Raw genomic sequence first — 213,161 nt, 5'->3', positions numbered from 1 at the left:
GTTTCAGTCAATTATGAATTTTTTTTTCAGTAGAATCTAAATTTCTCTTTCTGAAGTTTTAGTGAAAAACAGTGCTAGACAGGGAACATTTCAGCTACATAAACCGAAAAAAACTGTATATGTGAGGATGTTTCATTTAAGAATGAGTGTTTCAGTAGTGTGCAAGCAAAAAACAGCAGGAGGACTTGACTAAGAATAATCCAGTCTAACGAGCCCAAAAAAATCAGTAGTATGTAGAAGTGGCTGTGGGCTGGTTTCCATAGTATGCAAATGTTTCTGTAGTAATGGTAATAAAGTAATAACAAATTAGCTGGAAATCACTTAAAAAGTTGTAATGTTTCAGTCAATTATGAAATGTGTCCCATGGAGTGTCTCTTTCAGTGGTATGCAAATGTTTCGCTACTTTCCGAGAACTCCCCAGCACCCCAAAATAACCCAATACTCAATGGAAAGCCATCCTGCCAAACAAAAAAGGGACAATTCAGTAGCATGTCAAATTGTGAGTATTTTAGTTGTATGCACATGTTTCTGTAGTGCAGTGGTTTTCAAATACTCGGGGGGCCCCACTTGAGGGATGCAAAGGTAAGTCAATGGGGGAGCGGGCGTATTTGACCTAGGAACTATTTTTTTTTTGCACCTCCACTACACTGGGAGCTGTGACGCTCTTATTGGCAGTGTTACTTGGGGCCCCCTCTGGAGCCAGGCCTGGAAGTGGGGCCCACTGGCAATAGTCTGGTGGCCGAGCCTTAGCTCACGGGATCCAGCCTGGCGCAGCGCTAACGGACACTGTGGGTTCCCCGTCCCATGGGCTCACCACCTGTGGGAAGGACCATAGGGTTATAGGGGTCGGGTGCATACCAGCCAAAGGAAGTGTCCCTGGCGCACCCATCTCCGGCTACAGAAACTGGCTTTTGGGACATGGAAAGTCACCTCCCTGGCGGGGAGCCATAGTTGTGCGAAGTTTGAGAAGTTCCGACAAGAAAGTCGGACTCACCTCCACACACAGCTTGGACTCTTGGGCTCAAGGTTGGACTCTCTTCCACTTCGAAGACCTCCTTAATTCCACCAACACGTCTTCCTTGGAAAAAGCAGAGGTGGGCACTCATATTTCTGGGTTTGAAGTCACTGAGGTGGTTAAATAGCTTCTCGGTGGCAAGGCCCCATGAGTTACTGAGATCCGCCGAGAGTTCATTAAGGGTCTGGATGTTGTGGGTGTGTAATGGTTGGCACGTCTCTGCAACATCGCGTGGATATCGGGGACAGTACCCCTGGATTGGCAGACTGGGGTGGCGGTCCACCTTATCAAAAAGAGGGACCAGAAAGTGTGTTCCAACTACATGGGAATCACATGACTCAGCCTTATTGGTAAGGTCTATTTGGTGGTACTGGAAAGGAGGCTCCGTCAGGAACTCAAAACTCAGATTTAGGAGGAGAAATGTAGTTTTCGCCCGGGCCGTGGGACAGTGGACCAGCTTGACACACTAAGCAGGGCCCTCGAGGGTACATGGGAGTTTGCCTATCCTGTGTTTTGTTGACTTGGAAATGGCTTTCGACCAGTTTACTCTGGAAGCCTTTTTGGGGTGCTTCGGGAATCCGGGCTTTGCAGTCCCTGTATGCGTTACCGGGAGTAAGTCGGATTATTTTGCAGTTGGAGGTGGACTTTGCCAAAGCTGCCCTTTGTCACCAATTCTGTTCATAACTTTTATAGGCAGAATTTCTAAGTGCGGCCTTGGTGGGGAGAAGCGGTCGGTTTTGGAGGCCTCAGCATTGCATCTCTGCTTTGTGCAGATGATGTGGTGCTATTGGCTTCCTCAAGCTGTGATCTTCAGCTATCATCGGTACAGTTTGCAGCCGAAGGTGAAGCAGCTGGGCTGAAGATCAGCACCTCCAAGTCCAAAACAATGATTCTTAGATGGAAAAGGGTGGCATGTTCCCTTCCGGTTTGTAGATGAGATCCACCCAAACTGGAGAGTTCAAGTATTTCGGGGTCTTTATCACGAGTGGAACGGTGGATCGACAAACGGATTGGTGCAGCATCATGGGGACCTTGAACCGGTCCGTCATTCTGAACAAGGAGCTCAGCCGGAAGGCAAAGCTCTATATTTACTGGTCGATCTACGTTCCTACCCTCTCCGTAAGTTATGAACTGTGGGTCATGACCGACAGAATAAGATCCTGGACAAGCGGCCGAAGGGATTTTCTTCCGCAAGGTGGCTGGACCCTCCCTTACAGATAAGTTGAGAAGCTCTGTAATCGGGAGGGACTCAGTGTTGAGACACTGCTCCTCCGCATTGAGGGTAACCAGTCTAGGTGGCTTGGGTATCTGATAAGGATGCCTCCTGGACGCCTTCACTAGGAGGCGTTCTGGGCATGTCCCACTGCCCGGAGGCCCTCCGGAAAACCCGGACATGCTGGAGATACAACATCCCTAGACTAGCCTGGGAACGCCTCACCATCCCCTCGGATGAGCTAGATGAAGTGGCTGCGGCAAGGAAGGTCTGGGCTTCCCTACTGAGACTGCTGCCCCCACGACCCGACCCCGGAGAAGCCGAAAAAAATGTCTGGATGGATGGATATAAGCGTTGAGTAAAAAGGGTAGACACAAAGTGGAGCAGACCCTCAAGTAACCCAATGAAAAAAGACAATAATTCAGATGAGAGGATAGACTTCCTTGGGGGGCGCAAGAGGATTTCTCATTCGAGTGGGGCGTGACATTAAATAATTGAGAATCACTGCTGTATGCGAGTACCCCAAAATTTTTTTTAGCTTAACTTGTCATCAATAAAAAAAATTTAATCATGAGTTTTTGGGAAACGATATGGTGGAGACATGGGTGCTACATCGAAGCTGAAAGGAGGGGGCAAGGAACGAGTGTCTCTATAAAACAACCGATAAATAATGTACTTATTTCAGCGGCAATGTTCATCTGGTGGGGTCTGTGAGCAAAGGAGCGCTTCATAATCTTGTCTGTGCCTCCGGGATGTAAATTTCGATGCTGTCGGCGCTCTCCGTGGCGGAACTCTGCCGCGCCGAGGCGGCACGCTTGGCAGCTAACAAACGCTTTCGGGCCTCCAAACGTTGGCGCTCCGAACTCTCCAGAGAGCGGTCTCTTGCCAGGGGAGCATGGCCCTTCAGGGGCCTCTTTGGCACAGGGGGGGCCGGGAGCTTTTCCTGGACGGGCGGGAAAAGACGATTGAAAAGATAACTCAAACTCAAGGCAATTTTTCTAAAAAAAAAAAAGACAAAGTGGCAAATGACCTTTTTTGTTCGTAGAGCATGCAGTGAGTGTTTGCGGTGTTATGGTAGACGCAGGCGGCCATTTTTTAAGATAGAAAAATAATTAAAAAGAAGCACGATTGGAGATGGGCAGGCACTCCAAAACGGCAGCTCACTGTCAACAAAACAAAAAATGGAAAAGTCAGTAAAAAAACAGAACAAAAGACAACAAAGGAGTGGGATGGAAATAATAATATGACGATCACCATAATTATTCCAATATAGATTTTAGACTGTTTGGTTGCAGCCTTGCCCTGCGACTGGCTGGCAACCAGTTCAGTGTGTCCCCTGCCCACTGCCCGAAGATGGCTGGGATGGGCTCCGCGACCCTACTGACGATAAGCGGTGCAGATAATGGATGGATGGTTGCAGCCTGTTGCTTTCTGCAGGGTAAGCTTTTTTCATGTGTTCATGTAAATTTGTTGTTTTACCACAGTAGCAAAACACTTTAACACACATTTCTTTGTATTTTTCAGTTTTTTCTTTTGAATCATGTGGCAACAAACGTCATGAAACAAATCACATGAAAAGAAAAAAAGGATGACAGTTTGACTCTTCTATCTATCTATCTTTTTAAGCATGGTAATCCTCATCACTTCCTTTTGTTTTAACCAAAACTTTACAATTTGCTGTCCAGTTTCTATTAGAGTTTTTTTTTTCATTTGACATGTCTTTTGGGGGATTCCAGCATTCGTTTTGGTTTCAACCCTTTACTTTTGGTTGCCTTAGCAAAACATGTTTTATATTTCAAAGATGATACTCAGAAAAAAACAACAGTTACATAAGGATAGACGTTTAAACAAATAAGGAATGAATAAATATTGGAATAAATACTTGAATGTACATGTCAATATTTGTATTATAATTGGATATTATATTTGAAAGGAAAATAAGTAGGTAACAGCTTTTTGGACCCTTTTCTGGGGGCAATGTTTGATTTTTTGATCCGTCTTATTTAATTTTATTATTATTTTTTTTAATCTATTTTTTTTCCCGAGGAGCTCAGTATTATTGATCCGAGTCAATTTCTTATTGAACTTTTATTAATTAGTCTATTAATTTATCTATTTATTTGGTATTATTAATTAATTAATATATAATTAATTATTGAACATTAAAATGTATTGATTGAAATTCAAAGAATTTTAGTTATTCAAAACCAGGTTATAATGGCAAAATAAAATAGCATACTTTTAAGTTGTCAGGTAAAAAACATGGTTGTGTTAACAAAAGAAAATCTTGCAAATTACTGCTTTTTCCATGGAAAAATTACTTAATTAGATAACTATAAAATGTAAAAAATAAAATTAGTTACATTTTCTGTCAATTGGGCTTCATTTTCTTCAATCTAAAATGACGATGCAAAATCATAAAATATTATAGTTAGGACAAAAATTTGAAAATCAAAAATGATAAAATATGCAACTAACATGATTATTAATTAGTTTGTAGTTTGCCAAACCTGACTCTTACATTCCTTTTACATTTCATTAAACATTCAAAAAATGATTTTTTTCTCCCATGTCGATTAGTTTTTTGGGGGACAAATATAATCAAAGCCTTTAATGCTCAGTGCTAACCAAAATGGTGGCTTGCTGTGTAGTAGTGATTGATCAATATTTACTAGTTTACCAAGTTAGTGGTTTAAGGCTCATATCCCAACCTAAAAAATGATTTTGGTGCTGCAGCGAAACAATATCACAATAACGAAGCTCAACAAACACTCAACAATAGAAGCTACCATGCAGGTTAGCGTTCATTAGCCATTCCCAAAATACTCTTTTTAAAAAAGAAAATGTGCACCTGGATCTCGGGGGTCGCCAGAGGTTTCCAGTCGTTAGCCTTTAGCTGGTGCAGCTCGTCAAACTTGAGGCTGATGTTCTCGATGGACAGCTGCAGCATGTCCCAGAAGCCCGCCAGGTCCTGGGAGACAGGCCTGGGGTGGGCGTCCGGGTTCTGAGGGGGAAGGGGGATACAGGTTTGACATCTATTGCTGTCAATGGCACTCAATGTTTTTTCTCTTGTTTTATTATACACTGAACTTGTTGATATTGTGCTTCGCATTTCCAATCGAACTGTGGGCGCCAGGGTTCTAAGGGTGAAATTGCAGGTGTGACATCTCTTGCTGTCAAAGACTAGTCAAGTCACATTTATTTATAGAGCCCTTAATCACAAAAATGTCTCAAAGGACTGCACAGGATTACAATTACACAATTACCTGATCTTAAACCAACATGACTAAGTTCACACTGCAAGGGAATCGGAATTTTCTGCACAAAGGCGACTTGTATCTGATCTGGTAAAGTCTGTCTGAACGGCGTGATTCTGATTTTGTCACACCAGACCACGGCCACATTCATACTTGGTCCTAAATCTGATACATATGTGGTCTTTTGGAATACGACTGTGAACGGTCAAGGTGCATCCATGCGACCTGCACATCCTTAAGAGGTGGAAGGAAGCGTAGAACTCAACAATCATGGCGGACGAAAACAAGGAGAGCATTCAATGGAAGGAATATGAGGTTTTGGATTTAATTTATTTTTGGGGGGACAACTTTTTTCAGCTTCTGGTAGCACAATAATTTTCAAATTGCGAGATACACAACGGCGTTAGCATCCATGAGTGCTTCTGCAAACATAGGTGTGACATTACGCGTCCTCTTCTGCGCATGCGGGACACTTTTCAGGTTCACACAGACGAATAGAAGCCTCATTTAGTTGGAAGTGTGACCGATGTCATATCAGGTTTCACCCAAAAATCAGAATTGAGCATTAAAATCAGTAGTGTGGGCCTAGTTAATAATAATAATAATAATAATTTCCTTTGTATTGTCATTCTTTGTAACAATGTACACAGAACGAAATGTCGATACACCTGACCCGTTGTAGCGAGCCGATGCAGCCGCAGCCAACAGAGGGCGCCGCCATAATGACACTAAATGCAAGTTTGACGTCTATTATCAAAGGCACTCAATCTTTATTTCTTTTTTTTAAATTTGCACTATTTTTTTTTAGATTTTGCTCTGCGTTCCTAAACTGGGGCAGAGTGAGCGTTCAGGTTATAAGTGGAAAAATACAGATTTGACATCTAATGCTATCAATGGCACTAATTGCAAATTTGATGTCTATTACAGTCTATGGCATTGAACTTTTTTTCTTTTTTTATCTGCACTGAACTTGTTATGGTGATCTACATTCCTAAGTGGGGCTGAGTGAGCATCTAGGTTATAAGGGGCAAAACACAAATTTGACATCTAATGCTGTCAATGGCACTTATTGCAAGTTTGATGGCTATTGCCTTCAAAGGCATTCATTTTTTTCTTTAACTCATTCAGTGCAATAACATAGACATATATTCTCAAAGCGTTGTCCCCGAGTGCCAAAATGTACAAATATTTTAGTTTTTAATTTAAAAACACTAATATATAGGGTCTTGGAATAATTTTAGCATGAAAAATTAACATTAAATGAGAGGAGTGGCTGTGATCAGATCTTTGTCCACAAATAGAGGAAGCCCCCACTTCCTAGTTTTACTTCATTTATCCAGCTACCGAGAGTGAGTAGGCGTAGCGAAGCAGTGTGGTGACAAAAGCGACTAAATGGATAAGGACAAACAGACGGTCCAGCAAAGCTTTTTTTCCTTCCTTAAAAAAGATGGTAAAGTATTTTCGTCATTGTCAGGGCAGAGAAGGATCATTTTGTGCACGTCCGCAGGAGTTTGCGACCGCCATGGCGACCGGAATTATGTTATTACGTCACAGAAACATCGGGTGTTGAAAGCTCCTGCATCAGTCAATTGTTCGAGCAATAAAATGTCGTGTTGATATGGTGATTTGCATTTCTAATTGGTAATGGGGTAAATGGTAAGTGCAGGGGTAAATGCAAGTAGGACATCTATTACCATAAATGGCACATAACGTATTATTATTTTTTTAAATTTGGCACTAAAACTCTTAATTAAATTGGGGGTTCGGCGTCTGGGTTCAATGCAAGTATGACTTTATTGTTACCTATGGCGCTAGATGCAAGATTGGCATCTATTGTCCTCAATGGCACTGAAGGTTTTCTTTATTTTTATTTTTTTTAAATTGCATTGCATTAGTAAATGGAGTCATAACAGAGGAAGGAGGACGAGGTGACATACCAGATTCTCTTCACAGAGCTCCCGGAACTGCTGGAACTTCTGGGACATGAGCAGCTGGGCGCTCCCCACTGCACTGCGGATCTTGCCCAGGACTGCAGACACACACATACGCACAAGCACACACGGACACACACAGAGCGTCAATTACTCACACAGCCTGGTGCATACTGCAGGCATGTTGCACCATTGGCAAGGAGAGTGCATTAGCAAAGCCACAGCAAAGCGATGACATCATCATGAGGATGGTAGTGATGATGTCATGCGCTTGTACAAGGTCAAATTGAATGTCAAAGCTTTTACAGTGTGTTAATAAACACCTAACATATGTATAGGAAATATTGCCCATTTAATGTATTTTTTATGGTTTCATGGCCAAATATTCTATTCAATCAAGATCTAATATAAACGTTTTTGTTTTGCCTTCAACAATTAACTTGATGGAAATTATGAAATTTCACTGGTGGAGGTAACAACTGAAAAAAAATCCCTCCAGAATAAAATAGAAAAAGGAAAAACATCTTTATATTCATATACCTATTCATATTTTTTTTTTAATTCAAATTTATTTTTTAATATACGCCCAAAAATGTGCAGTATTGGGAGGCAATATAGATAATTATTTTATGTTTATTATTTTTATATATTTCTTTTTTTTTACAAATATAGAAATCCATACTCCAATTTAAAACTGATTCAAAAAATATCTATTGTTTTTCTTTCTCAATAGTTTTCAAATATTTAGTTTGTTTTATAAGAAAAAAGACAATGCAAATAAATAATCAATAATACAAAATGTCCACAAATTTTATAAAGTGAGCACAATTTTCTGCTAATTTGGACAAGATATTTTTTGCTGTGTAGTATATTTCAGGTAATCATGTAAAAAATATCTTTGTGACATTTTTGTCAGTTTTATTTAATCGTTGTTTTTTTGTGTGTGTGTTTTTTAAACTCATTCAGTACCATAAGGTATAAACATGTTTTAAAAGCATTGTCCCTGAGTGACAAAACATAAACATATCTTTTATTCTTAACTATTTGGTGCAACACGTTTATAGCCTCTGGGATCTATTTCAGTATGATAAATTACCACTAGATGGCAGGAGTTGTTTTGATCAGATATTTGTCCGCACATTGAGGGAGCCCGCACTTCCTAGTCTTGCTGCCTGTATCCAGCGATTGAAGTGTGTAGGCGGACGGTATGGCGACTATAGCCATGGTGAAGCGGTGTGGTCAGAGTAGCAAATACATTGGTGGTCATGGTGACCGAAATTGTGTGATCAGGTCAACGGAAACATCGGCATCTAAAAGGTCCTCACAAACTTCATGAATCGTTCATACATAAGTTAACTTTTCTTTTATTTTGCAAGAAAAGTGCAGTTGAGTTTATAGAAAGCAATGTTCACAAAAGGCCTTTTTTGTTTTTGGATGTATTTTCAAGAAAATTGGCAAGGTTTACTAAACAATGGTAAAAGCTTAAAACATATGTTTTAATAAAGGTGAGGGTTGAAGCTTTCATTTGATGCTTATATAACTACGGAACTAAATTTTTTGTATGCTCCAAAAATGAGTCAAAATGCCAAAAATTTTACTGGCATCGGCACTTCCCATTTAAGAGATACTTCTGACATTCAATGAGGTAATTATTATCATTTTATTTTACTATTTTAATTATCTTTTTACAAAAAAAAATCTGTAAGACTATTTCTCTTTTTCATAACCTGGATGGATTCCACCAAGTTTTTACTGTAGACATTATATGTAGTGAATGTTTAGCTAATGAAGGAATCCTTTTTGATTGGTTGGAATCCTGTTTACTCTCATAACAGCACAAAGGCATTTTTTTTTTGTAAAAAAATTGCACCAGTCCACAACAACCAAAAATAGGGCATAAATGTAATCCAAGAGTTTCTCACTGTCATCCGGGAGCTGGTTGTCCGCCCGGTCCTGCTCCATCTGATGACACCAGCCCTGCATCCTCTCCGTTTCCGCCTGCAGCAATTTAAGGAACCAGCGTCCATCTCGCGGGCACACAGGACGGGCGATGGCCCCCGGCGCAGCTTCCGGCTCGGCGGCGCCATCCATCCACGGGTCAGGAGGGGGTAAGATGGACAGGTCGAACCCGGCCTCGCCGTAATCGTCCCCAGCACAGGCGTGGTAATGGTTTCCCGAGCCTTGGATGCGGACGGTGGAGGATGTGGTGGAGTCCCGGGAATGCTGGCGTGGCATGGTAGCACATTGGCGGGGGGTGGGCAGCTGTGGGCCGGCTGAAGGCTCGTCCAGGTCTGCCTGGACGGCGGTGGTCACGCTGTTGGATCGGGTCATGCGCCGGTGACTGTCAAATCAAGCAGTGATATAACATATCAGTGAAAAACTCAAAAGAAATTGTACAAATACGGTGATCGCTTGGTTATCACGATTAATGAGGACCAGAACATCCTGCGAAATGTGAAAATTTGTGAATTGGCATCGTACTTCCATTAAAGCCCCCAAGAGTAGAACTTATCTTGAGATAACGTCTGTACCGGCTGAGAGTATACGACCCAAATAAGAGGAAAACTAATCAGAAAAGCAACCAAGACCCCATGATCACATTGGATGGCCTGCAGGCATACACAGCTGAGGTGGGAAAATCTGTGCATAAGACAACTATTAGTTGTACTATGCATAAATCGGCCCGTCATGGAAGAGTGAAGAAGAAAGCCCTTCTGAAAGAATACCATAAAGAGAACCGCTTTGAATCCGCAAGTCACATGGGAGACACAGATTACATGTGGAACAATGTTCTCTTGTCAGATGAGACCGAAATCTAACTTTTTGGGATGAATGCAAAGTGTTACGTCTGGCCTAAGAGTAACACGGCACATCCCCCTAAAAGCACCCATTTTCAAACATGGTGGTGGCAGCATCATAGTCTGGGGTTGCTTTTCTTTAGCAGGGAGTGGGAAGATCGTTTAAGTTGATGGGAAGATGGATGGAGACAAATACAGGGTGATTCTTGCAAAAATCTCTTGGAATCTGTAAGAGACCTGAGAATGGGGTGATAGTTCACCTTCTAACAGGACAACAACCTTAAACATAAAACAAAATCTAGAGTGAAATGGTATTTCAATATATCAATATTTTTGCAAAGCACTGCAAGTCTAACAACCACACCGGTGATTTTAGCCTCTTAAAAATAAAATATCACCCATCCATATTTGTAAATGAGCCCTCAAGAATTTAGAGTTAGGAAGGAGGAGGTGTGGATCTTGGCAAAAATCATCATGGGCGACCCTCAGTTTGACCCGGTTGATAAACAAGCTCTCACAAGCACGGACACACACATAGCGCAGACATGCAGACTTCCCTAAAACTTCTCATTCATCACTTCTTCCTTCTTATTCATTTCTCCTGGAGCGAGGAGCGCGCGGGAGTGCAGTTCGCCCGACTTCAAAGCAAACCGATTGCGTGCACAGTTAAAGAGTAACTCCTCCAAGCAGGTGTTCAGTCATAATGACCTCAGCTAGCTCGATATCGGACGGCTAACAACTTCCTGCCTTGGGAGATGTCGTGGCAAGGCCAAACACTTGAAAGCGGACTGCAAAGAGGACTTATCAAACAGACAGGAGGCGGGAAAACACCCGGGAAGCCAGGGTGCATTCCCAACAGAACATTTTGTGCACTGTAAAGGGACAGTGTGTATTTTTAGCACTTCCTAGTAAGGATCGACCAATATGGGTTTTTCAGGGCAGATTCTTAGTATTGGTAATAAAAGGAGGCCGATAACAGATAATTGGAGCTGATATTCATTCGCTGTAAAAGCTTAAAAATCGGCGTGAGATATTCTAATAATGCAAAAAGAAACAAAAAATAGTAGTTTTAAATTAAAATAATACTTAAATAGCTCCCTGATAGTATATAAGAATTTTGCCACAACTAACATGACTAATCTTTCACTAAAACCAATAACTAAAAGTTCAGAAAATAAAATTAGGCTTAGCGGCAACTCGTGCAATGGTACATACAAACAGCTTGGCGACTTTTTTTTTACAATAGAAAAATAAAAATGTTAAAACAACAAATCTGACTTAAATTTACCTAAACAAAAAGTGTATCAAAATTTTAACAAAGCTTACAAATTGAGTGGCCCACATTGACGAACTAGCTAAGGTAAAGCTAATCACTCAGCTTTCCACTTTAGCGTGCTTTTCATTCTCTCTCTAAAGCACAAATACAAACTATTGATTGACAAACTAATGCTATGATAAGAGCTAATATATCCTGAAAGTGCTTCCCTCAAAAGAGTTACCAACACTTTTTAGGCCATTTCCTAATCACCGATACACTTTTCCACCATTCTCTTTTTAAAATCTCAGGGGTTGACAGAGCTGCTGCTGTTTACCCCACTCTAACATTATTCATTCTGCTTTAGTGGCTCCACCCCCGGTCGCTTATCCTATCAGTAGGCGCAGGGTGGGTAGCGTCCGTGACAGAGGGATGGAAGAGGGGGAGAGAGAGGCTCGGCTGCATCTTAGCCTAAATAATCGGTCCGTTGATAAATAAAAATGTCAAATTCCACATTATTGGGTCTGTGGACCTCTACCTCCTAGAGGTAAAAAACTTTAAAAAATTAAAATAATAATAATGAGCAGAAATACATGAACTTTAAAAAAATACTCATAGGACAATCCATCCATCCATTTTCTGCACCGCTTATCTTCAGTGGGGTCATGGCGGGTGCTGGAGCCCACCCCAGTCGTCTTTGGGCAGTGGACAGGGGTCACCGTGAACTGGTTGCCAGCCAGTTGCAGGGCACACGGAGACCGACAACACAATTGATCATTCTCACCTAGGGACAATTTGGACCAGCCAATTAACATGGCATGCATTTTTTTGGAATGTGGGAGGAAATCAGAGTGCCCAGAGGAAACCCAGACAAGCCCCCGCAAGGAGAACGTGCAAACTCCAGACAGGAAGGCTGGTAGCTGGATTTGAAACCATGACCTTAGAACTGTGCCACGGACGCGCTAACCACCTGTATATGGCGGCTAACACTTGCCACCATATATAGGACAATAAATTTGCAGTTTATTTTGCACAACATGTGGATCACCAAAAGGGAGCGGACAGGATTGTCAGCAATCGTGCTGCTAAGGTACCCCCACTAAAAAAAAACAAAAAAACAATAATGCTGTTTGGTCTCTTTGGGTTGTATTCTTCCTTTAGATTCATAGCACTTGTTTTCAGTTGCATTACACAATACAGCAACATGTTCTTCTTCAAATACTGTTTTACAGAGCGTCCCTTTAAAGCTTCAAGCACATTTATCGGCATCAGCGTGTCCACACCATTGCCTGAAGAACGCCCCAGGCGCTGTTCCCCGCACACCTGAAGCAGTTTCAGCAACAGTTTTCATCTCTTCTACTTATATTTATTTGTGCCATGTAGCTTTTGTAGTGTGCCACAAATCATAGCCCGCCTTCCTAGAATAAAAGTGATTGTCAGCCTCTTTACTGTTATATTGGAATGTGTCACTGCATAGTCATGATAGTGTGATTTCTCAATGTAATACATCTCAATTAAACCACACGGAAAGTTACACACTATGGTTGCCTTCCAGTGTTATCAGATTTATTGTCCAATCACTGGAGTTTCCTATAATCTAGTGGTTTTAAACCAGTGTAAAATTGTCTCGTGAAACACAAGAAATTGCTCAGTTTTATCTTTTCAAAAAAGCAGGCAATTGTTTCTGTGACTTTACATTCTTCCAATTAAAAGCCAAATAACCGCAACATTCATACATAATGGTAGGTAGCAGGAGGAATAAAGGGAACTCCAGTGCCTGAACAATGACTCCGATGATACCAAAACCTGTTTGTATTGTTTTTTTCTTCAGTCATGTTGCAACAAACATCACAGAATGAACAAATAACATGGGAAGGAAAAAGGGACTGTAGCATTTAACTTTCTATGCTGTTCAATTCAGATGTATGAATTAGGGAATCATACAATTATGACTATATATATATATATATATATATATATATATATATATATATATCTCATCTCCCATCTCATCTCATTAGCTGCACCGCTTATCCTCAGTAGGGTCGCGGAGGTATATATATATATATATATATATATATATATATATATATATATATATGCAGAGAGACATTTCAATATTACAACAGAATGCTAACAATCACTTTTATACTAGGGGCGTTATACTAGGAAGGCAAGCTATGATTTCTGAATAAACCTCCTGTTTTGCTCAACATGTTTATTTGCCCGGGACGGCGTCTTTAATGTTCAGACGTCAACGCTGGGTTTTGTATTTAAAGCACGAGGCAAAAGTATAATTCTGCTCGCATGCTAGAGGTGCCAGATGCGTGTGGGGCTTGACATTTCCAAAAGCTTGGAAGGAAAATTCCATGGCTACTACTGCTAGTTCAAACAACAAGGTGAGGTAGTTGCATAAAAAAAAACAACACAACCACACATTCCTCCAAAAGCTAAAACAAAAACGAACGCATTAGCATGCAGGACAGCGAAGTGTCCCGCCAGTGGATGAAGCACACTCGGCTGCTCCTTTTCACAATGAGCCCCCTCCGCCCCCCTCTAGTACGAAGCCAGACCACCCCAACTCCCTACCCACCATAAAAAATAGCCTGAACCACAATGACTGCCGCAACAGATGGCTGTCAACCCCCCCTTACTCTACCTCCACCTTCCCGCTAGTTGCGCCACATCCTCTGGGCCCAGCTGTCACTTCGGGGCCCCCCCCTGCTTGGCGTAGACCAAAAAGGGGGGTCCACTCTGACGCCAAGCATCAGGGAGATGAGACAGCTGTCGCAAACCCTTCTCTTGTTTTGCTAGCTTCCCTTCCTGTTTATATTTTGACCATGGTCAGACATCATCAGGTTTGTTGTGAGAAAGAAACTACCGCATTTTCTGCACTATAAGGCACATTGGATTGTAAGGCACATCCTCCAAAATAGTATTTTGCCATATATTTTTCATATATAGAGGGCACTGGACTATAGTGCGCTTGTAGGTAAAATTGCAGTAAGAACTACGATTGTACAAAAAATAAATGCAAACATTAATAAATTGAAATTAAAGTAATTTATTCCATAGAACAGAAATTGACATTATGATATCAGGCTTCACTTTTAAATAAATGTATTTAATCAATGTGCTGTCCTCCATCTGAAGTATTCGTCAGCTAGACAGTGAGCGACGTCCCAAAGAACAGGGCCGAATTCAAGCAATTTTTAAAGACTTTCAAGGCCAATTTTCCAATATTTAGATAACCATTAAGAGAAGAAATCCCATGGGAATCATGTATTTTGCAGAGCCCCCCAAAAATCAGCGATTTACATATGATATTTCTACATAGCGTGGGTATTTATCAAGATTCTTAGATCTCGAGTAAATTCGCGAATATATTTGTTTTTGAGACAAATCTCTCCCCATATCTTTTGGGAAACATGGCAACAAATTCAAGCATTTACAAGCACCTAACCCAAAATGTAAGCACTTTTAAATAATTCAAAACACGACATTAAAATTAAACCATTTTACTGGATTTCTAGCACTTGTAAAAACCCTTTCAGAAGCAGACTTATTTCCTTTAGTTGCTGTTTATTTGGAAAATGGCCTCAACCATTTTCCTTATGAGGTTGCTGTGAAACTAAAAAGAAAGTACAAAGAGCTCCTGTAAGCTTGCTAACTATACACATACATTCCAAGCTAAGCTAAGACATGCTAACGCCAAATCAAGTAAGAGTACGCAATTTTGTACGAAATAAATACAAATCTCAAGTACTCACAATATACTTACGGATAATTATTGTCTATAGCGTCAACAAATGGGGATTTTCAATGAGCTTTCGAAATTCTGCGCTTCTCTTTTGTTTCTTTTAAGCAACAAACAAATAACATATTAACCACAAGAGGGCACTTGAAGACCACTCTATGTTTCCCAAAGGCAGAACAGTTACCGTATGCAGTGTCATTAAATTGTAACTATGCATTTCCAATTCTATCCATCATATTTGATGGTACAGTAGTTATTAAATAAAAACGTTAACACAGTACCTGTATTTCCTAAACAAATGCTTGAGCCTGTAAAATAAGGGATTGTTCTTTGGTATAATCGAATACAAAAATTGTAAAAATATTAAAGGTTTCTCAGTCACAGATTTCACCTATCGTGAGTTCTTTTTCTAATCTAAACTTTCACGACTACTGTATATAAAATGAGAAATTAAAAACATGCACAAAACAGAATCTGTGGTTCCCAAACATGCAAGCTACTCAGGTTTCCCTTGTTTGCCGTGTGCATTGTTGTCTTTTCACTCACCAGCGCTCATCTTCCACCTGGATTCCGATGGAGTGGAACTTGGAGCGCTCCTCTTCCGGTCCTTCCTCCTCCGGTTCCACCTATTGGCAGCAAAACAACCTGTCAATCGACGTGCCGGTGGAAATCTGCCGGGCGTGTTTGTGCATGCGTGGGTCAGCTAGGTAAACAAGAGCTCGCTTTGTCCTCATTCTGGCAAGATGCGACGAGTTTAAACGTTAGCCTTAAGCTGGCGGCCTTTTGTTAGCTAAGAATACAGTAATCCCTCGCTGTATCGCCGTTTACTTTCCGCGGTTTAGCAACTTTGCTGATTTTTAAAGTGCATTGTGTTCTGCATTCTGATTGGCAAAACAACTGCACCAGCCATTTTTCTGCCTGTGTCTTCCTGGGCATCAATAACATTGCTGTTTAAGTTGTACACAAGTGAAAAGCAGCGTTCCAACGCCAACACAAAATGAATTATTCACCATGCTCAAGAAAAGCATCTTTACGCCAAATTTTTGTTTTCCAACAACGTCCACATGATAGTGAAAAAATATTACCGGAAGTGCATAATTTTGAAACATTCAGAATTAATTGTTAATTTTCAATACAAACAAAAATGGCAAAAAGTGAAAAATGTATTGTCACACTGAACATAAGTGCATAACTGTTTTTGTATTAGATTTATTTTAATGGTTCCCTTAAGGAAATTTACTTCCACCGACTGTATCGGCAGATGTAACAAACATTACATTACACAAGAATGACGAACATATATGACAGTGCGAGATAATAAGGGTAGACTGATTGAACAGGTCAGCAGGGCCTGTTGTTAAGGAGGGTAATGGCAGCGGGATCAAGCTTTTCCCGATGCGGGCCCTCCTTAATCTTTTTGTCTGGCAGAATTGAGATTTTTTTTCTAAATCAGGTTCTCATAGAAAGCAGATTTATCTGCACAAGTGCCCAATTCTGGCAACTAATAATACTCTAGATAACCAATCAATAGTGCTATATAGTAGCAAGATTATTTTTTAGATTTTTATTTGACAGTATAGAAGTTACGTGTAAAAAAAAAGGTTTTTTGAAAAACGGTACTTTTATTTGTTTGTTTATTTGCTTGGAATGTTCTTTACACACATTTTTTCCAATCACCTCTGTTTTTTTTCTTTATTGCTTATCTTTGTCTCTTATACTTTTTTCCTGATTTATTTTTCAATTTGTTTCTACTTTTTCCTCCTCTTATTTCCTCCGCCCCTTTTTGTCCATTTCATTTTTCTTGTTTTTTTACTTTTTTCAAAATCAGACAAAAAGGGTGGGTTTTGGTTACTTTGACTCTCCGTGGTTTGTATTCTTTCTTGTGGTTTTTAGCACTTGTTTTCGGTTGCATGATATGGTACAGCGACATCCTTCCACCATTATCCGCACCACTTATCTTCAGTAGGGTCGTGGGGGTGCTGGAGCCCATCCAGTCATAATACACACTGACCCTGCTGTATTTTCTGTTCAATAGAACTTTTTGGGATAAGATTTAAGACCTGGATTCCGATGGAGAGGCACTTCCGAAGAGCTTCCCTTTTGGCCTTGATGTCATCTTGGTTATCAGGTGTGTTGGTGCTATCGGTGACGTGCTGGCTAGCCGGGCCGTGCACTTGAGCGTTAGCCGCCTCGATAGCGGCAGTCAGGGCCTTCATGCTATCGATGCTCTCAGTGGAGTTTGAGAGTCCTGGCTGGGAGCTGATACCCTTGCGAAGACCTGAACCGCTTTCCATGTAAGCGTCCTGGGCCGACTCGGTGCTGCTCTGCGCCGTGATGGAGATGAAAGGCTTGGAAGGGGTGGTCCGAGGGGGGACGGGTGGCGGGGTTTTCTTGTAGGTGGTGATACATGATGACACTGAGGGAAAGAAGAATTAGTCAGTGTTAAACATAGGATTTTGTGAGACCCTCGTGGGTGGGCAGTGTAGGAGTCAGGGGGCATCCACATTACTCGCCAATAGTGAGAATGACAAGGTTTGTAAGCATAATAGTCAAAATAACAAACAACGGTGAGGTATATGTAGGGGACTGTCCCACTACCAAGGCATTTCACCCAACATTTTCCAACCACTGAATGTGGAAAACGAAAAGACCCACAATTCATTCACAGGATGTGACCAGACTTTCCTGTGGTTTGATAAAGATGTTCATTTCAAAGTGTGCATTTGAAATCAAACAAATTATTTGCATATATGTCATTGTTTATGTCAGAGGATTTATTCCATTGTGTGTCCAAATAAAATTTTGCCTATAATCACTTAATCCACCAATTGGAGAACTTTCTTTTGAAAAGCATAAAGAGGAACTCCAACCAGTAAAAGGACATACCTCCAATGACTGACATCAACAGCCTTTAAAAGAGAGGTGCAAACGCCATTCTCTCTCATTTTCTTCACACACGCTCGAAGGGGAGGCCTTGCCCCCTTGGGACAATGGGCACAAAGGAGGCCGGGATCCACGGCCTTGTCTCCTTGGCCATGAGGCCTGGTGCAACCCAGGCATGTGGCCAGGTTTATCCATCTACCTCTATTTCTTTCTCCATCGGCCAAAAAAAAGTATGATGGAGGAACGTTATTTTGTTATATTCTTATACTATTTTAATTCAATTTAAAATTGTTTTTTTTTAAAAGTAGATTTCTGTGTTTGAATGAATTTGAGTAGTTTTTAATGAAAATATGATATTTGTTTTTTTAGTTTTCAATGTCATTCTAAGAAATTATTCAAAAAACATTTTGAAAATGTAAAAACAAAATTTTGAATACATGAATATTTAAAAATCGATCATATATCTAATGCATTTTTAAAATAAGGGTTTTTTTTGTTTTACACAATTTAGTTGCATATAGGATTCCCATTATGTTTAAAACTAAAATATTCCTTAAAGCAGTTTACAAAAACAATGTAAATGTGTTTGATACATTTTGGAATACAATTTAAAAAAAAAGATGTAAACACTTAAAAATGCAAAATTAAACAAATTTTCACATACATTCACACAATTCCCAAATATGTTAACAATACCACATAAATACAAATGAAGAAGTCCAATAACTCCTTGTGGAGACAATTGACTCCGTGACTTTGTGTTTGTGCAGTGTTGCATTGTGGGAAGTGTAGTGTCTTTTTGAAGGACAGTCAGAGTCCACAAGAGCTTTAGATTAAGGTCATTTCGGGGAAGTGTCAAAGTTGTAACCGGATTACAGATTCCGATTGTTGACCCACTGATCTACATGGCTCAGCGCTCAAGTGTGACACAACGTGAGTTAGTCAGCGTTGAAGTCGTAAAATTAGTTTTAAATAAAACATTTTTGAGTATATTATGAGTATATACATTTGCAGATCATTTTGCCCATTGGTAACTGGGAAAATTCAGCAAAGAATTGTTTTAAACAAATCAGGTTTTCTTGCTCCACCAGCAGATCATTTCAACCAAATTCCAATTAATGAATTAAAAAATCTACCCCACTTTAGTATTGATTGACTTACTGACTCAAAATTATTTAAAAAATGAAATAAAGACAATAACAACAATGTTTGTTTCATCATCAGATACACCAATGAGTTGTTTCCCTCATCGTGTTTTTTTACATTTCTTAATATCTCTCAGGACGACTTTCAAAATACATTTCAGAATAAATAAATGACCAAAACAACAACTTTCTGTTTTCTCTATTATCTTATATTTGTTTCTGGCATAATGAGTAAAAACAGTGTAATAATGAGATGAAATTAAACGGCTTTTCTCATGAGAATTTTCTTGGCAAAAGCAATACTAGACAAATTATCTGCCACATTTATGCAGTTTGAGCCCAATGAAACCAGTAAGAACAAATTCCAACTTTCAGAAGGATGCAAACGAGCGGGTGCCGCTGCTGTTCAACCACGCCCTTGCCCAAAAACCATTAGAGCCTCAACTGAGGCCGGCGTTCTCTCTAGAGATGCTGACATCATAGACTTGCCACATGTGCCCACTTTGGCCGACACCCGAACCGACACTTCAAACAGGGATGACGTCAGCCTTCCCCAAAAAGAAGCCGCAAAGCAGATGCAAGAAAGTCCATTACTTCTTTTTGTGCAGCTCTGTGTACTTTATTCCACTCTGCTATTATTTTCCATTTGCTATTATTGACAAAGTTTGCTTATTTTAGGGATTTTTAACATTAATTTCAGAAGAGAAATAAAAGAAGAGAAAAAGAGAAATGAAAGCCATAGCAGTAAAAGCTTTGTGTTCTGCTATCACAAGAGCAGGTCACCAAGGACTGTGTGTGTGTGTATGCGTGCATGCGTATTGGTTGGGCATGACTGTCTGTGTGCGTGACCGTGATAGGCTGGTGTATGCTGTCAAACAGCAAGGCGGGCGGACAAATCAATGTGTCCACCGACCCCAAAAAAACTGCAGAGCATGGCGACAGTATTTAAGCGTCTCGTTACATTGAAAAAAAAATCTATTAAATCGGACTCTGAGGAAAGTCAGAGGAGCGCAAAGAAATGCTGATCACAAGCAATTGCTCTGTGGATTGTTATCGGGTCCGGCAAGAGACAGTGGCGGCGTCAGGAGATGAAGTAAAAGCATGGCACCAGGTCCAGCATCCTGCTGCTGCGATGTAAAAAGCCACCTCTGCCTAAAAGTTTCTCACTAACGCTAGATCCATTACCCATGAAATGGTTGACTTGGAGATAAAACTTGTGGGAAACCGCTACAATTGTTAAAGTTGTACTTTAATCATCAGAGAGTCAAAGCCCGACCCAAGGATCCCTGCAGCTAGCCGGCCGCTCTTTACATAACTTTCTTGCACTGAAAAGACCTCCAATTTCATTCTACTATTAGACAGTAAAGACCGTTTAGTCATTCATTTAAATTCATTTTTTATATGTAGATCTACAGTTGTTATTTTGTTACAGTCGTATATATTATATGTAACTCATATCTAATAGACTTTGACTGTTTTAACTATCGAGGGACTTTATTGGAATATAACCCCCACAAAAAACAAGGGATTACTGTACATAAATAAACATAAACATAACGTTTGTAGCTGCCGATGGGAAAATAATGGCAGGCTTTTCCGAACAAAAGGTCATCCAGTACACCGGGCGAGGCCCCCCCAGGCTGTCGCTAAGGTTCAAAGGATAGAATGTCAGACGCTTTCTGGGCTCCTATGTGGCCCCCTCCGTAAGTCATCTGAAAGTCACTCAGATAAGAAAATGGGAGAAGCTGTCAGCGGACCTGGCCAGACGCTCCAGAGGATGACAGCTGTTTGGAAAGCCCAGACAGGTTAAGTAAACACGAGGCCAGAAAGAAACGAGAGCTGGGCGTGACATCGATGGATGGAGGGGGCTGTGGGGGCCACATCAATGCAGGCCACAGACTTCCTGCCGACCTTCACAGCAACGAGATACCACAAACACATCAGCCAAAAACCACATAAATTGACAACCAGCTGAGAATTTACAACCACGATAAAGTGGTTATGTTAGCTTGAATGGAAATATAGCATTGCCACACATGCTCCACTTACGTATTTTTTAGTGTGTGAGTGTTAAAAAAGAAAGAAAGTGTCCTGTCATTAACGACAACTTGTGTAGCAACACACAAATATACTGTACTTGAAGGGTTGTCAGCATTAGCCTTTAACAGTTAGCTACAAAATGCTACATAGGAAGGTTAGGTAACTGTATTCTATAAACCCTCACTACTACGGGCTCTGTGCTTGGTGGCCTCAGTGGATTGTGGGTAATAAAATATTCCACCATCCATTACACCTGAACATATCTTGCCACGAGCAGGGGCCAGCATAGATAATTTTATTTAGGCTTGACAGCTCTTTTTACCCGTTTGTATTTGTATTTCTTTTACTCTGTGGAATCCATATTTCGGTCGCCGCCATGTTTTTCCAGCAGAATGCCGCCACACTGTGCACTGTGGCACTCGCCCTCCCTTGACCAAATAACACAGTGCCATCTAGTGGTCAAAGATTATTCATTGGAGCTTTAACAGTATTGTAACTCAGATGTAATCTAAGTAATATCCATGTATGATTTAAGCTCTAAAAGGGAAATGAAAGAAGTACAATTATACATTTAAATTATAGAAAAAAATGAAAAAAAATTGTTGAAAATTGCAAAATGTTTGCCAATGGAGTAATATTTTTGCGCTTCTGGGATGTGTTAAAAAACAGAAAAAAAGAAGGCCACTATGGATTGTCACCTGGAATAGTTCTAGCTGACTATTAAGTTTAACTCAGAAAAGGCAAGAAAACATCAATGGATTTTGTACATGCAACGAGGACCGGGAGAAGAGCTTACAGACAGGGTACTTTCTGTTCCTATAATCCATTATTATTTCGTCATCCTGATTTGCTAAAACAAAGCTAACATGTGATGGTTATGAATATGTTGCTACTGATAACCTCAATGTTCCAAAAACACGTACAACCCCCTCGTGTTATCATTCAGTGGCAGGGAACATGCAGAATCTCATTTGAGCCTGGCAGATTTTTCTGAATGACGGCGCCCCCCCGCTTCAAAAGCCAACACATCGGCGTGAACTCCCCCTTCGCCTCCACTGCCGACCAATCATAAAACACCTCCGCCCTCCCCCACGAGATTTCAGAGCCTTCATAACCCAAATAGACTTCCTTTTCTTAGAGTGTGTCGGTTCGGAGATGTTCCTCCCCAAAAAACGAGCAGATGGAACATGGGCGAGCTCCCTCACGTGGGGACGGAAGGGAAAACGAGCACATCCAAACAAATACAAAAAAGGGACGAGGGGGGTGCTTGGTGGGCTGTCTTTGAAAGCCCAGCTGCACCGTGTTTGGGATAAAGGTCCACCATTTGCCAGTGTCACACAAACACATCCATTTGTCTTTTCCTTTTCCCGATGCACGTAAACATGGGCGGGCCAGCTGGACAGCTTTTGTGATAGGGTTGCCATAGTGACACCCGTCAACTTTGCCGGAGGGGCTTGGCATCCACACCAGGAGGGCAGGCTGAGGTCGGTTTGGCTTCTGTCGGCCGTTTGTTTACCTTGACGGGCCGTAGCTGCAGCTGCAACTTGCCTGCCATCACTGAGGGAATTATAAAGCTGGTTGCTTTCTATTGTGGGATATAAAATAACCACCAAACTCCACTAACGGGTTTGGTCAAAAGTTTTTGGGCGGGTGACATTACACCGACACAACGCACGCCAGGGGCTCATTTTCATGGCAAGGAAAATCACAATAAGAGGTCACGACATTATCAAGTTTTATCTGACTTATGATTTCTATTTCCCCAGAATCAAACAATCATTCCTCAATTTTTTCAAGACTCTAAAGCATACATAAACTGATGGCCATTACTGTAATCCCTAGTTTATCATGGATAATGGTGACCAGAATGGCCCGTGATATATGAAAATGAGTTAAGGAAACCACCCCCCTAACCTCCATTTTTAACATGTCCTCTGCAAGCCCCCAATTGCAGCAGAAGTCGACCGGGGATAATGGTTCAAGACCGCATACGTGCTTTTTATTTTGGGCAGAAGAAACAGAAAAAAGAGCCACCATGCATGAAACAATTTGCTCTCAGCAACAGTCCACAGGGTATAATGGATCAAGGCCAAAACAGTGCAGTTCATTTCAGGTGGGCCACAAAAACATTCTTCAGTGGCCCAAACAAAAATTAAATTGCTGCTAGACCCTGCTCTCACCTTAGTCATCCAGGAATAAAGGATTATAGCCACAACTGTGCGTTTAATTTTTACAAGGCCAGGACAGCACGTCTCCCGACAGAAACACCTTCTTGCTTGCAGCAATTTTCTGATTGGGGATAATGGATCGCTGCCGCACTAGTGCAGTTCATTTTAAGGATACAGTAACGGAAAAAGAACTGCCAGAACCAACATTTTAATTTGATTTTCTGCCCGACAATATATATAATAAATATGCAATCTGCATTTTTTTGGGGGTCGAAAACAACAACAACAAAAATACTAGCAGCAGTTTAAATGCTAAAAGTTTTCAGGATCCAATTGTACCGATTAGTTTGTCTAATTTTTTTCTTCTTTGTTGGTGTCACAAAAAAACTTTAGTATTGTAGGAGAGAAACAAATAATACCACCTAACTCTGGCTACTTGAGAAGCAAGTAATGAACAGCTCAATTTCTCAAATTTTACATTTCATTTTCTGCCTAAAAATGTTTAAACATATATATATTTTTTTCATCACTAAGTCAATTGAGCGTCCCAATGCTAACAAAAAATACGCACCCACTTGTATATGCACAACTTCAAGGAACATTTATTTTTAGTGTGTTAAAAGCTGGTTATTTCATTACGATTTAAATCATATCTCACTTTTGCTTTTGAGTTTGCACGCATGGCTTATCACTGCCACCAAGTGGCCAAATCACCTAAGTTTTCGCAACAATTGATAGTTCAGAATTGAGGGAGGGAGGCTCTGTTATCTCCAAAAATGTTCTTGCTTGTGTGCTAAATAACTTCCTGTATGCTCTCCTCGAGATTCTTATGTTATGGCTGGCCTTGGGCTCTAAGCCACGTGGTACTCGAGGTCGGCTGAGGGGCTTGGTAAGCTACGCCAGACACAATAGTTGGCTCTATGTGTGTGTAGAAAATTTTTACAGCGCTATATTTAGCACAGCCTGTTGAGCGAAACAGTCCCACTTGTAAAAACAGGCCCCTCTTAAAAGTGCTGATACTGTAACAGTATACATGAGAAACGGCCCTAGTTCTAAGACTAGCGTCAACAGTTATATTCGATTTGATATTGGAACTACGGGTAACATTTCTTGAAACTTGACATGCCCTGAAGCAGGAACAATTTAAGCTTTTGGGAGGCTTTCGGTGTCCCGGCGCATTCCAGCTGCTTTGTGGCGCGGAAACCCGAGCGCTAGCTAAAGCCCTTTCGCGCCCACGCATCTCACGCATGCTTTCCCTCTAAGTAAGCCGTGCTTCTGCCTCCTGACGAATCGCGTGTCACCGGCGCCGGCAGCCGTGACGCGAGAGGGAATAATGTAAGAGTGAAATGTGTGACTGAGTCAGCGCTGACGGGTTTTTACAACGTGTGAGTGGACATTGAAGTCGGTCTTTGCAGAGGATAAACAACATGCTCCATTTATATTACTGCAGCGTTTCCCATATCATGTAAAACTCTGGCCGATTTCAAACTTATATTCCACAAATGTTTTTTTGGTCCTCTCACTCATTTTTGGTTCATTTGTTGATTGGTTAATGCAAGTTTTCTTGTTTGCTGAGCAAAGGAGGAAGGGGTTGGGGGGCAGGGATTGACGCAGAGGCACATTGAGCATGGTTGATGAGACATTCCAATACGGAGGACAAAAAGGAAATTTCAATAAATGAGTCACAGCAGGAAAATTATCCTCATTTGGACTCATTTGAATGATATCAATCGTTTTAAAGCATTAAGCATTGTTTATCACTGACAAAAGTATCAGAATCAGTCCCTCAAATGTATTTTTTACATAAAAAAAGGAACTTTGGGTGCGAGTCATACACAGGTTTTACAGTAGTATACTGTATTACTGTATTTGTGCAATGACTGACCGGTCGAAAATATCCCTGACCACAATCGCAAAACATTGAATGTGACTGGAACCGACCCGGGTCATGGTGGTGTAAATGCCAATTTCTAACCACTAGAACATCCGTGATAGAGATGACGCACTAGCTTTTCTCTTATCCTAAATTTATTTTACTAATGGTACCAGAGACAAATGTTAAAGAATTGAGAAAATAGAAAGTTGTCCTAAAAGGTATAAACAAACGCAAAAAAAAACATTACATGTGTTGGTGTATTCGATGATGAATCGAAATTTTAAGAACATGAAATCAATACATTGTAAGTGTTATGCTACTATTGTATTCATAATTTACGTTGTCAAATGATTTTAACCATGGCTGCACTAATTCAACAACATTTGATACTTACAATGCTTAGATTGAGATGAGAAAAATTAAAAAATAAAAAGTATAATAATTGTTGATAAAAATGCACCGTGTTATATACGAGTACACATTATAAATGAATAAATACAGTATATCATAAAAAGCCTACTAGAACAACAAAAGGTCTCATGATGGAAGAGTCGGCAAACTAAAGTTGTAAACTTTAGGAGCAAAAACAATACTTTTTGTGGCCTGAAGCGTCACATGCCATTTCCATTTAAAATCAGCAACATGTGGTCAAAGGTCCCCCCCTTCCTCCCTCCGCTCCCAAACTAAATACCACTCGTGATTAAACACCTATTTTTTTTCAACCCCATCCTATAAAAAAAATCTCGAAAAGGTAATCGGAAGATTTCTATTTTATGACCAAGACGGAATGCTGTTCAACATCACCCTCTACTTGTTGCCCCCATCAGTCTTCCTCTTGCCCTGCCTTGTCCTTTTCGGACATTCTTTGTCTTGACCACATGGTGTTGAATAAGGGAGGGGGCGGGTCTTGTGGAAAGAAGACACTGCAATGGCAGGGGTCCTAATCCATAGCCATAGGCTCTAAGAAAAAAAAAAAAACCCATCTGGGACCCGGACGTCAAGGCCCTCTGTGTGTTGACTCGCCTTGGGGGAGGTAACCCATAGGTGGGGATGGGGGCAGACAGAAACTTCGCTCTAGTGCTCACCAGTGTTGGGAGTAAATCGTTTTTTGTTCTTCAACTGTTCTTTCTTAGTTCTGCAAGTAGTATACGACCATTAATGATGATCACATTTTAAACTGGTTGGCGTGTTCAAATGTAGGAATAAAATACAGGTTTTCGTACCATTTCGTACCAAATTCAAACATTTTCAAGCTCCTGTCCAAACGCTGAAAATACAACTATGGTGACAATATTTCAAGCATTTCCGAAACAAGGAAACAATTTTAAGCATATATAAGCAAGCACCTCACCTAAAATTCAAGCACTTTTCAAGCCTTGAAAACAACAACATTGAAATTCAAACATTTTCGAGCTCCTTTACAAATGCTGAAAATACTACTAAATACAACTATGGTGACGCCATTTTAAGCATTTCAGAAACAAGAAAACAATTTTAAGCATATGTAAGCACTTCACGCAAAATTCAAGCACATTTCAACTAAATACAGCTATGATGGCGCCATTTCAAACAAGTAGGAGGGTGTGTAATTTCTCTCAACTGATTTTATCTGTAACGTATAGACTCGCATCCAAGCCATATTCATGACTATAAAATAAAATACTGAAATCAGGGGGTCAGTTTCATTGCGCATATTTGGTTACGTCATCAGTAGCGAATGGTAGGTAGCGTCTGGGGAGGGAGGCATCTTATACGGGAACAACAAAGTCAATGGGATAAATGTGAGCACATAATTTATGGTAAGGGTGCTGAATTTTTATTTGCAAAATAATTTTTGCAATACACCGTGCCTGGAAAAACAAGAAAACATCTTAGACATCACCCAGAAATGGAGAAGGAAATATTTTAGCAGTTTGAAGATAAAAGACAAAATGGACATGGAGTGTCTCAGCTTTGTAAATTTGCACAAGATTGAGAAAAATGAAGGCTTCACTCCTTCTGCAGGTTGGTGTACATGTTTCCTTCCATTTATTTTACTATGTGGCTATTTCTAACCAGTTTTAAGGGGTCAGCTTCACTGTGAGTGTATGTGGTAATATGGAACTAGAATGTTATTTTCAGAGTAACACGCTACTTTTGGGTGTCATTAATCTAGGGTAGAACGCAATTTCTTAGATGAAGTAACTAGTAACTAAACAGTTACTTTTTTTCAGTACCGCCTCCAATACTGATGCTCAAACAGGCCAGCTTGCAGGAAAAAGTATTTGGCCCCTCTCAGGTGTGAATTTTCACACCTCTGTTTCGGCAGAGGTTGTAGAAAGGAGGAGGGGGTGAGGAGAAATAGGGGAGGGGAAATTACAATACCCTCAACGACATTCCCACTCTCCTGCCGAGAGTACTCGTTTGTCTCTTGCATTCCTTTGCCCATTCATCTCTTTCTCCTTACACGAGAGAGGGGGTGCAGGTCTTAAAAAAATCCCCCACCCCCACCTTATCCTTGCTTGGTTAGTGAAGCAGCAAAAGGGGAGAGAAAAAAAAACGGAGATGCATTCTTACTTCAATGTGTATCGGAGTGAACTGTGGCTTATTTTTAATGATGGGTTCAAAAAGAGAGAGAGAAAAAAAAAAGAAGGAAGGGCTCTCTCACACACACTACAGTAACTGAAGTCTGGGACTTTCACAGAGAGGTCTTTAATTTGCAAGCCCTCCCACACCGCCAGAAATCCAAACCGCCCACTCAAAAGTTGAACCAGAGACTCACGAGAACAAAGTCAGAGGGAAAGAAATTGGACGTCCATCATGAGAGTGTTTAAAAATAAGACACATGAACACTGCTGACTAGGCTTGGATTGATTATATGGGGGAGTGACAAGAACGAGCGACGTTACACTTCCTGTGTTAAAAGACGGCCAAACAGAAGGCCCTTCATCTCTTAATGGCTGTCATCAAATCACCCCCAGGGCCCACTTCCACAATCGGGCAACGTAAAACTTTAAAACTTGTGTAGATGTCGTTGTGGGTGTTGGTTAGAATAGCTGTAGTTTTGTACATCCACGTTTATAAGTTTATTTTAGGATGCCAGTTTCTCATTGAGCACTCTGCTTGTTGTTTTGACGATTAAATCATTGCAGCTATCGGGCAATTATGTTGCTGGTCTTTAAGTCCCACACCACTTAGGGCTGATCTATTTTTGTAACCTTGAGTAGTAAAAATAGGAAGCTCAGGGGAGAACGTAAGAAACGGGGAATGGAATTCTCTTATCTGAAGGTTCTCTACCCGTTTCTCCTTGCAAGTTCAAAATCCATTGATATCCTCTCTCCTTATTCTCTATTAAAGTTTCAACCCAACAGTTTGAAAATAGTTGTTTTTATATATTTGTGTATAAAACCTGCCTTGCTTGAAAACAAAACAAAACACTAGCCTAGTGCTACGCTGGTCAATCGAGCTACCCGCTGAAATGCTGACAGAAAATTATGTATTATGCATGTGTGGTTCGTTATTTTTTTTTCTTTTTTGTTGTCACAAAGAATGTTGATATTGTAGTTTACAAATTAATAATAGAAGCTAACTTTGACGACTTAGAAAAACAAGTCTAAAATGGGACTTTTTAAGGGGCTTTTTTTGCTATTTCTTTAATGTCTTGATTTTAATGTGATGCTGTTTTTAGTGTTTTTGGTGATTTTTTGCGGTCAAGTCACATTTATTTATCGAGCCCTTGATCACAAAATGTCTCAAAAGACTATAGGTTACAGGCCACAATTACACAATCTGATCGGAAACCTGCATGCGGGCGAGGGGAAATTCAGAAACCTCAGCATGAGGATGATAAGAAGCCTTGAGAAGGGCCCACACAAGTGGTAATCTCCCTTCCAGAATGACCAGGCAGCAATATACTTGGGGGAATATTTTTCTTTGTCATTTGTAAAGGAAAATCTGTTTTTTCAGTTATTCATTTTTTGTTTTGTTTTGTGTAATATTTTTTTTCTGTTATTTTAGTTTTTTTCCGCCTCTTTTTTCTGGATTTCATCTTTTCAGATTTTTTCTTCTTCTGCTTTTCAAAATTTTATTTTCAGTTTTCGGAATTACTGTTTTTTGGATTGTTCCTTTTTTAATTCTGTCTTTCTGAAATTTATTTTCCGTTTTTTCGTAATCATTACATTTCTGATTTTGGGAAATATTTTTACTGTTATCAATTTCTTTGGTCAACCATTTTTTCTTTCTATTTGAGAGACAATAATATACTGCACTCTTGATAGCTGATAAAAAAACATGGCTGAAAGTTTAATCGGTTTATTTTAAAACTGTATTAAGAAAAGGGACAATAGACACTGATATTATTATCCCAAATTTTTGTTATTGTTCGTCAGGACTATAGAAGAAAAACCCTTTCAGATTTGCTCAATCAAGCTATGTTTGTTTGGGATCAGTTCGACAAATACGACAGTCTTCAATAGATACAAAAAGAGGCATATTAAATGTGTTTTAATTGCCTTTGTGGTGATTTCCAAATTTAAAGAACAAAATCTGAAAAAAGCTAAAGAATAATTCAGAAACAGAGGAAAAAAATCCAAAAACTGATTAAAAACCAGAACAAAAATAACCAATATAAAAAGTAAAAAAAATCCAGAATAGAAAAATAATGTAAATATATATACTTTTAAATGTAATACACTTCCCATTCTTCATCACGTTCCTAAGATTTGCACACAAGATTTTTCTGCGGCAGGTTGCACCAGTGAGCTTAACTGAGGCGATGTTGACATCCAGTGGAAGAATCGATCATTGCAAGCTATCCTAACTCGTGCAAGCAGTTAGTTGACTTTTAACCCTCAAATCATTCATTACCAAGCAAAAAATGTCAAGATTTTAGACCCATAATCAGCTAAACAAGATGCTGAGTGCGATTTTGTGATTCAAGCCACTGCAAGTTCGCACTGGCTTGCATTCTCAGACTGCCGTGACAGGATGAAGTCATTACGAACACCAGCATAGATAGATTTATCTCGACCGGCCTCCAGTTTGGACTTGATTCCCGCAATTGAAAATGAAAACATAAATGGAGCTGTTGTGTGTGCTTGCGTTTTTGTGGCCACTAAAATGAGAAACCATCGACTATCAGACATTATCAGTAAAAGTATATCAATGTTATTGTTATTTTTGAAACGAACAATAAATGGTATATTTAAAAAATCCAATAATAATTTAAAAAATATAGGAATAAAAATAATATTGTAATTAAATGCAAACAAATACATGTGTTGTGTGTTTCAAAATCCCCTCAAAGTTTGAAATACAATAAATATAAATAATAATCGTATTTTTTCGTCAGTGTGACACAGGGAGGATAAAGAATATATGTTAATGTAGTTTTAATAGGAAAAAAATATGAAGAGTACAAAAAACAACAATAATAAATAAGAAACAAAAAACAAGCAAAAATTATATTATATAATAAATAAATATGTGCTAAAGATGTATACTAAAGAACACAAGTGCTGAAAAAAATTAAAAATAAAATTATATGTATTTTATATATATATTTAATAAAAAATAGCGGGGGAATGATATCATAAATAAGAACCATTGAGCTACTTCGGGAACAAAATACACAGAATAAATGAATAAGATAAATAATAGGATCTTCAAACTCAGTCGCTCAGTTAGTATTTCTGAATTTAACATCTACTTTTTTAAGATATTTTTTCATATATTTTTAATGGAACACATTTCATTGAACTATTTATGTATTTTTAATTTAATCAATTTTTTGAATATTTTATGTATGTATTTATGTAACTTATTTAAAGTCATTTACCTTTTATTTTTGAAGGAACCATTTTGTTATTTAACCATCCGTTATTTATTCATTTAAATGCATACAAATTGCATACTAGGTAAGAAAATATACAAAACAATAAGTATTTTACCGGACAAAGAGCCTTTGAGCCTTTAATACGTCACAAAATAACATAGTGCCATCACCACCAAGTTAGTTTTTCAATAAAAATATAAAAGCCACATGTGATGCAATGCGTATTATACGATGTGAATATGAACAAAACAGAGCTCCTCTAAATTTACAAAGAATAAGGGTTTACCGCCAGCGATTTAAGTTCTAGTATGTCCCCGGTTCGAAACCGGAATGTAAACGTATGTTGGCCTGGAGAGGGATGGGCGCCACCAGGCTGTACTTCCCCAAGACACACAACAGGTAATTGTGCCCCGAGCAGTTAAAGGATCCAACCAAACAACCAACATGAGAAATGTCACACACAAGTCGCTGCCTGTTGATGCCAAGCCATCTCATCTTTTAAGAGCTGGATGACGCTTCACACTTAATACAACAGTGACCAGATGATAAAGGTGCTGTATTGGAGTCACATGAGAAGTCTTCTCTTGAAACTGCTAACAATGGAAACCAGTACTAATGGTTTCATGTGAGAGAGCAAACTCCTATCCAAAAAACAGCGTGGAGAGGGATAGGCGCGGCCAGGCAATATTTATCCAAGACATCTGCCTCCACAACAATGGCGGATTAGGGACCCATGAACTGTGACCTGAACTCAGTAATGTACTCATGAAAAAAAAACCCACATACTTGGAAAGAGAAGCAGAAAATATATAATATTTGAATTTATGAAAGAACATTGCAATCGAAAAAACGCAAAGGAGCTAGCAGCAAACTGTAAATTCCTTTTTCCAGCTAGCATTGCAACGTTGCCACCTGGTCCTTTTCTGTTCCTTACCCACAACACGCCCTCACCCTTCAAGCATCAAAGCCAGTGGAATGACAACATTAGACAGGTGCGAGAGGAAGCCAACCATTTAAATTCTGCCTTTGAATCGGAATTACAGCCGGGAGGCGGATGGTGCCGACAGACATCCGGGTCTGTAATTAAAGTCAAAGTCGAAAAAGACGTATTCCTGCATTGTCAGACGCCGTGCGATGTAAGCGACGGATTCTATTTGCCTGAAATGCCTCCATCACGTGTGTTGCCAGGATGACGAGGTCTTGACTTGACACAAAGTCTTGCGAAATCAGACATGCTCTAGGTTTTTGTGACTGTGATGAAACTGAACCAGGACTAAACTAACATAATCTCGCCTCCTGTCAATTAATTTGGGAATAATATATAGAAGCTGCCCTCTAGTGGCAGTTTCCTGATCAAACTAAGAAGGTGTGATCATGAAGACACGGTGATAAGTTGTTCTTTTCAGAGGATAAAGGAAATATGCCTTTGTTCATATAGCAAGATAGAGATCAAGATAGATAGATAGAGCAACAGATAACGATAGATGGAGAGCTAGATTAATAGATAGATTAATCTTTTTTTAGAAATAAAAAATGAGTTAGGTAGGGCGGCACGGCGGATGAGTGGTTAGCGCACAGCCCCACAGTGCGGAGGTTCAGGGCTCAAGTCCAGCTACCCCAGCCTCCCTGTGTGGAGTTTGCATGTTCTCCCTGTGCGTGCGCAGGTTTCCTCCGGGCACTCCGGTTTCCCCCCATTTCCCCAGGTTTCAGGTTAATTGGCCGGTCCAAATTGTCCCTAGGTGTGAACAGGTGAGTTGTCTGTCTATGTGTGCCCTGCGACTGGCTGGCAACCAGTTCAGGGTGTCCCCTGCCCACTGCCCGAAGATGACTGGGATGGGCTCCAGCACCCCTGTGATCCTACTGAGGATAAGCGGCGCAGATAATGGATGGATGGATAAGTTAGGTAGATCATAGATCTGTTTTACGATCAAAGGGTAGGTAGTAGGGCTACAAGGGTTTGGGAGAAAAAAAAATTGCAATTTTTCAGACCAGTAATTTTAGGAAAAAAGCCTGCACTTTCTGTGCTAGTTTTTCATTTGTGATTGTTTAACCCTCCTGTTGTCCTCAGGTCAAAATGGCTGGCTACTGTGTTGTCCAAAAAAAAATCCCCTTGAATTATATTTTGTTTAACTTTTAATGTTATGACTTTTCATAGATTGGTCCCAAATAAAATGTTTTTTTTGTTCACAATTTCGTGTAAGCTGTAAAAAAAAAAGGTACAAAAAAATGGTCCTTAAAATAAGGACAACACGATGGTTAAACATAATGACGTGCTTTAACCTTAAGAAACAGCGCCCTCTTTTGGGGAGCTTTGTTATGGGTGCTGTGTGCTCACATGAGGCTCAAACAGCATTGTCATGTGATTACACAATCGCACAATGTCACTTCACAATATTGATTAGATTTTCGTTGATCGTGCAGCCCTAGTAGGACGGTAGATAGATGAATCATTTTTCAATCTAACGGTAGGTAGGTTGATAGATCCTCTACGATCTTAAGGTCGATAGGTAGATAGGACAGATATATTTTTCAATCATAGATGGATAAATCAATTTTTTGATCGTAGTTAAACACACAGATCTGGTTTTCAATCGAAAAATAAATGGGTACTTCTGTTCTGCAATCGAAAATTAGATGGGTAGGTCTGTTCTTCTTCCACAAGGTAGGTAGGAGGTGGGTGGATAGGTAAATCTATTTTTAATCAAAAGGTAGATCTGTTCTTCAATTGAAAGGTAGGTAGATGGGTGGATAGGTAGATCTGTTTGCCAATCAAGACGTAGATGGGTACATATAATGTATATACCAGGTTCAGCTGCCCTCTAGTAGCCTTTTCTCAATCAGCTTCAAATTAATAAATGAACTCTGTTTATCCATAAGCAGTGTTAAAAAATACAAGTACTTTTTGGTGGTGCAGGGAAAGGACATTTTATCTCATAGAGGTATTATATGCTGTCAGTAATGACAACTACAAAAACACAGTACTGTATCAATCTTTTATTATTATTGTTATGATTAATAAAAACAATAATAATAATAAATATACTAATAAAAGAACATTATCCATCACATTTACAAAATGTAATATTAAAAATAATAATTTCTATATATATTACTTCATACCAGAAACCCAGAAAAAATGTTCTGCAGACATTTGTGATAAATTTGATAATTTATGAAATATTTTTTTTAAAATAAAAAATTTACCTGTCAGAAAAATACTAAACAGTTATTTTTAAAGAGTTAGGCTTTCCCTGTTCATTTTAACATTTTGATAAAAAAGATGATTATTTTCTTTCATGCGAGTTTTTTTTAAACGTGTTCTACATTAATTTAAATATTAATAAATACAACGAGGAAAAGTAACAACAAAGTACTAAATACAGAAACGTTCCAAAAACGTTTGCACAGTAAAATAAAATCAAAATATCAGAAAACCTCTAATAAAAAGAGTGTATTGTCAAAGTTGTGAACTTGGGAAGCAAACATTTTTGATGGAGCCAGAAATTAAAACACTTTCTTGTTATAAAAACAAAACCAGATTTTATTTAACATGATAAGGTTTCATTTTTTTGACGTCATAATAATAATAAAAATTAATCATGATTTTCTATACAGTTTTTTTCCCCTAGCGAAATGATTACAATTATTATTTTATTATATATGTTTTATCAATAATAATATTAATAGTAATATTAATAATAATACCAATAATAATAACAACAATAATAATAATAAGCATGCCTTTATTTTAATCAGTCTCAGTCATTTTTCCGTTTAGTTCAGGTCAGCGGCCATTTTGTAGTTCTTAGCCAGGAAGCGTATGACGCACCACAGCATTTCTTGGCACCTGTCTCGCACGCGCACACACACCAAAATAGAAGGCGGCTCAACAATTCCTGGCTATCACGCACCAAACACAAGTAGGTTAATCTATCTTTTTATTTTTGACCAATAAATAAGCTATTATTAGATAATAATAAATAAAAAATATTAGTTGACCGTTATTATCTTTGCGTGTTCTCTAGATACAATGATTGGAAGATTTAAACGATGTTTGTTATTTGTTATTTAAGTTATTGCCAGGTGTTAACTTAATTTAAAGAATATATAAGAATAAACGAAATAAAATCTCCAACGTTAGAGGATGAATAGGCACAATAAAAATGGGATGGGCACGGCGTGAACAACAGCTGTTAAGTCAGCAAGCAAGGCAACAACACATTGGTGTTTTTCTTTTCAACTTAAAAGCATTTAACGTTAAATCACCACGTCAGCACGAGTTCAAAAGTGAGATTCAGTGGATTGTAAGCTTTTAAGTTTGTGATTAAATGTACTGATAATGTTTGAATACATTTCTAAACACACGCACTTGCATCCACTCCCAATGTTTGTGTTTACTCTGAAAAAAAGAGTCACCCCGCTTCCTGTTTTGGTTCGCTCGAGCGCCACCCGGCCGGTAGCTAGCGTCACAACTGGTTTAGCTTAGCTCGTCGCTCGTTTTCTTTCACGAGTTTCGTTTTCTTTTCGTTTTACTTACGATAGCGAAGCCAGTCGTCACACATGCCGTAGAAACAGTGGAATAACGCCATAGCGGAGCCACTGTCGGCGACGGCTGAACCGGACGGAATAAAGTCTTGTGAGTGTGGCTGGGGGCGGAGACGTGGGCGGAGGACCATGTGTGGGGACCCCAAATTCTAATAACGGAACTGTGTGTATTTTTGCGCCATCTAGCGGTAACACAATATTTTTCTCACGCTATTAAAAATAAAGTAGAAACAGGGTTGGGTAGGGTTACTTTAACTTGATTACATCCAATTACTTTTGGACTACTCCAATACCAAATATGCTAATAAAAGACAAAAGAAACTAAATATGAATAAAACGATGACTCACAACACGTGGTAAGCTTTCTCTCCTGGCTTTCATCTCTTTGATCTCCGGCAAAACTAACATAAAATGCGACAGAAACAAAATGAAAATAAATCCGAACAGCTTGCCAACATCATTTTTGCCGTTCCATGTATTCCTTTACTCTCCAAGCCTGCACAAAATATAGTAATTTTATTCATATTTAGTTTCTTTTGTCTTTTATTAGCATATTTGGTATTGGAGTAATCCAAAAGTAATTGAAAGTAATCCAGTTAAAGTAAACCTACCCAACCCTGAGTAGAAACGTAAGCCGGGTATTAAAGGGACATTGTGTAATAACAGACCACTAGATATCACTGTATTGCGCAGTGAAACAAAACAAAAACAAAAACGAATGATAAAAATCACGAGGAAAAAATACAAACTACGGACACTCGGAGTGACCAAAGTGCACCGTGTTTCCTTTTTATTTTTATTCCCACCCTATTGTAGATAAAAGAGAAATAAGAAAGGGAAAATACAGGTGGAAAAGGGAAATAAAATTGAAAATGAAAGAAGAGCAAAAACAGAAAAGTAAAAAGGGAATAGAAGAAAAAAGACAGAAAAAGAAGGAAATAGGAGAACGATGAAAAACAGACAAAAAGAAAAAAGATCAAAATAGACAATGGTGGAAAGAAAATAATAAAAGACCTGAAAAAGAGGGAAAAATCGAAAATCAAAGAACAAAAAAGAGAAAAAAAACAAATGCAAAAGAATGAATAATATGAGAAAAGTCAGAAAACAAAACAAAAAAGGTTTATTTTATGGGCGGGTGTTTCTGTAGTGCTTAACACGTGAAAGGTCCTTGGTTCGAGACTGGGTGGAGACATTTGTTAGCCTCGGAGGGATGGACACCAACAGGCTGTACTTGTCCAAGACACACCACAGGAAAATATGCCCCTACGACCCTTAGCAGAAAGATGGCCGACAAATATGTCAGTTCCTTGTAGTTAAGGCTCATGTTTTGTCAAATTTCTTTACCTGCGAGTATTTAATACTGCACATTTATACGATAGTTCATGTATTTCTGCTTGTTTTGTTTTTAACAAGAAGTTTTTATTTACCACTAAGTGGCACTAAATAATACACAGTCCCTTTAAATATCTTAAATGGGTCATACTTTATAAATTCAAGTTCTAACATAATGGTACTAAAGTCAAATGTTCACAACAGGAGGTAAGTTTTCTATTCTATTTTAGTAGAAGTTATTCTCTTTTACGCTTTAAACTAGGGGTGCGCAAACTACAACCCGTAGGCCACAAGCAGGCTTTTTTGTATGGCCCTCTGAACAAAAATGGTAAAAATACCACGACTATATATATATATATATATATATATATATATATATATATATATATATATATATATATATATATAAAACAAATAAAGTACTACTAGTAAAAAATGTTATTTTTGGTGCCATCTTTGTCCACAGTGCCCTTTTGTGTGTCAACTATTGTTAAGTCATGTTTTTTTTGACTGAAATACAAAAAACAACTACTACAGTAATAATATAACACAAACATACTACAACAGAAATACTACATATATACAACTATTGTGATACTAGAAAAATTATATGGAAATGCTACAAAAATCCCACTTAAAAAAAAAAAACAACACTCCGGAAATACTAAAAAACACACATCTCGAGTATTGGTACAAAAATCTTACTACAAAAACCCTACCAAAAATCTACTACATTAATACTACATAAAACTACTACAGTAACACTATAATACATAAATACTACAAAAACACACACAAAAAACCCCAAAAAAATCACACCACGGAATTACTAAAAAAAAAAAAAATCATACAACCGAGTTACTACAAAAATACTCCCGAAATACTACAAAAATCCTACCACAGTACACAACAAAAATCTTACTTAAGAGAAACTACAAAAATACTACTTCAGAAATACTACAAAAACGACTACAGTAATAACAATACATAAACACTACTACTGAAATACTATAAAAATCCATCTTCAAAAAATTATATATTCATCTACAGAGATACAGAGAAAGTCCTACTATGTAAATACTACAAAAATACTAACACAGAAATAACAAAATCCTAATACAGAATTACTGCAAAAACACTACAGTAATACTACAAGCATTCTACTACGGAAATCCTGCAAAAATCCTAGTGCAGATATCCTGCCAAACTCCCACTACAGAAATACCATCAAAATATCCTGCTATGGAAATACTACAAAAATCCTACTACAGAAATAAGACAAAAATACTACAGTAATACTTATAAGGCTTTGTCTTCAGCCAGTCATGTATATTTATTTTCAAGTGATATGCTTATTTGGGGATGTGATGTTTGATGCAACACGACTGAAAATAAAAGATAAATATTTCTATTTATACCAAATATAGTACAAATACTCCAAAACACACCTAGAGTCATATCACAAACATCCTACCACAGAACTATTAAAACAATGCTACAGTAATACTACAAAACTAAATATGAAATCCAAAGCGTTGAACGGGTACCTAATAAAATATTTTGCTTTTATTGTGAGCGTTTCAAAGCGAAACAAATAACAAAAAAATAGAAAATGAAGTATAACATGTACATGTCTGCATGCATACTTATTCATAAACGCAGCCCGACAATAGAGTTTGCCCACCATTGCTTTTAACTTTTAAGTGTCAAAAAAACATTTTGCTCACTCTATGTTTGAACTTTAATTTCTTGTTCTGTTATTATATTATCACGCCTCACTTTTAACTTGTTTTGGGGGTAGGGAGCTGTAAGAATAGATAAAAGGAAAATAAAAAAAATAAAAATTTTCCGGTGTATCCATTATGTTTGTAAATACTTTATTTGGATAAAAAAACGGGAACATTTCTGTTCTTAATAATAAAACATGTGCAAGTCAGTAATAAATGCCGCCTGTGAGGGACGCTGTTGTCCAAGTTATGATGTTCGATTCAACACAAGCAAGAGCAACCGCTCCAAAAAAATACTAGTTAAGTAAATCATCTCATTTCATCTCTTTTTTTCATCTTTTTTTTAACCTTAAAATTTTTTATTTGCCTTTAAGTAAACTGGTAAAATAACAAATATCTGCTTGGAACGGTAATTTAAGTTTTTACATCTGCAAATACTCAACATTTATTGTTTAACCTAAATTAAATTGTTATCGTTTCAGCAATTTATCCTGAACGGTTGTCATATTACATAGGCCATTTTTTTGTAAATTGGATCATTTTGTGCTAAATGCAATAATTCAAAAATAAATAAACAAAGATTGAAAGATAAATACATGAATGATAACTCTGAAAATCAAAATAGATAAATAAGTCAATTAAAAAGTCAAAAATGTAACACAAACTTAAAACGAGTAAATCATTATCTGCACCGCTTTTTCTCAGGAGGGTCGCGGGGGTGCTGGAGCCCATCACAGCTATCTTTGGGCAGTGGGCAGGGGACACCCTGAACTGGTTCCTAGCCAGTCCCAGGGCACACAGAGACAGACAACTCACTAGCTCATTCACACCTAGGGACAATCTAAACCGGTCAATTAACCTGACATGCATGTTTTTGCAATGTGGCAGGAAACCGGAGTGCCCGGAAGAAACACACGCAAGCACGGGGAGAACATGCAAACTCCACACAGGAGGTTCAATCTCATGACCTCAGAACTGTGCCGCACACGCGCTAACCACCGCCGTGCTTCCCAATTTAATATCCATTAAACATAATTAAAACATTTTAGTCTTTTTTGTTTCGTTTTTGGCACAAAACGTGTTTATGCATATTGTACAATTTACCGTATAAGGCCTGCTGAAAAAACCCTAAAAGTTGGTAATGCATTAAATGATACTGCAAACCGTACCTGTTCTTCCTTTTAGCTACACAGTGGTCTCTGAGTGCCCTCTTGTGATTATAACGTGGTAACTGTTTGTTTCAAGAATTTTAGGGATGAAACCAAATGGCCTATATGTTAATTATGTGTTCTATGAAATGAATTATTTTAATTAAATTGTATTTACATGCAACCCTAGTTCTTACGTTAGGGTTGATTCCTTGCACCTTATAGTACAGTGTGCCTTATTTATGAAAATCATATCACAAAAAAAATGAGGTGAGCCTTATAGTGCAAAAATACAGTAATATACTGCCCAATTGTAATGCATCATTTAATTGTGGATATCTTTAAACGTGGGGTGCGGCATTTGAGGTGTCTTTAAAAGTTTGAAATAGAATATTTTCTCTCTTATGTATGTGTTAACAATGCCCAACTGAGTTCAAAGAGCCTTTGTAGTTTTTTTTCCCACAGAGCCCATCTGCTTTTATCTTACTTTTGGTACTTGCAACACATTAAGAGGTAGGAAAGGGAGAGGGGATAAGAGGGATGGAGAGTGATTTCATACTCCTTCCAATTTTTTTAGTGTAGTCTGAAAATAGTTTAAAGTAAGAAAAGGCCCATATAAAATACAGTTCAAACACCAACCCAAACCCCCAAAAAGAATACAGTGGCACCTCGGTTTTCGAACGCCTCTCAGTTCGAACAAATCGGTGTCCGACCAAAAATTTCGAGAAATTCTTGCTTTGCTGTTCGGTCAAAAAATCGGAGTTCGAACGCCGGTAATGCGTGAGCGCGTACGCTAGGGTGAGATTCTGAGCGGTGTACGGGTGTTTTAGCCCCTTATTATGCCTCCGAAGAAAGTCAGTGCAAGCAGCAAAGTTGCTAAAGGTGAAAAAAAGTAGTGCGTACAACTATTGCATTTAAAAGAGAAATAATAGCCAAATATGAAGGAGGTGTGCGAGCGCCTTCTGCTGACCACCACAAAGGTAAGAAATCCTATTCATAAGATTACGATAACGCGAACGTACGATTAGCCTGGGTTAGCTTTAAGTTTACGTTAAACATTCAGGGTGTTGGAACGGAGCCCAACATTGAGGGTATTGGAACGGAGCCCCCTTTCCAATTAACCGCTCACCACTTGTTGTGGAGACCCGGGTGCTAAATGACTTGTAAACGACCTGATTTTTTAATTTTTACACGTTCATGTTAGGGGAATCTTTCGTACGGAAGATTACAATAACGCGAACGTACGATTAGCCTGGGTTAGCTTTATGTTTACGTTAAACATTCAAGGTGAACATTCAGGGTGTTGGAACGGATTAAAACGATTTACATTATTTTTAATGGGAAAAATGATTTCGGTGATCGAACAAATCGGTTTTCGAACAGGGTTCTGGAACGGATCATGGTCCAGAACCGAGGTTCCACTGTAGTTTATTCGTACTTGGGGAATAAGCCGACTGATGCTGCAAATATGACTTTAAGCCAGGAGATGGCGGCAGAGGGTAGCAAAATTTCAAGTTGCGGACACCACCTTTAAGTACATACTTTACTTATTTCACATTCTTCACATAATTCCAGCAGTACCTTTGTAATAACTAATTTCAATGGACATTATGTCATATTTGACTATAACGCTGTATTGTGTAGTGGCACCGAAACGAGTGCTACAAAGCACAAAGAAGAATACACACTATGGAAACTCAAAGTGACCAAACTACATCAGTTTTCCTCTTTTCTATTTGACAATCCAATTTGAGTTAATTGAGTACCCGGAGGAACAAGATTCCAGAAAATCATGTTAGCTCCCTCTAGGTGAGCCTAATGCTATGTAAAATAAATACAGATTTCTTGACCCATGAGGATTTGAAAAAAAATAACTTTTAGATGATTTGTGGTTGGCACTTCTCAAGTTAGAACCAAGTCCTGCGTGTTTGCATCTTCACGAGTCGGCATATCAATTAACTGATTTGGACCAAATGTTATATTTGTGTATTATTCGTTATTGCAGCATCTGTTGCAGCCTGGTCATCCTGGGAGGGGGATTACTTCATGTGCGGTCCCTTCTCAAGGTTTTATTTTCCTCATGTTGAGGTTTTTAAGTTTTTCCTTGCCCTCATGTAGGTTTTAGATCAGGGGATGGTGTAATAATAGTCTGTACAGCCCTTTGAGACTTATTGTGATTAAATGCTATACAAACAAACATGACATGACTTGACTTCATGTATGCCTATTACTCAAATCATTGTTTATTTTTATTTTTTAGAAATGACGTTTATCTTACCACCTGGTTGCGCTAAATAATGCATCATGTCCCTTTAAGTCATTTGGATGTGTTTTTTATTGATTGCGCATTGCACGGAAGGTACATACAGTGCTTAAGCTCGCTCTCACACAATTGTGCATCTCACAATGGCGTGATGTTCCTGAATAGAAGATTCAGGCTTTTCTGAAAAAAAAAAAAAAATGACCGCAGCCTTCGCTTTCAGTATACTGTATACATATGTATGATATTTTATGCACATCCCACCCATGCACACGTGGGAAATAGATTACATCAGCTTTCTTGGTTTTCACAGGCTGCAGCCACTTGGAGTTTTAATATTGATGTCCTTTTTCTGTGCCCGCAGTTGAAAAGACGACTTTGATCATCGCTCTTTGAACGTCAAATTGGTGCTGCAGCGCGCCAGAGAAACAGAAAGTTTTGGGACACTTGTCAGGAAGAAATTTTTTATAATATAATATTCGAAAAATCTCTCAAATTTCTTAAATGATGCAAATAAGTATGCTAATGTTATTGTGGCTAGCGCTACTTTCTGCTCAGTAGCAAGAGCCATACAAAAGCTGTGCCGCTTATGCTGATGTGGATTGCTAGCTAATGAAGCTAGCTTTAGCAACCAGAGAAGCTAGCATTAGCAGATCCTTTCTAACATAACAGGATTACTTAAGTTGTGCTATATTGTCACAAAACTGCTAAAGGGTTGAGTTATTGACGCTAGGAAATTGTATTTACTGTAACTACTGTAATCCATCGCTACTTCGTACTTCGCGGCCTCAATGCATTGAAAGGTATTCCGTGATCCATTACCCCCGATCGCATTTTGCTGTGAGCGGGGCTAGCAGAACACATATTAATAGGGCCAGTATTTTTTATATTTTTTTGCCGCTCTGTCCACCCAAAAGTTAACTGCACTCCTGCAGCTGTGATCCGTTATCCCTAATCCCATATTGTTGCAAGTGGGGACCAGTAGAATGCAATTTTTTTGCAGGTGTGTCGTCATCTACCGCCTAAAATAAAATGCTATATTGTGGTTGCAATCCATTATTCTGGGTCGACTACAGTATTGCTGAAAGCTGGGGCTGGCAAAGGGCTTTCAAGTGGCATGGCACCTAAAATGAATTGTCTGGGGCAGGGTAAAGCGCTCGTCTTTGGATCAAGAGGTTGCAGGTTCGATTCCTAGCTCCTCAGGGCTATATGTCGAAGGGCAAGACACCAAATGAATCCCCACGGAATGAATCCCTAATGTGCCCTATAAGCAGGTAGTTGCCTTGCATGGCTGATGCTGCTATCGGTATGTGAATGGGTAAGTGTGATGCACACTGTAAAGTGTTTTGGGAGGACTTCATTTACTTTAAAAGCAAATGCAGACCCTTTACATTAGTCTGTTTTGGTTGTTTTGGATCTGTTTTTAGCAGGTAACTATTCGTGAGAATATAACCTGAGGAATTACATTTGTGTCATGCGTGGCAGCTCTTTTTTCTGCCTAAAATGATCAGTATCCATGTGCCCGCCGCCATCCATTATCTCCAGTCGGCTATTGCTGAGAAAAGGGACCCACAGTGTGCATTTTTCTTTGGTTCTGGCCCTTAAAGCGTGATATTGTGGCCATGCTAGAATTAACTGTACAGTTTTGGCCATGATCCTTTATCCCTCAGTTGACGATTGCTGAAAGCAGGGGCTCAGAGAAAAAATTTGTGTGATGCGTGGCGGTTCTCTATTTCTTTTCTTTACGCTTAAAATGAACAGCACCTGTAAGACCGCCATCCATTTTCTCTGGTCGACTATTGCTGCTAGCAGAGGTCGGCATGTTAAAAATTGTGTGATGCTTACCAGATCCTTGCATATTTTTGAGGGTTCTGGTCCCCATTAACAGTCATAAAAGAGGTATTACACTAGTTGCAAATGCTAGCATCGATAGTCGCTATAGGGAATAAAGATATGAAAGAGTTGACCTAGATTAAAATCATTTTTGCATATTGCGGGGGTACTGCTCCCCGGTAACCGCGATAAACAAGGGATAACAGTAATCTGTTGTTTGTATATGTTGCAAATCTCTAGCGTTAGCAACTAGCTGCAAACAGGAGTGTAGTCAGTCTTTACATTTCAAATTCCTATTAACATAAAAGCGTAGATTTTTAAATGTAAATATATTTGTGATCTGTCAATCCCAGGAGATAAAGTTGACTTTTAGTCAAGATTTTCACGAGTTTTAGTCTAGCGAGTCACGTAAAGGTTAGAAGCGAGGAAACCGGCGCTGGAAAACCCGAGCGGTAGTTCAAAGGCTCGGAGCTGATAGATGGTCTTCATTAGCTGTATCGTTCCTCAGGGGAGGACGTCTCCGAGATCAATAACCAACAATCAAGTCAGTGCAAGGCAGCAGTTGTGTAATTGAGTCATTACCATAGACCGTAGTGTATCGCTCCCAACACATCCACCAAGGACCGTTTTTATGTTTTAATAAGTCCTCAGAGAGACATAAGCGATAAATCGATTTGGTAATCCAAGTTCAATTTGCAAGGTCAAAGTCGGTATGCGAAAATAATTATATCAATTATTTTTCAGGGTTCCTCAGGTCAGAATTTTCTTAATTGCATGGCGCTGCTTTAAATGAACACATCATACATTATACCGGTCATGTCAAACTTAGTTTGGCTCGAGGGCCGGAACCAGACTTTGTGTTTTCAGGTGGGCCAAATCAGTAAAGAAACACCAAATATTTACCTTTGTTTTTTTCAGTACAATGCATTTCAGCTGACATTTGTATCCTAACCTAAAATTATAATCATGGATTAAACAGGGATACTTTCTAAGCGTAACACATTTATATACAAACAATTGAAATAAATTATGTTCATGTTTGGCATTGAATGTGTTTACTCAATGTTTATTTTAACTGTTAAATAAATGCAGCTTTACATCTGAATCAACTCACCACACTAAACAAGCGCAAGTAGACGCTATGAATGCAAATACGCTTGCCTCAATTGTCGTACTGAATGGAAATAAATAAGAAAGATACAACATGAGCGTTTTCGTCGTGAACAGGCTATGACATCAGATATAACAACCAGGCTGGGCCTACTGAAGCTGAGAAAATGATTTGTACAATTCAAATGTTGTGCCATCACACCTTCCCCCCCTCTACCATTGCACTTCTGCAGTGTACTTGCTGCTGCTGGCTCCTGAAACCTGGCATCTTTTTGCTTTTACAAGTGCATCAATTTTAGGTGTCAAATCCTGAGTAGTAAAACATTTAACAATGTCATTCACAGGGTTTGTACACCTTTTCATGGCCAAATTCAAACACTTTTTAAGGACTTTCAAAGCAAATTTCCCCATTTCTCCAGTACCATTAACATATCGAACAATACATTATTGTTTATGATAATAATTAAAAATTCATTGTTGTTATCATTAGTGTCATATTGTTAGATTTAAGGTGGGTGCAAGCGAAGCAAAGTCAGTTCTTCTAAATTGAGCTGTACAGACTTTGGAACTTTAATCTCTGCTGCCATCTCCTGCCTTGTGTCATTGCAGCCATAGTCACTTCTTTCATGATGCGTATAGAAGTACACGAATTTCTTAGACGAGTCAGATAAACTTTTCCTTTATCGTCTTTCAATTTTAAGCTGACACGCTTTATTTTTCATTCTTTAACACGTGGTCTATCGAGTCAAAACATGACAACGATTTCAATCATTTACAAGCAATTCACCGACAATTCAAGCACTTTATGAACCTTGAAACACATTAAAATTCAAGCATTTTCAAGGATTTAAAGCACCCGTACGAATCTTTCTTTCAAGTGTTGGTTCGTTAACCCCGAGCACTGCTTTTTTGTATTACTGTTCAACAAAGAGAACACCTGTTCACAAAGATAAGTAGTCCCAAATATGAAAAGAACCTTTGCTGGACGTCAGCTCTTTTACACCTTTACTGCCTTCTTGCTGCAAGAAGGAGCACTTGGTCTATATTCATATATGAAAAAAATAAATCCCAACGTTTTACAGAAATGAGCAAGAGCCTCTGACATACTCAGACATTTACAGCGAGCAGGTTTAATTAATCCAATGAGCCAGTTTTCGTGCCAGTATGTTTGACACAGGCATTATACACGACAAAGATAATGGTCTGGCGTTTGCGTGCTTGGCGTTGCCGGACATTAATCTTGAGCGAGGTTGTTGGGGCCATAGTTTGTTAAAAAAGATCAGGTAGTATGACCACATGCAGCTCCAGAGCTGCTAATACACAAGAGCAGATGTTTATTGATTCTGTTGGTGTTTATTGGTAGAGCCTCAACACGAAACTTAAGCTTAAGACACTCCCAGACGCCTTAAGTAATACTGTGTAAATTTTCACGGAATTCAGTTTAGTCGTTTCGGATCCTACAGGCTACATACGAACACGCACACACACACAAATAGGGATTTATACATTCGTTTGGATGGATTAGATTAGATTTAGAAGTTTGGATAAGCTACGTTAGATTTGATGGATAGATTCAGATTAGATTTGATTTATAAAGTAGTTTAGACTAGATCTAGATAAGCCAACGGAATAGAAGACCAACCTGTGCTGCTCTGGATGGTCCTGACGGTGGTCGTGGTAGTCCGAGGAGAAGAGCCTGCCTTCCGGTTGGCCCCGGCTCCGCCGGACAGGCCTTCAGCTTCCTCTTCTTCGTCTTGCGAGCATCCTTTTTCGATAGCTCGTACGTAGCTATGGCTACGAACTCGGAAACAGCTCGGCACCGGTAAGTCAAGCGCGTCCACGGCCTGCGACTCCATCTCGCTGAAAACAGACTCGCACACCGCCTCGATTTGCCCGTTTACCTCCACCTCGCTCACCTGCAGGGTAAATAACATATTATTAATAAAGAAGCAATAACCTCACAATATTACATGTTAGAGGCACAGAACCTGATTAAATCTTCGGTATAAGCAAACAGTAATAATACAACGTATTATTGTTGCTGTGGAATCCTTTGGCTGGTGATCTAGTTAATAAAACTGTTTTACCACATACAGCGGTTGTGCTTGGATTATTCCTCACTGGAGAAAATACCATGAAAAAGAAATGTTAAAAATATGTAAAATAAACATTTAATTGTTGTTTGAGGCAATCTTCTGCCATCCCTATGAGTGTGGATTAGCCTCCCTCAGGTTTATGCTTTGCCATAATTACAGTATATTTAATTTTTAAATTTTTATTCTTTATCAATAATTTTGTTTTTATTTTGACCATTGTGTGTGTCTGTGTATTATGTGTTCCAGGTTGTTGGGTGGACATCATTAAGGGGATTTTATTGTCTTATGCCTCACTGATTGTTTTTTAAAGTACTTCAGGCAATTCATTGCCTGAAGTGCTGTACAAAAAAAACTTGATTGGATATTTGATTTGGCAGGGAATGTAGCGAGATTTAAGTCTCATCTCATTAGCTGCACCGCTTATCCTCAGTAGGGTCGCGGGGGTGCTGGAGCCCATCCCAGCAATCATTGGGCAGTGGGCAGGGGACACCCTGAACTGGTTGCCAGCCAATCGCAGGGCACACAGGGACAGACAACTCGCTCGCTCATTCACACCTAGGGACAATTTTGGACCGGCCAATCCACCTGAAATGCATGTCTTTGGAAGGTGGGAGGAAACCGGAGTGCCCGGAGGAAACCCACGCAAGCACGGGGAGAACATACAAACTCCGCACAGTAAGTCCGGTAGCTGGATTTGTACCCACACAGAGGGTCCCAAGACCTTAGAACTAAGCCGCACACGCGCTAACCACTGATTTAAGTATTTACTAAAAATATATATTTCAATGAATCGGTCAAATGTTTATCCTAAATTAAAAAAGACTTATTATTTGAGTATTTTGAGAATCTGTATCTGCAAAAAGCTCCTGCAAATGTTCTATGAGACTGTTGTGGCAAGCGCCCTCTTCTATGCGGGAGCGTGTTGGGGAGGCAGCGCTAAGAAGAAGGATGCTTCTCGTCTTAATAAACTGGTGAGGAAAGCGGGCTCTTTTGTGGGTACAGAGCTGGACAGCCTGACAACAGTAGCTGAGAGGCGGGCACTGAAAAAGCTGCGGTCAATCATGGACAATTCATCACATCCACTATACAGCATCATCTCCAAACAGAAGAGCAGCTTGAGTGACAGACTGCTGTCACAGTCTTGTTCCACAGACAGACTGAGGAGCTCATTTCTTCCTCATGCCATGAGGTTCTTTAACTCCACCCGGGGGAGTAAAAGCCCACATTAAACCCCACCCCCAAATTTGCATATTATTCTATTTTTATTACAGTGTGTATTTTATGTAGCACTATTTAGATACTCTATATCAACACGTTATATTGGGTATTTCTGTATTCTATTTTTTTTATTTTATTATTATTTTATTTTCAACACAAGGATGCTGCTGGAAGTGTGAATTATCATACGGGGATGAATAAAGTATCTATCTATCCATCTATTTAAATATATAATCATCATTCATTTTCAAAATAAAAGCACTGAAAAAATACAGTAAAGAACTGCATCATGCTTTACAGATCCCTTAACCATCACGGTTGTAGGACAGCGTCCTGTGGTGTGTCTTGGGTAAGTACAGCCTGGTGGCGCCCATTATTACTCAGTGTTTTTTTTAGATAGATAGATAGATACTTTATTCATCCCCGAAGGGAAATTCACATTTCCAGCAGCATCCCTGAGCTGAGAGCAATACAATAATAAAGCAAAAAGAATACAATATACAAATACCCAGTGTGACGTGCAAATGCCCACTGTAGCGTGTTATATAGAATAACTAAATAGTACTACACAGAATACATATTGCAATAAGATTCGGTAATATGCAATGTAGGTGGTGTGGTTTACTGTGGGCTTTTACTCTGCCGGGTAGAGTTAAAGAGCCTCATGGCATGAGGAAGAAAAGATCTCTTCAGTCTGTCCGTAGGGGTTTGCACCCCCACATGAGACAGAATGCACTGTTTTCCCTGGTTACCAGTGGCAAGAGAAGCCTTGTGATCTGACTCGGATCTCAGCATTGATGGGCAGCAGCGTGTGACAATACTGTAATTGTCAGTAATCTGTGATCTGTGCAGCCCTTTGAGACTCTTTGTGATTCAGGGCTATACAAATAAACTTAACTTGACTTGTAAGATATAGAAATAACATTTTTCAAGTGAAAGTTGTATTGCTGTATTGAAGGGAAATGTAGCTTTGTTTTAATTTTACTAAAATGTTTTTTTTTTTTAAATAAGTAAAATATAATATCATGTTTTCCCTGGAAAAAATAAACATAACTTCACTGAAAACAAGTCCTGTAGGAAATGTTTTTAAAGATGTAAAATAACAATTTGGTTCCATTACAATGTTCTTGTTGTATTTGTAGGAATTTTAACTAATTTTAAGATTGTATCTATGTATATATATATATATATATATATATATATATATATATATATATACACATATATATATATATATATATATATATGATACATTTAATGAACTTCCAAGTATGATTTAACAACAGAGTTGTTTCCCTCGTCTTGCTTTTTTGTGTTTATCAATCTTTCAGGATGACTTTGTTTTCTCCACTCTGACATTTGCTTCTGGTACTGTGAGTAAAACATAGTGTGATAATGAGATATAATCTAATGCCTTTTCGTATGTCATCTCTATAGCTGAAACGAAGGTTAGGTTTTGTTGCTCTCACTCCTGCAACCCGGGTTTGATTCCCACTGCAGACAATGTTTTGCGATTTTAGTCAGGGATATTTTTCTACCGATCAACCATTGCAATAATACGGTAAAATACTACCATAAAACCTTGTATCTACGTGCACCCATACTTCTTCTTTTTCAGGTAGAAAAAAGGCGCAATCAATACAGTAGTTTAAGCGGAGAAAAAGTGAAACCAAATTTCATACTGATTTCAACCAAAAATCATGGGTGCGCGTTATACACAACTACAGTAAACAAAATACAATGAACATTCCACATTTTTTTTAAGGGGATTTCCTCAGTGAGAAGGCAACCGACCTGGCTGATGGTGCTCATGGCTCTCATGTAACTCTCGTTCCGAGATCGGAACTTGGGTGAGGCCAGCAACCCCGCCGGGTCCAAGCTGTCCAGACTCCTATTGATAGAAACCTCGCTCACCGCCCGCAGATAACTGTGACTTCTGATCTGCAGCTTGGGCGAATGCTCCGTGGAAATCCTGGACGAGAACAAAAAAGCCTGAGGTGAAAACAAATGCGGGGAAATCGAACCCTCGTGTTGGTTCTGTATCAATTTACTGCTTATATACGGTATTTTCTTGGCTAAAAGTGGGGTTCGTACCAGTGCTTGAAATACTTGAAAAGGCTCGAATTTCAATGTTGTGTTTTCAAGGTTTAAAAAGGGCTTGAATTTTTGGTGAAGTGGTTTAAAATTCATGAAATTGTTGCCATATTTGATGGCATTCTGATTTGATAGACCCTGCATTAAATGAAAGAAAATTAAAACAATGCTCAATAATAACGCTAACACTGCTCTCTTGTTACTTCACTATGCCATAGCATTTCTTCTTCCCTCATGATAGGGCGTTGTCATGTAACGCGTCATCGCCCCCTATGTGGCCTCCGTGCTTGCGCGCCCTACCCCATATGGGCCATACCCCCTACAGGTATGATGTAGCCAAGCTACTGCGCACTCAAGTAAGAATTCATGACAGCTGATTGACACAGAAACATCATTCATCATAGATAATAAGCACACCGTATGTGCAAGCAGCAATATAGCGACTTCAGAGACCCCTCACTACATTGCGCTTCAGTTATCGCTGGTTCTCTCCTATGTGGGCAAAAAACGTTTGATTAAAAAAAAAAAGATGGGATAAAAAAAAAAAAACAACAACGAATGCTTCCCACACCGTTGAGGAATGTTTCAGGGAGCCAATATTTAGACAGAGCACCACTCTCATAAAATCACGCTGCGTTTGCTTGCCTGCTCAACTGCGCGAGATGGTGGCCCATCAGCCAGCACCCCTTGACATGAGATATCCGGTGCTAATTCATATCATAGCGTCATTCATAGTCTATTGTGACTGGACACCTGATCTGCGTTCTCCTGCATCTTGCTGAGAAGGATTTGTATCCCACACTTTCGTTGTACCGCTGAGAGCCATGCATCTCTATCTCTCTGGCTCGCTTTCTCACTCTTAGTCAGTAGGGCTTTGATTATATCACCATCATCATGTATAAAAAAACATTGACTAATTCAAAATACGTGATGAGTTCCAATCTTTCTCTCTCTCCCTCTCCCTTTGCAAACTGCTATAATAAGGCCAACCAAGAAGGCCGCATCCACATTAACCGCAAAAAACGAGGGATCCCTGTATATTAGAGTGATCAAAGTCAACAACAACGACAACAACAAACAACATCCATCATCTGCACTGCTTATTCTCAGTGCTGGAGCCATCTTTGAGCAGTGGGCAGGGGACACCCTGAACTGGTTGCCAGCCAGTCGCAGGGCACACGGAGACAGAAAATTCACTTGATCCTTCACACCCAGGGACAATTTGAACCAGCCAATTAATCTGAAATGCATGTTTTGGAGAATGTGGGAGGAAACCGGAGTGCCCGAAGGAAAGACGCGCAAACACAGGGAGAACATGCAAACTCCACACAGAAAGGTTCGCTCTCATGATATCAGAATTGTGCCGCGGACACATTAACTAATCAGCTGCCGTGCCGTGGTGCTGGAGCCCATCCCAGCTGTCTTCGTGCAGTGGGCAGGGGACACCCTGAACTGGTTGCCAGCAAGTTGCAGGGCACACAGAGACAGACAGTGCTACACAGATTGTCAATATCGGGTAGGGTAACGATTGAAATACCTCTCATGCCAGTTAAAGTCAAATAACACAAAATAGTAACTCAGATGACAAGTTCATATTTACAGACGCGTATTTCACTCATGAGATTAACTTTAGAAGTATTGACTTTTCTTTCTTTTACAGTTTGACATCACTGAGTGCCTTCAGCAGAAATACAACAAGAAAAGTGATACAATATAGTCAAAACAGACTGTAGTAAACTGTTAAATTGACATTTTCTATGCCCCATTCAATATAGTTGCCTGTTTAATATTTGGATTATGGTTTGATCACATTTTTGGGTTATTTTATCCTACAGGCAGCACTTAGATACCACAAATATAAAATTATATGACATAATGACAATGCCAGAGCCCGTGTCCCATATAAATATACCACTTAAAATGTATCTCCCTCCCACAGTTCCGAGTGTTAAAGCTCATTTTGACCGCCATTTCAAGGTGGGAGCAAAACCTATTTTGTAAAAATGTCACATAATTCTGCAAACAACGATACGACATATTTACCTTCAGCAGACAGGACTGTGCGAGAGACAGAAAGGAATGCTTGCGCTCTGTGCATAGCTCCGCCTTTACTTCTCAAAATCAAATTGATCTGGGTTTTTTGCTGACGGTTTAGGGTGTTTACAGTTTGTTCTGTGGGTTTTCATCATAAAGAGTGAACATAAACTGTTTAATGAGCTTCCATATAAAGGGTTCCAATGTACAGCCAAAACTGGGTCTGTTAGTGTAACAGCTTGTCTGGAAACTGCAGTTAAAATGTGCCCTATATATACTGGACTGTACCATCAGCAGTTTCAGTGTACTTTCGGCTTTGCGTGGACTACATGTCAAACATTAACGACGTGGTTTCAATTTAATCTCTGAGCCAGATGTGCGGTATTCACAGGTTGCGCCCCCTGGTCTAGAGGATAGGACCTGACATGCTCCTGGCCTGATCGAGTTTGATCCACTGACTTATCAAAAAAGGTACAAACATTGTACTTTTTTATTTGTTGCGCAACACTAGCCCTTGTTATAGTTTCATTTCCATGTGCCTTATAGTCTGGTGCACCTTATATTTGAAAACAATTATCGCACAAGACTTTTCGGAGGTGAGCCATATAATCCGGTGCGCCTTACAGTGTGGAAAAAAGCCAAAAGCTGTTGAACACTAACAATGTTTTAAAGCCGGGCGAGCAACCTTGGAGGATATTTCTTCTCATCGAGACACTTGAGGACAAGAGCAGTCGCACATAACACGCGGCCTCGGTGTTCAGCTGCAATCTGTTCTGTGACGCCAGCTATGAAATCACATTTCCGACCCAGGAATCAGGCAATTTTTCAAGTACCATTGCAGCGATATTACAAGTGTAAATCTAGAAACATGAATTAGCACTTTTTTTTTTCAATTTTTTTCAAACTCTCATGAACTCTATTGTTTTTTTTTTTAGAATATGATCAGTCCTGAAGCATAGAACATACAGAAAAATATACAATAGGCTTTATTTAAAACATTTTCTAATACAAGGCACCCTCCAGAGAACCTTGTTTCGCCAATATTTTTTGCATTTTAGTAAAAAGCTAAATTTACATAGCTAGTAATATTTTTTGTAAAATACAAATAAATAAATATCTAAAATTTCTATACCAGTATAAATAAACTATATTATCGGGATAATACTGTATATTATCTTACATTTTGTGGAAACAAAAAATTAGATTTTGTATTAATATAAAGTTTACTTAAAAATAATATATTTAGTTAAAAAATACTTTAGTAAAAATAAAATAAGAATTATTTTTGCTGAATTAGGAAAATAAATGTAATAAAAGTAACATTTTGACAATTTTTCATTTTAGTATAACTATAGTTAGAATTTAGAATACTTAAGTAAAAATTTATTTTTTTCTTGCTAATATATGTGTACTTTTAAAAGGAAATGCAATAAAAGTACAAAACATTTTTTTTTTTACAAATTCTTGTTTTAGTAAAAATATATATTTTTTTTAACTAATAAAATTAGTTAAAAAAATAAAAATAAAAAAGTAAATTGAAAAGTGAGATGGATTAAAATGAGAATATTCTGTTCAAAAATAAGATTTGTTAAAAACAACCCTTACTGTTCCGGTAAAATTCGCCTAAAGTCCAAATCCAAAACGTACCCATAGTAAATCGAATGCTGTTCTTGAACCGTTTGGAGAATATGGACGGTTTTGGTCTCTTTTGAAAGGTAACACTTTGAAAATTTGTCTCAATTTGAAATAATCACTGCTTCTAATATTGAGTACCGTATTTTCCGCACTATAAGGCGCACCTAAAAGTCTCAATTTTTTTCAAAAGCTGACCATGCGCCTTATAACACAGTGCGCCTTATATATGGCTCAATATTAAATTCGCAAGGTCTCGCAACTTACTCAACAGCCGCCGACTCGATTTTACCCCGAACGTGAAGTAGTCCGCGGTGTATGCTGGGATTTATATACCGGCGTTTTATTGGCTAACCAATGTGTCAATCATCATTTTAATCGATCGCTATTGGCTGAAGTTATTCGGAGCCTCGGATTGGCTAGATGGCCAAAACAAACCCTGCAATCGGCCGAGTTTAGCAATGGTGTAGCAAGTCCGCGGTGTATGCTGGGATTTACATACCGGCGTTTCATTGGCTAACCAATGTGTCAATCATCCGTTAAATTGATCGCTATTCGCTGAAGTTATTCGGAGCCTCAGATTGGCTAGAGGGCCAAAACAAACCCTGCAATTGGCCGAAAAAGATGTGTCAATCATCCGTTAAATCGATCGCTATTGGCTGAAGTTATTCGGAGCCTCGGATTGGCTAGATGGCCAAAACAAACCCTGCAATCGGCAGAGTTTAGCAATGGCGTAGCAAGCTTGCTAAAGTACGCCATAAAGAAACATGTTTCATTAGTCTGTATTTGTAAATATTCTACTCTCCTGGATTTACTTCACTCACGGTTGTAAGAAGACCATGATTGCGTATCATTATTGAACGTGAGAACTTAGGTGAGTTATGCGGCTTTATATTTTCCCGGTATCTTGTTTTAGAACGATCTTGATGTTGCTGTGATGAGTTGAGTGAATTCAACTCAATTCCAAGTGTTCATTGTCATATGCACAGTAAAGTTGTGAGCGAAAAAGAAAATAGAAACATAGAAATGTTTGGCATTTCTTGAATCCCAAGACTTCAACCTTCCGAATGATATTTGAAATGACGCATTTAAGTGACATCGTACGGACACCGCATCCGCACGTGTCTACGACACGTATTTGCTTCTTTGCAAGCTTTGGGGATGTTAAGGGGTAATCAGTTTGACTGAATCATCTGACTGTTTTGTCGACGTTCCCATTGTAGCGCCTTATAATCCGGTGCGCCTTATCTATGGAAGATATAGGACCAAAAACTATTTTTGGGGGTGCGCCCTATAGTGCGGAAAATACGGTAATCAGAATTGGAACACACATAATTAGAAGGTTTTTATTCACGCCTGAACTTTTTGTTTTTGCAATCACATATAAGATGAGTGTAGCATGGGCGTTTCTAAAAGTGGCCATTTTCAGACGACCAGTTCACAGCCCTTAGAACTTACATTTGTTTAATTTCACTCTGGCCAATTTTTAGACATTGTGGAAGAGTTTTTAAACGTTTGTCTTTTTTTTTTTCTAAATGTGAATTCATGGTTGTGCACACGTGCGCGTAAGAATGGTGTGTAAGAATAAATAAGGATTGGCTTTGCGCACGTTAACCTTCAGCACCGATTTGAAAATACACTGTGAATGTGTCTATATTTACGTTGGTAATCCATTGTGTCAATCCACTTTTGAATCGGTCACTATCGGCTTAAGATTTTTACAGCTGAATTGACATTGTATTAAATACAGACCTTCAAACGTTTTCACAGGCTGAGCAACATGAAAGAAAGCTTGTGATTGTCGAAAAGTGGTGTCAATGGAAATTTCATTGGCTAACGGGTGTCATTAGCTCAGGAGGTAGAGCGCTCGTCTTGGGATCAAGAGATCGCAGGTTCGAATCCCGGCTCCTCCGTGTTATATGTCGAAGTGTCCTTGGGCAAGACACTGAATCCTTAATGCCCCCGATAAGCAGGTCGACACCTTGTATGGCTGCATGGCCGCTATTGGGGTGTGAGTGTGTGTGTGAATGGGTAAGTGTGAAGCACGTTGTAAAGCCCTTTGGGAGGTCTTCATTGACTTGAAAAGCGCTATATAAATGCAGACCATTTACCATTATCTATACCGGAAGTCATCTGACGGGTCTGTTTATTTTTTAAGGGACGTCATGAAGGCAAGCGGATGGATACAACAAAACTTGTCAAACATTGCAGGAATGCTTTTAGGTGGATTTTTTTTTAGCTGTTGGCTTTACTGTGTGTTTTGGAGTAAATATTTAAAACAGTTGATTTCACTGGACTTTTGTGAATGTAACCACAACATATGTGCGGGGAATCTTATCATGAGCTGACTCCCAGGAGACGTTATAGGTGAGCAATACCAGCTTGATAGTTTTTGGGTATCTTGTTTCAGACTGATTGTAATGTTTCTGTGATACGTATGTTTTGATATGATTACCTATCTTAAATCCCAGGAATGTAATGATTTGTGGCGTGACGTATTCCAGTGAATGGTGACATTGTGAAGACTCAACTTTGTTTACCGCATTGTTTATCGAACTGTTAAGGGGTTAAATAAAAGTAATTTCAGTAAAAAGTATAATTAAAATTGAGAAATTAGAAATTAAAATGGGGAAAATAACCAAATTTTAGTTTTTTTCTCTTAACCTATTCATTCTTTTTCAAAACACACATCAGACACATACAAACTAAGGTATTTAAAATCATTTCAATAATTAATAGAGCCAAATTCCTTTTAAACTATAATGCATTGTATCTATTATATTGTTCTCTAGTTCTGCCATACCTAACATATTTCTGCAGAAGTCTGGGGCAATAATTACAAAAGTTGACTCCAGCCCCTTTTTATCCTCAAAAAACGTGCAATTAGAACCATACACAGGGTAGAATATCAGAATCATACTAATATTTTATTCCTCCAGTCTAAATTATTAAAACTGGATGATTTAGTAAAATTTTTCACTTCACAATTGCTATTTAAGGTCAACAAAAACATAGTGGCAGAAAACATCCAAAAATTATTCACTCGGAAAGAGGAAAGTTATAACTTAAGGGGCTGTAGTAAATTCAAAATCCCAAAGGTGAGAACCATCAGGAAAAGTATGTGTGTGTCTGTGTGTGGAGTCAAACTTTGGAACAATTTACAAGACGAGATCAAACAATGTCCAACTATTCACGTGTTCAAATTTTAATACAAAAAGACATTACTGGCAGAATACAGAGATGAATAAAATGGGGTATGAGTGATACTCGAGATTGGAAATGCTGCGTTTACAACTACAGTTAACCTTGTTGTTATTGTTACTATTATTATATCATAACTGTTATTATTGCTATTGATGTTATCATCATTGGTGTCACAATGATATTTAGTGACTAGTAGCATTATAACGTCAATAGATGGGTAATACGATGATTAGTTAATAAAATGTGACTATTCTTATCATTATAATTGATATCTGACCTATGTAATATGTATATCCGTGAGATTTTGTTATATTAGAATAGAATAGACCATTATTGTCATTGTTACAAAATGGGTTAACATATTGTGACAACGAAATTGGGCATGACACTCCAGTTTCACACATTCAGTGAGATAAAAAAAAAACAAGAACAGGAAAAGGAACAGAGAAGATAAGGTTACAAAACAAGGAGGATAAGGTTGTAGTTATAATTTACACAATATTTACACAAGAAATGTCGGCATGTAGGATGTTACATACAGTTTGGTATCGTAATACAGTTGGTATCGTAAGGGTTTGTGCAATTATGTATTTGGTGCAAAAATAGTCATCATAGTGCAAAAAATAGTCAACATGCAAAAAATAGTCAACATATTAGACACAAAAGAGGAGCTATCTGTGAAATGTAATTAATAGGGAAAATGAAGGGGTAGGTAAAATAAGCGTCTGCTTCTTACTACCCCTTTTCGATCATGTAATGTTAATATTATTTTTGTTGTTGAGTCATTGTTTGTGTCCTGTTTTTATTTTATAATGTTCGAAATAAAGTTTTCATTCACCCAAAATATTTCATTATTATTTCCCGATACTGATTTTACAAAAAAAATGCACACAATTTTATTGACGATATCAAAGCTTAGATAAAATTTTGCTTCACAAAAAATAAATCAATAAAATAACAATCAAAACTATCTGCCAATTAGATTTAACATTATTTTTTGCAGTGTCTTTCGATCCATCTATATGCTGCGTCAAGAACACACTCATAATGGTCATTCATTCCCTTTCGCTCTTCCCAACCTGACACCCGAACATTAAGGCCACAGCACAAAGTTTATTGCTATCACAATCGCGAGTGGTGTCACGGATTAGGTGAGGTATCTCATTAGAGCTCACCTGTCTCCAATCATTGCACTCAGCGTGACTCCATTCTGTGTGAAAATTGCCGCCTGTGTGTGAATACACACAACATCCATGCAAATAAAGTTAATTTAATCCAAACAGGGCAAATACAGTTTTCGTCTTTCGCACAATGGGAAAACTCCTGCGTGGAATGATTATCAGGCATCCAGAGTAATTCATAATTGTGAGTATTTTTTTCAGGTGAGGATAAAGAATATATGTCGTTGGGTAAGATCTTTTTTAATTTTAACAATACGCTAACAACTAAGTTAAGTCACTTTTTTACTTATTGGAAGGGGCAGCATGTATGTTTTAGCGCCTACGAGTGATAAAAAATATTTCTTTCAATAAAAAGAAAACAAGAACATTGTTTCATATGCAGCAGCACATGAGGTAAACGTGCATGTTTTAGAATACTCAAAGGTTGAGCATTTATTTTAGAAAATTTGAGCCTCACTAGGAGCAGGGCTGACAGAATTGTCAGACATCTTGCTGCTAAGGGTTCTCCCCAAAAAAGCAGAAATCTAGCAAAAAGGTGCTCAGGAGGTAGAACGCTCGTCTTGGAGCCAAGAGGTTGCAGGTTTGATTCCTGGCTCCTCCGTGTAATGTCGAAGTGTCCTTGGGCAAGACACTGAATCCCTAATGCCCCAAATAAGCAGGTAGGCGCCTTGTATGGCTGACTCCCTTTTGGTGTGTGGGTGTGTGTGTGAATGGGTAAGTGTGAAGCACATTGTAAAGCGCTTTGGGAGGTCTTCATTGACTTGAAAAGCGCTGTATACATGCAGACCATTTACCATTTAGTTCAATTCCCGGTTCCTCGAACTTAAATGTCGGAGTGTCCTTGTGTGTGTGTGTTTTAAAATGCAATTGATTTACGGCAACCACTGTTAATTTGATAAAAATGTGAATGATTTTGAATGTAAATCTGTCATTCTTTAAGTTTAAAGGGATACTATGTAATATTTGACAGCTATAAGTCACTCTATTGATTAGTGCAATCTAAAACGAGTGCTACAAAGCACAACTAAATAAAACCACTATGGTGAATCAAAGCGACAGAATAGCACCATTTACCTTCTACTTTTCTTGGCCATCCTTTCACACTCTTTAGGGGCGACCCGTAGCAGCAAGATAACCAAAAATGATGTCAGCTGCCCTTTGGTAAGCCTCATGTTATGTAAAACAAATACATATGTCTTGACCTATGAGTATTTTAAAAACATGCTCGTTTATACGATAGTTCGTGTTTTTTTGCTTATTATTCAAATCGATATTTTTCTTTCAATTAATAGTTATTTTTATTTTTACCACTTGAAGGTGCTAAATGATTAACGGTTAGTGATTAATGGACAACCAAAGTCTCATAAAGCACTTGTGATATTGATTGATTGCAATAAATGACCCTCTTTGTTTCAAGATGCATTAGAAATGTATCAAAGTAACTTTTGTATTTAAACCAAAAGCACCATCTAGAGCAGGGGTGTCAAACTCATTTTAACTCGAGGGGCCACACGATAGAACAAACATTCTGCTGGGGGCCAGACTATTAGATTAAAGAGAAAGAAAAAGAAATAAAGAAATAAGAGAAAGAGGGAGGGAGAAGGAGAGAGGGCGGGACAAAGAAAAAAAGAGAGAGGGAGAGAGCGTGAGAAACAAAAGATAAAAAGTCGTGAGAGGGGAAAGAAAAGGAGAGGAAGAAAGAAATCCAAAGAGAAATAGAAAGACAGAAGGAGAGAAAAGAGAAAAGAAAGCGCAGAGGGTAGGAAAAGGGAAAGAGAAAAGAGATAAAAGGAAAAAAGGAAGTTAGAGCAAAAGAGGTTAAAAGACACAGAGAGAGAAAGAGACAAAGAGCAACAAAGGAAGAGGAAAAGAGAGAGAGAGAGAGATAAATTAAAAAAAAATTACAGTGTCTTTGTTCGAGGCACCTGGCTTTGGCAACATCAAGTTGACATATTTCAACCTGCAGCTTGTTTTTCTATTGCGCTTCTCTGAGTGTTGTCTCGCGGGCCTAATCTGGCCTGCGGGGCACCTGTTTGACACCTGTGATCTAGAGGAATACAAAATAACATAGCTCGCTTCTTTTCAAGTTTCATAGTTTTCACAGAAAATAATTTGTAAACTATGGAAGATGCCTCGTATAAACAAGCAGACAAAAGTGTGAAAATGTGTATCTCGCGACTTATTTGGGAATTTATGTTGCTGCAATCTCTAACGAGAAGTATACACTGTTGCCAAAATGGATTTCTGACATCGCGCTCTCTGCGCAATTGATAAAACATATTCACCCAGAAGAGTTGAAAATAATGAAAAACCTTGCCCGAAAGGGACGTTCCTAAGTGGGTGTACAACCAATTACTGGGGAAATTGGAAGGGACTGTGTTTATCACAATTGGACATTGAAGACTGAGAGGATGCCATCTGATGATTGACATGCTCATCAGAGCGAAATTGGTCAGGATGGGAACGTGGAGTTTGTTAAAACTACTGAGAAAAATGACTGACACAACTGAGGTCTTACTTCAATGTCGAGATGGCAAACCACACTAAAACACCTTGATCGAGCTGAGAGCAGACATTCACAGCATGTTCGACAACAAGTTCGAGGTCCTCAACATCAAACAAAATGGAAACAACTGACTCGCAGACCTAATGGTCTGGTTTCATCGGATCAAGATTCACTTACTGTATTTCGAAAACATTTTAACTTTTTTGTCATCTTGGCTCTTTTGATAAAAACTAATTAAAGACGAAATTGGTACATGATCCAGAATAAGACAGACCTGGCAAGGCGAGGGTGTCACGGTAGCCATGGCGCCCAATTGGCCCCGCCCGTGTGGCACCAGCTGTAGCTTGTTGACGGATTGGCTCCCTGTCAGTATTTAAACTCTTTCCTGTCAGTCCCCTTTTGTCGGTCCGTCTGCGAATCTGTTTTTACACGGCAAGCCCTTTTTCGCCTGTCCCGTTTTTTTTGCTCCCATTTGTCTCCCACTACGATCTGTTTTGATCTCGACCACGTCTGCTCTCCCGTCCCGAATTACGACCTGTTTTGATCTCGACCACGTCTATTCTCCTCTCCTGGCTTTCGACTTTTTTCCATTCCAGACAACGTCATCGCTCGCCACTTCCGCGTTCAGAGCGACCTGCTTTCCGCTTCCAGCAATCGCCGGATCGTGAGCGCAACCCTTTCTTTTCCTTCAATAAAACTTGTGGTAACGTTACGCAAGTGGGTCCTGTTTCCGTTCTGGTCCTAACAGAGGGTAGATGAAGAGGTAAATAAAAGAAAAATTATATCCATTTATTGAAATCTATAGTATATTGTATACTGTACATGATTATTTTTCTTGTGTGATGATGATATAGGATTTATCTTACATATAATACCTTGTTTTGCACTTTTTTCTCATTTCAAGAAAAAGTGTTTGGCAGCCTTGACAAGAATTTCCTACGACAAAACCCTAATTAGAATAAAGAAAAGAATAACGGTGTTAAATTCTTTCCTCACCTTGAAACAGATGTCGGTAAAAACACATGAAAGGTGTCTTTCCTCGTGCTTCTCAGTGCAACATTTGCCATTTTGCTCTCAACAATTGCCCAATTTGTCCCGACTTGATTGCAGACAGCTATGAGGCGGCGCGTGACCGAGAACGCTACGGCAATAATAAGACGGGAAATTTTGAATCATCGGCCACCCGGTGTGACTGAAAACGGCCACTGGAGGAAAATCAGGTCAAAAAAGAATCTGGCGGCGCTGTTATCTGCGGCCACACTCGCTTCAGATTTTCCCCTGCGGGGCTGATTAGGGCAACCTCAATGGCACGGGTACTTTCTAATCACCTTTGCCATAAATGGGGGAAGGGAGCTTTCCTTGGTGCTGCTCTGCAGAACAAGTAACGTTAACGAACCTCGACTGACAGCCAATCAGGACGCGGTCTTTGTGTGGTTCTATAGACCCCTTTTTAGGCTGCGTCATCACCGGATCAGCACGTAATGCATGCACATTGTTGACCCTAGACAGCGGGAGAAGCTGTGTAGAGCGAGAGAAGAATTGTATGTTGAGTTGGGTTTTTTGAGTCGTGATGTACTAAAAACAGGGTTGGTAACACCTTTTTTATGGCTAAATCGAAGCACATTTTAAGCACTTTCAAAACAAAATTTGCTATTTCTCCTCTACCCGGCATGTTGGTCTTTTTACCTGTCCTCCTGGGCACGCCACGGAGGGGGCGATGACGCTTCAAATGAAAACGGCATACAAACTAATGCCAGCTGCCGTTAACCAAAAGAAAAGAAAAATGCATTGGCATAGCCAAGCAACCAGAGAGGCAGTGTCGGCCTCGTTTTTAGGCATTCTTTTCTTCATTCAATGCATGGTCTAATGAGTCAGACTCCTGGGGAAACTTGGCAAAATTTTAAGCATTTCCAAGTACTTCATCCAAAATTCAAGCACTTTTAAAAGCTTGAAACACAACATAAGTTCAAGCTTTTTTAAGGATTTTAAGCACCCATACAAAAATGAAAAACAACATGCTCAGCTGTTGTGTGTACACGAGCACAAAATGCAATTTTAAGGAACACAATTTTTTTTACAATTCGCAGAGAAAACAGTAGCACTGGAGGCTGCAAGCCATTACCTGTCTGGACTGAGGACATGATTACAAATGTCTGCAATTGCCGTGCCCATTCCATATCTGGTAAGTTATCGTTGCAATCTGGTTTGAATTTGCATGCCTTAGTAAGTGTAAGGAGGATAAGTGTCGAGTAACTGTGCTTGCTACCAATGCCTATTGTAGATTGTATGATTGGTACTACTGGAGCTAGCCAGTACATCTTTTATCATAATAAGAACAATTAAAACAACAATAACAACATTTTTCTACTCTCTGCCGGCATCTCCTTGCTTAAAGTCATGAATGCAGCCTCAGTCAGCTTATTTCTCAAGTACTAATAAACTGTTCTCTTTTATCTTTTAGGGGGTTTGGGTTGGCGTTTGGGCTGTATTCTAAACAGAACTATTCCTACCTACTATTTACCATTTTCAGGCTACACTAACAAAAAAACCCGGGGACGGGCATGAAATCAGTCTCCAACCCTCCTCGAAAGCTGGACCCACATTCAGGCGTTTTTTTTTCACGTACTTGAGCGTGGTGAGCTCGGTTAGCGATGGCTGTGTAGCTTTCAGATAGCTAGCCCGGCGTGCTTGAACTTTGGGCGAGGGCTTCGGGCTCCCGTCCGAGTCGGCGCTGTCCTCCTCGGCCATAGCTTTAATGTAGCTGCCGCTACGCATCCGCCGGCAGGGGATCTCGTCGTCCTTGGCCAGTGGGGAGAACGCCCCCCAGTCGTCCTGAGGCACCTGCAATGATTATAGAGTAGCATTATTTAGTAGTCTTACATGTCGACTGAGTTCTGAACAAAAAAGGGGATACATTGATTTGTGATGTCTATACCTGTAGATGTCTACGAGTCACCTCAAAAATGTTGGGATTGGAACTTTATTTTGTCTGACTATGCTAATAGATAATGAAAGTTACCTTTGTGTTAGGATCCAGCAAACCGCCATTCTCCAAAGGGTCAAAACTGGTGGACTGGCTGATCATTACCTGCACCTGACTATGATCAGGATAGTGATACAATTCGCCTAAAATCCCAATCTAAGACCAAAGTAAATTGAATGCTGTTGCTTGAACCGTTTGGAGAATATGTACGGTTTTGGCCTTTTTTGAAAGGTAAAACTCAAGTTCTGTCCTGAACTGAAATACTCACTGCAAGCGCTACTAACATATAGTAATTTGAGTTGGAACACACAGAAATAGAAGGTTTTTATTCTCACCTAAATTTGATTTTCATTTAAATGCCCGCAGATGAGTGTAGTATGGGCATCTTAGCTGGAAAGATACTAGACACTAGCTTGAAGTCTTACCTGGTACCCTGTCAAATTTGATCACAGTCTGAAAAACGAAACAAACACATTTTTCTAAGGGTAGATTTAGGCGGTTCCAAAAGTGGCTATTTGGAAATGACTACTTTACTACACTAAAATGTTTACAAATTTGTATTTTACTTTTGCCAATTTTTAAGCCACAGTGAAAGGGTTGTCAATCTTTAAATTCTCTTTCCAGTAGTCAATCAATGATTGTGTATTCTTGCTCGTAATGGTGCGTAAAAATAAATCACGGATCGCCTTGCGCACTATATTTTTGAATGTGAATTGCATAAAACCCCAGGAAATGGCATAAAAATATGTTGGAAATTTCATTGGCTAACCAATGTGTCCATCATCATTTGATTTGGTTACCACTGGCTGATGATATTTTGATCTATTTGAGCCAACATCCGTTTTATCAAACAGGCCCTTAACAGGCCAACGTGGGCTGTGGACCGTGGAAAAAAAGCCTGCTTTTGGCCGAGAAATGTTTCAATCAAAAGGGGAAGGCTAATTACCATATTGGGAAAAATTGTACAAGTGTGTTTATTTACAAAGGAGCTTTGGAGCAAATCGAACAAATTTTAAAAAGCAACAATACACGAAGCAAAACAGATTTAGGTGGATTTGTATTCATCTGTCGGCTATAGTGTCTTTTGGAGTAAATATTTTACTCAGTTAGATTCTATTGATTGTCCTTCATGTAACAAAGCCATTTTGGAGACATTAAAAGGATTGGAAGACGGCAAGGGGGCATAATGATCAGTTACCTTGGCTTTATAGTTTTCAGGTATCTTGTTCCAGATTGATCGCGATGAGTATCTTTTGAAATCGTCATCATATCTTGAATCCCAAGATTTTAAGCTTTCCAATCATATGTACCGTGACTTATTTCAGTGACTGGTGAGATCCTACAGACATGTATTTGTTAAATAAAAGTCCAACGGCCTAACGGCGGGCCGTCAGAGCATGAAGAGTTGATGTCTGTGCCAATAGCAGAAGCTGTTGGATGGTTGCTTGCCTTTTATTTGTTCCCGCCTGTTTCTCCATGCCTTGATACCAGTCTTTGATTGTTCCTGGACTTCCTGAGCTTTGTCAGTTGTGTGTTTTTCTGGACTGTCTTTTGTGTTTGTTGTCTTCCTTACCCCCATGTGCTGAGCACTTTTTGTTAATTTATCCATCCATCCATTATCTGCACCGTTTGTCCTCAGTAGGATCGCGGGGGGTGCTGGAGCCCATCCCAGCTATCTTCGGGCAGTGGGCAGGGGACACCCTGAACTGGTTGTTGTTAATTTATTTTGCCCCAAAAAAGTCTCTTGTCATTCATCTCATGTGTCTGCGCTTGGAACCACCCCTCAAAACACTTTGACTACACAATGAAAGAGAAGTTTTAAATATATCTTGATATATTTGAAAGGGAAAATATTTGATTGGGCACGGCAACTCTGACCGCCAAGTCACCACTAAAGTCGCACTTTCATAATGGAGTTTCAAAGTATTCCTCGGACAGTGTTAGGCTTCTTTTTTTTTTGCCTGTCCTCTGCTTAAATTATTGATCGTTCCTTGGCCACCGCCTTCCGCTCCACTGATTTTTCGCACGGTCCCACAAAGCTAAGCCCTCATCTGAAAGCAGTCACAGGAACAAGGACACACCATACAAAGAATATGTTTGTTTGGAAAAAAATAAGGAATTTTAATGTGGACTTGACTCGGTTGGAAGCATCAGTGGAAACTGGGCGATTGAAAAGGGATGCCTGGGAAAGACTTTGATTGAGGATTTTAAATCACCAAAGAGGGGAATATTGTTGAGGAAAACAATAAACTCTGTATACATTTTCACAGGAAACATCTGCAAAGAATTTTATATAACTGACATGAAATAACTATTCAAACACCTCATCTCATCTCATCTCATCTCATTAGCCGTACCGCTTATCCTCATTAGGGTCGCGGGGGGGCTGGAGCCCATCCCAGCCATCTCCGGGCAGTGGGCAGGGGACATCCTGAACTGGTTGCCAGCCAATCGCAGGGCACACAGGGACAGACAACTCATTCGCTCATTCACACCTAGGGACAATTTGGACCGGCCAATCCACCTGAAATGCATGTTTTTGGAACGTGGGAGGAAACCGGAGTGCCCGGAGGAAACCCACGCAAGCACGGGGAGAACATACAAACTCCGCACAGGAAGTCTGGAGCTGGATTTGAACCCACGACAGGTTCCAATGACATGAACTGTGCCGCACAAGCGCTAACCACTGCGCCGCCGTGCTGCCCTATTCAAACACCTGATTGTCCAAATTTGGTATAGTGCTATGACTGGAATTTCCTTGTGACAAAACCATTATATAAATAGATCTTGTATGTACAGACGCTCCCCTACTTACGACCATTCGACTTGCTTAAAACGGTAGACACGAACATTTTTTCGGGATGTCTAAAAATATCCGGACATTGCTGTAAGTTAGATTTTGTATTGCGTAATCCTTTTTCCGAGTACAGTACATTAGTGTAGTGCTTCTTTCCGCTGCTACCGGCGCTGCGAGATGTCAACCAGCATCCACCCGGAAGTAAAAAAAACATCTGCTTCCTCTTCCTGGTTCGTGTGTAAACATACAGTATTACGTGTATTGTATCTAGCGCGGTTAGAACTTTGACGTTTTTATTGTTTAATATATCGTGCATCCATTCAATATGGTTGATGTAAAGTGTAATGAAGTGGCGAGCCATTTCTTTTGAAATGAAAGTGGAATAAGAAAGCTTGATGCGGTTGAAAAAGGCTGGATCCCATTTTGTCGGCCACTCTCTAAATCGGAGGAGGACCTCTTGAAGCTTATCTTCCAAAAGTAAGTTACACTTAACTTTATAGTACATATTATTTCATGAAATATTTATGTTTTAGTAGAAAACAATACAAGTTACTTATACAAGCCTTATACATACTTCTATAAACCTTAAACATACAAAATATAGCACTGAAACAACTTACGAACAAATTAAACTTACAAACGATGGTCTTTCGTAAGTTGGGCAGCGTCTGTATTAGCTTTCTCCCAATATACACTGCCTTTCCTGGTCACAGCATTCAAGCAGACTGTTTTTCCCTTGTGTGGCTTTTTCAACCACATTTAAGATTCAGGGCAGTAATCTTTCGCTACTTCAGTTATCGGTGGTTCACTGTTTTGCGGATTTTGAATTGAATTTAATTGTCTCGTCATTGATATGAACTCATTTCACATTGCGTTCTGCAGTAGACAGCAGACAGCAAATGCAATCACGGGGTAGGGTTCATGTGTGTGTTGGGTGGGTGTGGCTGCTTGTGTGCACAACTGTGACCGTTGTACTTGGGTATGCTGTTAGTCAATGTGGTCACCAAACAAACTGCAAAACATGGTAACCGTTACCTTTTAGTGGCTTGTTACATTGTAAATAGATTTATCAATTACGTCAGATCCTGAGTATAGGCAGAAGAGCGCAAAGAAACGATGCTCCGTGGATTATTATTGGAAGCGACAATGTTGTCGTCGGAAAAGAAGGCAATAGCAGCGTTGCAGGTCCTGCCTGCTACTACGGCTAGGCTAAGTAACAACTCTCGTAAGCTACCCCTGCCGAGCTTGTCCCTCACCAATGCCAGATCCATTACCCATGAAACAGACGACTTGGAGCTACAACTCGTGGGAAACCGCTACATTTGGGACCGTTTTATCTTAATCATTGTGGAGACGTTGCTCTATCTGTAAATACCTGATGTTAGCATGCATCTAGCCATCCACTCTCTAAACGCTCTCTTACACTGATAGAAGCCCTCCAATTTTGTTGTACTTTTGTACGATGACAAAAAGGCCATTCATTCAACTGCAAATGTGTGTGTTTTTATTTTTAATCTATAGTTTTTATCTTGTTACAGTCATACCCTCAGTTGGTAAGAACGTCATTTTGAGGTAACTTTGACCCTTGGCGGCTTTCATGAAAGGGCGACGCTACTTTGCGGATTTTCACTTTTCGCGGGGAGTTCTGGTCCTTGTTAACTGCGATAACCAAGGGATTACAGTATTCTCGATATGAGCTCCTGTTATTTTATACAATGACTTTGTCCTGAGCCACTTAATAGACCCCAGACTTTTCTGACATTGACATCCGATATCGGGAAATAGTCCAAGCAGCGTCAGTTTCAGCATTAGCTTAATAAGGTCACGCTAACTAATCATATCAACTCGCCAGTGTTATCCTGCGACTTTGGTTTGGCCGTAATCCAGAACACTTTGGCTGGGAAAACAGAAAAGGACTTCCCTCATCCATCCTTCCCCGGGTAAGAGAGTTGCCACAGTGACACGGTGCCTCGCTCTTTTATCCGACTACGCTCTTAAAATGCACCGCAAGTTTCTCTCAGTCTTTTGTGCTCGCTTTCTCTGTTTTCCGACTTCTTCCGTTCACATACTCCTGAGCGGCCCCGGATTGCTCTTTCTCCGACAAAACCCCCCTTTTCCACCTGCCTTCTTGTCTCCACCGGGCGCTTTCATGTACAACTCACTCATAGATAGACATGATGGGGAAAAAAAGCACGCCACCGGTAAGGCTTTTATCTCGAGAGACAAAGATCTGAGAAATAGGAGGCTGGATTTGCTGCATGTTTGTCTGTTTATTTGCGACAACGGGCGCTAGCTTTGAAAAACACCCATTAAGGTTTGTTGCGTGCACGGAAAAATGAGGTTGTGAACTTTTTGACGCAACACGATCAATTCGTTAACTTACCACTAGCTCTACTCAGAGGGAAAGTGTTCGACTATGCCAATTGAGATTCAACAAAATGTATCTATTTTGATTGTTTGCTGCCATAAACAGCTATAGACATCAAGGATCAAATTCAGCTTGGCTGAGGAGTGTTCCTTGCTACTGGGACCCACGAATACCTACCATCCAAACACAAACGACCGGAGACACATCTGTATGTGGTCAGGCATTAGTGTGATAAAAGGGAACAAGGATCTGATTAGAATAACGCTCAGTTGCCTAATGGCTCTTTTCCACTACGTGGTTCCAGGTTGGGGCAGCACGTGGGGGTTAATGCGTCCGCGGTACAGTTCTGAGGTCTTGGGATCAAATCAAACTACAAGTCTTTCTGTACGGAGCTTGCATGTTCTCCCCATGCTTGAACATGCGTGACTTTCCTCCGGGCACTCCGGTTTCCTCCCACATTCCCAAAACAAGCATGTCAGGTTAATTGGCCGGTCCAAATTGTCCCTAGGTGTGAATGAGCGAGTGAGGTGTCTGTCTCTGTGTGCCCTGTGACTGGCTGGCAATCAGTTGAGGGTGTCCTCTGCCCACTGCCCGAAGACGGCTGGGATGGTCTCCCGCGACCCTACTGAGGGTAAGCGGTGCAGATAGTTCCAGCTTGCTCGCTAAGGTTACCAAGTACTGATCCGAGTCTCCTTTTCCATTGGGAGGTCATACCGGTGGCACTGTGTCTTGACGTCATCACCATGCACAGGCGACATACCCCCTTTTGACTATACATATTTTTAGGTGTCACATGTACGGCATAAGACAGTTGAAATAATCAAAACCGTATAAAATAGGGGGGGAAATGTTTTTGTAAAGGTTGTCACTGCTACAGCTGACAAAGAAGCAAGCAAAACGATCCACCCACATATTACCACAAAACAAATGACACAAAAATTTGAGCATCACAATGAAGATGAAAACGGACGACCATCAAGGATGCAGGTAACATGGCATGCAGGGGGCAGGGCAGGGGCAACTGTCCTACCTGCAGGAAGTGGCAGGTTCTTCCCTGCTCAGCTTTCACTAGCGCCTTATCTAGGTTGACCGAGGCCTTCTGGTAGACCTCCCGTGCTCGGCTCACCGTTAGAGTGGATGACCAGGAACTCTTCTTCAGCTGCATCTGGCTGTCCAGAGCGCTAACCATTAGCGGAAGCGTCCCGCCGCTCCCTCCGGCGCAGGACGAGCACTTGACATCGTTGTTGCTGCGAGACGTCTTGAGCGAATGGGCGCTGATGGTGTTGTAGGACTCCATGAAGTACTGGGACTGAGATTTCTCCGGGTGCCGCCCCATGGTCATTACCCCCGATGGTTGGTGGTGGTACAGACACACCTCCCGGTCCAGGGTGTCATCAGAGCTCCAATAGCCAGAGATGGCGCTGCGCATCTTCGGCTCCGACTTGGACCGGTCTTTGCTTTTGCTGTGTTTGCTAAGTTTTAGGGTACCAGATGAGGACGGCGGATCATCGGGGCTCGATTTGCTACCGTTCATCTTCCCGGCGGTTCCTGATCCTGAGGGCCCCTCCAGGGAATGGGACTTGGTGAAGAGTTTCTGGACAGAGTGCACCAGGTGGCGGATTCGACCCGGACTGTCGCTGCGCTGGTGTTCCACTGCCGTGCGCTTGTACTGCAGCGTGTGGTAACCCTCTCGACGCACCGGACCCTGGCGGTCAAACTGCTCCAGCAGGTTACAAGGGACCTGGTTGTTGTTATTTTTTCCGCCGCCCCCTTTCCCTATTGTCCCTGTGGGCCCTGTGTAAGGCACCAGGGCCCCACACTCCTCCTTCAGCTCATGATGAGAGTTATAATGTCTGCGAGGGAAGGTACAACTGGCCAGATCTGGGTAGGCACCGCATTCTGACTGGAAGGAGCTTCGCTGCATGTAGCACGGGCGTTCAGCGGTTCGAGGATCCGCCGGGTTAAGGAAACGGGCTTGCCGATCCGGATGACCGAGCGTCATTGAATCGTAGGAACTGTCGCAGGCAACGCCGTGATGGTGACCATGGCTGCCTGGCAAGCTTTTCATCGTCATGGTAACTGTCACCCAAAGGAAGGGGAACAATCTAGAAAAAGACAGAAAGTGTTAGTACAGAGCTATTACAGTATTTTACAGACTGTAATTGGGTAGAAAAAACATAGCTAAGTGACAATCACACTTTTATGTACCATATTGTACAATGCAACTAATTATTAAGGAATAACAATGTCCTTTTTTAAACTAGAAAAGGACAAATCTAATTTGGGACAAATTTTCCACAGTATCTTATCAAGGACCTTCGAGCACACATATTTCTGGTGTAGAAGAAGATGACACTGAGAAGATGCTGGTTACATGATGGAGAGAAGAAGCAGAAGCCTGTTTGTAGCATTAGGAAATACGCAATAGTTTTGTCATTAAAAAAAGCCAGTTTTTGGCATTCAGAAAGAGAGTTTTTAGAAAAATGAAAAGGCACTTTTTCAGCGCAAAGAAAAAAGCAAAACTATAGTATAAAAGAACATTATCAGGGACCCCTCTCACCCCCATCATGGACTGTCCACTCTGCTAGCCTCTGGGAAGAGGTACTGCAGTGTGCGGTGCAGGACTACCAGGTTCCACAATAGTCTTGTCCCCCTGGCCATTAGACTGTTAAATGGTCAATCAAACACATAGTAAACCTTAACTGCTGCTAATCTGTACATCTGTTGGTTTTGTTTGACTTTTTGCACTACTGGCAGTTCTTTATAGCTAGCCACTCCTTGCACATCTGTTTCTCTGCACTATTGTACTTACAGTGTTATTGTTACAGTGTTATTGTTACTGTTTACCTGACTGCCCATTTTGCACATCTGGTTAGCTGCTCCTCTTGCACTATTTGCACTACTGTAAAATACTATACATAGCCATAATTATTTAGTATATTATTTAGTATATTATTAGTACTCAATACTCCAACTCAATACAACATTTTATTTATATCTGTACATTCAAGGAAACTGTGCGGGTCAGATGTATCGACATTTCGTTCTGTATACACGTGTACTAGAATGACAATAAAATGAATCTGAAAAGAAGCTAGTTTTCGACATAGAATAAGATAACGCCAGTGTTATTGAACAATACCTGACATTTGGGCACAGAAGTAGATGAGGCTAGTTTTATTTGAAGAGCACGTACTACTTTCAGTGTCAAATAAAACAAAGATAATTTTCAATGTAAAAGAAGAAGAAAAAAAGAAGACATTTTTATTGTGGGGAAAAAAAAAATTGCAAGTGTAGAAGAAGCTGGTTTTCAGCATAGAAGAGGACACCAATTTTATTGAAGAACAACACAATATTGCCGGGTGTTAAAGAATATCGTGCTGGTTTCAGTATGAAAAGAAACAATGTTAGTTATTTTGTGTAGAAAAAAAGAACAATGTTTTTTCTTCTCAGTGTGGATCGAATGACAATAGTTTTGTAAAGTTATATTTTTTCAGAAGGGTATATAGCAGAAACAGCCAACCGGGGTAAATATGTGCAACCTGTAGTCCCGAAAACCAACCAGTTTATAGTGTAGAAAAAAAAGCTTAGTTTGATTAAAAAATGATTTGCTACCTTTTAGTTAAAGGTGATGCTGGTTCTCACTATGGAAGAAAAGAATGCAAATTTTCAGTGAAGAAGAAAAAAATGCTAGATTTCAGTGTAAAAAAGAAGACTATGCTTTCATTTTAGCTGATAATTTTAGTGTTCACAAAAGAAGAAAATGATACTAGTTTATTGAAATTATATTTTTTTCCTGATGATATGTTTTAAGGAATTGCCAACATGTTCGAAAAATTTGCTGTCAATAGTTTCATCATTGATGTTTAAAGATATCACTGGAGAAACTCATCTTTTTCTACTGTTCCATCTTTTACTTTGACCTTCGTAATTTCTGAAGAAAAAAAAAATATAGCAGCAGATTGATCCGCCGTTGTGATTCTTTTTCTTCACGCTTTGATGGATTTCTAAGAAACCACGTAACCTGGGTCGAGGACCTCTTGTTTTCCAAGAATTAAAAACGAACGAGAAAACACTTAATTACCTTGTTTATTTTTAGAGAGGAAAATACCGTGAAAAAGGGTTCTCTTTCTCAATTCACCTATCACCAAGCGCTCACATAGAAGCTACAGAAATGAATAAAAAAATACATAAATCTTTTGCGATGTGTTTATCATATGCAATATACATTGGACTATAAGGCTCATTGAATTAAAACTACTGCACAAAAATTAAAGTTACACATTTGTGTATTAATTGATCAGTGTGAATATATAACTGATCACAATTGCATAACACTGGATGCATCGAGGATTAATTTGAGGGAACGATCCCGAAGCGAACCCAATTTTTCACATTTTGTTTGTGAGTGACTAACGCTCTGCTTTACTCTCCCTGACTTTTAAAATTTGTCTTCCACCCGTCAATGTTCATTGCTTCGTTTTCTTTGTGGAGGATCAGTGCGATGGATTCCGTCCCCCTCTCGTGAGGGGACAGAATACATCGCGTGGATAAGCAGCAAAGAAAAAGAAACTAAGAACAAGGACGGTGGATAATTAAAAATAAAGGCAGCGAGAGAAAGAACGGGAAGTCTGAACCTGAATGTAAAAACAGTGTTCAGCCATTTTTGTTGCTATGTCCTGATGCACCAAGCCCAGAATATTCTGTTTATTTCTTAGATTTTTACATTGGAATACTAATCCTTAACTGAACTGCTCTCTTCAGCTCTCATTTCTTTGTCCAAATATTCTGTCCAAATCCCAGAAATTTACATGGTGCATGGTAATTTCTACGCTACCCCGCATACAAGGCGCACCGTATTATAATGCGCATATTTAAATTTTGGGGCTTTGGCGCATCTTATAGCCTGATATCTTAATGGGCTAGTAAAAGCCTCTGACAGCTTCCTGAACCTGTCAAGGCGAAACCCGGCAACGGGACGACCTCGCCCTCACGTAGAGAGGCAAAAACGTCCGGCCGTGGCCTTTATCCGCTTTTCACTCCAGGCGACTGGAAGTGAGGCTAACGAGACAATAATAAGACCCTGTATCACCTCAGCCATTGCGAGGTGTCCACAGCAAGCTCTGGCAGCTCCTGTTCATTATTCGGATTTATATATATATATATATATACACACACACAGACAGAGAGACAGACAGAGAGACAGAGAGAGATACAGATATTAAACCCAAATGGAGCTCCGATGTTCTGTAAGACCTTTGCTGACATTTTTGACAGGTTGGTCAGTCTATCAAATGTAGTTGTTGAACGATAGGTAGCGATAGATTGTGTAGGGATAGATAAAGACACAAAGACAACAATACAGATCGATAGATATAAAAAGAAAGATGGATACAGATAATTTAAACCCAAATGGAGCTCTGATGTTCGAGTAGACCTTTCCTGATAGGTGTCCCGGTCAATAAAATCTTGTCAGTGAACGCCAACGTCACGTGAATTTAAATATCGTAAACAAATGACTCCTGTTGTTATTGTGGTCATGCTAAACCACCGACTAGCGCTACTTCCCGAGCGAAGTATGTGCATTCAAAGTGTTCATTGCAAGGGACAACAGATCCCTTCTGTTGGCCGCTGGAGCGCAGAATATGACCTAAATCGAAACGGTCCTCGCGGCGATACACCGCGGTGCCTTCTCCGAAAGGTGGGTCACGCCGGCGCTCAGCCCGCTGACAAAAACACGGGCACAATTACGTGCCGGATTTAAAGGCCTCCTGCTAAAGTTTGTCAGGCAGAAGAGGGAAACCTGCTGGTTGTGTGGTGCTTGTCAATAGACAGCTGCCCCTCCGTGGTGTATATGTGACCCGTTTCTGGCAGGCATGAAAAAAGGAATGTACGGCTCTCCGACAGTCAATCCCCAATAATTTTATATATATAATTATTACTATTATTATCATTATTATTATGATATACATAGAAATAAATATTCTAGACACATACATAGCGATTTCATATATATATACATAGAGAAATAGAGAGTGAGAGAATGATCGAGACGGACGTAGATAAGGATCAAAAGATATACAAATATTTAGAGATGCATGGTATTTTAAACACACAAACACAAACAGAGACAGAGACCTAGACAGAGAGAAAAACACAGAGAGAGACAGAAATATATCAAAATAAAGATAGAGATATGTAAAGAGATATAGATAGAAAGACACATATATAGAGAGAGATGGAAGGCCTAAGATACACACACACACACACACACACACACACACACACACACACACACACACACACACACACACACACACACACACACACACACACACACACACACACACACACACACACACACACACACACACACACACACACACACACACACACACACACACACACACTAATACAGCACATGGATATACAGGACGGCATATATTTTTTATCTTCTGCAAAGAAAAACGTATACCTGACTTTATAATCAGGCTTCATGTACAAAATATTTAAATAGAAGGTGTCAGAGTCCTACTTTTTTTTTTAAATGTTTCATTCTTCTATTGATTTAAATGCGTTTTTGGATGCAGTTTTTTTCTTTTTAGCCAGGCCAAAATAAAGACAAAATATGCTTTATATTTTGGTGAATTTAAATAGAAAAAGTAAATCATTTCAAGTGATTCATCTAAATGTTTTCTTTCAAGCAATAATCGCCAAGGTTACTTTAAGATATCGCAAGAACGAAAGACAGAAATTCACCATTAATCATTAAAAAATGGAACAAAGTACAAAAAAGACCCCTAAATGTTCAAGCCAATCAATTTTAGCAGCAGGAATATTAAACACGATGAATATTTCAAAGAACCGGAGATGTCAAGCAAGGTTTTAAAAGACGCAGCTTGGGTGCATTAAGGGATTCATAAGGATATCGAGCAATAGATAGGGATATCGAGCAATAAATAGATAATAGATCTACAAAGAGAAAGAGAGTTACCAAACGATGGATCAAAAAATATATGGAAATAGGTAGGGCGATGAATACTGTATATTGAAATATAGAGATCTTGAGAGAGATTGAGAAATAGATATGGATAGAGATTGATAAAGATAGCTAGAGATGGATAATGATAAATAATGATTGAGAGATATATAGAGATACATAAAGAGAGAGAGTGATAGAGATATATAAAAAATTGATATATATATATATATATATATATATATATATATATACCACAGCCATATCCCCCTAGTGGGAGGTGGCTAGAGTCATTTCTGACTCTTTTTGGGAGATTGATTCAGAGGAGGGGATTCCCAGCCCCCTCGCTCAACCCAACTGAGGTGTTGGGAGTCATTAGGTGACCAAACCCCCCCAATTCCAACCCCTAATGCTGAACGCCAAGCAGGGAGGCAATGGGTACCAATGTTTAAGTCTTAGGTATGACTCGGCCGAGGCTTGAACCACAATCCCAGTCTCGGGGCGGGCGACATACCACCGAGCTGGCCTTGGGGGTATGGCAGGGGGTAGAAAGATAAACAGTACATATAGAGATAATTAGACAGACATATTGAGATTTATAGTGAGACAGACTGAGATAAATAGACACATACATTGGTAAATTTGAGTTTTTTTATTCAACGTAATATTTTTTTTTTTCAAGAACTGATCACCAAGGTTACTTTAGGAGAGCTGTCAGGATCTTTTGGCTCGGGAGCCAGATACGTCTCTTTTCATGGGTACATATGGCACAAAGATAAAATGTAATTCATGCTAATTACCTAAGTGTCGCTCTAATTCTGATGTGCTCCGTCTAGAGTTTGATACGTGCAAATCCCAATTAGCGCGAATACAGAGACCGGTTCGGTCCATTGTGTGAAGGGACCAGTATCAACTACAGTTTGCAGTCAAGGTGTCCGACCAAAAGACCCCACTTTGGCTGTGTGTCGCTAAGGAATCCTTAATATGGAAGCTCATTAAACAATGTATGTTCATTGTTGAGAAACAGAGAAACCTCTATCACATTTTTGTAGATTTCAAGAAGGCGTTTGACAGAGTATGGCAAGCCGCTCTATGGGCCACCATGTGGTACTACAACAAGGGCCAGAAACTAGTTCAGACCATGGAGCAACTGTATTCTAATGCCAACAGTGCGGGACTGATCAATGGTACCATTGGAGCGTGGTTTTAAACCACAGTCAGTGTGAGACAAGGCTGCATTCTCTCTCCTACTTTATTCAACATCTTCCTGGAGAGGATCATGTCCAAAGCTCCAGAGCAACATAAAGGTACTGTCAGTATTGGGGGACACAAAATCTCTAATCCGTTTTGCTGATGATAAAGCTGCATTGGCAGGATACGAACAGGAACTCAAAGATATGGTGGAAGACCCCCAAAAAACTGGGCAAACGGAAGTAAGGAACTAGTGCCAACTTTGCCACGGCTCAAAAATAGGCCAGGGACTCTCAACAGTGGCGAAAGAGTTGGACTGAGCAATTAGGGAAAAAAACACTGGACCGTGTGTACAGTAAGATCAAACATCTAGTTGGATCCGCCCATCGATGTCTGTCCCTCACCCCCCCTACAAAACAAAGCCTATACAACAAGGACAGTACAAACATCTTCCTTGTTCCTTTATCGCTTTGTTTTCCTTATCCTCGCTGTAAAATGTGGAACTGGAGTGCCACGTTCAATTTCGTTGTCACAATATATCCCATGTTGTAACAATGACAATAAAGGTATATTCTATTCTATTCTATTCTATTCTAACCACTAGGGTCTTGGGAGCACCATTTCCTGTGGTGTGTCTTGGGCAAGTCCAGCCTGATGTCACCCATCCCTCTCCAGGAGAACCAAATACAGAAAATCCCAATTAATCATAGATAAAAGAGAACAAAGTACAAAAAGACGCATAAACGCTCAAACCAATCAATTTTAACCAGTATGAATATTAAACATGATGAATATTTCAAGAAAACTGAGAATCGGGGATGTCAAGGAAGGTTTTAAAAGACACAGCTTGGGTGCATTAAGGGACTCGGAGAATGTTCACATTATGTCAAAGTGCTTTTAAGCAATGCAGGGCGACTCTCTGCACCGACGGTTTACAGTCTCATTACCGATGCCGTGGTGCTTGGGTTATATTTTTTTCAGGCAGTCATTTGAATTGGGTTAGTTCTGAACACTTAAAAGCGGGAGTCTCAAACTAAATTTTAATTTCACAAAATAATTCTAACCAAAAGAATACACTGTACTCAAATATATATATATATATATATATATATATATATATATATATATATATATATATAATATGTTTTGATTTTATTTACAAAACAAGATTTAATAATTAAAATTATTAAGAATGAATACGAAAGTTAATGGATTAATCAGTGAAAAAAGTATTCCATTATCTGCTAAGGCTGTCATTAAAGGGACAGTGTGTATCATTCAGTGCCTCCTAGTGAAAATATATAATTCAATTTAAAAATCAAGGATATAGAGGTTATTCATTAGCAAAATTGCATGAATTATCATATAAATATCATAATATCATATATTTTTTTTTACCCGTAGGTCGAGAACTTTGAATTTATTTAAAATACCATGAGCCTCAACTAGGGAGCTGACATATTTGTCGGCTATCTTGAAGCTACGGGTACCCAAAAAACTAAAAATGAGGCAAAAGCCTGTGCAAAAAAAAAAATAAAATGACACGAGAAATTGGGCTTTTTGGTCACTTTAAGTCACCATATTTTTGAGTCTCCATGCTTTTTAGCACGTGTTTTTAGTTGCAATGGTCAATACAGCGACATTAAGTGGTAGAGTGTTACACACTGTCCATTTAAGAACTCATCAAGGTAATATGTAGTATGGAATTAAAAATATATTAAAATGTTAATTAAATATTTAATCAGTGTTATTTATTCAAATGTAAATGGTCTGCGTTTATATAGCGCTTTTCAAGTCAAAGAAGACCTCCCAAAGCGCTCTACAATGTGCTTCACACTTACCCATTCACACACACACTCACACACAATAACAGCCATGCAGCCATGCAAGGCTGCCGACCTGCTTATTGGGGGCATTCAGTGTCTTGCCCAAGGACACTTCGACATACAACACGGAGGAGCCGGGAATCGAACCTGCGGCCTTACGTATCAAAGCTTTACCTCATGAGCTTCACAATTTGGGATTTTATTTTTCATAATCTCTGAATTTTTACATTAGATATGTTTATTAATACTAGTACTAATACAATTAGTATTAATTAGTGTGAGGCAAGCAATTTTCTTTCCTCATTGCAGAGGGCAAAAAAGTGACGCCTCTCATCGAAAACGCCCCTTAGTTGCAGCGAAAATAATTACAGAATGAAAATAAACAGTGTATTGGCCGCCCCAAGACCTTTTTGACACGATGCCTTATTTCAGGCTACAGACTTAAAGATAAAAAACTCAAAATATTTCCTAGGACTCACGTGAGAAAATTGTGAAAAGAAACCAAATGTATTCAACGTATTAGATTGTGCTAAGAAATACAAAAAATAGTTAATACTTTGTACAACCTCTTTTGCTGCCACATGTCTTTTTGGATATGTCTCAATAGGTTAAACATATTTTGAAACCAAAATATTGCCCATTCTTCTTTACAAAACAGGCTTAAGTTCCTTAAGGTTTGACAATGATCGTTTGTACACATAATTTTCAGATCTTTCCAGACATGCTCTATTGCAGGCGTTAGGGACCTATGACCCGTTGGCCATATATACTATATAACTATATATATATACTATTTAACATATTGTTACATTTGGATCCAATTGATGCGCATGTGGTGCCAAGACTGGATTTATGTTCATAGGGTTTGATCCAGTATGTATAGGACACAATTTTAACAATAGTTTTCAGTCAGGGTGTCGCACCAAAATACCCCAATATGGCTGCAAATCGCTTAATAATACTTTATTTGGAAGCTCATTAAACCATCTAAGTTAATTGTTGAGACACTTGATGATGAAAAGCCATAAAACAAACTTTTGACCCAAAAGCCATATAGAAGGTGCATTCTTTCTCCTCGCCCAGTGACGTCTGCATTGAAGGTAACTACATCGGTGTCCTCGTTTGCAGTATTTTGTGACATTTTTACAATATAACTTTGCTTGCACCTCGTTTGGAAACCATTGTTAAGGACAAAAATGGCAGTCAAAGTGAGCCTCAACACTAATAGGTAACTGCAGGAGAGAAACACATTTTAAGCAGTATATTTATATTGATATAGGACACAGGCTCTGGCATTATTATTGCATCATAGATTTTATCAAATCTTCAAACATCACACAGTAAAAGAAAATATGCTGAAGAATTAGCTATTGTATATGGTGTGGCTCTCTTAAGTAAAATATCAAAATATTTTTGCTTTTATGGGTCTTTGGGTCAAAAGGGTTCCCGACCCCTGCTTTATTGGATTGAAGTCTGGACCATTCGAATACCTTAATATTGTTAAGGTGGATGTAACAATCTTCTCAGTCCTTGCAGAAAAGCAACCCCAGAACATGACGCCATGTCTGACAGTGGGGATGGTGTTTTCAGGGTGATGCGCAGTGTTATTCTTACGCCAAATGTAACACGTTTAGCCCAAAAAGTTACATTTTGGTTCCATCTGACTAGAGCACCTCGTTCCACACGTTATTTGTGTCTCTCGTGTGGCGTCATGGGCCTTTTATGGTATTCTATCAGAAAGGGCTTCCTTCTTGCCACTCTACCATAAAGGGCAGATTCATGCAGAGCATACCTAATAGTTGTCTTTTGAAAAGATGGTCCCACCTTAGCTGTGTATGCATCCAAGTCATTCAATGTGATCATGGGCTTCTTTGATTAGTTTTCTCCTTGTTTGCGCCAAAGGTTTAGAGAGGGACGGCCAGGTCTTGGTAGGTTTGCAGAGGTTCTATGCTCTCTCCATTTTTTAATTATTGCTCGCACAGTGCTCTTAAAGATGTGTAAATGATGTGAAATCTTCTTGTATCCCTTTCCTGCTTTAAACTTTTCCACAACTATATCCCGGACCTGCCCGTTGCGTTTTTTACTCTTCATAATGCTGTCTGTTCTCTAGGTCTGCTTCAGAGACCTCTAAGACTTAGGCCATCACAGAGCAGGTGCATTTAAACTGAGACTTCATGATTGTTTGCCATTGTTAGTCATTTATGGCGACATTGGCTCATTCAAAAGCCATCAGGGAACTTCTGGAATCAGTTAGCTGAGCTGATAGAACAGAGGGAACATCTTTGCATCACCTCCTTTTGAGTTTTTTCATTTTAAATTTAATATTAAATGTTTAAATAATTTTGTTCCATTTCACGATTGTTTCTCACTTGATGTTGACTCTTAGCTTTAAGATCAAAGCCAGAAATGTAGCAATATGACAAAAAGTTGGAGGGTGGGTGGGGAAATACAGTACTTTAACTAGGCACTCTAACTTATTCATGTATTTCATCATGCACAAATCCAAAACAATCCTATAGATTTTTCCAGGTAACCAGTATGAAGTCTTAAACGCCTGCGAAAGTAAAAAAAAGATGTCTTCCCCCAACCCTTCCCCATGCCAGGCTTTTTCCAACAATTAAAACGGCGTTCAAGCAACATACGTCTGATGCAACTTTAATGCGACGGTTGTCAAAACATTCAGCGACCGAACATATTCTCAGCATTAAAATTGAACGCCTCATAAATAAAGCTGTTGCGGACGGACAGCTGGCGATTCCTCGAAGATGGCTCCTTTGTTGCTGGCAAACTAATTAACCAAACTGTCATGTTGTTTTTGACAAATGGAGCTGCCGCGACCAGTTGATTTGCTGGGGATGGAATTTCCTCGAGAGATTTATTATTTGAAACCTGAGTTAACTGTGAAAAAGTACGTAAGGTACTGTATATTGAATGTAACGCCACTGCTGGCCACAAGAGGGCTTCACACCAAGTAGAGTCCCCCTTCTATAAAACTAATTTAGTTACGGGTAATTCGAGATAAATGTCTTTCGAGCAAAAAGTTTGCCCGAAATATGAGCGAGAATCCAAATTACAAGTGATCCCAGACGCTGCCACTAGAGACCAGTAAGTGCTTCTGTATCAACAGTCTCTCATGCTCCCTCACTCCATCACCACCATAAGTACACCTTTGTTAGCAGTCGCCAACTTCCTTCACAGTAAGTGCTCATAATAAACTTTCTTTAATATGATATTTTTCTTATTACTGCAGTTTTAAGTTCAAGTATGTTTTAAATGTGTTTTCAATGAACAAGAAAATTTGTTTTTATATCTATTTAGGGTTAACTTGGATGAATTTCATAGGTCTGGAACGGATTTATTGGCTTTCAGTTATTTATATGGGGAAAATTCATTCAAGAAATGAACACTTCTAGATAAGAGCTTGATCAGCTGACGGAATGATCTAGTTTGTAGTAGGGTTACTGTACAGTGGACCCCTGGGTAAAGGTATCCCTACATTACAATAATTTCAAATAATGACGCGATTAAAGCAGGGAAATCTTCTAAGGGCATAGCCATTCTCGTGAGTAAAATTTTTAAATCAGTTTCATTTTTAATCTGCTGTTGCAGTTTCCTTCCCCTTTTTCATCCATCAGCTCCTCCACTGTACCAGTTGAAGTCAAGTCACACCAAAAGTTCAAAAGGAAATTTTTCCTTGATATGTGTATTTAATTTTAAAGTTATTTAAATATATACATGTATATTACACATAAGTGGTGCCTCAAATTACAAATGTGTTATTTTAATATTTTTTAGGGGTAGGAGGGGTTTGGACCAATTTAGCTTAGCATTACTGCAGGTTTCTGTCCCCATTTGCAGCAATTTCACTTCGTGATCTCTACTTCAGAATGGGTTAAAGTCGTATCCTTGGGGTTTTATTGTAAATAAAATAAACACAACATAAAAATTGTGTAAATACTATAAAAATGATTAGCAGATCAGATTTTGCGATCGACAATCCTCCTAGCTATGACTTTTTATGCCAACGGAAAATGACATCATTTGTAAATGATAAATTCTAACTACGTAAATTTTGTGGTTCTGTTTGTACACGTTACCAATCAATAATATTGAAAAAAGGGGTTTGAACTGGTGACCGGTGTTGTAGGTCCCGAGGCGAACACGAGACCGCTGACATATTGATTGTTACTTTACACTCCCTTCTTTATATAGACTTTCAAACACATTAGAAACAAGATTTATTTTGTTTACGTATCAAAGCCCCTTTATATCGTAAAGCTATGGTTTTAAGAGGAAGCTACCTCAGGTCAGTATAAAAAGGAGTGTTATATCTTTGGCGTTTTTACCGTGAGTTGCTGTGGTCTAGACCTAGACCACAAGTGGGTATAATAAACACAAATATTTTTCCAAGTAAGTTACGTTAACGTGTCGTCTTTTAGTGAGATTTAGAGACGATTTCTGTTGAATATCTCATAACCAAGTTGATTATCCTGGCGACTTATAGCGCTAGCTATGGAGCTAGCAGGGTGTAACAAGCTAAGTGTAGCTTGCTAGCTTGTAGCTCGTGTTAGCATTGTGAAGATATTCCTTTCGAAAAAGGTCAGTAATTGTTTTAAATCACGGTTCATGATTCCTTAACCGCATGGGTCTTCGGGGCACCAATGAGGACGCAACTCTGGACAGATTTCTCCACTGTTGATGGTTCCTGGCCTGATTTTGGGTCGTGGCAAAGATGGCACTAGTACGTTTCTTAATGTTGTCCTCCCAGTTATTTTTGGTCTTCCTCTCCTCCTTCCCCCTTGCACTGTGCCCTGGAGAATTCTCTTGGCCAGTCCTGATGATCTTATGACTTGACCATACCACTGAAGTTTCTGTCTGCACACAGTCGACAACAGTTCTTGGTAGGGTCCAATGTGCCCTCTGATGGTGTTGCGCACCATTTCGTTTGTCACTTGGGCTAAGTAGCCTTGAAGCTTCCTGTAGCACGGCATATCTATGGTTTGGATTTCCTTTTCCAGTTTTGCTGTGAGAGTCAATGTCTGGCAAGCGTAGAGGAAGATGGAAGAAAACTGTGCTCACATATGTCTGATCTTTGATTTCACTGCTATGTTCTTGTTCCTCCAGATGGGTGTAAGGTTGGCAATCCTATATTGCTGACGGAAGGCACTTTTGTCAGAAACCATGCCGTTCTGCCCTGCCTGTAAATGAAGTGGCCGCTATCCATTAACCCCGGTCAACTACTGATGAGTGTAGAGGTAGGCAAAGCAAATTTTTTTCTTCTTCGCTTTAGACCACTGAAGCATGTCATTGTGGTTCTTTTAAAATGAACTACATTGTCATGGCTGGAATCCATTATCCCCAGTCGACTGTTGCTGAGAGCAGTGGAAGAAAAAGCATATTTGCGTCTTGTGTGGTGGCTCTTGTTTCCGTTCTTTCTAGCTAAAATGAACAGCACCTGTATATAACCACGATCCATTATCCTTGATCAACTATTACTGAGCACAGCTGGATGAAGCGTGCTGCTGTGGCCCATCTAAAATGAACTATGCTGTTTTGGCAGCGATCAATTATCCCTAGTCGACAATTCATGAGTGGTTTCCATTTTTCTAGCTATAATGAACAGCATCCGCACAGCCATGATCTATTATACCCGGTCGACTATTATTGAGAGCCGGAACTGGCAGGAGGAATTTTTGTCAGGAGGTTTGGCATTCTGGCCGCTAAAATTCAAATGCACGGTTTCAGCTGCGATCTATTATTCCCGGTCTGTATTGCTGTGCACATGGGCTGGGAGAGCAGATTTTTTTGCTTTAAGGCGCTGAAGCGTGCCATTGTGTCCAGCCTAAAATAAACTGCACTGTTCTGGCAGTGGACTAGAACTGAGATCAGAGGGCAGGAGAGCATATTTGTATCATGTGTGGCGGCTTTGTTCATATCCTCTATCCGTGGTACACAACTGCTGTTTGGGGTGCTCAAGAGTGCCAATGTGACCCGCTTAAGATGAACCACAATTTTTTGGCTGTTATCCATTATCCAGATTCAACTATTTCAGAGAGGGGGGCCAAGAGAGCATATTTGTTTAATGTTTGGCGGCATTTTTTTCTTGTTCTTTCCGCCTAATCTGAAAAGCACCTGTGAGGCTTTTATCCATTATCCCCAGTCAACTATTGCTGCGTTCTGGGGCAAGTAGAGCACATGTTTAAAATGGGGGGTGCTTTATTAAGTAATCCCTAACGTGCATGAGCGCCATTTCATGCAGTTTCCAAGAAAATTAGGTCTTTTCTTCTTTTTTTAAATATGTTATAGAAACATGATACGCTCTGCCCAAAGTGAGTCCGCCTTATCTTCACACTTGCCCGCTTCATTAATTCTTAACGCCTTATTTGTTAACTTTGATTAAAGCCTTTTGGCTTCCTGGCAAAAGCCCAATTTAAGATGTTATCACCCTCTTTGGGGACTCGAGCTTGACCACTCTTCGCATCTTAAGCGGCCCTGTGATAGCATCACACCTTAAAAATGTCATCTCTGCTAGCACACTTTTTTTCAAGTTTATAGATTTTTGCCCTTCTTTGGGTGAAAACACTCGCTATTAAATCACCACTTTGTAATAAGCAGCATCAAAAGTGGGGGAAATTGTGCATGTGGCACAAAAAACAAAAGACTTATCAGGTCCCCGAGTGATTCAATTTGCATAAGTCTTCTACCCGGAATGACAAATAAAAACAAGGAAGCCAATAAAAATGTTTATCTTACTGAAATCTTCCTAAAAATAACAACAACAAAAATTAATCCATCGGTTCTATCAGGATGTTCCCTTCATCAGAGTTGCCTCATTTACCAAAATTATTATAGATCAGGGGTCACAAAGTATCCCCTAAAGATCACCTACTGTAAGTAGTCCATGGACTGGTTAAGAAAAAAGCTTAGTGATAGGTAATTTTCAGTGGTTGACTGAGCCTATTTACTTATAATAGTTGCAACCTAATAATAACGTAGTAACAATACAGTAATCACATAGTGATAACATGATTAGTTATTTTAGTCATTTTGGTAATCCATATCAAACTGGTAGCTCTTTGCACTAATCAGTAATGAAAAAGTAGCTCACAGCTTCAAAAGACTGCTGACCCTCAGCTTAGATAAGGAATCAAAGAGCACACAAAAAAATTAAAACACAATGAAAAAGTTCTTTTATTGCGATGGAAAAATAACTCAAGTAACAAATAATTATTAAGTTAAACTATTTTTTAATAATTGCTCTTTACATCATTTTAATTTAAATTCCTCTAAATAATCAGACCTTCAGCTTCTCAATAATATTCACTAATATTGGACAAAAAAAATCTGATAATATTTGCGTGGAATAAAAATAAAACAAAACGTTGAGATGAAAAAAATCACAAATTTGTAAGGCAAAAAAATTATTTTTTATTGGTCCATGCACGTGTGAGGGATACAATTTATTTCTTCTGGTTGTTAAAACGGAATGGCGAAAAAGCCGCAAGCCTTGACAAAAATGCACTCTGCCAGCTCTTTTTTACCACTCTGTCCACCAAAAAGTGAACTGCACTTTTGCTGCCGCAATTCGTTAGCCCCAATTGCATAAAGCTGTGAGCGGGAACCAGCAGAGTGGACTTTTGTCGGGCCTGGCAGCTGTTTTGTTGCCATCACTTCAGCCTAAAATGAACTGCACTTGAATGGCTGTGATCCATTATCTCTGATTGAATATTGCTATGAGCAGGTACTGGCACAGGGAACCTTTGCCTGAAAGCGTGCCATTCAGGCCCGCTGAAAATAAACTTCACTGTTTTTGCCGCAATCCATTATCCCTAGTTGACTATTCCTGAAAACTGAGTCCAGAGAGCAAATTTGTGTCATGCTTAGTTACTTTTTTCCTATTATCTTCCCCACCCACTTAACATGACCATTGTTGTGCCTTGTGGTAAAAAATAAAGAGTGGTCATAAGCGCCTTCTACAGTTGAACATGTAAATTGTTTTGGAAGAGAAAGTGAAAGCAGCAGAAACAGTGAACCACAAGAGATGTACGGTGTTACGCTCTGTGAAAATTCCTCAATTTGTTGTGTTGGGCAATTATTGTTTGTAAGTATGAAACAGATTGTGATGACTTTCTGGATATACTGTTTTTGTTGGATTTTGTACACATTTAATTATATTTGTGTGACTCGGTATTAGCTTGTGTTAGCTTAGCACAAAATATTCCTACATGGTTAGCAATTTAACAACCTTTTTTAGTACTTTTGTTTCAGTGTTACGTCGACCTTATAAGGGTAGTGGTCGAGGCCATTGCCTGAATAAACAGCAGTTAGAAGCAAAGAAGTCTGGTTCTTCAGGACGCCGTTCGCTAGCCGTGTAGTTCGGCTAAATCGGTGTAACTTGGTAGCGAGGGCAGCATAACCATTATCCCTTGTTTACTATTGCGTGAGCGAGAGCCGGAAGAGCGCATGTTGGAATTGGGGAAGGGTGCTATTTTGCGGATTTTTGTATATTTGGGGTTCTTATCCCCATTAACTGCAAGAGATTGGCAGTACTGCTAATATTCTATTTTCAATTCAAACGTCACCTTCTTTTTTCTTTTAGATGTGTGTGAGGCATACACCATTACATTTATGAACGTTTATATTCCGAGCAGGAGAAGGAAATTGTTACTTCTAAGTGGAGGCGTTTGTCTGGGATGCTGCACCGTAGGGACCCGTTTTTAAAATCGAGCTCGCCGAGTGTCAACGGGGTGAAGGCCTTGGAGGTCTCATTAGCATTCAAAGCAAACTCACCTGCTTCAACGTCTCAACTTAGGCATCTTTTCGATTAATTTGTCCACTTTTCTTCTCCGATTGCGCTCATCTCTCTACCTGGAAAGCCAAAGACGAAAGTCAAGAACTAATGAAGCTGTCAGCTTTTAAAATAATGATAAATTAACAGCATGGAGACTTGTTTCCTGAAACCTTTCCAGCTAGAATAGAGCCTGGGTGTAAAATCTTATTTAGATGAGGAAAAAAACACAACAGCAAATCCCCGGCGATAGGAAATCGAAACGTTCCATCTTCAAAGAGTGCGGTGGTGAGATTAGAGGACCTTAAAGCCCGGTCGTGGGAATAACAAAGAAAAAGCCGTTGTGTTCGGCGCCTGCCTGGTTCTGTTATTCATTCTTAGTTGATAATAAAAACGTATCTATAATCAAATTAGAGGTGCAAAAAAATAATACTTGACAAGTAAACTATAATCAGACAAGCATAATAGAAGATAGAAGATTGGATCCGGGTGCTTGGAGTGATTACAGTCAGTAGCTGTTGTACCCAATTTGGCAGTCGGCGAGCATTGGAGACCCCGTGAAAGCAGCTGTTAATCAATTTTGTTGGTATTCCTCCAGGCTGCTTTGACAGGAAACCTAGCTAAAGCCACAAAAATTGGTTCTACCGTTTCGGAGCCTAAAAGTCACACGCAAACACACAAATTGGATTTCATAGAGTAGTTTAGATAGATTTAGATTGGATTAGATAGATTTAAATTAGACAGAATAGAGAACTAATCAATCACCAGGTTTAAGGTTCAACAACTAATAGATTACAATATATTTATCGTCATTGTTACATGTGAAAGATAGTGTGATAATGAGATTTGCCCCAATGCATTTTTTGTATATTATGTAAAAGCATGTTGCCAGGTGTTGCCAGGGTTGGCTTTGAGCTGAATGGCCGCATGCAGCTACAGAGCCGCTTGTACATGAGAGCAGATGTTAATCAATTTTGTTGGCATTTATAGGGGGTGTCTTGACACGAAACTTAGCTAAAGACGCTCCCAGAGGCCTTAAGTACAACTGTGTACATTATAGCAAAAATCGGTTCAGTTCTTTCACAGCCTATACGTCACACACACGCACACACATACACACGCACAAATCAGGATTTATAAAGTAGTTTGGATAGAGTTATATTAGATATAAAAGATAACTAATCAATCACCAAATTAGAAGTGTAACAACTAATCAATTAATCAACACCTAACTGTGAAAAATAGATGAAAATTAACTTTAGTCTCTGGTACCGTGACTAAAGACAGAGTGATAATGAGATAAAGCCTAATGCATTTTCTCATTTTATCTATATTACAGGTTTTCCAGTGGTTAGAGTTTGGCTCTCACTAGTGATCTAGGGCTTAGGTTTCAGTCTGTGGTTCTAAGATTGTGTACTAGCCGACTGTGATATTCTAAATGAGTTGGCATGTGTCAATACTCGCAATGATCGCAGCAAGGCTTTGAGGCTAGGACCTTAGCTTGGCCTTATGGCTGAGAGTAAGAGTCCTGGCTCCTAGGCCTTGTAGCGTATTATAAACTGACCGATAACGGATAATGGATAATGAATAAAGAAGATAGAACAATAACCCTTAAAAAATCCCCCCCTCTCACCACCGCGACACAGGTTTGGATCCTGTCAACCAATGTTTTGGGGTAAACCTAGAGTATAACGTGCACCCTAATTTTAAGTTCCAATTTAGGTAGAAGAAAATGTGTTGTACATGATTAAATACAGTGATCCCATGAAGTAAAAGCAATGACCACAAGGCTAGCATTAGCGTTAGTGACACAAACACACCAAAAATGGGCTCTCCTGTTCCCACTTCTCTATTTCTCTATCCTTTCTCTTCATATTATGACTTCTACGAGTCTCTATTCTGTGCTCATCCACGCTTTTGTCCCCCTCTGGTGCTTATCCCTCGTTCGCCGCAGCCCTCCCTGCAGACAATCTCGCTTCCCACGCCTCACCGCTCCCGCCGCTTCGCCCATAATAACGTCCGCCATCTATCAGAACATTCTCTATAACCGGGAAGGGCCATTTTTACAGACGTGGCCCCTCGCCATATTGTCGCCGGCCGGGGTTATGGTTTTAACAAGAAATCTGAGGCGACGGAAAGCAAAGCAGGCTCGGTGATTAAGCGTGCGGTTCATTCAAGGCGAATCAATGCCGGCGCCAATTAAGGAAGTATTTCTTTCCCATTCCGACGCGTGAATTTATTGATTTGTGCGGAATGCGTTCTATGAATCCTTTTCCCCCTCGATACTCATTCAAAATTGCATTGATTAGCGCCCGGACAACTGCTTGCTCAAGATGATAAAAGGGATTAAGGTGGATGGAACAAAGATGGCGGTGAACAAGGCTGTGACAAAAAAATTATTACATCAAACGGTCGATTAAAAAACATTCTGTCTCAAAAGATGAGCGAACAAATAATTGCTTGTTATTCATTTCATTCATTATGTGCACCGCTTATCCTCAGTAGGGTTGCCGTCTCCGGGCAGTGGGCAGGGGACACCCTGAATCGGTTGCCAGCCAGTCCCAGGGTACACAGGGACAGAAAACTCACTCGCTCATTCACACCTAGGGACAATTTGGACCGGCCAATTAACCTGACATGCATGTTTTTGGAATGTGGGAGTAAACCGGAGTGCCTGGAGGAAACGCACGCAAGCACAGGGAGAACATGCAAACTCCACACAGAAAAGTTCGATCTCATGACCTCAGAACTGTGCGGCACACGCGCTTAACCACTGTGCTGCCGTGCTGCCTTAATCGATTTTTAAAAAGCTTATAAACATTTACCATACATTCTGGAATAAAAGGAGCAACTAAAACCCCAAATGTTCTAAAAATTCAAAAGTGCTTCAATAGACCAGAAATAAGGTAAACAAAATCTGAAATGCATAATTACAATAGTATGCTTCAACATACTTTTATAGGCAACCCCTGCTCTTACAGTAGTTTGAATTTCATGCGCCTTATAGTCCAGTCCGCATTATAGATGGAATATAGTTCACAAAGAACATTTTTAAAGGTGGGCTTTATAAATCGGTGTGCAATATATTAGGGAAACTACAGGAATTATTAATAAATCGAATTGTCTTTGCCCTTCTCATTAGTAGCAGGTTGGTTCACGGTCTTATAATGAAAGACAAATCAAATATTTTATCCCAAACATTGAATTTACTTAGTGAACAGCATCCATCCATTATCTGCACCGCTTATCCTCAGTAGGGTCGCGGGGGTGCTGGAGCCCATCCCAGCTATCTTCAGGCAGTAGCCAAGGGGACACCCTGAACTGGTTGCCAGCCAGTCGCAGGGCACACAGGGACAGACAACTCACTCGCTCATGCACACCTAGGGACAATTTGGACCGGCCAATTAACCTGACATGCATGTTTTTGGAACGTGGGAGTAAACCGGAGCGGCCGGAGGCAAACCACGCAAGCACGGGGAGAACATGCAAACTCCACACAGGAGGGCCTCAAAACTGTGTCGCACACGCGCTAACCACTGCTCCGCCGTGCTGCCTGCAAGTGTAACTAATCGGCAATTTATATGATATACTTTCAAAGTGGTGTTGTAATGTTAAAATATTTCATTGCCTATATTTTTTTCATTAGGTTTATATCTATCTTCATTTTTATTTTTTTCAGTTTTGATTTGTTTTGTAGCTGGAAGTGGCCTTGAACACTTCAAGGGGACACAATCGTAAATATGTGTGTTAAAAGGCACATCCTGAAACCCAGCATCCATTCATCCGTTATCTGCACCGCTTGTCCTCAGTAGGGTCGCGGGGGTGCTGGAGCCCATCCCAGCTATCTCCAGGCAGTAGCCAAGGGGACACCCTGAACTGGTTGCCAGCCAGTCGGACGGCACACAGAGAAAACTCACTCGCTCATTTACACCTAGCAACAATCTGGACAAGCCAATTTACCTGGCATGCATGTTTTTAGAATGTGGGAGGAAACCAGAGTGCTCGGAGGAAACCCACGCAAGCACGGGGAGAACATGCAAACTCTACACAGGAAGGTTCGATCTCATGACCTCAGAACTGTGCCGCACTCGCGCTTACCACTGCGCTGCCGTGCTGCCCCATAAGGAACATTTCAGCTCTTATTCCTTTTAAAATATAATTAATCCCTTCAGCAAAGGTTGAGAGATCAAGACTCCACCCAAGGGATGGCCCTTTCAACAGGACAGTGCTCTATTCAGCAGTGGGATCCCTTTAATGTTTAACTTAATAGACTTACCAGCCCTTTTAGTAGAATAATGAGCCATTTTAGTCTACAGCCATTGACTGTGACTCAGTTGTGCCCAGAATATTCTGTAAGTAAAACCCTCAAAGTGACTGCTCATCGCCCCAGCCTTTATTTTTGTAACCTACTTTCTAGCTCCTCGGAATCAGTGGAACACAGTGAAGAAAATAAAGACGATTTACAATAGAAAAGCAGGCCCACAATCCTTTTATTCATTGTCTTGTTCAAAACATAGCTTGTCGGTTAAACACTATTTGCTGTAACAGCCCGCGGATTCAACAAAGAAGCAACTAGATTTAAGTCAATGACTGAGGGGGATGAAAAAAAGAGCATCAATCTTGAAGGATTTAGTAGGGATTTATAAAAAATCTGCGTTTAAATACAATCATAAGGGATCAAGCCCCGTCACTTCAAGAGCAATAGAGAGTAACAAGCAAGTGAAGTATTGTGTAGGATTACTTGGAGGTCGTTGATCGTGCTTCTTCAATGGTTCAAACCAATGATTAATTGACATAATGCAATATTGGTAATTGCACTACTTCTAAATTATATAAAATTTTGGTTACTTTAAAAATTATTTTGGTCTTATTTAAATGTGCACCATATGGGGCAGCTTTGAATTACTTGACACTTTCTCTAATGACAATAAAGGGGTTCCAATGTATTCTATTGTAGAAATGATGCCCCCAGCCCACTCCACCCATAAAATTGGCCCTACGAGAAGTGTCTGTCCTCTCCTGAAAAGTAATGAATATTTGAAAGTCATCAAATGGTAATTTGTAATCAAAACATTAATGCTCTGCATCTGTGTAATGTTGCCGCCAGGAATTATTTCATTAGGTGTCTAAAATGAAAGTTTGCCCTTTATCAACAATTAAAATTATTTATACTAATTATAAACAACCAATTGAAGAATTTTATTTTGAAAAACATCAAAAGGAACTTTGTAGTCACAGGACCCGCCTCTGGTGACTGTGACATTATCACACTTTAAAAGGAGAGGTGCGAACAGCTTCTTGCTCTCTCTTCACCAGCTCTTGCTCTCCACCCCAGCAGGCGCCCCTGCCTAGGGTGGCGCCAAAAGAGAAAGAGAGAAGAGGGGAGGGGGGGGTTGTTCAGGACTCGATCAAGATGGCCAACCGGTGTTTCTGGGCTTGTAGTCTGGTCAAACCAGAATCTCAAGGCTACGAAAACCTGTGGTTCTCGCTGTCCCCATTGTCTGCATAAAAACAAAAAAACAACAACAACAAAAAAAAAACGCCGTGAAGTACACCGCCCAAAAAAAGAAAAGGAACCTGTCTTTCATTAGCTCATGTTACCACATATATTTGACCACTAGATGGCACTGTGAATGAAAACCAGCGCGTCAGCAAGCAGAAATACGCCAGACAAACAAGAATTACACAATTTTCCACTGTTGATTTTTTTTTTTTAAGTAAAATTGGTACGACAATTCATTCTTTTTTGGCTAGTATTCAAAGCAATGTTTTTTCAATTGTATTAAAGTTTTTTGCACCACTAGGAGGCACTCAATATCACACACTGTCCCTTCAAGAGTTTTCTTTTGTTTATTTGTTCTTCATTTTTCAATTTTCCATTTTTCTCCGTTTTCTTTTTTTTTCCTTCTTCGTCTGCTTTCACCTTTTCCCTTTTTATTTTTTGTTTTCCTCTTTCTTTCATTTTTATTTTTTTATCTTTTTCCCTTTTTTCCAATTTTCTATTCCTTTTTTTCTCTCAAAAGGCTGGCCAAAAATATGAAGGAAAAACAGTGCATTTTTGTCACTTTGTGTAATATTTGACCACTAGACCACAAACACTCACTGTCCCTTTAAGGCCTCAATAGTTTAGAAGTTTACGACCGTCGCCGCCGAGTAAACAACTGGTGATCTGAGTATGTTAGCCTTTTCCTCATTATTTTGCACTTTGCTGATGGAGTAGCTGCCGAGGGGCGTGGAGTGTGTGATGTAAACATCATTAAGATGCAGAGTTGCACTCCTCCCTCCATATGTTTTATGTTTTTACATTTTCTCCAAAAGGTTTAAAGGGGCAGTCAACAGATGGTGTGCTCCAGCGATATCTAAAATAATTGGAATGATGGAATCTCGTATCATGTTGCGTTTGAATAAATCCCGTGTATACCAGCATACAAGTCGAATTTTGAACAATACAATACTGAAACGGGGCTTGGTTTCTATGCACATAAAACTAAATGGACACAAGGGGGCGTAAGACAGGCATAGCCACCCAATGGCCCATTGGCTGTGCTGAGTCTGAATGTTTGCCCCTAAACCCAATCCCTTCTTCCTGCTCAGTCAATCGGCGCCATCCCATCTGTATTTGAGAGGGACAACATCTTATTTCATTGTGATTTTGTGAACTTTATTGCTCTTTTTTGCCCATAATAATGGGTCAGAACAAAACTCCAACTAACCCGTACACACCTAAATACAACTGAATGTGTGGCTGATTGAGCCCAATTGGGTAGCATCATTTCAAGAAAGTGTATCAGTCAGACAAGATGTGTTGAGAATCGATTGTGATTTAGTGTGATTTATTGGCCCATAATCACAGGTCCTTGAGAAATACATTGAGAAAGAGGGAGAAAAAGTGGAAAACAGTAATAAAAACTAGACGTAGAAAGGGAATGATAGCTAAATGGTGTACAGTACCAGTGTCTGGCATTAAAGCACAGCTTACAGGTACAGGGAACAATTTGAAATGAATACATTTTCATCTTTATTACCAGTATGACATCTTTATTATTAAATTGTCTTTATTGTCATTGATATCAACGTTGTGAAACATTGTATGCAACAAGATTGGACATGGCACTGCAGGGTAAACATATAATAAAGACTTGAGAAAAAAAATAAAAAATGATTAGTTATAATAATAGTAACATGTTTGTAAATGAAAACGAATAGTGCATCTTAACAATACCGGAGTGAAAAGAAGTAAATTAACATTTAGCAGCAACAAAAAAAATCCCTAAAATAAGCCGCAAGATATATACTTTCACAGTTTTGTGCAATAACATTTAGCAGCAACATAAAAAGAAAAGAAAAGGATAAACATAAATCAAAGAACCAAGAAGAGAACTGCAGGTTCGAGAGCTTTCTCTATTCGGGCCCCGATATTGTGGAATGCTCTTCCCCCTGAGATTCGATCTGCAACCTTGAGTCGAACTGTTAGGATCTAGGCTTGAAACACAATTATATTCTATAGCATATGAATATCGTATATTTTATGTTGACAATATCTGTGTATCTGTCATGATTACTGATGTGACTCAGCTGTGCCTGCTCATTTGGCGCCAACTGCCGCGGGTTCTGATTGGCTCCCCGTCACTATTTGAACCCAATCCTGTCAGTCCCCTGTTGTCAGTCCGTCTCCGAACCTCAGTGTATACTAGGCAAGCCTTTTTCGACCCCGATTCCTACCTGTCCCGTTTTTGTTCCCGTCTGTCCCGACTTACGACCCGTTTTTGATCCCGACCACGTCTGCTCTCCCGTCCCGGCTTCAAACCTCATGTTGGGGTTTTTGAGATTTCCTTGCCCTCATGTAGGTTTTAGATCAGGGGATGGTGCCATAATAGTCTGTGGTTTGCAATAATCTGTGGTCTGTGCAGCCCTTTGAGACTCCTTGTGATTAAGGGCGTCACAAATAAACATTACTTGACTTGTTTAGAATGGTGATGGCCCTGGGGAAGAAATTATTGTTTACATACACATTTTATTCATATTTTGGTTACAAATTTGCCTTTTGGCTATTTCAAGGTATTTTTTGGAGGTCAGCTAGTATGTAATGGTGGCTTATATGAGAGTACATACGCTGTTTTCATTTGTGTTTTTAATTATTTCTTGTTACGTCAGCTACTTTAAAAAACAGAACATTGAGCTACTCATATTGTCCTTTTGGTTAACAATGAAAAAGTAGCACTTTCTGGTACGTGTCATCCGAAGTCCTCCATGGAGACGGGGCAGGACCTTGTGCCGGGCTTATCCAAGGTAGTCAGGCTTTCGGTGGCGAATTTAAGGGGATTACATGAACAGAACACAACTGAGGCTTCGACGGGCAGCGCCGCTGCTACCTGCTGTAAATGCGGCCCATATAATGACACCAATTAACACGGAAAGTGCTTACTGCTGCACTGATTTGCATCCAACTGGGAAAAGGGAGACGACGAGGAAGAGGATGATGAAGCCGACAAATAATGCACCGGCGTTCATTTATAACTCCTGACTTCAGGGCTTCGTCATTTGGATAGATTGTGCGTTAATGGTCTGTATAAAAGAAAGTCATTTGTTTTGCTGTAAGGGACGGCCACTCGATTAGGGAAAGGACGAGGATCGGAGCTTAGCCTTTTTGTGTCCGTGGTTTAGAAACAGAAAATCCAATCAGATCATATCACGATTTATAGAGCCCTGTGAATTAGTCGACTGCCAATAATTCTGGCACATGGCATCAAGGTGTGGTACTCTTGGAGCATGGCAGCAGACAGATAAACCCTACAGAGTCATCAACACAGCCTAGAAAATTATTGGCTGCTCTTTGTCCAGGCTGAAAGATATTGCCGACAACCTTGTTGCAGACTCCTTTCACCACCTTGTTGAGTGGCTATTCTTTTGCAGATGCTACAGGTACAATTAAAAGGACTAAGAGACCAGTTTTTACCACCCTAAACACGTGCACAAGACTGTATGTCCCTGCCTATATTTAGTCTTGATTGTAAAATGTCTTTCTTTGTAATGATGTAACATAAGTTCTGTTTTATTTCGTAGCCAGAAGTAGCCTTGAGTGCCATTTTTAGGTCCATCATCTTACTTCTTTGAATAAATATACCCAGAATCAAACCAACACGTGAAAGAAGACAATTCAGAACACTATGTATAAAAAAAATTAGTTTGGAAATACAGTTTATTTCTTTACCATTGTTGGATAAACAGCAGTTGAACATTGCTTAGTTTCTTGAAAATACTTGTTTTCAAAAAAACGAGAAAAACAGCTTTTTCTGAAGTAGAATTTGCGCTTAGCTGGGTTTTTGTTTGTTTGTGATACCTCCAATATTTAAACAATGCTTTCCATAAACACAAGGGCACTTTGCTTTTAAAATAATATGTTCCCGCAACAACACTGAACCTATGCATGAACGATGTATCAACTTTGCAAGAACTTTTCAGCGCCAGATGTTTCCGGTGACCACACAATTTTGATCACCATAGCGATCGTGTCCTTGTGGACCTCCACAAAGCATCATTCCTCTCTGCACCAACAATGATGAAGGGACTTCATGGGGCCGCCTACACACTTTAATCGCTGGATACTGGAAGCAACACTGGGAAGCGGGGGCTTCCTCAATGTGTCGACAAATATCTGATCAAAGCCACTCCTGCCTTCTAACGGTGATTTTTCATTCTGAAAAGATTCACAGAGGCTGGATACTTACTGATACGCTGCGCCATTCCCATCATAATTTAAAAAAAAAACATTTACATTTTTGCACACAGCGACAATGCTTCTGAAAACATATCTGTACGTTATGGTACTGAATGAGTTAAGTGTGCATGGTGCTTTAAGTGACCAATTTGATTTCTGTTCATACATACAAGTTGAATTGTATGCATTTGTATTTTCTACACTTCACCCTTTCAGTACATCAGTTTCCCCAGAGGACGATCAATACATGTAATGGCATTGACGTAATAAAACTAAACGGAGAAGCTAGGGAATGATCCCCCTCTCTCTACGATAAACACACATGCACGTACGGGCCCCTTTTCTCGCCCACGCGGCAAATCATGATGACAGTGACTGCTCATCCCGCCGGCTGCCACAACGTCAACGCTGGCCCAGATTTCAGCAGATTAGACAAATGGCATCATCGAGCGCGTTTGCCCGCCCTGTGCAAACATGTTTTACGACCGCTCCAATGCCTAGCCGCCTATCAAAGCTCTCCGATAAGCCAATATGGTAAAATAAGCATTCAATAAATGGCGATGTGGCAGTGACAAAAGCTCGGCTGTGGCGTGCCGGCTAACGCCGGAGCGGCATCTGCTGTTCGAGTGAAGGCAAAGGGCCGTGTGGGCTCCTTTGCACACACGTCCATCTCGACATGCAAAAATTAGCATCGCCATGCTGCTTGCAAACACAGGTGGCGTGACTCCTGTGGGACCACTGTAGCGGAAAATAACTTTTTCGAGAAGCTCGGGGAGAAGTTATTGTAAGGTCCAGCCTGAACCTTGGCCCAGATCCTTATGTTAGATACTTGCTAAACGAAAAATAAGAACTAGGAGACTGCATATTCTCGTTTCACTATTTACCGGATGCCAAAAAGATTGCATAAACAGCTGTGGAGCACTTTTCATCATGATGCAGAAAAAGTCTGTCTCATCTAAGATGCCTAGTCTTAAACCGTTTTAGCCACCCACCCACGCAGGAGAGAGCAACTCAACTTCGCTATAATGTCAATGTAAGACCGAATGGTCTTAATTGGTTCAAACTGGATAATTAGCGCAAGAGTGATTTTAGATCGTAATATGCCAAGAGTAGGAGCAAGTCTCAGCACCCTAGCGGGTCAGCTGAAGTCGTTTGATATCTAAGAGGCCCAATTTAATCTCTCAATACACTTGAGAATAAAGGGTTAGGTCAAAAAAAGGCTAAAAGGAAACACTATCAATTCAAAATAATGAACAAAATGCATGACATTAGTCTTGGTCAAATGTTAAGCCCTTAATACCCTATGAAGAAAATGCAAAGAAAGCTGATGCAGCTGGAGATGTTATTATTAGCAATTACTATCATTTTGAACTACTCTGTTTATCGCCGTTGATAAGGAACAGAACTCACCAAGTTATGCAAAAATACACATAAAAGCCAAGTATAATTTGCACAGTTTAGTTTGCAATCCATTCTCCCCAGTTTTTGCTTTTGCTGCGAGTGGGGTCCAAGAGAGGAAATGTGTATCATGTGCAGTGGCTCTTTTTTCCGTTCTTTCCATCTTAAATAAACTGCACCCAGCCGTGATCCATTATCATTGGTCGAATATTGCTACGAGCGACTAGCGGGGGCCATTTTAAAAATGAGGGGAATAATTTCACAGTTTTTTTGCAAAACATGGTGGCTTCTGTTCCTCATTAATTACGACAAACAAGGAATGCCAGTATTAACAATAACACATACAAAAAATGTCCTAGCAAATCAAAGAAAAAAGAAATACACTTGTTTAGTTTTCGATGGTAAGAAACATTCAGCCCAATTATCAGTATAGCTCACTCATAACATTCCACAAATATTTAAATCTTAATATGTTTTATCTGGCTCAGTTTTGTTAAACTTAATAGAGGATAATCAGAAAGTTTAATCACCACTAAAAAAACGCCCCCCTGGCTTGAACCAGAAAACAAACTTCTCAAAATCCTCCAGATTGACTTTGTACGGAATTGAAATCCGACTGGAATTCATTAAAATGCTTTTTATGGCTCTATTGGCAAGTTGTTAAGAAGTCGAGGCCGCTGTTTGTTTTTATTTTCACCCAAATGTTCGCCCCTCTTTGCCAGGAATCCAGATAGTGAAAGCGCGCAATTCGAAAGCACCAAACATCGGCATCTGTGATGACGACCAAACTGCCTTAGTGCTTCAGGCACGGTGGCCAGAAGAACAGAAAACGGCTTAGTCAGGGTAGGCGCCCGCCAATAGCTTTGGAAACAGAGATGCTCTCACGCTTCATCTTCCGTAATTATCGTTTTTATGGCGAGCGGCGTTTGCGGCGCTGTGATGACAACTACTTTACTCCGGCACCCTGCTGCCAAATGGAAGTAAATCTGCCGCGCATACAGAAGAAGAAAGCTCTTTTCTTCATCCGCCTGTCCGCTCATATCCGGGTTATAACATTCTGGGTTGGTCAAAGTCAAAGCTGAAAGAGGAGCAGTTCTTTCAAGGTTTTATTACAGAATATTCTAGGCACAAATGAGCAACAAAACAATGGCTGTAGGGTTTTACAAGTGCAAAGGTGGCTAATGAAGGAGGCGGATTTTCTTCTTCTCCTCCGTGTGTTCAAATCAACTTCCAGGTCACAAGCCTTGATGGGAAAAACAATCGCTGGAGTGTTGTTACAATTATAAAAAAAAAGTAAAAAAAAAAACAATATATTCTAGGATTATGAATGCAGAACAGAAATGCCTGTCCTCCACAAAAGCATCAACAAAATGGCTGACCATTGTTTAAAAAAAAAAAAAAAAAAGTTCGAGTAAGTGAATATTCCCAAAACCCTGTCCACAACCCCAGTTCTGCACTGACGGGATCTTGCTGGATTTTTTAGATGGTCTGGCAAGACTCAAGGTAAATCGGAATAATGTTTAGACTATATAACGACATCAAGTGAATACATCAATTAGAAAGGTATATCATTTTTAAAAGAAAGATTAAAAATAAATAGAAAGTTTTTTGGGGGGGGGGAAAACTCATACACTCATGACTTTCATATGCAGCGTCACATTTCAATACAGACTACTTACGAACATTCGAGTTACGAAAAAGGGTAGATACAGACATTTTTTCGGGATATTGAAAAATACTTAGACTGCTATAAGTTAGATTTTGTATTATGTGCACCTTTTTTCCGAGTACAGGACGGTACTGTAGTGCTTCTTTGCGCTGCTACCGGCGTGTGGTGGCGCTGTGAGAGCTCACCCAGCATCCACCCCGAAGAAGAAATGCGCTTCCTCTTCCTTGTTAGTGTGTAAACATACTGTGCTGAATCTTCAGCACGCTAAAAACTCAATGAAAGTGGAATAAGAAAGCTTGATGGGGTTAAGAAAATGGTTGGATCGCTTTTTTTTGGCCACTTTCTTCCACGGAGGCGGAAGTCGGCTAACTCTTGAAGCTCATCTTCCAAAAGTAAGTTAAACTTAACTTTGTTTATCTTTATAGAGCATATTATTTCATTAAATTGGTTTTTTTGTACAAAACAATACAGGTTACTTATATAAACCCTAAACATACAAAATATAGCACTGAAGCAACTTACAAACAAACTCAACTTACGAACAATCGTCCGGAACCTAACTCGTTTCGTAGGTCGGGCAGCGTCTGTAATCTAACATTTAACATCATTCTTATATATAAATGATTGTCACCTATTCCAAAGTTAATTACTAAACATTAAAGAGGCCTCACTGGCAAGCTGACAATGGCTTCATCGTCCCAGTGAAAATCTTGTACGAGCCGTTTAATCTTTGTCAGAGGAAATCAATTTCGTTGACAGGGAGAAGAGCTGGAATTTGTTTGACGTGAACTTCCATCTATGCGCTGGCACCCAGGAATTTGCTTGATTACAGGCCTCTTTTATTATTGTGTACCCTTGAAATGTTAGAGACCCCTTTCCTTGATTGTTTATCAATTACTAATGTTAGAAACAAATAAATTACACAATCATGACATATTTCAATATTACAACAATATTTGACAAATTACGGAGTACATTGGAGCCCAAAAAGGCAGAATTAATATTTGCATATGTTTGGTTTGTGTGCAAACATCAATAGGAAGGCAGCGAGCAGACATCATGGCTGAAAATGAACCGGCACACTGCAGGCAATGACAGACTGCGCAAACACACATGATGAACCGCAACGCTTTAAAGCCCAGCCTCTAGAGGACGCGTATTATAAACCTTGGAAATGAATCACACAAGACAGGACTAGTGGAGGCATGCAGGATCCTTTTTCAATAGAGCTGTAAAAGGAGGCCAATATTTTATTGCGTTAAATGGCATTTTGCAATAGTTAACTCGTTGTTAATCAAGTCTCTAGAAGTTATACAAAAAAACGTTTCCAAGGAATCTCATATGGGGTAATATATGAAATGTTTATGGATTGATAGTGAAGAACAGAGCTCATTTCTTCCACCACATCAGGGGTCAGGAACCTTTTTGACCCAAAGAGCCATAAAAGCAAAAAATGTTTTAAAAATAAATTGAGAGCCACATCGTATATTTTCAGACAAAATTGAAAAAACTGCCGAACACGCTCTCTAGACAAAAGCTAATTCTTCAGCACATTTTATTTCACTGTGTGTCATTTGATGATTTAATCAAATGTATAAAATGATAATAATGCCAAATCCTGTGTCCCAAATCAATGTAAATATGCCATTTACCATTTGTCTTCCACCTTCAGGTAAGAGTGTTGAGGTAATTTTTTTTTCCATGAAATTTGTCCTTAAAAACGGTTTCAAAACAATGTGCATGCAAAGTTCTTTTGTAAAAATGTCACAAATTACTGCAAACGATAAGCATATCGTCATATTCACTTTCGGTGTAGACTGCACTGAGCAAGAGAGAAGGAAGTGCCTTGCGCTGTGTGCAGGGATCCGCCCACCTGTATTGCTCACCCAATCAAAGTCGTTTGCCAGTGTTTTTATTTATCTGTTTAAATGGTTTCTTAACGAACTGCTGCATTAAGTTGCTTCGGCTTTATATGGACCAAAATCGGGATGAAATCACTTGACTTTGGAACGCCACAGAGAGATGTGCAATAGTTACATTTTATTTCAGAGTCATACGTACTCCTGAAAAGAGCCATATATGGCTCCCGAGCCATAGGTTCCCTACCCCTGCTCCACATGATCCTTTGTATACAGGTTGTAAGACGATAGGTGTGTCAAAATAAAGGCTGGAGAGATGAGCAGTTCCTTTGACTTTTTTAATCACAGAATATTCCGGGCACAAATGCGCAACAGAGCAATACCTGTAGAAATTCACAAGTGCAAAGACTAAAGTGGCTGAAAATCTCTTTTATACTGGGAGGGCGGTCTGCAGAACTGTAACCGAAAGGATATTAGAAATTGCAGACAATCACTCTCATACTGAAAGGGCCGTCCTTGAGTCAAAACAAAACCAAAAAAAAAGGTGAAGTGGAAATTCCCAAAACAAGGAGTTTTTATCCAACCGGTTGTGATGCCCATGTTTCCAAGGTCACTTCTGGCTACAGAATAAAACACGACCGAAAGAATGGGAGAAGCTGCATAATAATGCCTGAGTAAATGAAGAAGTGATGAATGACTGAATTAATTAAATTTAGAAATGATACAAACACGATTCAATACAATCAGTGACACATTTCAATATTACAACAATAGAAAGCCCAGATTGTTCAGATATACAGAATTGGGAACATTAATATTTAATGAAATACATTTGAATGCACCTCCCCAATCAATGTCAATGTTAACGCACCATACATTGATAAGCAATTTTGCCTACGAATCAGCACATGTCAGATAAGCCTGTTTTGTTAAAAAAAAAGGTTTGTATATCTAGTATCATGAGCGAATAGCCACTGGTTGCTCCTATCATTTGTTGTTAATGTATGCATTGCTTGTTGTCGATTTTGTTAGAGGCAATTTCTTGATTGTTTATGAGCGAATACTGTAATCCCTTTCTACTTAGTGGTTCGTACTTGGCGGCCTCATCGACCATCGCATGTTGAGTAGTTGCAAACGCAAATCTGTATCTGTGTGGTCAACACTGAATAGCTTTCTTTGGTTATGACATGAAAAATAATATATTTTCGACTAAAAAATATTATTTATTAACCCAAATCTAATAATCCAAGTGGTTAAAGCTTTAGCCTAGCTAGATAAATTACTTAAGACTCTTCTTCTCTATGACCAGGTAATTTGTACCACATACTGCCTCTCAGGACAGTCTTGGTAATACAAAAGACAATTGATATAGGACAGGAGACCAAAACAGATGTGGCGGTTTCAAAATTGATGCAAAACATAAGCAAATCCCATAAAAACCCCATAACTTTTTTGAGTGTGATTGGACAGATTCCCATGGGAAGAACAGTTCTACCATCGCCTAAGTCATGCCATGAACTTCAAAGACCATCAGAACCAATCCCAGGAAGTAAGCGAGATGAGAATGAATATTCCAAAGTAGCGCAGAATGATGTTTGAAAATGAGCCCAGGGAGCTTGTCGCTGTCAGGTGAGCACCACAGTTTGATGCTACTGTCAAAACTACAGAGGCTAACGGTGAACATTAAGCTAACGCACATCGGCATTGAGAGAAAAAAAAGAGGATAGAAAGCAGATGGGATATGGCAGGATATGACAGTTGCCATAACCCTGAAATGAGTCTTTTATGTTTCCTGGTGAAAGACAAGACATCCTAGCCATATAATTCAAATATATAAATATGTGTACATTAAAATTTTAAAAGTCAACACTGCAACATTAAATTCAGGGTTCGTACACCATTTTAAAGTCCAAATTCAAGCACATTTTTCTCACAAAGCCAATTTTCCAATTTCTCCAGCACCAATAAAAGAAAAAAATCTGGTGTGAATCATGTATTTTGCACAAATATGTTACATATGGGGCAGCACGGCGGCGCAGTGGTTAGCGCGTGTGCGGCACAGTTCTAAGGTCTTGGGAACCTCCTGTGTGGGTTCAAATCCAGCTACCGGACTTACTGTGCGGAGTTTGTATGTTCTCCCCGTGCTTGCGTGGGTTTCCTCCGGGCACTCCGGTTTCTTCCCACATTCCAAAGACACGCATTTCAGGTGGATTGGCCGGTCCAAATTGTCCCTAGGTGTGAATGAGCGAGCTAGTTGTCTGTCCCTGTGTGCCCTGCAATTGGCTGGCAACCAGTTCAGGGTGTCCCCTGGCCACTGCCCGATGATTGCTGGGATGGGCTCCAGCACCCCCGCGACCCTACTGAGGATAAGCGGTGCAGCTAATGAGATGAGATGATGATATGAGATGTTACATATGCGATGTTTAATCTTGCATTTTTTAAGACATATAATATTTAGATCCAGAGTAAATCATGAATATATTTATTTTTGAGACAAATCCCTCCCCATATAGGTGTAGTATTCACCTGTTCTTTTGGGTGTGACGCTTAAGGGGCGATGACATAGGACAATGCCGTACAAACTAATGCCAGCTTCAGTTAATCATGAGGGAAAAAGAAAGGCAATGGCAAAGCGAAGCCACCAGGGAGCCATGTCAGCGTCATTTTCAAACAGACTTGTTGAGAAACATGGCAGCAATTTCAAGCATTTGCAAGCACTTTACCCAAAATCCAAGCACTTTTCAAACCTTGAAAACACAACTTTAAAATTAGTATAGAATAGATTTTTTTTTTTTTTGCAATTGATATCAACGATGTGAAACATTGGATGCATGCAATGTATAATACTTTGAAGATAGGATAAAAAGGCCCCAAAAAAATTATAATTACAATGTAATGCTTAGAAAACTGGCCTAAATTATAATAATACTGCAATGAATAGTGAATTGTAAAAATAGTGTAGTAAAAATAAGATTAAAATAATATTTAGCAGCAGCATTTTTAAAAACTGAATATAATTCACAATGTATATATTTTCACTGTTCAAATTCAAGTCATGTTTATTTGTGACGCTCTTAATCACATGGAGTCTCAGAGGGCTGCACAGACCACGGACTATGGTGAAATACAGACTATTATTACACTATCCCCTGATCTAAAACCTACATGAGGGCATGGGAAAAACTCAAAAACCTCAACAAGAGAAATGAAGAAACCTTGAAAATGGACCGCACATGAGGTAATCCCCCTTCCAAGCATTTTCAGGACCAGTAAGTAAAATGCTGCCATTGGTTAGAATTGAAAAAAGAATCACACCAAAATATATAACTACACCAGGGCTGGACAATAAATCAAATTAAATTAATTATTTCTCCTTTAAAAAAAAAAGCTAAATTTCCTAAATCCCAGATGCTGATTATTAAACAGTTGTTTGCCAACCTTTTTGTAAAATTTTTGGCAGTGTTATTTTTGTATTAATCTTGATTTAAAATATGTTGCTGGCTGATAAGCTTCCCTCTGAAGTTATATACTATTTTATACGCTGTTTTATCTTACGTAAAGTCAAATGTACTTGTTCTAAAATCTGACTTCAGTGTATGAGGGCAAACTATGAGAGGTTTGTCATCAACCGCACTTCGCCTTGGAATGTGCCTTTCCTTCCATTCTGTGCAGATAACAATGATTTATCAATTCTTGTCAGGGTTAGAATGTGTGTGTTTTGTGCCCCATTCGGTCCGGAGGGCAATGACCTATCACCCTTCTCCCAAGCTTCAAAGGACTATTGGGAAAATTGCATCAACACGGCTCGGACAAATCAGCCAGAGGCTTGATCATGGGGCGTGGACAGTTCATCCCATGTGGCATAAAAGTAGGCAACCCGGAAGCCCCCGTCAGCTTTCCTGCACACGATTGTAAAATTGGCACAGGCAGAGACCTGATTTGTTCAACTATTTGATTCGGTTAAATAAATTGATATGTGGACTATATTCGGCGCTTGGCTTAACAACTTCTCTGACTTTAGAACATGCTCCAACTGTAAAGAATTAGTAAAGACACATGAAGTGTCTCCGGAGTCAGATTTAAATTTAGAAATGTTAAAACCTTACACCTCCGATCTCCAGAGGGCGCCAACAGACCAACTGGAGTACCCCACAGCTGTTCCTCATCAGCCACATCTGACTCGATTCAGGAATTTAGTATTTAAGGACTGTGCCAACAGCGAAAGCGGTCTGATTGCGGTTTGCCCGAGAATTTTCTGATCACAAGCCTGAGTATATCCTGTCGTCAATCTATTTCGGACTTCCTAAACTTTGCCAGCCTTGTTTTCCGGAAAGCCTAGAGTTTTATCAGTCCTTGCCAGACCCGGCCAAGACAAAGATGTTGTTGTAAGTAGGGATTTTGACACTACCTCTAAAGTTTTGTCATTTTGTTGTAGCCTGCCCTCCTAGTATACATGTGATGATCAGCCATTTTTACTGTGCACCGCTGACTGCAGCTGTATTTTTTATTTTTATTTTGCTAGTCAAGCACAAGTGTTTTTTCTATATATGGGGAAGCACAGCTACTTTGTGCTGAATTTAATCTCATTCCATTAACTCTTTTTCCTTCAACATATATTTTGCGAGAAGAAAGCAGGGTTGGGTAGGGTTACTTTAACTGGATTACTTTCAATTACTTTTGGATTACTCCAATACCAAATATGCTAACAAAAGACAAAAGAAAGTAAATATGAATAAAATTATGACTCACAACACGTGGTAAGCTTTCTCTCCTGGCTTTGATTTCCGGCAAAACTAACATAAAATGCGACGGAAACAAAATGAAAATAAATCCAAACAGCTTGCCAACATCATTTTTGCCGTTCCATGTATTCCGTTACTCCCCAAACCTGCACAAAATTTCGTAATTTTATTCATATTTAGTTTTTTTTGTCTTTTATTAGCATATTTGGTATTGAGGTAATCCAAAAGTAATTGAAAGTAATCCAGTTAAAGTAACCCTACCCAACCCTGGAAGAAAGCGTGCAGCAGTGCTGAGTCTGAGCCGCTGTCCTTGGTCCTGAAATGTCCCGACACGTCCATTCATCTATTCCCTCTCTCGATTTGTGACACACTCAGAGTCCAACCCAAAAAAAAACCCAACTCAAAAATATCCCTGCTCCTAAATCTCTTATCCTGAACTCAATCCAAAACCACTTTCATTACGTATATTGAGATTATCCATACTAAATATGCCGTGTCTCTTGAAAGGCTCAGTCAGGGCACAGACATAAATGATGACCTGGATTTAAAATATAAAATAGAATAAATCAAAAATAGTTACCAATAACAGTCGGCTAATTCTGGATTGCGTGAGCTCCAGCTGTCTGTCCGTTTTTAGTGTGGGCGGTGACATTTTTTTGCTTTGCTACATCAATTTCATTACACATTAACCCAAACGCTAAATTTCTCCATCATGCATACAAAAAGTGAAGGTCACGGACTGTTTATGACTGTTCATTTATGGAATGAACCAGAATAACACACAAGTTGCTTTAATATAAAATGTAAAAATCTAGTTTCAGACAAATATCATTTAAAAACACTTTTCTTTTAAACTTTATCAACCCCTAACGTGCTGAGAGATGGCCGGTGAGCCGCCGGACTTTTGATAAACAAATATGTGTCTGTACAATGTCACCTGTTACTCAAATACATCATACCACATATGATTGAAAAGCTTAAACTCTTGGAATTCAAGATGTGACAACCATTTCACAATATACTCATCACAAAAACATCACTATCAGCCTGAAACGAGATAACCGAAAATTATAAAAGCGGCGTGACATACCAATTACGTCCCCTGGCTGTCATGATATTGGTTAAATGTACGCAAAATTGGCTTTGTTACATGGGAGACGTTCAGAGAATCCAACCTTTTAAATGATTTACTCCAAACAAATGATACTGCGGACAGATAAAATGAAATCTGCTTAAAAGCCTGTCTGCTTTGTTCCACCTTCTTTCTTCCGATACGTTTCTTTTGCTCCAAAACTCCCCTCTACAAATAAATACACTCCTAAAATTCTTCCAAGACGGTAGTTCGCCTCTGACCCTTAGATTGACACCTTTCTCGGCCATTAGCTGGCTATTTTTCCACGCTCAAAAGCCCTCATTAGCCTATATGGGCCTGTTTGATAAAAGGGAGATCGCCTCTGATAGGTCCAAATATCTTCAGCCAATAGTAACCAATTTGAATGATGATTGACTTGTTGAATAACCAATGGAATTTCCAAAATAAATGGACACAATTTTTCAATTTGATTTTAAATCAGAGCCAAAATTAAACATGTGGAAAGCAATTTGTGATTTGAGCATGCACAATCATTGATTTGACTTCTGGAAAGAGGAGTCAAACATTTACAATTCTTTCACAATGTCAAAAAATTTGGCCCAAGTAAAATACAAATTTGAAAGGGTTTTAGTGTCTTCAGATGGCCACTTTTGGAAACGCCTAAAACGGTGTAAAATACATGTTTAGTTTTTTCAGACTGGGATCAAGTAAAAATGTTGTTTTGTTAACCCCTTTACGTTCCTGTAAAATTCACCTTAAATCACAATCAAAGATGTCCCCAATGTATGTTGAATGTTATTCTTGGAGAACATGGACAGTGTTAAAAAGGTAAGCCTCTGATGTTTTATCCTAAACCGAAATAATCACTGCAAGTTCTACTAACCTTGAGTAATCTGATTTGAAATACAAGGAAATCAAATGTTTTTATTTCTGGCCTTGATATTTTTTTTGCAATTAAATGCCTGCAGATGAGTGTAGCATGGGCATCGTAGCTGTAAAATAGGTGAGACAATCGCTTGAAGCCTTGCCTGGTACCTTGTCCAACTGTTTTTACTTGTGTTGTAAGCTATTGTTTATCACAGTTAATGGGGACCTCAATGATGTTAAAATCAGTGACATCCCCCCCCTATTTTAACAGGCACCCTGCCAGCCACTACTTGCAGCAATGGTCAAATGGGATCACAGCCAAAGCAGTGCAATTTATTTTAGGCGGGCCAAAATGGTATGCTTCAGCGGCTTGAAACAAAAAGAAATGCACTCTGCTGGCTCCTGCTCTTAACAATTGTCGACAGGGGGTAAAAGATCGCCGCCACAACCATGTATTTCCTTTAAGGAAGGCCAGAAAGGGATGTTTCCTGACAAAAGTGCCTTCTGCCCGTCCCCATCTGCAGCAATATGCGATTATGGATAAGGGATCACGGCCGCACAGGTGCTGTCATTTATGTTGGAAAGAACAGAAAAAAAGAGCTATCTGCCCCTCTCTTAGCAATAGTCGACTAGGGATAACAGAATGAAGCCAAAACAGTGCAATTCATTCTAGGCGGGCCACAGCGGCACACTTCAACGGCCCATACCAGAAAAAAAATACACTCTGTCGGCTGCCTTCAGTAATAGTGGACCGCGGATGATCGTGCATTTCATTTTAGGCACGCCAAAACAGACAAAAGGGCCTCCTGCCAGCCCCCACTCACTGTAATATGGGGTTAGGTATAATGGATCTCAGCCGCACGAGTGCAGGTTATTTTAGGCGGAAATAACAGCACAAAAGAGCTGCAGGGCCTACCAGTCTCCACTCACACAATATGCAATCGGGGATAATGGATTGCAGCTTCATTAGTGCAATTCACTTTTTGGTGGACAAAAACGGCAAAAAAGAGCCACCAGGCCTGAGAAAGAAATGCTTTGTCAGCCCCCCACTTGCAGCAATATGCGTTCAGGGATAATGGATCTTGGAATTTTTTTTTGACCAATGATGCAATGACGCCATAAAGTATAGAACAAAGGATAACAGTAATTCTTTTCACTCATTTTTCTGTAGAGTAGGTAGTGTGCCGTTTTCTTCGGCGAGCATCCCACAGTGAGCAGCATGATGATTTGCATTGCAGTATAAAATCAAGTTAATTCCTCACATATTTTTAAAAGAATATCTCTATAATATTATAAGTTAAAGCTATCTAGAAAGCATTATTTGAGTATGAATACTAATAGAGTTACACTCTCTAAAAGACCCCTGCAGGTGGATATATATAAATTAACAGGATCAGTATTTTGTAAAAGATGTGTATTCTTTCAAAAAAACAACAACACACAACCCTTTAATGTGAGATTAAAGAGTCAGGACATGATGGTGGAGTGAAAAAAAGGGACAGTAACTTTTGATAGTAGAACCATCTGTACCCAAGTCTGAAAAGCCCGGCAATCATCAACAAGATTGGTCATAAAATAGCAGAATTCCCATTAGGGTCCTTTCATTTCAGTTTATCGGCTAAGACCAACATCTTTTCTCTTCTTTCCCGGCTGGCTTCTATGGGATCTGCTGTTCCTTTGTCGCTGTGCTTGGCTACAAAAACAGCATTTGTGATGTGTCAGCATTATTAGTGTGCAAAGTGCAGTGTTTAAATTCGGTAATGAGTGATTTATAATCCTGTGCATTGCCTGTTGAATGTGTAAAGCACGCAAATAGATTTTTCTTCCTGAATCGTTGATCTGGAAAATTAACAATCAATTATTTATAAATTCCAAATAAAAAAAAAGAAAATTGTTAAAAGTGAAAAAAAAGATCTGAAGTCTGAGGATCTGATCTCAATTTTAAACACCAGTGCATAAAACATTGGTACCTGTAGCAAACAATTAGCATTTAGTTCAAGCTAGGTCAAACTCAGGTTCTCAAGCCACATAAGGCCCCCGTTAGGCTTTTAAATTCAGCCCAACGGAAAAAAAAGTAAAAATATTATGTTAAAAAGTACCACTATTATTTTTTCCCCCAATGCCCATGTTATTACGGTTTTGTTACTATGTTAATTATTGGGAGTAGGTTTGAATAAAATCAGTCAAACACTAAAAAAATGTTTTACTAGAAAATCAATAACCCAGCACTGGTCAAGTATTTTCAGAACAGGGTCGTGGGCACCTCAGCCGTCCTTAAGTGGGCAACCTTGGGCCCTTGGGCACCATGTTGGACACCCGTGCTTTAAACCAATCTTTTTTTTTTTCAAACAATGGTCATCCTGGAAGTGGAATCTCAAGGTTTCTTAATTTTCCTCATGCTGAGGTTTTGAGTGAGACTTAAGAAAATGAAAAATGCACAGTATACTGATAAGATTGGAGAGGTCAGAACGATCATGACAGTAATTAGCAGCCGCTTGAAAATATACAAGGGCTATATATTTGATGACACGCAAGTGTGGTGTATATTGGTAAAATTCAACACGCTTATGAATGAGTTGTGTTTATTTTTTATGAAAAAAGTCTTTGTGTCACATTTTTAGCAAGCACAAGCCTATTAACAACCTTGATCTCCCCCTTGTCCTTTGGGTTCCATTGTAAACTCCCCCCATAAAAACATATATTTAGCAAGCATCTTGACATGAAAACGTACTGTGCTCAAAGCAAACATTAAGATCATATCAACATTTTTCTGTATTTTTAAATGTACTTATTTATTATACAATTTTTTATCAAAACAACAACGCAGTGTTTTGCTAAAATATAATAAAATAACGCTCCTTTGACCTTTTGCCTAACTATTAGCATTTAGTTGGACAGTTATAACACTCAAAGGGATGTTATTTATCCTCTGAAAAGACCAACTAATAATACTGCCAAACTGAGAGGCTAATAAAAAAAAGCTGAATCTCTGGTCTAATTTTGTTTATTGTCCCCTGCTGGCCAAGGGACATGCAATTCAACAGGGGGAGCAAATATTTATGTCCAACTGCAGTATTTGGTCATACCTGATGGTTATAAGTGCCAAAAAAGAATTACACACCCATAATAAAAATAGATTTATGTTGATCTAGACATTCTTCCTACTATGAGCATGCTAACACAGAATGCTCATTGCACTCAAGAGAGATGTCAAGGATAAACCTGCCGCAGTTTCCATCGCCGTGAAACCCAGCACGTCCCTTTTCGATATCACATTTTGTCCCCTGTGAGGGGATAAACAACCCTGAGCGCCACCCGCGAGTATTAACTCATTCACACACGGGCGGCGCGGCCATCTGTCATTTTCTAACCTCGCTTCCCTTCCGCAGCCCTGCCCGCTAATGAATCCATAACTTCGTTAGTGCCTCGTTACGGCGGTTAGCATGGGCGCCGTTGCGGGATTTACTGCACTCTGATGGACTCGTCTGTGCCGGGTCAAAATGGCGCTGGTAATTACTAAGGATCGACTGATATGGGTATTTTAGGGATGATACCAATTATTTGTATTAAGTGGAGGGCGATAAACGATAATTAAAGCCAAACATTCAAAAAAAAACTCAAAAAACTGTATTGCAAAAAGCAATTAAAATTTCAACAGAGCTTGAAAATTAGAACGTGTGATTGACATAACATTAACTAATGTTATGGTAATAGCTAATCACTAAGCCTTCCACTTTAGCATGTTTTTTATGCTCTCGCTCAATCACAAACACACAGGATGAATTGACCGACTAATGTAATGAACAAGCTTCCCTAAAATAAGTTAACTCTAATTGTTTAATCACACATACATTTTTCTTCTAGACTTTTTAAAATCTCAATATAATCAGCAGTCCTGATTCACAGGCATGTCCGGACTCGGGTCATAGCAGAGCTGCTGCTCTTTACTCCCCTCTGACGTTATTCTCCTGCCCATTGTAACGTTAGCAATAGTTGTGAGATGTAGCGCACTGGAATGTTTATTCTATTTTTGGAGCAGTTTTATGTGTTTACCTTTTACATGTCTATATTCTCGCTCTGGTCTACAGTGTGTGACTGCGGAGTGGAGACAGGTTCTGTTTCAGTGGCTCTGCCCCCGGTCGCTTATCCAATCAGAAAGCGCGGGGTGGGTAGTGTCCGAAACAGAAGGCAAAACAGAGGGAGAGAGAGGCTTGCCTTCATCTGAGCCTAAATAACCCAGTTTTAAATATATTTAATTGGCCCATCAAATAAATAAAAGTGTAAATACATATATCCATCCAATCAAAATCAATTCAAAATCAAATATCAGTGCTGATAATCAGCCTGTCTGATAATTGGTCGACCTCCGACCTGATCTGATCTCGTCTTTGCGCCAAATGTTTGGGGAACATGCTATTTGACGCTACATCTAGAACTGGTGTTGTTCTCGAGGATGGTTTCTCCAGCACAAACAAAATGGAGACACTTTGGCGCTTTGGTTATCTCGGGGTCAGTGTTTTGCAAATTTGGAATTTATTTTGTCTTTATTGTCATGGATATCAACGGATTCTGCATTGGGTTCTGCAGCAGACGCCACACAGTAAATGTTATCACAGAGGCAGCTTGTGTGCTGGGTGGTCTTGACCGTCTATGTGCATGACTGATTGACTGACAGCATACACCTGCCTAAGAGCAGGGCAGACAAACAAGTCAATGAGTCCAATCAAATATAAACTGCAAAGCCATGCAGCTACTTTCCTTGAAAATAAATTATTCGATTAAATCAAACTGGAAAATCAGTAGAACACAAAGAAATGGTGATAACCAGTGGGTGCTCCGTGGATTGTTAGAAAGAGAGAGAAGGCAATGGCAACGCTACAAGTCTGACCTACTGCAGTGAGGCTATTTAACTGCTCACCCTCAAAAGCTACCCTTGCCCAGCCTGTATCTCACCAACGGAAGACCCATTACCCATTAAACGGACGACCTAGAGCTACAACTCATAGGAAACCGCTACATTCGGGACAGTTGTATTTAATCATCACAGAGACATGGCGGAAGTCGCGGTAGCGTGTAGCTAGCCAGCTGTTCTCTAAATCGCTTTCTCACTCTGAAAGGAGTAGTCCTCCAATTTCCTATAGTTTTGTATAATGATAATAAAAGACAATTTATTCAATTGCATTTCTGTTTTTATTTGTTGACCTATAGTTATTTTGTTACAGTCGTATACTCTCAGTCGGTAATGACGTCATCTCGGGGTAAGTTTGCATGTGACCATGATTAAGTTCTCGGACATAAATGCATTTTTCTTTTAAAATAAAATTTAAAAAAAAACACATTGAAATTGCAATACAGGTTTGCCACTTGTTTGCCAAAATCATGCACTCCTAGCATTGATTGTATGTAAAACCTGCGATCTATCATCGAGTGCGTCTTCTGTGTTTGAAAACAATAACGCACCTATTCTAGACTGTGCCTTTTGGTGCGGTGGACTTAATGGCTGTGAAAATCTGATACTCCAGAGATATGGAAAATAGGAAAGAAACCCATTGGAGGTGCAAAGTGACATATTGCCAAACCGTAACCTTGGGACAATTTGAACCGGCGGAGTAACCTGCCATGCATGTTTTTGGAAAGTGGGAGGAAGCCGGAGTGCCCGGGGGAAACCCATGCAAGCACGGGGAGAACATGCAAGTGAGAAAACCTTTCAAGGGTGCATCGCGTGAAGCGGTTGTCCAAACCTTCTAAAGGGGTTTTCCCTGCAATGTTTTTTTTAACAGGTTTTGAAATTTTCCACGGGTCTGAGCGTTCACACAAAGATCGCTTGAAATAACAGTGAGCAACAGCAATCCCAAGTGTGGCAACTAATCCATTATCAAACATGTCCAAAACTTGACATCAAGTTACATTTTGCTGAGTTTCCGGCAATGCAAAAATGTTTCTACTTTGGAAAGAATTGACTAATGTATTATTGCAAAGGTTGTATGGCCTACAAACGTCATTTGTTTTCACAAAAATTCTTTCACAAGATTTCCATTTCTTTTTTTTTCCTGGCATCTTTTGTCGCAAAATACTAACATTTTAAGGGGCTTATTGAGTCGGTTGCACGATACACAACTGTATTTAATCACATTTTTTAGTGGAAGTACAATGTTGGCAACAAGATTGATTTGGTATAATTGGAAATTATTTGAATGCAACACAAACTTTTTCTTCTTTTTACCTGTTTTTTTTCTATATTTTTTAAATTCCTTTAAAAAAATCTCATTGTGTTTATTTTTTCCTAGCTGTTACTTTTTTCTTTTTGTTTACTATTCCCTTTTTTTCCTTTGTTTGTTTCTTTTCTTTTTTTCTGGCTTTTTTCTGAATTTTTCCTTCTTTTTTCTCTTCCTTTTGTTTCTTTTTTTCTCTCAACTTTTCACTACTTTTTCATTCTGGTATGTTTTTCTTTTTTGTTCTATCTCCCCCCCTTCCTTTAAGTCATTTTGTGCACAATTTTCCATAATATTTGGTCGTGTAGGGATTAAAGATGCAAAAACAACCTGAAGAGCCGTTTGGGACCCAAAAGAGCCGGTTCTTTTTAGTGAGCCGAGCCGAAGAAGCTGGTTCTCGAAAAACTCTACAGACTTTACTCAACTTCGTTCTACTTCGACATTGACATCAAAATACCGCATTTAGAACACAGCGTCAGGGAAACCCGTGAATTTTTACCTTCATGCACTGTAACTTCGACTTAATTCGCTCCTTAATTAGCAATTTGGAGCCCTGATTTTTGTGAGCTGGCCAGATTTTCTTGTGCGCGGAAAAGCTCTGGGTAGTGCGCAATTGCGCACACAGGCAGCTTAGAGGGAACATTGGTTATACCAGATGAGGCCATTTACAAACAGTGTGTATGCTCTTTTTCAGTCGAACCAAACCGTAAACGTGAGGTCAACATCTCGATTGTAACTGCACTTCCATGTGTTCACTGAATATGATCGTCTTCGTAACTTAAGTCATGAACATTAAAAACGGACGTTCTGTCAGTCCAAATCTTTGACACAAATGAAGTAAATAAGCTAAACTTCTTGTGATCATGACACAGGTTATGCCAACGTTCCAGGTCTGGCTTAACATTGCAAAATTAGCAGGTTTTTGGCTAGGAAGCACTTTATTTTTGCCATTTAAATAACATTAAAAAATGTGTTCAAATTTCACTGAACCATAAAATATTTAGGTGACTTTTAATTTGTTCATTCGCTTCGGCTTCGCATATATTAAAATTGGAACGATACAGAGAAGATTAGCATCGCCCCTGCGCAAGGATGACACGCAAATTCGTGAAGCGTTTTTTGATAACTGTAGCTGAGGGACTGGCACTGAAAAAGATGCGGTCAATAATGGAAAATTCATCACATCTACTACACAACATCATCTCCAAAAGGAAGAGCAGTTTCAGTAACAGACTTCTGTCACAGTCTTGTTCCACGGACAGACTGAGGAGATCATTTCTTCCTCATGCCATGAGGCTCTTTAACTCCACCCGGGGGAGTAAAAGGCCACATTAAACCACACCCCCACATTTGCATATTACCCTATTTTTATTACAGTGTGTATTTGTAGCACTATTTAAATACTCTATATCAACACGTTACATTGGGTATTTATGTATTATATTCCTTTTACTTTATTATTGTTTTATTTTCAACACAGGGATAATGCTGGAAGTGTGAATTTCCCTACGGGGATGAATAAAGTATCCATCTATCTATCTAACAACTGTAACCTATGATATGCATAGAGAGTATGTCTGAATTTTATACAGGGACCAACTACAGAACTAACAAATCTGAATAATTCTCCATAGTTTACTACATAGGTTTATAGCAAATTATTAAAAACTCCAAACTACGAAAATTGAAATAATATTCATACCGAATGTGTACGGTTACGTTATAAATGATCTGTACTTTGTTGTTTGCAGTTTATTTTTTTAAAGCGATAACATTGTATAAGCACCTGAAAACATAGCTCTTAAATGCTACAGGTAAAAACAAACTGAAATTTGAAAATTGTCTTTAGCCATTATAAAATACGATTTTCAATATTTGGAAGCTCCGTAATTAACCCGCCCACTTCATGGCATATAGTCTATTATTTTTCCCATTAGCAGTGATTCTAGCAAGATGACAACATTTGGGAATAGCCGCTTCAACCCAAGTATAACACAGCATGAAAATTTCAGGAGCTAAAACTAGTGATTCACAGGCAGGTTCAGATATCTTTTTTCTCGGCCACTCTCATGAATGGAAACCACTAAAGACTGTGAGGTCAACTGAACTGCTTGTGCCGTCTTGGGCGTAGATTTCTAACGGTAGAAAGCAAATCAGATTAGCGTCCTGTGCCACAAGAGGGGAAAAGGGGTAACTAGCATCACGAGCTTTAGGTTTCAAGAGTATCAGTAGGGCTTTGGCCAAGAAAATCCCACAACATAGCCAGACTAGGAGTATTCCAGGTATTTTTAGGCATGTTTGCGCCACAATAAAGCTAAAAAAGTCCCTCATATCATCAAAAGCATCAAAGTCGATGACGATAACGCCGCAGAACAAAACAATAGTCAGATCACTCGACACGGTCCAACATTAACTGATTCAGCCGCCACTTCGGGCCTGCAGCAAAAGACTGCGCTACGTAGGGCCATGCAAATGTCAGTGTCTCTGAGGCAGAGCTCTATGGAGCGTGAAATGAAATCTGGCAGAGTTTTGGGGCCTCGCCTTCCCGAGCACTTGGCCCATACAAACACCCAACGCGCAATCTGGACCGCATTTTATAATTGATAGGAAAGGTTAAGATATCCTAGCCTTCTTCTCACTGGAATAATTATACCCGGCTTTCAGTATCAGAACAAAATCGATTATTATTATTGCTGTCGTGAAATTGTCCGTCTATGATAATCCAGAATAATCCTCTGGCTCATGTGGCCAAATCGGGATTATTAAATGTACAACAAGTGTACTGGAGAATGTACATGTAAACAATTGCTCATCAACTGGTGTAGCCCAACATATAATTTACAAAATATCATGAGATATTGTTAAAAGAATAGTTTTGGGGAAATCAATACGATTGTGACCTTGTCTAGATTTTTTTACTTCACTTGGCTGTAACATTTTTAGCTAACGGAAATATATGTACAGTACATGCGCAAGTTAGTTGTACAAATATACTTTGAGAATTTAAAGTGGTTTGTTTTTAGTTTTTTTCCGTTAACTTAGAAACATTTTTTACTGTACTCTATGCTCACCAATGTATTTTCTAGCTGAATTGTGACATTAACGTTTCCCTGTTGGTTTTGTATAAAAAAACTATGATGTCTTGTTATGGTATGGTATGTTTGAGACCTATCACCATTCTTCTCCATCTTTTAAACTGGCAAAACATTTAGCTAAACAACCAAATAATAGTCAATTTGTTTTGTTCCCGAGATAGTCTTAAACCATGAACCGTACTGTGGAGATTAGGGCCAGATTGCAACGCAGACATAAGAAGTCTTCTTTTTCTGTTGCTGTGATCAATGGTTGCCGTGGTATCAGACCAAATTGTATTAGTTCGTCATTGTTCCTTGAGGATTTAAAGTGGCAGGACAATAACTTTGACGATAGCAAATAAAACTGGAGCATGTTACTTTCCCAGGCTGTTTGAATTGGTTCAATAAATTGAGGACTATTACCATAATGATGACAGATAAAGTGACACATTTCAATCATACACCAAAATGGCTGACAATCACTTTTATACTAGAAGGACAGGCTATGATTTGTGGCTGAAAAGTTGACATATCATGAGTACAGTACTTGGTAAAGATTGAATGAATTACCATCACACCTGTTTTGCTCGTGTTATCAATTATAGGAATAATGTTTGCATAAAATCACCTTATTTACCTACAACCCATAAGGGAGTCTGAAATGTTATCGAATGTCACTGTGGTTGTAGTGTTATCGATATAAGAGTGAGCTAAACCACCAAAGAAGCCCTGTTACCACAGTGGATTTGATCTTTACAACTCGATTCCCTTTTCTGGATGGTGAAAACTGCAAACGTCCATTACAACCAGATTGCAGAACCGAAAGTGACTCGCAAAACCCAGAAGTAATATTATTACTCAGTTTTTCCACTAAACACTCAGATAAACACTTTTTAATAAACATACATCAGTTTTTAGCCTTGTATTACTTTTTAAACGCAGTAACTTATTTATTAAAGAAAAAAAGGTGCCGTAAGGCGACACAGTGGTGTTTTTTTTTTTTTTTAACCTCCATCCATTATCTGCACCGCTTATCATCAGTAGGGTCGCGGGGGTGCTGGAGCCCATTCCGGCTATCTTCAGGCAGCAGCCCGGGTACACCCTGAACTGGTTGCCATCCAGTCGCAGGGCACACAGACACAGACAACTCACTCGCTCAATCACACCTAGGGAGAATTTGAACCGGCCAATTAACCTGACATGCATGTTTTTGGAATGTGGGAGGAAGCCGGAGTGCCCGGGGGAAACCCACACAAGCACAGGGAGAACAGGCAAACTCCACACAGGAAGGTTTGATCCCATGACCTCAGAACTATGCCACACACGCGCTAACCACTGCGCTACCGCGCTGCTCCGTTTTTTTAACTTATCTTTTTATTAGTTTTGTATTGAAGGATGGAGTTAGTTGTAGGGTAACAAACATTCCACGCTATACTTTTGTTCCTAAAAACAACCTTGAGTGTGCCTTTTTTCCGAGGGTTTGGACCCAAAATTGGCAAATTGGACCCGATTCTGATAAAGTCACGGGTCTTGAGTCTCCAACCAGCTAGGGGTTAAGTTTAAAGAGTCTGAAAGTCCTCAATAACGTTGTTTTGCTGACTCTATTTGAGATATGCAGGACATCATCACAAGGACGGATGAAAGGACGACCACACTGTGACTATGGGCTCTAGCTTGACAAAGCCTCGTCAGCATCAACGTTATTTCCCATTCAAAATGTGAAAGGATACATTAAATGCCTGCCAATGCAAAATATTTCCCATTGTTGCAAAGACCCTTATCGCCACCGTTCACCCCGCATCGGCCAGGCGCTTAAAACAGGACTCTTCTTCAAATAGTCCCCTCTATTCCATTTCGAGCCGGACCTTTTCCCAGCTTATCTCAGCCGACGGCTTCTTAAATAAAGCTCCTGGCTTTAAATAAACCCGAGCCACGCTCAGAGACTTTCTAGGATGCGTGGTCACATGACAGTCTGGACCCTTCCATGGCAACATTAACGAGGTGACTTGCACTTGGTAGAAGGCCAGAATCCAAGGCTTGAAGATACAGATTGATGAACGTCATTTGGCCCCATGCGAACATGGTCGTGGAGAGAAGCATCTTGTAGATGCAACAAAAGATTTTATAAAATAATTTATTTACAAATGTAAAAAAAATCAGTATTGGACAGTGTTCAGAAACATAAGGGAGAGAGATCACATCTCAATTGATTGTTATTTAGTAGGTTTTATTTCCTTTTTTGAAAATAGTAATGATATTCAGGAGACTAAGTGATAAGAAAAAGTAGGAAACAGTGACAACAATTGAGTCAAAGAAGATAATTATTGGGAAAAACAAAAATGTACAAGACTCTGCAATAGAAGTGCTGCTTGAGGGTACAGTAAAAAGTTTAAAATTGATTTTTTTGATCTTTTTTTGTTGCTAGCATATTTTTATTTATTATTTACACATTAAACCATTATTGTTGTTTACCGAAGAGGAAGGAAGCTTTGTCTTACCTCCACATCTCGTCACGCACAAGGTTCAGTTAAGGTCTTTGTTTACAATAAAACAAAACAAAAAACAGAAAATACAATATATTTTGGGTATGCAATACAAAGCGCAAGTACGTAGACAACATGGCTGACCATAGTTTATATACCAGAGAGAGGTGCTGGCTCCAAGAAGAACAAAATCCATGACAAGTCTCAAAGTATTCCTTGATAGCATACTAGATATCATGAAGGACACACCAAGAAGTAAAAACGTCATTCAAATATATGGATAATCATAAGGTGCATCTATCACGACCAAATGAATGAAATTATTAAAATGATAACGCAATGATTATAATAATAAATGAGTAAGTACTGGAAAACTAACTAATACAATTATGGGTATATATCACGAGACATATTTCAATACTGCAACAATACATGTTTTATAAATACTTTTGGTAGGTTTCTTTGAGCATGCGGCTATTTCAAGGCAGTTTTAGGGTGACGCTTATGTATATGCAATGTAGGCTTATGTGCAAGCATATGAAGTATTTTTAACTGAACTTGATTAGTGAAAAAGCCTTGGGCCCATGAAGGTGTCGCTCACAAAAATAGAGCTTTGAGGCTCAGTGACGCGCAGCAGCTTTGAGGAACCACACTTTGGGCCAAATGTAACTGTGATCTCAGCCACCCTTCGAAAGAGAACGTTGGCCAGGCGGCTTAAGGGAGGTCTTCGTCACAACGCTGATTCATCGAGGGCCTCCTCCCACGGCAACAGCAGACGAGGCTGTTTGGCAAATCAGGAAAACGACGTAGCTGCGGACCGGTCATCTCGAGTTCAATTGGGTTAAACAGACAGAAAGTCTTTGCTTTCCCTGCCTTCTAGTCCGCACCGTTTAATATAACTTTCCAAGTGTTCTAAAATATTCGTGAGTGCTTGTCAAAACTGTTAGGTCCTGTCAGCAGCCTTTCACGAGAGATGTCAGCCATCTCCACGGATCACAGTCAGCAGAAGGGACAGGCCATGGGAAAGCTTCCTAGAGCTCCAACCCGCATGTAGTTGTGAGCCCGCGGCTTTAGCGCGCAAACACGCAAAAGACACGAAAGAAGTAAGCGTAACAAAGCACAAAGAACAAGGCGCTTTCAAATCGTGACGTTTTTTTCTATTAACAAATAAAAAAGTAAAAACCTTGAATGTTTTCTCTGGGTCAGTGCCGCGGGACTTGTGCAACGAATTTTTTTCCCCTTGAGCGAACAAGACCGCTGTCAATAAGGCGGCCCCGTCAAGCGAGTCGGCCAGCAGTCAGTTTGCGTTTGGACTAACAAGCTTCACGGCTGCCTGAGTGCCGTCGCAAAGCAGCACTTAGCATGCGGTGGTCGATTCCACCACAGAGGACCTCGCATGTGTCTCGGTGGGGTTCTGGCCAAAGGCCTCCCCTGGTGGATTGTGTTAGCCAACAATGTTTGTGGCATTTGGCAGTCGGAGCATGCTCCGGTAGGTAAAACGTAAACAAAGTAGCCTGGCTTTCCGGATTGACAGTTCCAACTGTGTGTCTTTTGACTCCATGAAGGACTTAACAAGAGGTGCAACAACTACTGTAATGAATGATTCAATTTGTCATCATTTTATTTCAGTTAATGGTATGAGATATTTAATGTTTGCTCTGACTTTCTCTCATCTCTCATTAGCCGTACCGCTTATCCTCATTAGGGTCGCGGGGGGCTGGAGCCCATCCCAGCCATCTCCGGGCAGTGGGCAGGGGACACCCTGAACTGGTTGCCAGCCAATCGCAGGGCACACAGGGACAGACAACTCATTCGCTCATTCACACCTAGGGACAATTTGGACCGGCCAATTCACCTGAAATGCATGTTTTTGGAATGTGGGAGGAAACCGGAGTGCCCGGAGGAAACCCACGCAAGCACGGGGAGAACATACAAACTCCGCACAGGAAGTCTGGAGCTGGATTTGAACCCACGACAGGTTCCCATGACATGAACTGTGCCGCACAAGCGCTAACCACTGCGCTGCCGTGCTGCCCTTGCTGACTTTGAGTTATGAAAATTATAAAGCTATTACCTAGGAGTCAAAGCAGCAATAATGCTATAAATTAGGGACAACACAGCTATAAAGCTATAGCACATGAGTCAAAGCAATTATAAAGCTATAGCACATGAGTAAAAGCAGCTATAAAGCTATAGCACATGAGTAAAAGCAGCTATAAAGCTATAGCACATGAGTAAAAGCAGCTATAAAGCTATAGCACATGAGTTACGGCAGCAAGGAAGCTGAAAATTCAGGAGTCAAAGTAGCTATAAATCTACAGCGGAGGAGTCAAAGCAGCTATACAGCTACAGCGCATGATTCAAAGCAGCTATGAAGCTATAGCGCATGAGTCAAAGCTGCTATACAGCTACAGCACAGGAGTCAAAGCAGCTATGAAAATATAGCGCAGGAGTCAAAGCAGCTATAAAGCTATAGCGCAAGAGTCAAAGCAGCTATGAAGCTATAGCGCAGGAGTCACGGCAGCAAGGAAGCTGAATATTCAGGAGTCAAAGTAGCTATAAATCCACAGCGGAGGAGTCAAAGCAGATATACAGCTACAGCGCATGAGTCAAAGCAGCTATGAAGCTATAGCGCATGAGTCAAAGCTGCTATACAGCTACAAGCACATGAGTCAAATCAGCTATGAAGCTATAGCGCAGGAGTCAAAGCAGCTATACAGCTACAGCGCAGGAGTCAAAGCAGCTTTGAAGCTATAGCGCAGGAGTCAAAGCAGCTATAAAGCTATAGTGCAGGAGTCAAAGCAGCTATAAAGCTATAGCGCAAGAGTCAAAGCAGCTATGAAGCTATAGCGCAGGAGTCACGGCAGCAAGGCAGCTGAATATTCAGGAGTCAAAGTAGCTATAAATCTACAGCGGAGGAGTCAAAGCAGATATACAGCTACAGCGCATGAGTCAAAGCAGCTATGAAGCTATAGCGCATGAGTCAAAGCTGCTATACAGCTACAAGCACATGAGTCAAATCAGCTATGAAGTTATAGAGCAGGAGTCAAAGCAGCTATAAAGCTATAGCGCAGGAGTCACGGCAGCAAGGAAGCTGAAAATTCAGGAGTCAAAGCAGCTATACAGCTACAGCACATGAGTCAAAGCAGCTAGGAAGCTATAGCGCATGAGTCAAAGCTGCTATACAGCTACAGCACAGGAGTCAAATCAGCTATGAAGCTATAGCGCAGGAGTCAAAGCAGCTTTGAAGCTATAGCGCAGGAGTCAAAGCAGCTTTGAAGCTATAGCGCATGAGTCAAAGCTGCTATACAGCTACAAGCACATGAGTCAAAGCTGCTATACAGCTACAAGCACATGAGTCAAAGCTGCTATACAGCTACAAGCACATGAGTCAAAGCTGCTATACAGCTACAAGCGCAGGAGTCAAATCAGCTATGAAGTTATAGTGCAGGAGTCAAAGCAGCTTTAAAGCTATAGCGCAGGAGTCAAAGCAGCTATAAAGCTATAGCGCAGGAGTCAAAGCAGTTTTGAAGCTATAGCGCAGGAGTCAAAGCAGCTATAAAGTTATAGCGCAGGAGTCAAAGCAGCTATAAAGCTATAGCGCATGAATCAAAGCAGCTATACAGCTACAGCACATGAGTCAAAGCAGCTATGAAGCTATAGCGCAGGAGTCAAAGCAGCTATAAAGCTATAGCGCAGGAGTCAAAGCAGCTATACAGCTACAGCACATGAGTCAAATCAGCTGTGAAGTTATAGTGCAGGAGTCAAAGCGGCTATAAAGCTATAACTCAGGAGTCAAAGCAGCTATAAAGCTATAGCGCAGGAGTTAAAGCAGCTATAAAGCTATAGCGCAGGAGTCAAAGCAGCTATAAAGCTATAGCGCATGAGTCAAAGCTGCTATACAGCTACAAGCACATGAGTCAAATCAGCTATGAAGCTATAGCGCAGGAGTCAAAGCAGCTATACAGCTACAGCGCAGGAGTCAAAGCAGCTTTGAAGCTATAGCGCAGGAGTCAAAGCAGCTATAAAGCTATAGTGCAGGAGTCAAAGCAGCTATAAAGCTATAGCGCAAGAGTCAAAGCAGCTATGAAGCTATAGCGCAGGAGTCACGGCAGCAAGGCAGCTGAATATTCAGGAGTCAAAGTAGCTATAAATCTACAGCGGAGGAGTCAAAGCAGATATACAGCTACAGCGCATGAGTCAAAGCAGCTATGAAGCTATAGCGCATGAGTCAAAGCTGCTATACAGCTACAAGCACATGAGTCAAATCAGCTATGAAGTTATAGAGCAGGAGTCAAAGCAGCTATAAAGCTATAGCGCAGGAGTCACGGCAGCAAGGAAGCTGAAAATTCAGGAGTCAAAGCAGCTATACAGCTACAGCACATGAGTCAAAGCAGCTAGGAAGCTATAGCGCATGAGTCAAAGCTGCTATACAGCTACAGCACAGGAGTCAAATCAGCTATGAAGCTATAGCGCAGGAGTCAAAGCAGCTTTGAAGCTATAGCGCAGGAGTCAAAGCAGCTTTGAAGCTATAGCGCAGGAGTCAAAGCAGCTTTGAAGCTATAGCGCATGAGTCAAAGCTGCTATACAGCTACAAGCACATGAGTCAAAGCTGCTATACAGCTACAAGCACATGAGTCAAAGCTGCTATACAGCTACAAGCGCATGAGTCAAAGCTGCTATACAGCTACAAGCGCAGGAGTCAAATCAGCTTTAAAGCTATAGCGCAGGAGTCAAAGCAGCTATAAAGCTATAGCGCAGGAGTCAAAGCAGTTTTGAAGCTATAGCGCAGGAGTCAAAGCAGCTATAAAGTTATAGCGCAGGAGTCAAAGCAGCTATAAAGCTATAGCGCATGAATCAAAGCAGCTATACAGCTACAGCACATGAGTCAAAGCAGCTATGAAGCTATAGCGCAGGAGTCAAAGCAGCTATAAAGCTATAGCGCAGGAGTCAAAGCAGCTATACAGCTACAGCACATGAGTCAAATCAGCTGTGAAGTTATAGTGCAGGAGTCAAAGCGGCTATAAAGCTATAACTCAGGAGTCAAAGCAGCTATAAAGCTATAGCGCAGGAGTTAAAGCAGCTATAAAGCTATAGCGCAGGAGTCAAAGCAGCTATAAAGCTATAGCGCATGAATCAAAGCAGCTATACAGCTACAGCACATGAGTCAAATCAGCTGTGAAGTTATAGCGCAGGAGTCAAAGCAGCTATAAAGCTATAGCGCAGGAGTCAAAGCAGCTATAAAGCTATAGCGCAGGAGTTAAAGCAGCTATAAAGCCATTACCGGGAGTTACAGCACTTACAACCCTATAACCTGTGAGTTAAAGCAGTAAAGAGAACTCAGGAGCCCAAGCAGCTATCACGCTATTGGTCAGAAAATAAACCAGTTCTAAAGCTACATCTCATATATAAAGCATTCACTCAGTTTTAAAGCTGTTTTCACTTTTAACTCCAAGATTAAAGCTTGAACCTTGACAACTGTCATTTTATTTAATTAAGAATACAGGGATTGAAGTGAAAACATTTTACAAAATCTGATGATTCAAATGATCAAAATAATTGACAGATTAATCGATTGTCGCAGACCTGGAGTTGACTATCCGTGTGACGGGTAGGTCATTTTTTTGATCCAATATGTTAAGTTTTTATGAAAAAAATGCATGACATTCGCAGACAATTTCTTACACAATATCCACCACCGAAATGTCAACTTGTGTGCATCAGAAAAAAAGGGGTTACGTCCCGAGTTAAGCTTGCAGGCACGGTAAGCACGTTCCAATGGGAGCCGCAAAGGTAAACAACGCTCGACATCGGTGATGCAATAGCACGCGACCTAAAATCCGCTGCGCGTAGAGAAGACTCCCGTCGGCAGATTAGCGTGGTAGCAACCCGGTGACCTGAGCTCTTCAGCCGCCATCCCGTATCAGGCTTTTTGGACGGCCTCCGAAATTCCAATTTACGGACGGAATACAGAAAACTGTTGGCAGTCAACAGGATCATCGGTAATCCTCTGCCTGTTCTGACCACTTTGAAATGTTGGAGTGTCTAATGATGATATGTGAAAGGTTCAACAGATTGCCAATGAAAAAAGGTACATTTTCTGGCCCAACGCAAGCAATATGAAAACCTGTATTAAACTATTTTATCTTCTACTCAAAAGCTGTGCTGCTTTCTCACCAGTGCCTACAAACTGGGCTTGATTTTCAAAGCTAACTAATGCTGTATTTAAAAAGATTGGTTCGAAAATGAGACCAACCCAATACTTGGACCTATTTGACCCATTTTTCCAGGTCGCTTTGTGTAAAAAGACCCAATTGTTGGGCTTATTCTTAATAAATAACCCAGACTTATAAAAAAATTAGAATATATGTTTATCTCTATTAGTTGTTAGGACATCAGCCAGCATCACCACCAACATAGGAACTCAGCAGGGATGCGTCCTCAGCCCAATCCTCTACACCCTCTTCTCGCACAACTGCGTAGTCTCCGACAAGGATAACATCTTCCTGAAGTTAGCCGACGACACTGCAGTGATAGGTCGCATCACTGCAGGGAACAAAGCGGCCTACGGGAGGGAAGTGGAGTCTGGTGACATGGTGCGAGAACAACAACCTCACCCTCAATACGGACAAGACAAAGGAGATGATAGTGGACATGAGGAAGAGGCGGAGACTTCATCAGCCACTATTTATCCGTGAGCTGGAAGTAGAGCAGGTGAGCAGCTTTAAGCACCTCGGCGTGCACATCGCTGAGGACCTCACATGGACCCTCAACACCACACAGCTTGTCAGGAAAGCTCAACAGCGACTGTACTTCCTGAGGAGGTTTGGAATGTCAAGCAAGATACTCAGCAACTTCTACAGATGCATCGTGGAGAGCATCCTGACCAGCTGCATAACTGTTTGGTATGGCAGTATCACAGCCATGGACCGCAAACACCTGCAGATAGTGGTTAAGAACGCTCAGAGGATCACCAGGACTCCAGTGCCCTCTCTGCAGAGCATATACCATCGCAGAGTCCACAGGAGGGCTGCTTCTATAATTAAGTACCCCACCCACCCACAACACGGACTGTTTACACTCCTACCCTCAGGACGGAGGCACAGGAGTGTGAAATGCAGGACAACCCTTCTAAAGAACTCTTTTTACCCCTATGCTATCAGACTCTAAAAGGCTGCTAATCGAACAACCAGACACGTTCAGCACACTAAAGACACTTTATTACACCAGACAATTTAAACTGGACCACTTGGACTATTCTTCCACTACAGTCACTTTCAACTGTGTTTTATCTTATTTTGATCTTACTGCCTTAACTCATCGAGTTAATCTTGTATTTTTATATTTTTAATATTCGTAATATTGTTTCATGTGTACATGTATATAGTTTCTTAGCTGTATTACGGTGGCAACAGCGTGGACAGCAAAGTAAGAATTTCATTGTGCAGGGAATCTTGGTTCATTACTGTGCATAGGACAATAAAACCTTGAATCTTAAATCTTTTACAGTGCAACCAAAGAACCGACCCTTTTTAAAGTCTCAAGCATCTGTTCAACCCAAAAAGTATTGTACCTTTTAAATGGGTTTTTGTTTTTTTTACAAACTTCTGAACTTTCGAATTGTGATTTTAAAAATAATTTTACTGCTTATACTTTATTGCATTAAGTGGCGGAAAATATTTTTTTACTTCAGATGATATTTAGTCGACATCATGTGGACTTTAATAGAAAACGGCTTTTGTCTTCCTTTGGCATGTCAGAAGCCCGACATTGTTGGCGATATAAATATTCCTCTGCATTTTGGCCCAGAGCGTTTTGTTGACAAGATCGCTTTTAAAAAAAAAAAAATTGGAAAAAGGTTTGCGAGTATGTAATGTAGGTTAATCTAGCAGTTTTACATGTGTGCATCTAAGATTGCAATGTTATTGAGAAACAGGTATACACAGGCAGGGCATCTGTTCAGCAAATTAGAATGCATGAAACATTGCGCGATAAAAAAACGCCAAGTAGCAAAACCGCAAAAAGTAAATTGCAATAATGGTTTACGTTAATAGTGTGCAACAATAGTCAAAATAACCCAACCCTGGTGTCCTAAGCAATCTTCCCTGCAGGTGTTTGATAGTCAAAACAGGACCACATTCTTAATTGTTTCAAGCAGAATAAAAACAAATGTCTGGACAAACAAATTATTTTCTCAATATATACTAAAGTAAAACAGTAATCCCTCGTTAGTTCGCACTGTAGGTATTGGTTCACTGCTTCGCTGATTTTTAATTAAAATTGTTTTTATTGTCTTTGCTAAACATATTGTGCATTGTGTTCTTCGGCAGACAGGGGACAACAAATGCTATCACCGGGGCAGGTTGTAGCTGTGTGTGTTGGGTTGGAGTGACTGCCTGTGTGCCCAACTGTGATAGGCTGGTGTATGCTGTCAGTCAAAGAGCGGGGTGAGCGCACAAGTCAATGTGACCACCAAAACAAACTGAGAAGCAAAGCGACAGCTAGCTTTTACTGTCTCATTACACTGAAAACAAATTCATCATTGAATCAGACTCAGTATGCAATCTCGGGGTCACAGGTTTGGCCTATAGCTAGGCTACGTAACAAATCTCGCAAGCTACCCCTGTTTAGCCTACATCTCACTATTGCCAGATCCATTACCCTTGAAAACGATACAACTTGTAGGAAACAGCTACATTCGATATTGTTTTATTTTAATAATCGTGGACACCTGGCTCATGCCGAGGGTACCTAATGCTAGCATGCAGCTAGCCAGACGTTCTCTAATTGCTTTCTTACACTGAGAGAATAAGCTCTCCGTTTTCGTTGTACTTTCTATAATGACATTAAGGACCATTTATCCAACTCTAATTTTGGGTTCTGTGTTTTTATTTGTAAATCGATAGTTATTTTGTCACGGTCGTATATTCTCAGATAGTAAGCAGTTTGAACCCTTTTATGAAGGTGTGACGTAACTTTGTGGATTTTCACATTTCACTGGGGGGTTCTGGCCCCCATTAACCATTATAATTGAGGGACTATTATATGTAAATATTTGAAACATTTATTCAGTAAGAGAGTCCGCACTTCCTTGTAAACAATTCCCACGCAGTCTATTTCAGAAGATGAAAGTGTGTTTTCTAAGCCTTAAACTCCTCCAAAAGGCAGATAATCTCTAAAGGAAAGGGATTAAGCACATTTAGTTGAAAACTGATTCGTTGTTGTAGAGAGCAAGTAAGCCAAAGTGTCTCTAAGGGGGAAGTTCTTCTCGCTCTAGAGACTGTACAAATTAAAGCAGGTGGAAAAAAAACAGAAAATTCCCTGACAGGTTTCCTGGGGCTCACACGCCGCTTGTTTGTGGAGAAGGGGGGCAAATTAAATCGCCTGGCCAACAGCTTTTGTTCGAGCAATCTTGGTGTTTGAGTGTGCAGGAGTAGCCCAGGATGGCGTTGCCCTTCCAGCTAAACACAAGAAACACAAGACGTCCTGTTCCGCTGTCCAGACTGCTCGGCAATTAAATGAAGGCAAGCTAGCCAGAAGCGAAAGAGATGTGTACTCTCTGCTGACTCACAACTCGCTCGCGACTCGTGAGTCAGTAGCCTCTTTTTATCTGTATCATACTGCAACATACTTAAAAAGTGCTCTATTGTAAAATATACAAACGTTTCTCACGGAAAATAACACTTTATGCGAAATAAGCGCATAGCTTAGCCTTTTGCCTGCTAGCTTAACCGCTAATGCAAACGCAAGCTAGCCAAGAGTGATAGGATGCGTGCTAACCGCTGCCATTGTTACAACTGACTCGCGACTCGAAAGTCAGTAGCTACTTCACTTACCCTCTTTTTAGCAGTATCACACAGCAACATACCTAAAAACTGATTTATTGCAAAATATTTAAACATTTCACTTGGAAAATAACAAGTGCATAGCAAGGCATTTAGCCTGCTAGCATAATTGCTTATGCTAATTTAAATGAGAAAACTTTAATACTTTATACTGTATAATAGCCTAAAAATCTAAGAGAATCAGGGGTGTGGGGAGTGGCCAAAAATTTTACTCAAGTAAAAGTACTGTTACTTTGGAATAATATGATTAAAGTAGAAGTGAAAAGTAGTCATCCAAATAATAACTTGAGTAAAAGTAAAAAAATACTTCAGAAATAAATGACGCCAGTACTAAGTAACAGAAGCTACGTCTTATTTGTTTTGTTTTTTTAAAATCAAAAACAACCATTTATTCGATCATCAAAACCCATCCAATCATTATTAATTAAAAGTACACAAATATTAACAAGGTAATTTTAATTAATTTAATAAACCAACTAGTAATAATAGTATAAACCAAAGAATTAAATTAAGCACAAGTAGCACAGGACTTTTTTTTGTAACAGACTCTACGTGCAGAACAAGAAGCTATCCCAGGGGTTAGAAACCCAAAACGTTGAAAGAGCCATTTTGGACCAAAGGAAAAAAAATAAATTAAAACCCTTATGATGAATGCAACACATGCTGTATGTATTTATATTAGCCTTCTATAAAAATGACGTAGTTGGATGCAACACATCCTGTGGAGAATGACGTGACTAATCTCTTGTGAGATACCGTCTCAAGTTTAACGGGTATTATATGAATTAATTACAAAATATTTAATTGTCATGATAAAATTAAAGAAATGCAAATAAGAAATCTCATTTTTGATGTCATTTTTATTTTGAAGACTGGAAAAAACATCACTATAGGTTGATATTGTCCCCTTATCTGAGCCAAAAAAAGAAGATTGCAAAAAAAAAAACGCAGCATACATTCATAAAAATAAAATGGCAACCTATTCAAAAGGTAAATTAAATATAATGAAATGAAATGAAATTATCTGCATTTATATAGCGCTTTTCAAGTCAATGACTTCCCAAAGCGCTTTACAATGTGCTCTACATTTCCCAATAGCGGCCTTGCAGCCATGAAAGGCGCTAACCTGCTTACTGGGGGTATTAGGCCTTCAGTGTCTTACCCAAGGACACTTCGACATGTAACACGGACGAGCCGGGTTTCGAACTGGGATCCCTTGATCCAAAGACGAGCGCTCTACCTCCTGAGCTACTGCCGCCCCATTAATACAGTTTACCTTTGATTTGTATGCAGTTATTTTTCTCTTTCTACCTTTGGGATCCATGGCAGCTCACACACACAAACACACACACGCTGGTTTGCTACCTTACTGGCTGTGGCGCGGCTCCTTTAAAAGGGGCGGGGCTAATGCCGCTCAGCTCAGCTATTAGTCAGGGGACACAAGAGGGAAGAAGACAAGAAAAGAAGGGATGCGCGTACTTATGTGAATTTCCCTTCGGGGATAAACAAAGTATCTATCTATCTATCTATCTATCTATCTATCTACTTATGTCGAGGGGATTTAAGTGACAGGTTCTATGTGGCATGATGTAGTGGAGTAAGAGTACCGTTTTTTTCTTCACAAATCTAATCAAAGTCAAAAGTATAAGGATTTAAACATACTCCCAGAAGTACACACTGTCCCAAAACTTACACTAATAAATGTAACTTGTTACTACCCCCCTCTGCGAAAAAAACTAATGAAGTAAATGATTCATCCACAAAAATCAAGAATTTAATTTACCCCAAGTACCGCAGTCTTAATACCAATACTCAGTCATAGATTCTTTATTCTCGGCGAGGACCTCTGTATATAAACATAGAACATATCTTTCCCCGTCTTTTTTCCATTCTGAATAAAATATGATTCAGTTTACGGAGATTAGAAGGTGGAAAGTTCATTATCCACAGGCAAAAACGGCAAGTACTAACAGGAGGGGGAAGGACAGGCGGAGCAATAAAGCGAGATCGGTCGATAACGGCGCTATGTCTTATATATTGCACAAAAAAAAAAACATGTCGCCCAGCAGAGCTTTTCAGGCTAGAAGATAAAGTTAAAGGGGGAGTGAAAATCATTAAGCTACACTCCTTGCTCCACACCTCATTAGTTTAAATGTTGCATGCGGCACAGCATCGTCGCTTTGTCGGAATGCGAACGCGGTGCAAGCTAGCTAATCTGCTAATGCTTTCTCCATACGCGGCCAACCTCGCCTCCGTCCTTCTAAGCATCCTTGAATCTCTGAATGATAATTCGCTCAGTCCACATAGACAAAGACAATTTTATTTAACGAGGCTTAAAATGATACGTTTACGACGTATTATTGGCGATGGGTAAGTAACGAGTACATTGTTACGAAAAAGTGCAAACTTTGACAGAATGGGGAGGAATAAGTAAATGTACACTCTGTTTAAAAAGATCAAAAATCGTTTGTTAACTAAAACCACCTAAATATTTATAGATTTACGTATTTGAATCAGGATACCATACAAAAAAACAGAAAGGGGAGGAATAACTAACTGAACCCTCTGTGTGAGAAGACTCACAAAGAAATTTAAACCAATTTTATAATAAAACCACCCAAACATTAATTGATTTCATATTTAAAGGAGGATAGTGTGCAAAGAATGACAGAAGGGGGAGGAATGAGTACCTGAACCCTCTGTGTAAGAAGACTCACAGAGCATTTGCAACAATGTTTATTGTTTTATTTATTTATATATATATATATATATATACATATATATATATATACAGTGAAGAAAATAAGTATTTGAACACCGTGCTATTTTGCTATTTCTTCCACTTGAAAATCGTGGAGGGGTCTGAAATTTTCATCGTAGGTGCATGTCCACTGTAAGAGAGATAAACTAAAAAGAAAACCCAGAAATCACAATGCATGATTTTTAACAATTTATTCAAATACTTATTTTCTTTACTGTATATAAAACCACCCAAACATTTATATGTTTTCATATTTGAATAAGGATAACATGCAAATAATGATATAGATTTACGTATTTGAATCAGGATAACATGCAAAAAACAGAAATGGGAGGAATAACTAACCGAACCCTCTGTGTGAGAAGACTCACAGAGAAATTTAAACCAATTTTATAATAAAACCACCCAAACATTAATTGATATTCATATTTAAAGGAGGATAGTGTGCAAATAATGACAGAAGGGGGAGGAATGAGCATCTGAACCCTCTGTGTAAGAAGACTCACAGAGCATTTGCAACAATGTTTATTGTTTTTATATATATATATATATATATATATATATATATATAAAAGAATAAGTAAAAGAGCAATTGAAACCACCGTTTGAACCAAAAGCAACCCAAACATGTATAAGTTTCTACATTTTAATGAGGATGGTGTTCAAACCATGACATAAAGGGGAGGAATAAGTATGCAAACCTTTGAGAATTCCTCACATTTCCACATAAAATTACGTTGTCAAAATCATACAAATGAAAAACTGTCCGCTTTAACTAAAACCACCTATAGATTACTAAACACTGAGACCCAAAAAGCAACTCAAATCCATTTTCTACTAAAACAACAAAAACATTTCTACGTTTCCATAGTTTAATGAAGCTGGACAGAAAGTGGAGGAATAAGTACAGGAACATTTCGGAATTTATCACATTTCTGCAAAAGAAATCGCTTTGTAATAATCACACAGACTAAAAACAATTTCCGTCTTAACTAAAACAGATTAGGTATTTATAGGTCTCCATATTAGAAGGATAGTGTGAAAACAATAGCGGAAATGGGAGGAATAAGTAACTGAACCTCCTGCGCAAGAACACTCACAGAGCAATTTAAACCAAATTATTAGCGAACCCCAAACATTTAGTGCTTTCCATATATTAAAGAGGATAGCATACAAACAATGACAGAAGGGAGAAGAATAGTTAACAGAACTCTATGCCTAAGGAGACACTAAGAGTAATAAAAACATTTTTTTACTATAACCACTCAAATACTTAGGTTTCCATATTTTTATGAGGGCAGTTTGCAATCTATGACAGAAGGGTGAGGAATAAGTAGCAGAACCCTCTGCTTAAGGAGACTCAAAGACCAATGAAACCACTTTGTAACTAAAACTACACAACCATTTATATGTTTCCATATTTTAATGAAGTTAGCAAGCAAACGTTGACAAAAGGGGGAGGAATAAAACAACGAACCCTCTGCCTGTGAAGATTCAAAGACCAATTATAACAAATTTTTAACATTTCCCAATAATCAAATAATAAATATTTTCCAAGTTAAATGAAATAAAATAAAATAATAAAAATGGATAATAATAAAGTAATAATGAACAAAATTTATATAGATGATTCAGAAAATAATAATTCAAAAATAGACAATTTTAAGCCTCATTTTAAGGGACATTTTTTTCTTTTTTTTCCACTTTTTTATACAGTTTGCATGTAAATGTGAATAAAAACAACATTTACATTTTAGGAAAAGTATTCAAATTTGAAAGTTAAAATATATATAATTTAGGGCATTTTTAGTGGGGTTTTAACGACAGGTGGTGGATTATTTTGTCGACAAAGACAACAGAAGGGTTAAATAATAATTTATCTCCCAAACAAATAAGGAAAGAAATGTAATAATATTTTAAACACTAAAATAAAAGATAATAGAAATAATAATAAAAAAATAAAAAAGAACAATAGGCAATAAATGAGTTAAATCTCAACTGTAATCTTTAAACTACACTGAAAAAACTTCCCAGAATTGTGAAATTAAAAAAAAAATATTACCAGTGTTGGGACTAACGCCGTTATGAATTACTGCTAATTCACTTACTAACTCAATTACTTCATGGAAAGGGGTAGTGAGTAACTATGGATGCTGCCCGACCTACGAACGACACCCAAACAATGCTGCCAAGCTACTCGACCTCGGAAAGGATTTGGACACCAAATCACACACGTACAGACACTGCCCTACTTACAAAATAGATTTGATCCTGGATGCTCGTTCGTAAGTTGGATTTTTTCGTAACTTGCCTCGGTGCTATATTTTGTGTGCTTAGTTTATTTTTAAGGCATGTATAAGTAACCTGTATGGTTTTGTAATACAAAAATAAACATTTCATAAAATAATATGCTCTATAAAGATAAAGATGAGTTTACCTTACTCTTGGAAAATGCGCTTCAAGAGTTAGATGACGTGATGTAAAGTGGCCGAAAAAAAAGCAATCCAACCATTTTCTGAACCGCATCAAGCTTTCTTATTCCACTTTCATTTCAAAAGAAACGTCTCGCCTCTTCTTTACACTTTACATCAACCATATTAAATGGATGCATGAGTTGTTAGCACGTACAGTAATATGTTTACACACGAACTAGGATGTAGATTTCCTCTTCTGGGTGGATGCTGCGTGACCTCTCACAGCGCCACCACACGCCGGTAGCGGCGGAAAGAAGAACTACAGTAATCTCCTCTACTCGGAAAAAGGTGCACACAATTTAAACTCTAACTTATACTTACAATATCAATGATTTTCTATATTTGACCTAATTTCACCAATGGAAGAAAAAAATAACTGTTAAAAATGGAAGATCACAGGCAACTCGGCTCAAATTTAAAAAAATAACTGTAAAACAGCACGGCGGCGCAGTGGTTAGCGCTTGTGCGGCACAGTTCATGTCATGGGAACCTGTCGTGGGTTCAAATCCAGCTCCAGACTTTCTGTGCGGAGTTTGTATGTTCTCCCCGTGCTTGCGTGGGTTTCCTCCGGGCACTCCGGTTTCCTCCCACATTCCAAAGACATGCATTTCAGGTGAATTGGCCGGTCCAAATTGTCCCTAGGTGTGAATGAGCGAATGAGTTGTCTGTCCCTGTGTGCCCTGCGATTGGCTGGCAACTAGTTCAGGGTGTCCCCTGCCCACTGCCCAATGATTGCTGGGATGGGCTCCAGCCCCCCGCGACCCTACTGAGGATAAGCGGTACGGCTAATGAGATGAGATGAGAACTGTAAAACAGAAAATAGAAGATCACAGATGGTTTGCTTAATTGTATATATTTCTTCTGACTAAGAAAAGTACTTGAAATGAGCCTATTTCACAGTAACGTTAATTTATCAAATATGAATGAGTAAATAAATGAGTAAAGTTCTCGTAAATTTCACAAGGAAAAATAGTAAAATAACTCTTTAAATGGAAGATCTCAGGTATTTTTGCTCCATTATATTGAACTAATGTAAGAAAACTACATGAAATTAGAAAATATTTTACTCGTAGGTTCATCAAATGTGCAAATTATTCATAATATTAGATAATTAATGCACATTTTGATCCAATTTCATGAGAAAATGGCAAACAAAATCGATAAAATGAAGAAACACAGATAGTTTAGCTAATTATTATACATTTATTTTGAATAAAATGAGAAATGTATTTGAAATTAGCATATATTTTACTATTAAGTTCGTCTTTTAAATGATCACATTTATCCATAATATTGGATATTTTTTTCTTTTATTTTGAAAAAAAAACTCACAAGGAAAATGGCTAAAGATATAGGCCCAAAAACTATTTTTGGGGGGTGCGCCCTATAACCCGGTGCGCCCTATAGTGCGGAAAATACGGTATATATATATAAAAAAAAAAAAAACCAGTAGAGTTCGACAGACTACTAGGCGGGCCGATTATCAGCACCATTATTTGGGAATTTTTATTTATTCGACGGGCCGATTCTTTATGCTCAGATACAGCTGAGCCTTTCTCTCCCTCTTTCCTCCCTTCAGTCTCACACGCTACCCATATTTCGATTCCAAAAGTGACCAGGGGCAGAACTGAACATAACGTTAGAGCAGGGTAAACTGCGACAGCTAGCTAACTCCTGAGTCCAGACATGCCTGCGGGGCAAGACTGCTGATATTTTTGAGTATATTGAGTTTGTGGTCGAAAAGTGTGTGGGTGATTAAGAGATGGCATTAAAAGTGTAGTTAACTTGCTTTAGGGAAGCACATTCAGGTGGAGACTGACATATTAGCTCTTATCATAACATTAGTTTGTTTATCAAGCGTGTGTGTTTGTGATTGAGAAAAAGCAACAACAAAAAAAAAGCATACAAAAGTGGAAGGCTGAGTGATTAGCTGTTACCATAACATGCGTTTTTCAATCTGGCTTTAAAACAGGAATGCCCACTCTTTTTAATATGAGACTTCCTTTGAAATTTCGAGGCACTTTTTTTTAAGTTCACTCAGTCATGTTGATTCTATTGACTTTTTTGTTTACTGTAAAAAAATCAGGGCTCTATTTCAATTTTTGTGTACCTTTATACGAGTTGCTGCAAAGCCTCGTTTTTTTCCTGCACTGTTAGTTTTTGGTTGAAACTAATTTCTGATTAATAGGTTTCAGGGAGCTATTCAAGTTTTATTAGAATTCAAAACATCCTTTGTTTCATTTTACAGTATTAAAAATGTCATATGGCGATGTTGAACTTTTTACAGCAAAGGAATATCGTCTCCAAGTATCGGTCATCGGTCTCATCTTAATACAAATAATCAGTCTTGATATCGGCCCTCAAAAACCCATATCGGTCGATCCTTGATGAACGCACTTTCACTCCACTTTTAACCTTATCCCGAAACAATTCTCGGGCATCAATTAAAGCAACACATTTATCTCAGCTCCTCAACAACTCCACCAAGTTGGCGATTGCGTCCACGCGTGGACGTTCACAACATTCATGCGCAAGTCCTTACCTGAGCAAAGCGGTTCCGCGTCCACGCAAGAAAACGATCAAATCCGGCGTGAAATTCCTCCGCTGTGGGGGGCAGGATGGTCAATTAGATGCAGTAGCGGGACGTTACTTACGGCGTGGCCGCTTTCCACGCGCCGTGGCAGCGTCCACCTGCCTCGCTCTGTCCGTGTGCCCCGCTGCATCACGGAGTGTGCACGTATGAGTGTGCGCGTGCGTGTGAGGAGAGAGCGAGGATAGGTTGCGTGGTTAAGGGGCGCGGTTAAAACGCGGACTGGAATTCACAGCGCGCGGAAGGATATGATCATGATCAAAGTTTTCAAACCGGAAGTGGAACCAAATGGCAGAATAATCAGGGGTCTCTAATACATTTGACTTGGGTGAGGTTGGGCCCAAACTTTTCACAATAAAAGATCAGATCATTTCATTCACAATAAAAGCTCTGATGAAAACGGCCCAGCATTCTCAAATATATTGGATACAATTTTCTAAGAAAATCAAGTTCTAAAAACAAAACAAAAAAAAACAATTCAATCAGTAATAAATGGATTAAAATGTTCCATGGGCTACATTTTCATTAAATGCAGTGTGTGTTTTTTTCCTTCGATATATCGCTGTATTGTGTAGTGCAACCACAAACAGCGCTACAAAGCACAAGGAAAAATACAATCTACAAAGACTCAAAGTGACCAAGCTGCACCATCTTCATCTCATTTTTTGTGCTGCCTTTTGAGAACAAATTATGTTCTAAAAAATGAAAGAAAAAGAGAAAAGGAAGAAGGGAGAATTGAAGAAAGGAAGAAAATCAAAAGAAAAACTGAATAGGGAAGAAAAGAGCAAAGAAAAACATAAGAAAAATTAAAAGAGAAAAAAACATAGAAGAAAAGAGAGAAGCAAATGAAAGACAGGTGTAAAAAGAACAAAGAAGTAAAGGAAAAATATGAAAAACCGTAAAAGAAAAACAGAAAAGGGGAAAAAAGGAAAAGTGAAAAGAAAAAAAAGAAGAAAGGAAATGAGAAAGGACAAAATGTAAATATAGAAAATGAAATAAAGAAAAAAAGAAGAAAACAACAAACAGAGAAATTAAAACAGAAAAAATAGATAAAAAGAAGAAAAGGAGAAAAAAGAAAAGCAACCAGAAAAATGGTAAGAACAATGAAAAAAATAAAAAGAATAGCAGAATCAAAGAAAAGAATAATAAGAAAATGAAAAAGGAGAAGAAAAAAATGTGAAAAACAGACAAAAGAAAACCGAAGAAAGAGCAAAGAACAACATGAAAGAAAGCATAAAAACAGGGGGGAAATAAAAAGGGAAAGGAAAAGAGAGACACAAAGAGGAAAAAGAGAAAAAATGAGAAAAGAGAAAAAAAGGAAATAAAGAGGAATAACGGAAGAACAGAGAAATGAGAAAAATGAAGCAAAGAAAAAAGACGGAATAGAAGTAAAGAAAAAAATTTGAAAATAAGATTAAAAACAGAAAACGAAAAAATGATGAAAAGGAAAAAGAAGACAAATAAAAGGAAATCAAAAAAGGAAAACAAAAAAAAGGAAAAAAAACCCACAGGTTTTTGTCTAAATGACACCAACCCTGACACCGACACCAACAAAAGACAATCGCTTCTAAGTTTTTATCTTCTTTTCTTTCAAATTTGCAACACTTTTTCAAACACGAGCTTTCTGAAAATATAGCACAAGGCCTGTTTCAAACCTTAATCCTATTTTATAATCCCAGCATTTCTCCCCAATCGTTTTAACTGGTTCTATGTGGGTGGTAAGAAAATCCATAACCTGACATTTGAGGTGTCAGCAGGGCACTGTGACCCATCTTGTGCATACAGTAACCATTGTGCATTGTTGTAGCATCAGTCTACATGTGTTGCCTCCAGGGTTGGGTAGGGTTACTTTATCTTGATTACTTTCAATTACTTTTGGATTACTCCAATACCAAATATGCTAATAAAAGACAAAAGAAACTAAATATGAATAAAATGACTCAATTTTGTGCAGGCTTGGGGAGTAACGGAATACATGGAACGGCAAAAATGATGTTGGCAAGCTGTTTGGATTTATTTTCATTTTGTTTCTGTCGCATTTTATGTTAGTTTTGCCCGAGATCAAAGAGATCAAAGCCAGGAGAGAAAGCTTACCACGTGTTGTGAGTCATAATTTTATTCATATTTAGTTTCTTTTGTCTTTTATTAGCATATTTGGTATTGGAGTGATCCAAAAGTAATTGAAAGTAATCAAGTTAAAGTACCCCTACCGAACCCTGGTTGCCTCTCCTTTTGCGTTCAATTAGTCGTTCTATAATTTGAAAAACTCCTACTGTCCTGCCTTGTGAGTATTTTTATTTTGTTAAAATAGGCTACTGAGTATGTTGTCACCATAACGTGAGCTTTCTAGCTATATTAAGTTTATTATTTAATCATCACAGCATTACTTTAGTTGTTATATTTGCACTTATGTTCATGAATGAGGTATTTACCTTCTGTATCCTTTCTTATCAGTACTTCCCTAGCAATGGTTTTCCGCCCATATCTTATAATACAATCTTAGAAATACAGCTGCAACCAGCTTCAACAAAGGGCTCTTGAATAAGATATGAGTTCCTTTCTTTACCTGTTGAAGTTTTATGTTCCATTTTGCAAATTCACACCCCTTTCCTATAAAAACTGAGGTCAACAATTTTCAAGGCCCTTTTTTGACTGTGAGAACTGTTTCCTAAACAGACCGGCCCAGAGTACTCCATTTTATCTTTATTTTGAAACTTTGTAATAAATATCCTCAACTGCGTTGCTTCTCCTTGGCTCTTTTTTCAAAGTCCGAATACTTGGTCTGGTCCCGGAAAAGAACACGCGGCGAGACATCGGAATGTCACTTAGCCTTCAGTATTAATGTAATAAAAAGCTGCAGAAACTCAATGACTACACTCCACTCCGTCTTTTACACCTGGTGCTAGCTCAGCATGCAACAGCCAGCGAGTTATCAATAATTCACAGCCAGGAAGGTTGGTTCCAAACATATGAGAGACAACATTGGAAAGGGTTGCAGCACTTTGTGTCCAATTAGCCTTTCGACGTCGATTGGCATCGCCCACTCACTCCCTTTTTAATTACTCGGCTGTTTACAGTCAACTTTTTGAATTATATATGGACTTACCTTAATAGAAATTCTGAGCTGCTATGCCTAGACATCGATATTGACGACATGAATCGGAGAGCGGGCCAAAAACTCAACTGGAGTAACGAAAGTCACTATAAACCAGGGCCGGCCCAAGCTATCATGGGGCCCTAAGCATTATGAGATTTGGGGGCCCCTTATAACTTGATCATTTACACACCTGCTTTAACTCATTCTATGTTCTACTCTGTCGTTGCAAATGTAAGCGAAATTATGGTCTAATTATGCCTTTTATACTATATTATACAGGGGCGGCAGTGGCTCAGGAGGTAGAGCGCTCGTCTTGGGATCAAGAGATCGCAGTTCGATTCCCGGATCCTCCGTGTTACATGTTGAAGTGTCCTTGGGTAAGACACTGAACCCCTAATACCCCCAATAAGCAGGTTAGCGCCTTACATGGCTGCACGGCTGCTATTGGGAAATGTGAAGCACACTGTAAAGCGCTTTGGGAAGTCATTGACTTGAAAAGCGCTATATAAATGCAGATCATTTCATTTTATTTCATATTCCAGCGGTGGCGAACACACAGCTCTTGGCCAATAAGAATGCGGGTCTTTGCCTCATCATATTTTCTATATACTGTGGCTCTTCATATTTGTTTTTTTCCCCTCTTAAAACACACTTGAATCCATCAGAGTATATAATAAATGATATTTTGAAATTAATTTTGCAGATTTGTTGTTTTTATGCTGTTCCGGACACATAACCAATCATCTGTGTAGGTTAGGTCTAATGCCGGGAAATTAAGTAAACATTTCATGAGCGTGCAGACTGTTCCCTCATGGTCAAAATGGCAAAATGCAAAGCGAAACATAAATATGAAGATGAACACAGGGCATTTCAGGAAGAATGGGAAGATGCTTACTTTTTTTGTTGAACGAAGCGTCAAATCACTCTGTTTATTATGCGGTACCATGATATCCCATTTCAAGACTTCAAATCTTCAGCGTCATTTTAGCACAGCCCATGCTAATATTGACACAGAATTCCCCAAAGGTACTGAACTACGCAGGCAAAAATTGAGCACCTTGAAAAGCCAGGTAAAAAGACAGTCTCAAATGTTTCAGCAATTGATTAAGCATGGAGAAACTGTGACACTTGCCTCCTATAAAGTGCCCGTGCTAAAAACCATACGGTGAAGGCGAGTTTTTGAAACAGTGTTTTGTGGATTTAATTGAAACTCTGGCTCCAGGTCAGTGCGTGGTGTGGCTTTTTGACTCTCACAGTTAAAAATTTTGGCTCTTTGTGTCAAACTTGTTTGCCACCCCTGCTATATTCTATACTCTTATACCAAATATGTGCTTTTATACTCTTATTTTTATACTCTTATATCTTTATACGATTATATTTCTTTCGTGCTCAATAAGTTTGTGGTTTTACGATTTCTCAAACACCTCCAAGGTCAGGAGAATAAGTTCTCAGGCACCAAAGGATGCGCCTCTCATTAAAAAGCTACAACTTGAAAGCCACTATGAGGCCTGCTAGCTGGCTAATAAAAATGGCCTTGGGTTCGACTCCCACATTCCAAAGTTGCTCAAAAGCTTGCTTTTCTTCTCACAGAGACGCATTGTGTTTACAAAGTTTCACTATCCCTATTGCTCATTTATTATACTTGCACGCCATCTGGCGACCAACATCATACACTGCGTTTGAATATGTGATACCTGTCTAAACCAATCAGATTTATTTCCTGTGTTCATATAAACCAATCAGATATGTAGTTTTCTTCTTGTGTTTTACCATAAATGAGTCTTCTGCTAGAGGAGGAGCGTGATCTCTTCCTGATCCGATCCTGGTAACACGCACCTCGGATGGAAGGGGCTATCAAAAACCTAAATCTCCGACTATGAGTGTGTTCTTTTCTTCATTCTACTACAATCTCAAGTTTTAACCTTGACAGCAAATACACTTAAAATACCAGACGCGAGATGTTTGACTTCAAAAAACAAAATTGGCAAATTTGCAGAAAAAAATGATTTTGAATTAATATTTAGCAATCTGAAATACCTTTCCTACTGGCTACGCAGGAGTCAATTCATAAAACATCAAATGGGAGCCAGGCATGTTTTACTTATGGTTTATATTCTGTATTGGTACAGAATTCTACTACAAGAGCAGCCTGGCGTTGATTTATACCAACTATTCAAAGTGACATAGAACAACAAACCTTCCTGTGTTGAGTTTGCATGTTCTCCCCGTGCTTGCATGGGTTTCCTCCGGGCACTCCGGTTTCTCCCCACATTCCAAAAACATGTATGCCAGGTTAATTTGCTGGTTCAAATTGTCCCTAGGTGTGAATGAGCGAATGCGTAGATATTGTACTTTTTTGTGTGCAAACTTAGCTCTGACCGTAGTTTTTGTTCCATTCATCCTTATAATCTGGTGCACATTATAGTGCGGAATACACGATAAACAGCACTGCCGTTATTTTCCCGCAGGTGGCGTGGACACGACAGCTGTAGGCCAAAAAACACTATTATTTGGGCATTAGTGCGAACAGTCGGTGTGATGGTGTGTAGTGCTGTTTACTTCGTATACAATTGACTCTGTGGCACCGAAGAGAAAAGTACTTCTTGGGAAATGCATTGAATTCCACCAGGTTTATGATCTACCAAAGATAAGGAATTATAATGGATGTCTATACGTCTAAATAATGCACATAGCGTTGTTTTTGTATACTATGTGGTTGCAATAACAGATAAATCACAACACAATGCCCTTTTGAACATCTGCATGTTTTCACAACCCGGGGGAAATTTGCTCCCTAGTGTTTACTTTTCACGGCTCTCATTATGATTGAAAACACACAAAAAAACATGAAAATTTACATAATATGTACCTTCATGCCAGTAAGAAAGAGTGTTCTTTTACTGTAATTTATGCTAGTTGTTGTCTATTGTCTTGTCCATTGTTTATTCAATTGCCGGCTTTTGATTAAACTATGGTTGGTAGGTGGTATCTCTTCACCACTCGGGTTGTAGGGGTACCATTTCCCGATGGTGAGTCTTGGGTAAGTACAGCCTGGTGGGGCCCATCCCTTTTCAGTCCAATATATGTTTCTCGAACCCGGGACATTGCGTGTATCAGGCAAATGTGCTAACCACTGCACTGATTCTTTTTTCTTAATGACACTTTTTTAACTCTATTAGTACTAGATAGTTCCCTCAAATGTGAAATGCCAGTGCCAGCCATTTTGTGCCGTTTTGACTAATTTTTGAAGGCCTACAGAAAATGTAGTTCTGTAGCTATATTGACATTGGATACATCAAAATAAAGCTTGAATCCTCATCTTTTATTAGACAAAAATATTTTTTTCTATCTTTCACCATTGTACAGCAAACCACAGTTGAACATTGCTAAATTTCTTGAAAATATTTGTTTCCAAGAAAACGTTTGAGAAAAACAGAATTTTCACTTCTGTGCTTTTTTGAAATATATATATTTGTGATACCTCCAATATCTAAACAATGCTTTCTATAAACTCAATGTCAGAACCCGAACAGAGGGAGGACCCAGGCGCGTAACGTTTTCACACAATCTTTATTTTACGAGAATGGGGCAGTCATGCGCGTGAACACAAACGCCAGGGATGCAGCGATCGCTTGGCGGAGGAGTGATACAGAGAAGTCAGAGGGAGACGAAATCGAGGCGGGACAGAACCGATGGGATCGATACAGGACACGGGTAGATACCGGATGGGACAGACGGGATCAATACCAGATACTAGGGCAAGATACCGGACAGGATGAGAAAACTGGGATCGATACCGGATACCGAAGACTGGAGCAAGATGCCGAACAGGACGAGACCGACGGGATCGATACCGGATACCGGAGGCTGGAGCAAGATACCGGACAAGACGAGACAGGCGGGATCGATATTGGATACTGGAGACTGGAGCAAGATACCGGACAGGAGGAGACAGATGGGATCGATATTGGATACAGGAGGCTGGAGCAAGAAACCGGACAGGAAGAGACAGACGGGGTCGATACCAGATATTGGAGAATGGTGCAAGATACCGGATAGGATGAGACAGGCGGGATCAATATTGGACACTGGAGACTGGAGCAAGATACCAGGCAGGAGGAGACAGGCAAGGTCGATACCGGATACTGGATACATAAGTAGGATACCGGACAGAGTCAAAACACAAGTTTTGCAAGTGCAGAGGTTAGTTGACAGACTGACAAGGAGTGAATGAGAGCACCGAGTTTAAATAGGAGGGAAGCCAATCAGGCAACGAGCTGCAGCTGGCGCCAAACGGGCGGGGCCAAGTGAGGGCAATGGGCAACCGTGAGGGCAATGGGCACCTTTGCTTGCAAAATATCATTTTATTGCAAGAACACGGAACTTGTGCATAAACTTTCCAAAAACGTTTCACACTTACCCATTCACACACACGCACACCGATAGCGTCAGCCATGCAAAGCACCTATCTATTTATCAGGGGGCATTACGGGTTCAGTGTCTTGCCCGAGGACACTTCGACATTTAATTTGGTAGAAGCGGGAATTTAACCTGCAACCTCTCGGTCCCAAGATGAGCCCTCTACCACCTAAACTACTGCCGCCTCTAAGTGTGTTGACACAGATCTGATCAAAGCCACTCCTGCCATCTAGTGGTGATTTATACTGAAATGATCCAAGAGGCTTGATACTTACTGATCAGCAGCGTCAAAGCCTTTAAAACAGTTAAAGGCGGGAAAAAACACATGTATTTTTACGATTTTGACACTCAGGGATAGGCAGCACGGCGGCAGTGGTTAGCGCTTGTGCGGCACAGTTCATGTCATGGGAACCTGTCGTGGGTTCAAATCCAGCTCCAAACTTCCTGTGCGGAGTTTGTATGTTCTCCCCGTGCTTGCGTGGGTTTCCTCCGGGCACTCTGGTTTCCTCCCACGTTCCAAAAACATGCATTTCAGGTGAATTGGTCCAAATTGTCCCTAGGTGTGAATAAGCGAATGAGTTGTCTGTCCCTGTGTGCCCTGCGATTGGCTGGCAACCAGTTCAGGGTGTCCCCTGCCCACTGCCCGGAGATGGCTGGGATGGGCTCCAGCCCCCCCGCGACCCTAATGAGGATAAGAGGTACGGCTAATGAGATGAGATGAGATGAGACACTCAGGGATAACGGTTCTGAAAACATATTTACACGTTGTGGCACGGAATGAGTTAAGAAAACACTCTTAAGCACTGTTTTTCTTTTCGAGCATTTGCCCCCGAAAATTCCTGTACATACGACCTTGTTCTACTTTACATGTGCATGCTTATTTCCTGCAGTCCACTGCATAAACATAACTGCAAATAAATTTCCTCCCCGGGGAGAAGGCGGATGGGCATGCACAACTCAATCCTTTCTATACGCCGAGTGCTGCCTCGGGCGAGGTCCCGTCCACTTCACACCTCCCTAAACCCGACAAAAGAAACATGAAATATTGAACAGATGCACCCGTGCGAAAGGAAGTGATGAAAAAAAGCACGGAATAGGCAGATTGTCGCGAAGGAAGGTTCGATGATATAGCACCACCTGTTTTATTTTTCCTGCTCAGGTGCTGAAACGAGGAAGCACAGGAAGTGAAGGTGTGAATTTTGAAACGGGTCGATTTGTCAGTTCATTCAAACGCCCACACCTTTCTTAACACTTATTACTTGGGATGCATGGAAATGGAAATTTGAAACCAAGATCGAGTATTTGTGTATAACACATTTCTTTTACCAATATAATAACTTAAAGTTTAGGTGCACGTTATAAAAATACTTCATGGTAGTGTATTACCGTCTTTGTGCAATGATAAGTAAAAAAAAAAAAATCATTAAACACAACAGGAATCGAATCCAGGTTGCGGCAGTGAGAGCAGTGAATTCTAACCAGTAAAACAGAGGTGTCATAGGTAACAATTGGGGGTGCACGTTATACACGAGAGGACGTTATACACAAATATGGCTACCAAAACAGCAACACCGAATAAATGACCAATTAGGTTTTAGCAATTCGTTTTTAATGGCCAGGTAGTGCCGTGTTCATTATAATTTGTTGAGTCTTTTTTTTTTCCATTAAAAAACCTCGGGGCACATTGCCCATCAAAAACGTTTAAAGTCTAACTTCCAGTGCCAGGTTCAGTTTTTTTAAAGGGACAGTGTGTACTGTTTGATCACCAAACATCGTTGTGTGTTTATAATTGTAGAGAAACAACAAGTAAAGGGACGTTTTCAGATTTAACACCATGTTTGCTGGTTCTTGGGAATGAACGTTTTTTTTTCTATACAAGGGAATCTACCCAAATTGACTAGCATTATAGCGGGAAACTTTCTTTTTGTGCTAGTAACTTTCAGCAGTCGAAAACTCCCATAATCTCGGGCGCCTTCCCCGCCCCTTTTTTTTCTATCATTCATTATCTGTGTTAGTAGATTGTGAGTAATATTTCAAACAGTCTGGTTCATTGATTCAATTTTCTTGGGATTAGTAATTCATATCAGAACTCAAAGAACTCGAAGAAATATAGTAATTATGATTTTTTTTTTTCATTGTAGGAACTTCTAGCATCTTTCAGAAAAAAAAAAAGATTTATGTAGAACATTTGGAGGCAAATTTGTTAACTGGATGCAGTAAAGAATAATTTGTTACAATCCTAACGATTTTCAAAATGAAAGCTACAAAAATCCCTACATAATGCTATTCAAACTGCAACAATTTTCATCCTCGTTTCTTTGCCCAGTCTTTTGTGAACAAAAAAAAGAAAAAGAAAAAAGGAAGGAAGCTGTAGAAAGAAAGAAAAGAGAGAAAAAGATTGAAGAATATCCAAAGAAGAAAAAAGAAGATTCTAGAGAATAAAGGAAAGGTTGTGCCTCAGTACCAGGACAACTTGCTGTGGTTGAATAATGAATTCTGGTATTTACCAGAAGATCCTGAAGGAGAATGTAGGGCCATCAGTTTGTGCTCTTAAGCTCAAGCGCTCGTGAAACATGCAGCAGAACACAAATCTTAAACACACCAGTAAGTCCACCTCTGAATGGCTCAAAAATCAAACAAAAGGAAGGTTCTGGATTTGCCAAGTCAAAGTCTTGATTTGAATCCAATTGAGATGCTGTGGTGTGATCTTAAACGGCAGTTCATGCTAGAAAACCTTCCGAGATGGCAGATTTGAAATAATTTTGCAAAGAAGAATGGGCTAAAATTCCTCTACAGCATTGCAAAAGACCCATTGCCAATCATCGTTGCCAAAGGCAGCCCTTTTTGGAATTAAGTTCAGGGGGCAATTACTCTCTCACATAGAGCCAGATAGGTTTCATAACTGCATTTTGCATTTCCTTGTGTTGTCTCTGTGCGATATTAAAATTGGTTTCATAATTTAAAACATTTGAGAGTGATAAATAGGCAAAAAAAAAGAAAAAATAAATTTGGAAGGGGGAACATACTTTTTCACGACATTGTAAAAGCGTTGAGAAACGTTCAGAAACTGTCATGTCCTGCATGGTCGCTATGACACCCAGCTGGTCCCGTCCCTTGACACCGGCTGACACAGATTGACTTAATTGCGTGTGGGATTCTTAATGGCTCGTTTTGGGACTGCCCGTTGCCATACCATTGTTTTGTTTGACTCGAGGAAAAACCTGTTCATGCCCGTTTGTTCTGAGTTACTGCCTTTCCTTCTTGAAGACCTGTTCGTGCCCGTTTGTTCTGAGTGATTGCCTGTAAGCCTGTTTTTGTTTTGTCTTTGGTCCCTGCGTGTTGGCCAACTTTTATTTTCTAAATAAAAGTAACAGATCGTAACGCAAACGAGTTCAGATTTCCTGCCTCCTGGTCCGTTCCCTGACAGAAACGTTCAGAAACTACCGGTCTTCTCTCACTTTAGACGTAACGCCATCAAAACATAAATCTTCAGTAGCCTTTTTTTGGTTTTATTTTTTACTTTTGGACCAAACAATGTGCACAAACTACCTCACAAGTGACAGCAGGCTTCGAACATCTCACCTCACTTCAGACGTGACGTCATCAAAACAGCGATTTTTTTGGAAATATTTTTGGGGTCTGAATTTGGCATTCAGATTAAATCAGAACCAAAAGCAGCCTCAATGTTCGGAAACTACCCCCAAGTAAATGCCAGCCTCAAACGTCTCGCCTCACTTTTGACATAACGCCATCAAAACATTGTTCTTTCAGAAGCTTTTTTTCCCTTTTAGACGAAACAGGAAAATTTGTATGTGCAACATGCAACACCCCCTGAGGGAAGGCTGGCTTTAAGCATCTTGCCTCACCTTTGACGTGACACCATCAAAACATTGTATTTCAGAAACATTTTGTTATTCTTTCGGACAAAACCGAGAAATTTGCATCTGCAACGTGGTTAAAATACCCCAGAGTGAAATGCAGCTTGGAACATCGCGTCTCACTTTTGGCGTGACACCTTTGGTAGCCTTTTTCTTGTTTTTTTGCACAAAACTGTAAAAAGCGGCCGTGACATGCACAGGTTCGCCCTCGGGTGACAGCCGGGTTCGAATGGCTCGCCTCACTTTAGGCGTGATGTCATTGAAACATCCTACTTTCGGAAGCTATTTTTCAGTTTGATTTTTGCACTCGGACAAAACTAACAATAAGGTGCACAAACTCACCCTCGTTTGATGGCTAGCTTCGAACATCTTGCCTTATTTTTGACGTGATACCATCAATACATAGTTCTTTTGTAAGCCTTTTTTGGTTTTTATTTCTCTTTCAGACGAAACAAAAAAATGAGCATCTGCGGCGTGCTTAAAATACACCAGTTTCAAACATCTCGCCTCACATGGTTCTTTCTGTAGCCTTTTTTTGGTTTTATTTTTGCTTTTGGACAAAACCGAAAAATAAGCTGCCACGATGTGTACAAACTCGCCCCCGAGTGAAAGCCAGCTTTGAATGGCTTGCCTCACTTTAGACTAGGCTTTACGATTTTGGGGGAAAAAACAATTGTGATTTTTCAGACCAGTATTACAATTTCAATTTGATTTCCAATTTTAAAAGAAAAGTGCTTTTTCGGTGCTATTTTTGTTTTTGCGAGTAGTAGAGATATGCTAAAACTTAAGTAAACAGTGCCCTCTTCCAGGTAGGTTTTTTTCGTGTCCTCCACGGCTGTCATGGCGCCCAGCTTGCCCCGCCCCTTGACACCGGCTGAGACGCATTGGACTGATTGCTCTTGGAGTACTTAAGCGCGCTCCTTTGTACTGTGCGTTGCTGGAACGTTTGTTAAACCTGGTTAAACTCCGTGAGACTTCTGTTAAAACCTGTTAAATGCCTAGTTCTGTGAATCTTCCCGTATTTGATCCTGTTTTGTTTTTGGTCTGATCTGTTTGTTTTTGACAACTTTTCTTTTGTTTGGATTTTTAATCCACTCCGTGACCATCGATCCCCGGATCGAGTGCGCGCACCCTCCTCATCCTTCCCCCAATAAATTATCAGTATGTCTACGCGAATGGGTCCTTTTTTTTCTTGTTTCCCGCTCCGTTTCGTGACAGTTTGTTAGGGTTGCTGTCCACAAACATGAGGGTGTGTGGTGTGGACCTTGCAATTTTGCCTCCAGTTTATTGGCCAGAGTTAAAACCCGAACTGGGATAGTCCTGGTTGGCCAAAACCTACATTACTAAAATAAAAAAAAAACTGGGAATTATAAATCCATCAAAAAACATTCTTCTCTTGGTATTACACAGTCTCACTACGTCATTTCGCAATGCTGATTGAGTTTATCATGCAGCCCTACTTAAGACATGGTGCCATAGCGACATCTATCTTTCTAAAGCCTTTTTTTTATTTTTTCCTATGGCCAAAATCGAAAAGTGCATTTTTGGTAATTTTCAGCCGAACAAAAATCTGTGGAGAAAGTTTGGTAGAACCCCCATTTTTATAATTTATAAATGCACTATTTTGACATGAAAAACATCTGCATTGACTGCACTATATAATAGGAAACACTGTAAAAGTCTCCTTTATCTAAAGTACTTAAACATTCACAATATCTGAACTAGCCAACCTGATGTTTACTTCCTCCAAACCATCTTTTCTATTTTCCTTTTGACTGGCGCTTGCCGGGCGGCCCTGTGTTTACTTTGCTGAGCCGTAGCCGAAGTGACATGTGTCATAAGGGCTCCGCTAATACTGGCTAAAGAAGCTGACCCTGTAAAATGAGTCAGCCCGTGTTACGTTCACCGTGACGGCTCCCAGCAACAGAAAAAGGGGGTTGCCTCTACCAAGGAGGTTTTCCTCTATCTACAATGTACAGTTAATTCACGATGAGGCAGGGAATAAGCTAACTGAAGAAAAATAGGATCATGAATAGATGGGCAGAATACTGGTCTAACCACCCGAAACAGGGAGAACCTGAGATCCTTAAAAATTCCGGCCCAAGAGAAAGTGACGACTTCCATATCCTTAGAGAAGAGGTAGAGGCAGCCATCAACTCACTGAAGAACGGAAAGTCTCCAGGAATCAACAACATCCCATCAGAACTCATACGCAACGGTGGTTAGCAAACTCTAGCAAACAGGATAGTCGGCAACAACATGGACAAAATCGCTGGTTATTATGCTACCAAAAAATGGGAAACCTTCAACTGTGCTCCATCTACAGAGCCATCAGTCTCATCAAGGATTCCAACTAACCAACTGAAACGACATATTAGGACCAAATATGACTCCTAGATTTGGACATAAATTTGTCAATGTTATGAGTAGTGTTTGAGAACAAGTCACGACGATGAGCTAAAATAAATGAGGTCCCAAAACAAGTAGATAGATAGATAGATAGATAGATAGATAGATAGATAGATAGATAGATAGATAGATAGATAGATAGATAGATAGATAGATAGATAGATAGATAGATAGATAGATAGATAGATAGATAGATAGATAGATAGATAGATAGATAGATAGATAGATAGATAGATAGATAGATAGATAGATAGATAGATAGATAGATAGATAGATAGATAGATAGATAGATACTTTATTCATCCCAACAGGGAAATTCACATTTCCAGCAGCATCCCTGTGCTGAGAAACAATACAATAATAAAGCAAAAAGAATACAATATACAAATACCCAATGTGACGTACTTATACCCACTGTAGCGTGTTCTATAGAGTGCTACACAGAATACATATTGCAATAAAACTCGGTAATATGCAATGTAGGGGGTGTGGTTTAATGTGGGCCTTTACTCTGCCGGGTGGAGTTAAAGAGCCTCACGGCATGAGGAGGAAAATATCTCTTCAGTCTGTCCGTGGTACAAGACAGTGACAGCAGTCAAGAATGGATTATGTCACGGACCAGGAACGGAGACGGGACCCAATTGCGTTTGTTTTACTCAGTTTTTATTAAGAAAGAGAACACTGTTTGCATCCACGATCTTATAATCGTCGGTCACGGGTAGCAGATAGCAGGAATGCGGAAGTGGCACTTCCGTATCGAGCGAGGGTCGTCGTTGGCAGCGAGGAAAACAGGTCAACGGCCGGGGTGGAGGAGCGAAGACAGAAATGGGTCCAGAAAAGAGGTCGGCAACAGGTATCAGGCAGGAAACAAGGCAGGATAGTGTCGGAGAGTACAAAAGCTTGCCTAGCTGGGAGCGTAGGTTCGCAGACGGTCTGACGGGTTCTTTTCGGAGTTTAAAAAGAGTCCAACAGCCAATCAGGTCCCGTGGTTGTTGGCGCCAACGGGGCAGCCACAGGTGCCCCGAATCGGTAATCATGACAGATTAAGTAAATAAAACACTTGAACAAAATACTGCAATGTATTTATTATATAAATTATTAAAATTGCCAAAAATGTTTGCATTCTATGATAAATAATTAAGCTAATATTGAATGTTTTTTTCTTGTTTCATTAAGAGGAAACAAACTGTAAATTACATCAAATGTTTACTCTGGGAAAAACTAGTTGAAATTATGATAAGGAAAAAACTAAAAACATTTTTTTCATCTCATTCATATTTCTTGTTCAAAGTAACACATTTCGGGTATTCATTCAGTATTTTACCACAAAAATAAGAATTTTCTTGTTTTCCTTGACATGGTTGACCAGCAAGTGAATGAAGCAATCTCGAGTGAAAGGCAGAGAAAAAATCCGCCTTTGTCACGGATAAACCTCAGACGAGCCTTCAGCGAAATCAAGCAATTCCACTAGCGACACCCAAACAATGCTGCTAAGCCACTCGACCTCGGAAAGGATTTGGACACCAAATCACACCGGCAAAGCTCAATGTGCCGCTTTTGAGAACGTCAGGGGACGTATCGCTTCTTAATTCTAAGTGCAGGTTAAAGCTCTGAAAGGAAAACTTCACTCAATGCCAGCCTACTTCAAAAGAAAATGGTCCATTGACGTCAATTTCCGTCCGTGGCACAGAACGTGTTAAGAGGGATGGTAGTTTCATTCGGGAAGCGTAGTTACCACAAACTGATGCTTTGGTCGTCCCGACGTACAGACGCTGCCCTACTTACGAACGAGATTGCTCGTTCATGAGTTGAATTTGTTTGTAAGTTGCTTCAGTGCTTTATATTGTATGTTTATTTGAGACTGGGAGGTCGCTGGTTCGCGCCTCGGCCGAGTCATACCTAATTGGTAACATGGCGGCGCCCTCTGTTGGCTGCGGCTGCATCGGCTCGCTACAACGGGTCAGGTGTATCGACATTTCGTTCTGTGTACATTGTTACAAAGAATGACAATACAAAGGAAATTATTATTATGGTTTGTATATGCATCTTTATGGCTTTTAGAAGTAACCTGTATTGTTTTGTACTAAAACAATGAAAATTTCATAAAATAATGTGCTCTATAAAGATAAATAAAGTTGAGTTTAACTTACTTTTGGAAGGGGCGCTTAAAGAGCTCCTTCTCCGTGGTGAAAAGTGGCTGTAAAAAAGCGATTAGACCATTCTCTCAACCGCATCAAGCTTTCTTATTCCACTTTCGTTTCAATTGAAACGGCTCGCCTCTTCTTTACACTTTACACCAACCATATTGAATGCATGCATGAGATGCTAAACAATAAAAATGCCAAAATTCTCAGCGCGCTCGAGATACAGTTTAGTATGTTTACACACAAACTAGGAAGTGGATTTCTTCTTCCGGGTGGATGCTGGGTGACTTCTCACAGTGCCACCACACGCCTGTAGCGACAGAAAGAAGCACTACAGTAATGTCTTGTACTTGGAAAAGGTACACACAATAAAAAATCGAACTTACAGCATTGTCCGGATATTTTTCGACATTCCGAAAATAATGTTCAGATCTACTGTTTTTCGTAAGTCGAATGGTCGTAAGTAGTGGAGCGTCTGTAGTTGAACTCATTCAGGGCCAGACGTTTGTCTCAAATAGGAAGTGGCAATGCTAGCCAATTTTTACCATTTTGACTCATTTTTGAAGGCCTACAAAAAATTAAGATCTATAACTGCGTAGACAAAGGCAGTTTTGGGAATAACGCTGTTATAAATAACGCTATTACCTTTTCCGCCATTACTTTACAACAGGGGTGTCAAACTCATTTTAACTCGGGGGCCACACGATAGAACAAACATTCTGTCGGGGGCCGGACTAGTAGATTAAAGAGAAAGAAAAAGAGATAAAGAAATAAGAGAAAGAGGGAAGGAAAGAGAGAGAGAGGGCGGGACAAAGAAAGAAAAAGAGAGAGAGAGCGTGAGAAACCAAAGATAAAAAGTCGTGAGAGAGGGGGGAAAAAGGGATAGGAAGAAAGAAATCCAAAGAGAAATAGAAAGACAGAAGGAGAGAAAAGAGAAAAGAAAGTGCGAAGGGTATGAAGAGAGAAAGAGAAAAGAGAGAAAAGGAAAAAAGGAAGTTAGAGCAAAAGAGGTTAAAAGACACACATAGAGAAAGAGACAAAGAGCAACAAAGGAAGAGAAAAAGAGACACAGAGAGTGAAAGACACAAAGACAGAGTGGGAGAAAAGGGGTGGAAAAGAGAGAGAGAGAGAGAGAGAGAGAGAGAAATAAATACAAGTACAGTGTCTTTGTTCGAGGCACCTGGCTTTGACAACATCAAGTTGACTTATTTCAACCTGCAGCTTGTTTTTCTCTTGTGCTTCTCTGAGTGTTGTCTCGCGGGCCGGATTCAATCCCTTAGCGGGCCTGATCTGGCCTGCGGGCCGCCTGTTTGACACCTGTGCTTTACAACATCGTTATTGCTACTGACGGTCAAACGTGGTGCGTTACTTTGAATAAAGCGGTTTTCCTGGCTCCTCAGACTACGTTTACCTTCATGTCTTTTCGGATCATGTCCCCATTCAAAATGGCGACCACCATGAAGTTATCGATTATGAGTATTGTATTTACTAAAGTGCCACAAGAAAAGGCGAATGTGCTCTGTTGAGGGCCAGCTCGAGCATTCATGGGGCCCTAAGCAAAATTAGGTTTTGGGCCCCCTATTACTTAATCATTCATACCTACTAGAACTCATTCTGTGTTTTAATCCAGGGGTGGGCAACTATTTGGAGTTTTGGCCATATTTTAATCATCCTTAACTTTGATTAATTACCATGTCCTATCATCAATTAATGTAAAGAAAACATAAAAGTAGCGTAATGGCTAAGGACTAGCGGAAACAATTGTAAGTAAGCTAGCTATCAAAGGTGTGGCTTCCTTATGACTCAACGTTCAAGTGAGCGCGAAGTTATCGCATTTGTCACTTCATTATCATACCAATCCCGGCGTTTAGCTAGCTGCTCTGCCTCGTAAAGTGGACGTGCTAATTTGGTCTGTCTCTGACTTTAGAAGCATGTCATTGAACCGTGAATAACAACGCGAGAGTCGCCATTGTCCTTCTAGAGTTCACATCTGATGTGAATGACAAATACGATTTGGTTTCTCTCTGTGTTATAATACACTTCCTAACTTACTATGAGACGGATTCAAGGGTGTCACTATGGGCTATCATCTAAATTTTAGATGATAGCCCATAATTATATGGGCTATCTTCTAAACTTGAAGTGAATTTGAGACAAGATACTAAGACCTTTTTCCTGTTGCTCTTTCTTTTTCCGGCTTGGGCCTCCGCCCTCTTTATCCCAGGCAAACCCTAGGCTATTTTTAGTCCTTTGAGTCAAGTCAAATGTATTCTTCGAGTTCTCAATCACATAATGTCCCATATGACTCCACAAGCCATAATTACACCAATCCCTGATCTGAAACCAACATGCAGGCAAGGAAAAACTCAAAACCTGAGGAAAATATGAAACCTTGAAGGGACCTCACAGGTGGTAATCCCCCTTCCAGGTTGACCTTTGTCCTCATGAGAGCAAGACTTTTTGTTCGACCCACGAGATGTTCTCTGAATAAATATTTATTCCAACTCAACAACGAAGAGTAGTTATTGCCTCATCAACTTATTAGAATCATATCCGTAAGGAGTTGAACTAATTCCTTCCTGTTAAATATACTTCAAAGACAATTTTATGACGGCCTCTGCTGTCAGCACAGTCGTTAGATACCGTTTTTTTCAAAAGGGGCGGGTGCGGGTAAAAAGAAACAGGTGTGTGGGCTGACCCGTCTGCCAATTAACGCCCTCTGGAGGATGATGGTGTGCTAGATCCTGACAGGAACAGGCTTTGATGGGATGAAATGTCCTTTGGCGGTTGGTTACCTGTTTCATGACGTCACCAGTCTATAATCTGAGTTTCTGAAGTAATAATTAATAGTAAAAGAAGAGTACATAATTGGTTGCCTTCACCGGAAGTACGGCGCACACTGACGTCTTTCTTAACGATTTTCCGATAGTGATACCGAGAAGCGACTCTGAAGCTCAGCAGGAGTAATTCCAAACGGGATCAATGGCGATTACTCACGGCCTCAAACCTCAAATACTCTATTACCTCGGTTCGATGCTTCACCAAATCTCCAATTCGCGCATCGGCTATGTCTTGATTGACAGGAGGTGAGAACCCTAAACAACAAAAAACATCAAAAATAATAACCATTTCCCCGTCTTTCCTTTAGCTAATTTGTAATCTACCCGGAAACAGCTGTCGGTTGCCAAGGTCCGGAGGGGCGCCGGGAACGGCGTACTGCAAATGTGCAGTGACAGTCACATCGGCTTGGCGGACAGGAAGAAAATACACAGCGAAAGCAGGTTGCTGAGCCCGTTAGTCACAATCTTTAATGAGGCATGTGAAAGAAAGCTGGATGACTCAATATGAAGCGGTATAGCAACGTTTGTCAACTTCCAAGTCGGTTTAACAGATTAATAACATAGTAATAACACAGTAATAACATGATATGCACTGGTAGCCTTCACACTAATCATTACCTTTAAAAGGTTTGTTGACAATTGTGCTAGCTGATAGCAGTTAGCTAAAAGTTTACCCTTGGATTCAGTTACCAAGGCATGTTGCAATATTGAAATGTCTCGCTGCATATATACAGTCATGATTTTGAAATGTCTTCATTATGACCTCTTTATTATTTCAGTCTTTCATAACTTCCTTATTTATTTAGTCATAGATAATTAACTTCAGTGCCAATTGTGATACTTCGCCATTGTTTTATTTGTGTTTTATTTTCTGGTCAGACGTGGATTGGACTTGTCATATATGTTACGGTTAGAACTGGTTTGGATAAAAGTCTCTCACTTTTCATTCAAGCTTACTCTCAGTTTTGTTTTTACTCAGCCCTGCTCGTATAAAACTAATTGTCAGCGCAATAAGGAATCGATTGTCTCATTTGTGCCTGAGTTTGTCACGGTTGCCATGGCGCCCAATTGGCCCCTGCGGCTCGTTAACAGATTGGTTTTCTGTCTATTTTAAGCTCAGCGCTCTCACGCTTCCTTTGACAGCCCAGAAACGAACTTCTGCCCTGCTAGACGTGGGTTTCGAATCCTGTTGGTACTTCCTGTTCGGGATTGTTCCCCTTTATTTTGTTTTGTTTAATTTCGGGTTCCAGTTTTGTTTCCGTCTTTTTTTTTTTTTTTGTCCTGTTTTTTATTTTCTCCAGTTTTCGTTCCTGTCTAGGTTGTCCTGTTTATTTTCGATAATCCAGTTTGATTAGCTATCCTGTCTGTCCTGTCCTGTCCGGTATCGAACCCATCTGTTCGATATCAACTCGGCAATTGGTATGGAACTCGTCGGCCTCTGGCTTCATTTCATGCCAGACTGCTGCCTCACATGCACGACTCCCCATTTCCAGTAAAATAAAAGGCTTGTGTGAGAACGTCACGCGTTTGGGTCCTGATCCTGTTCTGGTTCCTGACATAGATATTCTGTAATAAAACTTCAAAAGAATAACTTATCTAAGCGTTTATGTTGATCGACTCACAGCCAGGGTATAAAAAAAAACAAGAAAAAAACTCACTGCTTGACCTCTCTTTCTTTGAAGTCGACAGTTATCCTTTTTTCTTTTTTTTCAAACAAAGGCAATGTACCCGTCACGCTAAGCAGGGGCCGTGTAATTGACTGCAATTTTAATTCATTAGGACGACCACATAATCGGGCTTTGTCCTCTATGGGTTGTCGGGGTACAAAAACCGAGTCGGTCATCTGTTAAATGTTTACAAATGTTTAGCCCCTTCCATTATTCATGGATTTTATTTTTTTTATTTTTTTTTAACTATTCCTGATCTACGACAGGAATAAATATAATTTATTTTATTTGTAATTGTAATGCTAGAAATGTATTTGGGTTTTTTTCTCAAAAATGTGTAGGGATGAAAAAGTCAAGTCAAGTATATGTTGTCTCATTTTCCAATATCAGGGGACAGCAACCTTTTTGAAGCTGAGAACTACTTTCTGTTACTGATTGGCGGGAAGGGCTATTATTTTGATATAGATTTCTAAAATACCAACTTAAGTTGTTACTATGTCATTCTAAAGTTTTAATTAGTAACAGTTAAGTCAACCACTAAAACATGATTTCAGTTAGAAATCAAATTTACCAGAAAATCCCAATGACCCATCACTTGTGAACTATTTTCAGACCCTGTTGGCCGGCTACCTGGTGCCTGAGGACGCCATGTTTAAGACACTTGTCCTAAATAAAGAACTTCAAATTTCCTAGAAATTATAATAAAAACAAAAATTTATTGTGTACAGAAACTATTCAACACGTCACGTCTCATTGTCCTGTTTTTGTCTCGTCAGACCACACACTTTGACCCTGTCAGATCCCACACAGACAGAGGACCCAGACGCGTAACGTTTTCACACAGGCTTTATTTTACGGGAATGGGGCAGTCTTGCGCCTGAACACAAACGCCAGGGATGCGGTGGTCGCTGGGCGGAAGAAGTGAGACAGAGAAGTGAGAGGCAGACAAGATCGAGGCCGGACAGAACAGAAAGGATCGATACAGGACACTCGGGTAGATACCGGACAGGGCAGACGGATCGATACTGGATACTGGAGACTGGAGCAAGATACCGGACAGGACAAAAAAGACAGGGTCGATACCGGACACTGGAGCAAGGTACTGGACAGGACGAGACAGGCGGGATCGATACTGGACACTGGATACACGAGCAGGACACCGGACAGAGTCAAAACACAAGTCTTGCAAGTGCAGAGGTTCGTTGACGGACTGACAAGGAGTAAATGAGTGCACTGAGTTTAAATAGGAGGGAAGCCAATCAGGCAACGAGCCGCAGCTGGTGCCAAACGGGCAGGGCCAAGTGAGGGCAATGGGCAACCGTGACTTTCTATGTATATACGTATATATATATCTCATCTCATCTCATCTCATTAGCCGTACCGCTCATCCTCATTAGGGTCGCGGGGGGGCTGGAGCCCATCCCAGCCATCTCTGGGCAGTGGGCACCCTGAACTGGTTGCCAGCCAATCGCAGGGCACACGGGGACAGACAACTCACTCGCTCATTCACACCTAGGGACAATTTGGACCGGCCAATTCACCTGAAATGCATGTTTTTGGAACGTGGGAGGAAACCGGAGTGCCCGGAGGAAACCAACGCAAGCACGGGGAGAACATACAAACTCCGCACAGGAAGTCCGGAGCTGGATTTGAACCCACGACAGGTTCCCATGACATGAACTGTGCCGCACAAGCGCTAACCACTGCGCCGCCGTGCTGCCCTATATATATTTATATAAATATATATATATATATATATATATATATATATATATATATATATATATATATATATATATATATATATATATATATGTATATATATATGTATATGTATATATGTGTATATATATATATATATATATATATATATATATATATATATATATATATATATATATATATATATATATATATATATATAAAAATAGAGCAGTCTCGACTACAGTTTACAGTCACGGTATTACACTCACACACACCGTTTTTTTTCAGTATATATCTCCAAGGAATCAGTAAACAATGTATGTTCACTGTTGATAAACTTTATAATGAAAACCAGCAGAATAAACTGTAAACACCTGAAACAACCAGCCAAAAACACAGAGCAATTTGATTAGGTGGGCGGATCTCTGCATACACAGCATGCTCCCCTCTCTCACTCTTGCTTCTACTGCACGGTATTTTGTGACATTTAACAAAATATTTCTGTCCGCACCTTGTTTTGAAACCACTAATTACAAAAAAATATGGTTAAAATGACCCTCAACGTTGATCTTAAAGGTGGTGTCTGTGACTTAAAAATATTTTCTGGTTTCTGGTTATTGCAGTCTTTGTCAAACCCTTTTTGTTGCGCTTTCAAGTATGTGAAATTCTTAGATGCGTTTGGACAAATTGTTCCTTTGTCATCTTAAGGGGGGTTTGGGTTAGCATTTGGAAAGTATTTGAAACAATACTTTTCTTACTTTCACCATTTTCATCCTGGAAATGCACTTGAAATCACTGAACTGACCCCATCCCCACCCCTGCCTCCTTTCTTCCGGTGTAATGAACTCCTTGGCTGGAAGACCGAGAGTATATAAAATAAAAGCAGCCGCAGTGGAAAAAAAACTATAAATACTGTTTGAACTAATTTGGGCATTGATGACACATACTTAATATAGGATATGTGTAATTTTAATATATTTAAGGATCCCTCCAACTACGCATCCTACATTTAAGTTACTGCTGAAGAGAGACACGTTTAAAGTGGTCTATTTGTTGATATGGGACACAGGCTCTGGCATTATTAGAATTTCAGACATTTTATTTAATCATAACAGTAAAATAAAATGCTTTTTTGGGAGAGTGGATTTGGCGGTTTTGTTGGATTTTCTTTATTTATTTGTGTCTCCATATTCTGCACTGGTAACAACACGACACTTTGGCAAATCCCTAATTCGTGAAACAGCGACATTACGAGGAGTTATGCAGTATTACAGGTGCGGATTGACGGCAACAGGTCACAGTGTCTCATATGTAAAATAGGGACATCGTCTGGATAGATGAAGCATTGCAGGTCGGTGGGAAACTCTGAGATTGCTGCATTTCGACTTTTCCCCATGTAATCATGTGTTTGTCCGTTTAGAAATGATCATAAGGATTAAACACAAATGAGGATATGCACTATCGTTCAAAACTTCGGGTCACCTAGATAATTTTGTGTTCTATGAAAAAAAGACACTTTTATTTATCAAAAGCGTTGTCCAATGTTGGTTCTTTTACCCATGTGGATCGCTTCCTTTTGATGGAAAATCTCAGATAAATATGGTTTTAACTTTGCCACTCTTAGAGTTAAAGCAGGATGGTATTATTTTATGTTGTCATTTTTGTTTAATATTTTTGTAGCATGTTGGCATAGTTTTTGTAGTATTTTTGTAATAATTTTATCGTCTTACTGTAGTTCATTTTATATTTGTAGTATTTCCTTTGTTTTTTTTGTAAGATTTGTAAGTTGTGTTTTTTGTAGTATTTCTGTTGTAATATTTATGTTGTAGGGTTTTTGTATTATAGTATTACTTTAGTAGTGTCTTTTTCTTTTCAGAATGCAAGCAAAATTATAAATAAGGTATGTTTTAAGGTATGAATTTGATATTTAGTTTTGCATTATTTCTGTCATTGTATGTTTGTTGTATAGTATCCCTGTAGTATTTTTGTATTATTTCCAGAGTAAAATTATGTAGTATTTTTGTAGTATTTCTGTAGTAGTCTTTTTGTAGTTTTAGGTCATAACATTTCTGTGGTAGTATTTTTGGATCATAGTATTATGGTAGGGCAGCACGACGGCGCAGTGGTTAGCGCGTGTGCGGCACAGTCCTGAGGTCTTGGGAACCTCCTGTGTGGGTTCAAATCCAGCTACCGGACTTCCTGTGCGGAGTTTGTATGTTCTCACCGTGCTTGCGTGGGTTTCCTCCCACATTCCAAAGACATGCATTTCAGGTGGATTGGCCGGTCCAAATCGTCCCTAGGTGTGAATGAGCGAGCGAGTTGTCTGTCCTTGTGTGCCCTGGAATTGGCTGGCAGGGTGTCCCCTGCCCACTGCCCGATGATTGCTGGGACGGGCTCCAGCACCCCGCGACCCTACTGAGGATAAGCGTTGCAGCAAATGAGATCATGAGACCCTTAGAGTTGTTTCTTCACTGTAGATGTTGACACTGGTGTTTTGCGGATATTATATAACTAAACTGCTAGTTGAACAACAAGGCATCTATTTTTCAAACTACAAATTATAATATACGTGAAAGTTTGGTTACTAGATTAGCTTTGGCGGTTAGCATCGCTTTAGCAGTTGATGAGAAAAAATGTAACAGAAGATTTTTGGCTAACCGATATAGAAAATACTATCACTTTTGTGGCTAGCTTCATTTTAGCTGTCAGCATCATTTGAGCAATTAATACGGAAAAAAATAGCGGTTAATACTGCCAGCCACGTTAGCGATTTAGCTGCTGGCTTCACTTTAGCAGTTAATGTGAATTAATTCACCCGTTGATGTCAGCGCCCCAGACCTAACATTTTGGAAACGGCCACTAGCCCCTGATGTCAGTGTCTTCTCATAGATGTCCAAAGTTATACCTTTCAAATTCTGATTACCTTTGTTCCCCTTACTCTCAAGCAACAATACAGTCCTTAAAAACAAGATCGTTATTTCAATAAAATTTAATGATTGTTAGTTATGTTTTGGGACGGATTTTAGGGCATCAGGTGGCATTAGCAAATTTGATCATTTTTATTGCTTTACCTGCTAGCTTCGTTTAAGCAGTTAATGTGAAGTAATTTACCAATGGATGTCATAACCACAGTCCTTAACTAGTAATACTGGCATTGTGGAAGGTTCCACTAGCTGCTAATGCTAGTGTCTTTGCTTAAATGCCTAATGTTTAACCATACACAATTTGATCCAGATTTTTCTGTAAAACATTAGAGGTAAATGTTCTGAAATGTGCCAATTAGCAAAAGAAAATTCTTAAACAATTCTGCTAATATTGAGATAGTAATTTAGTGTTTCCGTCGTGCAGGGATTAGCACATTCACCTCACGCGTGAAGCTCCCCGGCTCGAGACCGGGTGGAAACATTTGTTGGGCTGGAGAGGGATGGGCCCCACCAGGCTGTACTTGCCCAAGACTAGTAGTTGATAGATCAAACCAACCAAATCACCAATTTTGCTTTAAAAAATTTACAAGAGTGACAACTGTTAGGAAAGCCTACTAGAACATCAATAATAAGCTTAGAGTCCAAGGAGCCTGTATGAAGTGCAGGATCACCTGGCCAGAACTCTGGAGGTTGGAACCTTCTGGATCTCTTTCTTGCTCCGTTCAGTGTACAATAACCTTTTCAACACCAACCTATTCAGGTGGGGGGCGAAGGGGACCCGCAGAGCAGGTTATGTTGGAGGGACAGGGACACTGGCGCACATACTGGCAGGATGCCAGTCTGCTCTCAGCCAACGCAGATACTGCTGGAGCCACACCAAGGTCCCCTAGTGCACTGGCTGACATGTTAGAACATTAAAAACTGAGGAAGCACAAACCTTAACCTGTGTCAACACATTCCATTCTGTTCATAAGGGAGGGGTGAATCCATTATATTCCAAGGACACCAAGGGGAGCCTCTTGCAGACAGCACCAGCATGGCAGTTAAGGGCAGACAAGGGAAGGAAATTACACTTACCTCAGGTAGTCCACACTTCCCCAAGGCCAAGCATGATGATTTGGTCGAAGAGGCCCAAAGACCGTTCTTATTGCACTAACTGTACTGAGGGAAAATGGATGCAGTGAAGCCCATGAAACGAAAGCTACCAACTACCGTGAAATGGTCCAGCAGGGCAAGAACATGGGATGCCAGGCCTGGCTATTCTCAGTGCAGGTAAGGTGCAGGGGCTTCCCAGCGCAGTCCGTACGGGACAGCAATGGCAATAAGAGGAAGGGAGAGGCCTGTAAGGTGGGGGATGCCCCAGAGAGAGCCTCTCTCTGGCTCTGGAATAGGAAAGAGGAGCTTAACTGGGTACCAGAATAGGGCGTTGTAGTTCAGGGTTGAAACGTCTTGTGAAAGTTGGACACGACCGGCTGACATCTTCTCCTGGTTGAAGGCTTCAGTCACTTTTTGATTGACTGGAAGAGGTAACACTAATCAGAAGCCAGGGTTGGGGAGGAACGGAAAACATGTAATGACGTTACGTAGTTCATCCATCCATCCGTTATCTTCACCGCTTATCTTCAGTAGGGTTGCAGGGGTGCTGGAGCCCATCCCAGCTGTCTTTGGGCAGTGGGCAGGAGACACCCTGATCTGGTTGCCAGCCAGTCACACTGCACAGGGACAGATAACTCACTCGCTCATTCACACCGAAGGACAATTTGGACTGGCCAATTAACCTGACATGCATGGTTTGGAATATGGGAGAAAATCGGAGTGCCCTGGGGAAACCTATGGAAGCACGGGCAGAACATGCAAACTCCACACAAGAAGGTTTTATTTCATGACCTCAGAACTGTGCCGCGGACGCGCTAACCTCTTAGCCGCCGTGCTGCCAAAAAAATAAAAATGTATTCCGTTACGGTGTCAGAGAAATTTCTGCAAAACAACTGTGACAAGCCTGAGGACTGTAATTAAAGATCATTCAGACCAACCAAGAATGTCTTTGTCACTTGCTCTCCCAAAACTGCCAACGTGCTGTCCCTCTTGTAAGCCTTTTTTTGCAGCGCCAGCAAAAATACGTCATAATGGAGTTTTACAGAGTTTGCAGTCGCAGCTGCGTTACCTGTCAGTCTAGTATCATTTTCCCTAAAGTAAACAGACATCCTCTTGTTTCAACCAGACATCTGACTGTGTGAGTGAATGCGACATGCTTTACACATGATCATTTCAGCTAAAGTAGACAGACAACCTCTTGTTTCAACCGGACATCTGGCTGTTAAGTGAATATCATATGCTGTAAACATGATAACTTCAATAGTGATGAATTTTTTCACATACCGTAAAAAATAAATTACAGTTACATTTAGTTAAAGTAAGGATTACTTTGCAGGATTACAATTTTATTTTTAAAGTATATTTACATATACATGTTGCGTTGAAAAACTAATTATGTCATCATTCCAACCACTGACACGAGAGAGACGGAGAGAGATTAGGTTTACATACGACGTGTGCGAGGCAGCAAAGTTGCTCACTAGTGATGCTTTCAGACACATTCAGTAGATTTGATAGATTGTTTTTGTATTTTGCAATAATTGTAATTCAAAATTCACTGTATGATTACTATAGTCTAATGTTGTGAGAATAATTAACATATCTCAACAAATAGAAATACCGTATTTTCCGCACTATAAGGTGCACCGTGTTATAAGGCGCACCTTCATTGAATGATATATTTTAAAACTCTTTCCATACATAAGGCACACCCCATTATAAGGCGCTATAAGTGCATGCTGGTTTAAGATCAGGTAATTGGGCAATTTTGTAAGTGTAATCCTGTGCAGCCCTTTGAGACATTTTTGTGATTAAGGGCGTCATAAATAAATGTGACTTAACTTGACTTGGCTACAGTAGAGGATGTAGTTACGTTATGCAACCGTTAGATGGTGACGCGCTAAAGGGAATGTCAACAAAACAGTCAGATAGGTCAGTCAAACTTTATTAATAGATAACAAACAAGCTTTCCACAACTCCATTCACTCCCAAAATGAATAAACAGCCGTTTTATTATTTTCTCTAAGGTAAAGCATTTTTGTGACACATCTTTAACATCTTTGAACAACAGCAAGGCATAACATTTCACTTTTCCTCCATTTAGTCAAAACGCAAAAAAACGTCTGATACTGTTATGGTAAATTAAACGTTAATGCAATCGCAATATAGTGACACTCGAAATGTGCAAAAACAACAAGTGCAAAACAATAACAGTAAAGCAATAACATAATAACTGTAAAATGTAAAACGTTGTAGTGGGTTTTACATAATTCACCCATGGAACCATTGTTTAGTTAGCGAGTTCCTACGGGGACTCTTAATTCTGCCGGCTCGAGCCACTCTCGTGTTCGATTTATTAATGTTGAACTCTCTCGCTGCTGCTCTATTCCCGTGTTCTACTGCGTGACTGATCGCCTTGAGTTTAAACTCTGCGTTGTAAGCGTGTCTCTTAATAGGAGCCATTTCAGGGTCTTTATACAAACGCACAAATAAAAGAGAATCTTTGTTTAATATTTCCCAGTATGCACAGCGCACTTCTTCTTCTACGCGAAAAATTGAGTCGGTGGCTGCTTACCGTAACTTGCGAGACCTTGTAATTCAATATTGGTCCATATATAAGGCGCACTGGATTATAAGGCGCATAGTCAGCTTTTAAAAAAAAATCTGATTTTATGTGCGCCTTATAGTGCGGAAAATACGGTACTTTCAAAAGGTTTGGCATCCCGACTTCAAATAAGTAAAAAAGTTTGTTGGAAAATAAGTGAACAATTTTGGTGTTTAAAACAATATTGTTGTCAGAACCGGAACAGGAGGAGGACCCAGATGCGTAACATTTCCCACACAAGCTTTATTTTATGGGAATGGGGCACTCATGTATGTTAACACAAACGCCAGTGATACGGCGATCGTTGGGCGGAAAAAGTAAGGCAGAAGTCTGGCGTGGAACAACAGGAAGCCAGAGGCCGACGAGACCGATACCAGTTACACAAGCAGATACCGGACAGATGGGGTCGATACGGGACAGGACGCGACAGATAGGATCAATACCAGATACACGAGCAGATACCGGACCGACGGGCTCAATATCGAACAGGACGGGACAGACAAGATAGAAATCAGATACAGGAGACTGGAGACAGGTAGACAGGGTGAGACAGACAGGATCGATACCAGACACTGGAGACTGGAGTTCGATATCAAACAGGACGAGATAGATGGTGAGGATACCTGATACGGAAGATTGTAGCAAGGTATCAGACGCGACAGACAGGATCGATACCAAACACTGGAGACTGGAGTCAGATATCAAACAAACATGGCGAGATAGACGGGAACGATACCAGTCAGTGGAGACTGAAGATTGATATCAAACAGGACCAGATAGACGGGAACAATACCCGATACTAGAGATTGCAGCAAGGTATCAGACAGGACGTGACAGACAGGATCAATACCAAACACTGGAGACTGGAGTCAGATATCAAACAGGGCGAGATAGACGGGATAGATACCGGACAGAGTCAAAACACACATTTTGCGGGTGCAGAGGTTCGTTGACGGACTGACAAGGAGTAAATGTGAGCACTGAGCTTAAATAGGAGGGAGGCAAATCTGGCAACGAGCCGCAACTGGCGCCAAACGGGTGTGGCCAATTGAGGGCAATGGACAACCGCAACAATTGGGTTCTCAATGTCCTCTTAATTTAAACTAAAACACAATACCTTGTCCGCCACGTGAAAGAGCATTTGATTTTTTCTTTCTAAACGTGGTTAAACATGATTTTATGTGGTTAAAATGTGAGCACTTTTCTGGTTTCTTCCAACGTTACATTGTTCATTTAATTCAGTAATTTTATTTATACTGTTTTTGTCTTTCATTGGCAGGTTCGGTATTGGATTAATCCAAAAGTAATCGAAAGTAATCCAGTTACATTACTTCCATATCACAGTATTTGGATTACGTTACTGATCGCATTTTTCAACAGGTAACTAGTAACTGTATCAGGTTACATCCTTAAAGATCCTCCCAAACCTGTTAAAAGGGCATGGAATAGACTTGGCTGGTAATGAGACTGGGAGGTCGCTGGTTCGCGCCTCGGCCGAGTCGTACCTAATTGGTAAAATGGCGGCGCCCTCTGTTGGCTGCGGCTGCATCGGCTCGCTACAACGGGTCAGGTGTATCGACATTTCGTTCTGTGTACATTGTTACAAAGAATGACAATACAAAGGAAATTATTATTATTATTAATAATATACTTAAACAGGCTTTTTCTCATGTAAATGTACTATTATCAATGTTGTTCAAACAGTTATAGATGTAAAAACTTGAATATTGGCCAATATAAGTCAGAGTAATACAGAATGTTTTTGGGTCACCAAATGTGTCATAAAACAGTAAAATAAATAAATAAATTGTGGGACAAAACGTCTCAGCAAATCCCTTCTCTCTTCCAGAAGCAATTTAGAGTCTGGCTAAATAGTTTCTTTGTCGGGGTAACTTGAGTGTCGACCTCCACCCACGGTAGCATTTTTCTTCGGAAAGAGTCAATATCGTTCTTGTCACCGCTCTATAAAAAAAAGTTTGCAAATTGATTTCGGTGTTTCATGTCCTTGAATCGAGTTTGGAAGTTATAAAACAGAGAAGTTGTTGACTTTTTAAAGTCACAATCAATGACACCTTAATGAAAATTAAAAAAAAGATTATTGTTGTTATTGGTCCTCTTTGTATTAATGATATTACGAAAAAGAAACCAATTCTTTCCCAAAATAATTAACGTCAAAATGAGTGATCTCTTGTTTACAATCGTTCTCTCGCAGCACAATTCCATGAGAAACAGACAACATGTAATGCTAATAGTTGGCCGCTAAGTGTCAGTGTAACTCAAGCAACCCTAATTCCGTGTGAAAAATGTACCCCCCTTAACGTTCCTGTAAAATTGACCTACAATCCCAATTCAAGACGTCCCCAAAGTAAAATAAAAGCTGTTCTTGAACAATTTGGATAATAGGGACGGTTTGAAGTTTTGTCCCAAACTGAAATTGTCACTGCAAGTGCGACTAACATTGAGTGATTTGATTTGGAGCACACAGAAGTGGAAAGCTTTTATTCCCTGCAGAATTGTTTTGTTGCAATAAAAGTCCTGCAATTGAGTGTAGCATGGGCATTTTAGCAGGAAACATGTGAGACAATGGCTTGAACTCTTACCTGGTACCTTGACAAATTTGACCTCAATCTGGAAAACTAAACATTGCAAACATTTTTCTAAGGGTAGGTTTAAGCGTTTCCAAAAGTGGCCATTTGGAGATGAACAGTTTACAACACTAAAACCTTTGAAAACACATGTTTTACTGTGGCCAACTTTTTAGATATTGTGAAAGAGTTGTAAATGTATGTCTCTTGTATGTCTTGTCTTTGCAAAAGTCAAATCAATGATTATGCACATAATTCTGTCTAGAAATTAATGCGGCAGGGTGGTGGGACTGAATAACAAAACAGGATTACAGCCCAAAGCTTTTCTGAGCTCCACCTCAAATTTGACAACAATACTAAAAAGTATTGCTGTTCTGAGATGCTTCAACTTACAAAAATGATCTTGGGCTCTAATAAGAGGTAAGACTTGGGGCCATCCTATCCACAATCCAGATTTGAAAAACGTACGAATCTCAGGCTTGTTCGGACTATCATATTTACACGACCATAAAACGCAAATATAAGTCCCAGATTTCCTTCAAATTGTGTTGTGCAGTGCGCCTTGTGTGTGATGTAAAGGCTGGGCATCACCACTCAAGGGTGTGGGTGTGTAAAGAAGCCAAGGTTCACATTGCAGAACTTAACCCTTCACTGACCAAGTATCATACCGCCGCCTGCAATCATTTTGTTATTTTGTCCATGAAAGATTCAGAACTCATGTTATGAGGGATTACTTTTGGCCCCTTTTTTTTAGAACAACCCAAACTTTCAATATCTGGCAATATCTACCAAAACTATGTGTTAAGAACTACTGTTTAAAACAAAAAACGAAATTTTCAGGATAATGAAATAGAGACCGAACATGAGCACATTTTAAGGTTTACTTACTTTGGCTGAGATCGATCTGCTCCGGACAAATGTGTTCCTTCATCCAACGGTCAACTACCAATGGCTGAGAGATTATCCATTGTGGGAAGTTGCTGCCATCTTGCAATTGTTTTGGAGAACTACTTTGACATCATTTTATTGAAATCAAGGGTTGTATCCAAAGCCTGTCTTCGGGAAGCAGTAGAGATGTATTTTAGCCCAACAGTCACAATATTACGGTAATTTAGACAGCATTTGTAAAACAGGGGCGCCGGCGCCCCCTTGGTAATATAAGGGTCAAAGCTCATTTCTGATTTTGGGGTGGAATCCCATACTTTTGTTAGACCATTCACATTTCCTACTAAAAGCGACTTGCATGCGATCTTCTATTCGTTTCCTGTGTGAACGCGACAAGTGTCCCATTTATGCTGAAGAGGATACGTGACTTAACACGCAAATGCGTCCATTGTTTGCGGAAGTATTCATGGATGCTAGCGCAGTACCCCGTAACTAGAAATGTGAAAGTTATTGCGCTACTGGATGCTGAACAAAGGTATCCCCCCAAATATTGATTAAATCCAAAACCTCACTATACCTCCATTAAATACCTTCCATGTTGTCGTCCGCCTTGGTGTTTTGATTTCCATGCTAAGCGGAAAACATAGAAACTGAGCAGCCGTAAGAAAATTGAAGATTAATGAATCGATGGTTCGCAAGTGGAGGAAGCTGAAAAACGGAGTCCGACTAGTTTTCATCTGTGTGCTTTACCCCGTATTCGATACTTGAATAAACCACAGCAAAACTCAGTTTTTCTCCAGCTGTATTAGTAAATATGGACACTTGTATGCTAGGTTCTGCTGTAAGGTGGCTGCAGTAGAGGGCACGCGCACAGTAGAGGGCACCCGCGCACTATCGTGCGTTGCGCCCTGTGTATGCGTTAAATACAGAAACATAACCATCTGTGGAGACTGCGTCCCATGGTTGTGAAAATATGGTTACTATATTACTGGAATACTTTTACTCGACGCTTGTGATGATCATTGATTATAGATTATGAAATTGTGTCATACATTTATGAAGCTTTAAATCTGCGGAAACTCAACGTTTTAACTATATTTAACATGCCTGGGAAAACTTTGAAATTTTTCGTACACATTGATTTTCCCCTGGCTTCGACGGCTTTTAAGCACAAGTAAAGATCATGACTATAGACGCTCCCCTACCTACGACCATTCGACTTACGCAAAATGGTAGATCCGAACATTTTTTTCAAGATGTTGAAAAATATTCGGACACTGCTGAACCTTACATTTTGTATTGTGTGCACCTTTTCCGAGTAGAGGACATTACTGTAGTGCTTCTTTACGCCGCTACCGGCGTTTGTCGATGTGAGAAGTCACCCAGCATCCACCTGGAAGTTAAAGAAAATCTGCTTTCTTTTCCCGAATTCGTCTGTAAACAACTATACGGTCTATGTCTATACTATCTCCAGCGCGCTAAGAACTTTGACATTTTTATTGTTTAATATCTCGTGCATCCATTGAATATGGTTGGTGTAAAGTGTAAAGAAGAGGCGGGTTATTTCTTTTGAAATGAAAGTGGAATAAGAGGGCTTTATGCGGTTGAGAAAATGGCCAGAACGCTTTTTTTTGGCCACTTTTTACCACGGAGAATGACCTCTTGAAGCTCATCTTCTAAATGTAAGTCAAACTCAACTTTATTTATCTTTATAGAGCATATTATTTTATGAAATGTTTATTTTTTAGTACAGAGCAATACAGGTTACTTATACAACCCTTAAACATACATATATAAACCTTAAACATATAAAAAATAGCAATGAAGCGACTTATGAACAAATTCAACTTACGAACGATCGTCCCAAATCTCGTTCTTAAGTTGGGCAGCGTCTGTACTTGAAGTATTCATCCTATCTTTTTTTGTTAATTATCAGGGTTGGGTAGTGTTACTTTAACTTGATTACTTTCAATTACTTTTGGATTACTCCAAAACCAAATATGCTTATAAAAAACAAAATAAACTAAGTATGAATAAAATGACAAAATTTTGTGCAGGCTTGGGGAGTAACGGAATACATGGAACGGCAAAAATGATGTTGGCAAGCTGTTTGGATTTATTTTCATTCTGTTTCTGTCGCATTTTATGTTAGTTTAGAGATCAAAGCCAGGAGAGAAAGCTTACCACGTGTTGTGAGTCATCATTTTATTCATATTTAGTTTATTTTGTCTTTTATTAGCATATTTGGTATTGGAGTAATCCAAAAGTAATTGAAAGTAATCAAGTTAAAGTAACCCTACCCAACCCTGTTAATTATACATTTGATTCCGGAGCAAGTGTGAGAAGCTTTATTCCATTATTTGTTAGCATCAAGCTAGCAGTGGGCGGTTATGAAAATCATTGCCAACTTTCAGTGTTTTTGATTTGTATTTTTTAGTCAGCTAAATGTGTCCCATTGTTTTTATTTTAGTATCGCTTTTTCTCCAAGATGAAGCAGCAAATGAAGGCAGGATGCTCCTCCAGGGACGAACGGCCAGAGTGATTGTTTGCCTAATTTAGCTCGATTATCATTGAGATAAATGCAGCCAAGCGCACTGAGATGACTTTTGGTCAATTGTTATTCTGCTCTATCCAGTCAAACGAGCTTAATTTTCAGATGGAGGGGAGCTTCGTCTGAATCCCTCATCATAAATTCATATTGACTGCCGCAGGAAAGTCATTGTTTTTACTTTGAACGAAAAAAGATGAGTTTCACCGGGCGAACCGGAGTGGAAAATTATTCAAAACAAACCTAATCAACTCATTTAGTGCTGCTATGGAATTAGTCCCTTCGCTACCAAAGCAAATAAGGATTCTTTTGGAATACTAATTGGACTAACTGGAACTATATTTGATCGTGAAGGACTTTAACAAGATTGTCAAGCACATTATTCGCTAACAAGCTGCTAGCCACATGAGTGAAATACTCTCACTTTTGTGGCTAGCTAGAAATAGCAAGGGCGACATGACAAAATTAGATTATGAAGGACTTTAGCAAGATTGTGAATTGGAAAAATCGAAAGATTGTTAGAATGTCTCTGGGGCCTGGCCAGTATTTAGCACATTTTTCGCTAACCAGTCGCTAGCCACATGAGTGAAATGTTATCACTTTTGTGGCTAGCTAGAACTCGCAAGGGCAACACAACGATATTAGTAGATGGTGTTGCACTTTAATAAGATCATCAAATATTGAAAAATATTGTTGGATCATCTCTGGAGCCTGGCCTGTAATTTGCAAATTTTTCGCTAACAGCCACTAGCCACACAAGTGAAATACTATCTCTTTTGTGGCTAACTAGAACTAGCAAGGGTGACAAAAAGATATTAGATTATGGAGGACTTCAACAAGATTGTGAATTCGAAAAATTGAAAGATTTTTAGATCGTCTCTGGGGCCTGGCCAGTATTTAGCACATTTTCGCGAACCAGTCGTTAGCTGCATAACTGAAATACTCTCAGTTTTGTGACTAGCTACAACTACCAAGGGCAACATAATGATATTAGATCATGAAATACTTTAACAAGATTGTGAATTCGAAAAATTGAAAGAATGTTAAATCGTCTCAAGAGCCAGGCCTGTATTTAGCACATTTTTTGCTAACCAGCTGCTAGCCGCATGAGTGAAATGTTATAACTTATGTGGCTAGCTAGAACTAGCAAGGGCAACATACAGATATTAGTAGATGATGTAGTACTTTAACAAGATCATCAATTCAAAAATATTGAAAAATATTGTTGGATCATCTCTGGAGCCTGGCCTGTAATTTGCACATTTTTTTGCTAACAGCCGCTGGCCACATGAGTGAAATACTATCACTTTTGTGGCTAGCTAGAACTAACAAGGGCGACATGACGATATTAGATCATGAGGACTTTAACAAGATTGTGAATTCGAAAAATTGAAAGATTTTTAGATCGTCTCTGGGGCCTGGCCAGTATTTAGCACATTTTTCGCTAACCAGGCGTTAGCTGCATAACTGAAATACTCTCAGTTTTGTGGCTATCTAGAACTAGCAAGGGCAACATAACGATATTAGTAGATGATGTAGGACTTTAATAAGATCATCAATTCAAAAATATTAAAAAATATTGTTGGATCATCTCTGAGGCCCGGCCTGTAATTTGCACATTTTTTGCTAACCCAGCCGCTAGCCACATTAGTGAAGTACTATCACTTTTGTGGCTAGCTTGAACTAGCTCGGCCGTCATCACGATAATGGATCATGAAAGACTTTAACAAGATTGTGAATTTGAAAAATCAAAAGAATTTTAGATCGTCTCAAGAGCCTGGCCAGTATTTAGCACGTTTTTCGCTAACAAGTCACTAGCCGCATAAGCAAAATACTATCTCTTTCATGGCTAGCTAAAACTAGAAAAGGCAACACAACAGAATTAGTAGATTGTGAAGGACTTTAACAAGATTTTCAAATCCAATAAATGGAAAGATTGTTAGTCTCTGGGGACTGGCCTGGATGGAGCACATTTTCCACTTACCCTGCCACTAGTCTCATGAGTAAAATACTACCACTTTTGTGGCTAACAAGAACTAGTTTGGGAAGAATAATAATATTAGATTGTAAAGGACTTTAACAAGATGGTAAAATCCAAAAAATGCAAAGATTGTTAGATTGTCTCTGGGGCCTGGCTTATATTAAGCAAATTTTTTGCTACCACATTTGCTAGCCGCATTGGTTAAATAATATCACTTTTGAGGCTAGCTTCGCTACAGCCGTTAGCATCACCTTGGCATTTAAAGCGAGATCATATAGCAGTTAAGACCGTGTTTCTAAAAATGGAAAGATCTATAGACCTTGTTAGATCCTGAAGTTATATACTATTTTATACGCTGTTTTATTCCACTTATACTCAAAAATACTCGTCCTAAGTTTGACCTCAGCCTTGAGTGCGACTTTTTAGAAGGGTGTCGCAACCACCTTTGCCTGGGAATGTTCCTTTTCTTCCATTCTGTGCAGATAACAATGACTTATCACTTCGCCTGGAGTGGTGAAGTATGTGCCTGGTACCATTCTCTCAGGAGGGTGATAACCTATCACTCCTCTCATTCTACAAATCATGGTTGGGAAATTTGCATGGACGACCGCGGACCAATCAGCCAGAGGCTTGGTCATGGCGCGTGACATTTCATCGGCATGAATTATAACAGAAGAAGACCCTGAAACCCCGTCCTCTTCTGCACACGATTGTAATTAGCACAGGCAGAATTACCCAATTTGTTCAACTCTTTGATCCGGCTAAATAAATTGATATGTGGACTATTTTCGGCGCTCGGCTCAATAATTAAGAAATGTTAAAACCTTACAAACCCATGGGCATTTGCCATTTCTTTGCTTAGGTTTAGCAGATCTTCCGCTAACGCCACTTGTCGGGCTAGCTTCGCTTTAGCTGTTAGCACTTAGTGCTAAATCATTTAGCAGTTAATGTTAGTATCACAGACCTTAACTACTAATGCGAACATTGTGGAAATGGCTGCTAGCCGCTAATGCTAATGGTTTGCATTAGGAGAAAATATTAAAGCAAGGAATTTCTGATTCAGATTTTTATTTTTGTTTTTGTAAAAGATGAGAAGAAAGTGAATTAAAGCAAAGTGATATGTTTTTAAGCATGTGGTTTTTTTAACATTTTTGTAGTATTTCCTGAATGGTATATTTGTGTTTTAGTATAACAGTAGTAGTGTATTTGAAGATTTTGTAGTATTTGTTTTTCCTTTTCTGAATTAAAGCAAAATAATGTTTTATATCCCTTATTTCAAGCACCAGCTTTGATATTTAGTTTTGCAGTAATTTAAAATAAAGTCTAGCATTTTGGTCGGAGTATTTTGTTATATAATTACTGAAGTAGTATTTTTGTAGATATTCTGTGGTACTTATTTTTAAAATTTAATTAAACTAAAATATTAGAGACAATAGGAACGAAGTTGGTATTATAAAAACAATATTTCATCCCTGTATTGTCAGGAAAAGCCTTCTCGAAGTTGTAAGTGAGGAGCTAATTTTAGCCGCCGTGCCTTTTCAGCCAATAACTCCGCTATGCTTGGCGGAGGCTAATATCCGCACGCTAAAGCAATAACACTAGCCGAGTGAGCGGGGACTCATATTCCCCATGTAGCGTTTACTGGTCACTGAATTGCATTCGAAATAAATGACTTGGCCGTTTTATGGTCTGAGAATAAACAGCAATCTACTTTTGCTATGTAAGAATTGAACCAGGGTTCTTAAAGTCATGGCCCAGGGGGCCATTTGCAGCCTGCGGAATGATGGTTTGAGGTCCTTGCATTTATATATAAAACTAAAGGGCAACCTCCCAAAACTGTATTCTTCTTTTCTTTTCTTTTTTTCATCTTTTTCTGTTTACCTTTTCATTTTCTATTTTTCTTCTTTCTTTTTTTGTCTTTTTTCTTTTCTTTACTTAATTTCTACTCTAACCATTCTTCTTATTTCTTCCTTCTATTTTCCCTTTTCTTGCTTCTTTCCTCTTTTTCCTGTTACATTTTTCCTTTACCTTTTTTATACTTTTTTCTTTTGTCCATTTTACCTTTTCATTTTTATTTTTTTTCTTTCTTTTCTGTCTTTTCTTTTCTTTACATGTTTTGTTATTTTTTCCATTTTTTAATTTGTTTTCTAGCTTTGCTTTGTTTACTTTTCCATTTTTCTTACTTCTTCTTTTTTTTCTTTTTTTAGCTTATTCCCTCTTTTTCCTATTGCATTTTTCGCTTTTCATTTTTGTACCCCTTTTTCTTTCGTTCATTTTTCTTTCTTTCTTTCTTTCTTTCTTTCTTTCTTTCTTTCTTTCTTTCTTTCTTTCTTTCTTTCTTTCTTTCTTTCTTTCTTTCTTTCTTTCTTTCTGTCTTTCTTTCCCTTTGTCATTTTCCCTTTTAGCTTTCTAACATTTTCCCTTTTTGTTTTTCTTTGATTTCATTTTTTATTTGTTTACAAAAGGCTTGACAAGAAATTTGCATTTTAGTGCCCTTGGGAATCTGTACTTTGTATTCTTCCTTGAGCCTATGAGCACTCGTTCTCAGTTGCACAACACAAGATAGCAACATTTAGTGGTCAAATCATACACACCGACCCTTTCATGTCAAAGCAGCCCACATAAACATGCATTATTGATTGATTGTCCTATTAGTTCATCACGGTTTTCTTTTAAAATTTTAGATCTTATTATTAAAAGCAAATTAAAAAAATATATATTTGAGAACAGGCAGCACGGCGGCGCAGAGGTTAGCGCATGTGCGGCACAGTTCATGTCATGGGAACCTCCTGCGTGGGTTCAAATCCAGCTCCAGACTTCCTGTGCGGAGTTTGTATGTTCTCCCCGTGCTTGCGTGGGTTTCCTCCGGGCACTACGGTTTCCTCTCACGTTCCAAAAACATACATTTCAGGTGAATTGGCCGGTCCAAATTGTCCCTACGTGTGAATGAGCGAGTGAGTTGTCTGTCCCCGTGTGCCCTGCGATTGGCTGGCAACCAGTTCAGGGTGTCCCCTGCCCACTGGCCGATGATTGCTGGGATGGGCTCCAGCACCCCCGCGACCCTACTGAGGATAAGCGGTGTGTCTAATGAGATGAGATGAGATATTTGAGAACAGCGGAATTTGTATTGTTGTTGTGGAAAACACAATTTGGCCCAACCTTGAGCGGACCCTAGCTTTTCCAGCCCCATCACCAATTGAGATTGAGACCCCTGCATTAAAACATAGGGAAAAAACATAAGAGAGAAGGTCAGCAGTAGATCTTGTACTGTCTGGCACCTCATATTCATAAATTTCCTCTCCATATTCCCCGTAGACACACTCTGCCCTGAAAGAGGAATAACCCAGATATGCAAATATGTGAGCAGCGTTTCATTTAATTCATATAATTAAGCGCAGGAGAGATTGGGTCGGAAAAGTCATCTTCCCTCGTCTCAACTTGTCCTCACACTTTTGTCGTTTTTCTGCCGAGAATCTCTTATCCTAGGAATGTTTGACATAAATAGTGGGTCAACAAAACTTAATATGCATCAGAAAGATACCAAATTAAAAAAGAATAACGCAAATGTTGTGTTTTTACGGTTTTACTGTTCATACTGTTAAAACAGATCCCCCAAATTGGGTGATTTTCACAAACATTTCCGAAATAACCAATAATTGTTTCTGTCATGATTACTGATGTGACTCAGCTGTGCCCGCTCATTTGGCGCCAACTGCCGCGGGTTCTGATTGGCTCCCTGTCACTATTTGAACCCACTCCTGTCAGTCCCCAGTTGTCGGTCCGTCTGCGAATCTCCGTGTATACTAGGCAAGCCTTTTTGATCCTGACTCACGCCTGTCCCGTTTTTTGCTCCTGTTTGTCTCCCGCTACGACCATGTCTGCTCTCCCGTCCCGACTTACGACCCGTTTTTGATCCTGACCACGTCTGCTCTCCCGTCCCGGCTTACAACTCGTTACAGACCCCAACCACGTCTTGCTCTCCTAGTCCCGGCTACCGACCCGTTTTCTGCCCCTGACACCGGGTTCGCTTGCTATGGAAGATCCATTTCCGTGTTCGGATCACAATCCAAGTACGAGAGCAGCCCTTCCTCTCTCTTTCAATAAAACTTGCGGTAAACGTCACGCAGGTGGGTCCTGTTTCCGTAAAGGTCGTGACAGTACGGACTTACCACAGGGAATTGACAGAACCGGGTTCAAATAGTAACAAGGAGCCAATCAGGTTGGCGCCAAATGAGCGGGCAGAGCTGAGTCACATCAGTAATCATGACATTTCATTTTTTGGTCCAATTTTTAACCCAAATGGCTCCTGTTTAAAGGAACAGTGTGTAATATTTAGTTCCTCCTAGTGGTACCAAAAAACATTCAGTAAAAAACAACAACATACATTTGAATACCAAGCAAAACCACATAAACTATCATGCCAATTCTAATTTTCTAAGAAAATCACAATTGGAGAAATTTCTTTCACACAGTAGAATCCACACTTAGGCCCCCGCCATGTTTGTCAGGCATCCAGCTGCTACGCTTTGTGGCAGTGGCCTTCCCTCGCCCCAGACAACACAGTGCCATCTAGTGGTCGAATATTACACACTAGGGATTTAATGACATACAAATGGAACCCAAATTGGATTAACCAGCTAACCCGGGGGTCAGCAACAAGCGGCTCAGGAGATGCATGCTGCTCTTTAGCGCTGCAGAGTGGCTCCCTGGCACTTTTCCAAAAATGTTTACAAATTGAAAGACTTTTAATAAGGTTTCTGTAGAAGGTCGAACCTGACACACTCATATCGTTTAGAAATGTGTAGCACAAATATTACATTTCAACCACTTTGGTGCACCTCTCCTCTGCTTACTTTCCTTTCTCTCCCGTGTTTTCTGTGTGAGAGACGAGCTGTGCCGTACCCAGGCTCCGCCCCTTCAAAAAATGGGCAGCGTCACAATTTAACTCAATATCTCCCTACACCCCTAATCAAGAAGTCACATTAAACGTTTGAGAACACAATCCAGTCATAGACCATTTGTCAGGAACAAAGTAGCTTTTTTGATTAAGTGGTTCTTGATTTTTGTCAGTATACATTTTGAAAGATACTTAGGGATATTATTTGTGTTGCTCAGGCCCGAGGATGGGTTCATTGATTCGGTATCAAAAGAAAGAGGATGCTGCTGCTGCGTTTTACCCATGCACTAACTTGTTTGACATTAGCAAAGAAATGGACTTAAACTATTGACCAGGTATCAAACAGGCCACTTGGAATTATTGGGTTATTTTAGGGATGAAAGACACAGAAATCAGGCAGCACGGTGACGCAGTGGTTAGCGCATGTGCGGGACAGTTCTGAGGTCATGGGTTCAAACCCAGCTACCAACCTTCCTGTGCGGAGTTTGCATGTTCTCCCCGTGCTTGCGTGGGTTTCCTTCGGGCACTCCGGTTTCCTTCCACATTCGAAAAACATGCATGTCAGGTTATTGGCCGGTAAAAATTGTCCCTAGGAGTGAATGAGCACGCGAATTGTCTGTCCCTGTGTGTCCTGCGACTGGCTGGCAACCAGTTCAGGGTGTCCCCTGCCCACTGCCCGAAGATGGCTGGGATGGGCTCGAGCACCCCCGTGACCCTACTGAGGATAAGTTGTGCAGATAATGGATGGATGGATGGATGGATGGAAGACACAAAAATCATGTATTTTTTATACCAACAATGTCTGATTGTAGCATACAGTAAATCAAGTAAATGACCCAAACCATTGTGTTAACATTTGACCTTGCAAGGTGTAATTAAAAAAAGGAAAACTAAATGTCCAACTTTTTTTGTCAAATTTACTTCTCATAATGTTAAGTTTAGACTGGAACGTTTCAGCAAACTTTCAGCAAATTTTTGTGTCTGCTTTTTCACGTTGCTAGAACTCTTTTGTAAATTAGCGACAAAAATGTTACTTTTTAGAGGAGAATGGACCCAGGTGGGGTAAACTAGAGCTGGATAGTATCAGTGATGGCAAAATGAAGCCCCATTAAAGCAGTGAAGCCCTGCAGGGAAATGCTCCAGGTCCATCAGCATACATCAATTCCCCGAATATGCCATCATGTGGACAGAATAATGTATAACATGCTTGGTTCATGCAACAACATAACAGGGTGCAAATAATTATTTGAATACACATATATAAATGTTTAAAGGGTATTTTAACATGAATCGTACTGTGTTACATTGTCTATGTTTGTGAAAGTGTGAAATAAGAACGTTAAATAAAGAGCTTATTCATTTTTATTTAACTCCTTCAATGTCGGATGTTTTTTACCCCCAAAGTTTTTGGAATCAGGCAAAGTTAAGGCGTTACTTTGTCGCTTATTTTGTAATACACTCAAAGTCATGTGGCATACTCACTTTACGGGGCTTCAAACATCCCTGCTTATGCGTCATCAACACACACCTCGGATTGCGGTTCATACACCACTCGGCTAAAATACTCGGCACACGCTTCACAGGGTTGGGTAGGGTTACTTTAACTGGATTACTTTCTATTACTTTTGGATTACTCCAATACCAAATATGCTAATAAAAGACTAAAGAAACTAAATATGAATAAAATTATGACTCACAACACGTAGTAAGCTTTCTCTCCTGGCTTTGATCTCTTTGATCTCCGGCAAAACTAACACAAAATGAAAATAAATCCAAACAGCTTGCCAACATCATTTTTGCCGTTCCATGTATTCCGTTACTCCCCAAGCCTGCACAAAATTTAGTAATTATATTCATATTTAGTTTCTTTTGTCTTTTATTAGCATATTTGGTATTGGAGTAATCCAAAAGTAATTGAAAGTAATCCAGTTAAAGTAACCCTACCCAACCCTGATGCTTCAGGGATTCGAAACAAAAAGCACACCAATGAATAGTATTTAATAACATAAGGAGGTACAAAGTGACAAACAAGGGTTCGCAAAAGGAACAGTCCAAACAAAACAAAACCAGAAACAAAGACCAAAACTGGAACTGGATAATGCAAGGAATAAAGTAACAAACCGGCACCTAACCACTAACAAAATGTCTATAAAATAAAAGTTACCCGGTATGGCAGTGGAATAAAAATGACCCGATCAAGTGTGCTGTTCAAAATGTCCTTATAAATACCTGTGCCCACTTCTAATCCCGCTCAGGGACCCCTGGTGGAAGAAGGTGCACCAGACCCTAACAAAAATAAAAAGTCCAAAATACGTGCTTTGTCCAGGCAAAGACGAAAGTTTGCAAAGTGGGACAAAATTGATTCGTTCCCTTGGGATGTCACTTGCTCAAATGATAACGTCGGCGTGATTAACTCCAAATTACAGGGCCAGACATTCTAATTAAGCGGCTTGTTCCAATTATGAGATGCTTCACTTTTATTAGCATAATCGGCGTCGGTCCCTTAGCGGGCTAATGTCGGGTGGGCGGAGTCACGTAGGTCAGGCGTTTCAGACATGCGGCAGGTTGGATCAGACCCGCCGAGGGTTTTGTTCTGGCTTGAGATACAACGTGAGGGAAAAAGGAGTTGCGGTTTCAAATAGGTCCGCTGGGTGGCGCCAAAGCTGGGCCCCACTCACAAACCACTTACTGAATTTTTCTCTCTCTCTCTATCTCTTTCTCCCGTTCACTTTTTCCCTCACTCTCATTCTTTCTCTCTCCTTCTGTCACTCTCTCACTCTTTCCTTTTGTTTTCACTTGTTCTCTCTCTATCTCTTTTGAGTTCTCTCTTTTTTATTTATTTTACTCACCTCTCTCTTTCTCTTTCACTTTGTTTCTCTGTCTCTTTTACATTATTTCTTTCTATCCCTCTTTCTATTTATCCGTCTCTCTTTTTTCTCTTTCTTTCTCTCTCTTTTTTTCTCTCCCTCTTTTGAGATCTCTTTCTTTTTCTTTCTTTTTCTTTCTTTTTCTTTTCTTTTTCTCGCTTCCTTTCTCTCTCTCCTTTTTTCTCCTTTATTTTTCTCCGTTGCTTTTTTCTGTCTGTCTCTCTTTCTCTTTTTTCTCCCACCTTTTACTCTTTTGCTCTCTTTCTCTTTCCCTATTTTGACCTCTCTATCTTTTCTTTCTTCTCATGTCTTCTCTCCATTTTTCCTTCATATTTGATCTCTTTCTGCCTCTTTCTATTTCTTTCTTTCAATACTTCTTTTGTTCCTTCTTTCGTTTGTTCTTTCGTTCCTTCTTTCATTCCTTCTTTCTTTATCTCGTTCTTTTCTTTATCCCTCTCGTTCTTCCTTTGTTGCTTCTCTTACTCTCTTTCTTTTATTTTTAGTCTCTCTCTCTTTATCGTTCTTCCTTTCTCTGTCCCTCTCTTTTTTTCTCTCCCCCTCTTTTTCTCCTTCTCTCGCTTTCTTTTTTTTTTTTTTTTACTTGTTCTCAGCTAGTCCCTGATACCCGGCTTATTGAACTCATTTTCATTTTGGGGGGATTTTAGAATGCCTGTAGAAATTGGAAAAAATAATTCTTTTGTTTGGTGTACGAGCGCATCAGGTGCGCCCCGCAAGCAAACAAATTAGGAACAAGCAAATATGCAAATGAACCCGCATCACAATTAGCAATGCATACATGTAAATGTGCCGAGTTAATTAATCCAACCGTGCTAATTAGCCGCCAATCCCTCCATATTTAAAAAAGAAACTCTCGGTCCACATATGCGCACGGGGGAAACCGAAAAAATATGCCAAATGTCTACAGATTAATTAAAACTTTAGGCACAAAATGATGCTAATTAACAACGTCAGTCAAGGCGATAAGAAACAAGATGCTCATAAAAAAAGAAGTGAAAGATGACCCGGACTCTTAATTAGTGAATAATTAAGAGCGATCTGTCTTTTTTTTTTTTTTTGCGGCAGCTTTCAAAATTTTTATAACTTTGCTCACCGTTTTGAGGCAGTCAGTGGAAGTTTTAAGACAGCCGTAACTCACTTAACTCGTGCTGACGAGTACAAAAAGGCAAGCGACAATTTTTTCTTTAATTTCATTTTTTATGTGTTGTATTACGACCAGTGGTACACTTTCAATTTCACACCCGAGAGCGGCTCAGGACAATGACCTAAGGCTCATTTTTACAAATATATTCTAGTGTCTGTAGAAATGTCTCAACCGAAATAGTAACAGAAGAAAGAAAGAAAAAAATATATTAATATATATATATTTAACCTCACTAAAGGTCACGGGAGTCCTGGGGCCCATCCCAGTTGTCTTCGGACACCCTGAACCGGTTGCCAGCCAATTGCAGGGCACACAGAGACAGACAAGTCACTCACTCACTGACAACTAGGGACAATTCGGACCGGCAAATTAACCTGAAATGCATGCTTTTGGAATGTGGGAGGAAACCGGAGTGCCTGGTGGAAACATACGCAAGCATGGGGAGAACAAACTCAGGAAGGCTGGTAGCTGGATTTGAACCCAAGCCCCAGAAGAACTGTGCTACTACTACTCAGCTGCTATATATACAGTGCATCCGGAAAGTATTCACAGCGCTTCACTTCCACATTTTGTTATGTTACAGCCTCATTCCAAATTGTATTAATTTAATCTCTTATCTCAAAATTCTACACAAAATACTCCATTATGACAATGTGAAAACGTTTTTTTTTTTTTTACTTTTTTGGAATTTATTAAAAATAGAAAACTAAGAAATCACATTTACATAAGTATTCACAGCCTTTGCTTAATACTTGGTTGATCCACCTTTGGCAGCAAATACAGCCTCAAGTCTTTTTGAATATGATCCCACAAGTTTAGCACACCTATCTTTAGGGAGTTTTGCCCATTCTTCTTTGCAATAAGTCTCAAGCTCAATCAGGTTGGATGGGAGACGTTTGTGCACAGCCATTTTCAGATCTCTCCAGAGATGTTCGATCGGATTCAAGTCTGGACTCTGGCTGGGCCACTCCAGGACATTCACAGAGTGGTTCTGAAGCTAATCTTTTGAGATCTTGGCTGTGTGCTTTGGGTCGTTGTCCTGCTGAAAAATGAACCTTCGCCCCAGCCTGAGGTCAAGAGCGCTCTGGAGCAGGTTTTCATCCAGGATATCTCTATATATTGCTGCATTCATTTTTCCTTCTATCCTGACTAGTCTGCCAGTTCCTGCTGCTGAAAAACATCCCCACAGCATGATGCTGCCACCACCATGCTTCACTGTAGGGATGGTATTGGCGTGGTGATCCTCCAAACATGGCGCCTGGCATTTACACCAAAGAGATCAATCTTTGTCTCATCAGGCCAGAGACTTTTCTTTCTCATGGTCTGAGAGTCATTCAGGTGCTTTTTGGCAAATTCCAAACGGGCTTCCGTGTTCCTTTTACTAAGGAGTGGCTTTCGTCTGGCCACTCTACCATACAGGCCTGATTGGTGGATTGCTGCAGAGATGGTTGTCCTTCTGGAAGGCTCTCCTCTCTCCACAGAGGAACGCTAGAGCTCTGACAGAGTGACCATCGGGTTCTTGGTCACCTCCCTGACTAAGGCCCTTCTTCCCCGATCGCTCAGTTTAGAAGGCCGGCCAGCTCTAGGAAGAGTCCTGGTGTTTCCAAATGTCTTCCATTTACGAATAATGGAGGCCACTGTGCTCATTGGGACCTTCAAAGCAGCAGAAATTTTTCGGTATCCTTCCCCAGATTTGTGCCTCAAGACATTCCTGTCTCGCAGGTCTACAGACAGTTCTTTTGACTTCATGCTTGGTGTTTAGTGCTCTGACATGCACACTCAACTGTGGGACCTTATATATACAGGTGTGTGCCTTTCCAAATCATGTCCAATCAACTGAATTTACTGCAGGTGGACTCCAATTAAGCTGTAGAAAGATCTCAAGGATGATCAATGGAAAAAAGATGCACCTGAGCTCAATTTTGAGCTTCATGGCAAAGGCTGTGAATACTTATGTAAATGTGATTTCTTAGTTTTCTATTTTTAATAAATTCAAAAAAAGTTAAAAAAAAAAAAACTTTTTCACATTGTCATAATGGAGTATTCTGTGTAGAATTTTGAGATAAGAGATTAAATTAATACAATTTGGAATTAGGCTGTAACATAACAAAATGTGGAAAAAGTGAAACGCTGAATGAACTCCCCACTCAGTTCACTTACTATTGCGTTTAATTCTCTAATTGATGCATTTGGTTTTAATCAACTGGTTGATTTGCCAACCCATAAAGATGGGAACACGCTAGACTTGATTCTGACTCGAGGAGTTTTAACCTCAAACATCATGGTGTTACCGTGTACTACCGTTATCTCGGATCATTATTTAGTTACATTTAAGGTGCTAGCTAAAAGTAGTGTTAAAAAAGCTGAAGGATTTAGCGGACGCAATATAAGCACGTGCACAGTTTCTGAGCTCTTTGAACTACTTCCTGGAGCAGTTGCGTCCTTTCCTTCATACAATGGCCCGATAGACTCACTCATAAATGATTTCAATACCACCCTGACTAGTGTCCTGGATTCAATAGCGCCCATGAAGCTAAAATCACGTCCTAAAAGACGCACGCCTTGGTTTACTAATGAAACTAGAACCCTTAAACAAGAATGCAGGAAATTGGAAAGAAAATGGCGCACTACCAAGCTTGAGGTTTTCCATCAAACATGGTGTGACAGCTTTTCTTCTTAGTAAAGAAGACCATTAAGTCATGAGCAGAGTGCTTCGAACTATCTGCAGTAGTCTGTTGCCTTGTAAGCGATGCTACAGTTTCAAAAAGTGCTTTGGGATTGTTCTTTTGAGACGCAATCACCTTTGAAAGATAGGCCGATTTTGCAGAGGCAAGGGCCGCTTTATACTTTAACAAGCTGTCACACCATGTTTGATGGAAAACCTCAAGCTGTCCTGGGAAATTGTCCCATTTTAGTGAACTGTCACTTGATGATCTCAAACAGGTGGTGAATGCGGCCAAACCGACAACTTGCCAGTTCGACCCGCTCCCAGGTTCACTTATTAAAAGTCTTTTTGGCGTCCTTGGACCTTCAGTTCTAAATATTATAAACATATCACTCTCCTCAGGTGTAGTTCCAGCAGCTTTTAAGTCCGCTGTTATTAAACCCACACTGAAAAGACCCAACCTTGATCCAGAAATCTTAAGTAATTATAGACCTGTGTCAAACCTACCTTTCCTCTCTAAAGTACTTGAAAAAGTAGTGGCACAGCAGCTAATTGTTTTCATATCCGAGAATAACCTTTTTGAATCCATGCAATCAGGATTCAGGGCTAACCACTCTACTGAGACAGCTCTGATCAAGGTAACAAATGATCTCCTACTGGCAATGGATTCTGGCGCTTCATCACTTTTGCTGCTGCTGGATCTTAGTGCTGCTTTTGACACAGTGCGCCACAATTTCCTACTAGAACGGTTGGAAAAATGGATTGGTCTCTCAGGAACCGTCCTCTCGTGGTTCAGATCCTACCTCTCAGATAGGACGCACTGTGTTAAATATGGTGAAATGACATCTGAGCCCTTTAACGTTACCTGCGGTGTTCCGCAGGGTTCAGTGCTTGGCCCCCTTCTTTTCAGTATTTACATGCTTCCATTAGGTGATATTATTCGCAAGTACAATATCAGCTTCCACTGCTACGCAGACGACACTCAACTATATCTTCCGTTGGAGGAATCTCACACACTAAACTGTGGAAATTTGGAGGCCTGCCTCATTGAGATAAAAGAGTGGATGTCACTCAATTTCTTGCGTCTTAACTCTGAAAAGACCGAAATGTTAGTCATTGGTCCATCTAAATGCCGTGATATATTCTCAAAAATTGCTGTGAACATTGACAAATGTCACATCACACAGAGTGACTCAGTTAAAAATTTAGGTGTCATATTTGACCCTGATCTATCCTTTGAAATGCATGTAAAGAAAACTACTAGAACCGCTTTCTTCCATCTTCGTAACATCGCTAAAATCCGTTCGATACTGTCTCAGTCTGATGCGGAAATTATAATTCATGCGTTTGTCACCTCCCGTCTCGATTACTGTAATGCACTACTCTCTGGTCTCCCGAAGTCTAGAATCCAGTCACTTCAGCTGGTACAAAATGCCGCAGCGAGGCTTTTAACTAGGACAAAAAAGTACGATCACATAACACCGATTTTGGCTAACCTGCATTGGCTCCCAGTTAGCCATAGATGTGACTTCAAGGTTCTCTTAGTATTGTACAAAATCATACATGGACTTGCTCCCTCTTATCTTTCAGATCTGATTTGCCCCTACGTCCCGGTCCGAAGCCTACGATCTGAGAGTGCCGGTCTTCTGGTGATCCCGAGAGCAAAGAAGTGTTCTGCTGGTTCGAGAGCGTTCTCCATCCGGGCACCGGTGCTGTGGAATGCTCTTCCCCCTGAGATCCGATCTGCAACCTCAGTGGAAATGTTTAAATCTAAACTTAAAACTCACTTCTACTCCATAGCATATGAATAACCTACTCTTCTCGTCGGCTGAAAAAATAGTCTGTGTAATATAGTGTAATAATCTGTGAAGCCCTTTGAGACTCTTCGTGATTTAGGGCTATACAAATAAAAATGACTTGACTTGACTTGACTTGACTGTGAATAAGAGAGCCTTATGTGGAGATAGGAGAGCCTTCCAGAAGGACAACCATCTCTGCAGCAATCCACCAATCAGGCCTGTATGGCAGAGTGGCCAGACGAAAGCCACTCCTTAGTAAAAGGAACATGGAAGCCCGTCTAGAATTTGCCAAAAAGCCCCTGAATGACTCTCAGACCATGAGAAAGAAAAGTCACAGGGCACACAGGGACAGACTCACTCATTTACACCTAGAGACAATATTGACCGGCCAATTCACCCGGCATGCATGGGGAGAACATGCAAACTCCACACAGGAAGGTTCGATCTCATGACCGCAGGACTGTGTCGCACACGCGCTAACCACTGCGCTGCATGGCACCCATTTTATATATAATATATATAATATATCAGAAGGTGCCTTTTTCCGAATCAATAAAGTCCGCACCCCTCCTCTGGCTTATGACGCACTTCAAGTTGTGTACTCTTTCATCTGACAGGCAAGTTCCAAGATAACTCACGTATCGCCTGGGGGCACAAGCATCACTTAAGGTGAGGGGTGGTCTGCTTTTCGTCCTCACCCACCTGCCTGGGAGACTTTGTCGCCTTTTCTCCACATATTTTTTCCCAGAGGGGAATGTGAATCATCCGAAGACATTTTCCACTTGGGTGATTTTTCTCTCTCTCTCTGCGCCACATGCACAGTTTGGTCTAACCCAGTTTGGTTCAGGGCCAGACTTTCTGTGTTTTTTTTTTTTTAAAAGAAGAAGACGAAGAAGATTTAGGCGGATCAGTAAATTAATTGCATCTCAAAAGTTGTATTTATTTTTATTTTTTTTTTGTATTGGGCTCTATCATTCAGCCTACTTTATTAGCCTTCCCCACAAATTACGGATGACAATGGGTCATTTCTAATTGTAACAGATGTATTCACAAACAACAAGCAAAAAAATGATTTTCATGTTTGGTACTGAAGTCAAGGGTGTCAATGATACAGCAAATGAATCCGGCCTGCAAGAAAATGTTGAGAGAAGCACAAAAAAACTACAGGAGCATCATGCCCCCCAAAAATATCTGAACCTTTTTGTATAGTTAATGCTTTTAGAACTTTTTCATTCTTTTCAGTATATTTTTTACCTATTTGCATTTTATTTGACGAATATTCAGTACTTTTGTTTATACTCTTTATACTCTTAAGTACTTTCGATACGTTTGAATACTTCATACTTTTCATTACATACTCTCACAACCAAAACGGAATCAGGACCCAAATACGTAGTGTATACCACAAGTTTTTCGATAGAAAGAGGAAGAGCAGTGCCCGTGATCCGGTGCTCACTGGACGTGGGAAGCACGCCGCTCATGCAATCGGATCGTGAATACAGAAGTGATTCTTCCGTAGCAGGAGATGGCGGTGTCAAAGACGGAAAAACAGGACGATAGCTGTGACAGGAGAGCAAAACGTGGTCGGGATCAAAACGGGTTATAAGCCGGGACGGATGAGCAAACGTGGTCGGGATCAAAAACAGTTCGGAGCCAAGACAATTGAATGAATGCAGTTTTACACCTAAACCAACTCACCGTTGCATCTGAACTCAAGCGGGAGATATGAAAAAAATATTATTGTTGCCTTACTTTATATACTGATTTAAAATAAATAACAATCAAATACAAAATGAAAATTTTATCAGAGCATGGGCAATAAGATTATACTGCCTCAGATCAAGCTACTAGTCAGGGCCTACTAAAGCTGGGAGAATACCCTTTACTGTCCTCTAGTGGCCAGAGAGATCATTTTGGTTTGCATTTATTAAAAAAAAAAAAAAACTTTATAAATGACCAGGGTTGGGTAGGGTTACTTTAACTTGATTACTTTCAATTACTTTTGGATTATTCCAATACCAAATATGCTAATAAAAGACTAAAGAAACTAAATATGAATAAAATTATGACTCATAACACGTGGTAAGCTTTTTCTCCTGGCTTTGATCTCCGGCAAAATTAACATAAAATGCGACAGAAAAAAAATGAAAATAAATCCAAACAGCTTGCCATCATCATTTTTGCCGTTCCATGTATTCCCTTACTCCCCAAGCCTGCACAAAATTTAGTAATTTCTTCATATTTAGTTTCTTTTGTCTTTTATTAGCATATTTTATATATTGGAGTAATCCAAAATTAATTAAAAGTAATCAAGTTAAAGTAACCCTACCCAACCCTGTAAATGACCTAGAGGAATTTTTTGAAGTCACGGGTCACAATGGGTTTAAAAATTTAACCAAGGGGCTGATCCTGCAGACCTGTCCCATTTGTAAATTTAGGACTATATATTCATGCAGATATCTAGATGTTATACGTATTTCTTTATATGTGTTTTTAAATAGAATAGTTTCACCCAATTAGTCTTGAAACGATTAAACAATTAAAGCTATACAATACATTAGGTCCACGTTTGAAACAAAAAATTTGATATATAGTGGTTAGCACATTCTCGTTACAAGCAAAAGGTCGAAACATTTGTTGGCCTGGGGAGAAATGGGCGCCACCGGGCTGTGCTTGCCCAAGACACACCACAGGAATTCGTGTCCCTACGACCCAAGTTGTTAAGAGATTTAACCAACCACCAAGTATTACTGTGTTCTTTAGTATTTTTGTAGCATTTCTGCATTACGATATTTTTTGTAGTATACCTGTAGAAGTGTTTTTGAAATATTTCCATAGTTATATCTTTGTAGTACATGTGTAGTATTTTTGCTTTGGATGTATTTTTTTGGGTATTTTTGTAGTATTTCGCCTGTCAGGTGTTTTTTTTCTGTATTTCGTTTATACAGCATTTTGAATAGCAATTTATTCCCTGAAAACTGATCTACATATAATTTTGATTTGATTTAATATTTTTGTAATACTTCAGTACTTTTTTGTAGTATCTCGTAGTATTTCTGCAGTCGTACTTTTCTAGCATTTACATAGTGGTATTTCTGTCGTATTTCTGTATTTCTTCTGTAGTATTTTTGTAGTATTTCCATAGTATAATTTTTGTAGTACGACTGTAGTTGTATTTTTGTTGTATTTTTGTCTATATGTTTCTGTACAAGTAATTTAGTAGTATTTATGTAGTATTTATGCAATGTTTATGTAGTATTTTTGTAATATTTCCACAGGAGTACTTTGTTGTATTTCTTCAGTATTTTTTAATATTATTGAAGTTGTATTTTGTAGTATTTTTGCTGTAATATTTCTGTTGTAGTATTTGTATAAGATAGCATGTATGTAAGTATTTTTGAAGTATTTCTATAGTATTTTTTCCATAATTAAAGCATAATTATATACTGTACTAGGTTCCTGTTTTCAAGCACCAAAGTTGATTTTTAGCTTTGTAGTAATTTTGTAGTATTTTTATATTATTACTGTTGTAGTAATTCTGTTGCAGACACACAAAAGGACAATGAGTTTGCCACAAAAAACATATTTTTATGAGTAGTACTATACCTACAATTATATGTGCTATCATTTGACCATTATTGTTTGGCGGATCGGATGAAAAAAACCTCTGTAGGGCTGTAGTTAGCCCACCCCTGACCTAGAGAATCGCTTCTTTTTTATAGATACTCAGAAATTTATGACGGGCCAGGTTGAGGGGCCGGATCCAGCCCACGGGCCGTATGTCTGTTTAGTGCGAGCGGCATCTTCGGCAGCCTTTGGAATATGAAAAATGTTTATGGGTGTTATGTTTATGAATAAATGAAATTATCGCATTTCAAGGCGAGGTTAAAGCCTCTCGGGGTTAAGCTGCATTTCATTTTTAGCACTATAGATTTTTTTAGGAGGGCTTTATTGTCAATGAATTTTTAGTGGTCGTTTTATTATTTTATTGAACATCGATAAGAATGACAAACGCTTTAAAATGTTCGGATTATGAGGCATCATGAATTCATTTGTGGAGCTCATTCTACTTGAATAAAATGTTTGACTTTATATTTTGATTGTTACTTTACTTACTATATTTTTTTAGTTTGCTTTAATTTGTTTTAAAAAGTCCTATTCCACTAAATATATTTTAATCGTTATCTGTCTTTTTATACTATACTTTTTGTTTAGTAGTTGTCCCTTTTACCTTATTTTTCTAAATCGTGTATCTATATATATATATATCTCATCTCATCTCAACTCATTAGCTACACCGCTTATCCTCAGTAGGGTCGCGGGCAGTGGGCAGGGGACACCCTGAACTGGTTGCCAGCCAATCGCAGGGCACACGGGGACAGACAACTCGCTCGCTCATTCACACCTAGGGACAATTTGGACCGGCCAATTCACCTGAAATGTATGTTTTTGGAATGTGGGAGGAAACCGGAGTGCCTGGAGGATACCCACGCAAGCACGGGGAGAACATACAAATATATATATACAGTAAACCTCCGACTTATCCGAGGTTTACTGTATATATATATATATATATATATATATATATATATATATATATATATATATATATATATATATATATATATAATATATATACATACATATATATCCCCAGGCAGGAAACACAAAACCAAGCCATGGTTCTCCTTTTCCCTAACCTTCGGCTGAGGGATGTGCCAAAAAGGATAGAGACTTGACTGAGGAAGGTTTTGTTTCCCATGATGCCAAATTCTGAATAAAATAAAGATAATGGAAGGTAATTACAATTACAAGCTGATTAGTTATAGGTCGTTAACATTTTCTCGGAAAATTGATTTCCAACTGGCATGATGTTTTAGTTGTTGATAGAGCTTATTTTAGCCCTACTTCTACAGGAACAACTTGATAACAACATATTAATAATATATTAACAACATAGTAATAGAAATTCATATCTTTATGTTGGCCCTTCCACTAATCAGCATCAAAAATGTCGAACATTCCTGGATTACAGTATTCCATGACTTAATGAGAATTTTTCGCAGTTTCTCTACTGTATAAGGTTCAGTTCAGGTTAGTTTTTTTCATTCTCTTCATTCCAATAGCAAATATCTTTTTGTGCTAAGCCTTGAAAATGTTTCCACTTCTCTAAAAATACACAAAAGGTTGTGTGGGTGTCTACTTCCAGGTGCGTTTTTCAGCCTGCATGTTAAAAGGGTTGCACGATTGTTGCAGCACACAATGAAACTGTGGGGGGTCGGGTGGCTGCACCGATTTGCATGTTAACATTTTCAAAACGCACCCGTATCAGGTCGACGCTTTTTCCAACTCGACGTGCCGCGACTCTGTAAGTAATCCCCTCCATGAGGACCTCCATGAGGACAAAGTGAAGCCTGTAAATAGAAAAGGAATGCACCCCCATTGTGCAGCGTCTGGCTGGCAATTTCAAGACGCTATGATTCATCGGCCGAGCCGAAGCCGCCAAGCTCTTATTGCAGCAAATTACACATTAAGGAGCCCGATGAGATGTGGAGACCCTGAGTGGGTGAGGGAGGCTGACCGCTGGCTGAAATAAATGACTAAATAAATAGCTCGCGAATCAACATTTTACCTGCTGCCTGTTTTGGTATTGATTGGCTAGCGAGTAAAGAGTGCTGTCATGGTTTACGGGAGGCGGGTCATTCTGTCAAATTTTGTGCATCGACCCAAAGGGGACACCGGAATGGAGGCCGGGGTGCTTAATAACAAAACCAGGAACAAAGTAACAAACAAATAAGGGCTCCCTAAACAAATAACACATCCAAAGAAACGAACTTGACAACGTCCAAACCAAAAACAAAGTCCAAACCGGGAATGGAAATGCAAGGAACAAAGTAACAAACAAAGAAATAGTCACTCTACAAGGAAATATATGAACAAAACATGGTAGTGGAACACAGCCGAAATGACATGGATATGTTAACCAGGATGCCAATGACTTGAAAATGGAAATGACCTGATCATCCTGGTACCATATCCATGTCCTTTCGGCTGTCTTCCACTATTATGCCAGGTTTGGTTTGGACTTTCTGGTTCGGTCTCTGTTTCTGGTTCAGGTAGATGTTTTCATTTATTTGTATACATAAATTAAAACATGTATAAATGTTTTCATTTATTTGTATACATAAATTAAAACATCGCATAGGTCTTCAGGATGGGCCCCTTGGCCAAATTTTTTAACCCAATGTGGCCACCGATTCCAAAGACTTACCCACCCCTGCTTTACTACTATGCCGAAAATTAGCGCAGTTTTCTCCTTTGATTCCAAAAAAGTTAGCGTCGCCTGAAAACTAATGTACTTTTAGTCATTAAGTGATTTTACAAATCAAAATGTGTCAACATCTGCACTGTTACTGTCATGATTACTGATGTGACTCAGCTGTGCCCGCTCATTTGACGCCAAATGCCGCGGGTTCTGATTGGCTCCCTGTCAGTATTTGAACCCAGTCCTATCAATTCCCTGTGGTCAGTCCATCTGCGAAACTCCCTGTATACTAGGCAAGCCTTTTTCGACCCTGGCTCACGCCTGTCCCGTTTTTTTCTACCGTTTGTCTCCGGCTACGACCTGTTTGGATCCTGACCAAGTCTCTTCTCCCGTCCCGGCTGGCGACCCCTTTTTGTTCCAGACTACGTCTACTCTCCCGTTCTGGCTTACGACTCGTTTCCGACCCCGATCACGTCTTGCTCTCCCAGTTGTGGTAAACGTCACGCAAGTGGGTCCCGTTTTCTGTTCTGGTCCTGACAGTTACTGCTGTTTTGGATTATGTTCTGTGCCAACTGGAGTGTTTCCTTCAGCCCGTTTCAGCAGCATTTGTCCTTGAGCACGTTAATTGGCGGCCATTTTGTGGTGGGGGCGCCCGAGGGCTTTGCACACCAAAAATGAGTCAAGGGATCACCAGAGGCACGGCACTGTTTGAAATTGTTGGAATTCCCACTTAAAACAACTCGCTCGCCGCTTCATTAAGGTTTTCTATTAACGTTCGTTAAAGATACAATTAATCGGTGCTCGGGAATAATTAAATTATAATGATAGAATTTGATTTCTTTGGGGGTTGGCGCTAAGTAGCTATTTCAATTATTCGTTGTCATTATTATTTAATGGATTTAGTCTGGTTGATATGCAGTTTCGGAACCGATTTAACATGCTGAATCCGTTGGGATGGTGAGGCGGTGTGGGCATTAGAGTTTTCGGTTAATATGTCTTTTTGTTAGGTGGTATTTCTTTTAATTTAAGGGTCCAAAAAATAACTACCATGTTACATAGCAGCATCATTAGGAAATGTTTGCCCATTGTTTTCTGTTGGTTTCGTAAGGCAGTTTTGGGTTCATATTTTTCAGATTATAGACATTTTTTTTCGGATAATATATGTAATTTTTATTTCGTTGTTTTCTTGCATGCCTGTCTACCTCCGCCATTTGCTCCCCTTATTAACGATCGCATTTTCCCTATTGTGCGATAATAAACCTCACAAACACAACACTGCAACAATTTACTAAGAAAGAACAAATGTGGAACAAAATAAAAAAAGTTTTCCCACGTAAAAACATTGTTTTACAGTTTTAAAATTTGAATGAACAAAAAATGGGGAAAACATACAAGTTGACAGGTATGTTTATGTAGGGCGCAACATATGATTGATGGGAATTCAGGCTGTTTTTAGAGAACTGGCTCTTTTAGCTGCAGAGAGCCATTTCGACTCCCAAACGCTCTTCAGATATTCATGTTAATTCAAGTCATGTTTATTTGTATTGCCCTTAATCACAAGGAGTCTCAAGGGGCTACTCAGACCAGAACCTATTACTACACCACCCCCTGATCTAAAACCTACATGAGAGCAAGGAAAAACTCAAAAACTTTAGCACGAGGAAAATGAAGAAACCTTGAGAAGTAAGTAACCAGACTTATATCCACTGGAATTCTGGCCTTTACCAGTGTGCCACATTCCCTGGTGGGCTGCAGGAAATTCTTTAACAGGTCTAGAGAAAATTGGTTTGAATCATATTACTGGACAACAAACGCGCTTTTAAGACAATAAACTCATTGAAATGATTCTTATTTTCATAGCGTGTCAGAAATGAACGATTATTTTCCCCTGCACCAAAAACATGTTGTTGCTTTATCTTTTCTTGCATGATGAAAACCCCATCCTCAGGCATGTCTCTCTATCCCCTTTGTTGCATCCCTATCGTACCTTTTTCAGCAAAAGGATAAGGAAAGGGAGAAAGATAGCTGGGTTTCCTGGATGAGGAGACGAGGCTGTGGATTTCGGCCTTCTTGATGAACTGGATTGAAAAAAAACCATGATCAATTTTCTCTTCTTTATTCATATATTGAAAAAGTAAAATTTAGTGGACAAGAAAATAGTGCACAAAACAGAATATTCTACAATGTCAAACAATTTTAAAAGAATCTGTGTTTTTCAAATAACAAAACCAAACAAAAGTATGTTATGCACCAGCAAATACATTCTTTCTTTTTTTCAATGCCATTCTGGATTCATTAATAAATCAACTAAAATACTGCAAGTCTTTATCACAATGTACTAATTTTCGAAGACAGTCTCATTCTTTGCTGTAATTATGAGTTCAATTACAGAATCTAATTGCATTTAGTATGTTTCTCGCCAGAGGAAATTGTGTGATATGCTTTCTTTTGTTTTTAATTGCAGAAAAATAGTATCAATAAAAGATACTGCAAAGGTTTAATGGCATTTAGTTTAATTTTAAAAACTTGAAATTTGCCACGGTTTGGCTCAATATTAGGTTTGGGTTCGATTTCAAGCTATTATGACCATATATGGTGTCAAAACAAGAACAGGAGGAGGACCCAGATGCGTAACGTTTCTCACATAAGCTTTATTTTACGGGAATGGGGCACTCATGCACATTGACACAAACACCAGTGATTCGGCGATTGCTGGGCAGAAGAAGAAAGACATATGTCTGGCGTGGAACAACAGCAAGCCAGAGGCAGACGAGATTAATACCAGTTACTCGAGCAGATACCGGACAGATGGGGTAGATACCGGACAGGACAGAAATGATTGATATCAGATACAGAAGACTCGAGACAGATATCCGACAGGACGAGACAGACAGCATCAATACCAGACTCTGGACACTGGAGACCAATATCAAACAGGACGAGATCGACGGGAAGGATACCCGATACTGGAGATTGTAGCAAGGTATCAGACAGGACGAAACAAGCAGGATACCGGACAGAGTCAAAACTTGCGGGTGCAGAGGTTCATTGACGGACTGACAAAAGGCAAGTGAGAGCACTAAGCTTAAATAGGAGGGGGAACCAATCAGGTAACCAGAAGCAGCTGGCGCCAAATGAGCGGGCACAGGTGTGTGTAATGAGTAATCATGATATATGGTTGTGCCAAACGGATATATTCCTAATATTAATGTAAGATTATGGATGAAATGAAAGAATACAAAATGTATCATACTTCTTTATTAAACAAGCCTATAATTTTTCACCCTTTGGTATACTTTTAATTTTGCTACACTGAGCAACTTTAACAAACTACACAACAAAATAACTCTTCAGTGCTATAAAATAGTAAATACAAAGACATCTAACTATTTTAACAATTTACAATTCAAATCAATACCAAACCTATGAAATACATACGATATATAAATAAAAAAGTGTAAAACAAAAGAAAAATATCACCAGTCCCTTCAAATGGAAATACAGGATGGCAGGAGCACTGCTTTGAAACCATTAATATAATTAAAATGAGTCCAAATTAGGATTATTTTTCTGCCTGAACTCATTTTTTTACGATTTCCTTCGTTTGTACTTGTCAACAACCGGAACAGGACCCAGGTGCGTAAAAATTCTCACACAAGCTTTATTTTACATGAATGCGACAGTCAAGGACATTAAAACAAACGCCATTGATTCGGCGATCGCTGTGCGGAAGACGAAAGACAGAAGTCTGGCGTGGAACAACAGGAAGCCAGAGACCAACGAAATTGATACCAGTTACACGAGCCAATACAGGACAGATGGTGTCGATACCAGACAGAACGGGACTGACAGGGTTGATAACAGATATAGGAAGGAGACTGGAGACAGAGATAGGCGGGAACGATACCAGACACTTGTGACCGGAGACCGATATCAAAACAGGATGAAATAGACGGGATCGATACCGGACAGGATACACAAACAGGATACCGGACAGGATACACAAACAGGATACCGGACAGAGTCAAAACACACGTCTTGCAGGTGCAGAGGTTCGTTGACGGACTGACAAAGGGTGTGTGAGAGCACAGAGCTTAAATAGGAGGGAAGCCAATCAGTCAACGAGCCGCAGGTGGCGCCAAACGGGCGGGGCCTATCGGGCGCCGTGGGCAACCGTGACAGTACTGAAGGATTTTATACATTTTACTATGAAGGATTTTATACGATTACATACAAGTTACATTTATCGAGTGCAATGAAGATTTTCACTGAGTGGGCTTCAGGTCACACTGTTCCAAATTCGGAATGTTGTGGCAGGGGAATTTTTATAACAGGACTCTGACAAAGGATGTCAGGCATTGTTTTGATAAGCGCTCTGCTGTTATGACTTTTTAGATGGTAGGGCGCCTCCCGAGTCATACCTAAGACTTATAACATTGGTAAAATGGCGGCGCCCTCTGTTGGCTGCGGCTGCATCGGCTCGCTACAACGGGTCAGGTGTATCGACATTTCGTTCTGTGTACATTGTTACAAAGAATGACAATACAAAGGAAATTATTATTATTATTATTATTATTTTTCAGACATCGAGGCGAGAGGGTGGACCTCATGTGGAGGCTTTCATTGGCACGCCCATGGGAGGAGCCGGCACACCAGCTTGCGGAAAAAGCGTGGGCAGATGAAGAAAGGCAGAAGATCAAGAGAGGAGGCTTGACGGAGACTCGAGCGACACTAATTCGGCTAATTCGATGGAGTTCACTGAGTTAAATTATTTAAGAAATTAAATCTGCCCCCGTGTGGAAATGCCGATCTCTTGTCCATCAAGAGTGCGCATTGTTAGGAGAATGTAGGTTGTGTGTGGTTAATGGAATCAGATAACTAATTCGAACAATTTGGTAAACGGTACATTTTAATATTAAATTCCCAACAGTACTCTCTGTCATCTCGACCTGTTCCTGTGCTTAATGTGCTACTGGCACTTAGCCCAGCCACAATTTCTCAGCCAATGAATTAGCGCAACGACAGACAAAAACACGCATAGTAACAATCAACCAATTAACCCAAAAACAAGTGAGAGCACAAAAAAGGCTGCAAACGGGGATACCGTGATTTTTGCGATCTTTTTTAGATGAGATTGCCAGGACCAGAACGAAGACAGGACCCACTTGCGTGCGTTTCTCTTAGTTTATTTGGAAGAGGGGAAAGGATAGTACACACGATCCATAGATCGCTGGTCGCTGGGAGCAGATTGCTCAGACGCGGAAGTGGTATTTCCGTGGCGAGCGAAAGCAGTGTCGAGAGCGGGAAAAAACAGATCTTTGACCGGGTCGTGGGAGCAAAAATCGTAGTCAAGTTCAGAAAATGGGTTGGAGCCGGGAAACAGAAGGGAATCAGAACAGGAGAGAGTCAGGGTCGAAAGGCTTGCCTAGCGTGAGCTGAGGTTTGCAGACGGACTGACAAGGGGGGTTTGAAAAGTGACAGGTAGCCAATCAGCGTCCGAGGCAGTGGGCACCAAAAGAGCGGGCACAGGTGCCTCGCATCAGTAATCATGACAGAGATATCTTAAACTTATTCTGATTAACTTTTTTTATATAGATTTAAAAATAATGGCATATTTTATAATGATAAAAGTTTATGTGACCCTGGTGGGACTAATTAGACCCTGGCGATCCACCAGTGACTTTGGTATGGTATGGAAAACCTTTAGAAAGATTTTTGACTACCAACGTTTTGGCCCATAAAACACGCTTTTAAACAGAAGCTAAACTGAGTGAGTCATTCATCAAGAAAAGGTCCTTCAGAAGAAGAAGACACTAAATCACTCGAAAACAAAAACAAAACCAGCAACTTGTGGTCACACAGATTAGGGACCAACAACGTTTTTCTCGTTTAGGCTGTTGCACCCCGGTCCCCTCGGGGCAGAGTTGTGGGTCCCCTTGCGATAAATCGTAGAGAGGAGTACGTGATTTCCGGGGTATTTACGGCCCAAGGAGAGTGTGGGACAAGGTCGCGGTCATAAATCACCGCCGGGAAATCGGTGCATCGACCTGCACGGGCGCAACGCTCGTATTTCACTTTTTCTTAAGTAAGAGTCGCTCCGCACTCATATGTGGTCTTGATGTTGAGCGAGAGCAGCCTGAGGCACCAAAAGTGCCTCTCCGTTTTGGTTTCGATTTTCACTCGGAAGCTGGATAAATGATGGGAAATTTCAATACATACAAAATGGTTTTCAGGGTTTAAAGGGACTGTGTGTATTATTTGACCACTAGATGACAGTGTCGTGTGTAGGGTAGGGGTGTCAAACTCAATTGAGCTTGGGGGCCACATTGTGGAAAAAAAATATCTCGGGGGCAAGACTAGTAGAAAGAAAGAAAGAAAGAAAGAAAGAAAGAAAGAAAGAAAGAAAGAAAGAAAGAAAGAAAGAAGGAAAGAAAGAACGAGCCAGAGAGAGAAAGCAGCAAATAGACTTAAAGAGAGAGGAAGGTAGAGAGAGGAGGAAAATACAGAAAAGGAGAGAAATAAGAGAGAAAATAATGAGAAGGAAAGAGAGAGCAAAAGAATGAGAGAAGAGAGAGAGAAAAGAGCAAAGGAAAGAAAACAAGAGAAAATGAGACAAAGAGAGATAAAGAAAGAGAAAAAAGCGAGAGTGGATGAAAATAAAACAAGTAAAGGATGAAAATTAAGAGAACAAAAGAAAGAGAAAAAGAAAAGAGAGTGAAAAGAGGGGGACAACAAAGAGAGGGAAAGGGAGAAAAAAGAGAGACACAGAGAAGAAAGAAGATAGAGGAAAGAGAGACATAGACATGGAGAGAAAAGGAAAGAGGCACAGAAAGAGAGAGAGAAAGAAGAGAGACAAGGAGGCAAGGAGAGAAAAAGACAAAGAAAGAGAGATAGAAATAAAGAGAAAGAAAAAAGAGAAAAGAGAGAAACAAACAAAAGAGATGGAGGAAAGAAAGAGTGAGATGGGAGGGAGAGTAAAAGAGAGAATAAAAAGAGAAAGAGAAGACAAGTGAGAGAAAGAGATACAAATAAAGAGAAAAAAATAAGAAAGAGATAAGAGAAAAAAAGAAAGACAGAAAAAGAAAAGAGAGGAGAGAAATCGGAAAACAAAGAACAAGAAAGAACTTAAGAAAGAGAGATAACTAAAAAAAGAAAGGACTAAAGCAAGAAAGGAAGCAAGAAAAAAAGCAAGAAAGAAAACAAAAAAGATGTAAACGAAGTCAAGGGAAAAGAAAGAGAGTGACTAAGAAAAGAGAGAGAGGGGGGAGGGGGGTGCTCTGGAGAAAGGGAGAACATTTTTAATTTTTAATGTTTAAAGTTAAGAAATGAATGTTTATTCTTCTTTTTCCGGTGTCTCACGAAAACGCTCGCTCCCACAGAAAAACCCTATGGGATTTTTTTCTACACTTTACTTTCTTTTTATCGCTTTGGATTTTTTTCTGCAGCTGCTGCATTTTTTCTTCCCTCTTTCTTACGAACCTCCATTCAACAAATGCGTAAAATGTCCAAAACAAGGAAAGCAGACGGCATGGACTCGATAATATCAGCTATAAAAGAGCCATTTGAAAAGAGCCAAGGACACGTTGATATAATGGATTACATATTAAATTAAAATTTTGAGAAAAGGGAAAAAATGCTGAACGACCAGACGGAAACAAAAAAGGAGCTGACGGATGTGCAGAAAGAAATGACAGAACTCAAGAATGACTTTGTGGGACTAAAGAACAACGCGGTGAAAATGGATTCTCAAACTTGAGAAAATGAAAGAGGTCATGGAGCCATATCGACAGAGCGTCAAAGCAAATCAACAACCGCGCAAAGAAATGGAATAGAAGATTAATATACTACAAGATAAGGCAGATGATTTTAAATAGTATCGATTTAATCATTACAGGACTTAAAGTTCAGCTGTGCGCGAGAAATACCAAAACAGAAACAGTTGCTCAACAAGGGATTTCTCAACTCAGAAGATTCAACATAACACATGACTCCTACCTGGTTGGTTGGTTGGTTGGTTGGTTGCCTGGTTGTTTGGTTGGTTGGTTGGTAGGTTGGTTGGTTGGTTGGTTGGTTGGTTGGTTGGTTGGTTGGTTGGTTGGTTGGTTGGTTGGTTGCCTGGTTGCCTGGTTGCCTGGTTGACTGGTTCACTGGTTGGTTGGTTGGTTGGTTGGTTGGTTGGTTGGTTGGTTGGTTGGTTGGTTGGTTGGTTGACTGGTTGGTTGGTTAACTGGTTGGTTGGTTGACTGGTTAGTTGGTTGGTTGACTGGTTGGTTGGTTGCTTGGTTGGTTAGTTGCTTGGTTGCCTCGTTGACTGGTTGACTGGTTGGTTGGTTGGTTGGTTGGTTGGTTGGTTGGTTGGTTGGTTGGTTGGTTGGTTGCTTGCTTGCCTGGTTGACTGGTTGACTGGTTGGTTGGTTGGTTGGTTGGTTGGTTGGTTGGTTGGTTGGTTGGTTGGTTGGTTGGTTGGTTGGTTGGTTGATTGCTTGGTTGGTTGGTTGCCTGGTTGACTGGTTGGTTGGTTGACTGATTGGTTGGTTGGTTGGTTGGTTGGTTGGTTGGTTGGTTGGTTGGTTGGTTGGTTGGTTGGTTGGTTGGTTGACTGGTTCGTTGGGTGACTAGTTGCTTGGTTGACTGGTTGGTTGGTTGACTGGTTGGTTGGTTGGTTGGTTGGTTGGTTGGTTGGTTGGTTGCCTGGTTGACTGGTTGGTTGGTTGGTTGGTTGGTTGGTTGACTGGTTGGTTGGTTGGTTGACTGGTTGGTTGGTTGGTTGGTTGGTTGGTTGGTTGGTTGGTTGGTTGATTGCTTGGTTGGTTGGTTGCCTGGTTGACTGGTTGGTTGGTTGACTGATTGGTTGGTTGGTTGGTTGGTTGGTTGGTTGGTTGGTTGGTTGGTTGGTTGGTTGGTTGGTTGCTTGGTTGCTTGGTTGCTTGGTTGCTTGGTTGACTGGTTCGTTGGGTGACTAGTTGCTTGGTTGACTGGTTGGTTGGTTGACTGGTTGGTTGGTTGGTTGGTTGGTTGGTTGGTTGGTTGGTTGGTTGGTTGGTTGGTTGGTTGTTTGGTTGGTTGGTCGGTCGGTTCATCGGTCGGTTGGTCGGTCGGTTGGTCGGTCGGTCGGTTGGTCGGTCGGTTGGCTGGTCGGTCGGTTGGTCGGTTGGTTGGTCGGTCGGTTGGTTGGTCAGTTGGTTAGTTGGTTGCTTGGTTGGTTTATTGGTTAACTGTTTGGTTTATTGGTTGGTTTATTGGTTGGTTGCTTGGTTGCTTGGTTGGTTGCTAGGTTGGTTGGTTGGTTGGTTGGTTGGTTGGTTGGTTGGTTGCTTGGTTGGTTGCTTGGTTGCTTGGTTGCTTGGTTGCCTGGTTGCCTGGTTGACTGGTTGGTTGGTTGGTTGACTGGTTGGTTGGTTGACTGGTTGGTTGGTTGGTTGGTTGGTTGGTTGGTTGGTTGGTTGGTTGGTTGGTTGGTTGACTGGTTGACTGGTTGGTTGGTTGGTTGGTTGGTTGGTTGGTTGGTTGACTGGTTGGTTGGTTGACTAGTTGCTTGTTTGCTTGGTTGACTGGTTGGTTGCTTTGTTGCTTGGTTGCTTGGTTGGGCGGTTGCCCGGTTGCCCGGTTGGTTGGTTGTTTGGTTGGTTACCTTTCTTATCATTGTTACAAAATGAGTCGAACAAATTGTACCAACGAAATTGGACGTTGCACTCCAGTTACATATTTAGACTGTAAGTACATACTTTACAATAAATTGCTCTGATATACATCAAACGTACCTCGTAAAAATTACTTGAGGGCTGCCAGCCTGCCAATGTTGTGCCCTGGCATAACACCAGTCCTTCCATTTGACAGCAGATTAAAAAAATCCTGTCTTCTGTTTTCATCAAAAAGGATAACATTCCAAATTGGATTTTTCCATGGTAGAAAGTGGCGGTTGTATTCTGCCGTCGTGGTTATTGGTATTTGTTTCAACTCAACCCAACTGCCGTGCGCTCAAGTGCTCATAGCTGTCCATCATGGCTCACATTCTGCCAGTGAAGGCAACCCAAACCTAATACACTATTTTTTTACTTTATCTGGGGCATCGGGGGTTCAGAACACATTCGCTCATTAGCATAGGTTTTTATCCCCCGCTATTCGGCAATTTCCCTTTACGACCGCACCTCAGAATGTATTATGCTCAGGATTAATTGTACTTCTCTCTTTTTCAAAGTCTTCAAACCCCAAAAGATCTCTGAATCACACCAAAATAAGCGATTTGGATATAAATGGGGAAAAAATATTTTTCGAGGCGATAACGATCATCTAGCTTTTGACATCCTTCTCGGTGAATTTTCATCTACTGCGGGTAGTCGCGAAACAAGTCCCTTGAGATAGATGGATAGGGACCTTCTGTACGGTTAAAATAAGGCTTTATATAAACTACAAGTGACAGTTAAGAGACAGGTGGTCTCAGCAGGGTGTAAATAACATTTAGCATAAAATGAGACAGCGCGAGGTAAATGACTCCGACGTAATATATCACAATCCGCGTTTATTTCATCCTCGCGCTACACTTTTTCCACAAACCTTCCGAGAACCGGCGGTATAAAAGAATGAGATATGCGAAAAATCTTGAAAATGGAATTGAAACAAATGCATTTAAAGGGACAGTGTGTATTATTTGACCGCTTGATGTTATTGTTTTGTTTAGCGCAACCCAAAACGAGTACCTCAAAGCGCAAAGATGAATGCAAACGCCGGAGATTCAAATTGACCAAACTGCACCAGTTTTGTTTTTTGGGACTTTTGCAAAGTAAATAGAGATAGGGAAAAAGAAAAGAAAAAGAAAGAAACAGGGAAACGAAATAGAAAGGGAGGAGGGAAAAAATAAAAAATTGAGGGGAAAAGGAAAAAGTAAGAATAAGAGGTAGGGACTAATAAAAGGGGGAAAGGAAAAAGGAAAAAGGGAGGAAAAGGGTTAAAACTAAAGAAAAAGGTAAAGAAAAAAGGGAAAAGAAGAAAAAACAAAAAAACAAAAGAAGGAAACAGGGGGGAAAACAACAACAAAAACAAGGGGAACATTTTTAGAAAATGAGGAAAATGGAAAAAGAACAAAACTGGGAAAGAAGAGGGTAAAAGGAACAAAATAAAAGAAGGGAGAAATGAAAAGGAAAGAGAGAGAAGAAAAAAAGAAAAAGGGAAAAATGAAAAAAGGGGGAAATAAATGAAAGAAAAGATGGAGACAGGAAAGAAAAAGATAGTGAAAATGGGAAATAATGAGAAAAAAAGGGGGGAAAGTAAAAAGAAAGAAAATGAAAGAAAAGGGAGAAAAAAAGGAAGAAAAAAGCGAGTATATAAAACAGCATATTTATATGATAGTTCATGTTTTTTTGCTTTTTATTCAAATCAATACTGTATTTTTTCACCACTGGGATGTGCTATATAATACACTTTGTCCTTTCAAGAAATTGGAGCGAAAGATTTACTAGGATTTTCTTTCTGCCGCTTGCATCATGCGGAAGAAAAAAACTAAGTTGGTGTGAAAAACGCTATCGTAATCCTTTCAAGGGACCTGGCGGTTTGGACAGATGGCTAAAACAAATCCCTGAGATTAGCCACCGAAGCCTTCATTAGCATACGCCGACATTTGATAGGACTAGATAGTTTAAGGGAATGGAATTTGAATGTGTCGGGGACGGGGCGGGGGTTAAACCACTGCGTTGTTGAAAGCCTCCATTTTAATTAAACAAACTGCACGCTGAAAACAGGGTGGGTTCAAATTAACCCAAAGTGGATCAAGTGGGGGCCAATCAGCAACTTGGATTCATTTGACACAGCTTGCATTAATGTTGGGTCATTTGGACTGACAACCCAGGAAAACTGGGTGTTTTTGAAACTACCCCACATGTATTTTAGATATATTGTAATCCCTCGCTAATACTTGGTGCTTTGAGCATGGCTTTCTTAGTGCATCACTGGTCTAAATATATTCATCTTTACTGTTTTTTCCACCTAAAATGAACTGCACTCTTGCTGCCACTATCCATTATCCCCAATCCCATATTGCAGGTTCCAGGGACCGTAAGAAAGCGCTTCTGTGCCCTTCTGTCCCACATGAAATAAAATGCACAATTGTGACCGGGATCCATTATTCCTGGTTGACAAATAGTGAGAGCAGGGACCAGCTGAAGTGTACAATTTTGGCCCACTCGAAATGAACTGTACCGTTTTGGCTGCAATCCCATATCCCCAGTTGACTTTTGCTGAGAGCAAAGAATGAGACAGTAAAGGGGTTTATGAATGGCAGGTCTTTTTTTCATTCTTAAAGCACTCATGTGGCCATGGTCCATTAACCACCCCCACACACCCCCACCCTTAAAAAAAACAGTTCATTAAACTCTAAACCAAAAATATTCATCCTTATTGGTTATGTAACCGCATATAGAATCAGACTTATTTTCTATAGTACAACCCCCAAAATTATGTTAATATTTCCTTTGGGTCACGGTTGCCATGGCGCCCAATTGGTCCCCGACGTGTGGCGCCAGTTTCTGTCACGGTTGCCACGGCGCCCAATTGGCCCCGCCCATGGACACCAGCTGAAACGCGTTGACAGATTGCTCCCTGACTACTTAAACGCTGTCTTGTGAGTCGCCTGGTGTCGGAGCGTCTGCAAAACTCCTGCTAAACTCTGTTGTAATACGTCAAGCCCTGTGAATTCCCGTTTTGCCTGTGTTTTTCCTCTTGTTTTGCCAAGCCCAGTGAATCTACGTTTTTGCCTGTGTTTTGCTCCCGTTTTATTCTCTCGAATGTGCGCTCATTCCACTTCTCCCCAATAAACTGTGAGTAACGTTACGCGATTGGGTTCTGTTTCCTGTCCTGGTACGTGACACTTTGATCCCTCTTAAAACTGTTGTTTATAACAATTGGCGAGTCCAAAATGTCCTTAAGTGTGAGTGAGGGTGCGATGTTTTTTTGTCTCTATATTCGCTGCGATTGGCTGGCACCTAGTTGAGGGTGTCCCCTGCCCACTGTCCAAAGAGGGCTGGGATGGGCTCCAGCTCACCCGTGACCCTACTGAGAATAAGCAGTGCAGACAATAGATGGATGGACGTCAAAGGGTGGGCAAATTACAGAATGAGCCCACCAGGCTTTTTCCTCCTGCCTGCCAAACAAAACACACAAATATATATATATATATATATATATATATATATATATATATATATATATATATATATATTATATATATATATATATATATATATATATATATATATATATATATATATACCTGTGTATGTATATATATATATATATATATATATATATATATGTATATATATATATATATATATGTGTGTGTGTGTGTGTGTGTGTGTGTGTGTGTGTGTGTGTGTGTGTGTGTGTGTGTGTGTGAAAAAATGGGGGATAAATCTATAGAAATAATACAAAAGTACTATTACAGTGTTACTATAATAAAAAGAATACTACTACAGAAACGTTACAACCGAAATACTACAAAAACACACCAACAGAAGAACTAGAAGTAGAAATAGATAACTGCTACTAAGGAAATACGATAAAACAACAAAATAAAAAAATATGGAAATACTACAAAAATACTACGAGGGAAATACGTCAACGATACAAGCAAAGAAATACCACAAATATAACACTACAGGAATACTGTAATACAAAAATGCTACTAAAGAACATATACTTGTCGTGATTACCTAACCGGAGTCACCTGAGGTAATCAGCTGGTGTGCTGGAACGCGATCTCTTGATTGGTGGAAGTCTACTACATAAGCTGTCAGCGTCCAGAGATGGACGTTCGAGTGTCTTCCTCATTTCCTGAGTTAACCTCCAACATTCAAGGTACCACAAGCCCATGTATATTCCAAGTCTGATTCTCGTTGCCTGACCCTTGTCTGTTAAAAGTTTTCGATCTACTCTTCCGTCCCGGCCACCGACTTACCTGCTACGTTTCGCCACGCGTTTTCACCACGGAGTTGCCATATCGTCCCAAGAGGCTTTCCACTGCCAAGGCTCGACGTCCCAAGCCTGCTCCACCGAATCTTGTCACAATAAATCCTTTAACTGACGCTATTGGATCCGAGTCCTTGTTCTGTTCCTTGACAGAACACTCGAACCAAAGCATGGATCCAGCGACAGTTCGTCCCACCTCTGAGAGATGCGGAAATGCCGAACAGGAATCCGCGCTACAGCGCCTACAACACACCGAAGGCGCAATACAACAAATCGTCCACGACGTATCCACACTAGTCCGGCAAGTACAACGTCACCAAGATTTTTTTGAACAGTGCGAAGCTTCCCCGGCAACACGAGCACGAGATCCAGTTCCGCCCCTTTCTGATCAGGTCGGCAGTGTTGAACCACGAGTAGGTTCGCCAGAGAGATTCAGTGGAGAGCCCGCCCAGATCCGCCCCTTTCTTATAAATTGCCGACTAATTTTTGATCTACAACCGCGAGCCTTTGTGAACGAAAAGGCGAAGGTGGCTTTTGTGATAAATCATCTGACTGGCAGAGCCCGCCTTTGGGGAACGGCAGAATACGAACGAGGGGCGACAGCATGCACCTCTTTTAATTTGCTTAGCCAGGAAATGATTAAAGTTTTTGATTCTGGAGCCTCATCAGTCGATGCTGCTCGTTCAATCTTGAACATTCGCCAGGGGAGACGCTCCATTGCCGACTATGCCATTGACTTTCGCACACTAGCAGCCCAGAGTCACTGGAACGAAGAGGCGCTGGTCGACGCCTACCTCCATAGCTTGTCCGGTTATATCAAAGACGAATTGGTTTCCCACGCTCCTCCGGTAACTCTTGACAATGCTATCGAACTGACCGCCCGGATCGACCGTAGGGTTCAGGCAAGACGCAGAGAGAGAGAAGATCCCAGACAACCCATCACCCGGCAAAGTCAAGACATTAGTAAGATACCGAACCCCCCAACCAATTCTACCGCACCTCATGAGATGATGGAGGTGGACCGCACCTTTCTCTCCGTCGAAGAACGCCAGCGAAGGCGTACCGAACGGCTATGTTATTACTGCGGCGGCCAGGGACATAGGGTGGTCAATTGCCCGTTAAAAGCAAACGCTCGTCGGATATAGGGGACATCCGATTGAGCTCAGCTTTATTATCGTTCCCCAAGACTGATAGACCTGTTCTCCGGGCAAATCTCATTATTTCCGGTACATCTCAACCCTTCCATGCCCTCATCGATTCTGGCGCCGAAACAAATATCCTGGATTTGTCACTCGCACACAAGATGGGGATACCTGTTGAAACCCTTCCTAACCCGGTATCAGCTCGGGCTTTGGATGGCCACCTATTAGGCACCGTATCTCAAATAACGGAACCCATTGAACTACAGTTGTCTGGAAATCACAGAGAGAAGATCCGATTTCACTTACTTCACTCCCCTAACCAACCCCTTGTCCTGGGTCATCCTTGGTTGGTGCAACACAACCCCCATTTCGACTGGCGCACTGGGTCGATACTTGAATGGGGCATGGACTGTCACCAAACCTGTCTGCAAGCCGCTCCTTACCCAAATCATCCTGTTTCCACGAGGGCTCCACCCAATCTGTCCAAGGTCCCAGCCTGTTACCACCACCTACGGGAGGTCTTCAGTAAAGCTAAGGCCTCTTCCTTGCCCCCTCATAGACCTTATGACTGCGCAATTGATCTCCTGCCGGGGTCTGCTCCTCCTCGGGGCCGCCTCTACTCCTTGTCCATTCCCGAGAGGAAGGCCATGGAGGAGTACATTTCCGATGCCTTGGCGGCTGGTATCATTCGACCCTCCTCTTCTCCTGCTGGGGCGGGGTTCTTCTTTGTGGGAAAAAAGGACGGGTCACTCCGGCCCTGTATAGATTATCGGGGCCTTAATGAAATCACGGTTAAAAATCGCTATCCCTTGCCTCTGCTTGCCTCTGCATTTGAGCTTCTACAGGGGGCCACGGTCTTCACTAAACTTGATCTGCGCAACGCCTACCACTTAGTCCGAATCCGGGAGGGTGATGAATGGAAGACGGCATTCAACACACCCAACGGTCACTACGAGTATCTGGTAATGCCGTTCGGATTAACCAATGCTCCAGCTGTTTTCCAATCTTTGGTAAATGACATTTTACGAGATGTGCTTAATCGTTTTGTTTTTGTGTATCTGGACGATATCTTGATTTTCTCAAAGTCCCTCGATGAACACCGAAAACATGTCCAGCTGGTTCTCCGTCGTCTCCTAGAGAACTCTTTATTTGTTAAGGCAGAGAAGTGCGAGTTTCACGCCAAGACAGTCTCGTTCCTGGGCTACATCGTGGCGGAGGGGACCCTTCAGATGGATCCTGCCAAGGTATCAGCAGTCACCTCTTGGCCTGTCCCTGAGTCTCGGAAAAAACTCCAACAATTCCTTGGTTTTGCCAATTTCTACCGGAGGTTCATCAGGAACTACAGTTCGGTGGCAGCTCCCCTCACGCTTCTTACCAGTCCTAGAGAGCCATTTCGGTGGTCTTCCGAGGCTAATGCAGCTTTCAACCGTCTAAAAACCCATTTCTCTACGGCCCCCATACTCCAGGTACCGGACCCTGCACGCCAACTGGTAGTGGAGGTGGACGCCTCAGATGTGGGAGTGGGTGCTGTCCTGTCCCAGCGGTCGGACAAGGACCAGAAAATGCACCCGTGCGCCTTCTTTTCCCGGCGGTTGTCCCCGGCCGAACGCAACTACGACGTGGGGGATCGTGAGTTGTTGGCCGTCAAGCTAGCCCTGGAGGAATGGCGGCATTGGTTGGAGGGGGTAACGGTGCCGTTCATAGTTTGGACTGACCACAAGAACTTAGAATATATTAGATCGGCCAAGCGGCTCAATCCTCGCCAGTCACGTTGGGCCCTGTTTTTCACCCGCTTTAACTTCACTCTGTCCTACAGACCCGGATCTCGGAATGTGAAACCCGACGCGCTGTCCCGACAATTCCAGAGTTCCAATGACACACCTCAGGGTCCCGCAACGGTCCTTCCAGCTTCCTGTATGGTGGCAGCAGTCTCCTGGGATATCGAGTCCCGAGTCAGAGAGGCGATACCCGATCAGGCGGGTCCCAGCTCCTGTCCCGAGGGTCGACTATTCGTCTCCGAACCCTTACGGTCCGAGGTCCTCCAATGGGGGCACAATTCTCACTTTTCTTGCCATCCGGGGTCGGCTCGGACTCACAGTTTCTTGTCCCGACGCTTCTGGTGGCCTACCATGGCCAAGGACGTTAGGGAATACGTCTCCGCCTGTCAAGTGTGCGCCCAGAACAAAACATCCCACCAACGTCCGGCCGGTCTGTTACATCCACTTCCGGTTCCCCGCCGCCCATGGTCCCACATCTCCTTGGACTTTGTGACGGGGTTGCCAGTATCCGAGGGGATGACGACTGTACTAACTATCGTGGACCGGTTCAGTAAGATGGTCCATTTCGTGGCACTACCGAAGCTCCCCTCCGCCAAGGAAACTGCATTGATAGTCCAGCAGCATGTGTTCCGCCTCCATGGCATCCCTCTGGACATTGTTTCTGACCGTGGTCCCCAGTTCTCATCCGCGTTTTGGAAGGAGTTCTGTCGTCTGTTGGGTGCCTCTGTCAGCCTCTCATCAGGGTTCCACCCTCAATCCAATGGTCAGTCTGAACGAGTGAACCAAGATTTGGAAACGGCACTTCGCTGCATGGTCTCTAGTGAACCGTTGTCCTGGGCTCGGCAATTGGCATGGGTGGAATATGCTCACAATTCCTTGGTTAGCTCATCCACTGGAATGTCCCCCTTCCAGTGTGTGTATGGGTACCAACCCCCTATGTTCCCTAGTCAAGAAGAGGAAGTAAACTGCCCGTCAGCTACGGCGAATGCACGTCGCTGTCGGCGAACTTGGGCTCGTGCTCGGGCCACACTCCTTCGGGCAAGCAAGACTCATGCCGTT

General features: G+C 40.1%; 1 protein-coding gene and 1 non-coding gene across 4 annotated transcripts; one reads left to right on the top strand and one right to left on the bottom strand.

Moving 5' to 3' along the window:
- Positions 1-845: 845 nt before the first annotated feature.
- On the bottom strand, positions 846-138,915 carry dlgap1b (discs, large (Drosophila) homolog-associated protein 1b). Of its 3 annotated transcripts, none has more exons than XM_088322286.1 (13): positions 138,740-138,915; positions 88,005-88,082; positions 72,834-72,862; positions 70,249-71,323; positions 63,697-63,911; positions 50,214-50,391; positions 46,748-47,021; positions 17,287-17,642; positions 15,773-15,852; positions 9,339-9,757; positions 7,423-7,514; positions 5,080-5,232; positions 846-3,171 (listed from the first exon to the last, which is right to left on the bottom strand). In XM_088322286.1, the coding sequence occupies exons 4-13, from the start codon at positions 71,290-71,292 to the stop codon at positions 2,956-2,958; spliced, it is 3,027 nt and encodes a 1,008-aa protein (XP_088178412.1). In that variant the 5' UTR covers positions 71,293-71,323; positions 72,834-72,862; positions 88,005-88,082; positions 138,740-138,915; the 3' UTR covers positions 846-2,955. The 3 variants fall into 3 exon arrangements, 2 of the variants coding, with proteins under 2 accessions (XP_088178412.1, XP_088178411.1); XR_015847598.1 differs by lacking the exon at positions 72,834-72,862 and adding an exon at positions 3,259-3,391 and having other exon boundaries at positions 3,033-3,171; XM_088322285.1 differs by lacking the exon at positions 72,834-72,862.
- LOC148348390 (U6 spliceosomal RNA) lies at positions 116,579-116,681 on the top strand. Its single transcript, XR_015847778.1, has one exon. It is a non-coding gene; the product is annotated as a U6 spliceosomal RNA (small nuclear RNA).
- Positions 138,916-213,161: the final 74,246 nt, after the last annotated feature.

Source organism: Urocampus carinirostris, chromosome 18 (assembly GCF_059441175.1).
Source record: "Urocampus carinirostris isolate Australia breed hairy pipefish chromosome 18, RoL_Ucar_1.0, whole genome shotgun sequence".
Lineage (NCBI taxonomy): Eukaryota > Metazoa > Chordata > Actinopteri > Syngnathiformes > Syngnathidae > Urocampus > Urocampus carinirostris.
Note: the sequence above shows the minus strand (reverse complement) of the source record. Positions and strands in the feature narration are given on the sequence as shown.

Bases quoted from the DNA above. Each gene is read 5' to 3' on its own strand.
- dlgap1b (XM_088322286.1), bottom strand. From the start codon at position 71,292: ATGACGATGAAAAGCTTGCCAGGCAGCCATGGTCACCATCACGGCGTT. The intron at 17,643-46,747 runs GTTGGTCTTCTA...TCTTTCCCTCAG, and splicing joins GACCATCCAGAGCAGCACAG to TGTCATCATGTATCACCACC. The intron at 5,233-7,422 runs GTATGTCACCTC...CTTCCCCCTCAG, and splicing joins AGCTCTGTGAAGAGAATCTG to AACCCGGACGCCCACCCCAG.